Below are 288,358 nucleotides of genomic sequence, written 5' to 3'. Positions count from 1 at the left end.
TCTTTCCAAGGACAGGTGTGCAATCTTGTGAATGTCATAATTGAAAGCTGTTTTTTTTTTTAAGCTGAGCCAGATCGAATTCTTTTCTACAGCCGAGTGTTTCCTGAAAATACCCACATTGCACTGCTCTGCAGGAGCACTGTATTATTTGAAAAATCCCCCAACATAAATATAGGGTTATGTACGGTGTAAGTGGATAGGCAAAGTGCTCAAGAAAAAGAAGCACATCACAACAAGAACAAAAAACCATGGGTTTTTGTGGTTTTTATGTGAGAGTTTTACCTATGGGCAGGCCCAGGCGGAATCTGCGGATTTAAAAAAAAATTACCTTGAGGATTTTGAGGGAAAATCTGAGGGAAAAAATGAATGATTAGCAAAATGTTCACACTGCTCTTTTTTTATACAATGAAAGTAAATCAGGGGGTGTTAAGCTCTAAAAATGGCAAAAGGGTTATTCATTAAGTTGTTCCTCTGTCACAGCTTTCAAAGATCATTGTGTACACTACCATTAAAAAGTTCAGATCAAAAATACAGTAAATAGTAATATTGTGAAATACTACTACAATTTAATATAACTTCTGTTTTAATAAGTATTCAATGTAATTTTTTCCTGTGATGCAAAGTTGAAATATCAGCATCGTTACTCCAGTCTTCAGTCAAATGATCCTTCAGAAATCATTCTAATATGCTGATTTAATGCTCAAGAAATCTTTATTATTATCAATGCTGAAAACAGCTGTGCTGCTTAATATATTCATGGAAACTGATAAAACATTTTTTTCAGGATTCTTTGATGAATAAAAAGTTCAAAAGAACAGTGTTTATTTGGAATAAAAATATTTTGTATTATAAATATCTTTACTGTCGCTTTTAATCAGTTTAATGCATGCTTGCTGAATAAAAGCATTCATTTCATTAATAAAAAAAGAAAATCTTACAGACCCCAAACTTTTGAAGGGTAGTGTATATTCAAATATGGTGCATTTGATGTATCAATGATGCCAAACATCATTAGTTTTTCCATTGTTCATGTAACTCATCATGATGTACCAAATTTGAATATACGCATTCATTTAAGAGCTACAGTGAAAGTGAAGATTTCCAGAGAATCACTTTAAACAGAGCAGAGAGTCTACATTCTTATTGGCAACTGAAAGCATTATCAAATTATCCCAAATATTTAATAAACAAACCCTCAAGGGGAACTCTGGGAATAGTCAGCATTCCAATTCCATCAGTGGTGAGTTCTCTGGGTATACAGATTAAATGTGGGCCTGCCCACTGCATAAAACGAGGCATTGAAGTCTGACCTCAGAATGCCACGGAGTAAGTGGCATTACCTTTGACCTCTGTGCCCTCTGCCACATTGATCTCTTTGCTGATTGAATCATGGTAGGGAGCGAGAGTGCAGGGGTTTTTGTGGCTAAGTGGCGGGGATGGAAACAGACAGAAATGAATGGGGTTTTGTTCTGAAATAAGACCGGAAACTGTTGGCCTGACTGAGCCATTGTTAAAGCGCTGCAGTTGTTTTCCCTCATAATTCTTTAATGACATCATAACGTTCAAAACGATGTCATAATGACAAAAGCCATCCACTTTCGAATGCATTTGGAAAGCTTCTATTCATCCCAGGTGTCAATGGTTTTTCCTCATTCCTGCCGCTATGCCTCTCTTTTCCCTGCTGTTCCTTTTTCTGCCACTCTCCGTGTCTCTCTTGCTCAGTCCTTCTCTATTCTGAGTCAGGTATAAGGGACAGCAGAGAGGGACAAGTGTATGTGTGTTTTTGTGTGTGCGCTGACAGTTGATTGGATTAGAGAAGGATGCGTTTGTAATCGGGAGGTATTATCTCTGTCCGTCTTGTGCATTAGGGAGCATTAGCTCTCTTGGGATGGGGTGGAAGGGGGGAGGTACTGCTGCGGGGGTACTGTACACGGTACCTGCCCTCCTGCTATCTATCTCCCTCCATCCGCCCCCGGGGGACCTGCAGATAGCACCCATTACTGTCAGCCTCGCCTGCCTCTAATTGGTCCAGATAGGAGCCCGTTGCCGCTGAGGGAGGGGTTTTAGATTCGATTAAGAGTTTTGATATGTCGTTTCTAAATTTTTAATGACCAGTAACTGAAAAACAATGCAGCACATTAAATGCAAAGGGCAACACAAGACGACCAAGCCGAAACATAAGCCTAGAGAAATATTAGGCCAAGGACGACTGGACATTCAGTATGCTTATGGCCCCCTGGTGCAAATCAGAGTGTTTTAAGAGAAATTTTATGATAGTGCTGGGAGTTCGCTGAACTCGTAAACTCTTTCCCGAACCTAGTTAGCTGCCTTGCAGTTTGCTGCCTACATAGACAGCTTCCTAACTGAAGTGACTTGATTTTGTTGTGTGCAACTCCATAAGCCCTAAAAAAAAAAAAAAAAAAAAAAAAAAAAATTCCAACACAGCAGATTTGACTCACAATTGATTCCAGTTTGGTGTTAGCATGTTGCAAAGCTTACTATCTAAAACACATAGCACACACAAATATTAAGTAAAATACTTTTTTTTTCTTTCTTTTTTTTTTTCCCTGTCATTCATTTAATCTTTTTTTATTAACATTTTTACAACAAATGAAACCAAATGAACAACTGGCATTTACAACAATAGAAAAGAATGAGATTATAAAAACTGTAATAGTAATAAAAATATATATATACAGTGGGTACGAAAAGTATTCAGACCCCCTTAAATTTTTCACTCTTTGTTATATTGCAGCCATTTGCTAAAATCATTTAAGTTCATTTTTTTTCCTCATTAATGTACACACAGCACCCCGTATTGACAGAAAAACACAGAATTGTTGACATTTTTGCAGTTTGGCTGGATGGCCAGCTCTAGGAAGGGTTCTGATTGTCCCAAACGTCTTCCATTTAAGGATTATGGAGGCCACTGTGCTCTTAGGAACCTTAAGTGCAGCAGAAATTTTTTTGCAACCTTTGCCAGATCTGTGCCTTGCCACAATTCTGTCTCTGAGCTCTTCAGGCAGTTCCTTTGACCTCATGATTCTCATTTGCTCTGACATGCACTGTGAGCTGTAAGGTCTTATATAGACAGGTGTGTGGCTTTCCTAATCAAGTCCAATCAGTATAATCAAACACAGCTGGACTCAAATGAAGATGTAGAACCATCTCAAGGATGATCAGAAGAAATGGACAGCACCTGAGTTAAATATATGAGTGTCACAGCAAAGGGTCTGAATACTTAGGACCATGTGATATTTCAGTTTTTCTTTTTTAATAAATCTGCAAAAATGTCAACAATTCTGTGTTTTTCTGTCAATATGGGGTGCTGTGTGTACATTAATGAGGAAAAAAATGAACAAATGATTTTAGCAAATGGCTGCAATATAACAAAGAGTGAAAAATTTAAGGGGGTCTGAATACTTTCCGTACCCACTGTATATATAAACAAGAGCAAAATGTATATATAAGATAGAAGCATTATGATAAACCATACCTCAAAATATTACTTAAACAAACAACAATATTATGAAAATATGGATTCCAGACATGGTAAAAATACAAAATGGGAGGAAAAATTATATGTCGATATTTTGCATTCTCCCAAGAAACTTTGCTTTCGTTTGCGAGTGAATGCAAGGTTTCTTTGGGGAATGCAAAAGTTTTGCTAGGTAACTCGGGGGAATGCGAAAAATGGATAAATTATATAATAATTAATGAATTGATGAATGAATAAGTGGATGCACAAATAAATAAAAATAAATAGATGAATGAATGAATAAATGAATAATTGCATGAATAAAAAAATAACTGAATGCATTGAAAAAATGCAAAAATGGATGGATGAATGAATGAATGAATGAATGAATGAATGAATGAATGAATAAATGCACATTTCTCGCTTAGATTTTTTAAAATTTATTTACTGGGCTCATCGCATTGCATTCTGGGATTGCCTTATCTGTGAAGGATGCATGTGATGTTGCCTTTGTTACAGTCTTTGCATTGATAACATTAAAATGTTGTTGACTATTTATGGAGCTGACAAACACTTGGAGTTAAAGTTGTCTTGACTGGAATGGACCCTTTTCAGATTTCCTGGGTTCTCAGAAGCGGAAGTCGTCGAAGTTGGATAAACCTCTATAGCTATGAAGAGACGATAGCAAATATAATTTTTGTATTTGCATTTCCTCTAAAAGCAAAAGAAAAAAATCCATGATAGAGTTTCCACGACTTTCCAAAAGAGGGAAAGAATATAGAGAGATAGAGATTGATTACAGCAGTCAGAAAAGAGGAAGATGTCAAATTTTCCATCACTCCCTCAGCTGTTGTAATAGAAACCCTCACAGCAGCATTCTTTTCTTTTTTCTTCTTCTTTTTTTGTCATTTACTGGTAATATAACACAAGTATAGCATTATAAATGTTAATTATTTAAAAAAAAAAATGAAAATATTAAAAACTTTACTAGATTTTTGATGTTGATAACAGTGGAAACATGTCATCACAGTTTGTGAAAAGAGTCCATAAGTTGCATCAAAGGGATAGTTCACCCAGAAATGAAAATTTACTCATCATCATTTACTCACCCTTGTGTCATTCCAAACCCGAAAGACTTGCGTTCATCTTTGGAACACAAATGAAGATATTTTTAATAAAATCTGACCTACTCTCTACTCTCCATTGACAGTCTGCAACTACCACTTTGACACTTAAACTAAACTAATCAACGCTTAAGCACTAAAACGAATCCATATGAATTGAGCAGTTTTCTGGAGAGACATGGTCGCTTTATATGATGAACAAATTAAATTTAGGCTTTTATTCACATATAAACATTGATAAGCGAAAATATAGCTACAGAAGCTCAACCGAACCTCGAGAGAACAAATCTCTTGCAGAAACTCAGATGTGCTGCATAACACACGAGAACGAACCTCATTGGTTCTCGCACGTCAAGCAAACATGCTTGAGCTTCCATTTACCACAACTGATGTGAGTTGATGAATGTTTATATGTGAATATAAGCCTAAATTAAATCTGTATAAATCTGTATCATATAAAGTGATCATGTCTCTTCAGAAAATTTGGACTAAACTGTTCAATTCATATGGATTAGTTTTACGATCTCTTATGAACTTTTTGAAGTGTTAAAGTGATAGAAATTGCTCAGCAACGTTAGCCAACTAACATAACAAGTTCCATCATTACTAACATAGGTCAACGATTTGGTGTTTCCCGAAACCATAGTTCAAATGAACATTCGCAAACTACATCGCAAACTTGTGTGGTTGGAACGACAGCTTTCGAGCTGTGGTTAGAAGCATACCTAGTTTCTTGTTTTTATGACATGTGAACTTAATAAATTGTTATCTTGAACAAAACAAGCAAGCTGACATCAAGTACAATGTATATCTTTCATTTTGAATACAAATGTCATTTACATTTTAGTTTGTCAAGAGATTTGAAGCACCGTTTTTGAAGAGTGCGCATGTACTAACGTGCTCTGGTACATAAGAGCAAGCCTATGATTGAATCTGGAAATAAAGCAAAATAACTGAGAAAAATGAGAATTAGTCCTCAGATGCCATGTCCATAATTTATAGCAAAAATCATTAATTAAATCTCAAACGGATTCATTTAAAGAAGTTATTACTCCACCACCTGCGTGACATTATTCACCAATGTGGTTGAGCAACAGGTTTATGACAATATGGTTTCGGGAAACAGTCATGACTGGCTAGTTTACTTGTTCAACTATGCATTGTACTATGGTAGTGAAGCAGCAAGTTACGTCATTGTAAAACGGAACTGGCGCCGCGTTCGTTCCGTAAGTTGAATAGGGAAGGCGTAGGACATGCAGCGTAAGCTTGAAACTGTAATTTTGACCTTCAACCGTTTGGAGAGACCATTGAAGTCCACTATAAGGAGAATAATCCTGGAATTTTTTCATCAAAAACCTTAATTTCTTTTCGACCGAAGAAAGAAAGACATGAACATCTTGGATGACATGGGGGTGAGTAAATTATCAGGAAAATTTTATTTGAAAGTGTACTAATCCTTTAAACTACGCCAGAGCGCGTACACACCCACGCACCGGATGCCGTGCGCAAAGTAGTTAAACATGGTGTATCAGAGGTAAAAAATGATATAAATACTGTTCGGTTTCTCACACAAACCAATAGTTTAGTGTCTTAGGACATCAATGTGTGGATTTGTCTGTGCATGTTTTTTTTGACACTTATAGATTGTGTTCCCATTGACATGCATTATACAACTGACAGACTGCAATGGTTGGAGTTAAAAATCATAATTTGTGTTCTACTGAAGAAACAAAGTCACCTACATCTTGCCCTGGGGGTAAGCAGATAAACATCAAATTTTCATTTTTGCGTGAACTATCCATTTAATGACCGGATTTTCATTTTCAAGTTTCACATTAGAGCTGTCTGTTATTCTGCCTTTTAAGTTTGGACTTCTACTGTAACTCTGAGACTAATACTACTGTTTACTCTGAACTCAGAGCCAATCAGCAGTAACTCTGTACTGTAAAGAAGAGGCACAGAGAAACAAGGTAGCGACTAATAAGAGTGAGAGAGAGTCTTTTCAGAAGACATTTTCTTAAAAGCTTTATTTGTTCCAGCCTAAAAAATTAAATAATGTTCATTCAATGCTTGTGTGCCTTTCTTTAGTTCATATTCCCCAGTAGATTTGGCCTTCATTTATTCAACAAAGCTCTGGCGTTTTCTGTGGATCACAAAGCCAATACCCTAACAATGTGCAAAAGAGCTACAACACCTCTTAAATAATGTACGCCTTCAAGAGCATCAGAAGCTAATATTCTTCATCTCTTTCACAGCGAGATGTTCACTTGTCTTTCCGCCTTCATTTATGTTTGCTTTTCCCTGTGCATTTTGGTGAGTGTGCCAGTGTTTGTTTGTGTACATGTGTTTGAATGAGTCTTGTATGTGGTTGTCGGTGTGTGTAAATGATGAGTGTGTCAGCGTCTATGTATGGTGGCATGTCATAATACAGCTGATATTCAGGCTATTAACTTGTTGACACTTTGGGGTCAGTTTGACAGAGGCCTAATGCTCAGTGTGACAGAGTGGAACCTCTTCATTATCCCCAATGTAATGGTCTCATCGCTGAGGGCTTTCTTCTCCTCTCTCTCCGTCTCCGTCTCTCTCTCTCCCTCGCATTCCCCTCATTCCTAATTTGCAGCCTGGTTCAGTTCGGCAACATTCTCCTTATTTCCTTCACCTATATCCTTCCTTTCCGCTCTCGCTCATCCCTCATTCATGTCTGGTTCTCTTGCTCAGCATCCTGTCCTGGTCCTCTGGCCTTCATTATTCACCCTCCACCTTTCATTCTCTCCTTTGGCTCATCACTTCATCTTTTACTCTCTTTCTTCCTCTTTTCTCTCTCTCTCTCTCTCTCTCTCTCTGTTGTTCATACATTTACCACCACATTTTCTCCTTCTCTGCTCAACTATCCTTTATTCTATCTGCAATATCTAAGAGAATATCATAAAACCTGTTAAGAACAAGTCTGAGTCATATTGCACCCCAAAAACCAGAAGCGATTAAAACCATTTTGCTAACTTCTGCTAGACTTGGCCACTGAATTGCAACCACACAGCCTCCAAAACTCCAAAACCAAACCACCCAGCTAATTGACAATATAGGGTCATAGAAAATAGAGCTGCATGATTTATCAAAATAAAACCTTATACTGTTAACCGGTGGTTGTTAACAAAATAAAAAATAAAAAAAGGTTGCTTGATGCTTGAAAATGAAGGAATAAAAAAAACCTTAAAAAATTGAATAGTAATTTTACAGTTGTACTGAAAATTATAATTATTATTATTTTCCTTAAATACTTAATTTTTTTAAGTCCTGGGTATACTTCGTTTTTTTACGCATACGCTAGTGTACGCAAAAAAAAAGCACAGCCTTGGAAAGTATACTTTATTTGACTCGTAGTCTCGTACACATACACAGGTGTTTGACGCATGCACAGTTTTGAGCAATCTCTCGCCACGAGTTACAACACATATACACATCTTTGTATTCTTTCATGCTAGAGTTGTACAAATGAGGGTACTATCTAACCTCTTGGCACAATCTCTCGTCTATGTAGGCCTCCATTGTTGCTGTAGCTTGCATACGTTTCTGGTCTGTTCTGTTTATGCAGTTTTTCTTTGACTACCTTGTTAATCTACGCCCCAGGGCAGGTTGACACCTTGTGGATTAATTACTGCAAAAAAAAAAAAATAAATGCGCATGGGTTACAAATATCTGGCGGTGCACGTACAGTACGCGCATAATCTTCTGTTGACAAAATTCACATACACTGTACGCTGACCCTCGTGTATGCGTAAAAAGTGAATGATACTTTAGGCTTTATTTTATAGTGAAATATTACAATAGTAATATTTCTTATTTTGTTATATTTTAATTATTATTATTAAATAAAAATAAAACAAGATAGGAAATATTACTATTGTAATGTTTGACTGTAAAATAAAAAAAATATTTTGGAAAAATATAATACAAATAATAATAATAATAATAATATTTGTATTATATTTTTTCTAAATACTTGATTTTTTTATTATTTTACAGTGAAATATTACATTAGTAATATCTCCTATTTTGTTTTTGTTTTTATTTAATAATAATAATAATTATTATTATTATTTTATATTTTTCCTAAATATTTGATTTTTAATGTTACAGTAAAATATTACAGTAGTAATATTTCTTATTTGGTTTCATTTTTTGTTTATTACTATTATTATTATTATTATTAATAGCAATAACAATAGCAACAACAGAAATTATTATATTTATTATCATGTTTAGTCATATTGAGATATAAATATTTGGGCCAAAACATGTAGCCAAACCAGCACAGCAAAGCTTTTTTAATCGCAGCCAATCACAATGTTTGTCTGAAAAATCCTAATTAATTTTTTTCCTCAAATTGTGCAGCTCTACCAGACAATTAAAAGCCAGAGAGCTTTATTCTGGCTTAGAATAGAGCTTTATGATTGGCTTAGAAATGAGAGGCGGATCCCTGAAGGTTTGTTTTTGGTGGGAAAATGTCATCAAAATAATGTCAGAATACAAAAATCTTAATGGTCCTTAAAATAGGCTCCATTTCTGTTATGCAAGATACATATTTTTTCTTTAAAAAAATTATTTTGCTTTTGGGCTGAAATATAATCTGGACATGTTTTCGTGAGATCTTCCTGCTAATTTTCTCTGTGTGTGTCTGTGATTTTGGCCCGCCTCCGTTTCCACCTTCTTTTCCCTTTCAATTTGTATTTGTCTTCTCCACCTCCCTCCTCTCTCTAATTCTCTCCTCTCTCCCCTCCCTCTATTTTTTTCCACTTTATTACTTTCTTCGATTATCCACTCCTATCTTCCCCACTCAATACTTTCATTTCATGCTCCTCTCCTCTAATCTTTCACCCAATTTCTCCCTCGTTTGCTCTTGTCTTCCTGTTTTCTCTGTTTTAAGAGGGTGTCCCATGCTTGCCTCACTCTGTCTGCCTCCCTTTCACAGATTTCTCAGGTTTTCTCACCTCATTCTCATGTTTTCTCTCTCTGGGAGCAGCTCCAGTGAGCTGAAAAGTTCCTCAGCATTCACCTCAACAGACTTTTCAGGTGAATCTCACAAGAAATGTCTGGATCATATTTCATGCAGATATTGAAAGAATAAAATAAGAAACTAGATGAGTAGAGTTTAATGACTTTGATGTTGGCTTGATAAAGCCTGGTCTGTAAGTTTGAAATCATTTTTAAAAGCTTAAGTTTGCAGATTTTACAGATTAGTTAATAAAATGTTGTTAACATGTTCTAGCACATTGCCAAGTTGCTAGCATATTTTAACACATTGTTAACATGTTTTAACAATTTTCTAACATGATTTAGCATGATTTAACATATTGCAGGCATGTTTCTAGCACGAATCAGCACATTGCTAGCATGATTTAAGATGTTCCTAACATGATGTAGCACATTGCTAGCATGTTTCTAGCATGATTCAACACATTGCTAAAATGTTTAAGCATGTTGCTAACATATTTCTACCATGATTGAACACATTGCTAGCATGTTTTAGATGTTGCTAGCATGATTATCACATTGCTAGGATGTTTTAACATGATTTAACACATTATTAACACAATTTAACATGTTACTTGCATTTTTCTAGCATGATTTAACACATTGCTAACATGTTTTAGCATGTTGTTAGCATTGTTTCATATGGTGCTTGCATGATTTAGCACATTGGTAGGATGTTTCTAGCACGATTTAACACATTGCTAACATGTTTTTGTTAATATGATTTAACACATTGCTAGCATGTTTCTAGCATGATTTAGCATGTTACTAGCATGTTTCTAACATGATTTAACACATTGCTAACATGTTTTAGCATTTTACTAGCATGGTTTAATAAGGTGCTAACATTAACATATTCCTGGAGGCTCCCCAGCACTGGATGTCTCCTTTTTCTGACACACCCATTTCATGTCTTGGAGTCTCGACTAATGAGCTGATGATCTGAATCAGGTGTGTTTGATTAAGGAGACATGGAAAACATGCAGTGTTGGGGAGGCTCCAGGAATGTGTTTGGGAACCCCTGATTTAGCATATTGTTAGCTTGTTTCTACCATAATTTAACACATTGCTAACATGCTTACTAACATGATTTAGCACATTGCTAACATTATTTAGTACAGTGCTAGCATGTTTCTAGCATTATTTAACACACTAGGTGCATCCCAATTCACATACTTATGCACTATTCTATGATGTTTTTAAGTATAAATACTGCAAGTAGTGTGTTTACACTGAAAATTCCAAAAAGAAATAGTACACTTTAAATACCTGGATGATGCACTAAATTAACGGGAAAAAATGAAGTGTGGAATGTTAGACATTTGGGACGCAACTATTACCAGTATGCTTTTACATGTTGCTATAGCATGTTTCTACTATGATTTAGCACATTATTAATGTGTTAGCATGTTGCATAATTTAGGTCTTTGCTAACATTTCTAGCATGATTTAACACATTGCTAGCATGTTTTAGCATGTTTTCTAACCAGATTTAATATTTTTATTTACATTGCTAGTATATTTCTAGCATGATTTAGCACAGTGCTAACATGTTTTAGGATGTTGCTAGCTTGATTTAGCACGTTGTTAGCATATTTCCAGCATTTAAATTGCTAGCATGTTTTAACATGTTGCTGGCATGATTTAGCACTTTGCTAGCATATTTCCAGCATGATTTAGCACATTACTAACATGTTTTAGGATGTTTCTAGCATGATTTAGCATATTGTTGGCATGTTGCTAACGATTTAGCACATTGCTGATAGATAGATAGATAGATAGATAGATAGATAGATAGATAGATAGATAGATAGATAGATAGATAGATGTAGGTTAAATAGGCTACTCATCCTTACTGAATAAATGTATTTCTTTTTTTTTTTTCTTCTTCTTTTTTTGTTTAAATAAATGCAGCCTTAGTGAGCATAAGCAACTTCTTTCAAAAACAATAACAAATCTTAATTACTCCAAACTTTTGACCGGTAACGTACGTCACAATAGAGAACCAACGGTGTTCGCAATTTCTGTTTCATGCCGACTTTAACAGTTTTTGTAAGACCTTTTCAACCTCAACCATTTCTGCTGTACTGCAAACCACCGTTTCCCAGGGGAAAAACTGAGCCCAATCTTACTGAACTGACCGGGAAAGACTTTTAACGTGGGAAACCTTTTCACATGACACATGCGCACTTACGAAAAAAAATGATGGCATAAACAATTGAAAACATGCTGTCTTGGCACAGCTAATACACTCTCTCACGCATACACACACACACACAGACTTGATCTCTTTTCATCTGTGCTCTATCATTCTGTCATAGCATCCCTCCATCTGTGCAGGAGTGTATTTGCTGATGCTTGCAGACGTAATTTACTATGCCTCATTCCCACATGCCGGCTGACTCACAACTTACTCACCGCAAACTTACCTTCATAAATGCCACCCTGTGTGTGTGTGTGTGTGTGTGTGTGTGTGTGTGTGCAATGGGAATTACTTAAAAGGACATTTTTGTAAATATGTCTTATTGTGAGCCCACTGGATGCTCAGAAGTTGCTCTTTAATAACTCAGGAGACCAAAGTTGTTTCTCATTGAAATATCAACTTTGTTGATGTTTATCCTTAGGAAAATTATAGTACCGGTAAATGCAAAAACAAAATTCTTATTTTTGTCTTGTTTTCCCAGACAAATATCTAAATATTCTTGAATCAAGGTATATTTATAGATATTAAAGTACCCTTTTTATGCTTTATTTGGATTATACCTTTTATACAGTGTAATATAGCTGTTTGTGTATGTAAAAGGTCTGCAAAGTTTCAAAGATCAAAGTGCATGACAAATAAAGTTATTGTCTCCCAAAAGAAACAATCGATTATGAACAGCTTGAAACAAGTTGTCAGTAATTCCAGTCTTGCTTCCTGCTCAAACCTATAGGTTTGTAATAAATCTGCATAATGCCAGCCTATAATCTTCATTGGCTGAACAGAGTCTACTTTGACCCGCCCTCAAACACTGTAGTTGTAGCTGAGACTGGAAGAGTATGGTTTATGTTGTTGACATATCGAGAAGACTGTTTTCAGCTCGGCAAAAGCAAATCCACTTTACATACACTTCAAAAGAATGAGGACTCGTGCTGGAATTGATACGGTGAAACCGACACCATTGTTACTGTTCATATCTCTGTGTATACATATAGGGTAAATTTAGACATTATAATGTCTGTTTGGTTTTCGACATGTGCTGTAAGCGGTAGACCAATCACAACAGACACACAACAGTCCATATGACCAATCAGCAGAGTGTAATCTCTCAGAAAGGAGGGGTTTAGAGAGACCGGATCCTTTACCGAACCATTTCAGACAATGTGAAGTGATCCAGTGTACAGTATATTATGAGAAAATCATAGTGTTTTTTGACCCTGTAAACCTATTGTAGGAGATACATGTAGAAAATTAGAAACCTTTAAAATATCATAATAGGGTTACTTTAAGAATTTGTAGATATTTGTACTTCAAAACGGGAAAAAAATATTTAAATAAAATTATTTGTCTCTTTGATGAGAAATGTTTGAGATCATATTGAGATCTACCAATTCTGTGAACAGTTTGAGATGTTCTTGAGATCTCTTCTGAAACTCTAGAGGAGAACAATCAATTTTGTGGATACATGCATATATTGTGGTCTAGGAGAAACAATTGAGATATGAAAGAGATATAATTTGTGATTGGGTTTGTGCACTTAATCTTGTGCCTTTCTCTCACACACACATGCGCGCACGTACATGCAAACAACAGGTACAGCTGTACAGATGGCTTTATCCATCAACCCAATGTGATCACATGACTTTGTACGTCCTGCACAGCCAGAGTTTTGTCACCTCCCTGGACTCAGCAGAGCTAATACATCATGTGACGGTCTGTGTGGCCGTCCTGCATGCGTGAGTCGTAAATGTATAGATCAGGACGGGTGACAGTCTCACGGCCCTGCGGTAAAAACCTCAAGGCATGATGGATGTGGACTCCAGAGGAAACATCAGCCAGCAGCTATCAATCAAAAGCACAACAGGGAACAGTAGTTCTGCTTGACATGGGTTTTGTGCAACAAGACAATTAGAGGATCAGATACAGGAGATATCAGATCACAACTGCTGCCAAAAATTACTTTGTGGATCAGTACTTTTGTCTTGTTTTCTAGGTAAAATATTTACACTAGTTAAAGGTTTACATTATCATTTACATTTCAAAGTTGGTAAAAGAAGTCATAAGGCTGCATTTACTATTATTACAGTTTAAAATATATTAAAATGTAAAATATATTAAAAAATATATTAAAATATATTAAACTTGTTTTAATATATTATCATATTTATGCAATTTATTCCTGTGATGCAAAGCTGAATTTTCAGCATTGTTACTCTAGTCTTCAGTGTCACATGGTCCTTCAGAAACTATTCTAATATGCTGATTTGTTGCTCAAGAAACATTCATTATTATTATCAATGATGAAAATAGTTGTGCTGCTTAATATTTAGGTGGAAACCGTAATATGTGATTCTTTTATGAATAAAAAAAAGCTCAAAAGAACAACATTTATTTGAAATAGAAATCTTTTGTAACATTATAAATGTCTTTACTATCACTTTTAATAATTTTAATGTGTCCTTGCTGAATAAAAGTATCAATTACTTAATTACTTAAAATCTTACTGCTAATGCACATACCCCTGCTAATGCACATCCTGTAACTAATAAGAAGAAAAAAAAAACTATAAAGAAACAATTATTTAAATAAAAAAAAAATCAAATGTGAAGTGTCACACAGGGAAATCTGGGAATGTCAATTTATGGTTTTTAATTTTATGGTTTTTTGTTAATTATAAAATGACTTGCTCTTTTTCACTTCCAAAAAGTGTAATTTAACAGTATTTTACAGTAAAATTAAAATAAATATCCATTCTAGTTGTTTTTTTCTGAAAAAGTAATATATATATATAACAAACTTCTTTACAGAGGGAAGCATTTTATATATACAAATACACATTGAGTAACTTTTCTCCTAAAGTGCTTAATTTGGATTTTGATCTGAATTTGGATTTGGATTTTGACCCTTCCTGTATTTTTTTTTTTCTTTTCAAATTGGTTAGTATGTTGATTGTCCATGTCTTTTATTAGGTGTGAGTGTATATGTGATACCCTTATAAAATCCTTTGATATTTGGTTATCTTATTGCCTGGCAAAGACCTTGTTTGTACAAAACGTTGCAATATATTAAAGTTTTATGGGAGCAGATAAAGCAGTGTGCCTTTTTTTTCTCCATTGAACAAGAAGACATGAAATATGACTGAATTCAAAAATATGTGACTGAATTCAAAAATATGTGACAAAAAAATCGGACTGTTTTGCTTCTCAAGTAAATATGTCTTGTTTAAAGGGTGTTTAGATGTTTTACTGGAAAACCAGACAAAATACTGATTAAGATAATGATGTTTTACAGTGCAAACGGCAAATAAACAGAGCTGTGATTTGCTGCCTATGTGTGTTTATGCCCGCTGTACAGCGCCAGCCATATGTCAGCATTCTGTGGTCACATCTGTCGAAGGGGGCACTCACAGATTGGGAGTGTGTGAATGTGTGTGCATAAGAGAGAAAAAGAAAAAAAGAGAGAGATTTCTGAGCCCTATACGCCTGCCATATCTCATATTCATGTCTCTTTCTGTCACCTGTTCATTTGTATGGCTGTGACAGATCTCATTATGGCTTTGGCACCGCTTCAGCCCGTCTTGCCAATGCAGCATTCCGGGATGGAATTTTCAACGTGTGCGCTTGTTCTGCTTCGTGTGTGCACGCACACGCCCGGCCGCATCACCAATTACTGCCGTTGTCCGCTGTTACAAACATGACAGAAACAATAGCATTAATTATCTGTACACCGATAGCGCAGTTTGAGCATGTCGACGGCGACGCCGTCAGTTGCTGAGGGTGTTTTAATTGTCGATTAGCTAACGAGGGCCTAATTAACGGGAACATATATTAGTACCATCTGTCATGCAAATGTCAGGAATATTGTCATGCTGCAATATGTTTTTTTAGTAACAATGTGCATTTGAACTGCAGGCTGCTACACCTCAAGTTAGGTTTAATGTTAATGACAAGGTTAACGTGGTAACAGAACATTGATGTGTCTAGTGAGTTTATCGTTATTAACTAACACTTCAAACTAGATGAACATGGGTAGAAAGATTTTAGGGCTAGGGTCAGACTTAGGGAACAATGTTCTTGTTTAAATAATCTCCCTTCCAGATTTTAGGGATTAAGGATATATATAGGCCTATATAGGGGAATTACTGGTTTGATTGACTTACATCATGAGAACCCAAGGTGCTTGTATTGTGGTGTGTATTCAGGTTTCAGGCCATGCCCCCTACATCATGAGGACATGCCAATGTCCCTGTAATACAATATTGTTTTTAATTGTATTTATAAATTTTAGTTATTATTTATTTTCATTGATGAATTTATTAACATTAAGTTTTCATATATATATATAAACAAACAACAGTTTTTTCTGATTCTCGAATCTGATTGGCTGATAGCTGTGCGATATTTTAGTGATAACAGCACTCCTACCTTTTCACCGTTTGTATCACTCTGCTTGAAGCGACTGTCATGGCGGCCGAGCAAATCCACTGTAATTTTTGCAAATACTACACTTGTATCACAAACTGTACTTTTAAGAGTTTTTTTAGGTGAGAATGTAGTTGTTTAGACCTGAAATATGTGATATTTAATCATAGCACCTATCATAGCACCTATTTTACAATTTGTTTAGACGTTTTTGGAGATGCGAGCTCCAGGCCATCAGCGCCCATTCAGTGCTCGTGTACAGCTTCATCTCGGCCAGTGCTTCGTAGATTTGCCGCTGTGTCTTAGTGGTTAAACATGAGATATAATTCATTTTGGGTACATAAAATGGGCAATCCTTGGTCTTAATAATAATTACTTGCTTCAGAGCAAATCGAATTGCGCTATGTTAAATTTGATAATTTAATATTAAGGCTATATTTTAAAGATTAGTTCACTTTCGAATAAAAATTTACTGATAATTTACTCACCCCCATATCATCCAAGGTGTCCATGTCCTTCTTTCTTCAGTCGAAAAGAAATTAAGGTTTTTGATGAAAACATTCCAGGATTATTCTCCTTATAGTGGACTTCAATTGGCCCCAAACGGTTGAAGGTCAATCATTTCAGTGTAGCTTCAAAGGGCTTTAAACAATACCAGACGAGGAATAAGGGTCTTATAGCGAAACGATCTGTCTTTTTCTAAAAAAAAAAAAAAAAAAAAAAATTATATATGTTTTAACCATAGACGCTCGTCTTGAACTAGCTCTCTTCTTCTTCTCTATTAGAATTCGGGCAGTGTAGATGCTGCTAAGTGTATTACTGCCCTCCACAGGTCAAAGTTTGAACTAAATTGTCATATACAATATGCTAGTGCACAGGGACGGATTACGAACCGGACCAGCGGGGCCGCTGCCCAGGGGCCCTAGGGGTGCAGGGGGCCCGTGGGGCCCCTAGCCCAAAACAATTTGCAACGCTTATCAACAATGTATTTTCGTTTGTCTATTTTAGAGGGCCCACATTCTTTAATCCTCTGCCTACAAGGGCCCCTGACCCTATAGGGAGGGCGTTTGGCTGCCAAGGGCCCTTGAATTGTGGTGGTTGTGGTGGTGGTGCTGGTGGTGGTGGGGGGAGGTCGGTGCTTTCAGGGGGCCCCCGGCCCTGCTATAGGAACTTTAAAGGGAAATGGGTGCATGGGAGCCTACTTTTAGAAGGCCCTCTTAGGCCCTCCTATTATGGTCCTGGCTTCTGGCTACCAGGGGGCCATAGGGAGGATGGGGGCTTTTAGAGGGCCCTCTGATTATGAGGGCCCTACTAGGAGGCCCTAGGCTAGGGAGGAGGGTGTAGTGTACCTTTAGAGGGCCATCTGATTACAAGGGCCCCTACCATGGGGCCCCTGGCTTCTGGGGGGAGGGGAGGGGGGCGTGTTAACAGCCTTACAGAAGGCCCTCTGACTAGGGAGCGGTAGCATGGTGGGATGGAGGCGGTTAACCTGCCCGCTGAGTGGCCCCCAGACCAGTGTAGCAGTGTAAGAGTTTGACCAGTGTAATCACTCCCAGGGCTGTAGTGGAGGCTAAACGCAAGTAAACACGGTTTACCCACCTCTGAAATTTCAGAATTAGAGTTTACCCACTTCTCAATTGATCTAAATGCACATCATAGTATATTTTATGCACAAAATGTGATCACAGAATTCTTATTTTACCACTACACCCCTGATCACTCCGTTCTGTACGGGGATATGGTACACAGGTGGATTCTGGCATGGTTCAGCTGGACACGGTACACATGTAGTGTGATCATTAACCGTGCCCCAACATGGCTCTCACTGTACGTTCACACCAGGAGAGACCAAAGCGAACACGTCGCCAAGGTCGTTGAAGAAGCTTCGTTGTTGAATTTGCTTTATTCACTTTGTTCGCTCATTGGAATGTTTGATTTAGCCTGTTACCGTGGGGCGTTGGTAAATCTATATATTAGAATTGGTTTTCACCGAACCGCGTCATAACTCATTACATAAGGTTAACTGACTTTTAACTTCTCTTTTTCGCTCTGGCCCGCCCAATTCGCTTCGCTGCCAGTGAATTTGCTTTGTTCGGCCAATTCGCCGAGAAATAATGACTTTTGTCGCTCTGGTCTCTTCTGATGTGAATGTACGTGACATCAATAATGACACTACAAATAATAAATATTTGAATTAATTTGAGAAAGTTGGTGTTAATAACAGTTTTTTTCACATTGGACTCCTTGCAATGCGTAAATCATGGGGAGAGACCTATCTTTTCCCATGGTAATAACCAGGCTGCTGAATAGAAATGGGATGATCAGGGGCGGAGCCAGACATTGTAAACATTCGGGGCTTAGACCAAATCTATATTTGTCCAAAGACAATTTAATTTTCTATTAACAGCTTTACTGACATGAAAGGAGCTTTTGTTGACGTATTCTTGTTCAGAAAATGTACATTATTTGACACTGTAATTTGTAAAACTTTGTTGGATGTACCAGCTCTAGGGGGGTCCGGGGCATGCCCCCCCGGAAGAAAATGTTGAAAATTGTAAGGTTAAATGCATCAATCTGGTGCTCTCTGGAAACTCAAAATTAAGAGCTTCAACCCATGTACAGTGTGCAAATTGAACAAAGAAACAGCATTGACTTGTACCTGGACATTAAAAAGGGTTCAAACATCTTTTTTACAATACTTTTGTACGATTTCTTTTTAAAAGATAAATCCTTGAGCTTTTATTTTGATCACCAGATCACCAGCCGATCGCGTGCGCAGATGTGCGCACTTCTCTTTAAAACACGCAGCACAGACAGAGTGTATATATAATTAATCGCTGTCTTTTGCTGTTTTATATAGGCACAAAGCCATATCATGGTTTCGATTTTAGCTCGTTGTAAAACGTAGTATGTTTTAAATGTTCAGTTCATTATGAAACGGTGGCGGCAGTACAGGGTCATTAATGGGAAACACTGAATGAATGTATAGCTGATAAATGTGCTAAAGTTGTCATATCGGTTGTTATATAACAAAAACCCTTCCACTGGACCGAGAGAGAGTCTCGAGGCCTGCCGCTGCTCTGAGTGAGTGACAGGAGGCGTGGCTCTGTACAACTGCGGTGTCAACATCATTCTGCTTTTACAACACGGTACGCCGCACTAGTTTGGACCCACAAGTGGCATGATGACGTAACAACTAGCTATCCCAGACAATGCTGGCCTTTTTTTTTTTTAAGAGGGGGGGGGGTTGGCTCGCAAACGTTTTGCCCAGGGGCCCACACAACCCATAATCCGTCCCTGCTAGTGCAAGAATATAACAATTAGTTCAAACTTAGATAAACACACATTAAACAAAATATCTTTATATATATATATATATATATATATATATATATATATATATATATATATATATATATACACACACACATACATGTATATATACAGTACAGTCCTTCAGAAATCATTCTAATATGCTGATTTGCTGCTCAATAAACATTTATAATTATTTTCAATGTTGAAAACAGTTGTGTACTTTTTTTTTCAGGATTCCTTGATGAATAGAAAGTTCAAAAGAACAGCATTTATCTGAAATACAAAGCTTCTGTAGCATTATACACTACCGTTCAAAAGTTTGGGGTCAGTAAGAATTTTTATTTTTATTTTTTTGAAAAGAAATTAAAGAAATTAATACTTTTATTCAGCAAGGATGCATTAAATCAATCAAAAGTGGCAGTAAAGACATTTATAATGTTACAAAAGATTAGATTTCAGATAAACACTGTTCTTTTGAACTTTCTATTCATCAAATAATCCTGAAAAAAAATATTGTACACAAATATTTTGTACAATTGTACACATTAAATGTTTCTTGAGCAGCAGATCAGCATATTAGAATGATTTCTGAAGGATCATGTGACACTGAAGACTGGAGTAATGATGCTGAAAATTCAGCATTGCCATCACAGGAAGAAATTACATTGTGAAATATATTCAAATAGAAAACAGTTATTTTAAATTGTAATAATATTTCAAAATATTACTGTTTTTACTGTATTTTTAATTAAATAAATGTAGCCTTGGTGAGCAGACGAAACTTCTTTTAAAAACATTAAAAATGTGTGTGTGTGTGTGTATTTATATATACATAATTATACACAGAAAAAACACACATATATTACGTAAAAACAGACTCTTATTTTGGACACGATAATCACAATTATCGCTGAACAGCCCTTGTGGAAGCCTCATATTTAAAAAAAAAACACCATGTCATCAAAATTGGTATTGTGGCTTTATATACGTCAAACACATGCATGTGTCATTATGATATTAACATATTATTAAAATCAAGCTCACATGGAGTTGTGAGGTTTTTGACCAGCGAGTGACATATTTTGTCTGTCACTGGAATAGATGAAGTGGGATATTTAAAACAGTAGGCTATAGCATGGCATATAGTGTTAGCATATAGAATACTGGCTACAACTAGATGGGAAATATCAGACAAAGACTCTTCTCTGCTCTTCAAATACATAAAATCGTAACACTTTAGAATACTGATCCTTCATTAATGAATAACTACACAGGAACAAATGAGTAATGCATTGTTAACACTATAGTAACTACTATTAACTAACAAGAAACTCTGATTAATGAATTAGAAAGTAATAGATGTCAGTTGAAGGTGGTAGTTCCCTATTAGCTAATCAGTAACTACTATTTTTTTCATACCTCCCAGAGAACTACTACTATATACAGGTTCATAATTAATGTGAATAATGCATAATGTATAATTAATTCTAAAGTGAGTCATCATGTTTTTCACTTTAGTATACTGATCCAAATAATTAGTAATTCCTTCTGAAGGATTTGGTAATACTTCAGTCATTACTAGTGGGTTACCATGACCTTTACTTTAGAATTAATTATACATTATGCATCATTCATGTAAATTATGAACCTGTATATAGTAGTTCTTAGTAGTTCTCTGGGAGGCATAAAAAAAAAAAAACAGTAGTTACTGATTAGCTAATAGTGAACTAACACATTCAACTGAGCAATATTACTTACTAATTCATTAATCAAAGTTTCTTGTTAGTTAATAGTAGTTACTAGAGTGTTAATAATGCATTACTCATTTGTTCCTGTGTAGTTATTCATTAATGAAGGATCTGTATTCTAAAGTGTTACCCATAAAACATTAGCCTTTTTAGACAGTGTTTCTTGAGCTAAGAAAATTGTGTACATTGTTTTTCAAACATCAGATCTTTATTTTTTACCTTTGCATTGCAAAAAATCAGAGATCTCCAAACTAAATGCAATCTCAAAACTCCAATGGAGTTTTTTAAAATCCTTTTTGTTTCGTTAAATATTTGTAAAACCAACATACAGGCGTAAAGGCTGACTAATAGCATTGATTTTTTAAATAAAAATAAAACAAAAATAAGGAATTATAGAGAAATTAGGTTTCCGCCTGACAGCGACAATATATTCTTAACTCTGTAGCATTTATTTTATTTTATTTTATTTATTTATATATTTTATTTTTTTTGTATTAGTTAATTATCCACGGCATACTTGTGAACACTAGTGTGCCGCGGCACAGTGGTTGGGAAACACTGCTGTAGAGTACTGCTTTTGTATGTTGGACTGAATTGTACAATTGTGTTTATTTCCTATTGTCATTTATAATGGCTGTTGTTGTTAATTTAAATATTGTTGTTCAATAAATATTATTTTATATAAATAATATGTTGTATTTGGTATTGAGAAAGGGTCCATTAGTACTAGCATTAGCATTAGTACTAGTATTAGCATTAATACGCCATTAGATTTGCGGCAAACTTTATGAGTGAATGAGACTCATTCAATGAATCAGTTGCAAGAGACTTTTAAATTCAAAGGGACTTTTGCAAACAAAGAACGTTGTTTTAGCACTGTATGAATAAAATTCCATTAGCTGTAAAAAGGGCAAATACAAAGATCGCTTTCCTCAGTGGACATTCAAACAGATTTTTATAATGGACATAATATTATGGACAGCGACCTGAAGAATGAATATCAGACATAGGTAATGCTCACTCAGGCGATCTCTCTCTCTCTCTCTCTCTCTTGCTCTCGAATACTGTACAAAACACAATGAGTTTTACTGGAGGGACTCAACATTCCTTCATTACTAGTTCTAAAGTGACGTTTTAGAATTCATTAACAACGAACTGTTGTTAATGACAATATCACACTCGTAGCCATGCGATATGCCTGTATATTAGCACGCTGTGATTAACTATGTGATTAACAGCCATATTGCACGGCTACGAGTGTGATATTGCTCATATATATATATAGCATTACTGTGTTATGTATTCTTTACAAAACAGACTTTACACACTGTCACGGTTTGTTTTGGGTTTTGGTTGTGTTCATGTCTTTTATTTTGTAATAATTCTCACAGCCATGGTTCCTGTTTGTCATGTGATTCCCTTGTCCTCATGTGATCATGTCAAGTGCTTCCTGTCACAGACACGTCAGGTTCCAACCTCCACCAATCACAGCGCACGCCATCCCCAGAGTACTGATCACCGCCACCTGCACCTCATCACCTCACTCATCAACAGCACTATAAAGCACACACGCACACAGCACTCCATGTCCGGACTCGTTCGCATATACCCCATGTTATGCTTACCTCAAGGACTCCTCTTCGTATACTCACCTGTCTCCAGCGTGTCTCCTTCCCTCTGTGTGCCTCGTCTGCTGTGTGGGTGTGTTCCAGTCAGCTCCCCTGTTCTCCAGCGATCTCCAAGCTCCAGCGTATATCTACCTGCAAAAGAAAGGACAGTAACTATTCCTCATTCTACCTGATCAAACCTCTCTACAACCAGTTCATTCACCTGTGTGTGTTCACCTGCTCTACTGTGGTCAAATAAACAACCATTACCTGTTACATCTGTGTCTGTCTCCTGTATACCGTAACACTTCCCTAGTATGTTGTCAAGAGGCTTGTTTGAGATGAACTGCACTAGCCTGCACCGGCTGGCGAGATCTGCCGTTTGCAGGTGGGGGAGGAATACAGAGACGGCCGTCAGGTCGGACACATTGTGCTTTCCGTAGTGTGCTGAACCAACATCATTCATGGCAGACCACACGATTTTTGCGTTGATTGTAGCTGAAGAAGTGGATGTGATTGAAATTCCTATGTTTTGAATATCAGATATTCAATATCAAGATTGGTTAAATATAGGAACTTGTCATCACTGTAATGAATCGTTACATAGGCTGGGATCCATTTGCATGCTTTATTCAACAGTAGCATAGTCGTACAGGCAGGGTAGATCAGGAGCAAACAGGTATAATACAGGGCAGGCAGAATCGTAGTCAGATAACAGGCAATAGTCAGGGCTGGCAGCAAACATTCACAGATAAGGATACAAGGCACAGGTCAGAGACAGGCAGCGGAGGTTCGTTAGATGGTAAACAACAGAATCAGCAACGGGCAATCAGTCAGACAGAATAATAACGCTCAGAATTGTACACCACGGCAATACAAGACTTCGCGATTGACTGTGGGAAACGTGAGTCCTTATATAGTCCAATAAATGAGCTACACCTGGCAGGTGATTAGTCCGGGATGAAGGCTGATGGGAAATGTAGTGAATGAATGTCAGTACTCAGGTGAGGGTTCCCTCCGATGGCCAGAGGAAGGAGCTACAGAGTTCGTGATAGAGCCCCCCGACACCCCCCCACCACCCCCGCACCCCCCCCTCCCAACACCCCCCCCCCCCCCCCCCCCCGCGAGCGCCTCCTGGCGCGAGGAGGCAAGCGACGAGGTCTACCACGCGGTCGAGGGGCTGGTCTTTCAGGGTGGTTCCGGTGGAATTCCTCCACTAGGATGGGGTCCAGGATATCATCCGCACTGACCCATGAGCGTTCCTCAGGACCATAGCCCTCCCAGTCGACTAAGTATTGGAGAGTCCTTCCTCAGCGTCTTGAGTCCAAAAGCTCTCGGACTCGATAGGCCTCCTCACCTTCGATCATGATGGGCAGGGGACCCTGGTCACTGGACACCTCCTCCCCCTCCTCGCTGGGGGCATCGGCGGGCTTGAGCAGAGACATATGGAATGTAGGATATATAAGAAAATGGTTAGGCAGTGCTAAACGGAATGATACAGGTGTGATTTGACGAGTAATTTGGAAGGGACCCACATACCTCAGGTTAAGTTTCTTGCAAGGCATCCGGAGGCGTAAGTCCCTGGTGGACAGCCATACCCATTGGCCTGGACGGTAAGAGGGACCTGGATGGCGGTGGCGATCAGCCTGTTCCCTTGTTCTCCGTACAGCATGCTGCAGGTGAGCGTGTGCTCTGTTCCAGGTGGCCTCACTACGATTTATCCAGTCGTTTACAGCGGGTACGTTGGTGGGTTCCCCAGACCAAGGAAACAATGGAGGTTGAAACCCCAGGATACACTGGAAGGGCGTTAGTCCAGTGGCTGGTTTTCGGATGGAGTTCTGGGCATATTCAGCCCACAGAAGATAGCGGGACCAGTCATTCTGATGATGATTGCAATATAGAAGAAACCGGGTGAGTTCTTGGTTGAGGCGTTCGATTTGTCCGTTTGATTGTGGATGGTAGCCAGAGGTGAGACTAATGTTAATGTTGAGTGCTTGGCAGAATGCAGACCAGAGGCAGGAAGTGAATTGGGGACCGCGATCAGTGACTATGTCTTCGGGTAAGCCATAGATTCGAAACACCCAGTTGCAGAGGTGTTCCGTCAATCACAGTGAGTATTGTGGTGTAGTTGTCAGATGGTGGGAGATCAGTGATAAAGTCTATAGCAATATATATGTAAAGGCAGTGGCTGAAGTAGTCCAGCAGGTAACTGGTGTGATGGCTTGTTCATGTTGCAGGTTGTACAGCGATGGATGAACTGGATTGTGTCCTTGGTAAGGGTTGACCACCAGAAGCGGTTTTGGAGGAGCTGAACTGTGGCCGTTATCCCAGGGTGACCAGTGGCAGGTAGGCTATGGACCATCTCCAGCACCCGATTTCTGTGATTTTCAGGAACGAAGACTTTATTTGGTGGGCAGTCCAGGGGAATCTCTGCTTGAGCGTTGGCCTCCTCTAGCTCGGTCATTATGTCCCACTGTATAGGAGCGATGACAAGAGATTCAGGCAAGATAGTTTCAGGTTCTTGATGTAAGAGCTCACCTTCATGCTACCATGAGAGGGCGTCGGCTTTTACATTCTTTGACCCTGGCCTGTACGTGACCGTGAAGTGGAATCGTGAGAAGAACAGGGACCAGCGGGCTTGTCGGGGATTCAGTCTTTTCGCGGTTCTGAGATACTCAAGGTTCTTATGGTCCGTCAGTACAGTGAAGGAATGCGTCGCTCCCTCCAACCAATGCCGCCATTCTTCGAATGCGGCTTTCATGGCAAGCAATTCTCTGTCTCCAACGTCATAATTTCTCTCTGCAGCGTTGAGTTTTCTGGAATAGAAAGCACATGGATATTGTTTAGGAGGGTTACCTTGTCTTTGAGAGAGAACCGCACCAAGACCAGTGCTGGATGCGTTGACCTCCACAGTGAAGGGTCTGGACGGGTCAGGATGATGTAGAATGGGCGCCGTGGTGAAGCGTTTTTTGAGGTCTTGGAAAGCCTGGATGGCAGAGGGCCCCCATTTGAGATGAGAATTACCTTTTTGGACCATGCTTGTGAGCGGACTGGCAATTGTGTTGAAGTTTCGAATGAACCAGCGGTAGAAGTTTGAAAATCCCAGGAATCATTGCAACTCCTTGAGCGTCTTAGGTTGTGGCCAGTTCAGTATAGTTGAAATCTTCTTCTCATCCATGGCTACCCCGTCAGGACTGATGATGTAACCCAGGAAGGAGACCGAAGTCTGATGGAACTCACACTTTTCAGCTTTTGCATAAAGTTGGTACTGAATCAAAAGGTTTTAGAACTTCTCTGACCTGTTGCACATGTTCCTCCATGGAGTTCGAGTAGATCAGGATATTGTCTATGTAGACAATCACGAACTTGTTGAGCATATCTCGGAACACATCGTTGATGAAGGCTTGGAAGACAGACGGACTATTGACCAGGCCGAAGGGCATAACGAGGTATTCATAGTGGCCGTTGGCTGTGGAGAATGCTGTCTTCCATTCGTCTCCTTCCCTGATACGAATCAAGTTATAAGCACTACGGAGATCCAACTTGGTGAAGTACTTGGCCGTTCGAAGTTGTTCTAATGCTGCGGGAACCAGAGGAAGAGGATATCGAAACTTGACTGTAATCTCGTTCAAGCCTCTGTAATCTATGGGGTCGTAAACCACTATCCTTCTTGCCCACGAAGAAGAAGCCCGCCGAAGCTGGTGAGGTAGACGGCCTGATGAAACCCTTTGCTAATTCCTCCTCGATGTATTTCTTCATAGATTCGGATTCTGGTTGTGATAGTGGAAAGATGCGGCCCTTGGGTGGTGTGGTTCCTGGAAGGAGATCAATTGCACAGTCATATGGGCGGTGAGGAGGTAATTGTGATGCACGCACCTTGCTGAATGCCACAACCAAATCTTGGTACTCGTCAGGGATGTTTACGGCTGTAGAGGTTTCAATAGCAACTTCGGAAACCTTGGTGTGGATGACTCTGACAGGTAGACCAGAAGCATGAGACATACAGTTAGATTGGCATTGTTTGTTCCAATGAGTTATCTGACCTTCTCTCCAGCAGATTTGGGGGTTGTGCGTGCGTAGCCAGGGAAGCCCCAGGATGATGGAAGATGTGGATGTGGGTAGGATGTGAAACTGTATGGTTTCTGAATGGAACAATCCAATCTGCATTGTGAGCGGTCTCGTGATGGCTTTCACATTTCCAGTGCCCAACGGACGGCCGTCTATGGCTTCCACTGTGAGGGAAGAAGAGCACGTAATTATTGGAATGTGGTTCTGTTGAACGAAACTTTGAGACATAAAGTTCCCCGTGGCTCCAGAATCCAGCGTGAGTGGTGAACTGTTGATGGTTAACCCTCTGGAGTCTGAGGCTGATTTGGGGCCTGGAGAAGTTTTGACATGCCCTGACATTTGTGCTTTTTTCAGTTGTTCATAAACATATTAATGGAAAAAGTGTCATTACACTGTATTCAGCACAAACTAGGCTATAATAATATGTGAGGAACATGTATGTACATGTTTGTGTTTTTGAAGGAATAACATTTATGCGTGGTTATTGAAAAAACAAAAAACTTAAGTCACTGAAATAAGGCCAAAGAAAGTATAGTAAATCTGTGTTTACAATACTTTAGGGTATTGGAGGTTGTAGACTAGAGTTTTTGCTTCAAAATTATGTAAAAATTATGCTGCCTACTCCTTCATATAAAACAATATATTGATTTAGTTTTTGTAAGACACTTTTTGCCAAGAAACACAGTATGCGTGGAGGCGTGAATCACCACTGAATAATGGGCCATTCTCACCTGAGAAGACAAAAGAATTGCATAGTAATGAGCTGAAATGACTTGCATATTAATGAGGCAGTTCAGTCAGGTAGGCTGTGAAAAAAACCTTCTGTGATGTCTCAAGCTCATCATGATATATGAAACATACAGAAAAATATTATTACAATATAAAGTAATGGTTTTATATTATACTTTAAAATATAATGTATTTCTGTGATGCAAAGAGGCTGGATATAGGCTTTTAGTTTAAAAGCATGCACATTTGGAGAAATATTGGATTCTCATATGCTTATGTCAATTTTCTATACAGAGGAGTTATATTTATTTAATATTCATTGTCATTACTATGAGCGCTGGTGTTTTCAGTTCATACTTGAAGTCGGAGGGCGCTCTCTGTGCAATTTTAGTCCACAAATTCATCTAAAAGAAGAAGAGGCTATTCCATGAATGGAGTTTCCAATTCATACTGCAGCCGGAGGGTGCTAAAGAAACAAAAACTCATCTAAAATTCATCTATAGAAGAAAAGAAAACAGGAACTAACTGCATGTCTTCTAGAGCTCGCTAACCATGACTTTTACATCCAGATAAACACTTTTCAAGACAATAAATACACGATTGAGACGATGAATGCATGTATTGCCTCTGAATTTGCGTCTGAATAGCGCTGATGGAGGTATGGCCCTCCCGGATAATGAGCTGAATCACAGACTTCTGACATGGCTCTCTTTTCATACAGATTACATAAACACAGAAGGTTTGTTTTCGATTTGACTTACATGATTTAAAACCTGACATCTTAACGTTTTTTTTTAGACATAAGTGTAATTTTTCTGTGATTAGTATTCACTAAGTTACAGTTCATTTTCTGAGAACTATCAGATTGGACTTCGTTCAGAGGGAGAGGAGAAATCACGCATCATGTTAGTTTTCTTTATTTTACAAAAAGCACAACATTTTGTTTTTACTCTGAGTGTATACAAATAAAAGAAGATATTCTATAGTTTCAATTGATATATTACTTATGTCTCTATGACAAAAAATGACAGAGTATTTTAAGTCTGTTTTGCTGCAATGTGAAAAAAAACCTGCAAAACGCGCCGGCGCGTTTTCAGACCTCAGAGAGTTAACTTGCAAGGAAATAGGAACTGTGACACACATATCAGCTTGGTAAAGTGGATTATCATCACTCACCAAACGTGGGTTTTCAGGACGAGACCGGACTGGACAATTGTTTCTTACATGACCTGGGATTCCACAATACAGACACAGACTTTTGGCCAGCCTACGACTTCTCTCCACTTCAGATAGATGGTAAGTATTAATTTGCATAGCTTCAGCACATTCAGGTTCTGTAGAAGTCACTGAGCGAACACCTTGTTGGAGGGTAGACTTGCGAGAGCGAATGAGGTTATCTATTTGGATGGTGAGTTCAATAAACTGATCCAAGCTCCTGCCCTCGTACCGGCATGCGAGTTCTCCTTACACAGACTTCAGACAAGATGGCCACAACGCCTGTCTTCAGCTAAGATGACTGCCATGCCTGAGCCCTCAGCCAAGATGGCTGCCACGCCTGAACCCTCAGCCAAGATGACTGCCATGCCTGATCCCTCAGCCAAGATGGCTGCCACGCCTGAGCCCTCAACCGAGATGACTGCCACACCTGAGCCCTCAGCCAAGATGGCCGCTATGCCAGAGCCTCTAACCAATAAGGGTGTTATGCTAGAGTCTTCATGGACGTCATGTCAGGGTTTCCAGTCTTCATGATCGTTGCTTATGAAGCCTCTAAGGATGTTCCTAGGTGCACAAGACTGGTGTCAAGTCTGGAAGATGCACCACTTATGCCGGGGCATGCTGCTGGAATCCTGGCAGTTGGCCCAAGTCAAGGGGTCTCAGAGGTGGTCCCACTGACGACTGCACTCCACATCACTGCTATGGCCGTTAAGTTTGTTTGGGCTGCATACTGTTCATCAGCCCAAGAGTCTGCTTCAGCCCAAGAGTCTGCTCCCAAGCCTGCTTTAAGGTCTGTTTTATCTCACCAGTCTGCTCCAGAGCCTGTTTCAACCCCTGAGTTCCCTGTCTGCATTGATACAACCATGGAGGCCATTCCTTGGTTTTGGGTTTTGGTTGTGTTCATATCTTTTATTTTGTATTAATTCTCACAGCCATGGTTCCTGTTTGTCATTTGATTCCAGTGTCCTCATGTGATCATGTCATGTGCTTCCCTAGTTTCATGCAGTATGTTGTCATTGGTTTATTGTCTTGATTATGTTCACACGTGTGTGAACTAGCTTTGATGTTGTAACCTGCTGTTGTTACCTGCTCAAGTCAAGCCTGTTTTGGATTGTTTTGCTACTTTGTTCTAATTAACTGCACTTCAACTTGCTTTCAGTTGGACTCCTTACACAGACTTATATATAGTATTAGTGCATTAATTGAGTGAAAAGAAGTATTGCTCTTGTTTAGTGTATTTAAGTGTATAGTTAGGACCACTTATCCTTCAAGTACTAAAAGAATCATTAATAGAATCATTAAGGAACCGTAACCATTCAGTGGATTCAGAGTCAGAATCATTAAATTCCTCACGGTCCCATCCTTAATGGTAATGTTGGTTAAAAATAATTTGTGATTCGCTTTTTGGGAAATGTTGTGAAGTTCAGCGTCTGGTAATGCGTGTTAAGGTAATGGCTGTTAATGCAGTGTTCTGCATTGTGAAGAGTGCATTTGATAACGTCAGACGGATAATGTATGAAGTGTCAGGGAAGATGATTTGCTCTCTTCTCATCCTTCCATGCTGCATATGGCCCTTATTGATTAAGATTAAACCCTCATCCTTTCTGCTTATTAAAATATTGATCAGGGAGCAGAGAGCAGCCAACAGGGGAGTCCAAAATGGAACTGTGTGTGAGTGTGTTTGAGAGAGAAAGAGATTTTTGAGTGAGTATGTGCATATAATCTTGTTGTCATATCTTGTTTTTTGTTGTTGGACAATAAAATGATACAATGACACTTATTAAAATGATGTTATTGTACAGTGAAAGCTAAATGGATGGGAATGACAATGATACTGTAAACAACACTGTGTGTGTATGTCTTGAGCCTTGGGGAGCAGAATGTGTGAGAGGTCTGTGTAAATAAATGTGTCATTGTGAGTCTAAGCTGTGATTGTGTGTTTAATGTATGTGTACAAATTAGTACCATAGTATTACCATGGTTTTTCTGAGATTTAGAATAATTGTAATCCTATTGTTTTTTTTGATAATGCCATGTTTTTCTGAACATGTATCATTGTAATTTGTTGTTGTTTTGGACATAGTACCATAGTATTACCATGGTTTTTCAGATATGTTGCCATAGTAATACCAGGAGTTGTTTTTTAGAGATGTTCTATGTAGGGCTGGGCGATATATTGCATGCGATTCTCACGCGCATTTCGTCAGTAAAGCCGGTTCCCTGATTACCGCTAAATCGCCATAACCTGCTTTAAAATGGAGAGCCTTTTAATAGACAGAGCCGTAGTTCACGGACAAGCCACGCAAAATCGGGTTCATTATCGAAGTCGATTCATCTTTGATACTGAACGCTTGTAACAGTGGCATGATGACGGAGCTCGACAGAGGCCCGAGCATGCAAGGTCGGGATGTCCAAATTATAGAATCTGACAAAAGTGGACGGCAAGGACCAGCCGGCCGCCTCACAGATGTCTTTGAGAGAGATACCACTAGACCAGGCCCACGAAGAGGCCATCCCTCTTGTGGAATGCGCTCTTACTCTTATGGGGCAGTTAAGGCCCACAGAGGAATAACATAGAGCTATTGCGTCGACTATCCAACGCAAGAGACGTTGCTTTGAGACCGGAGACCCTTTGGTGCGGCCGCCAAAGCAGACAAAGAGTTGGTCATATTGCCGGAACAGCTTTGACCGCTCAATGTAGGTCCTCAATGCGAAAGAAGGAGGTAGCGCTGAGAGGGAAATAACCTGTGCTCTGAATGGAGTCGAGAGCACCTTAGGGACATAGACATGCCTGGGTTTCAGAACGATATTAGAGTCGTTGGGCCCGAATTCAAGGCATGCAGGGCTCACGGAGAGGGCCTGCAGGTTGCCAATGCGCTTTACCGATGCTAGTGCTAGTAGCAGAGTGGTTTTAAGCATCAGGGGCCGAAGGTCAGCTGACTGCAGCGGCTCGAAGGGAGAACCTTTGAGAGCTGCGAGGACCGTGGAGAGGTCCCACGTGGGAACAGTGAGAGGACAAGAGGGGTTCAACCGCCTAGAACCTCTCAAGAAACACACAATGAGGCTGTTTTGACCCATTGATTGGCCAGCAATGGGAGCGTGAAACACTGCAATGGCTGCTACGTACACCTTGAGCGTGGAGGGCGTGAGGCCCCAACCACTCTTGGAGGAAAGACAGTATCTGAGATACGTCACTCTCCACAGGGTCAATGTTGCATGCTGAGCAGCAGTCAACGAAGACCGACCACTTCTGGGCGTAGAGGCGTCTCGTAGACGGAGCTCTAGCCTGAGAAATGGTGTGCAACACGTCCCTGGGGAGGCTCAAAGGTTCCCATCGAGGGACCACAGGTGCAGAGCCCACAATTATGGCTGAGGATGCCAGATTGTCCTGTTTGCCTGAGAGAGGTGGTCCTGGGGCTTCCGTGGAAAGCCTGAACAGCTCCTAGGACCAGACTTGGCTCCTCCAGAGTGGGGCCACCAGGAGGACTCTGTGTTTGTCTTCCCTGATTCGTCTGATAACCAGGGGGATCAGTGCGATCGGGGGAAAAACGTAAAGGAGGAGGCTGGGCCAGCGCATCCAAGTCCTTTGAAAAATAAGTTGGGCAGTGAGAGTTGTCTTCTGAGGCCAAGAGGTCGACCTCTGCCTTCCCAAAGATCTCCCAAATCCTGTGAACCGTCTGGGGGTGGAGCATCCACTCGTCCGAGGGGATATTGCTCCGAGATAGCATGTCTGCTCCCAGGTTCATTCTGCCAGGTATATGCGTCACCTTGAGCAACCGCAGCCTGGGTGCTGCCCATTCCATGAGGCGCTTCTCCAGAGCGCACAAGGGCTGGACGAGAGGCCTCTTTGGTGATTTATGTAGGACACCACTGTCATGCTGTCCAGGAAGGGCTCGTTCCACTGCCAGCATCTTGAGGCAGTTGATGATGGCTTTCTTCGTGAGACCATGAGCCGAAGGCTGGTCTGCCCTCGCATACAGCGCCCCAGCGTCTGGTGATAGACTGCTCTTCAGGGGTCTTAACACTGACAAGATTGGAAGAGGAAATTCACTCTCTTTTTTGACAATGTAAAATATTTATTGTGTTCGCCATGAAAATGACGTTTTGCGTGGGCGCAATCATTGTGGACCCAAGACACATTACAGCCATTTTGTCCCCAACACCCAGAACTGAACGAGGTGGTGGGGGAACTGTGCAAGAGAGCTTTTGGGGTGGTCCGGCCACAGCGGGACTTTGTCCCATCCTCTTTCTTCCCTTTAGATCAGGAAGACTTTGGAGGCATCGGGTCCAGCACTATTTTTGGCCGGGGGCCCTGGCGTCTCAGGAGCGTGGCGCGTTTAGCAGGAGGGGCTTGCTGTCGCTTCTCCTTGGGGGGGCGCTGCCTGTGAGGTAAAAGGAGGCAGGCTTGCTCTGGTGCTGAGTCGGCGCAGTCCTGGGGTGACTTGCAGCAGTGGAAGAGCTGGAGCATTTCGGCAGGAAATGTCGCATTGCCTGGGACAATTTTTGCGTTGCAGTGAAACGCTCGGTGAAACCCTCTACGTCTGGCCCAAAGAGACCAGACGGAGAGACTGGGGCATCCAAGAAGGCCACTTTGTCGATCTCCTTGATCTCTGTGAGGTTGAGCCAGAGATGGTGCTCTAAAACAACCATGTTGGCCATGGATCTTCCAATGGCTAGGGCCATGGCTTTCATGGCGCAGGGCCAGGTCTGTGGTGCTGCGGAGGTTGCGAAAGGCAGGTGCGTCGATACCAGACTTGTCCAGTGAGCAGAGGAGTTTCGCCTGGAACACCTGGAGAATGGCCATGGTGTGTAGCGGCAATGCAGCTTGGCCCGCAGACGAATAAGCTCTACCAGCTATGGCGGAGGTTGTTCTGCAGGGCTTAGAACATAAGGCGCCATAACTTTGTCAGCTCATCATGTACTTCAGGGAAGAAGGGCGCGGAGTGCTGGCAGCGTCCCGGCAGATACCACTCGCCCAGCCTGCTGCACGTTGGCTCTTCAGCCCACTCGAGGTCGAGTTCCTCGACAGCTTTGGAGAGGACACGGAAAAGCTCGGCGTCCATCCCTGGCCTAACGTCAATGGGCTCCAGTGACGGCAGGTGGGTGGGGTCTTCAGAGTCGCCGGCCCATTCCTCCGTTTCAGATGACGCGAGAGACATGGAGTCATCAAGCGGCTCGTCCCCTGAACCGCCAAAAGAGACAAGGTCGCTCGCTTCAGCCGAGGGACGCTGCTCTGGGCGGGAAAACAGGACAGGGGACGGCTCTCTCATTGGAGAGGGAGAGGCACGCGGGTGCTGGGCTGGCGTGAGATCTCCCAAGTCCGGGCGCTGGACCCCTCTACCCTGCTGTCTCTTCCTAGCTGGCTCGCGGGAGGAAAAAGACGGGAGGGCACGAGGGGCGGGACCGCTTTCACTGAAGAAAGCGATCCGCGAGCGCAGAGAGGCAAGACTCATGCATTCGCAGTGCGGGCATGAAGTCTCGGTGAGCGCCGCCTCTGCGTGGGGCTTACCCAGGCAGCCGACGCACTCACCGTGGCCGTCATCATCCTGCAGAGGGGCTCTGCAGGTGCCACAACTGTGGCGCGGCATTTGTAGCAACGGCATGAAAACAGCGTTTGTGGGGCTCTTTTAGAGCGGTGAGAACCGCTGAATCGCCGGATGGCGGCAGGAGACTCGCTGAGAGGCGGCCTGAAGCAGGAAGCGGGCAGCTCGAGAGCGGCAGTCTGCTAGGGTGCCAGTGCTGCTGCAGTCGGCGGTCTCAGCTGGTCCTCTGTGGTGCCTCTTTGACGGCGGAGAGAGAGCTCGTTCCAAGGGGCGAAGGCGTTCAGCAGGATTCCAGCGAAGAGAAGTCGTCGCTGAAGGAGAAAGATCTGAAATCCTATGGCGAAATGCCCGCTTATATAGCCATAAGCCCCACCCGTTTTGGCGGGCTTTTTGGCATGCTGCATCACCATAGCCTTGCGCAGCTTTGCCAAGCCGTCATTGGTTCAAAAAGTTTTCATGATTGAACCAATGGCCATGCAGTTACACTGCGCTATTGAAAAAGACTTCAGCACGGAGGAAAAAAGGAGCTTTTCCCCATACGCAGTATGAGTGAAGTATCGAAAGGGAACAGTGATTTTGTAAGAAATATTGCATATTTTTTGGATATAGAACTCCTTTGTTACTCCATTTTGTTTACCATGACTAGTACACTTTCAAGCGTTTGGGCTTAGTAAGTTTTTTTCTGAAAGAAAGTAATATTCTTATTCAGCAAGGATGCATTAAATTGATCAAAAGTGACATTAAAGACATATAATGTTATAAACAATTTATATTTCAAATAAATGCGGTTCTTTTGAACTTCAAAAGGTCCTGAAAAAGATGTATGACAGTTTCCACTAAAATATAAATCAGCACACAACTGTTCAATCATTACAAATCTCGGAATCATTTTAGCATGTTATTGAACATGGCAGTGTTAATGTATTTGGTCTTGGTGACCTAGATCTGCTACGCTGATGCTGCTGCTGAGCAAGTATGGACTTGCTACTGCTAATAGATACACAGGCATGCTGCTGTGAGCATGTAAGGCATGCTGCTGCTGCATAAATAGACATACATAAATCCCTTAGCAGATCTAGGCGGTGGAAAGGTGGAGGGTTTCAGAGAAACTCTGGTAGCATGCTGCAGGACTAGCTTACAGCAAACAATGAACCAGACTATTTAAATGTTGAGCAAGCTCATTGACTGCAGGATCAGCAGAGGCCAATCAGCTTGTGCCATGCAGTAATGATCTGATTGCTTGTAGATTTCCTGTACAGGACCTATCAGCCTGTGCCCTATATGACTGGACTAGATATTTAAAAAAATCCTACCAAACCCATACATTTGAATGGTAGTATACTGTACCTTGGATAACCATATAAATACCATGGTGCATGAATGTGGAAATGGGTTCACTTATACCAAGGTACCACCAAAGTATTTATTTATAAAGCCTGTATGACAGTGTGTTTATGGTGTGTGTGTGTGTGTGAGCGCGCTCATTTTTGTGACATATCAGGACACAAATTTGTATAATGACTTGGGTATAACATAGGTATAAAAAGGAGAGGGTGGCTTATGAGGACATTGCCCCATGTCCCCATTTTTCAAAAGGCTTATAAATCATACAGAATGAGTTTTTTTTTTTTTTTTTTGAGAAAGTAAAAATGTGCACACATCTGTGATGGGTAGGTTTAGGGGTAGGGGTAGTGTAGGGAGATAGAAAATATGATTTGTACAGTATAAAACTCATTACACCTATGGAATGTCCCCACAATTCACAAAAACAAACCTGTGTGTGTGTGTGTGTGTGTGTGTGTGTGTGGTCAGTAGGACACAGAAGCAGCTATTGTGTTTTATGACCTGTGAGACCTCAGTTCTTCCTCTATAGTCCTCTAGAGCCCCTAGTGCTCCCTATTTACCCATGTGACCCCTCTTTATCACACTCTATCTCTCTGTCACACACACACCCATTCTCATGTTAACCTTTTATCTTACATACAGTCCTACACACTACACACACAAACTCCTTCACAGTGGGACGTTGGTCAAAATATGCTTTTGCAGAACAAAACACAAATGCACAAACTATTCTTTCTTTCTCCTCTCTATTCATCCTTATCGACCACACAGCATCTCTCTCTCTCTCTCTCACTCTCAGTCTTCATCTTTTATTCTGTCTCCAGACATACCCAGAATGCAACAGCTCTTCTCTGCTGGATGACAGCAGAATGCAGCCATTGAAGGGATTTCAGAGGGTAAAACAGTGAAAATGTCGTGTCCCACACACACACACAAGCTTTCCTTTGCACTTGTGTACCTCTGGTGATGTCGCCAGCGATGTTAACATTCGGTCGTGTTACTCCCATTGGGAGGTGGGTGTGGGGTAGAGGCGTTTTGTGTATGTATGAGATATCTCTGGGTGTTTGTGAGTGGAGCAGGGTTGTTGGTTTCAGAGATATGTATTGGTGCATGATTGGGACATTTATATTTCTTTGTGTGTGTTTGTATGTGTGTGAGATAGGGATGTTTTTTGTGTGTGTGAGGTAGAGTGAGTTAGTTTAGGGTGTTTGCTTGTGTGTGTTCTAGGTAGGGAGGTTTGTGAAGTGTTTTGTGTTGTGTAGTACTTTTCTACAAAGGCAGTAACTGCACATTTCATGTGCTACTCATAAATTGAGCTATGAATGAAAATGTGTCTTTTAGATCAGGGCTTTTCAAATTGGGAGCCATAAAAATAAGAATTATAATAATAAATAAAAACTTGAAAAATGTAAAATAAAAAAAAAAAAAGAATATTGAAATTGTTACAATCCGTGTTGCTGAAGCAGGGATGAGTCATAAACGGACTTCTACGCAAATAGGAAATTTATTCAACAAGGGAACAGAACAGCGAACACGTTTAACCAAACTACAAACAACATAACATGAACGGACAGGGAGTGCAAGGAGTGAGTTTCAATTCAATTCCCATTTGTATAGCGCTTTTCACGATACATCATTTCAAAGCAACTTTACAGAGAATGCATGTCAACATTACAATTTAAAGAATGCGGTTAGCAAATGTAATTTAGGCAATTAATTTACAATCACTGTTAGCAGTTTAACTGAACGTAGAAGCAATGAGCTCCTGGAAAAATGAGTTACATTAACAATAATTAGGATATAGAAATCGTGCAATGTGCATGTTGATCCAGATGATTGCGTCTTCTGAAGTCCTCCCAGGAGTTGGCGCCGTCTCTTCATAGGTGTTGGTCCAACATAAAGGGTGTGCTAATGATGACTGACAGGTGCAGGGAATCCAGGGAGAGCGGGAAAGCTGATGAGGGAAGTGAGTTCAGGTGAGGAACAGGGAGGATACTGGGAAACGGAGTCCAGGACAGGCGTGGTTGTTACATTACCTCCCCCTTCCCTGATAGGTGCGTCCTCGAGCCTAAAATGGAACAGGAGGTGTAGACGGGTACGGAGGTCTCCAGGGTGGGTCTAGGAGCTCGGGCCGTCATGGCGGGTCAGGAGCCTCGGGATGCCATGGCGGGGTCAGGGGCCGTGGGAGGCCACGGCGGGTCAGGGGTCTTGGGCAGCCACGGCGAGACAGGGGACTTGGGAAGCCACGGTGGTTCCTGAGCTCCACCCACATATGTCCCACCCACGGGTACATGGCCCCCCCCAAAAAAAATTTCGGGAGTTTTAGGGGGAGCAGGAAGGGCTCGTGGAATGGAGTGGGCTCGCGGGCTGCTGGAGCTACTGGCTCCGTCCAAAAGTCTATGAGCCAGTGATCATCGTCACGCTGGGGAGGTTGAGGACAGCTTTCGCCACACACTGGAGGCTCTTGCAGCTCGGCGACAAGCTTCACTGGAGGCTTGGGCAGCTCAGCGGAGACCATTTCCTGGCGGGCCTTTGTGGCTACAGCCATTTTCTTCGGCTGTTTCGGCTTAGGGACAGTGAGGACAAAAGGGGCAGACCCACTGGAGGGATACGTGGAGGAAACTGGCTGTGGTTGAACTGACCAGGCTGCATGCCTTTCTGAGGGGACCAGACGAGGAAAACACGTCCTCTTCGATTTCGAACTTGGAACCATTTAAAAAGAGAATCAGATTCATAGACTCGACTAGGGAAAGAAAACAGGCAGGTTCACTATAGCGAATTGTGTGGTCGCCCAGGCCCATCAGAAAGCATGCGTTAAGCGGAGCATCTGGCCAGTTCAACAAATAAGAAAGCTCAGAGAATTCCTCCATGTACCTCTCCAGTGGGCGACCGTCCTGCCGAAGATCCCGCAGTCGGTCTGTCGCTGACATAACCTTGCTTGGAGGCACAGGAGAGCTTTGGATCAAGAAAATCCCCATCCTGTAGAAGTCCTGCGGTTTGGTCCATTCTTCTGTTACGATCCGTGTTGCTGAAGCAGGGATGAGTCATAAACAGACTTCTACGCAAATAGGAACTTTATTCAACAAAGGAACAGAACAGCAAACACGTTTAACCAAACAACATAACAACAAGAACAGACAGGGAGTGCAAGGAGTGAGTCCAACAAAAAGGGTGTGCTAATGACAAAGGACAGGTGCAGGGAATCCAGGGAGAGGGGGAAAGCTGATGAGGGAAGTGAGTTCAGGTGAGAAACAGGGAGGATACTGGGAAACGGAGTCCGGGACAGGCGTGGTTGTGACAATAATATTAATAATTATTATTATCAATGATCATTATTAAAATGTACTGAATTAGATATTATTACGGTTTGATTCTTTCTAAAGATTATACAGTCCTGGGGCCATCCTAATATCAAAAAACTATTTAGTAAAGCAAATGAAGTTTATATATTTCAATTATATACATTACCGTTCAAAATTTGTTTTTGTTTTTTTTTTCTTTTTAAAGAAATGCATATTTATATTCAGAAAGGATGCATTAAATTGATCAAAATTGAAGTAAAAGGGCATTTACAATGTTACAAAAGATTTCTATTTCAAATAAATGCTGTTCTTTTGAACTTTCTATTCATCAAAGAATCATGAAATTAAAAAAAAATTATTATGGTGTCCACAAAAATTAATCACTGACAATAACACTGATGATAATAAGAAATGTGTCTTGAGCAGCAAATCAGCATTTTAGATTTATTTGTGAAGGATTATGTGACACTGAAGACCAGAGTAATGATGATAAATTCAGATTTGCATTACAGGAATAAATTACATTTTAAAATATATTAAAATATAAAGCGGTTCTGTAATATTAATGGAGTAATGTCTTGTGAGCATGAAAGACTGACCCCAAACATTTAAACGGTATAGTGTTTATATAAAAGAATTTAATTTTATTCTGTTTTCGTTTTGAGGTAGTGTTCAAAAGCTTTATATAAAAATAAAGAAATCTAAGTAAATGTGTGTTTGCCTGTGTATTTGTTTTATGATATCGGGAGATGTTTTGTTATTGTGATAGAGTGTGTAAGTGTGTGTGAGAGGTTGGAGGGTGTTTTTATTAGCATGTGTGTGTGTGTGCAGTAGGGAGGTGTTTTGTGCTCAGACAGGTGTGTAATAGGTGGATGAAAGCGTCATGTTACACACACCTTTACACATGAACACTGCTGACCTGAGAAAGAGAGGGAGAGAGATAGAGAGAGAGAGAGAGAGGATGTGTATCACACATTGAGGAGGGAGGAGCAGATGTGCTGATAGAGAGATGCTCTTAGTAGAATTGTTATTTCAGATTGATGTGTTGAATAAATAAAGTGCTTCATCCTTCCCTCTCTCGCTCGTTCCATCCAGCCGATGAGTGGTATCAATCTCTCCCCCAGCGTAATGAAATACCCTCTAGCATCATTTCACACACATACACATACATCTCTTTTGGTTCAAGTTCAATCTGATTATGGTCTGTCTAAATATTTTGCCCCACAGAGATATGATATGAAGATGTCTGTCCTCAGGAGCCAGAGAAAGAGAGAGCATAAAGAAGGGAGGAGTAATGATGCTCGGTGAGTAATAAAAAGAGACTCAACATTCCCCCTGAGGACCACACACACATACACACATACATTGACTTTTATTATCTAACACAAAAATTTATACAAAAACATTGGTACAACCCTCACAGCAATAACAGTTAAATCCTCACTTGCATTCGCATACTTTTTAGGTTATAGTTGTTTTGGAGATGATAAGGGAATGATAATGTTATTGAGCGACGTATAGATGGGGGCAAACGGCAGCAGCAAACCGGAAGTAAAAATCCCATTCATTTTCTTCACAGTGAAATTGATTTTTTTGATAACACATAAACCTTTCCAGAAAGACCTACCATGAGCTCCGAGGTTATTAATCAGTGGCATACATCTCTCTAGAAGCCACATCAGTGCAATCTGAACATCATTTTTCAAAAAAACAAAACAAAAAAAATATTAAATAAATAAATAAAAGACTACATCAAAACCTATAATCCTAAAGAGAGACCAGCCAATCAGAGATGTCATTGTTACTGTGGCAAATGAGCACAGCAATGGCCATTTGCTCCCATGCAGCTTTGTGAATGACAGTATATATTTATATATTGTAATATTTTCATTTTTAGCCGTTAGGTCTTTTATTGAGAGGTGTGTGCCTTAATTTACAAATGATGTCCATTCAACTGAATTTGCCACATATTAACTCCAATCGAAGTGTAAAAAAATCTTAAAGATGATCCAGCGAAATTGGAAAGCTCCTGAGCTACGTCAAGTGTCCTAGTTTTTCCTTTTTAATTTGCAAAGTTGTCAAAAATCTGTATTTTGCTGTCATTTTAGTGTGTGGAGTGTAGATTGATATGAAAAAAGGGTCATTTAAGATGACATAAGGTTGCAACATAATAATAGGTGGAAAAAAGAAAGGGGTGTCAATACTTTCACAAGGCAGTGTATGTGTATATATATATATATATATATATATATATATATATATATATATATGACTTATAGTCAATAGTTTTATAATGTATTATTGTTGATTTGTACAATTTTGTAGAGTTTATTCCCTTATAAAAGACATTAAGTCTTGTACCGTTCTTTTATTTTCTTACATTTTCCCAAAAACTTTTGTGTCTTAAATGAAAGTTTGTTATGTTGTGATTCATCTTAGAGCTAGTTGGTTTTGTTCAAGGCTTAGAAATATTTATTGAAGATTTTTAAAAATACTTATGGAAAAAATACTAGAAATGCTGAAAATGTGGCTGTCCCAATCACATCTGTTGTTTTTATATTATAAACTGATAATCAGTTCAGCTGAACAGTTCAGTTCAGCTGGCTTTGCATGGTATGCAGATTTTACATTGGACATAAAGACCAGGGTTGAGAACAACTGATAATTAGTCACATATATAATTAATTTAAAAATCATCTTATGCCATTTTTTATAATTAAATTAAATTTAAATGAATATGGTATATATTTAAAGGTCCTGTTCTTCGTGATCCCATGTTTCAAACTCAAGCTCAAAGTTCAATGCCAAGCGAGATATTTTATTTAACAGATGTCGCCTACATCGAACGGCCAGTTTGGACTACATCCCTCTACTTCCTTCTTTAATGACGTCACTAAAACAGTTTTTTGACTAACCTCCGCCCACAGGAATACACAAGAGTTGCGTTTATAGAGTGTGTTTGTCGCCATGTCGTCGAAACGCTGTTATTTTCATCCCGCAGTCCAATCACCGGGTCTGATTCCGGCTCAAATTGATAGGGTAAAATTAAAGACATGTTTACAATAACACTGTGCGCGTGCATCTCCACGTTTTGGTAAGAGGCGTGACTTTTCCGGGCACGGTGCGCTAAGCTGCTGTCGAATCACAACACAGGAACCGCTGGCACAATCAGAACTCGTTACGTATTTCTGAAGGAGGGACTTCACAGAACAAGGAAGTCATCAGCCCGTTTTTATGACAGTGGAAACAGCGGTATACAGATAAGTAAATTATGTGAAAAATACTGTGTTTTTTTACACGCGAAACATGAACACATGTTATATTGCACACTATAAACACAATCAAAGCTTCAAAAAACCACGAAAAATGGGACCTTTAATATATACAGTGCACAGCATAAATGAGTACACCCCCTCTGAAACTTTTGAAAGTCAGCAATTACTCAATTACTTAGAAGACATGTTAGGGTTCTTTAGAGATGTAATGTTCCAGCAAGTCTGCTTAATCAATTACCAAAGAAGCATGTCAAAATTATTCAGGAAAATAAGATTTTCTTATCAAGGTGATAAAATAGCAAAAATGTGTGTAGCAAAAATGAGTACACCCTCCTAAATGTTACTAAATAAAATGAAATAACATTTTTCTGGTGTACATTTAAGGCAATGTTTGATCAACAGGTAAGTATGTTGAACCAAAACATTTAAAGAGAAGTCATTTCTTGACAATTAAAAGTGTTATATAGCCCACTGAATCTTTCGCAGACTTAATGCTGACAACAATGGAACCACTTGGGAGAGAACTGTCAGGATACTTATTTCTTAGCACAAAAAGGACAGTGGTACAAGAGGATTGTTTTAATTGTGAAAATATAGCAAAAGTAACACAGAAATTTAAAAACAATGGACTTGTGACAAGGCCCCTAAAATAACCAGGCCTTCATTGTAAGCTTTCATTTAGTGATGAGGGATTTTTTTGCTAGACAAAGAGCAGGAGAAATACCAAGCGAGTGTCTCAGAGTCAGCAAAAGCTATGAAAAGAGTGACTGTTTATCTGATGCAGCCTGCAGAAATGACATGCATGGTTGTTGTTCTCACTGGAACTACCTACTGTAGCCAAGGCACAATAGTCAGTTAGCCATTTCCAAAGCCCATATTTACAAAATATAGATTCTGAGAATCAATACTCTGGTCTCATGAGACCAAATCAATAAATTTGGATCTAACAGCATCCAAAATGTTAAGGTGTTGCTAGAGGAGGAGTACAGTGAGAAGTGCCTGGTTCTCACAGTAAAGTTCAGTGGTAGTAAAGCTCTTATATAGGTATGTATGAGTGATGAAGGTGTGAGGGAGTTGTGCTTTATCAATGCTGTCATGAATTCCCACACCACTGTGTAATTTAATACACAAACTTGAAACAGAAGATGTTACCCTTTCCTCATTCCCTGCATTGTTGGGCATTTTTTCAACATGACAATGAGGATATGCATTCTCCCAGAAAAACCTTCTGTGGACATGTATTGCACTAAATCTTAACACTCTTGAGCGCCTTTGGGGGATTCTGTAGAGACGAGTTGAGCAACACTCCCCTTTAAAGATCAGGGCATTTAAGAAACACATCATCCAGGAGTTAAACAGGACAGATGTGACAATTTGTCATGAACTTGTACACTCTGTGCTAAGAAGGGTCAGAGCAGTATATTCAAAATTATGGAGGGCACACTAAGTACTAGAATATTATACATTTGTTGAATTAAATCTAGGGTGTACTCATTTCTGCAATCCTAAATTTAAACAAAATTGGCTAATTTACTTATTTTATAGCTATTAATGACATATTTCTCAGTTTTTATTATGTATATGTTTAATACGTTTTAGTTTTGCCATTTTTCCATGAATTGTATTAGTGATCATAAAGAAGTAGTAGTAGTAGTCTTTTGTAGTAGTAGTTAATCGTGAGCACGACTTAGTAAATCGAGGGAACGAATTAGTAAATAATTTTTTTCCTGCATGTCATGTGCGGTGCTCCGTAGATGTATCTAATAGCAAACGGAAGAGATTATCAGTTCCTTTTCAAGGGAACTCGTGCTGCATCGTGAATACGACACTTTGGGAATCCCTTCAGCATAAGCTCTCCTGAAGGCGTGTGCAACTAGTCCAATTCTGATTGGTGCAACGTCACGGACGTGTGCCGGCGGAACGCAGAAGCTATAAAGGGAGCCGGCAACACAGCTGTTTCAGCTTTCTGATCTTCAGCAAGCGTTCTCTGTGTGTGCATCCTATTTGGTGTTTGTTTGTCCCGAAGGCCACTTTATATCTATATATTTATTTACTTAGAAATGTCGAGCCAACAGCAACAGTTTAAGAAGTGTGTTCCTCCCTCTCCTTGCTATATTATGGACGGGGATACACACGACTTTTGTGTTAGTTGTTTGGGAGAGTAGCATGCCCGGTCAGCTCTCGAGGGAGCTGAGTGTGAGCACTGCGAGCATCTGCCTATGAGAACGCTCCGCTCCCGGCTGGCGGTTTTCTCTCAGAGTGGCCAACTTGGCGACTTCACTCATGGGGTTCACAGATGGATCTGGAGCAGGGGTTTGAGACAGCTTTGGCCCTTTCTCAGCCTTCAACCTCTTGGTCCAGTGTTCACCCTTGGGATTCGGAAGCCTGCTCTGCGGCTTCTTCTACCCTGAGCGAACACTCATGCTGAGTACATCTAATTCTGAGGATCTGGATGTTCTCAGCACTGAAGTGAGTGATTTGGGTTACTCACCAGCCCATTCACTGCAGTACGGCAGTACGAGGAGTGAGTGGAGGCTGTCTCTCATCCCGTGGTGAAACTTAATATCAATTGGCCGGTCGAGAGACGGGAAGTGCAAGGTAAAGTAGATGAGCACTTCCTGTGATCTACACTGCAGCCTCCACGTCGGTGTCTGCCATTCTTTCAGGAAAAAGCCATGTTCATCTAGGCTTTCGAGTCCCTCAGTTCATAATTATTAATCTATTTAGGGTCTCAAAGAGAATGGCTATGGGATGATGCCAAGGGTCGAAGAGACTCTGGCAGTGTATTTGTCACCTGACGCTGCATCATTCCTAAAGGCCCCAACATTGTCCAACAAGCCGTGCCTTCCTACTTCTTCGCTGGTGGGCAAGGCATATATGGTAGCAGGTCAGGCTGGCACTTGTTTACATACTATGGCCAATCTTCAAGTGTTTCAAGCCAACCTTCAACCTTCAGGATTTAGACAAGAGCAAAGGGGTCCGGCCCGATGACATTAAAGAACTACGTTGGGCCACACATCTTTCTCTCTGTGCCACTAAGGAGACAGCCCGTGCCATCGGCTACTTCATGGCAGCTTTAGTGGTGATGGAGAGGCACCTCTGGTAGAACCTCTCAGGCATCAAGGAGAAGGACAAAGAGTTCCTCCTTGATGCCCCGCTGTCGCCTCCTGGTCTCTTCGGCGATGCTGTTGCTTTATGTACCTAAAGTAACCACTAATTTGGCCTGGTCAATAGTCCTTCGGGGCTTTCTACCTCCTCATGTGTCAGCTGAATGTAAGAATCTACAGTTGCTCTGACCTGTCAGGGCCCTTGAAATATATGTGAGAAAAACCTCTCAGTGGAGAAAATCCGATCAACTGCTGGTATGCATCGGATCCCCTAAGAAGGGCTGCCTGGCTACCAAACCTACTATAAGCAGGTGGATTGTCGAGGTTATTTCTATGGCATACAAGGTGCATGGCCTGCCTTCACCTCTGCCCCTCAAAGCACATTCCACAAGAAGTTTGGCATCTTCTACAGCTCTGTTGTCAGGGCTTCCCTAAAAACATTTGTGATGCTGCAGGATGGTCCTCTCCACACACCTTTATCAGGTTCTATAGCCTGGACCACACACCAGGATCTCAGGTGCTCATGTCTTGAGCTGTGCCTTAATTGCTTCACACCAGGACAGACATTATTTCAGCATGGCAACGTGGGCATATCGTTCCCCAAAGTGTCATATTCACAATGCAGCGCAAGTTCCCTTGAAAGGAAATGTCTCAGGTTACGCATGCAACCATGGTTCTCTAAGAAGGGAACGAGATGCTGCGTCCCCTTGTAATACTTCCTGCTTGCCTGGGAGCTGCTTGCTTCAGATCAGTAGGCTGAAACAGCTGTGTTGCCGGCTACATTTATAGCTTCCGCGTCCTTCCGGCACACGTCTTCGGGATGACATTGTACCAATCAGAATTGGACTAGTTGCATACACCTTCAGGAGAGGTTACGCTGAAGGGATTCCCAATGTGTCGTATTCACGATGCAGCATCTCGTTCCCTTCCCAGGGAACCATGGTTACATGTGTAACCTGAGTCGTTCACATCCGCTCCGCGCTGTCGCTTAGCTACTCTTCACTTGAACTGAGGCAGTACAGCATTCTGTCACTCCACGTTAAAGGGCGCCAAACGGTATGTATTGTTTGTTTTTCGCAAAGAAAAAAAATGAACAGAATTTGAAAGCTGAGACTTCATACCAAAAGTAACAAAACACAAAGCTTGTTGGGATTTATTGTATGGTAGGCATGCTACAAAGTTTTGTACATTCATCAACTGAAAACAGCATAGACTAAAGTTAGGCCTGTCTGAGTGCTATAAATATTATAATTCCAAAGTTTGTATGCATGTAATTCTAAAAGTATTCAAGATATCTTAATATCTTTCTAGATTCTTATTCTTAATGAACTTTTCTTTTGTAATCTCAATTTTTAAGGTCCTTTTAAGGCCCTATATAGTCCCATAGATATTGAGACCCCAAATTGTTGAATTTTACCCATTTTCAATGGTCAAGAACCAAATGTAGGTAACTTTTTAAACAGCTGATAGTTATTGTGTTTAATGAAGAATGTAGAAGAACAAATAACAATGAAACTAGAAATGTATCTTGTTTCCCTCTAAAAGTTGAATACAACACACCTCTCTGAGTGCCAATGAAGTTTATGAAGTTTACATGTCTTTAATTCAGGAAGTGTTAAAGATGTCTTAATGTCATTTTAGATTAACCAGCTAACCATTGCAAACTTTGGAAAAGGAATATTTATGGCACTCAGACAGGTATGTTCTATGCAATTGAGTTGACAGAAAAACACAAGATACATTTCTAGTTTCAATGTTATTTGTTCTTCAGATATTCCTCTTTAAAAGGAAAAAAAGATCAGCTTTGTGCAAAGTGACCCACATTTGATTTTTGACTACTGAAAATAAGTACAATTTAACAATTTACTTACGGAGCTGCATTAAGATGTCCATATCTCTGGGACTGAACCATCGAGGGCCTTTCAAATGAAGATACCAAAGGGAAAGTTTGTTGAGAACTAGAATTTAAAAGGATATTAAGATATCTTTAATACTTCTTGAGTTACAGGCATGCAAATTTGTTTGATCCTATTTTTGAACTGTCACTGTTGGCATATAATGCAACAAAGATTGCTAAAGTCAAAAGATTTTACTAACCAATCTCTGTAAAAATAAAATAATGATGCTGCCATCTTTCTAAAGTAATCCCCCCCCCCCCCTGTAAATTGGCTCCAAATCTCTGTCATTTTGACCCCCCTCTACAAAATAGTGGATTACTCAGTAAATATACATCTGTGACATTTAATATTTTGGATTTCATCACTATTTATGTTTGTCTTTCAACAGAAAAAAAAAAAAAAAAAATCAAAAATTTTAGCCAGGGAATTTTCAGAAATTTGTTTGATTTGACACGGAATGACCCTATTGTTCTGAGGATGTTTTCAAAAATTTCATCCCCACAGGGAAAACAAAACCACACACATTCAGCTTTGCAGGATCCTGGCATCATTAATTTCTCTCATTAAGCCTCATTGTTTCTAATGAGAGTCTTGGTGTCAGCGTCCCTGCTGTGTTAAAATGGCCCTCTGCAGACACTTACCATATCACAACAAACCTCATGTTCATAATCGCATAAATGTCACCGGCATAAACAGAAACAGACTGAAGTTCATCTCCAGACAGGGAGAGAGCTCGTCAGACATGATCCGTCTCAGACATGGCAGGATTGATGCTGACATTGAGTGATTGTCCAGTATCTGCCACCTGCCTGGAGCTCTGAACCTAATTCACGTCTGCATGAGTCTTTTTTTCCCTTTGTGTCACCCTCTAATGAGACTGCTAATGATCAACACCTGCCTGACAGTCCGCCCTGGTCTGAGATCAGTTTCTTTCACTCTGATTCTAATCCCATCATTAATGAAAAGTCTTCACCGGTGGATCTCAGATCAGTACATGCTATTTTTTTCATTCGATAGCAGCATGAGCTCAGGTTTGCGTTTCAGCTGATTAAACTCTCTTTCAAATGTGTGAGAATGTGATTTAATGGAAATGGTTTGGAATAAAAGGTGGTGTTTTGTTGCAGACAGTTGTGCTGTGGTTTGGCATGGACTTCACAGCATTGACGGAGGCCCAGGGGAAGCGCTCTATTCACAGTGATACGAGATGGACGCTGTTGTGCTTGATGAGGGAACAGCAGGAGGACTGAACTCAGAAGCTGTGTGAGCATTTGCCAGGCCAAAGTTTAATGCTGGTGTGTTGCAGAATGAATATGAGTGTTGGGTGAGTATCAATGTGTTTTAGTTCTGTGACTGTATCCGAAAGCTGAAAAACACTGCCTTGTTTGCGATAAGAAGGAATGCTATAAGACATGTCTAATTTCATTGTTTGCTCAACATCCTATCTCCTAAGATTCCTGCATCTGGTCGGATTTTGATATTTGCCAATGATATCCCACAATCCTCTTTGTGTGGTTTGCCATTTGTTTGAAAGAATAAAAATGGCATCTGATGAAGCAGTTAAAAGGAGCAAATTTATTTATCATTTTTTAGTAACCTATGACTCCATTTATACTGAGAAATATGCACTGAGGTCACAAAATATTTACTTGGTTATGATTAAAGTTCACCTGAATTTGTTTAGAAATATGTCCAAAAGGAAATATATACTGCCTACTAATGTGTGTGTGTGTGTGTGTGTGTGTGTGTGTGTGTGTGTGTGTGTGTGTGTGTGTGTGTGTGTGTGTGTGTGTGTGTGTGTGTGTGTGTGGGTGGGTGTGTGGGTGGGTATGTGTTTGTGTTTTTGTGACATATCAGGACACAAATTTGTATAATGACATGGGTATGACATAGGTATTACAAGGAGAGGGTGACTTATGAGGACATTACCCCATGTCCCCATTTTTCAAAAGGCTTATAAATCATACACAATGAGTTTTTTTGAGAAAGTAAAAATGTGGGTTTAGGGGTAGGGGTAGTGTAGGGCGATAGAAAATACGGTTTGTACAGTATAAAAACCATTATGCCTATGGAATGTCCCCACAATTCACAAAAACAAACATGTGTGTGTGTGTGTGTGTGTGTATATATATATATATATATATATATATATATATATATATATACACACACTTGTGAATACATATAAAAATAATATTATTTTAATATATTTATAAAAATTCAAAAATATATTTAAAATTATTAAATAAGTTAATAAAAAATGAATAAATCTATTCATTGTAACCACTCCAATGTAATTTTATATTTATAAATATTTACATTTTATAAATGTATTTTAATGTAATATTTTTTATGCTTTTTGTTATTTAAATAAAAATATACATACATTTTAAACCCGCATACACACACTATACACTGTAACTGGAGGTTGGTTGAACATTGACAGTTTTTTGAAATTTATGCTATTGCATTCTTAAAGGGATGGTTCAGTCAAAAATTAAAATTCTGTCTTCATTTACTCACCCTCATGCTGTTCCAAACCTGTATGATTTTTTTCTTCTGTGAAGTACAAAATAAGATATAAAAAAAAAAAAATTGTGTCAAAATTATGTCCATACAATGAAAGTTGTGCTGAATAATAATTTAATGTCCCCAGTATTCTTTTACTCAGAAGAAAGTCATATAAGTTTGGAATGAGGTGAGAAAATGATTTACATTTTTGTGAATTTACATTTTTGTGTGAACGTTTCCCTTTAAGGCACATGCTAAATCCCACTTCAGGGAAATACCTACAGTTTAACACATTCAAACAGAACACACACCTGTAGAAATGTATGCACACACACATAGAAATTCAAAAATACAAACATGCAGCAATGATTTTGCACCGCTACATCTTCTTCTCTTCTGTCTTCTGCCGCAGTCTGAACTTCCCTCAGCCTCTGAGACAAAATGTCCTATAAAATAGAGCAATTTGTGTGTTAGACACGTTTAATGTTTATTTTATCATCCTCAGGGAAAAATTACATTTGAAGAGTAAAAAAAGAACAAAACCAAGTGATGTGCGCTAGAAATTTAATTAGGCTGAATCTGTGTTTGTGTGGCTTGTGCAGATGTGCGAGTATGTGTGTGAGAGACACTTGTATAATGGCTAGATCAGACACAGAGACAGGGATTCAATTACTGCGGCCTGTTCTCACTCACACCCCCTGGCGATACACCAGCTCTCATTTAAACACACACACACACACACACACACACACACACACACACACACACACACACACACACACACAAACATTACTCATTACACATTACTCACAGCTCTGTAATATTGCAGGAAACGTAATATATAGCTCGCTGTACGACAGCATAAGAAAATAAAACAAACAGGGAAAGCGCACAAATAATCTTAAGAGATCAATCGTCAAACCCCGGCGGAAGAGAGCGGATGATCGGTGTATTGGAAAGCAATCTGTGGGCTTTTTTGTAATTATGATTATTTATACAGGCCTTTAACTTTGGTATTGTGCCTGACATCAAATGAATATGACAATCGATCGCGTGGATTCCTCTGCAGGGTGCACATTTCTCATGGCCTACATTTCTCCTCATCCTCTTTCTTTGGCTCTTGCTCTTTCTTTAAAGAAAACACACACCCACAAGCTTACATACACACACACACACACACACACACACACACACACACACACACACACCAGTGTAGCTGAAGCTCCTTATAATTTCTGTACTACTAGATTCACCAAACGGAACTGTATAATAATAATTTGCATAGTATTTTTCCCTGTCAGAAGGTATTTGTATTAAATATATAATGTTAAATATACAGTTATGTGCAGCAGGATTTTAGACCAATGACATTTCACTGTGGGCAGGGCTACCCAGTGTGATGCTGTCCAAATACAAATTCAGCGATAGACAAAATGTCTTATGGCTTGTTTGCAACTGATTAGGATAAACTCTGATAAAGCTTTTTTTTTTCTTTTTTTTTTTTTAACCATCACTGTTTTCTTGTCTTGTTCTTTTCCCTGGTAATGTTTTCTCTTTCTGTCTGTGTCTTTCATTTAGATTTCACTGTGTTTCATATTTCATCCACAGGTCCCACTCGAAATCTCTGCTGCAGGGATAATCCAAAGCAACATGTATGCAAACCCTCCTGAAATCTTTGAAAAAATCTATATAGGAGTGCAGGTTCGGTCCAAGGACAACACACTAATACACACACACACCTTGAGCCATCAGCTGCTGTTTATCAATCCTCAGTGCTGCAGGTCTGCAAGCAGCTACACCTCCATCTCAAGCTGTCAGCTCTAACACACCAAACCATCTGATCGAGAGGGAAAAACAGGTGAAGAAGGAATGGGAGGAAGATAACATCGTCAGAGAGCATGCTAAAGGTCAGCATTGCTAGTGTTGGTTAACATTGTAGGTGTCTGGTTTTCTCAACATTATCCGCCATTTTTGCTAGAGTGTTATGGAAGTTCATTCCTTCAGTGCTTTGAAGTAACCCAGAGGAAAATTCAATTGCCCCAAAGTTGCTTTCTCATACTTAATAGAGATGCACTATATTTGCTTTTCTGTGAAAATTGTTCGTTTTGCCACAGCTCTTAAATCTAATTTTCATTGAGATATGTTGAAGATGTGTCATGGCAAGGTTGACATGAATGCTTAAAGGGATAGTTCACCCAAAAATGAAAATTTGATGTTTATCTGCTTACCCCCAGAGCATCCAAGATGTAGGTGTCTTTGTTTCTTCAGTAGAACACAAATGATGATTTTTAACTCCAACCGTTGCTGTCTGTCAGTCAAATAATGCTAGTGAATGGGAACTTCTACAATAACAGTAAATAAAACTTGCTTAGACAAGTCCAAATTAAACCCTGTGGCTCGTGACGACACATTGATGTCTTAAGACACGAAACGATCGGTTTGTGTGAGAAACCGAACAGTATTTATATCATTTTTTACCTCTAATACACCACTATGTCCAACTGCATTCATCACTCGATTCGTTTGGTCTGATCACGCTCTGACAACGGCAGTGATGTCTCGCTTTCATTGAAGTATATGCGCGAGACATCACTGCCGGTTTAATTTGGATTTGTCTGTCATGTTTTATTTACTCTTATAGTCCAAGTTCCCGCTGACTTGCATTATACCACTGACAGACGGCAGCGGTTGCAGTTAAAAATCATCATTTGTGTTCTACTGAAGAAACAAAGACACCTACATCTTGGATGCACTGGGGGTAAGCAGATAAACATCAAATTTTCATTTTTGGGTGAACTATCCCTTTAAACACTGTATTGTTTTTTTTGTCACATAAAGTTACATAAAGATTTTAATGTTTACATGTAATAATTGTATATAAATATATATTTCAATTCTTAAAGGGTTAGTTCAGACAAAATTGAAAATTCTGTAATTAATTACTCACCCTCATGTCATTTCAAACCCGTAAGACCTTCGTTCATCTTCGGAACACAAATTAAGATATTTTTGATGAAATCCGAGAGCTCTCTGACTCCTCCATAGACAGCAATTGAATTACCACTATCAAGGCCCAGAAAGGTACTAAAGACATTGTTAAAACAAACCATGTGACTATAGTGGTTCAACTTTAATTTTATGAAGCGACGAGAACAAAAAAAAAAAAAAAGCCAAAACAAAACAAAAAAAAACGACTTTATTCAACAATCTCTTCTCTTCTGTGTCAATGTCCTACGCTGTTGATGTAGTGAACACAGTGCAGCACTTCCATCATGTTCTACGTCAGAACGCCAACTCATTATTGGCCAGCTCCTGCATCAGCATCACATGCATGCGTTGTGCTGCTCACGTGTACAGTGTCAGCCAATACTGAACAGGAGTTCAGACATAAACACAAAAGTGCTGCACTTTTGATTTCATCAAAAATATCTTAATTTGTGTTCCGAGGCTGAACAAAGGTCTTATGGGTTTGGTACGACATGAGGGTGAGTAATTAATGACAGAATTTTCATTTTTGGGTGAACTAACCTTTTAAAGGGGACATATTATGCCCTTTTTCAAAGTCTTGATTTTGTTTTTGGGGCTTACTAGAATAGGTTTTCATGCTTGAATGTTCAAAAAACATTTTTTTTCTGATATTTTCCATTGTTGCAGCACCTCTTCCCAGTCTGTCAGTAATGCTCTGGGGTGCATTTCCCAAAAGCATCATTGTTTGACTATGGTCATAAGTCCCATTAACTCTATTGGTAAGGACGGAACTTGCAACCATAGTTCACTTTGGGAAATGAGCCCTTGTTTAGTTCCTGTCTTTATGAAGCCCCTCCTTTTGAAAAGTGCAGTGTGCTCTGATTGGTTGGCAGGACCAGTGTGTTGTGATTGGTCAACTGCTTTGAGTGTATTTTGGAAATGTCACGCCCCTTACCATAACTGTGAGTTTCAATACACTACTAATGCAACTCTACCAGGTCTCGACCCTTTATTTTGCATATGCCTTGGGTGGGAATTATTTAAATGAGGAATATTGTGATGTGTTCGTTTCTCAAAACTACAATCGAGCCATTTCAGGGAGTTCCGAAACAGTGCTTGCTAAGTATGCTACAAATACATTTACATATTTATGTGCTAAATAAAAAATATGTTAATGAATTTGAACTGTTTTAGTGTAAAATAAATGCATTTTAAATAGATTTAGTTTTTTTTTTTTTTTACTAGGGTACACACTAAAGAAAGTTGAAAGTGTGAAAAGCACAATAGGACCCTTTTAAATCTCTTTTCTGTTCAAAAATGTTGCATGAAGATGCGAAGTGAGCTTTTTGGCATTGATTTCAAACTGATAGATTCTTATGTCATATAAAATATTTGGTGATGAAATACTGCAATTTTTTGTGAATTACTGTCAGCTTGGTCTGAGATGTGTCTTCAGAATGAGAAGTTGTTTAATACAAAGTTCAGTCATGAAACTTTAACCGAGCGCTGATTGGTTCTTTCTACGCCGTGACATCAGCCAATCAGAAGTAATTCCATATCCACGCAACCATATATACCGTACCCTAGCCTGCGATCGACAAGCTGCGCAATGTGAAGCACTGTTATCCCTCCTCCTCCCCAGTGCCACCTGTAGAGATCTGCTACGGGGCTTCTACCATTCTTGCAGCAGCCTTTTCCTTGTTGTTTTATTTGCCTAAGCTGAACAATTTGTATTTTCTCAGCAGCCGCAGCAGCAGCAGCAGTAACTGCAGCAGCAATAGCAGCAGCAACAGCAGCAGCGTAGCAGATCTCGTATGCCAAAATCAAGCCATGTATACTTCATGCCCCATGCCAATAAATGCTGGTTGAATTTAATCCACTCCGAGAGTTGTCATGATTGAAATATTGGCGATGAAATGTTTGTAAAATGTAAATGTTATTTTAAGGTTAATAATTAAACATAATTGTCATCATGCAGTAAGAGTATGGAGCTATAAACTGAATATGGATAGTGTAGCTCAGATAAGTTGGTTTTAGGAGAATCTGATAAGAAATGTTTGTTTAAATCGTGATCTCTGATTTGATCACATACTTTTGTATCTTGGCAAATCTGAGAGCAATCTGATACATCTTCTGAAACTTGTGGAGTGACCCATGTGAGATTACTGGGGCTTTTTTTCTCAGGAGAAAGTTTCCATGTGCTCTCCTTTTAATCACTTTGCCAACTAAGAGAAACAATTGAGATGTTATGGCATTTTTGCCGTAAGGCAAAAGGAGGTAAGGAGGATTGAAAGAAATAAAGCAGGAGAGATTGAATGGATTTGGTTTATAGAAGAACAAAGAGGAAGAGCAGGAATAAGCAGCATTTCTGTTCAGATCAGAGCAGAATTTTGAAGTGTAGATGAGAGAGTGATGAAGTAGAATCACGACCTTGGGAGAGAGAAAGCTGCATAAATTATTCACCTCAGTAAAAACACACAGAGAGATACGCTGTATGTTTGCTGCTCTTAGTATCGACCTCTAACCCCTGTGGTGTGCGTCAGGACTTACTGGTAAACAGCCACGCACTTGGCCAGTGTGTGAAACTTGTGATGTGGCAGTGTGTCATGGGTACATGTGTGTGTGCTGTGGGAACACCTGTGAGGTTTGTCCTTGTGTGCATGAGAAAGGGTTTTGTCTAAAGTTCATGAGAACTGGAACAGGTGATGTCCAGGTCATATTTCACCATAAATCAAAATAAAAAAATATTCATAATTATATTTTCTGAGGTCTATTTTACCATTTTAGCAATGTTTTTATGACACACAGATAAGCTTGGACACTTTTGCTATTAAGATGAATGCCAAAAACTGTCATAATTCAACTTGTTGTTGCCCTAATAAGTATATAAAATTCAATATAAAATTATTTTTGATTTTAGAGTGAAATATGACCAGGACATCATCTTGACAGTTGTTCCGACAAGAAGAAAGGTTTGCTGAGATTCGTGTGTGATGTGCGTGTGCCCACAAATTTTAGATTATATAAAGTCTCATCTCCTCCATGATCAGGCTTATATGAGCAAAAGTGATGACAAGAGAGAGAGACAGAGAAAGAAACTGATGGAGAATTTCTGAACATGAAAGAGGGATAATGTGTTTTATTCAGAAGCCCATGATTGACACTCCATTTACCTCTTAAAGTACTTCAGAACAGTGTACGTCTCCGGCCTGATTGTTTCTCAGGAGAGGTATCTAAGGAGAGCCTTGTTCCTCCATTTCTCTCTCTGCTTCCATCTTTTCACTTAAAGTTTCATAGAGGCCTGGAGATTGACTCCTGTTGTGTCAGAGTGAAAAGCATGTTCTCTGCAAAGCTCATCTCTCCATCCAGGAATTATGTGAGTCATCCTCAGGTTCTCAAACATAGTCCTTACGATTGCATTCTATCTTTTAAAAGATTACATCGGAAATTTCAAACTGGAAAAATAATTGGCAAACAGCAGTTGCAGATTGCAACATGCTTTCCTCAGAACAGCCACAAATATTGCAGATTTTATTATATTATAGCAAAGAATATTATACATTTTCCACACCTGCTTTATAGGATCTGTAGTAACCAGAATCACTTAGAATGTTCACTTTTGTCCTTTCTGCAATTAGACTAATTGAAAAGTGATGGTGTCTTTCTAATTTTAACAATTTAATTTCATTAGTTCAGTTTAATTTAATTGATGAAACTTTTTTTTTCTTAATGAATTAATGAAGTTTTTTTTTTTTTCTTATTTGTGTTAATTATGCCATTTTTATTTAGTCACTTTGATTTTATAACATACCATTTTCTGCAGGATTTCCAAACGCATTTGACATATTTCACAATTTAGATTTGAACATTAAGGATTTTGTCCAACAAACTGCTTCTGCAAGTAAAAACAGGTCTGATGGATACTATATTTAATGGAAACTGACAGGCCGCTATGGTTATGATTAAAATACAGTGAATGTACAGATGAAAAGGCATGTCAGCAGAAATAAGGTAACTATGGGTAATATGCCTACATATGAAGTAAAAGCAGCACGATTCTGTGCGCATATATATTATCAACCCCCTCCAGCCTGTCCTGCCTCAGTAGAAACTGCGTTTTATTACTTTGTAAATAATAGAATTTATCTTTCAGTGATACTGACTTTGTCAGACTTTGTTCTTTCTAAAAACTTTCTAAATCTTTAATACTCTTACTTATATTATACAGTAGGCCTACAAATGAAAGGAAATCTGAAAATGCAAAATAGAGCATATTTTTAGTTCTGGCATTGGTCATTGAGCTGGTTTTGGGCTTTAAAATCAATTTTCTTTTATTGGCAATGTGTGAACAGCTTATAACGAAACTTAAAAATGAGACATTCCCCAACTTCCAGTTTACTATGAAAGTCTGTAGACTGATTTTCATGTGAAAGACTCAAAAGGATGTAATGTTTATGTGCGCTCCCGAGAGCTTCTCTTCTGTTCGGTGACACATGAAACAAATGCTTATACAATGTTCAGGATAATTCAGAAATAGCCATTCTATACTGTAATGTCAATGTGTCATGCAAAGAAAATTAATTCAAATTATAGAACTTATGCGCCAGAGAAACAAGTGCGCCGCCATCTTTATAATATTGTCTTAGAACTTCCGTTTTGCGGTAGCTCTGTATATTTCTGTGGCATCTCTGTCAAAGATTAACTAGCTGGTGGAGTGGATTTACTTGTTGTAGAGTTAATGAAAGCTATCGTGAGCATTGTAATGTTTAAAGCAAATGTGTTAACAAATGTCAGTAGACCGGCAAGATTTTAAAATGAGCAGTTCATTCATAAATACTTAAAGGATTAGTTCACTTTCAAATTAAAATTTCCTGATAATTTACTCACCCCCATGTCATCCAAGTTGTCCATGTCCTTCTCTGTTCAGTCGAAAAGAAATTAAGGTTTTTGATGAAAACATTCCAGGATTATTCTCCATATAGTGGACTTCAATGGCCACCAAACGATTGAAGGTCAAAATTAGTTTCATTGCAGCTTCAAAGCGTTCTACACGATCCCAGACGAAGAATAAGGGTCTTATCTAGAGTCTTATCTAAACCATCTCTCATTTTCTAAAAAAACCCATAAATGCTCATCTCAGCTCTCTTCTTCTTCTTCTCTATTCGAATTCCAGCAGTGTAGACACTGCTAAGTGTATTACTGCCCTCCACAGGTCAAACTTTGAAATAATTGTTATATGCTTGCACTAGCATATTGTATATGGCAATTTAGTTCAAACTTTGACCTGAGGAGGGCAGTAATAAACTTAGCAGTGTCTACAATTGTAATGGAGAAGAAGAAGAGAGCTAGTTCAAGATGAGCATTTATGGTTAAAATGTATAAAATGTATATTTTTTTTATTGGTATTGAGCTGTTACGTGTGTGTACCAAATTTCATACTTGTACATGAAACGTAGAGCACAGGGCGCTCAATTTAAATTTTGTAGGTGGCCCTATCGAGCCAGTTTGCCACACTTAATTCTGAAACCCATATCAGATGTAAATTTTCACCACTTTTGACGCATGTACAAAGTTTTATGAGTTTTATGAGGATGTTTAGGCCCTCAAAAATGCGATTCATTTCGGAGATAATAGACTGTTAATAATTGTATAACAATTACAATAGGGTCCTCACACCATCAGTGCTCTGGCCCTAATTACATGATGCTGAAAATTGCAGAGCTTGTGCAAACATATCTACATCGCTATGATCAGATGCTTTCTTAACTGCTGTTTCTCATCGCTGTCATTTTTGTTATTTTGTTATTGAGTGGAAAGTGTGCAGCACTGCAATTTCCAACCTCTTTTTACTTCTAAACGAAGAATGAAAAAAAGAACTTTGCTGTGAGTATATTGGGGTCTTGAACCACGTTACATCACTAATTTGACCTAGGCTCACTCGCGTCACTATGTATTGTGTGCGCAAATGTGAGCACATGCAATAAGTTGCTAGTTGAAATTCACTTAACGGCCACCAGTGGCTCTAATAACAAGGGTTTCTGAATTCTACATAGCCCCTCTAATTGGTCATTGGGGTGTTTTTTTGTTTGTTTGTTTGTTTGTTTTTTGCTGCATGAACCTGGCAACCTTGTGTTTATGTAACCTCTATATTTTTCATTTTTGTGAGAAGCCAAAGACAAATTTACACAGTAGTGGACAATTGCTGTGAAATATTATCTAATCTAATCTAAATATCTTAGACTTGCGGCTCGCATTCGACTGGCAGCTGCAGTAAAATGACTCAGCCGCGAAGCTCACATGTAATGATCCAAACAAATGCCTACAAGAAAAAAATGAAAGAAAAGGGAGAGAAAAAAAAGGCGACAAAGTCGTGACAGAAGTTTTTTGTGTGTGTGAGAACTTTTCATTGTACAGAGGAGGTTTTGAAGTTTCTCTTTCTGCTCTTTCCCCATGAGAACTGGCCTCCCTCTTTCTTCCTGTCAGCCCTCCAGATTGTTCTCTTTTCTCTGCAGCATTCTTTCCCTCCATCCTGCACAAACGAGTGTCGGGTTGCACTCAGCACCTGTTGGGGGTTGAAAGCATGTGGGATTAGACTGTTCACAGCTAACGAGTTCAAGGACTCCATTACTGCATCCACAGAACAAGCCAGACACAGCAGTAGTTGCAGGGCCAGGTGTAGATGCGTGATAGAGAGAAACCGCTGTCTGAAGTGAACATACAGAGCAGGGGATATCTGTTGAAGTTCACTAGGTGAAATTTGTGTATTTGGAATGCCTTGCTACGTCAGATTATTTCTGGTATGACATCATATACTTGCCTTAATAAATATAAATGACTAATACTGAATGTTATATAAAACTATACATACTTTTTTATTATTTCAGAGATGTTTCAGATACTCTGACTCAATTGCCTTGCTATAACAATTTAGCCCTTGTCAAAGTCGCTCAGATCTTTATTCCTGCCCACAAGAACTGATATAGAATATATATATATATATATATAATATATATATATATATAATGAAGTTGATAGTGTATGTGCATAAATCAATTTTTATGGAATTTTGCAGGCGGTAACCCCCTCTTTACTTGTTTGATCTTCTATTGAGTGTCTGACTAGACAAAATGCCCTTTCATACTGTACTCTATATGAATGCTCTGAGAAGTGCACTTCACAGGGCACTATTTTGTGAGAACATACTCAGAGAGAGAGTTGACCCTTGCTGACGGAAAAAATAAAGAGGAGAGGAAGTGGAAGCGATAGATCTGATGTCATCTTGAATTAATGACAAGGAAAGAGTGAGAAAAATGGATGGAAGCAGCACACAAACAGAGTGATGGATGGAGCAACGGCGAGATAAAAAGCTCAGATATGCACAAGGTTCTGCAGATGGAGGGTGGGAAGGGAAGAGAATGAAACTAAGAGGGGAAAAATTAAAAAGGGCGAGAAAATGGGGGGGGGAGTGGTTGGGGGGGCAAAACAGAATTTTAGCGCCTGAGGTGATGGGATGAGAGAGCATCAGAGAAAGGGAGAGAGATAGAGAGAGATGAGACGCTCTGAAGGAGGAGAGTGGCCAGACGAGCGTGACTGTGTGGAGCAGGTGTATTAAACATGCTGATGCCTTTAAAACAGACAACAGACTATAAATTACTGCAGCGCCTGTTATTAGTGCAGCACAAGTGCAGTGAAGTATAGAAAGACTTCAGTTACCACCCTACACCCATACTAATGCACCGAGAGAGAACAAGAGTAATTAAACTACAGAAAAGAAAGAAGTGGAGTGGAGAAGTGCTGTTCAGGTGATAGAGGGATGGAGATGGAGAGAGAGAGGGGTGATAAAGAAGTAATGAAGGGGACCGAATATGAGAGTGTGCAAACGGCAAGAGCTTAGTGCTCATTAAAAACACAGGCCCCATTAGAGAGCAAACTACCCGTTTGAAAACACACACACAAACCCTAAAAGACTGCAAGAAGCTGAGGAGAAAAGAGAAGATCAGACTGTAGGACATTGTCATACTGTTTAAAATCAATGTTTTTTAAATTCACAGGCCCCCTGAACAAATCATTGTCTCACATCTGCATTAGTTATCCACCCGTCGAAAGAACAATTGCAAATGAGATTTCTTTAATGTCATTTTGTTTTTCTACACAGCAATTGGAAAAGAAATAGTTCACCCCAAAATGATCATTCTGTCATTATTTGCAGAAACGAAGAATATACTGGCCATTGTTTTCATGTGATATTGCAGTATGATTTATCCGTGCACATCATTATTTTTTCAATTCATGTGCCCTTGCAATATTTAATAAAATAACTTCCCTTCCCTCTCACATCAACATCTCCTCTCTTCTCTGATGATGTGTTTACTGATGTGAGGGCGGGACAACCCTGTCACTCACATGAGATCCACCAATAGCAAACCACAACCATCCAATAAATTCCTGATAGACAAAATCAAGTCCTGCACTACAATTTTTTTTCTTGTTCCAGAAGCCATATCACTCATATATACGTCACAATAGGTAGGAAAAGAACATCACAACTTCTGTTTCACGTCGACATTAATGACAGTAAATGAGTATTGGTGTCAAAAAAGCATCATAAAAGCACTCTAAAAGTGGTCCATACAACTTGCACATTATATTCCAAGTGTTCTTAAGTTGTTGTTTTTTTGTTGTTGTTGTTGTTGTTTTTTTGTGATGAGATCATATTAAAGAATCTTGACCCTAGTTCTGCTTAGTGAGTTAATAAGAATTCATGAGTTTCCCCATTTGTGAATTAATTATTCTTTTGAGTCTGATTTTTTTTAAAGTGGACCTATTATGCCCCTTTTCACAAGATGTAATAAAAGTCCCTGGTGTGATTTCCCCAGAATGTGTCTGTGAAGTTTCAACTCAAAATACCAAACAGATAATTTACTATAGCTAGTCAAATTTGCCCCTATTTCGGTTTGAGCAAAAACACGTTGTTTTTGTGCGTGTCCATTTAAATGCAAATGAGCTGCTGCTCAAGACCCCCTTTCCAGAAGAGGGCGGAGCTTTAACAGCTCATGCCCAGCAACAACAAAACTGGAAAATGTCACGCAGCTGTCACAGATCCCTTGTCTCCAGTACTCCAATTCCCATGATCCTCCTGTTCTCCACACCTGCACTCACTTCCCTCGTCATCTCCCCTTCATCACTTATCACCATCACCTGGACTTCCTCGTTTGCACTCCCTATATATATGGACTCACTCCCTTCACTCCTTGTCTGTTCTTATATGTTATTTGATGTGTTGATGTTGTATCTCTTCGTTGTATCATTAAATACCCATTTGCTGTGGAAGTCCGTGAATGCTTCATCCTTACAACACCAACCGTAACCGCAGCAACAATGTCAGAGATTGTCAATAGCAGTGTTCAGCCTTACATGTTCAAACTGGAGTCGGACACTGACTCGGGAAGAAGTTACAATTTTTAGAACGCAACTGAACGTTTCTGAATGGTCAGTGGATAAATTTATGTAGTTGTTGTGGAGTTAAGTTGATTCAACTCATTGACTAGCATACACCATCACGTTATCACCATCACGTTATCACCATCACTTTTGTGCAAATACAGTGAACTTAATCTCGTTTGCGACGCAGTCTAGCGTGAAATGATGTGCGCAAATATATATAACACTTTACCGACTTACTTCAGCACATTTCCTTCATAAATGAAATTCAACTACGGTGTCCTCAGTGGCTCAGATGCCGGGAGTCTATGGAGACTCTTATGTTCAGTGATATCCAATAACAGAAAATTTGTAATGTTTTTTTTTTTTAGCGTAGACATTGTATATCTCCAGCTGCTACAGCAAGGAAACAGAAATGGCGGATTGCTGCAGCTCACTCAGGGCGGTATCTATGATAATAGGGTAGATTGTCACCAGTCATAGGTGGGGCTTGTCCCTACTTTTACGTAGGAGTAGGGGGAAATCTGGAACCAAGAGTTTGGAGAGACTGTTTATGATTTATGGGGATTATAAAAAAATGAGTGGGTGGATTTTTACTATTGTAGGCTGGATGTTTATCCACACTGTGGACACACATCTGTGTTCAAACACCTTTATAAAAGTGAATTTTGCATAGGTCTGAATCAATTGATTCAGTTTAGAAACACAAATCAAACTCATTTTATTCTTCATCCCAGTGATTTGATCTCAAATTAAATTGCAGTCTGTTCATCACATAAAACTATCAGTAGACTTGGAATTTAGTGCACAAGTCATAAGTTATGATACTTTCATGGTGATTTTACATCCTTTTTGAAGTTCTCCATTCATTGTATGGAAAGAAAATATCAATCCATTATTCAGAATTTCTAATTTTGTGTAAATGATGACAGAAATTTCATTTTGAGTGAATTATTCCTTTAATAACAAATGGAAAGTTCTGCATATGCATCTTCCCTCTGAGAGGAAACGTGCCCTCCAGAAGCTTGTGTTCTGCAAGTGAACGGCGCCTTGTGGTGCCATCCCAAAGAGGCACAAAATCACTTTCACGGACCTTTACCTTGACTTCTATTGTTCTCCTAATTTGTAAATCGCTTTGGATAATGAATTTGGATAATAAGCGTCGCTAAATGATTAAATGTAACATTTTGATTATACTTGCCTGTTCTGCTTTGTTCAGAGGTTTGGCCTCAAAAACTACTGGTTTATAGTACTGGTGACTATTCTTGCTGCAGATTTGCTGTTTGTTTGTTTGTTTGCTTGTTTGCTTGTTTGATTGATTTATTTGTCATTATTTAATTGACAGTATTATGCAAAAAGAAATTCCATTGCTTTGGCAGTGCCATTGCAGAACAGTCAAACCACTTCCGAATCCAGACTATTGATGTTGTGCTATCTCTTAATCAGATGTAGGAAGAGCAGCAGAAACAGACGGAGCCTCCAAGAGACACAGACCGACTGCTGAGCAACTGCTGTAATGAAATAAAGATGTTCTGGAATGATGCCTGGCGCTCTGGACACCAGCAGGGATCTTCACAGAATAAACCTCTTACAGGCTGGACTGGACTGAACCAGTCTCTCTAAAGCAAATCACTCCACTCGGCAGTCATCTCAGCTATGTTACTGTCATGCAAGTATGTTTGAATGGGGTAAGGCTGAAACCTGCAAAAGTGTTTGCCTAGCTTACATCACAACACTAATAAAATTGAACAAACATGATATCATGGTAACAAATTTTATTTTCCAGGTTGGACCAACTCATGTCATATATATATTTAAATACGCAAATGCTTAAGAGTCTATGATTGGATCATTATTGCTGTTATTATTATGTTTCTAGCATGTTATATGTTTTGCCTTTAAAAGATGTAATCAGAATAAACAGCTAATTTACCAGTACAAATTGTTTAATTTACTAATATTTATACTTTATACTTTACAGATACTGTAGTGGAAAATGAACATACTGCTGACCCTCCAGCGATTAAATCAGCATCAGTATGAACGTACCTTCACACTGTCTGCAGCCAATCCACACAGAGCTACTGAAACCTAGCAGCCCTGAATGAACCAGGTTATACAGAACTAAAATGACAAAAGACAAATGGATTCAGTCTGTGACTACAGGTCGATCGGTCTATGACACAGTATTTCTTTGTTCTCATTGTGTTCTGTGAAATGGCTCACTTTGACTCTTGTCAGGAGGAAAATTCTGGATCATTCTCATTGTGTGTGACTCAATTAAGGGTTTTAATACAGAAAGTACCATAAAAGAGCACATTATGACACGCTTCAGTAGACAGTATTGATAACACAACTCTCTCTTTCTCTCTCTTTCTGCAGTGCAGGGTTCTGTGTTTCCTGTGACAACCTATCAGTGTACTCAAATCTATGAGCCATGGAGATGCACGGCCGCCTCTAGCCCTGCTCTCAAAAAGCATGACTCAACAATCCCAAGCATCCTCCCACCCCATAATCCTCTGCCCAAGAGATGGCCACCACTCTAGACCAAAGCCGTGATGCTGAAGGTAAAGCCTTGCTCACGATAATAGATACATTTCGCAGGGCTTTGGGTAATGTGATACCTCACAAAGAATGTGATATGTTGACACTAATTTCGTGGGGCAGTGAAAAATGCAATGAAAAATTTCTACTATAAGCTATAAGATCTGAGACACTCACCTGAAGCAGGTAAATGGATGACTCCTGCATGAGTTTTATGAGAGTCTACTTGACTTTTTGACCCTCAAGAATTCTGATAGACGTGGAACTAATCAGAGTCAATTTCTTACATAAGCCTGTGCCAATTTGTCAGCAGTCATTTCTGTATCGGCCCCACTGTTCCAGTTTCAGCATTTTCTAAAAATATCCAAGTGTGAAGAGAATGAAGACGACGTCTTAGGGGAAAAAATGGAAAAAAATCACATATTCAAGAAAAATAATGAGATATGGCATTTTTGTGGGTTATTAAGTGGACTTGGGGGGAAATTGACTTTTTTTTCCAGAGAAACAGAAAAGTTTGTCTCGGACAAGACCAAGTGTCGATTTTAATAAAAAAAAAAAAAAAAAATGATTTATTTGCACATGAATGTGTGCTGTGATTGGTGAGAATACTGTGAGCAGCGATTGATCAGTTTATCGAGATTGTATGTAGCGATTGACCAGTTTACTGTGAATGTGTGTCAGGGTCATTCAGAATTGAACTGAGAATTCATTTTAAATTTCAGTTAATTTCTTCAAAATGAATTTAATTTGATTTGAGGTTGCACACAGGATTAACTGCAATGTGAATTTGACTGTAAAGAAGTACAATTAAAATGACTAGTTTCTAACTAGAAAAGCAAAATTTGCCAAGACTTTTTTTTATTTTTTTTTTTTATAAGTTTTGGAAAAAAGTTTAAAAAGCCTTGTATTTTGAAGGTTTATAGATAGTTTTAGTATGTGATTTTTTTTTTTTTTAATTAATTCTTTAGCTCAGCAAGAGTGCATTAAATCTATTCACAATATTACTTTTTTACTGTATGTTTTGATCAAATAAATGCAGTTTCAGTGAGCATAAAAAGTTAAAATTAATAAAAAAATTGGCCAATTCGAAATTCAACTCATAAACTTGAAAGAAACAAATTCTTAAATCCTGAATTTGGCCCAACTCTAATGTGAGCAGTAATTGGTCAGTTTCACAGTCAAGGTAAGCAGCAATTAGTCCATTTTAGTTCAGGCAAAGATACAGTAATTCATTATATTACAGGTTCACTGTATGCAGGCTAGCATTACAGGGGCCCTTGGCCCTCCAGGGCCCTGTATTGTGGCTCTAAAAGTGAATCAGCCTGCAGTCTGAAGTCAAAATTGATACACTAATGTCAAGTTTGCACTATTGTCTTCCGCAGCATTAGCCACATAAATGTTTAATACAAACCCAAACAATGTCTGTGCTTAAGCTATTAAATGAATCAGACCATCCCTCCATTAACAGATTAAAAGCTTTACATTGTCTCCTTGTGTTCTCCATCTCTACCTCCCTCCTCCATTTCTCCATTTCTAATTGACTGTATATAGAGTGGAGTAGAATAAAGCTTCCCCAGGGAACCTGGCTGGTTACAGCGGGAATCTCGGTACTGAATCATTCCAATGTTTACTGGAATAGTTCAGCCAAAGATGAAGACTCTGTCATCATTTACTCACCCTCATGTCATTCCAATTCCATATGATTTTCTTTATTCCTTGGAAAAATGTTAAATAATATATAATACTAGTTGTTTTTTTGAGTCACAATGAATAGATGCCTGACACTTTCAAGCTTCAAAAAGGCAAAAGCACCATAAAAAATGGTCCAAATGGCTTGTGCACTCTATTTCAAGTCTTCTAGAAACCATATGATAACTTTGTGTGAGGAACAAACTAAAATTAAAGTCATTATTCACTGATAATCTCACCTCCAGTGAGCTGTTAATGCTGTTAATAGCAATTAAGAGCAGGATTAGAGGCGGCCGTGTTTTTTTTTTTTTTTTTTTTTTTTTTCAAAACTGTAATCACTTTCAGTAAATAACGACTGCTACTCACACAAAGCTATCAGGTGCCTTCCGATTGACAGGATCCCTACACAGTGTATCCGCTGAAGTGGACTTCACTGACAATAATCGCTCATTTGGAACTCCCTACACCATCTTTAAAGAAAGGCAACGATGGGGTTGCACAGATTATGACATATTGTAATTTACTTTACTTTCAAATTTAAAATCACATGATAGGCCAATACATATACAAAACACACATTATGTATCTATCTAATAAATATAATCAAAACATATTAGTCTATTAGTTTTATTAGTTTATTTCATAGACTACTTGTATAGGCTATTTAATTTACTATTGCAGCTATTAATTGACTATTTACATATCTAAAGCTGTACTGTAACTGTCATTTAATAAAAAAATCAATTTTTATTTAGTTAACTATGTAAAAATATGTTCTTAATCAAAGGTCTTAATTATTGTAGTGGACTCATCTTGTGCGCTTTCTTTCCCACGCACAGCTGCATAGTAAACATTCCTGAGGTAAATAAAGTAAAATAAAAAAATTACAGCGCTTCAGCTGCTTCTCAACACTTTTACTTTGTATACAGAACTATTCATACAATACAATATGCAAATGTAACATTCATCGGCATAACCATTATAAATATTCTATTTTGTAAAATGACAACAAAATATTTATGAATACTCAGATGCATATGTAAACTCCTCCATCGCAGAGCCATGTAAAAACTCTTCCAAGGGCTCTGCTATATTGTTAGTTCAGACTGGTGACGCGACGCGCAATGACAGTTGGGTGAATTTTGCTCTCACTTCCTGTGAAGTGATTTATCGATGTTCCCTTATTCCCTATGCTGTTCGCAGTGCCCTTCGAACTGAACATGTTTGCTCCCTTCGGATTGGAATCTCACATTAGATCGCAGATTACCCAGTGAATTACACTTCGCAGTCCACTGAGGCACTAAAATTGCTAACTAAAATGGAACTAAAAGTGAAAAACCCAAATAGTAATATTTAAAAAAGCACATAACAAAATTACATGAAATTAAACTAAAATTACTAACTAAAAAACTAAAGTTATTTCTAAATATTAATAAAACATTTTTTTTAAAAAATTAAAAAATATTTAACATTTAAAATATATATAAATAAAACTGATGACTTCAGAACACCTGAAATATAGTGCATGCGCTGCTTTTAATACCTTTATCATTGACATTATATTGCAATTATTCGCCAGTATATTCTTCAAAAATGAAAAAAGTCAGAATGAGGGTGAGTAGTTAATGACAGTGTTTTCATTTGTGGATGAACTATCCCTTTACAGAGAGACAGAGAGAGAAAAAGCTGGTCTGACTGATTTAGTCGATTGCCTTATTAAATGATAAAACCATCAAGCTTGCCTTCTGGCCAGTGAAAGAGACGCCACACAATTATAGAGCGAAAGAGAGAGAAGCAGAGAAGGGGTGCTGGATTTCTCGAGCCGTCAGGCAGAGACAAATCCTCACAAACACAAAGCCCAAACATTCCCCTGTGTGTAAAAGTTGACGTCTCTTTTTAGAATTATGATCCGAAGTGCTCATCGCAAGGCAGTGGTTATGGCAAGAATCTGTTCATGTATGTTTTTGCAAGCAGAGATGTATTCTGGGAGGGGAAAGCCAGAGATTGCAGACTCTGTGATAAAACTCAGTGGGACACAGAGAAATCTGATTAATAAATAAATGCTTTCTCACTGGCTTCCATATGCCGGAGAGACTCCACCAGCACCTCGTCTGCCTTTATCAGAGGTGATGATGCTCTGATTAACCCAGATGCAATTAGAACAATGACACAGCCCAGGGGAGGTCACTGACTGCACTGCACAAACAAACCTAGTGCATTCACTTCACTTCAGAGAGCATGTGCTTGTGTATCAGAAATGATATATGCAAAACATGAAACATTAAATACACACCCAGATGAAAATTAAAATGGGCAGTGAAATACAAAAAAAGATATTATGAAGAACTGTTTTTGTCTTTACATTTAAAGTCAGTGGGTTTCTCCTTTTCAGTCAGTGGGTTTCTCCTTTTCTTTTCTTTTTTCAGTGGGTATCTCCTTTTGTGTTCAACAGAAGAAAGTCCGTCATATGGCTTTTGGAACAACTTTTTCATAACTTTGACATTTTATTATTATGTTTCTCCTAAAATTCTGTAGGAAGCATATTGTGGCGTTTTCTTGCAATACCTCAATATTAGAGTGGTTGCCAGGGTGTTGCTAGGTGGTTGCTACATGCCATAGTATGTCAAAAGTTATGGTCTCTAGATATGACTTATGATATGAGATATGAATATATCCTTTAACATAATATTGTAAAAGTGTTTGTCTGATTGCTTTTGCAAGCACCATTGTTGACATAAACTACTACACTACATACATACGTTACATACACAAAAGTTTGGAGTATGATTTTTATATATATATGCTTTCAAATAAACGCTGTTCTAATGAACTTTCTATTAAACAAAGAATTCTGAAAAAAGTCAGTTTCAACAAAAATATTAAGCAACACAGTTTTGGATAATAATAATAAATGTTTCTTGAGCACCAAAACATAATATTAGAAAAATTTCTAAAGGATCATGTGACACTGAAGACTCGAGTAATGATGTTGAAAATTCAGCTTTATAAATGCTTATAATAAATGCAGCCTTGGTGAGCAGAAGAGACTTCTTTCAAAAACATTAAAAAATCTTTCCAACCCCAAACTTTTGAATGATACAGTAAGAGTATAAAGCTATAGATTGAATATAAATAGCATAGCTCAGAACTTTTGGACTTGAAATAGTTTAATGAAAAACATTTGAGCTCAAATTGAATCTCTTTTGACTGCAGTTCACAAGGTCTGAGGTCTTTTCTCAAGAGAGGCTAAATAAAAATAGCTGAGAAGCAGGAGACTTAAGCAAAAGTCTCAGTTTGAGCACCATTTAATCTCATTGTTGCTCTTTCTCGCTGACACATGCTGCGTGTTTCTCAGTTACCACAGGCAGAGAAGATGACATCTAGACAAGCACAGTTGATTTGTTTTTTTTCTTTTATTTCAGATGGTACATTATCATGAATCACAGAAACAGTGAATTCTCATTTTTACACCTGATAGGAAACAGGGCACATGAACAGAGGATGAGCAGAGGGAAAGAACCAGCACAATAAAACAGGTCCGAAAAGTGACCCAGAGGGCAGTGGCTGAGGAAGAGTTCAAGTGTGTGGGGAAGTCCATTAAAGGCAAGTCCAACATGGCACAGAGAGAGACATGCTCGAACCACAGCACACTCCACATGTCCACTCAACCAGTCACCGAATGGCAAGCATTTCAAGTATAATGACTATTTAAAATGTAATCTTGTGTGCTATTTAAGTATTTTCCCACTTCAGTTCCTTAATGTTTATGAAATGTCACATGAAGCGTTTTGCATGACTAAGCATGTGCAGCAATGAGAGAGCTCTGATTGGCTACATTACCCAGGGCTATGATGGACACAGTCATCATTCAGCGCCAACACTGAGGCAAATAATTAGGCCAAGACTGAATCGGCACACGTTTCTGCACTGGATTGATTGGAGGTAAAATCTGAGTTAAACACGGTGAAATATTTACAGGTGCAGTCCAACCCTTCCATCACTTCCATTCAATCCAGAGAAAGTAGAAACGTTCTGTTTGTTGATTCATCTGCTCATATTTGGTGAACTCTGGTGAAAAGATGTTTCGCCCAATACATTGCAATAAATTAAAGCAACGTAATCAAGAGTGCCTTTATAAAATGCTCACAACTGCATTGTGATAAAAGTGACCAATATTCAATAAATAGTTCAATTTATAAATAATAATAATCAGAATTATTCTGCCAAATCATATAGTTCATTAGCCTGATTAAACTGTGACTGCACCTTTAAATAAATTAGCCTAAATTAATTATATTTCAATGTTATACTACTTTCCTATTCCAAATGAATATGCAGAGATGACTATAAGTAAGCAAATTATAGGTTGGCACAAAAAAATGATTTCTGTTTGAATTCTCTCAACCAATTGTGTAAGTTTGGGGCGGGAATTATCTTTTGGGGCGACCAATAGCAGAGTATTCGGGCAACTTGTTTGAAAGCAATAATTATTTTTGCAATTGACGCTCACAGTGTGGAAATTACACATTTGCATTTTAACACACAAAGGGAAGGTGTAGATCTTTATGAAAGACTGCCTTTGCAATTCTCCAGAAATCTGCAGGCCTGCAAATGCTTAAGTAGACTAGAGTGCTCAGTGTTGATAGTTTCATTAAAATGAACAGCAAAACAAGACAAAGACAATCCGTTAAGTCATTATTAAAAGTGAAAATACAGCGCTATGAAAAAAAAAAGTGCACTCCATAAAAGCAGATTAAATACAGACACTATTTTGGGCATCTTCATTAGAAAAACATTAGCAGTGGTGATTATTTTCATGCAATTGATGGTGCATTGTGGGGTGACAAACAGTGGCACACAGTCCAGTGGGCTCACAGTGCAGAGCCAGAGGAGAGAGAGAGAGAGAGAGAGAGAGAGAGAGAGAGAGAGAGAGAGAGAGAGAGAGCGAATCAACATCAGTACAACTGAAATGAGTTTCAGTACGGGTGCCTGCAGCCGCCAAATAAATCAGTGTCCGCATACTATAATAATAAAGCTATGAGCCTACAGGGTAAACTACTCTCTCTCTCTCTCTCTCTCTCTCTCTCTCTCATGCAATCTTCCCTCTCCTCTCTTTCTCTCCATCACGCTCGGAGCTCTCTCGCTGGGTTGCCTTTTTCTCTAACCCATACTCTTGCTCTCTCTCCTCCACTTTCTCCATCCCTTTATCCCTTATTGTGTGTTTATCTCTTTTCCTGTCCCTTGCTCCCTGCAATCTAGCACTCGGCGCATAGGATTCGCTGTGGCAGGTTTCTCTTGTGTACACAGACGCAGATGGGCGCAGAGGAAATGCTAGACTCATATTAAGCAAATCTGTGTACAGGCCAAGTCGTGGTTGTAATGCGGCACACGCAAGCAAACAGTGAGAATTGTTATGGTTAATTTAGTGTGGGCTCCATCTCTCTAGCTCTGTTCCAGAACTTGGCTTGTTTTGAACGCTGGTTTCAGACATAGGTATTCTCACCAGCAAAACCATGCTGGTTAACCAGCTTTATCAGTTAAGTTGAGCTTGTTAACCAGCTTGACATGCACCAAACCTGCACGTACCAGCATGGAAACTCAACTAACTATTGATTTCAATAGAGTTTGATATTAGCATGTTGCTAAGCTATCAACATGATATGCCGATACATATAAAAATATATAGTGCACTGCAAAAAAAAAAAAAAGTCTTTGTCTTTTTTCCAGCTAAAATATCTAAAAATCATTGAAACAAGATTATGCAACACAGCATAAAATATAATGACTTGTTTACTGAGAATATGAGATTTTTTTGCATACTGTAAATGAGTTAATGCACTTTACTCATGTACAATATACATTTGCCAAAGTTTTAATATCTTTTGCAGTGTTGCTCGAGTAAATGTATTTTCTTTTAAGGTTTTTAAATGTTTTACTGATAAACAAATCTAAAAATGACTAATTAAAAACTCATTAAGAAGTAATTTTTTTACAGCGTATGCACAATAATTGGGTAAAATAGTTTTTTTTTTTTTTGTCCTGTGTTCCAGTTAAGATATCTAATAATCCTTGAAACAAGATTACTTGATAAACAGCATTAGATATTAAGACATGTTTTCAGAGAATACAAGTGTATTTGTCTTGTTGCATTAGGTGTTATTTTGTTTGAAGCATAAATGATTTAGACTCTTCAATACTTATATTAAAAATACATTTGTTTTAATATCTTATATAGTGTTGCTCAAGTAAATGTATCTTGTTTTAATAATTTTTAAATGTTTTACTGATAAACAAGTAAAAACAAGACTAATTAAAAAACTCATTAAGATTTTTCAAATTAGATTAGAACTATTTTTATCAGTTCTTTTCAGTATTAAATTAAATATATTTATAACCAGTTTAGTTCATATTAAAATTTGGCCAAAACAAGGTACTGTATCTTACTACATTTCAACATTGTAGGAAGTAGGAAGCTCACTAGGTTTTAGAACAGTGCTAACACTTATCTTCTGTCCTGAAACTTTTTTGCAATGTGCATTTATTTAACGCATGGATTATTTGTTTATTTTTTTCTGAAATATTGTAATGTGAATCACTGACACCCATGCCTTTGCTCTCCTCCTCCGATGTCACTCATTCTCTGCCTCCCTCTGTTATGGCTGGGCGGACGACACTGGCCCCCGATAACAATTAAAAAATAACAACAGCCATCATAAAGGCTGCCCGCTATTTCGACAGGCGCATCAATCCAGAAGCGCTCTCGTTTCTTCTCTTAATTAACCCTGCTGATTGAGCGGGCGCGCTGCGTGGCTCACTGACCTTGCCACATAGGAGAAAACGTTGAGGAGCACGACGTCTGTTCAATCAGAGAGCACTCCTCTGTGTTCCTCCGCATAATAGATCAGTTCACAATCTGATTGTTAAGTCATGTTGGGGTAATCTAAGGTGCTTCATGAGAATGCCAGATGAGATATGAGCACTTTAGCTAAGCTTTAATTTCTTCCAGAGAGGAGGGGGAGGGAGGGGAACATGTTCAGTAGCCCTCGTGGTTTAAAAAAACATCTGGAAGGAAGTAGATAGACACTGCGTTCAAATAGGCGTACAGTACTTCCCTTCACACCATTTAAAAGTTTGGAGTCAGTAAGGATTTTTTTTTTTTTAATAAAGGAATGGTGTATTAAATTGATTGAAAGTGACAGTAAAGACATTTATAATGTTAGCAATTTTTCTTTTTTAAATAAATGCTGTTCTTTTGAACTTTCTATTCATTAAAGAATCCTGAAAACAGTATATCGCAATCTCTAAAATATTAAGCATCACTGTTTTTAACATTGATAAGGATCATGTGACACTGAAGACTAGAGTAAAGATGCTGAAAATTCAGATCTGAACATATATTCAAATAAAAAAACAGTTATTTTAAATTAATTAGTAATAATATTTCACAATATTACTGTTTGTACTGTATTTTGTATCAATTAAATGCAGCCTTGGTGAGCATAAGAGACTTTTTTCAAAAACATTAAAAAATCAACCGCAAACTTTTGAATGGGAGTGCATGTAAAAAAATACTTTTGAGTAATCTAATGATGGTCAATTATATGTATTATTATTATTATTTGTATTATTTTAATAGCTGTTTTTAATTGTTTCAGGACAAGAGTATAATCAAATGAAATGATAAAGAAATACATGATGTAAAATAAGTATTTACTTGCAATGTAAATTAAAAGAAATGCTACAGAGGTTCAGTGGGGGTTCTAGAGTTCCAAAAAGGGCCTTCATAAGGAGAAATGACTTAAATGATTGCACAATATTGTCATGTTTAATAGGTTATTTATAGTGATAAAGTATGTTCACAACCGGTTTAAATCATAAAATTGAAACAAAATTAAACATTAAAACAAAATTCATTCTTTCATTTAAACTAAATCCATAAAATGATCTCATGATTCTATATATGAAACTGACTTCTGTAGAACCTTTTCTTCTAAGAGTGTATTTTGATGATCTAGATGACAATATTGTGATAATGTTATGTTCGAATCTTGTGGTCTAAGTGGAATAGGATTCTGCGAGAGACCAAATCTTGTATTTTTACTACATACCTCTAGAACATACTCCATCAACGTTTGAAAAGTAAGTTCTTGATCGAATTTAGTACGAGTGCGGCCATGCTTTCTCTTTCTCGATTCCATGGACATGCACGAGAGAATGAAGAGAGAGCAAACGAAACGAGATTGAGAAAAAAGCCCTGGTGTCAGCAAAAGATTTATAAGAAACAGAAAAAGCATGTGATTCCAGACTGTATGTTTTTTTTCTTTGCTGGAGGGTTTGAGTCTCTCCCCGTCTCTGTCTGTTCTTTCCCTTGATCTCTTTTTTCTATTTCGTTCCATCACGAGTAATTCGTCCCCGTGAACACACAACAAGATAAACAGTTTGTGTTGTAAGCCATTATCTCTGTGAAAGTAAAACAACAGGCACAGGGAGAGGTACCAGGCGACAGGCGGTTTGAAAATGACTTCCTGTTTCTTCCCCTCAGGTTCTAAACCCAGACCGGACTCCGACACCTGCTGTGCAGCCATATATTTATTTATTTAATGTGTTTATTTCTTTATTTTCGGCTTTATTACTCATGTTTTTTCTGTTTGTGGACATGTTTTTTTATTTATGCCCCTGGTTAGAGTGCACAGTCTGTGCTGAGTCAAAAAATGAAAGCACATCGCAGATAGAGCAATAAATGAAAACCGCTTGCATCTGCGTGATCGGCTCCGCAGCAGAGCAGAGGCGTGTGTGTGTGATTAGGTGTGCGGCCTGACTCTCAAGACATGGAGGCGTGAGAAACGGAAGATTTGGGAATCGTGCTCGACGAGTTTTTTTCTCTCATGTCGGCGAGCAGTGATGTCAAGCGAATCACGTACTTACAAACACACATACATTTTGTCTCATTTCATACAACGAACATGATCAGCGACAATAAACACGGCAGGTTTTCCAAAACGCAGGAAATGCAGATTGACGGCAATGTTTTCCTGGTTTAACTCACTTTTCTGAAGCACACTGACACTGACAATATATACATGGTACGTCCAAATCATTCGGTTACCGTCGGCTACTGTCAGTCCGAGGAGTTGTGAATCTTCTGTGTGATTCAAATGATTCAGGCGGGGAATCCCATTCAGAAAGCGATTCCCTAATGAACAAGCAGCTATATCTATAGTAGACCCTCTTCCCAAGGAGGAGAAAAAGAATGAATGAAAGAAGGAAAGAGGGATAGAACAGTTGTCCGCTCATTTTGCCCTCCGATCTATCGTTCTTGTCATCCCTCGATGATAGGTCGTAGAGTCTGGATGTAAGCGAGTACTTCAGGAGGAAGTGTGTTGGCGTGTGTTGTGTAAGAGAGAATGCGTGTGTGTGTGAGCGAAGGTTTTTACCCCCAGCGGAGGGCAATCAGCAGCAGAACCGTGAGTAGGAAGTGAGGGACAGAGAGGGTTGCGGCTGTGGAGCTGTGGACTCTCCCGGCTTCAGAGCCTAGGTTAGTGACTGTCGCCTTGTCAGAGAATGGAGGGATGACGTTGAACCCTCCTCCGGTTTGGTCTTCTTCCTCTTCCTCCTCTTCTTCCTCCTCATCTTCTTCGCTTTCCACCACCTTTTGGAAAAGAGAGAAATGTCTCTTGAAAAAATTGATTATTTTTTTGTGCTTTTTTGTTTTGTTTTGTTTTTTCACCTTGTTAAAAGTGTGCTCCCGGTCAAAAATGACCGGCCTACAAAAATGTGTTTATAAATCTCTTATTATGCGATGTTATTGCCAAAATTTGGATTCAATCTTTTTATTAACTTGTTTTCTTTCAATTAGGACAGGTTTTGTATTTATTTTTGGAACTTTTGATCATAGGCCTTATTAATTTGAGCTTATGCACCATTTTTTGAGGTAAATAAGCATGAGTGGAGTTTTTTTTCACTCAAACACTGAGGTGCATAAGCTCAGATCAAACCTACAATCAAACAGTTCCAAAAAGAAATACACAGCTTGTGCGAATTGAAAAAATACAAGTTGACAAAAGATTGCATCCAGTATTTGGTGATAATATAGCATCATGTGAGATTTAAAAGTGATTCAAAAGGCTGGTTATTTTTGACGAGGAACACCAAGGATCTTCAACACAGCACAAGGGTTAACTTGTTGCAACACTGTTTCAAGCAATAGAGTGCAACAATTCCTGTCCACTTTTTTAGCGGCCTTGGTTCTGGAAGTATTTTTCTCATTCTTTTTTCCCATAGGGATTTTTAAAAGTCTTTGTCAAAGACATATAAGCCATGAACCAAATCAACCAGCTATGAGGTAAATCACAAACTTTGATTTGAAGCAAAAAAAAGTATTTGAAAATTGAACAAAAAGACAAAGATACATTCAGTTTCCCTATTCTTTCAAACTAATTATATACATATATATATATATATATATATTCCAGGTCATTCACAGTGTTTCATGGAAGTGGGTGGGTACTAAAGTGTTCTTTTGGAGCCATCTGTCTTTAGTACATCTGTTTATAAGTTATCTTTCAAAATCAATTTCCGTATGGAGTAAATGAACGGGATTCTTACTTCCAGAACCCAACTGTTGCACTGTATGGTGCGAGTTTGGCGGGGATATTTGCGGTCTGACCAATGACAGTTAGAAAAGTGTTTGGAAAAGTGTTTTTTAAATTACATTTCCTTAAATACAAAGTAAACAACTTGCCAAGTGATCACTGCAATAACAACAACATGGCAGGAACAAACAAAACTAACAAACAATGGAAAGAAAAAATAAATATAATATAAAAAAATCAAATAAATTCTAGCTCACTTGACAAAAATAATATGTATTTGTTTATATAATACCTTATTTCAATTTTTGTTTTAAAATGTTTATATATATATATATATATATATATATATATATATATATATATATATATATATATATATATATATATACATATTATGAGAAGTATCTGAGACAAAGTAACTTGGATGATGATATGTGAAATGAATCATGAGAAATAAATGAATCACCTGTGAAATACAGTTTTAGAAAAGTAGGAGCAATACGATGGTGAGCGTTTGTCAGTGAGAGGGACGGAGAGATCGTGAGGGAGAGGGATTAGGAAAGAATGATAAAAGAAAGAGAAAAAAAGAGTTAGCGAGAGAGAGAGACAGACAGATGGGTATGAATACATTAATATTAATGAAGTTTGACTGATGCACCGCTGCTTGCAAACACCTTTAGTTAATCCGTTCAGAGAGAGAGAGAGAGAGAGAGACAGGCCAAGAAAGTGAGAAGCACATCAAGAGAGACAGATCAGGAAAGACAGGGACATTTGGAGAGGAGAGATTTGCTGGAGAACACAAGTGAGAGAGTGAGTCTAGGAAAGAAATAAATGACAGCAGAAACTGAATTGAATCCTTTTTGTCTGCAGGCCCAGATTATCTCTAAGCTGAATGCTGTGGTCTGTGTGTTCTGAGAACAGAGGATGTGAACGCAGTCCAAAGCGAGGACATGCGAACACAAAGACACACAGATCAGAGCAGCGTTTCTTGATAAAGTCTGTATGCCTATGGATGCCAAGGGATTATTTGCTTCTCTTCTATGTGGGCAGCAAATATACAATCCATTTTACAATACATAGTCAAGTAACTGTTGCTATCACGGACGGTGTCATTCCCTGAAGCGCTAAAAGCTGATCGGCTATCAAGAAATTACTTTTGCTGAATATTATGCTACTGCTAATGCTAATAACATGGCCAGGGGGTCAGGATTTAGCCGATTCACTTTAGTACTACACCATTATGCTGTCAAAAAGCATGTTTTTTCTTTGACAACCATTAAAAAGTGGCCAACAAAATGATTTTTGCAAGAAATATAAATTACAAAAAAATCAGTATTGTAGAAGATGATTTATTTGGATGGTGTTACTCCCTGAGGCTCTAGTAACTTATTTGTTCATCAAGAAAAGACTTTGGCACAGATATTATGCAGATTCTAATAGCTTGTCAATGGGGTCAAGGATTGGCTAGTTAGCATTAACAGTTTGCCTCTGCTGGTACAGTAGATACTATAACTGCACCATTATGTTGTCAAAAGCATTTTTTGTTCATTCAGAAGTAGCTAAAAAAAATAAAATATAAAATTTTTTTTATTATTTAATTATTTTAGAAGATTTTGGCAGCACCTTTATTTATCTACACTTGAGATTTATATATTTAATTACAGGCCCTAAAACTAAGTTCTCACCTGCCAATGGCTGGTAAATCTACCAGCCATAAATAATTTTACCAGCAAAGAAAGAGATTAATCATTATTAAAGTTACAAAACTTATTCAGCCGAGAGCAGAGAGTGATTTATTTATTTATTTATTTATTTTTTAAAATTTTTTGTCTTTTGTTGTTTGATTAACATTAAAAACATAGACATCAGCCCTGAATATTAGGCTGCTGTCTCTTTAAGAGGTAATGCATAGATCCAGTATACTGTTTCACATGTGTTTTCTTTCTCAACTGTTTATGTTCACTTAAGACATAACTGACTATTGCTGCATCCCAATTCGCCTACTTATACTACACCCTAAAAGTATGTACTGTTTTTGTTAAGAAAAAGTACATACTTTTGAGTGTGAAGCAGAAGTGTGTGCAAGTTTTGGGACATACTACTTCGTCATAATTGCGTCTTTAACAGACGTTCTGTCGCTTAGTTACCTGCAACTTGTAACCATTTAAACTGCCCTGTCAATCATCTTGTCACAGTTAAAATCCTCCACATACAATTAAATTTAATTTCCTACCGTTTCGGAGAGAAATGTAGTCGCACGTTGATCTGCCAGTCATTTGTCTTTCATGTGGAGAACTCTCCTCATGTTTACATAATGATGCATTTAAAAGTTTATGACCAAACGCATCGTTATGAAAGTTCACAATGCTGTTGCAGGTGAAATATAATGTGGATAACATTTAATAAATATCCTTTCGTCAGGTTAGAAATTGATTATTTATCACTCAAACCCCTTTATCTTGACCACTCTGCTTAAAGGGTTTGTTCACCCAAAAATGAACTAACCGTTCCACACCCGTAAGACCTTCGTTAATCTTCAGAACATAAATTAAGATATTTTAGTTGAAATCCGATGGCTCCGTGATGCCTCCATAGGGAGCAATGACACTTCCTCTCTCAAGATCCATAAAGGTACAAAAAACATATTTAAATCGGTTCATGTGAGTACAGTGGTTCAATATTAATATTATAAAGCAACGAGAATATTTTTGGTGCGCCAAAAAAAAAACAAAATAACGACTTATTTAGTGATGGCCGATTTCAAAACACTGCTTCGGATCATAAATGAATCAGTGTATCAAATCTGCTGTTTGGAGCGCCAAAATCTCATGATTTCAGCCGTTGGCGGTTTGACACGCGATCTGAATCATGATTTGATACACTGATTCATTTATGCTCCGATGCTTCATGAAGCAGTGTTTTGAAATCGGCCATCACTAAATAAGTCTTTTTTTTTTTTTGCCGCACCAAAAATATTCTCATCGCTTTATAATATTAATATTGAACCACTGTGCTCACATGAACTGATTTAAATATGTTTTTAGTACCTTAATGGATCTTGAGAGAGGAAGCGTCATTGCTCCCTATGGAGGCCTCACTGAGCCATCGGATTTCAACTAAAATATCTGAATTTGTGTTCCGAAGATTAACGAAGGTCTTACGGGTGTAAAACGGCACGAGGGTAAGTAATAAATGACAGAATTTTCATTTTTGGGTGAACTAACCCTTTAACCGTCGGTCTCGCACATCTGACATGTTTGTAGTTTTTTTAACACTTTTTATTCATATTTGTTGTTCTAATCAAATCCTCGTCCACAGCGCAATGTGTTATGGGCAATATTAGCCATTAGAGTGTGCACGGATCTGCACTTCGGATTCTAACCGGAAAAGTAGACCATCTGGGTATCTTTGGAATACTCATTTCAACATACTCTGATTTGGGACACACTAATTCTACTTTTGAATACTATTTAGGATGGATAGTATGCAAATTGGGACACAGACTATGTTTATGAAGATACTTGCCAAGACGGGCATTTTGACAAATTTTTTTTGAACATGCCTGTTCAAGTCAAGAAGACATGAAAGAGAGCTCAATTCAATATTTGCACGCTGTCTGAGGCAGATTTCTGAGTGCAAATAACAAGTTGAGTTCCCTTACGCGTCTTCTTACGCTTAAATATTTAAATTGGCAAAGCTTAAACTTTTGTGACGATGCAGCACTGGTCCATTAAACTGTCCCGGGTGTCGTTAATGTTTGTTCATGTTCTCACAATATTGCATTTTTAGAATTCATAAAACAGTTACTGGCCATTGCATTCAAGATTTTTTTTTATTATTATTTTTTTGGGGGGGTTGGTTGGTTGGTTGGTTGGTTGGTTGGTTGGTTTATTGGGATGGTGTCACTGGCTATAAAGAAATTACTTTGCAAATACTATGCTAATGCTAATAACCTTTCACTGAGTGTATGGTCACTTTTAGATACAGCATAAAACCAAAGTAGCCACAAGACAAATTAAAGAGCTGATCCAGTGACGCTGCCTACTAAGTCTCATTGAGTCATTTGAAGTTTGGCGGTTGGCCATAATGAAAGAAAAATAAAGCTGACACCCTCATTCCAAAGCACAATATAATCTGACTAAAGGGAAGAGCAAATCGATATAGATTTAATTCCTTTCCATGATTGTGTTCTTGAGGGCCTGTGGGTTGTGTGATTGTTTCTGATTGAATTGATGGTGGCAGTTCAGGCAGTTTGATTCGACCCTACAGTGATCTCTTTAGGTACATGTGGCATTTGTTTACCATCTTTGTGCATGCCCGAAAACCATGACATCAAGTGAACATATCCGTGAAATCACCATTTTAAAGTAAGATAAAGACCAAATAGGACATCTTAACAAGGTCACATCTGTAGTGGTTAGAGGTCGGACCTTAGGTCAAAGCATTCTGACCTATTGATTAAGTGTAAGAAATAGGTTTCTTTCACAGGCGCTAAAGAGACAGAACAACAAAAACTTGCATTCATTACTCTTGTTCTAAAATCAATACAGTAAATTAATGAGGAACATTTTGGGAGCATCTATTACGCACATGGGAAGCCAAATTAAATGCAGAAGGTGGGAATTCTGAACAAGCATTTTTGTGCTTACTGTAGCGGCTGCAGGGGCGACAGCGTGTGACCGTGTGTTTCTGCAGTGACACGATCAGCCGCCCATAAACGTTTCACTTCAGTTCTCGGATCTATCAGTATGCTCAAAGCGGCAGGACTGCGGGTTTGTTCGGCTTGTGCAGCGAGTCGTTTTTGTAAATCTGATATATCAAAAGGGCTCAACCACAAGGCCGAACTCGTGGGTCATACGTCATATGAGGCTATGACCACAACAAGAGTTACAAATCAGGTTTATTGTGCTTACAAAGAACTCGTACACATGTGTTAATGTGTAATGTGTTATTTGCAATTCTTTTTAATTGTTTGTGAAATTTACTAGCAATTGTGAAAATTGTTTCTATGCCATTTCTTTCAGTGCATGTAAATTATTTTGAGTTGGCATTGGAGCTGGAGGAGACTGATAGTTTTATAGTGGTTCTGTGTTAGTTCACTACTCACTGCATTGGGTTCAGGCAGCAAGTTGATGTTCAGCTCATCACGCTGGACTTGAGGGGAGGGGCGAGGTGGAGGAAGGGGCGTGCCCTCTACTGGACGAGGGGTGGAGCTTCCCATGTTATCAATGGCATTACCTGTCAGGTAAAGAGATTGGGTGAGTTTAAGGCTGCTTTTTTTTTTTACAGTTTTACTTGCTAATCTGTATGCTAGCGTACTACAAAAAGTTGAATAAATATACATTTAGTACATATACATGTTCAAAATTTACAAAAATTGACTGAAAATAATAATGACATTATCTGGCATATATACTGTAAATTATTGTGGACAGCATAGTTAAATGGTTAGTTCACCCAAAAATGAAAATTCTGTCATTTATTACTTACTCTCATGCCATTCTACAGCCGTAAGACCTTCGTTAATCTTCAGAACACAAATTAAGATATTTTAGTTGAAATCCGATGGCTCCATGAGGCCTCCATAGGGAGCAATGACACTTCCAATGGCCGATTTCAAAACACTGCTTCAGGAAGCATCAGAAATAAATGATGCATTTATGAATAAATGATTCATAAATGAATCAGTGTATCGAATCTTCTGTTCGGAGCGGCAAAGTCATGTGATTTCAGCCGTTGGCAGTTTGACACGTGATCTGAATCATGATTCGATACACTGATTCATTTATGATCCGATGCTTCCTGAAACAGTGTTTTGAAATCGGCCATCACTAAATAAGTCGTTATTTAGTTTTTTTTGGCGTACCAAAAATGTTCTCGTCGCTTCATAATATTAATATTGAACCACTGTACTCACATGAACTGATTTAAATATGTTTTTAGTACCTTTATGGATCTTGAGAGAGGAAGTGTCATTGCTCCCTATGGAGGCCTCACTGAGTCATCGGATTTCAACTAAAATATCTTAATTTGAGTTCCGAAGATTAACGAAGGTCTTACGGGTGTAAAACGGCACGAGGGTAAGTAATAAATGACAGAATTTTCATTTTTGGATGAACTAACCCTTTAAGAAAATTTTGTCTTCTGATGAGATATGCTTGAGTTTGTATTAAAATCAGATTCTAGCAAAAATACAGTAAAAAAAGTAATACTGTGAAATATTATTTCAATTTAAAATAAGGACTTTCTATTTTAATATATTTTAAAATGTAATTTATTTTAGAAACCTAAAAAAACTTTACTGTTACTTTCTTTACTGTCACTTTCAATCAATTTAATGCATCCTTGCTGAAAAAAAAAAAAATGTTTATTTAAAAAAATATTTGTGACATTACTGGGGTTTTGTTTTGTTTTGTTTTTTCAGGTGAAAATGCTATTAATATGACAATTGAGATGGTAATGAGATCTAAATGTGATTTGTGCCAAGCTGTAACAAACTAAAGGCGGTTGGCTATTTAAAAAAGTTAAGTAGAATCCTGCTCCAACAAGGACCCGCCACAACTTCCTGTTTCAATAGGAAATATGTCATCACAGAAAAAAAAATGTGAATGTTACTCTTTTAAAAAAAAAAGGTTCCAAAAGGGGTTTCAACCTTTCAGTGAACTGGGTTCCCTAAAGAACCTTCTGTGGAATGCAAAGCATCCATGGATGTTAAAGGTTCTTCATGGAAACACAGAAGCCAAAAAAAAAACATTTATTTTTAAACCAGTGTAATTGCCATATTTACACCTTATTTTCTCTGACATTAAGATGATCTGTAAATGATATTCTGGGATACTCACGCAGGCAGGTGTTGCTAGTGAACATGCGCAGGATACGCAGGCAGTCCTGCCACTGGTTCCCGCTGCCTTCGCAATTACACCACTGCGACACCTCTGTACTGCTGTTACTCACATAGTTTGGTGTCATAATGGTACCTGCAGAGGGAGTGAGAGAAAAAGAAGGGATGAGAGCCAGCCAGAGGAAAAGATCCCATGCCAATTAGCCCAAAGCCCATCTGGGAGAATCTCCAAGCAGTGTAGTCTATCCACCCCCCCCCTCCGCTTTAATTATGTTGCCTCAGGTTGTCCTGCTAATTCAATGTAAGTGCCACACTGGGTTAAAGTAAACCCACAACATGAAGTTGAACCCAAAATCCTCTGACCAATTGTTCCCATTACCAATTCTCCTTTCAGTGAGCGAACTCACTCCAGGAGGACGCAGAAGTGCTCGTCATTAAAAATGTAATATTATTTAAGTACAGACTGAGCAGTGACGTATCGATTTGTGCGTTTTGTACTCTTCATTAAGCTTGCGTCCATTTTTTCAAGGTCGTCCAAGGTGGTTTCTCACCGATGAGCCCAGCATAGGCCTTGAGGCACACGGCTCCACTTTCCCGGAGACAGCCAGAGGGAGAGACAGAAGACGGCTGACAGTTCTGCTGGAAATCAGCCAATCTTGACCTGATGGACCAGACAAATTTGAATACAGACATAGGTTGATTAGAACAAAAATGTATGTCAAATTCTGAAATATATACATGCACAGAATGCATGATTAGATGCTTAAATCTGATTTTTATTGATTTATACCATGTGAATTTATTCTTTGTAGTGTGTACAGTAGGGCTATAACTTTTTAGCTATTTTTCAAATGAAAGATTTCCTCTATCATAAATCGATGAACGTTTGCTTAAAAACAATGAAAAAGAGCCTAATTCTTCCAAGTTTCAAAAAAGGTCACCCCAGATAAAAAATTGGAACAACCATATAACAAATGTTACTGCTTATAAGTCAAGTCAAGTCACCTTTATTTATATAGCATTTTATACAATAGAGATTGTTTCAAAGCAGCTTTACAGTGATAACAGGAAAATTATGCATTTCAACTGTTTGTAAAGATCATCAATTGCTAAATTAGTTCATTTAATCTATAAGCAGTTCTGCTTTATGAGCAAACATCTCAACTTGATACTTTTTGATATTTGTTTCAGTAGCAATATATAATGTCGCACAAGATAAGTGATACTACCTTACAGAAGAACAAGTCTATCTGGACCAATAAAAGATGATGAAGTCTGCCTTTAGAAGAATTTTCACTAGAAGAAAAGTGCTGAATGCCACACCAAAGTGGAAATTTCAAGTAGTCAAAATTATGGAAGAATTAATTTAATTTTCCACTTTCTTCTAAGTTATAAGCCTAGTGTACAGTTTTTGTCAGGGGTGTAGTAATGAGGGGGGGGGGGGTGTCTTGAATATTAATTATGTGATGTAATGTTCACCCTATAGTTGTAACTGGTTTACTGACAAACGAGTTATGTGGGTGATAGCTTAGGTTAATTGTTTACCAAATGCATGCTTGGTCATTCAACTGCTAATGCAACTCACAGTGGCTTCTGCTCAGACGTGAGCCATTGTTTTAATTTTAAATATACATTTAAAAAAATTAAATAAAATTTTATGCTACCTCCCTCTGAACCTTTATCTGTTGGTGTTGTCATGTATTATTTTATTATTATACTGTATATTATAATAGAATTTATTAATATTTTAAATTAGCTTAAATTTTTACATTTTCCTTTTTAATTTTATTTTAGGTTTTAATAATTTTGTCTATTATTGCTATTTAGCTTTATTTTATTTTCAGTCACGTTTTAGTAATTTTAGTACTTCAAATTAAACATTTTATTTCAGTTTCAGTCAAGTTTTTTAAGTTAAAGCATTTCATCTAATATTCATATTGTCGTGATCACCTTCAGTTCCTGTCAGTTCCCGGACTACATTTCCCATCATCCTCTCTGCCAGTCACATGCACACACTCCACACCAATCACCTGTCACCACATACAGCTTAGCACATCATCTGGACTATAAAGGACTCACACACACACCACCTCATCGCGAAGTCTTGTTTACTTTGTGTGCAATTCTGAGCGTTAATATCCTGTTTGCCTATCTGTTGTTGATCTTGCCTGTTACCCGTTTACGATACCTCTGCTGCCTACCTCTGACCTGTGCTTTGTATACCGACCTGTGAGTGATATCTGCCTGCCCTGATCATTGCCTGTATCCCGACCACGTCTCTGCCTGTCCTTTGCTGTACCTGTCTGCTCCCGTTTGACCCTGCCTGTACGACCACGCTCACCTTTAATAAAAGCTTTGCACTTGGATCCCAGCTCCGTTACACATATCTTATTTTATTTCTGATTTATTTCAATTGATGGAAGATTTTTGAATAGTAGTTTTAGTTAACAATAACAGCACTGCTTTAGAATAAATTGTGATTTAGTAATTTAATGAATGATTTGATTTTTTTAAATATCAAGGACTGCCTTTTTTGAGACAATGACCCACGCTAAAGAAAATGTCATGTTGAAGGTTAGTGTCTGCATTTTCCAAACATTTCTCATTTTTATCCTTGTTTAAATACACAGTAGACATGTCTAATCGTATAGTATGCGACCTGTTGTCCTTTCTTCCATCCAGCTCAGCATGTTCTGTGCTATTAATGATGCTTAGATAAGCATTACTGCCAGAGACATCTGTTTCTAGAAGAAGATAAAAAGGAAGTCTTGTACTTCAAGAAGAAAGGTGGAAATGATCATGCTGTGCTGTTATCAATGCTGAGGTTTTATCTAGTTTGAAAGAGGGGTAGAACATCTGATGACAGTGTGATATGTCAGAATCAGTTACACAAATTGGTTCTTTCACACAGTTTTTTTCAAAGAACTTATTTAAATTATTGATTCAGCAGATCTTTACATCATCATGTGGTCTCTGACATTCTGGCATGGCATTACATGCTCTAAAGCATTCAAAGAAAGCCATATGTAGCCGTTTATAACTTTTTATTTATTTTTTTTTAATACGGTAACCTTTTAGGTTTTTAATAACGTTGTTATCTTATGTGTCCCAGCACAGTTTGTTATAGCCATGATGTACTAAAAATGGAAAAGGTTTTTCTTTGCGTTTTTGACGTACAGAAGACAACATTGTCAGAATGATCTCCATTCACACAGATCTGCAAAAACAAGTAAAAACACTGTATTATGCTGCCAGGCCAGTAGTTGGCAATATCAACTGGCAATGTTTTTGTTGTTTACGCGATGATAGCGGTATGATTTTCAAAAACCCATTATCAAAAGTTTGCATTTTCAGGCTACCAAAACACTATTGTTGTGTAAATGAACGGCATATAACATGTTTTCCAAATTTAGTTGAAAACGGTGTCGTTCATTTACATGGAAATGGCGTTTTGGGGGCCTAAAACAGTCACCTTTTTGAATTGTGTTCCAAAGTGGAAGTTTTTGAAAACTATACTGTTGTTATCTCTATGTAGATTACAAAAACATGACTTTGTGATAATGGTGAAGTCATGTGCATGCAATTGACATGTTCAGTGTATTGGTGTGTAATGTTTCTTTACAAAGTGACGTTATATTACTGTTTTTAGACACTTTAGTGGATCTGTGTGAACAGGGATTGTTTTAACAACTTTATCGTCTGTACGCAATGAAAAAACTTCTCTATTTTTAGTACATTGTTGTCCCATAAATGAACCTTATAAATAAAAAAACACAAATTAATTTAAATATTTTGGCTGAAAAATATTTTTGCATGTTTCTGTAAAATTTTGTTTATTAAAATCAACTCTATGTGTGTTTTACAATACATATTTTTTACTATATACACTACTGTTCAAAAGTTTAGGCTCAATACGATTTTTTTAATGTTGAAAGAAGTCTCTTATGCTCACCAAGTCTACATTTATTTGATCAAAAATACTGTAAAATTAGTGAAATTGTGAAATATTACTACAATTTAAAATGGCTTTTATCACTTTGAATATATTTTTAATACATTTCTTATTATCAATGTTGAAAACAGTTAATATTTTGGTGAAAACATTTTCTTTCAGGATTCTTTGAAGAATAGAAGGTTCAAAAGAACAGCATTAATTTCAACTAGAAATGTTTTGACATGTTATAAATGTCTTTACTGTCACTTTTGATCAATTTAAAGCATCCTTAAATAAATAGGAATTAATTTCTTTACAAAAAATCATACTGACCTTTAAACATTTGAACAGAAGTGCAAGGTATTTTATCAGAAGAGGCAGTAAACATATTTCAGATATGTTTTATTTGTAACATTTCTGGTATTAAAGACTGCTGACAAAAGATGGGTTGGTTCAATGAGTTAGTGAGTTGTTGACTTGATCTAAATTAGTCATATTTGTGAATGAATAATTCAACCAATTCAGCTGATTCATTGAAAAGTTACAAATCTGATATTTTTACTATGTACAACTGCTAACAGACACGTATCTCACCTGCACAGGATGTCTTTAAGGCAGTAACTCTCCAGATGAAGGCAGTTGGGCTGTCCGTCTCGTTCCTCATAGGAACAGGAGGGCACAATGGTTTTTCTCCTTCTCTCCCCACATAGAGTATCCGAACAGGGGCAAAATAAGACACCGAAGCTGTACTCTTCGGGAACACGTTCCAGGAACCTCCGCAGAGCCCGGTGACATTTGTGCCGGTTACAGTGGTTCGTGCCAGGTATGATCTTAGTGCAAGCTAACGCATACTCAGAGCGCAGGGAACCGCACTTCTCGTACAACCCACAGTCCTGAGCTGCTTTCAGACACTGGTTCTGATCCGTCAGAGGAAGGGATGACACTGAGAAAGAGGAAAAGAGACTTTCAATTAAGTATCCAAATACTTTTTGGGGTCTGTATAAAGCAGCATGTTATGCCTTTTATATTTCACACATAAATTCAACAGCAAGACAACAAGGAAAACATTATTAAACACAAACATGCAAACATACAGTGATACACAATACATCCATCATCACAGTGCACTCAGCTGTGGAGGAAAACATTTTATTTGGTCGTATCACTGATGTGGATGCAGTACCTGAAACTATTGAGGCTAGTTTTGATGTCTCAGTATTTCTCACGAGTTCCAGTTCAATGTCTTCATATGGGGACGTCTCAATGTCATCATAACCTGCAATACACACAACCATAAGACATCAGATTGTTTGAGACTAATTAAGCACACCTTATAATTACACCTAATTAACAGCAATACATTTAATAAAATTGCAGAGATCATATAATATATCTTTGATTATGATTTACATAGTTCTCATGGATTTTAATAAGAGGTCAGTGTTTGTGATATATGCATTTGTTGAACTGACAGTTCACAGATTTAGGGGTCTGGATCAAGACAAGTTAAAATAGCGACGAGTCTATTTGTATCACACAACCCTGGGGACGCCGCATGCCAAGATAAGTATGAAACCACACATACACACACACACACAAGCTTGCCTTGTACTGTATATTTGCTCTTCTGGTGACTTTCTGTTCATATCTATTGTATTTAAAATAATATATAAGGATGAAAAGGATAAAAGTATTAAACTTTGGCACATATCTTGTCCCATTTGTGCTACATAAATCATCCACTTACATTGATTGTACTTCATTTTTTTATCCGTACTATATTATTTTTCTTTCCTTTTTATATATTTTAAACAATTTTTTATAAAAAAATTTAATTAAACTTTTATTGAATTTTCTAATTTTATTTTAATTTTTATTTATATTTCTTTCATTATTTTTTATTTCCTTTCTATTTATTTGAAGTTTTTATTCAGTTTAAATTAAATTTTTTATTTATTTTAAATTTGTATTTATTGAAATGTATTCATTTATTCTTAAATGGGTTTAACCTTAGTTGTATGTCTATGTAAAGCACTTGCATGAGTTACTGCTGTGTATGAAATGCACTACAGTAAATAAATAAATCTAAAATCTATCAGAGACTTAGGACAGCTGCCTAACAACACCCTAGTAACCACCCAGAACACCTTAGTAACCTCCTGAATACCCTAGCAACAACTTAAAATGCCTTAGCAATGGATTATGAAATGCTGGTATATTTATCAGCAAGCACCACAAATATTTTCTTCAAAAAGTCTTGTCATAATTACTTAACACTTAGCCTAACCCCAAAATACACATTTTGACATTTCATGAGCCTGTTATTTTTGTGTCGACATCCCCAGAAGGAGGTTTTTGTCATGTTGTGATATTCTTTTGGGGACATTTTCTGAAATTTTGGTTATCAAAATCTGCCCACACACACACACAGACACGCATACTCAGACTCTTCAAACAAATGCAAACAGGCAGAATCCCTTCTGTCATCTTGTTCGCGCTGACACACACGCTACATTTCAATCTACGGAGGCGCTACATCAAGTGTGCTACATTCACAATTACATGCCTTGCGTATTGTGGCGCAGACGTTTTTTGTTTGCAGAAGAGCACTTGACATTTCCAGTTGATGTGTTTTAAAAGCACTTATTTCTGAGACTGCTGATCATCCCGGGCCCTTCTGGCCCCTGCGGCCCCTGCGCTACACTCAAACGCATGACGAGTCCACTGCTGGAGAAGCCTGAGATTAGTCAGCATTTACAACAACTCTTGATGAGTCGCTGTGGGAACCCATCTTCCTGTTTCATGAGATTTAATATTAATAAGCCATATTGGGTGGGAATATGGACTCAGAATCAATTAATTTTGCAGCCATGCCTTGACGATCCCCCGGACGTCATTCACCAGCATGCCGTAATCTCTTTTGCTCATGAGCAAACACACAAGACGGAACCAGACACCCTCGACGGAACGAAGCAAATTCCGGTTCCTGCATGCATGCGTCTGTCCCGCCGAGCGTAATGAACAGATGAGGGAATGGCGAAATTAATCACGATACCACTGTCAGTGAGCCAGTCGTTTGTTTAGTGTCTGACTGGGTTTTATGCCTCCTTGCCATTTCATACACATTACTGAGCAGTCATTAAATGCTATTACTGCCTAAATCTAAATCCTCTGGTAGCTCACTCAACACTCTCATTAAAGCGTTTTGGCATGTCCTGAAAGAACATAACAAACGGCATCCACTGAGATCTATGAGTTCACTGTTTATGACCGGCAGAACAAAAGCATTCATTTTGAATTTGATTTAACTGAATTCTTTATCCATGACTTTTCTCTGGAGCTACCTACTTACTCCCTCTTATTCACTTTCTTATTCTTTTTTATTCACTTTCTTTAAACCTGCTCCTTTCATCATGACATTCACTGGTTTGGGAATTGCTGGACATGAGCAGTTCAGTCACAGAATATTCTTGGGAGTCTTGAAAAAAAACATGAAACTGCAATAGCAATGCATTTAACTTCTATAAAATGAAATATTTTTGGGTGAAACTGAATATTCAGTACATGCTTATATATTTACAAACTATCATTCAAGTGTGGGGTATGTAAGATTTTTAATGTTTTTGAAAGAGGTCTCTTATGCTCACAGCAAAAACATTAATGTTGTGAAATAATATTACAATTCAAAATTAAGGTTTTCTATTTGAATATATTTTAAAATGTAATTTATTCCTGTGATTGCAAAGCTGAATTTTCAGCATCATCACTACAGTCTTCAGTGTCACATGATCCTTCAGAAATCATTCTAATATGCTGATTTGCTGCTCAAGAAACATTTCTTATTATTATCAGTGTTTAAAACAGTTAAAAATGAAAATCAAGTTTTAATGTTGTTTATACTGTATATCTATGTGGTGTTTTTAATATGCTTTAAGAAAAACCATGTGCAAATTCATATCTCAACACCATTGCTGAGTGTCTGTGACGTCACAAACTACCTTGTAACCAATCACATCAACATGCTGGCAGGCTTTAGCATATCATTAACAGCGAACTATAGCAGGGGAAGCCAGGTTATCCTGGTATATTTTTCTGTTGATATGAAAAATTGTTTAGATTTAGCAATATGGCGGGTGTATGATGTATATTACGACGTTATGATTAAGTATACTGTATGTCTTTCTCTACGTTCTGAGTTGATTGTTAGAAGGCAGCTGTCTGACTCCGACATGGTGAATGGGAACATGGTTCGTGTAACATTAGCAACACATTATTAACTGTTTGATAACATAGTCAAGCAAAAGGCTAATCATATTTACTGTTATGTGTCCAATGTTGTAAAGAACGATACCATTGTGCAGCGGTTACCTCAGTAAGTTGACCGAGTGGATCTCTGAGCTGGCGTGTGTGAGTGGAGGCAGGGCTAAATTGCATATTCATTGATCCGCTTATATTAAATGAGGCAAGGATGTAGAGTTACATTCAAGCTATTTTAAGGCAGGAAGAAATTTTTTTCACAGGAAAAAAATGTTTAAATATGTCATTTGGTGATCAAAGATGAGTTTTAAGGGATAAAATTACTGACTACAGGGGGACTTTAATATTTTTGTGGAAACCCTGATGCAGTTTTTTTTCTTTGATTAATTAAAAAATAAAGCATTTATTTGAAATGGAAATCTTTTGTAACAATGTAAAATTATTTGCTTTTGATCAATTTAATGCAACCTTGCTAAATAAAACTAATTTCTTACTGACCCCAAATTTTTTGAAAGGTACTCTGTAATACTTCTAAAAAATATTAATTCAAAATAATTATTTATCATTCAAATGTATTTTTATAGCTGTTTCACAGGAGGAAATATTGGTCTAAAACAGTTTGATTTTCTTTCTGTGGAAAGAAAACATTTCTGAATTAAACAGAATTTTTAATGAGAAAAAATTAAGGGCAGATCCAGGTAGTTGACAACATTCACCACACTCTCTCTGAGAACCTTACCCTGTGGAAAACGGACGGTCCAGTAAACTCTCAGACACTGTTGTTCAATACGAGCCCCTCGCTGACACTTGCATTCTTGTAGGAGCTGATAGCGCATGAGGTTGTTCTGGGCATCAATGCAGGCCTGCCGCGCATCCAGACTCAGGGGAGCCACCGCTTCCTCGTCCACACAGTACTCCAGATGCCGGAACGGTCGCTTACACTCCGGGTCTAACACACATTCCTGTACAGCCTCTATGCAGTCCATAGTCCCAGGGAACACCGGTACCACAGAGGGAAGAGACCCTGGAGGATTGTGAGTAAAGTCATTTTTTTAAATCAATTAACAAAGTATTTATTAACAATATGCTTTACCAATGAGCTAATTGATTTTGCAGACAGCATTTGGCATCGCAGACAAACATTTGGCCACAGTTGTGTACAGGCCCAGATGGAATCACACATTTTTTGTTTTCATACAGGCTTTTTCACATTTTTTACATGAAATATCAGAAAATCCACAGTGGAATGCATTTAAACATCATAAAAAAGTCTTACAGAGAGCTGAGATGCAACATTCCAAACGGAATAGAGAATCAGTTTCTGAATTCGAATTGAATTTGAGGTAGCAAACAGGATGCAGAATCACAGTCTGAATTTGAATGAGAAAAAGTAGAATTAAAATGAATTGCAATTCAAAGAGATTCAACTGTAACGTTTAACTAGAAGTTTGCCAAGTTGAACTTTGAATATGTTGGCTGTTGGTTGATTGAACTGGAACTGGACTATTGGTTAATAAAAACAGTCATATTGGCCAAAATATATTTTAAATGAATACACAAAGGGGCAGGCAATATGTAGAACTTTGTGAATGAGTAGCATTCCAGTTCTTTGGAAATCTGATTCCTTGTGTGCCTGGATATGACACATTACGTTTCTGTTTTTCATCAAATCTGCAGTCTAGACACAGAAAACATTCTGACAGTGACCATGTAAAAATGGAGATCAAAGTCCCTTCCACCTAAGGGCAGAATTAATAATGTGTAAAATAATTTAAAAGAGACCTCTTCTTGGAAAGGGAATTTGCAGGCTCGCTATTGCCAGGAGGACAGATAACTTGAACAAGCAGAAAATCTTCATTCACCATCTCCATGCATCAAGAGTTTCAACCCGAGTCCTTGACAACACATACTTTGTGCTTTGTGTCCATTCTCAAGCTCAGTCCTGACAGACGTCAACTCTAGAGACCCTCGCCATCAGCTGGGCTCCCAGGGTGACCTGAGGGGGAACTTTGACAGGGCTGTGTAATTTCATGGCAACGTTTGCTGTTTTTCATTAAGTAGCAACAGAAAAAGGCTTGCACTCCTGTGGAAGCATTAGACATGTGTTTCTTTTTCTTGTATTTCTCCCCCCTGACCCCCATCCCCCTTTGTGTCTGTTTTCCTTTGCAGCGGCAGGGACTGTAATTGCACTAGGCCTCATTTTAAAGCGTGTGGTGATTGAGAACCCACGGCTGTGGCCGGCAGACTAAACGTTGGTCATGGCTTAGGACTGCGCTACCACAAAATGGCACCTCCGTCCACAGCTTGTGGAGCAATGATCCATGCATGAAAGACCATCTTCTGTGGCGGCCAAAGTTAAACGGACAAGTAAACACACTTTGATCTCGCACATATTTGGTAAACAGTTCAATATTGAGATGTTACATGCAAGTTTGAATATAAAGACAAGTGTTTGTTCTGCCACTGTTTTCATTTTTCTTCTTAAAGGTAAAGTGTGTCATTAACGCCTCTAGGGGTACAAAGCAGAATTGCAAAATTAATGACTGTTTTTGAACAGGTTTTCCAACTGCCCTTGAGTAGCCACGCCCTGAATTCACACCATTGGTTGAGTCAATGCTGCTGTGTTGGATGCTTGTTTGATAGCTCCACAGACCCAAAGTGTAGAGTTTTCAGTCAACCACTGAATGTCTTTACACTACATATTAAAATTGGAATTGAGAAAGTATTTTAACATCATGAAAATAACAATGTACAAATCCTCAGTGACTAATAGTAAAAGAAAGACGTGATTAAAACAAATTTAGTCTTTTTTTTGTTTGTTTAAGCTACAAGCAGACTTTAATTTTTGTGGTTAATTTTAGATGTAATAATATTAAATTTATGTTTGAATTCACATTTCAGCTCTTTGCCAAAGCAACATTCCTAATTTTCATTTAGTTTAACTTGATGTACTAAAATAACTAAAACTGAAATAAAAATAAAATAAAAAAAATATAAAATTAAGAAAATGACAAAACACCAAAAATATGCTAAAACTTTAAAATAAAATTGAGAAATTCAATAAAATCATTCAAAATATATATAAAAAATATATGATAGTATTCCAGTGCTACTAAAATAATACTGATTAATATTCATATTAATGTTATTTTTTACATTACATATAAATTTTTTTGTGTTCAAAATTTACAAAAATTATATAATGAGAATTTACAACATGAATCCATTTTCCAAACCGTGTTTTTGTCTTACCCTGAATCACTGTGGTACACTTATAATAAGAGTTTATATTCTGACTATTTCAGACCGGACTGGTAGAATATCACAGTAACTGCGTGACACGCCATAGACATACACGGACAAAAGTAGCTCCGGCTACAATGTTTTTCCGCAAGGCGCGTGCACTTCTGTTTATTAACCGCTAGAGGGCCAAAAATCACGGACTCCAGCTTTAAATAAAATTAATCATAATAGGGAATTTCTGTACCAATTAAAACAACTCATGTGAGTCCACTGTCAGCATAGCACCAGCTGATACTACAGATATACGGAGCTACAACGGAATAGAACAGAATGCAAAGTTTTCAAGTCGTGCTCATGGCATTAGATGCTGAACAACAATGAGACACAATGCAACAGCATATGCAAACAATTAAAAAATCTAAAATGCATCCTGGGTGAAAAGCCTGGGAAACACGATTGCAAAATGAATTGTTGTGGACTGTAGCCCATTGAGAGACTTATGATCAATTATATGGAAATATAACAAACAAAATATTGATTTTCAATTGACTATTCAATTTTTTACTTAATTGATTTAAAATTTCATTTTATAATTGTAAATTATATTGTATGAATTAACACTCCAAATTATAGCATTATAAATGTTTATGTACTATTATAAAATCAATATATAAAAATATCTATAATATACATTTTTTGTGTCTTTTCCTTTTCAGAGAACAATGAGCGTTTCAGAGAACGAACACTGCACAGAGGAGTCGAAAAGTGAGTGATGAGCAAGAATGAAACAGAAAGAAAGAAAGTAAACAGAATGACAGACAGCAGACGCCTCACACAATAGGAAACCATCTCAGTATGGAGGCTGATGGCAATCAAACACATGCTGGCCGGGTATTACGAGATATGTGTGTGTGCGTGCGCTAAAATCACATTTAACAAGTGACAGTGACGCACACATACACACACACACCTTGAGGCTTTAAGTCTCATGCACACGCTGAGAGGAAACGACAGACGCAGTTTCTGCAGTGAAGCTCAGCTGTACAGGGAAGTGAAAGAAATAAAGAGGTGAGTGAAATAGAGAAAGACAGTGTGAGCGCGTACTGTAAATCTAAGTATCCTTGTGTGACCGTATTTATGGTCGGCGACAGCAAACCGGCTCCAGCTGTCGATACGCACGAGTCTAACGTGATTAACTAATCAATGCTACAGTGGTCTGAACCTCTGTGGTAAATCGAGCACCACTATATCAAGATACATATCAAGAAAACGTCTGTTCTGTCAGTCCACACAAAACTGAAGAATCCATCAGCTAAATTACAGCATGTCACATCTCCAGGGCCCAAACCAACAATTTAGACAAATTACTCAACAAAAACGTACACAAACAAAACCTTTGTATCCATTTAAAACAGGGAATGAGTGCGTTTCAGCACTGATGTCTGAAGAATGACATGCGAAGGAATAAAAAAGAAGCCATTAACGCTATATTTAAGTATTTTTCTGACATTAAATACGCTCGTATTTGCTATATAGACTTTCAGCACACACTGTTATTTGCTGCATTGAGGGTTTTGTCAAATGTGGGTCAGAGCGCCGTATCTATTCACTATTGGTGACACGTCACATCAAAGCATGACGGTGGTATTAAAAGAACCGGGTCGGATGGGCTCGTCTGATTGACACTGAGGAGAAACGGAAGACAATCCGAGAGCCCCGGGAGGAAGGAGTTCACTGCAGGGACGTGATGCTGAGACGGTCCTCGATGCTAAATCACAGCGCTCAGCGCCTTTAATGAAAATTGGCTACAACATCATCATAAAAGCCGTGTGCGAGTGGAGCTCACGCACACACATGCTCGCACACGCTCTTTCTGATTCTGTCGCTTGGCTTGAATCTTCCAGTCGAGGCGAGGGAGTCCAACACCATCTGCCGTCACTGTGTTTGCCTTTCCAAATCCTGGTTATCAACAAAACACACAGGCGACCCTGAAAGGACCCTAAAAGTCCCCTCATATGTGAAGAAAACATGCCCAGAGGGAAGATTACCTTTTTGTTAACCGGTCCTGTGTGGTTTATTGAACCTCTGTTCTTAAGATTCCTCTTTGGTTTGCTAAAAATGGCCATGTAATTAGACTGTCCCTGGGTATGTCCTTGGCTGGGATGCATCTGAGTCCATTATGGCATATTTTTCTCCATGCAATTAGTATATGCGCTGACAAAGCCTGGTTCACTTGTGTTTATTAAGCATCCCAAAACATTTCTTAACTTGTGCAGCTTGTGCTTTTCACAAAAAACTCATTTGGGTAAAAGCAAAAATGAGACGAAAGCATTATGCCAGGCATGTTTTTCCCAGACCTGTCAGCAGCTGTCGCTGGCAAATGAGTGGAAGCTGCCAAAGTCCAGAGTTGCGCACGCGTACCTTTTCCCAAACACACCTGGGCACACGGCTGGCACGTGTTCACACATGCGCGCTCCTGGCGAAAGGCTGTCAATGGCCCCTTTTCACCTTTTCAATGCGATGACGGGTTTCCACATTGTAAATCTAGCAAAGCATTTTATATTTTCACTTTCAGAAAAGGTACTGCAATTACCTTGGCAGTAAATCACACAAAACTGAGTGTTTATAATACAACGGATGAAGGAGTGATGTCAAATTTGTCATTTTTCTCTCTTCACTCTTAAAAATAAAAGTTCCAAAAGGGGGTTTTCACAGCGATGCCCTAGAAGAAACATTTTTGGTTCCCAAAAGAACCTTTTAGAACTATTTTTTAAAACCATTTTAAATATCTAAAGAATCTTTTTGCACTAAAAAGTACTTTTTGGAAAGATTTCATTGACGTCAAAGGTGGAACCATAGATGCCAATAAAGAACCTTTCTTTTTTAGAATGTTCTTACCACCATTTCCTCTTTTGGAAAGTCATAGAAACACTATCGTGGATTTTTTTTTCTTTTGCTCTTGAAAAAATATATATTTGCTGCATTTTCCGTTCACCGCTTTAGAAGTTTACTCAACTATGACGCCTTCCGCTTCTAAGAACCACGGCTTCATCTGAGATTTCGTATGTTTGCACACATATTTCCACCTCAGGTTGCCTCTTAAAAACATATTCAAGCAGCCAAGTCTTTATGCAAATACACTGTGGAAATTAAATCTTTTTGCCACTTGATCTCCGTCAGGGGGTCCCTTTGCGTTTCATGCGGCTGATATACGACCCGACCCCCAGGGATATACACAGCATGAGCGAGCACATCAAATCTGCAATCATTAACACAGCTAATAAATAAACCTGTCGATCAGCGCGCACATTACAGCGTGTTCTCATGGCACCAGGGTGCGACAAACACCACTCATGATGATGAATGCCACTTGGGCTACAAAGCACTTGCATAAGACAATTGCAATATTGCACCGTGTCGTCCCAGGTGGAGAAAGAAAGTCAGATCCCTCAAATGTTGGTTGCTGTGCTACGGGAACTCCATGGAGCTGCCCTTTACCAGCCTAATCTGTCTCTGTTTGTATGTGTGTGTGTGTGTTCTTGCCATCACATAATTAGGATAATATTGACTGTGACAGATGTCCCATAACATACTGTTGTTGTTGACGGAATTATATTTTTAGACCTGGTCTGCACAGATTATCGAGCTCAGAAGAGCTGCTGTAATGTTTGAGATATTAAAACTATTAGGCTGTTGATTCAAAGGTGTGAAGAAAATAAACAGGGCTGCTAAAGTAAATACATATAATTGACTGAAATAATCTCACTGCTCTGTTTGGCTATTAAAAGCACTATATGTGAATGAAATGTAATTACCTAATGTTACATTAAAAAAGAGTTTCTTAAAGGTAATTTCATGTTTGTACACATATAACAGTAAATTATATTAATAGTTAAGCTTTTTTAAGCTCTCTATGTTGGTTTTAAAACAAAAAAGGTTCTTCTGTTGTTGCAAGCCACAGAGATAATCTAGGTATATTTTGAATATTCTTTCTTTAGAGTGTACATTCTTTGTTAAACATAATAAGCAAATACACAGATGTGTAGGGAGTGACAGACACATCTGTTCTGCTCAGTGTACAGCACTCTAGAAAATGAAGCCCTTTCTATTGTTCCAGCACAAGCACATGGCACAGCGGTCACCCTAAAATACACCTGTGCAATAAGTTCCCATGCTATTGTAATTTAATCACTGTTGTTCTGGCTTTTACAAATGTTCTTGCTGCAATCCTATGCACTATATGTTGCATGTACAACATAATTGAAGCACAATGTGAATCTCTGCCCAATACACATGCAATGATACAGCATATTGTGTACAACTCTTAGAATTTGTTGTCATGATATCTGTAATGCGTATTCTTCTAACATGATCTATTTTCTGTAATAAATATGGTGTGCTTTGTAATCTTGTTTATAATGTAGACTTTTAGAAGAATTGTGGTATGCTCTACTGTACAGTCTGTGTCTCGCTGTTAATGCACCCCAATTTCCCCACACAGAATCAGTAAAGTCACATCTATCTATCCGTCCATCTATCTATATCTTTTTTTCTTCGAAAATTTACAATACCAAGGTTTTACTATAGTCCCATTTAGTCTGCCAAAGAGCCATTCATAAAAAAAAAACCATCTCTATCTATCTATCTTTAATAAATTTATATTTATTTTTAATAAAGGTATATATTTTATCACAATAGTTACAAAGTGTATTTGCAGGCAGCTCTACGAAATAAAGACATTGTTCATTAACTCAGCACTTACTTATATAAGTATGTCAAGTAAATACTTTATGTAAATATACTGCATAAACACTGTCATATAAAGTTTGACCCTGATGTGTCAAAATAAGTCATGAAGGTTGTTTCTAAGAGTCTTACCCTTAATGATGAACAGATTTAGAAGTATTCCCAGAAGGATCATGTCGCCTGCTGCTGGAGACGCTCGGCTGGACGGTGATGCTGCTGGGGAATCTCGGGGAAGCGCGTCTGGAACCCCCGGATCGGTCCGACTCAGTCCGACACACTACATCCATACAAAAAGGACCACCGTCTGACTGATAGAAATCTCCAAAACGACGTGTCCGAAAATCAATTCCAACTACAAACTTGTGCGATATCAGAAGCTTTCTAATGCGTAAGAGGTGTCCGAAGAGCAGACCAATGATTTCATGTAACAAACGAGGCAAAAATTACAAACTGTCAAATGCACTAGCAGTAGATGTCCGTTATACTCACGATCGGAGTCTTTCTAAAATAATAATCCTCGACTTAAACGAGTACCACCATTACAGACGCGTAACCAAAGGCGCGCGTCAGATGAGCCAGTGTGCGCATTAGTGCGCATCAGTTTAATATATGTGAGCGCGACCCCAGATGCTTGATTCCTGGTGTCCCACAGCACAATGTGCTCAATCCAGTCCTCAAACTCAGCGGCGAATTTTACATGCATCTGCCTCGCTGTGATTGGCTCTGGCATTCTCAGGCGCATCCATGCAAAATCCCTGACCAGCCTTCTGGAGAGCTGAGTCGATGCTCCTATAGGCTACAGACATTCAGCCTGTGCTGCAAGTATCTAAGTTTGCAAGTGATTCTTTCAGTAATAGTGAAATGTTGCGGCGATTAAAAAGGTAAGGTAGACAGGTCAGTCAACCTGTGCATTCATAAAAATAAAGGTCTCAAAACGATCCTTTTAAGATCCGATTACTGAATGGTGATAAGTTTATCAAAGGATCAAGAACCATTTTATGGTTCCTTTTAGATTTAACTAATCAGCTTAACATTCGCGAAAATGATAAAGCTTCTCCTATGGCTGTAAATCCATTCTACTGTTCTACTGGGAACCTTTATTTACACCTTACACCTTTATTTAAGAGTGTAAGAGGATATTTTATAAAAAAAAAAAAAAATGTTTGATAACCTAATGTTTTTGGGTTCATTTAATTATATTAAACCATATGTGTGTCTTGAATAAACCCTGTTGATTTTTAAGGTCACTCACAAAACAATATTTTACAGTGCAGCAAAACAGAAATATGGGAACAGGGGAGACTTCATCTAGAGAGTTCACAGGGTGTTCCATTTCACTTTGTTTACAAAACTCTATATTGAAAAATCCCAAAAGGGCAATGACCGTGGATGCTATGAACACACAACACTGTTAGAACTTTAGATTTTGAAGTGTAGTTGGCATAACACAGAGATGCCAAAGCTGTACATTTGTTCCAATTTCAGGATTTGCGAATGAAAGTTTAATGAGAATTTGATTTGTCCAAGTGGTCTGAAGTCCAACAACAGGCTATAATCAGGAGGCTTATGTAGATACACATTCAGGCTGATTACCACAGTGCAACTCTGTCTCTCTCTCTGTGTGTGTGTGTGTGTGTGTGTGTGTGTGTGTGTACGTGTGACTTGCTGGGCAGACAATCATGGCCATTTAACTAATCAGAGTAAATGCCATACAGAGCCATTGCCCTGATGATGTCACAGCTCTGGAGTCGTCACTTTGAGTGCTTCCATCTGGTTGGACTTTTTAAGGGCCGGAGAGCCACACTTCACTTTTTCTTTTGTCCTTTCTCATTTTCAGGCAATCTGGCCACTCTTTCTGCCCTCTTTTCAAATGGAAGATGCCATTTTATAACCCTTTTTCAAAGATCAGATGTAACTAGATTTTTACACTTTGTGTAAATGTGAGTGGTGCTTGCCCGTGCAAAACTCACCACCACAATGTTACAGTGTTGGCAAAGTTATTTTAACATATTTAGCCTATACTAATGTATTTTAGCTACCTGAAGTTTTGAATGAACAATCCAAATTAGGGCTACAGCATCAAATTTTATTAGGAAAATGTATACTTACTACAAAAACACTCTAATTTATAACTAAGCTGAAAATATAATAGGCCTTCAGTGCAGGGAGTCGAATTGGTTGATTCTTTCATTTAAATGAACCATCCGTTCATTAGAATGATTCAGACTTTCCATCTCTACAAGGACCATTTAAGATGAACCGATTCATTAAAATAAAATCAAACTTTCTAATGCTACATATGAGAGAAACATTTAGGTCGAACAAATTCACTTGAATGAAAAAGACTATCCAACTCTACATTATAAAAGAGAGGACCATTTTAGAATGAACCAATTCACTAAAATGAATCAAACTTTCCAACGCAACATGAGAGAGAACCATTTAGGTTGGACAAACCAATTCATTAGAATGAATATACATATGAAAGAGGACCATTTATAACGAAACGATTCTTTGAGTGATTCAGCCTTTCCGATGCTACATTTGATAGAGTGGATCATTTAGGATGAATCGATTCACTTGAGAGAATCTGACCTTCCAACACTAAGAGGACCATTTTGTTGAGCGTGTTTGTTTATTTTTCTGATCAGACAACAGCAATTAAGCGCTTGGTTGCGCTAAATCGCAAAACATTCGATAAAGTTCACTACTGTAAAAGCTATACTATTATGACAGTAACTACTGTTAGGTCGCTACTTTCAGTTAGCTGCTTCCTAAAACTGGAATGTTTTGGGTGGTTACCAGGGCGTTGCTATGCAGTTCCAGTTGATCCATTTTTGTTTTAGGCCTACCTCCCACAGTTCCACACTGGTTTTCTTTCCTAGATCAACACAAAGATTTTCCATTCGTCTTTCCTCTCTTGTTCTCTGTTTCTCCTCTCCACTCATCCCTCGCTCAGCTCATCATTGCTTTACGATGGCTGTGACCTTTTCAGTGGCACTCCACTATCAGACTCTTATCTCACTGCCAGTGTAGCCGAGCGGTCATTTATGAGGTCACTTCACAGAAGTGGACATTAGCGATAATGTACTTCCAGTGACTCAGGTGTCACACTAAAGCGAAGGCCAGTGCGCGCGCGCACACACTTTTGCACGGCATATAATCATCCAGCTCTGTGTACATGACAGAGATGTGGACGTTGTAACAAATTAAAATGTCCGTAGGTGGAAGGAATATTTTGCTTGATGAGAGAAGAGAAAAAAGAGACAATATATTTCTTCAGAGTATTACAAACGCACGTACACACACACACACGACACACACACACACAATTTCTCGATCCCACTTGGTTTGTACGCTTGTTAGTTCCACTTGAAATGGCAAATGACAAACAATCAGAGGCAGTGAAGCAGTGGCTTACCAGCTCACAGAACCAGCCAAAACAAAACAAACAAGGCAATTACTGCAATTCACACTACACCAGTTCTCCATGTTAAACACACACACGCACACACAGATAAACACAAAGGCCTTTGCAATTATAAACATTATTCTCATCTCTCGCAATCTATTTTTGACATGCAAACTAACACTACACATATACATAAGCGCGCACGCGTAGCTCAAGCAGCAGGGATATACATGGTACATTAAAACGACTAAATCCACTGAATAAAATATTTTCTCATCTCCAAGGTTATGAAGAGAAGGTGGAGAAAATCTCTGAACTGATTTTTTATACATCACTGGCTTTGCAGGGCTTTGATAACCTGAGGCCAAAAGAAGAAGTTGGCAGATGTGTTTAGTTTATGGCCCGTTTGAATGTTTCCCTATCAGAGATAGAACAACTTCATGCCTCTGTGCTTCACAAACACACACAAAATATAAAGTCATGCTTCCTAAGTAGTTTTAGCACTATTACTTTAGTTCATGTAATTAATTCCTGTTATTAATTGCTAAACGACTAGGCCTACTCACATAATTTGTCAGCAGGAAGAATTCAGCAATGCTTGATGAAGTTAAACATGTTTGTTTGTTTATTTTGTATCTCTCCTACACACATTGTTTTAATAGACTTTTTATCACTGGCACTAAAATATATGCCTAAAAATCACAAGACAAACAGACAAGTTCAAAGTTTTATTTGTCATATATGAGTCATTCTGTGAACACAATGCAACATTTTATGAAGTGTGCTAAACACAAAAATATGCTATTAATTGCTTTGCTGGCTTAAATATATGAATTCAGAATTAATAATAAACATTTTATTGCCATATTGTAAATATACGTTGCCCAGCCAAAAACAAAAGAACGTTTTTTTTTGTTTTTTTTTGCTTTTTGGTTTTATTAATTACTCACCCTCATGTCTTTCCAAACCCATAAGACCTTTGTTCAACAAAAATTAAGATATTTTTTCTGAAATCTGAGAGGTTTTTTTTTTATCCCCCAAAGAAAGCAACATAATTACCACATTCAGGATCCAGAAAAGCAGTAAAGACATCATTAAAATAGTCAACATGACTACTGTGGTTTAACTTTAATGTTGAATCAGAATACTTCTTGTGTGCAAAAACAAAACAAAAATAACAACTTTATTCAACAATTTCTTCTCTTTCCTGTCATTCTTCTACAATGTTCACATTGTAAACACAGTGCAGAAATTTTATTTTTGGGTGAACTAACCCTTTAAATAGCTAATACTTAAGAGTCTATGACTGGATCATTAATGCAGTGATTATTATGTTTCTAGCATGTTATAATGTTTGGGAACAGTTCTTTTAACCATAAGTGATGGAGTGTGTAGCTTTTCATTTCTTAAACAACCATGTAGGAAGACACATCATGGCCATATTCCAGGATGAAAATGTCAAGATTCATCAAGCTGGTTGGGAGGGAGCATGAAGAATCATTTTCAAAAATGAACTGGCACGTCTGAGTCCAGACCTTAAATTCATTGAAAGTCTTTGGGATGTGCTGGAGTATACTTTATAGAGTGCTCGACTCTTGCATTGTCAATACAAGATCTTGACCAAATATTGATGCATCTCTTGATGGAAATAACATCACATTTATTCATTTGTTTGTATGTGTGTGTGTGTGTGTGTGTGTGCGTGTGTGATGATTTACACTACTGTATAGAATGCCTTTAATGGAGTGTCTATTTACACTAAGTGCATATAGAGTCCCTTGTTGGCAAATGCTATTTACACTAGCTCCGCAAACCAAAGTCTGGTTGGGCCACTCAAGTTTTTAAAAAGTGGCACAAAATTTAACATTTTCAGTGGGGTAGCAGTAGTGAGTAAGGCTCTTGGACCCAGCTTTTAACGCGTTCCACACGGGTTCCAATTCGCCTTTTGCCAAGTTCACATTTATTTTCAATAAAAATTAAAATAATGTTCTAAAAGTGGAAATAAACGAGTGTTTAATAAAATTAAAAGTGTTTATTGGGTAGGGTTAGGTCAATGTGTAGGGATGGTTTTTATTCTACCAATAAGGCAGCATCCATTTAATAATTTTAGCAAATATAATAATTTATACTATGATACTGTATTATTGCATCCTGTTAATGTACAAAAATATTGAGGTGCAAATAGTATCTGCCAAAATAAAGTACCTATAGATAACATATTTACTCTTATTGCAAATAACTAATACTTTTACATGGTGTAAATAGAATCTATTGCTATTTTCACCTAGTGTAAATAGCATATCACTAAGAAAATGTTGCTATTGTCACTCAGTGTAAATAGAATATATTGCTATTTTCACTTAGTGTACATAGCATCTATTTCTATTTGCACTTAGTGTAAATAGTTTCTATCACCAAGAAAATGCTGCTATTGTCACTTAGTGTAAATTGAATATATTGTTAATTTTACTTAAACAGAATATATTGCTATTTTCACTTAGTGTAAATAGCATCTATTGCTAAGAAAATGCTGCTATTGTCACTTAGTGTAAACAGAATATATTGCTATTTGCATTTAGTTTAAATAGCATCTATTGCTATTTGCACTTGGTGCAAATAGCCGCTGCAAATTTTTAATCTATTTAAAGGAAAAAACATAACCAACAAAATGAATACCAGAACATTTTCATGATCAAATACACCATATTAACAATGTCTTTTTTATTCCAGTGCCAAAGACAAATTTGAACGGATAATGAAAACAATAGAATTGAAAAACTATTTTTAAGTGAAACTGAATCTTTTGATGTCCGCAAATTTTAATTCTCCCCCAGTCAAATCACTTATTTACTTACTTAAAATTAACTGTCATTAAAAGTGACATAATGAATAGGAAGTGATATAACTGGAGTCTTTTTAACTTGAGTTTTCATGTTCAAAAGTTGTCAGGTTTTCCACTCATTTAGGATTCATAATTTGTTGTTTTTTAATGCCTGGCAGGTCAAGCATAACATATCCACCCCGTCACATCAAATAGACAGAAAAATATTTTGTTTATTTATTTTTTTGCTATCTATAAACAATTGTTAAATCTTAATGCTAATGAGAAAACCCCATAACCCCTACAATTTTAGCTTGAAATATTTCATCCTGTCACATGTTCAAAATAACCCATATTAATTTGTATTAATTCAGCTTGAGATGACATAATGCAATTTCTTAATGCTTAAAAACATTATTTGTCTTATAGTAAGTTTTAAAAAAAGAAATTTACTTTAAAAATCAGTTTTTCAATATAGAAAAGGCTGCTGTGTCATTGAATGACTCATGCAGTATGCATCTGGTAAAGTACAAGATATTTTTTGTTAGTGATCTAGAGGGCGAATAGGCAAAAACAGTGATTTATGAAGCAGATCAAATATATATGTTTGCAGAGGTGTGTAAATGTTTGTTAGTTATGCATTAAGTTGTTGATATGTGTGGTTGCGGGCCCCTGATGAAGGATCTGGATGTTTAGGGGAATGTAGCTCGCCCTGACCCCTGCTGGCCCTTCATCTGCGCTGGTGTATTATTTGACCACAGCAGTGTGGCTGAAGTCCTTTGTGGTTTTTCTTGCCATATAATCCTGCTGAAACGAGTCTGATCATTTAAAAAACTTAATAGCACACCTCTCCTCAACAAACATTCAGCATTTGAAATTTATTAAATGTTTACAGCATTTCAGCAGCATTTCCACCAAAATAAAGGCTTGAGGATTTGAACATTTGAGAGTGAAGAATTGAAGACATCAATATTAGTATTTTAACCTGTAGTGTAAAATAGAAGTATTATTATAAATATAATATCAAATATTCTTTTTTTTTTATTTATTTTCTAGTACAATTGCAGTAATATATTTGTCTTCATTTTTGTAATCAGAGTTTAAAAATTATAATAATAATATTCAATTTGATTGGGTTCCTAAAACACCGCTGTGGATGTAATGTGGACTGAAACACTATCACAAGCCCAACTACAAATAAGTCAAAATAAAACATGTATAACTATAAAACTAGATTAAATATTTTATCTATTTACTTGCATGTACATCAGAGAACCGTGAACACGTAAATGTGTTGTTAAATCATTTAAATATTAACTTAAAATCTCGGAGGGTACTTCAAGTAGCCTAATATTTTGCATCTAAGGGCTTTGGCTGACACAAAAAGTTTGGAAACCCCTGTATAAGTAAATGTAGAAACTGACATTAACTAAGAATAAAAATGCTTTAGAAGTATTTAACATTGTTAGTTCTTGCTAATTAATGGTATTAAATGGAACCTTATTGTAAAGTGTTACTAAGTCCACTATCAGGGCCTTGTTCTTGCTGACATTCACCTCTACTCTCTGTAGATAGGCTTTGTCTTCATTGTCAGCATCAGACCCATCACAACAGAGTGAGAGAGAGAGTGAGATGGCAGAGAAAAGGAGGAGGGTGGGGTGGAGGAAGAACAAACATGTCCCTTTGAGATAGACTCTAGTACTAATATTGACCAGCACGCTTCAGAAAACACAGACGCACGACTCCGCTACAGTAATGAAAGTCCCACAAAGGACCATCGACACGTTTTATCAGCAACCTGAATTAGCAGCGTCTGTTCACCTTGATTGCTAGTGTTCATATGTTTCACTTACACACACACACACACACACACACACACACACACACACACACCACTGCACATGCAATCATCCAGCAAATAAGAGCATGTGGCACAAAAAAAAAAAAAAAAATCACAAAACACATTTCATGTGCTCAGCAGGTACGAGTCCAACTACTAAAACACACACAAATGCACATGAAAAAAACAAACACACATCACAAAGCTAAAAGTGGTGAGGTCATAAATTAAAAATGTCATTTCAGACTCAATCAGAGGCTTTTTTTTTTTTTTGCAGTGGAAAGGTTCCATGGATGTTAAAAGTTCTTCACTGAACCATCAGTTAAGAAACTTTATTTTTAAGAGTGTAGCACAAACAGTGCTGAATGAGTTACACAGTAACCACAAACTGTTGAAACTCTTAACCTTAGGTATGAGCAATAATAATAATAGTGATGATTACCTTAGCAAACACCTTTAAGAACATATGCAGTAGTTTCTGATGAGAGAATCAGGTTTTAGTGTGGCTGGAGGGAGGAACTCACAGAAACTTCAGTCACGTTTTTACCCGGTTAAAACATCAGGGAGCCTCTAAGCTATGAGCAAGCTGTTCCTCTCCTCTAAAACAGTTACTGTTTACTATTTATTGTGGCGCTGATAGGCTTTTAAGAAATGATAGCTCTTCCTGCACTTAAGATGGAAGTTGCTTTATTACCTCCTGAATGAATGAATGAATGAATAGCTAGTCAAAAGAACAAGTTAACAATCAACATTAATATGTTGAGACATCTAAGTTTACATATATTTTTGTAACATTTTGCAAAATAGAGTGGACTGCATGGACCAATATATCATCAAGGCTAATTTATAAATAATGGACATTTTCTAAATAAATTATTAAATAATGGACATTTTCTAAATAAATTATTAAATAATGGACATTTTCTGCTATCAATTTTTTTTAATGAATTTTTGAGTTAGCATTGTTTAGAGTGCACTTTTTGCAATTTAATCTACGCTGCCATTTAAAAGAAGACACACCTACTTATTAATGTCCAATATTGATGAATATATATATTTTAATAATATAATTTCATTTTTTAGTACAATTACCTATTACCTACAATTATCTATCTATCTATCTATCTATCTATCTATCTATCTATCTATCTATCTATCTATCTATCTATCTATCTATCTATCTATCTATCTATCTATCTATCTATCTATCTATCTATCTAATCAAGCTAATTTCAAACATTTAGGGCATGAAAGTATATACACTGAACAAAATTATAAATGCAACACTTTTGTTTTTGCCCCCATTTTTCATGAGCTGAACTCAAAGATCTAAGACTTTTTCTATGTACATAAAAGGCCTATTTCTCTCATATACTGTTCACAAATCTGTCTAAATCTGTGTTAGTGAGCACTTCTCCTTTGCCGAGATAATCCATCCACTTCACAGGTGTGGCATATCAAGATGCTGATTAGACAGCATGATTATTGCACAGATGTGCCTTAGGCTGGCCACAATAAAAGGCCACTCTAAAATGTGCAGTTTTACTTTATTGGGGGGGTCCGAAAACCAGTCAGTATCTGTGACCACCATTTGCCTCATGCATGCAACACATCTCAGTCTCACTAACACAGATTTAGACAGATTTGTGAACAATATTTGAGAGAAATAGGCCTTTTGTGTACATAGAAAAAGTCTTAGATCTTTGAGTTCAGCTCATGAAAAATGGGGGCAAAAACAAAAGTGTTAAGATGATGGCACAAAAGTGCCATCACAGGAATAAATTACTTTGTGAAATATTTTCAAATAGAAAACAGTTATTTTAAATTGTAATAATATTTCACAATATTACTGTTTTTTACTGTATTTTTAATTAAATAAATGTAGCCTTGGTGAGCAGACGAAACTTCTTTTAAAAACATTAAAAATCTTAGTGGTTCCAAACTTTTGGACTGTACTGTATGTATGTATGTATGTATGTATCTATCTATCTATCTATCTATATTCAGCATACTTTTTAACATTTGCATTTGTAAAGAAATCAATATATTGGCACAATTAGATCTGTGTGTATATATGTGTGTATCATCATATCATACATGTGATATTGGTGTGATCAGTGTGATCAGATGAAGCACTCCTCCTAAATGCCAAAAGAAGATTAAAGTTCATTGCAATGCTCTGAAAGTTAGTGCGAGTGTTTACAGGGTGAGTGACAGGACTGAGGATATGAGTTTTGACATTGGACAGATTGCTTGTCCCTCGGTGAGCCCCGAGGAGGCAGAGGGGCAGGATCAGCCTCTTCATGAGGCGGGGCGGGTGGGGTATGAGAGTATGTGTGTGTGTGTGTGTGTATGTGTGTGCATTTCAGGACAGGCTCACAGATGTGCATGACGACCCCACGGCAACGGAACTGCTGTCGCTATGCAGCACACATTGCATAGCAACCGGATAACATCAGTCAGATAGGCCTGATTTCAATATTTAGATGTAAAAGGTTATAACTTAATTAGCCAAAGGCAAATGCAACGCTGTTTATAAACAAGAAACACAGTAATATCCAAATACAACTTAATTATGCTTGCCATAAAACTCCCAATGTATATAAATTCTTCTTTATCACCTTCAAACCTGACGCTGGATAAAACCATCAATCCACAGGTGACCTAACTAGCTGGTCACATTTTCCACAAGTCCAATTTGTGAAAATGATATGCACAGACTGTAAATCAAATGAAGTGTTTAATATTATTATCACGGTGACTGCAGTATATGTGACAATGTGAGGCGGCATTATGACCTTAGGAGGTGTTGATGTGTTTATTTCCATGCAAATAAACTTTAATTACACTATGGTAAAAAGACGTATCATGCATGTCACCACTAGGAAAATTGAAAGATGCAAAGTATGCAAGGTGCAGAAGGGAGTGAGAAAAGATATGCCAGTTGTCTGTTCTGTCTGTTTTTCTTTTCTGAGAATTAAAAGGCTGTGAGGCAATGGAAGGATTTTCTCCTGCTAAAAAGTCAGAGCTGCAGGCCACACTGAGAACTAAGCCAGGGTCTGCCTTTCATCTGGCACAGCATCACTTTACACTGACAAACTGTGTACCTGCACTCTCATGCATTCGCTAAGGTGGTGTTAATTCAAAAGCCGGTACATAAAATACTGTCTTTGATCATTTTCATGTCGTTTATGCTCCAGACCTACAGTTTATTGTAACTTGGCCAGAGCTGTATGACAAAATAAACTCTCATTCATTTGCCACCATTAAAAAAAAACTCAGATGGAGACATATGCATATTCAAAAACAAGGTGTCACGGTGACACGCATTTTCAAGATGAGTCTAAAGACAGGTTTTTTAGTACATAATAAAAAATGCATGCTTTAACAAGCATGGCCTTTGAAGTGGAGTTACAGAGATACCAAATATCTTGAGATTATTTATTCACACTTGACAGCTTAAAATGAAGTGTGAGAAAATGTGTGTTTGGAATGGAACTCTTGCATACTGTGCAGTGCACACTGTTGACTGTAATATTTTAGAAATATATGCAATGATACATGTTTGAAATGCTATGTTGTTGTCATGTGAACTCATCGCCTTGTATGTTTAATTCAGTAAGTGGCATCCAGTTATAATAAAGAAAAAAGTTATTTATTTTGCAAGTTATGCATAGTTATATTGGATTTTCTTCCAATTTTATTTCAATTTAATAATATAATATAATATAATATAATATAATATAATATAATATAGGGGAAGATGGAAGAATGTGCCCCCTTAAGAACAATGTGAATTTAATTTTAAACTGTAACATTTAGACATTTAGAGATAAGTTTACCATTTGCAGGATGATGATGTATCAATCTATCTGTTATTATATGAAATAAATAGAAATATTTGATAATTTAGTTGTTATAGCACAAAATGTCAAATATTAAAAGAGGGGTAAGGTAATCTTACTTCATTTTACCCTAAAATAATAAGAGAGAGAGAGAGAGAGAGAGAGAGAGAGAGAGAGAGAGAGAGAGAGAGAGAGAATACTCCTTGTAAACAAACACATGGATTGTCCAAGAACAACAAAACAACCACTGCTGTTTTTGTCCGTTTTATGGCGCAGAGGTCATGGCCTGTGACAAACTCAGCCCAGCAGGACACCTAATAACAAAACATTTTTTTTTTCATTGAATAAAAACAGGATGAGCTCCATATGTCCTTCTGTTTCGTACAATGAATAATAAAAATATAAATAAAACGGCGTGTTTGCACATATACGACTCTTTAAAGATGAAATCAAACATGTTTTTAAAAAGTAACATTGTGTCCAGGGGTGCTGGAATGACGTTCATTTAAATAATCACATGCGCGGCTGCCACCTGCTGGTGAAGAGTGGAACGTCTCTGATTATTGTTCCTCAATTAAACCCGTGTTAAAAAATTACATAACGGTTTAATCTTAAAACAAATGCAAACATGAGTAATTATACATTTGTCAAGCTGTAAATAAAACTTATTTTTGTAAGTCTCAGCATCACCTCTGTTTAAGGACTAAAATTTGAGCACGTTGCGCAGAATCCGCCCCCTTTCCTCAAATGTGTCCAATAGTGTCTCTAGAGGAGTCATGAGGTTTATTTTAATGACCTTTGCTTGACTTTTCCAGCAATGTACAGGTGTGCCATCATAGGTGGGCAGCGACATGGAGGGACAGCAGCTACAGCAGGTGAGGACGTTTATTTAGAGTTTATGTTTATGAACAACATACTTTTGCCAAAACTTTTCACAATAGAATTTGGCTCAAGACGATTTTATTCGTGTGCCATCTGCAGAGTTTGACGTTTGAGAGCAAGTCAGCTCATCGATATAACATGTAAAGAATCACCTCTTTAATTTGATTGCTGGCAGGTTTTGAACCCGCAGAGATTGAAGTCACTAAAAGAATGGATGCAGAAAAGCTCCATCACTTTAATACAGGTCAACGGGCAGAGGAAATATGGTGGTCCTCCTCCGGGTAAGTGCTCTTGAATTGAACTGAGATCAGCCCATTACAATTAAAACACAACCTGTGGCATTTCACTTTTATGTCTCTTTGCATGAGATTGAAGCATCATGCGGATGAAGACGAGCTTTAGCACACTGCATCACTTAAAGAAGCTGTTCGTTTTCCTTCATAACATTGAGCAGAATCTGGAAGTTTACCTCTCCTTTCAGAGGTTTTAAGCACAAATCTTCATTATTTGGTTTAAATTAGCTTGTCAAGTAGGAATGATACTTTGTAGCTATCTTATGAAAGTTTGAACCATGCCTCTTTTGTGCTTTGCCTCGACCTCATTGAAACATGGACACCTGGAGATCAATTAGGCTGCAAGTCCTCATTGCTGCTCAATTATTGCTGATTGGAAGGTTTTAGATTAGATTTAGATGGTTAATGAAAATGACTGGTTTGTAGATGTGTCGATTACTTTAGATGTATAGTATATAACATGTATAAATCAAAAACCAACAGTATTTTTTGTCATTAAGAGAGACCTGGGCTAGTTATAATTATTTATTTATTCCCCAGTTTATTTTGAAAGTGTATTTATATGTATATTAATTTATTTAACACACATTGATCTTTTGCAACAACATCGCCAAATAGTGTTGCATGATGTCACACTACATTATTCAATTTGTCATAAAAAATAAATAAATAATACAAATTTAAAATTCCTAGTACATCATATTTTTCAGCTTTGATTTTGGTCTCTGGTCAGTGTTTATTATGTGATGTTTTCATCAGTTTTTCAGTAGTTCTACTTTTAAAGGCTTAGATCATGTGGAATCACCTTTGCCTCGATCTTTATGTACAAGAGCTTAATATACTCTGAAATATATATCAGAATATATCATTTTTAATAAAGATCCCTAATCTTGACAGTTTGAAAATTATATTTCAGCATTTGTGATTATCATCATTTATTATAAGAAGTTTTTAATCACAGTTTGACCACTGGTCAACATGAATTCATGAAGCTTTGAAGTTACAGCTAACCAGGGTATTAAGGATTTTGTTTAAAAAACACTTTGTGGCAAATGAAGAACTACTATCTGTTTCTTCATAGATTTAATTATATAGTTGCACATAGCACTGGTGCTACAGAGGTTGAACGTTTTATAGCACAGGCCACACAATTGTAGCACAAGTAAAAAACATCTGTTACCAACTCTGAAACAAAGTAGTGCATGTCATCACTTAAACAGGCATGTGACTGACAAAGGATGTTAATGTTCCATACAATGCACATAAAATACAGACCATAACAAGAAATGTTTTCAGACAAACATTTTCTTAATTTGCCAAAAATGGCATACTGCAGGAACATAACACCTCTTGCTTAACATTAAGTCAGTTTTGTTTACATAGCCCAACATTACTAACCACAGTCCAAACAACATCCACCTGTTTTGGTTGGGCACTATACATCATTAGAAAAATCTAAAGGTTTATTATAAATGATTAAATGATAAACATCTGTGATGATGATTTCTTTTTTTTTTTTGTCAGGAAATCTTATTCATTCACTGAGAGAAAAAACTCCTGTACATTTCTCTCCACTGGAGAAATATATATATATATATATATATATATATATATATATATATATATATATATATATATATATATATATATATATATATATATAATATTATTATAGGTAAATACAACCTCAGATGAACAACACATGACATGTTACACTGTGTCATGGTATATTTAAAAACTAGACCAAAATGGACAAATTTAGTAATTTTAAGACCTGCCAAGAACCAGATGATTTCCTCCAGATTAACCTGATACGTTACGCACAATCATAATTCAATGGTGTACTTTCTTTTTCACATGACTGTGTGTGTGTCTGTGTGTCTGTGTGTCTGTGTGTGTGTGTGTATATATATATATATATATATATATATATATATATATATATATATATATATATGTGTTTGTGCTATTTACTTAATATAGTATTTATTTTTCATATTTTATTGTATATTTATTTATACTTTATAAATACTGTATTATATATATTGATTAATAATAATGGTTATTATGATTATTATTTATAATCAATTGTCATTATGACAATTTTAACAGGATTGATGCATAACCCTGGGCAACTTAAGTCTCCAGTCTCATTCTATTCTCATAATTAGTTTCAACATTAATCATAAAGTCCTTCTGAAATCTAACCCTATTCACTTTTGTTTTTGCAGCAAAGATAATATCGCTCATTTTGACCTTTTCGTTTATTTGACTTTTCCTCCAGGTTGGCAAGGTCCTCCTCCCGGCCCGGGCTGTGAGGTTTTTATTAGTCAGATCCCACGTGATGTCTACGAGGACCGTCTGATTCCTCTCTTCCAGAGCGTCGGCACTATTTATGAGTTCCGTCTCATGATGAACTTCAGCGGGCAGAACCGAGGCTTTGCCTATGCAAAGTACGCCGACCCCTTCACCGCATCCACTGCCATCATGACCCTCAATCAATACCCTCTGCAGGAGGGGGTTTGTCTGACGGTTCGCAGGAGCACGGAGAAGCGGCAGCTGCGTCTGGGGGATCTTCCGACTAATGTGAATCAGGCGGAGATGCTGGCGGCGGTCCAAATGCTGTCTGATGGTGTGGAGGATGTCCTGCTGAAGTTGGCCGGGCCCAAAGGGAGAGAGGTCGTGGCTCTAGTGAACTACTCCTCCCACTACGCGGCATCCATGGCCAAGAAAGTGCTTGTGCAAGGTATGCTGGGATATGGAAATATAAAGTATACCTATGTTTGTTTGTTTTTTGTTTTTTACATTTTCAACTTTCTCTCTATGGTGTGTAAAGTTGCTGTTTGAGCATGAAAAAGTGAGTTATTTTGTATATCAGTAAGCACTGTTTCTGAACTCCCTGAAACGCCTCGATTGTAGTCTTGAGTTTTCTTCCGGGAACAAACACGTCACAATATTCCTCATTTAAATAATTCCCACCCAAAGCACATGCAAAATAGGGGGCAAGGCCTAGTTGATTTAGTTAGTAGTGTGTTGAAACTCACTGTTATGGTAAGGGGCATGACATTATCCAAACAGCTGACCAATCAGAGCACATTGCACTTTTCAGGAGGGGTTTCATAGAGACACGAACTAAACAGGGGTGAGTTTCCCGAAAGCATCGTTGGTGAACCATGGTCGTAAGTCCCATTGAACTCTATTGGTAACGACGGAACTTGCGACCATAGTTCGCTTTGGGAAACGCACCCCAGAGCGTTACTGACAAACTGAGAAAAGAGGTGCTACGACAATGCAAAATATGTGAAAAATAAGGTGTTTTTGGAAGCATGAAATCTAGTACTCCCCAAAAACATAATCAAGACTTTGAAAAAGGACATAATCGGTCCCCTATTACGTCGGACAATGGACATATTATATCACCAGAGCTGGGCGATATGGCCAAAAAATTATCACAGTAACATTTTTCATATCAGTTGATGTCGATAATTATCATGATAAATGTCAAATCTTTATTTCATTCAAGTGTAAAGGTAGATTTTTGCTCTTGAGTGAAAGTTGTAGAAACCAGACCATTAATTGTGGTTTTAAACTACTCCTTATTGTCAAAACACGACAAGCTTTTGCCAAACAGGCAAACATTTAAAACATTTTTGAATTCTTACACTTTTTCAGTCTTTTTTCCTTAACAAAAAAAAAAAAAAAAAAAAAAAATCAAAATAGAAGAGTATTTCTTAGTTTCTGCGTGTTCTAACGTTAATGATATTGTTGCAAATCATGAAACAGGTTTGTGTTGCCTGACTTAGATGACCCGTTTCTCCAGCACAGTTTGCAGTGCAGTCTACAATATTAATAATATTACATGTTTTGTCTCTTAGAAATGCACATTTGACAGTAGCAGTAGCTTGAGTTGGGATGATTTATGTTCATTAACATTTACATGTTCTTTAAAAACGGTAACATCTATAAAAATTCTAACGACCTAAACAGGGTAACATTTACATATTCTAACTGTTTGAGTTAGGACTCCACTTTTTATTAAAATGAACCATTGGTCATCCGTAGTATCATACATTTTAGATCATGATAACCACAGGCTGTGGAGTCCTAACTCAAACAGTTAGAATATGTAAATGTTAGGTAAAACCACGCATATAACGTTAACACCTCACTACCGTGGTAAAATGTAACTATATGGTTTCTATGGTATTTGTATGAAAAACAGTAGCCTAAATACTCTTAGTATAAATACAAATTCACAAATGCTGTAGCTTATCAATAAAAAATATTGTAATTATATTCCATTATTCCTTTAATACATTTAATGTCTTCATTAATGATATAATATAATTCGACATCCCAAATTTCTGCTACAATACTATGGTGTAGTTAGTGTTACTACAGGAAAAACATGGTAAATGATGGTGATTTGTAGATCGAAAAGCCTTCTGGTTGTATCGTTGCGCACAGTGTTTCTCCTGTTTGTCAGTGCTGTTGCATCTGGTTTTAAACTAGTTTAAATCACAGAGACATTTGTGTTCTTCACCAGGGACGGACTGGGACTAAAAAACGGCCCCTGTTCTTCACTGAATATAAGCACTTCTCACTGGATCTCACAACACTATTTAGTGGTCTCGTGATTTAGACCGTTCAGCAAGTGAACGCGTTTGCTCTGTAAGATCGCGCTGCTGTTTCGGCCGAGCAGATAAATGGTCCGTGTGACCCGGTTCAAATTAGTTGCGCTGTTTCGTTCCGCTTTTGGCACATAAACATTGTATCAAACTTTTATCATTTTTTTTGAGGAAAATTATATCATGATGATAATTATCATTATCGTTTTAGCGCCCAGCCCTACCATTAAATGATAAAGGTTTATCTTCAACTTGTTAGCATTCCACTGTACCACCCATGGTACGAAAACCATTCAAAAGAGACCTAAGGAATGCTAAGGAGTTGTGTATTTCTTGTGTCCTTCCAGGTTTTAAGAAGCAGTATGGCATTTCCATTACTGTCAGATGGACATCCTTCTCCAAGTCCAAGTGTGTCGAGAAGACCGGACAAGATGACTGCTTTACCCCACCTGGTCTGAAACCCCTCACTAAACCCTCCCTCAACCCTCCACCCCTGCGCCCTCAGCTCTCTCATCATGATATCCCAGCATCCCCCCCTCTCCTGCCATTTTTCCGGGCTGTGGGGGGTCCGCCCGCCCCGCCGAGAGATGAAATGATGGCTCAAGCCCTCATGAACCGTGACACCGTGTCTCAGCTACAGATGATGTGCGAGGCGAACAGACTCGGTGCGCCGCAGTACGAATTTCATTACAATTACACTGGGCCTGATGGCTTCTTCTACTTCAGTTACAGAGTCCTGATCCCAGGCCTCCCTCTGCCTCTGTACGGGGCTGTCCAGATCCTTCCAGGCACCAGTGCTGGAGCCATGAAGGGGGAAGTTTATCGGGCCGCCGCTGAGCAGGTGATCCAAACCATGTGCAAGGTCTCAAATTTGCGAGCTTTCTAAAATTTGAGCTGCTTTTCCTAATGTAATGTGACGTTATCAGTTTTACGTTCAGTATTATGGTTTGAAGGCATGTACTGTTCTAGTTTCAGATCAATGGGTGGAAATTTATGATACGGAAATATTTCATTTACTGTTTAAAAAGAAAGTGGAACTAGGCAGTCAATTTATTTTAATTTTACAAGCTCTTGAATTCTGTGGTATGAAAGAAGTTTGAAGTATTATGTTCTTGTTGATATAATGTTTTATGATATTTTAACTATGTAATATTAATCATTTATGTTTAGGCAGCCTCATCACATTTGGTTGACTGCATGTTTTCACAACTTATTATTTTGAATGTTTTCACCGTTTTTTACTTCACAATTTGTTTTGCGTGTTTGTCACGATTGTTGACTGCATGGTGTGCTCTTGTGTTTCCTTGTTTGATGGGTTGTATTGACTATAAATGACTTTTGTACAGTAAATAAGTTGTTCAAGAAATAATACTTGTGCAGGCTATTGCTCACGTCCCTGATTATGACATGCATATATTGCCATTTCTCATACTTGTGGTAAGTGAAAACCCCTAACGTAAGAATTAAACCTTAAAACATAAAACAACTGAAATGAATAGCACCCCATGTGATTTGAGGTACCATTCTAAGGGTTGCACGATTTGGGGAATAAATCACATTTTTTTAATAGAACCCCAGGTTTGCTGTGCTTGCATGAAGGGCTACATAATTTGGCCAAAAATCTTATGATTATATATCAATATGACTATAAAATAACATACGTACAGCTGTAAAATACTCATATTTATGGCTCTCTTAATTAAGAGGATCAAAAAGTCAGAAAATGTTAAAGGTGTAGAATTTTGCATGTGGCATTAAAACGGATCATAAAGACGAGACAAAATATCTTAGTTACACATTTATTGACAGATCGGACATAATCCAAGCACATTTTAAAAGAGCAGGCAATGAGTTGAATATTTTCTCGTTAATGTACATGTTCAACTGACACAACTGTAACTGGCATGTGGTAAATAGGAGCGCCGCTGTCCTCCGTCTATATGGTGGCTGTTTAAGATTTTTTTTTTTTTTAAGATTACAAGGTCCGTTTCTTGATTTCATCCACCAGATCCGCTCTGGGCACATCCACCTGCAGGAAACCAGACAAAATATTAGTTATTTTTAACATTTTTCTTGACTCGTTACTCAAAGGTTATTAAGGTATACGAATGTAAAATTTATTTTCAAAAATGAAAACTGGATTAAACATGCATAATATTTAGTGTGGAATAATGCATACAATTATTTTATCAGTTAAATGTTGAATGGCATTTCAAATTGTTTTATACAAATTACATGTACATTAGAGGTTAAAACAAATCCCCGACAGTCTAGAGATGTCAAAGCTCACCTCTTCTCGGCTGGCCACGTTGCGCAATTTCACGACTCCATCTTTGAGTTCTTGCTCTCCTAAAATAGCCACAAGTGGAATCCCGGTTTCCTCACAGTGCTGCAGTTGGCTCAACAGCTTTGGGTTTTTCTTATATAAAACTTCAGCCTGCAGCACATAATACAGTGTCAGAGAAAATTCATTTATTTTTTCTTGATATGACATCCAAGCATATACAAACCTTGATTCCAGCGTTCCAAAGCTCTGTGGTCAGTCTGAGTCGCTCTTCTAGAAGGTTCTTCTGCGCTGAAGCCACCAGCACTTGAGTTTCAGTGGTGCGCACCTTCTTTGAAGATGTCTGGAGGAGATGGGAATATTACATATTTGTATTCAAATACCTTTTCATATTAAAACACAGTGGCAATATTATAAAAATATACTCAAATGATTAATTAAATATACAGAAAAAAATACACATTTAAATACTTAATTAAAATCAATAAATCAATAAATATAGTTACTATATTTGTTAAACTTGTTAATAAAAATACATCCATTCATAGTTTGCTCATGTTAGTTTACAGAATATTAATGTAAACAAATACAACTCTTAATTTTAATAATGTATTAGTAAATGTTGAAATTAACATTTAAAGGTTAATAAATGCTATAGAAGTGCAGTTCAGAAGAATTAGTTCATGTTAACTAATGAACCTTGTGTTACTGGTAAATGTGTTGCAAAATGACATTGTTACATTTAATTCTTAAATTAAATGTATTCTTAAAACACTACTGTAGAACGCATGCTTCCAAAAAAGACTTTAGTTAGAAAAAATATGGGAGTTTTTTTTTGTTTTTGTTTTTTTGATTTTATATGCCCTCAAACATGTCCCTCTTTCTCTAACCTCGGCCTTCTGCTCCATGATGGAAAAGATCCTCTCAATCCCAATGCTGACGCCTACGCAGGGCACTTTCCTGCCCTTGGGGTCAAACATGCCCACCAGACCGTCGTATCGCCCTCCGCCGGCCACGCTGCCAACGCTTATACCTGCCTCATCCGCTCCGTTCTGCTCTGCGGGCATAGACACTGGTGCTGGGACTGTCTGGGATAGCACCGCTTCATAAATCACACCTGTGTAATAGTCCAGTCCTCGCGCCAGACTCAGATCAAACACCACCTAGAAGAGATAGAGAGAGATTTAAAAATTAATGGGGGCAAACAAAAAGAACAAGACCACAGATGCAGACAATAATGCAGAAATAATGAACATGAAATTATAACTGAATTTACTGAACCGAAAAACCCTTGTAATAAACTTTATAGGGTGTGTATTTCTTATCTAATGGGTCATAAAATGTAAGAAAAATGCATGTGAAGCATAAAAAAAGAATAATAATCAGGTGTGATGTGATACAGCATCTCTTTCAAGTTAATCCAAGTTTTTTTGTTCTAACTCGTAATTATGTCAGTTTGGTTAAAATTTGTCACTAGACTCTTGAGTGGCTTGGATTTTTTTTGTTTTTTTTTGTTTTTGCCAATATTGGAAGATCATCTTAATTTATAGAATTTCTTGGCGAACATTAATGCAATTTAATGCATAATGCAAACATCAATAAGAAAATATAAATTTTAATTTTATTGACCGGATTTTTATTCAATAAGAAAAGATACAAAGTAGAAGCATTTTCAGTACTGGTCTTAATACCCTTGTGGTACAATCACTAATCTATAGAAATGACTGGATTTCTCATGACATCATTAAAAGTGAATCCACTGCTTGTGTATTCCTGACATCATTTTCCCTCACATTCTATTGAATAGGAAATCATCTGATTTTTAATGAGGAAACGTGTTTTTATATCTGAAGTCTCCCTGTACGTTCTAACAACAAAAAAAATGTCCTTAACATTAAATGGTTATTTGCTTATTAAAAGTTGCTTTCATCTTCATTACAGTAGCGAATATCAGATCAGCTAGCAGACAAGACACCTCAACATTTGTATTACAAATGCCACAATGATTCTTCTGAAATCCGAATACAAATTTATGCTTTGTAAGGCATGCGCATACAAATTAATTTGTCATGTACAGTTATTCACTGTGGTTATGTAATTATGTTGTGCTATATGATATTTTTATTCATACAGTAACTGTAAATGATTCAACAGTGTTTTCGTTGAACATGTATTTCAAAGCAGCAAAGACAATGACTTAAACACTGGTTAAATGAATAATTAGCTCAACAACATAACAAATAACACATAACTCATATCAAACTGTCATGCTAGTAAATAGTCAAAGAATTTGAAATAATATACATGCTTCATAATTTATTCAGAGGAATGACGCTGACTGCGTATAAATTTAAAGACAAGCAATTATAAATGTCACTCTGAGCAAGATGTTACATGGTAAACCTTGGATTTTGATACAATATAGTGCAATATAATAAGTGGCAGATATACAGTACTGTGCAAAAGTCTTAGGCACGTCAGTATTTTCACCCCCCAAAAAAGGTTTTAAGCCAGTTATTTATATCTTTTGCTGTAGTGTGTCAATAGGAAATATCCGTTTATATTTCCAAACATTCATTTTGCCATTAATTGTAATAATCCAGTGAGATTTTTGAATACACAAGCAGTCTGACAACAGCGGTGCTCCAGACAGTGATCTGATCTCACCATCATCGAATCCGTCTGTGATTACATGAAGAAAAAGATGAAACTGAGACAAACTAAATCCAGGAGAACTGTGGCCGTGTCTCTAAGATGCTTGAAGAAACCTGCCTGCAAAGATACAGTACTGGGAAGAGTTTTAGGCACTTGAGAAAAAGATTTACACAAATGCTGTAAAGTGAGGATGTTTTTAAAAAATACTGTTATAAATCAATTAAATTATATTAACTAAATCAAAACAATATTTTGTGTGACCACCCTTTGCATTTAAAACAGCTCTTGTCCAGGTACACTTGGGCATAATTTCAGGTAGCTTTGGAGGCAGTTTTCTTAAAATCTCTTGGAGACACGGCCACAGTTCTTCTGGATTTGGTTTGTCTCAGTTTCATATGTTTCTTCATGTAATCACAGACGGCTTTGATGATGGTGAGCTCTGATCTCCATGTGGAGCACCGGCTGTTATCAGTCTTATTGCATATTCAAAAATCTCAATGGATTATTACAATTAATGGCAAAATGAATGTTTGGAAATGTGAACGGATATTTCCTATTGACACACTACAGCAAAAGATATAAATAACTGGCTTAAAACCTTTTTTGGGGGTTCATGTTTAATTTTTCCTGCATACAGTAATTGCACAGATAAAGAAATCATTTTGTGCTAGATCAGTTACCTGTGTCGGCAGTTTGCCTAAGACACAATCGCTGCGTCCAAAATCGAACACATGCTGGCAGTTTAGAACGCAATGAGTAATCCAGTCATTTATATAGATCAGTGGGTACAGCAAACCTTTTCTTCAGTATTGAGGACAATAGGAAATAACTTTTCTTTTGAAGCATTCTTGACCTCTGACCTCACCTTGTCTGTGACCTGGAAGAGCTCCAGGTAGCTGAAGAGCTGCTTCATATCTGTGAGCCCAGCACAGGCCTGTTTGCTCTGGGACAGTTTGGGGTCCTGAAGCAGCCGCTCAGCCAGATCTTTCCCACCTAGAGGTCAAAGACGTCAGAGGAAATAGGAAAACACCCCAGGTAACATCTGGTCAGGTAAAAATTGACTATAGGTGATTGTGAAAAGTGGGTGTGATGAATGTTACTTACCCTGCATGCTGACATACTCCCAGATCCGATCAGCAACTTCCTCTGAAAGACCTTTCTCATTTACCATCTCCTTTTTTACATCCTCCCAGGCCATCTACAAACACAACAATGGGCAACCTTAAATTAGGGTTGTATTGATGAGAGTTAATTTTAACAGTAAATTTTTGGCCATATTTTAATTATCTGAATTGTTTTAGTCTAGTTTAAATCGACTATATAACTCAAACTCATTACATACTCCTGGAGAAAACATCCTCTTATAATTAACCTCTTAATATGAATGATAAGGTTTGGACATAAAATGCAGACAGATTTAGCTGCTCTGCCTCTGACATATAAAATATCTTTATCTTAAAATTAAATAAAATCTCAAAGAAAATGGTTTTATTTTTAATTAATGATATATGCATTCTTTATAACAAATTGCATGCAGCATTCATTCTTTCAAGCAGACATTTATTTGTATAAATTAAATAGAGATTAATTCTCAAAGCTATTAAAATTATTCAGTCAAGAGCAGTGAGTGATTTTCTCTTTTTCTTTAGTTGTTTAATTAACAATGACGGACAGCAGCAGAATCCAAAACACTGATACACATCCGATATTCTCCCAACTGATTACAATCACTTAAGACATAACCAACTGTGTTTACGTGAATACTTGCCAAAATGGACATTGACATTTTTGTGTGTGTTTGTCTGAAAGATGTGAAAGAGAGTTCAATCCAGTACTTGTGCGCTGACGTCTGAGAGGCGGCATTCTTTGTGCGCACAGAAAACTGGAATGAACTGAGCTCTTTCGCATCATCACACAGCGTAGATGAAAATGTAAATAGATTTTTGTCATAGTTTTTGTCATTCAAAACTGGTTATTAGTTAATATCTTGTTTTCGTCAGTGAAAAAGTGTTCATCAATGTAATTAACAATGAAATTATGTGTGAATAAAAATTCACTAAACATTATTTGTAGCATGCCTCCAATCCAATAACTGCAATAAGATTTGTGCTTGGCAACATTTGTTTTCCTTAAGAAAAAATTTACATCTACTGTACATAGATAGATAGATAGATAGATAGATAGATAGATAGATCTGTCAAAATTCTCTTGCAGTTTGATCTCTCACCTTATCCAATTTGTCCACTGTGGAGCAGATTGTACGGAACTTCTCATCAGGAACACCGCACACGGCAAACATTCCGTCTAGAATGCGTCGGTCATTCACCTGAAACACCACAACAGTGACTATTCATCTCAAACTGATAAATATACAACAAGAGGTCCTGCAAAGACTCTAATGACCACAACAACTTTCTCATGCTGACCAGCCACCAACCTTGATACGAAAATCTCCAAGATCTAATTCGCTCAGGATCTCGTATACAATTTTCAGACACTCAGCATCAGGGATCATGGCATCGTACTGACCTGCAATATCGAAATCCTGCAGCCACAGAGAACAAGAATTATTTAGAATTTTAAAAATGAATAATAATAACACTACAACTAATAATAATGACAATAATAATTATAATGATGATACTAGTAATTAATTTTATTAAGGGGTGTTTTGCCTTCAGATTCAACAAAATTTTTACCCATATATCTAACATACAGCCTTATGAAAAATTAAAAACAGAAATTAAAAATGTTGAAGTCCTCTTATTATGCATTTTCGGATATTGCCTTTCATGTAGTGTACAATTTGTTTGTTTGTGAATGTAAAAGTTTCAAAGATCAAAGTGCATAACAAATGAAGTTATTGTCTCCCAAAATCCCCTCTTTAAACAAACAGAAAGCACAGGTGTCCAGAAAGGTCCCAGAATCCAGAGCAAGGTACTCACACACTGGTAGAACTCCCTGTATCGGCCCCGGGTCATGGCTGGGTTGTCTCTACGGTACACTTTAGCGATGTGGTAGCGCTTGATGTTGGTGATTTTGTTCATTGCGAGATAGCGAGCAAACGGGACCTGAAGAGGACAAAGTCAAGGAGCCAACTATAGGCAGCACTGTTGAATCTTCAAAAAAATGGAATTAAGATGACTGTATACATGTATTTGCACTATATGCTACAGCTATTAATGCTTTTACAGCAATATAATAAATACACCAATCACCAATACATGTACAATTATTAATTGAAATGAAAAAAAAAAATTCAGATTTTTTTAGTGCAACCTAGACTATGCTACAACTTAATTGGGTGCTGATTTTTTTTTTTTTTTTGGTTTGCTCAATAGTTCACCCAAAAATGAACATTTTGTAATCATTTACTCACCCTAATGTTGCTCCAGACCTGTACAAGTTTCTTCTTTTGTTGAACACAAAAGAAGATATTTTGAAGAATCTTAGTAACCAGACAGCTGACGGTAGCCACCGACTTTCATAGTAGGGAAAAAAAAAAAATACTATGGCTACTGTCTGGTTACCAACATTCTTCAAAATATCTTCTTTTGTGTTCAACAGAAGAAAGAAACTCATACAGGTCTGGAACAACACGAGGGTGAGTAAATTATTTAAAAAAAAAGATCAGTTTTTGGTGAACCGTCTCTTTAATCAATTTATCTGTAACACTTTACAATAAGGTTTCATTTGTTAACTACATTAGTTAAAGAAACAATTAACAAAACTTCTGCAGCATTTATTAAACAATGTTAATCTCAGCATTTACTAATACATTTTTAGAACCTAAATTTGTATTTGTTAACATTAATGCACTGTGAAGTAACATGAACATTTGTATTAACTAACAGTAAGAAAGGTTAATAAATGCAGTAAAAACAATGTTCATTGTTTGTGTTAGCTAATGCATTAACTAATGTTAACAAATGAAACCTTATTGTATTAATTTCTCACACTGACATTTAAAAAAAAAGAAAAAAAAAAGGTTATTTAGGTTTAAAATAAAACAATCTGCAAAAAAAAAACATCTACAAAATAAAAATTCAATATAAGATCAATAAAAACATGTCTTATGGATACAGTGAGGTCATATCTCAGGGACAGAAGTTCTCCTCCCTGGTCCTTCAGATCGTAAATAAGTTTAGAGTCTTCTCCATACTTCCCTGTCAATGTTTCCTAAAGAAACGCAAATAAACGGTTATTACAATCAATTAATGCGATAATGTGATGCACAAACTATTGTGTAACTGTTCAAGAGACCTTCAGCTCAAAGACGGGGGTATCGATGGTTTCAGCACCATGGCGTTTAAAGCAGCTGATGATGATGTTGAAAACCTTTTCTCTTATAGCCATCTGCTTGGGGTTATAGTCCCTGGTCCCCTACAGAGAGGAAAGAAGAGATATTGCTCGGTACAAAACAGCTCACTTTAAACAAACCCGCATGTCTACAATGTCACAAAGTGTTATACCTTGGCTGTTTTGAGAACAAACACATGTTTTCCCTCATCTCCTCCCAGCTGAGCTTTCAGCTGCAACAGTTTGGCCACCTCTTCATCAATCTGAGAACAAACGGAACAGTTTTTTTTTTACCTTCAGCATAATGAACACACAAATATCATGGCTGAATCATGAAACTTGTCAAGAAAATATCCAGATCATATTTCACCCCAAAATCAAAAGAAGCCAATTTGAAGGATTTATTTTTGCATTGTGATATTATTTTCACAAACAAATTAAGCACAAAATTCTCATTTTCTCTATACATCACATTAGTATTTGCTGCATGTATTTAATTGAGGGGAAAAGAAAAATTATAAAATCAGTTTTTTTTTTTCAACCTTACATGTATAGCGTTCAAATGTTTGGGGGCTGTAAGATATATATATATATTTTTTCATGTTTTTCAAGTCTCTTATGCTCACCAAGGCTACATTTGTTAGATCAAAATAGTACATTTCTTCTTTAAAAAAAACAAACAAACAAAAAAAAACTTTAAATGATAGTCTATGTATACACATAATGAATATATATTAAGAATGTTGATATATTTATGATATAAAATATATATTTTTTGTTTTTTCTCAGCATTCAATAAGTTCTATAAGTTTTTGGACTGGAAACAGGATGCGAACAAATGACAGATGGCAATTAAAGCTAAAAGACAAGATCAAGAGTGACTGAAATAAAAATTTACCTGTGATAAAGTCATTCCAGAAGAGAAACGCAGAGATGGCAGGTGTGCAGCAGACCGACGGCCCATGAGTCCAGCACACAGGCGCATGGAGACCAGCCCCAGGGCATTCATTATGCAGTCCAAACATACACACACCAAAGTCACAATACCATACAGTCCAAAAGCATCCACAGGTGAACCGTCCGATCCCACAAACAGCAGGGATATTCCAGGTGTGCGGTGATAATGGTGGTGATATCCGTGGCAACAAGTAGGAAGAACAGGAGAAAAGTGGTGAGCAACCCTGTCACTAGGGGCCCGTAAGAGAGGCAACACAGCAACGAGGAAGCAAAACATGAGAGGAAGCCGTCAAAATCCACCAGCATCCCCAAACTGAGTTAGAATCATGTCATATCTCTTACTTGAGCACATAAACCACATTAGGCCTTTTCTATCACCCCTTGAAATGTAAATCCCTCACATATGACTCAACTTACCCTTTAACATACACACTTTACTACAAACATGGTTCATGGGTTTTTTTTTTGTCATATTTTATGGTACTACAGACATCCTGAAATATAATTATGAGTCCCCCTTTATGTCACTGGACGCCCAATACCTTGACATTTTCATTCTAAAACAAGCAATCACTAGAAATGAATGCATTTAAAAAATATCCATTCATCAATACAGATTTATTTATCCATCTATATACAGTACTGATGTCCACCACGGCTGACAGATTGCATCAGCTAGCTAACAGTTAGCATCATGCCGAAAGTCTAATGTAGAATAACATTCATTAAATCTTGAATAATGATATTGGAAGCAATCCAGTCTCCTAAAACAGCTCATAACCTGCCATGCAGATCAGACCTAAACATTTATGATCTCCTGTTTTCTCATATGAAAGATACAGCAAGCAGTTATTGGTCATTCCATGTGTTCCTTCATTAAGCTTAAAAGAACGATTCAGAGCTTATACTAACCTGTTCTTTGCTCGCTTTCTCTGATTTCAGTTTCCTGACGACCTCTCCTTGTGTTTTAATCGCCTCCTGTAGCTGTGCTTTATCGGCCATGGTGCTTCACAGAGCCGACGATGAACCAGCGACTGAACTGAACTGCAGCTACTACTGTGGGCGCACACTTTAAACGTCACTGTATTTCCTCAGATGAACACTAGATGGCGCTGTATATCATCAGCGGAAAACGTGGGGAACGATGAAACCCTAGACTAGACTAGAGGACATTTTTTCGTGTTACGCCCCAAAAGCAAAAGAAAACTATTTCATTTTTTTCTTTCACCATATGCTGGCTATTTCAGTAAATTATCAGTATTATTTGTTTTTATTTTAAATAAAAAAGAACGCAATGGCCGTTCAGTTAGTCTTCAGTTAGTTTCACACTTAATACATACATTTTCATAATTATTACTTTTATTATTTTATTCTATTTAAATATTATTCTCTATATCTAATCTTTTTATAAAGGGGACAAAAAATATTGTTGTTTATTATTTTGAATTATGTTTATGAATACTACTGCTGCTAAAATACTATTACTAATAATAACAACAATAATCATTATTATTGTTACATTATTAGTAGTAGTATTAGTAGTAGTAATATTTAAAACATGTTAATGGTAGAGTTCGAGCTAGTTACATATATATATATATATATATATATATATATATATATATATATATATATATATATATATATATGTGTGTGTGTGTGTGTGTGTGTGTGTGTGTGTGTCTATATATATTCATAACTTATCTATTTTTTTCTATATCTTTGTAATTTGTACACTATCTTTGTTATGTAATGTAATGGTGTCTGTCTACTGTTTTTTTAGATTTACAATGAGAAATCATTGTGTATCTATGAATTTGTAGATGTGGCAATAAAGTACTCTACATAACTGCATTCTAACTCTACTTGGAAAAAATGGTTAATAACCCCATTAAACAAACACACGTAAATTCTTCAACAACAAGGGTCATCTTGAAATTTCTGATCGATACACTTTTCTCACAACTGTTTTATAGAGCTCGTGAAGTGCAGGTGGCGGTAAAGAGACCAGTCTCCTAGAAAACGACGCGCAAAAGCCGCAGAAAGAAAAAAAAAAGCAGTCATGTGTTATGATGAAGGTGGGGTTTGAATTATAAGCAAGAGCTGTATATAAATGTTGGCCAGCCTGCTGAAAACCGAGCAAAACACTACTTGAACTTAAAGGTAAATACATTTCAGCTCATAGACTAATGTTAAACGTTGTAAGTGACAGCGCCGCTAGGCATATTGATGCTGTTGAACAGGCTGTTACTGAGTGTTAGCTTTAGCATTTACAGAATAGCATCAGCTGTCACGGATGACAACTGAAGAAATCAGCTGCTTTGCGGTTTATTCTTTGACCGTTTGCTGCAAAACTGTGAACTTCTCAAATATAAATAAAAAGATTTATGTATGCATGTGTCATTGAGCCACTGTCTTCATATTCCGAGTTTTCTGTTGTTAAAGTCACTATCTGCAGGATCCTTGAACATAAACCATAGTTCCATAAACTATGGTCTATCTCTTTGTGTTTGTGTTCAGTTGATTATCAGTATTGGCCAATGAAAAACTTAAATAAGAGAAATGATCTAGAATTTCTTTTTGTTATTTGTATCTGATTGTGGTTCTATTCTGTGTATGTTGACTTGATTTGTGTTGATTTTTTTTGCTGGCCAGGCGGTATCATGAGTCCAGCGCAATGGGATCTTCCTCCAGAGCTGTGCTGCAGGCCCATGGCCTTTGTGGCTCTGACAGGCCTGGATGTGGTTTATAATGCCATCCACAGGGCCATATGGGATGCTTTCTGTGCTAACCGGCGGGCAGACAGAGTACCCATCTCATTCAAAGTTCTACCAGGAGACCATGAGTATCCAAAGTGCAGAACCAAGGTGAGGCAAAAGAGCTATGAAACCTTCTAAAGATTTTGCATTTGTAATTACTTATTTATAAAGTACCTTTCAGGCTACACATTAACTCAAAAGTGCTGAACAATGCAACTAATATAAACAATTAATAATAAATACAGTGTGAAAACAGAAAAAAAACACAGCAAACCAATAAAATAATGTGTCAAAAGGCAAGCAAGCACAGGTATGACTTTAAGCAGTCTTTAAAAATATTTAAAGTTGGGTATGATCTAACCTAACTAGTCTTGTACCACCAACAGAAAAGGCGTGGTCACCCTTTGATTTGAGATGCACTCAGTGAATTGTTAAAAGGAGCTTATTTGAGGATCTTAGCATTAATCTTGAATTACAATGCTTAATAAACTCTACTAAATATTCTTGAGCCATCCCGTAGATTGCTATAAAAACATATATCAAAATGTTGTAATGAATCCTATATTGAACGGGTAGCCAGCCCATTGAGGATAACAATGGAATAATATGGTCAGTCGTCTTAGCATTCATAAGCATCCTTGCCGTGCCATTTTGTGCTAGCTGGAGATGTGCAACATGAGCAAGACAGGTCCCAAAATAGATGGCATGACAATAATCTAAACAGAAAAAGATAAAAGCATCAATGACTATTTCCACATCACTAGCTTAGAGAGTCTATTTTAATTTGCCTGTTGCCTTTAGATAAAATGATTTACGCTCCTTAGAAAACAAATTAATTTAACTTTTGCCATTTCTTGGCTTTTGTGTGACTACATTGGCTTTAGAATGCTAACATTCTCTGTTTTCATGTCAGAGAACATCGTATGAGTGGTACATCCCTAAAGGGATTCTGAAAACTGGATGGATGAACAAACATCTCAACTTGGTGCCTGCACTGGTCGTGCTGTTTTATGAGCTGGACTGGGATGATCCGCAATGGAAGGAAAAGCAGTCCGAATGTGCTACCAAAGTCGAAATTGTCAGGTACAGTTTTATGAAAGTGTCATGATGGTCAACTAGTCGTCCAACAATCAGCTACTCTGTTGTTCTAAAACTAGCGGGGACAGGAGGGAGAGTCGGTACTAACCAAGGCTGCGTTTATTTGATCAGAAATACAATTTATTCCTGAGATGCAAAGCTAAATTTTCAGCATCATTACTCCAGTCTTCATTGTCACATGATCCTTCAGAAATCATTCTAATATGCTGATATGCTGCTCATGAAACTTTTACTATTATTATAAAAATCAAAAACACTTGTGCTGCTTAATATTTTTGTGGAAACTGTGATGCATTTTTTAGGGTTCTTTGAATGCAAAGTTCAAAAGAATAGCATTTATTTGCAATGTAAATACTTTGTGACATTATAAATGTCTTTACTGTCAATTTTGATCAATTTGATGCATCATTAAATAAATAAAAAATTCTTTAAAAAAAAGTTGTGACAAAATCCAAAACACCTAGGATTTGCCCAAAATCTCATTTACCTAACAGGTGTTTTTATTGTTGTTTGTTGATGTCAGGTCTGAGATATATATTTTTTCTCACAGGACAAGTTTACAAGGAAGAAACACGAAGGTCGCTGTTGTTTTGATTCAGAAGAAGACTCCTCTCCCACCAGGTATCACAAAACTCAAATCCATGCTTCAGGGACTTCAATCTATGTCTTGGGTAGATGTTGATGGGTGAAGATGTGGTTGTGTCTTAGGTGAAGATCTGGTGGCATCTGAGAGGGCTTCTGCTCTATGTGGTGCCTGTGACCTGTCTGGGAAGTCCCTGTTTGTCCTGCCCCATACTGACCACCTGGTGGGATACATCATAAGGTTAGTCTCTCTAGATGTGGTGTGTGTGTTCATTCTACCTGAATGACCCAATTAGATCTATCTGCGTATGTGATAATGTCACAAATGACTTTGCTGGGTTGCAAGAAGAGGTCGACTTTATATATATTATATATATATATAGAAAACAGTTGCATATTGGGGTATCTAATAACTAATATGCTGAACCAATATTTATGAACTGGTTTATAAATGCTTTTTTGCACCTTGGCTAAATACTCATTAGAATACAACAATAAAAACACAAGATGTTTTATGAATATGTTAATAAAAATATTAATATAATTTATCATAAAATAATTTTAGACTACAAAAAAAAACATAAATATAAAGGTCAATTTTATTTAAATTTGTGTTATGTTTATAAAGGTGTTGTTGTTAAAAATTGAAAAATGGTATATACTGCCTCAATCGCAGCCCAGAATACATGAAAGAAAGTGACAGAAGCTATTGACAGACAATTTTGTGCGTTTTGTATTTATATGCCTGCAGGTTGGAGAATGCATTCTACGAACATGCACAGACCTACTATTATAATGAGATCAGGAGAGTGAAATCTCACAAGGAGTTTCTCAACAAAACTACACACCAGGTAACCTGGAATCCATTCTTGAAATAAAAACACCTGAATTTATACTAAATAACTTTTAACCTTTGTGCAAGTATGTGCAGTTTGTGACACTCAAATAGAGGCATTAAAACCAATGCAAAAACACTAAAATAATTCTGAAACAGTTATTTAGCCTCTCATGAAAGCATAGCTACATAAAGAATAGGGTGTGCAGATGCCTCACGCAAAATAAGTAATCAGCAATTATTATTTTATTATGTCTCTTGGTTTATTAGTCTGTTGAAATGTGAAAAAGCCCAACTTACACACAACCCTTGAATGCTTTGAATTCTAGTTGCTGTTTGTCAGGCACCAGTTCAAGATGGGCTTCTTTAGTGAACTAAAACAGGACACTCAGAACGCCCTCAAGTAAGTGCTGTTAACAGGAGTTTTTACATTTTATGTAAACATTTAACATTTTATTTGCCTGCATCAGGGGTTGGGAAGCTTCTTAATGTGAATTGCCATGTAAATTGTTTTCTTGTTAATCATCCCCAGCCCCTTAGTATTAAAAAGCTATTATATAATGATAATAAAATATAATACTAGTCTTGCTCTTATCACTCTCATGACAATGATTACCCCTTCCTAAGGTTGCCAACCCATAGCCCTTATTCAGGTTAGACGCCATATTGAATTTAAGGGATATGAAGAAAAAGCTGTGAGGGATAAACTTGTAAGGTCCTAGATCACATAATTTCACAACTTTAAAAACTGTTTTATGGATTTTTTTGTCTACTGAATGTTTTTTTCCTAAAGACATTTCTTCAGCTGGACAATCTATGTTAAACAACAGTACAATCCGTTGAATGCACTGTGTTTCTATCCCTCACAGCCTCGTTTTCATTCCTGTCAAAAATGAAATATATCACTTCACTGACTAAGTAAATATTTAGTATTTATTTATAAGGACCCTCACACATGTCATGTGTTCTGTCACACAGATATTACAGGACTGCTTATAGTCTCATTCATGAACTCAGAGCTCATGAAACCAACATGCTTGAGATCAAAACCATGGCTGGATTCATCAACTACAAGGTAAACTATATTTTTTAGATGTTCTGAAGAAAGTGTGAGTGGTGCTTGCATAAGGTTTTGAGACACAGCCAGTATGAAGTGTCATCTAAACAGCTGTAAACATCACACAGGAAACTGGCCAGAGTTCATTTCCTGTTTTCATTTTCTTCTAAATAGCACTGTCATGTTCAGTTGCACTTGGTTCAGAGGTCTCTTTATTTAGTGTCTAACGGTGGTCTTCTCTTGCAGATCTGCAGGCTGTGCTTTCAGCACAACACCCCCTTGGACGCCATCGCTCAGTTCCGCAAACACATCGACCTGTGCAAGAAGAAAATTGGTAGCGCTGAGCTGGCATTCGAACACACCGCCTGGATGTCTAAACAGTAAGATTCAACCCTGCCATATGCATGCATTCCTTTTTCATGTTCTTGGATGAAGATATTAACTCTGGTAAAGGGTTTTGGGTTTAAAACTAATCTAAAAAAAAAAATAAACATCTAAAAAAAAGTCACAGACTATATTACTATATGATTTGTAGGTTAAATGATTTTATTGTTCTCTTATTGATGCCATGTGTTTCTAGTTAGTTTATGTCCTGCCCATTGTGTAGACATAGATTATTGCGGATATGTATTATTTCTGATAGAATGGGATCCATTGAATATTTCTATTATTATTATTATTATTATTATTATTATTATTATTATTATTGTACACTTTACAGTAAGGTCTCATTTGTTGACATTAGTTAATGTATTAAGTAACATGAACTAACAATGACCAATACATTTGTTACAGCAATTTATTAATCTTTGTTAATGTTAGTTAATACAAATGTTAGCAAATATAACATTTGATTTTAAGAATGTATTAGTAAATGTTGAAATTAACATAAACGAAGATTAATAACTGCTGTAGAAGTATTGTTCTTTCTTAGTTCATGTTAACTAAAGTAGTTAACTGATGTTAACTAATGAAAAGGGTTGTAAGTGGTCAAACCAACCCCATAGACTTCCACTGGAAAAGAGGGAGAGGGATATCTCTGAACCAGAACATTGTAGAGGGAGTGGGATATTTTCAATAAACCAGACATATCTCAGCTCCAGAACATTGTAGAGACATGTGGGTGGGCTTTTCTGACTCAGGCTGTCAGCAGCCTTGAAGTATCAGCCTGGAAACTGCGTAACCACACCCTAGCAACCATTTAGACCGTCCTACAACTCTACAACATCATAGAGATGTTGAGGTTGGCTTTTATTATTAGGATGGACATCGAGTCTGTAATTGTCAATGTTGTAAATGTCTAGCCACACCTTGGCAAACATTTAGAGCAACCTAACAACTGTATATCAACATGAACAAGCCATATTTCAGCACCAGAATAATTTACAGACATACGGGTTGGCTCTCTTTCAACATCACAGCAAGCACCACTCACATTTTCTTCAGAAATGCCAAAATGCAGCAGACATTATGAATGCGTAACATTTATGTAATGAGGTAAGAATAAAACAGCGCACCAACTGCCTCATTGCGTAATGTTTTCAGAGTATGTTGCTCAACAAACTTAGTACTAGCTCGCCATATGTACAGTATATACAAAAAAGAAAAGCTAAGTTTAGAATATTAATTTTGTTTTGTACCTCTTGTTTTGGTTTTATTCATAAATGCACACTCTTGATTTCTCTCTGTAGGTTTCAGTCATTTGGTGATCTGTTCGATGAAGCCATTAAACTGGGCCTCACTGCCATCCAGACCCAGAACCCAGGGTTCTACTATCAACAGGCTGCTTATTATGCACAGGAACGTAAGCAGCAAGCGGGACAGCTCTGTGGCCATGAGGTACTGCTACCCACAATGCAATGCATCATTGATGTCATCTGAATTTATTTGAGTTTGTGATGCAAAATCTCCCACTGGTCCTGTTCTAGCCAGGCATAGGTTACCCTGCACCTGACCCATTAGAGACCCCCTCCGGAGCTCTAGACTTCTACGGACAGAGACCTTGGAGACAGGGACATCAGAGTGAGTAATGGCTTAGGAAGCACTATCACCCTTCCTGGGTCTTTGGGTGAATCTCACAAAACATGTCATGTTTCACCCAAAATCCCAAAAAGCTAATTATTATTATTATATATTATGTTAAATTATATTATTGTATATTGTTATATTTTATTATAGAATTTTTATTATTATTATCTTCATGAATATTAAGCATATTGATTCCTTGAGTCCTTGTTACCATAATGTGGATGAATAAAAATCTAATTCTTACTACTGTAATGTAATGTAAAACAAAACAAAAAAAAACCTCTGCCTGCCAAATTGGGTTTATACTTGCCCTATCAATAATTTAATATCCCCACCAACAACAATAAAACAAAAAATAAATCATTTCATTTTTAGTGCCATATTCTATATGTGCCCCTAAAATAATTGTATCATATTATATTATAAAACTTTTATTGATTAGATTTTTCCAAGACTATTAAAAGTCACTATTGCAATTTCCTTTTAAAATAGACTTTTCTTTATGCAAAGTATAATTTTTAAAAGTAGTGTTTTTTTGTAACCAGACATGTTTTTATTCACTCAAATAGTTCATTTGTGAGTCAGTTTACTTTAAACATAGTAATGACTTTAAAATATAGTAAAAAAAAATGTTATGGATTGTGATATTGACTGCCATGTAAATAGCCCTGATGCTAACATGGTGTTAAAAACAAACAAACAAAATATAGAAAAATGGCATGAGTTGTTGGTATCATGTATAATATAAAGCTTGAAAGTCTTATTTCTGACCCAGTGACCTTTAACCCTCAGGCATTGACCCTCCTGACTCTGAGAAGGAGAAACAAGGCATCCTCGCTCTTCAAGTCAAAGAAAGAGATGTGCTTCACTCGGTGGGACTTTAAATATTTGCAATACTTGTTATTTCTTGACATACATTAAGTTACATGTTTAGGTTCATTTGTGAATTTGATTTCAGACTCATGTTTTTTTAACATGAGAATATTCGGGTCAGAAAGTTCTGAATTCTCAAAGTGAGTCAGTCATGAGGAATAAGGAATTATAAGGAATGCTGAGGACCTTGTTTTTGGAATTTGAACAGTTATATTTTATGTTTTACATCTAAAAACTAGGGATGCACTGAAATTTTGGAAAAATATGATGCAGAAATATATGCTGCCCTTCCCCGCCTCTGAGTGTTCACGCTCACCAGAAAAGCAAAGTCTGCTCAAATAATGTGTCGACATGAAATTTCTCTGTAATAGACTTGTTCCTGTTGGTATAGCGGTGTTGGGCAACACTGGTAAAATGACACTACCCTATCATTCACTGATCTGCTTCCCGCTACACTCTACTCACATGCTCTGTTAATAATAGTTTTGTAGGACTATACTTTATTTTGATAATTTATCAAAAAATAAATCTGTTAAATCTGATTCTGTTGACATAGAACTGAAAGAAGAATAATATATTGATATTTAATATTATTTTAACATATTTTCTGTCCAATTTTGGTGTGTTACTTTAAATAAAAGTGTGGTTATTGTATTTTATTGGCTTGTATTTTTTTTAAATTCAGATTCAATAAAATTATTGAATTTAATTAAAAAGTCTAATATTAATAAAATTATAAAAAAACTCATTTAAAAAAAGAAATTAATAATTATTAGAAAAAATTCGGTTCATTTTCGGTTTTTGGACAAATGCATCCAGAATTTTCGGTTTCGGCCCAGAATTTTCATTTCGGTGCATCCCTAATAAAAACAACAATATTCCTCTCTTAATGGTTGTATGTGTGTGTTTCTGATGTCAGGAGCTGATCATTGCTCTCCTCAGTAACGCTGTCGCCCAGTTTAAGAAGTACAAGTGTCCACGAATGAAGAGCCATCTCAGTTAGTCCAGAAAAACACTTTCAAACGTTCATCAACCAGATTTTCAGTTCTTTATTTAATTGCATAGTAAAACAATAACATTCTTGCTCTTTTTTTCTGTCTCCCTATGCAGTGGTTCAGATGGGAGAGGAGTATTATCATGCAAAAGACTACACCAAAGCATTAAAGTGAGTTAAATTCAGAATACACTACGCTCAAGTATACACAGCTACAGCTCTGCTTTTGTCAATAGCATTTAGCTGTATTCCTAATATGAGTTTATAGCTGTTCCATACATATAACTGTTGTATTATGACTCCCCAGACTGTTGGATTATGTTATGTGTGACTACCGTACGGAGCGCTGGTGGTCTCTGCTGACATCTATCCTGTGCACGGCTCTGAAGTGCTCCTACCTCATGGGTCAAGTGAAAGACTATATCACATACTCCATGGAGCTTGTGGGCAGAGGTACTTGAATACCATGTATTGACTCTCAGCTTCACCACATTTAAAAGTAACTGTATTAACAAGTGTATATGTGTGTGCTTAGCCTCTGTCCTCCCTGAAGAGCAGAAGTCGAGGATTGAAAAGAATCTGATTAAAGTGCTCATGGTATGTATAGAAATATTGTTCACAGGGCACTATAGTTGAAAAATGTTTATCATCTCATTTATGTTTTTCGTACTTAATATTCTGAAAGTCCCACTCTAGATAGATATGGTGTGTTAGTAGAGGTTATAAAGTTGATATTTTCTTTTGCGATTGCCAGAATGAAGTTCCAGAGCCTGAACCAGACTGTGACCCGGTCTCCGTGAAGGCAGCCCAGACGCTGTGGAGTGACCGCATCTCTCTGGCCGGCAGTAATGAGATCACCATTGAGGTCCAGGACTATGTTCCCTTTGGTGAGCTTTTGAGCTGATTGGTCTAAATTTATTGAATACAAAACATAAAAAACTAACAGCAATTCTCTTATACTCACTAAGGCTGCATTTATTTGATCATAAATATTAACAGTAATATTATGAAACATTAGTATATTTAAAATAACTGTTTACTATTTTAATATATTTTAATTTATTCCTGCAAAGCTGCATTTTCAGCATCATTACTCCAGTCTTCAGTGTCACATGATCCTCAGAGATCATTCTAATATGCTGTTTTGCTGCTCAAGAAACATTCCTTATTTTTACCAATGTTCAATACTTAATATTTCTGTGAAAACTGATACTTGTCTTTACTTTTGATCAATTTAAAGCGATCTTGCTGAATAAAAGTATTAATTTAAAAAAACTTCTGTATGATATTGTATATGTTGTTGTTGTTTTTATTTGGCTAACTTTATGGAACAAAACGTAATGATGTTTATGTTCATGTCCTCCTCTCAGTTCAGTGCAAGGCCAAGTTCCTGTCCCCTAGTTTCCACATAGATGAGCCTGTCCAACTACACGTCTATGTGAGAGCCGACTGCCCACATCCTGTGCGATTCTCAAAGCTGTGTGTCAGCCTCAGCAACCAGGTACAGCACACCTAACATAGACGCACATCACTCCATGAATTTTGGCTTTTTTCTTAATGGCTGCATTTGAATTACAGGAGTATAATCAGTACTGTTTGCTGGAGGATGCCTCTAAAGGGAAGGATATTCTAGAACCTTCCAGCCAGGAGAACATGTGTCTTGTCCCCGGCAAAACCCGCAAATATTGCTTCAAATTTGTAGCCAAAACGGAAGATGTCGGAAAGAAGATTGAGGTAAAAATATTTCATTGGTTTAAATTCAACAGATCTAATGGTGCCACAATTAGTACATAGTAGGTTTTGTTTTATTTTTGTCTGTATTTGTCATTCAGATCACGAGTGTGGGATTCATGTTAGGCAGAGAGTCGGGGCGCTACGTCTATCTGAACTGGCGGGGTGGCTGGGGAGACGCGGCCTCTTCCCATGAGACTTTACAGGCGTCCCGCTCCTTTAAGAGGAGGACACGCCTCCCAGAACAGCATGTGGATTGGGACACAGTGTCTATACAGTCCAGCACTATGTAAGTTAAAAAAAAATATCAGCAAATGTAGTATGTCTCTGTCAGTCAGTACAGAATATATTTTTTGTTTAAACGTGTAGTTCATTTTCTTTCATTGTTAATACCGCTATGAATCAAAAGAAGTGACAGATCTTTTCTTACATATTGTGACATACGTCTGAGTGTAACAGATTATATTATTAAAAAATGTAAGGTGGAACTTGGTACTATTCATCTGTTTTTCATTGGGTAGAGGCAAATGTGATCTTGCAGTTGATTGCAAGACAATGGAAGATTTTAAAAGGACCAAATGATTTAAGAAGTTCATATGTCACCAGAGAGAAGTCTGTCTTTTTAACAAAAGATATGCTGACAAAGTTATTATATGCTTTGATTAAAGGGTTAGTCCCCCCCCCCCCCCCAAAAAAATGTCATCAGTTACTCACCCTCATGTCATTCTAAACCCGCAATACTTTCGTTCATCTTCAAAACACAAAAATTAAGATATTTAAAATGAAATCTGAGAGATCCATTGGCAGTCCACACAACTACCATTTTGATGCTTAAAAAAATTTATGAAGAGATTGTAAAACTAATCCAAATGAATTGAACGGTTTACTCCAAGTCTTCTGAAGAGACACAATACTTAATATGATGAACAGATCGAATTTGGGCTTTTATTCACATATAAACATTGATCAGCAAACATAAAACAGAAGCTCAACCGAACCTGCTTGACACGCGAGAGCAAACTTTGGTTCTTGCAGAAGCTCAAACGTGCTGTATAACACACGAGAATGAACCTCATTGGTTCTCGCACGTCAAGCAAACATGCTTGAGCTTTCGTTTACCACAACTGATATGTGCGTTGATGAATGTTTATATGTGAATAAAAGCCTAAATTAAATCTGTATAAAGTATTGTTTTGTTCAGAAAATTTGATTTGTATGGATTAGTTTTACGATCTCATTATGAACTTTTTGAAGCATAAAAGTGTCTTGCCTGCATGGACTGTCAATGGAGGGACAGAAATTCTCAGATTTCATTAAAATACCTTTATTTGTGTTTTGAAGATGAACGAAAGTCTTACAGTTTTGGAATGACATGAGGGTGAGTAAATGACAGAATTTTAATTTTTGGGCAAACTATCCCTTTTAAGAATTACAAAGAAGTAAAAAAAAAAAACCATGGATGGATGAGATCAATAACATGCATTTAGAAAAAAGAACTCTAAATGCATGCTATTGCAGAACTTTAAAGTCAAGTTACTTTCTTAAATCATGTTCTTAGAAGTGCCTCTTTTGGATACAATTTCAAATGTATAAATATAAAATGGTGATGTTTTTCTTCACATCATGCCTTGTAGGATCATCTCCAGAGTGCCCAAAGTCTCTGTACAGCTGACTCATGAGCCTCCAACACTGACCAATGAGATGTACTGTATGACTGTTACCATCCAATCAGAAGAGGACACTGTGGCCAAAGACATCAAACTTACTGCAGGCCTCAAACCAGGTACTCATGAAATCTTAAATAAAATAGAAGGAAAAACACCTTGTGTTTTACTAAATGTTTTTACTCAACAGTAACAACAGATGATGTATATTACATCTTCCAAAATGTGGCATAATAGGTCCCCTTTAAAAAATACAAGGGAAATAAGAAAAAAAAATAAATGCATACATGAATAAATCATTCATATTAGGATCAGTAACACACATTTAGAAAACAGATTTCATTTCATGCTGACTACTACAGTATATTTTGCAAATTGTACTGAAAAAGTAGGTGCCCAGTCCACACAGAACATATTTTTCCATTTAAAAATGCAAGAGGCAGGGCAGAGGAATGGAAAAATAACACGCGTTTTTAGAACGCTGTAATGCGCAAGCGAGATAAGAGCGCATTAGTCACAGATGTATATTTTAGAGTGTGTTTGTATAGAAAACAATGGAAGGCAGCACAGTAAAATGCAAAAACGTTCATTTGTTTATTGTATATTTCTATTGTTTCAATTAGGTCAGGATGCCAATCTCACACAGTCGACCCAAATCACACTAAATGGCTCTGAGGTGTGTGATGATTCTCATCCTGCCCTGCTTCCTGACATTCCCCTCGGAGATCTGCAACCTGGACAGAAGGTACAGAATCTTTGCACTGTTTTTTTTAAAGATTAAATTGATTGAAATCTTCACTCCAGTATAATGTTGTGTACATGTTTTCTTGTGTGTCAGATTGTGAAGCCCCTGTATATCCGCTGTGTGAGCACAGGATCCAGAATATTATTGTTTCACGTAGCCTATTCTGTGAGTGCCACAGTCGAGGGCAAGGACATCACCTGCAAGTGTCACAAAGTATGCAACACACAACCTAACACCCAACACACAATTCCTTGAATACTGAGAAATAGTTTTGTGAAGATTATGTCAGAGCCAAACATAAACTTCACCCCTAACCCAGTTTTCTTGTGGTATAATCTTTGCACCGGTATTCAGTTTCACTCACAGAGTTGGTTTGTTTGTTTTTCACCTGTAGGATGAAACTGTTACTGTAGAAACGGTTGTTCCCTTTGAGGTTGCTATGAAGTTTGTGTCTAGTAAGGTAAGAACTCCCCTACCTGTACACTTGAATGATATATTACGATTTCAGTAATGAAACTTATCATCATTTACTCACCCTCATGTTGTTCAAAACCCAAATGCCTTTCTTTCTTCCATGGAACACAAAAAGAACTTCCATACTGTGGAAGTGAATAGGGATAGCTGTCAAGCTCCAGAAATGACAAAAAGCATAAAAGTAGCCCACATGACTTGTGCGCTATATTCCTTTTCTTCAGAAGTCATGCGATAGCTATGTGTGAGGAACAGACCGTGGTGAACTTCCCCCTAAACTACAAAAAATGATTTTCTTACCTAGTATTTTTGTCTTGATTTACAGTACAAATATCTAAACGTTCTTATATCAAAGATGCATTTACTGGAGAAGCAAAATTACATAAGATGTAATGTGATTGTTTTCTGAAAAACTGATTGTTTATGCTTAAAAACAATGAGGTCTGAAAAATAAACTTAATTCAAAGAGAAAATACAATTATTTTTATGATCCCATTGGCAGATATTGGTTCTTGTTTTAAGCATAAACTTACTTAATTTAAATAATAAAAAAAAAAAAATCAGATATTTGAATGTTCAGATATTTGTACAAGAAATCAAGACAATAATACTGAGCAAGAATTTTTAATTTTTTTTTTTGCAGTGTGTGCTGTTGCTTTAATAATAATCCTTTATTCCATCATTTTTGGAGCTCACATGGGTTTGGAACGACATGAAGATGAATATAGTGCAACAGTCGTCTTAACATAAAACTCCATTCAATTTCTCCACAGGGAAATTGATTTTTAACAATAACATACACTTTTAATAACACTGCGAGCTACAAGGTTTGTATTCGATAGTATTTGCTTCTGCTGAAACTGTCAGCCTGCATGAATTTAATTTATAATGGTATTGTAGTTCTTTCTACCACTAAAGCTGTTAAGTAGTACACAATCTTGTACTTGTATTTTTGTAAGATTTTCAAATACTTTTTTTGCTTCAAATCAAAGTTTGTAATATGGATGGGGAGAAAAAATTGATTTACATATGACTCACTATTCTATCTTCTACAGATTTGCATTGATTCACAAATTTCAAAAATCGATTTTCTAAAGTGGCACACTTCTTTAACTTTGCAATACTACTTAAACGTATTGACACGTTAGAGTGTTCTTAATCACAATAAGCTGTGAAAAATTTGTCCTCCTTCGCAGCTTATTGTGATTAATAAAACGCTAACAGACGCCGCCTCTCAGATGCATGTCATCCCGAATTCAGTGTGGATTATTCACGTAAACACAGTCTGTTATGTCCTACACGAATGTAAACAGGAGAAAATCAGATGTGTGACAGTATATTAGATCTGTGCATTCATTTTTAAAGGGAAAGCAGCCTCATGAACTGTTGTTGTCTGTTTCATTGTTAATTAAAAAAAACTTACTGCTTTTGACTAAACATTTAATACAGTGTTTTTTTTTTTTTTTCAAGACCTTTTAAACCGCAGTCAAATAGGAAAAGTAACACAAAACAGTGAACTAGAATCAAATCTATGCATATATTGAATCGAAATTTGATTCAAAATAGAGAATCAATTTTTAATCGAATTGTGAGGTACCAAAAGATTCCCACCCATAGTTTGTAATGTTATGATTCATCTCGTAGCTGCTTGGCTTGGTTCATGGCTTATAACGCTTTAACAAAGACTTTTTGAAATCCTTATGGGAGAAATGCATGGAAAAATACTTAAGGAACCAATACCACTGAAAAAGTCGACTGGCACTGTTCCACTCTATAGATGACAGAATTTTTACAATTTTGTATAAAATGTCCCTTTAAATGTTCAGTTTTAAGCACATATTTTATAAGGTTGGTAAACACTTTTGTGTTTGTGTGTGTCAGTTTGAGCATTTGGAGCGTGTATACGTGGACATCCCGTTCTTGCTTATGATGGATATTTTGAGTGCGTCTCCGTGGCCAATCGAGCTGGTGAACAGTGAAGTACAGCTGGCCTCCAGTATGACTGCCATCGATCAGCCGCAGAGTCAAGTAGAAGGGGGTGGGGAACTTAATTTCTGATAGTTATATTTTAATAAATGCATTTATTATCTCGACTTTGGTTATTCATTCATGCAGACAATATTTCAGGACCTCCAGTATGCTGTTAATACTGTAAATGTTCTGTCATGTATCCAGTCACACTGCAGACCAGCGAGTGTGCCAGTGAGTGTTTCCTGCTCAAATGTCCTCCTGTTCAGAACGGTACCAGTACTGTCGCTTCTGGACAGTACATCATCTCCTGGAAGAGGTGATGGTGCTCTTTGCATTCTCAAATTTACCCAGAATGTTCCTGTATGTTACACTGAAAGTGATGTATTTACCCGTTTTTCATGCATTTCATGAAATGAAAATGAGAAACTTTGCCTTGGCAACTGGCTGAAATAAAATAAGTTTGTATATTTCAGTAAACGTTCATTTTATTTCAAGAAACAATTTTTTTATGATTTTAGATTTAGTATACTGTGATAACCCTGATCTGTAACTAATTAAAACAGATTTTAATTTCCTGCATAATATTTTTTTTTATCCAGAAAGTCAACATTTTCTGAGACATCAGTGGTGAGAACGATCATTATTCTGCCACATGTGATGGTAGAGAATATTCCTCTGTATGTCCATGCAGGTCAGTCAAACAAAACAAACAAAATAACTGAGTTTTATTTTTATTAAATTTAATTCAGTGATATAGACTGACTCATCTGAGTTCTTTTCACTGTATTTTCTTTCTTATAAATTCATTCTCTTCGTCCTCTTTTGCTTTCTCTTTTTGTAGAGCTGCCATCATTTGGTCGTGTGCGTGAGTCTTTACCTGTTCGGTACCACCTGGAGAATCGGACCGGGCTGGTTCAGGATGTAGAGATAAGCGTGGAGCCCAGCGATGCATTTATGTTTAGTGGACTCAAACAGGTCAGTGCAGAAGTTGGCTTAATGCGTCCTTCACATACATTTTATTTGGTGAATACTAAACTAAATGAATATATGATATTCATTAGCATTAATATATATTTTATAGCATCTGGGTGTTTCTATAGGACTGCAGGACTTATATTGTGATTTTTGTCATGTATTGCAATTTGATCTGTGATATGATTATGACATTTCATTTCATATGAAATTGTGTCATATTTCAACTTCTGAGACATCCAGACACGAAGAAAGACTCTACTGCTAATAGAAATATTTACTTCTAAGGGTGTTCACCCTCTTAAAACCATACATTGCTGCTCTTTACCTATAATTAAATCACAGCCTTTGATTTGATTGCAATTTGATAAGATACATTGCTATTTCAGTTTATTTTGAGTTATTTTGCTGCCCCATTTTTTTTTTATTTTAATGTTGCATTCAGTTTAATCAATTATTAGTTTTTTAACAGCTCACAAACCCCCTGCAGTTTCCTCTTGAACCCCTGTTTGGGAAAACCTGGTCCCAGGGGTGCCTTAAGATAACCAGAGGCCCCTGGGCTTCAACAAAAAGTATATAATGTGTGCTGTAAAGCACTTTGGTTCAACTCCTGTTACTGTATAAATCAAGGTTGAGTAGTACCTCGTTAAACTAAATTAAAATAAGAAATGTTGCCTTGGCATCTAGCTGAAATAAAATAAGTTAAAGTTTTTTTGTGTTATTTTATTTATTTATTTATTTTTAAAAGAGGACAATGCACATTAATTAACACAAGTAAACAAGTCTCCTATGTAAATGTGCCAGACTTAGCCATTCTGGCTAATTTTCATCTGCAGTCCCATTTCAGTTAATGTTTATTTTCAAGTAATGGAAATTATTTTGTTTTTCTTAGGGTTTTAGTTTCAGTTTTAATTTAACTATAATAACCCTGATCCAGAGTAAATTCACTCACACTTAGTCCAAGGGTGTCCGAAAGCTATACATAGAGTGAAGCTAATTCCTCATTAAAAGGTAACCCAGGAAGCAAATAAAAAATAAAAATGTGTTTGGTTATCAACAAATCAATGTTATACTTCCCACAGCACTTAAAAAATCTGCTGTTCCAACTGCCACCACACTTACTCAGAAGGTCTCATTCTCATTCTGTATTTGTGTGCAGGTGCGAATGAGGATTTTGCCGGGTGCAGAACAGGAGATGTTGTATAATTTCTATCCTCTGATGGCGGGATATCAAGTCCTCCCTCAGCTCAACATCAACCTGATGCGCTTTCCAAACATCTCCAGTCAACTGCTGCGCCGTTTTCTGCCTTCACGCATCTTCGTAAAGGTAAATATTCAGACATGCAACAAATTATATATGAATCTGGATATAAGATAATGTTGTGTACCATTCAATTAATTATAAATGATCATACATAAAACATGGGGTTTTTCCAGAAAATATAAATTAAATACAGATTTTTATTAAAGAGTTATCAGTCATATTTTATTTTCATTATATTTACTAAATTAACTTTCATTTTGTAGGATGCTATTATATATAATATTATTTTTCAAAATATTCAATAAATTAACTTTCATTTCGTAGAAAGCATGTATTATATTGTTCAAAATATATAAAAATGTATGCATTCGAAAAAAAAATCCTGTAAAACTATAGTTGCACTAATTAAATTCCTCTGTTGTGAGACTGTTGAATTTCATTGAATTGCATTGCAATTCCTCTTCCTGTCATTCCAATTCAAATTCCAGTTCAGCATCCTGTTAGTGTGACCAATTTGATTCAAATTCTAACTCATGAATTGAATGGGAGCCATTTCAAAAATTCTGCCCAACCTTAATGGATGAAATAAATTTGTGTGGAGTATTGAGAGAATGTTTCAGAAGTGTAATGGTCGCTGTCTCATGTCTGTTCTGATTTCTCAGCCTCAGGGCAGAAATGGAGACACTTCCATAGAAGCAGCATGAGGAAGAGAGGAGCACATCTCCCAACTCTGAGCGTTGTCATAGTTACCGTTGCGGGACGAAGGCAGAACATTCCTTGGCGAACACATGTTTACAGCTTAATGATTTGAAATTGTGAATGAAATATTAGAGATTTCAGTTGATTTATTTGTTGTGTGAGACGTCTAGGTTGTTGCTTGTTAAACAATGATGCCCTGCATAAGATTTGTTTTTAATCTAACAGATTTAATCTACAGTTATCCTAATGTCTAAAATGTTCATGAAAATGACCTTGTAACTAAAACTACATAACTGCTAAATAATGTTAGAAGTCATTAAACTGACATAGCACTAGCTGTTGTCAAAATTAACGTGTGGAAAGTGATTAAACGTTTTTGCTTTGTTGTCAAGATACTGTTTGTTGTTGTTGTGGCTTGTGTCCTTTAAGAGGTGCTGTGTGATTGGCCAGAATTTTAACTTCACAGGTCATAGCAAATAACCACAACATTTGGGCGAACTGTATTCTATACAAAGTTTTAATACATATATACTTTTCAGTTATTTAAATTACACCACCCTTTTCATTAATTTCACCATTAAAATTATCTTCTTGTGAATATTAAGAAGGTGTCATCTAAAAACAATGCTAATGTAATACAAATACCTAGTGTGAGCTGCGGGATTTAAAGTTGGGATGAAATGGAGTTGTGATTGGAGTTGTGACATATATTTAAATGAAACGCCTTCTTGGATAAGAATAAATGGTGACTATTCTGAGCATTTCTGTTTTGGAGGTGAGGGGAAACTTGATCCTCAGCAGGAATCCGGAGCACTTCTCAAGTTTCCGCAAGTTTAAGCTTAGGGCATTCACCATATGCAATGGATGTTTGTGAGCAGTTACTTCTTGCCATCCTTACAGGGGCATAAAATTTAGTAGGGATGTGTCCCTACCAATATCCAGTGACAGTGATTTGTCCCTAGCAATAATTTTGATCAGAAATTAGAATATATTTATATATAACCACTGTTGTCTGATTGTGTTTTGTGATTTTTATGTACTAATTTTATTTAAAGGTGCTCTAAGTGATATCACGCGTTTTTAGGCCAAAACATTTTTTGTCACATACAGCAAACATCTCCTCACTATCCGCTAGCTGCCTGTCCCCTGAACACACTGTAAAAAAACGCGGTCTCTGTAGTCGCCACAAGCTCCGAAAACGGCAATAAAAACAAACTGGTGCAGCCTGGACCACGAAACATAATAAACATGCTCCAGCCAATAACCGACAAGAACGATTTTAAATGCGCGTTCATGACTGTTTCAGGAAGCACGGAGGAGGAGGAGGAGGGAGGGTCTAGCTAGCCTCTGTTTTGTTTGACAACACTTCGAACGTCAACAGGAAGTTATTCCACCCAAAGCAGATTAGGTTAGAGCACCTTTAACCAGGAATCATCTCATTGAGATTAAAAATCTTACATGTCTTTTATGAAAAATGCAATTCCTGGTACACACATAGATCTCATTCTCTATTTTGGGTCCTGCCTCCCGCGTCCACATCACTAATCTGATTTGATTTGTTTTTTCTTTCTAACTTGTGAGAGGCTGTAGCTACATTTGTTTGTGCGAAGCAGCAAAGCTCTTCCGAGATCTAGATGCGGTAAATCAGTTCTGTGCACGAAAATATGAGGCAAATTGCATCACATATTGATTCAGGGACAGTGAAGTTTTTTCAGTATATGAACCTAAACATTAGTGTGTGTGGAATAATTTTCCATTATGTCTATGGAAAATTCCTATAAAACATGAAAACAGCACAGTAGACTAAAAACATGACTCTGATGGCACAAGTGAGACATGACTGTATTGTTGTGTGCTATGTTCATAGGACAAACTAGACAATATTGATGTGAAACAAATATACCAACAGTTCATTTCTGTTAATGACAGACAGACAGTTTGGCTTCTTCAAATAGCAAGGAACAAGACAGTACAGACACATTGACATTGACTATTGCACTGCACTATGATTGGAGTGAAGTCTTTTTATCTTAATTCCATCTATTCATTTCCTGAATCCTTAGCTTCCAGGGATGTCCCCACCAATTTCAAAATCAAAACTACATGCCCCTTGCATCCTTATCATATAGAATTTTAATTTTGAAGTGAACTATTATATGTCAATTTACTGTGTAAGGCTACCTCACATTTAGGTAAGAAAAAAAAAATCCCCACTAACAAACCTGCTGGGTTCCTAAAAAGAAAAAAAAAAAACGGGTATCAAAGTTTGATTTTGTTTCCTAGGTGATAATTCTCTTTGTTCTTATATCCTCTTTTATGGCTCACAGACTTGGAAACTAACCAGGCTTCATGAGGTGTTATGGTTACCTGGTTTTTCAGTCACCCAACACTCTTTTGGCTCCCATTATATATATCACCTTACACTGATGTGTGTGTGCGTTTGTTTGACAGGAGGAAATGACTGTCTGAAAAATGACAGCATAAGAAAGCCCTGATTTCTTAGAGTCTGTCTAAATCTGTTAAAACATTGTTATCAGATTCATGAAGCTTTATTGGCATGAAAATAGTTGAACATTGCCAAAGAATTAATATACACTGTCAAGGTGTCTTTTAGCAGGGTCTCGCATGTTTGAGATTTTGAGGATTTGATTTCTGTTTGGGTGAATGTCAAAAATAGTCAAGTTGTGAGGGTCATATTTTACTCTAAAAACAAGAGGGGAAAAAATAAATAGTATTTTAAAGAAATTAAGCCTATTTTAGGGATTTTAAAAGTTTACCTTTTTTGCCTTTTTTGTTTTTACGTTTAAGAGTTCTAATTTGCTCACTACTAAATATTCCACGGTCAACTGTTAGTGGTATCATAACAAAGTGGAAGCAATTGGGAACAACAGCCATAAAGTGGTAGGCCACGTAAAATCACAGAGCAGCACACAGTGCGCAGAAGTCACCAACTTTCTGCAGAGTCAATAGCTACAGGCCTCCAAAATTTGTGTGGCCTTCAGATTAGCTCAAGAACAGTGTGTAGAGAGCTTCATGGAATGGGTTTCCATGGCCGAGCAGCTGCATCCAAGCCTTACATCACCAAGTGCAATGCAAAGCGTCGGATGCAGTGGTGTAAAACACGCCGCCACTGGACTCTAGAGCAGTGGAGACGTGTTCTCTGGAGTGACGAATCACGCTTCTCTGTCTGGCAATCCGATGGACGAGTCTGGGTTTGGTGGTTTGTTACTGTATTTGTTAATCTTTGTTAACGTTAGTTAATAAAAATACAGCTTGTTCACAGTTTGTTCATGTTACTTCACAGTGCATCAACTAATGTTAACAAATACAACTCTTGATTTTAATAATGTATTAGTAAATGTTGAAATTAACATTAAGATTAATAACTGCTGTAGAAGTGCAGTTCATTATTAGTTCATGTTAACTAATGTTAACTAATGAACCTTAAGTGTTACCTTTTTTTTATTAATAAAACAATATGATTGGGCTTAGATTCCAGTATTAACTGCCTATACTCAGGGCCGTAGCTGGGGTATCTGGAGCCCTGGTGCAGGTTGTTGTTGTGGGGTGGGGGGTCGGTTGAAATCCTAAGGCTGGGGGCACCTAGAATCGTTACCACCTTTCGCCATCCTAACGACGGCCCTGCCTTTACTGAAACAAAGGGAAAATGTTGTTGAGTCAACAGGCAGGTTTAAAATCCTTCTGCAGGTTAGCAACATGCTCAACGTCTTCATTCTAAAGCATTAAATTACACTTCACCTGTGGCTATTATGAAACAGGAGAACCGAATAGCACCCCAGAGACATGTTTACATGTCTGAGCCTGAGTAAAACAGAAGAAAACCATCAAACTGACACCCCTACCTCTTGCTGTGATAGATATCATGTTGTAGTAAAATAAGGTGATTCTCTCCATTCTAGATGCTATAATTGTCAGGATGTCTGGAGTTTTTCCCCACCAATTTGTCGCAATAGAGTAATTTGTGATGGTGAGTGGGATGTAACCTCCATTAAACATATAATGATTCTGTAATACAATGAAGAAAAAAAAAGTGTTCAAGGGAAGTAAAAGTTTTTCTGTTTATGTATATATGAATTTCATCAATGTCACTAATATTGTGTAGGTTAAACTGTTGCTAACCCAAGGATAAATGTACTGTACGACAAATAGTAGTATGACATAGATGCAGTTACATTTGTCTTTTTCAAAGGATATTTATAGCTATAAGTATTGATTTGTTTATTGTCCTGTTATTGCACTCTTGTTATATATTTTATTGTTTTGTATTAATAATAATTGTGCATATGTTAAGAACAATAAGGTAGTAAAAGGATACACTAATGTTATAAGGTGGTAATTCCATAGTATACTGATAGGCCTACCATTAACATCACCATACAAGTGATCCACATTACTTGTGCTATGTGTTTTTCGCTTTCCTAAGAGTTTAGACTATTAGATTTTTTTCTAATTTATTCTAACCAGACACATCCAACCCCCACCCAAAAACTCAACCCCAAAGTGCTATCCTGGCAAAAGCTTTGGAATATGTGGAGTGGAACACTTTTACGGTGATCTTGTATGCATTTGATATCTTCAGACATTATTAATTTCCATTGGTTTGAAAACACATTCATTAAACTTATTTTGTGTTTCGCCGAACAAAGAAAGTCATGTTAAAAGTTAAACCGGGTTTGGAACGATTTAAGGGTGAGTAAATGGCAGAATATCAATTTTTGACTGGCATTTGAAGGGTTGCGCCTGCAGTATCTCTCCTCCCCCATTAGAGGGCGTCACTATCCGAGCTGCTGGAGCTTCAAGGTAATAACCTGCTTTACACACCGTAAACCACACAGGCATCGTCACGCACCGGCCTGCAGGGATCCACTGCATCTCGACGAGGAAAAAAAATAGCACGAGAAATCTCATTTTTGTTTTGGCGCAAAACTATTTTTCACCCATGGACGTTAAAATAATGTTTTTCTTCATCCCGCATCCCTGCTGGAAGAGGATGTCATTATTTTCTCGCCGATGTCTCTGATCAAGGTGAGGAATGGATAATATGCGGCGATTTCAGCGGAGAATAACATGATCACCTGCGCATTTTACCTTTAAAATGACACCCCGCATCCATCCAGGCCTTTGTTTGGAATAATAATGGTCTTATCCTTTAAACATCACCATAATGTTCTTTTATTACAGCAATTGCATCACCTTATACAGGCAGGTCAAATGAACTAACGCGCAAACGCGCTCTTTGTCTGGTTGCGGGCGCGCGCTCAATCAGTCAATCAATCCATCCATCCATCAATCAATCGCCTTATTTGCGCTTCCACGCGCGTGGAATGCGTCGAGTCTAAAGAAGCATCTTTCAGAGGATCAATGGAGCCTTTCCTGCAGATCGCGCCGCACTCGCTGGCCATCGTGCTGTCGCGCGTCGTGGCGGAGGACGCGCCCGGGGTGACGGAGAGCGAGGAGCCGCCGCACCATCACACCGGCTACGAGATATTCGCCGACTTCAAATCACTGAACATGAAATATTTCTGGAATAAGATGGTGGCCGATGCCATAGCCGAGACCTTTTTCCTGGGCTGGATAGATGAGCATGTGTTACTGATCCAGGGGAAGGAGGATCACCTGGAGGTGTTGAGGGAGGCTTGGATGAGGAGGTCCCTCAAACCACCGCAAGGCTTCGACATCAAATACCTCGGTAAGAATGATCAATATGGTGCATATATGATGTTTATACAACACTCAGGACTTGATTGGTGATCAGTCTTGCTCCTGGAGATTCTCCATTAACAAAGTACCATGGTATTTCTATGCGTTTCAACATGGTACCAGCCAGGGTAGTGCCACTGGTTTTTGGATATGTTCTATGATAATGTCATGGCATTGTTTTGGACGGTCATATATGATTATCATTCAGTACCATGGAGTGTATATATAAATGTACCTTTTGAATTATCATGTTGTGCTATGGTATTATGATTTTTTTTCGGTCATGCACCATGATAGTGTCATGGTTTTTGGATATGTGCTATGGTAATTTTATGGTGTTCTTTGAAGTACATTGGAGCACAATACAAATACCATGGTTTGTGAATATGGCAGTTGTTCAATACTATGATAAATGTCAGAGTACCATGGAATTATATGTACTTTTTGGACATGAATAGTACAGCAGTAGTGGTATTTTATTGAAAATGTATGATAATTTCATAGTATTCATTGCTGAACCTTGGAACTCCATATACATACCATGGTATATGAATAATGTAATAGTAAATAAATATTAATCTTGTGTTTCTGTTTTAAGTTGTATTTAGAGCTGAGATCTAAACTTTTCAAGTTGGTAGATCTTCAGGAATATGATTGAGCGCCTCTGAAATTTACATTTGTAATACTTTTGAGTCAGATACTGTCCTAAATTAGATGCTGTACTCCATTGTGCTTTTAAGAATTAATATTTTATTGTCCTTGAAAACATGATTTGCTTGTGCTTGCTTGTTCTGTGATGGGCACTTTACAAATCAATATTTTGAAGTCATTTTTGGCTCTGTCCGAAACCAAAGGCTGCTGCTTTTCAATGCATTCAGTCAATGACTTAATGTTTTTGTAAGAAAGTTTTCTTCTTTCAGAATGGCTTACAGGGCCTATAAAATCAAGTCTAAATTATAAAGCACACTTTGTAACTTTGTAACCAATCAAATATTAAATACTACAATTCTCTATAAAAATGATTATGCTGCCTCAAAAATGTAGAAGGTGTCTTAGTAAACCGGGTGTTACGAAAACATTCAGATGTGAATTGATGCCTTCCTGCCTTTGAATTCTCCCTGCAAATGCAATGTTTTTCAAGTTTCAGACACTGCTATTGTATTCAGCTGTGAGATATTGAGGCATTCTATCACCTGTAACCTGAAACCTTCTTGTGATCATTAAGGCAGAGGATGCGTGTGTTGATCTTCCTGTTAAAGGAACAGGCCTTCCCATCAGCGTCAGGGTTGTGCTATTGCATGTTGTGAGAATTATAGTCTTAAGAACTATCTTAGTAAAGATTTTGATTGGTTTTGTTAGTCTCTTTGAATATATTCTGAGTTTTGAAGTTGTGTATGAAGCTAACAGACTCTCATCCTCATCAAGACCCCTGAAGTTCGGCTCCATTATTCAGACTAATTAGTGCAGAAAACTGCTGTCCCATATTCAGCCCCATGGACACACACTAAGGACAGCAGCGCTCTTTATCTGTAGCCATTACTGCTACTGCAGCTCAGTAGATTATGGGACAGGTCTGTGTATTGTACCGTGTTCTTAGCAGAGTGTAGGGAAGAGGAAGGAGCCTTGGACCTTGACAAACGGCAGGTTTTTGAGAACTGTTGCTCTAGGCATCAGGGTTTTCTTTCTTCTCTCCAACTCTACTCGCATCTCTCTCTCTCTCTCTCTATCTCTGATCTCCCGCCCCTATTTTTGCAGGAGAAAGAGCTATGCTGTATCCGTCTCTTTGTGTTTGACATGTCTTGCGGAACAGCTGAGTTGTAGAGAAAAAACCCTCCATTGATGGAGAGAGAAATTCTTTGCATGTTTACTTTAATGTAATATCAAAATGAACTAGATGTAAAGTGTTTAAGACATGAAAAAGAGTTCAGAAAGTTATATGTAATGAGTTTTTCCAATGGTGTGTGAAAGTTCTGATCATCCAAGAAAAGAGCATAAAAGTGTTTAAAGGGTCCCTATTATATATTTTTTTTAATATTGCCTTTCATGCAGTGTGTATAATAACTGTTTGTGAATGAAGTTTTAAAGATCAAAGTGCACAACAAATTAAAGTTCTGCTGAAACGAGTCATCAGCATTTCCAATCTCACTTCCTGTTACATAGCTACGTAACAATGTAACAAATTTGCATAATGCCCGCCTATGGTCTTCATTGGCTGCCAGCAAACAACTTTGACCCTCAAACACTGTAGTTGTAGCTGAGGCCTAGAAGAGTTTGGTTCATGTTGTTGATGCGGAGAAGATGCTGTTTTCAGCACCGCAAATCCACTTTGGATGTTCTTCAAAAGAATGAGGACCTGTGCTGGAATTGATATGGAAAAACTGACGCTGTCATTCGTAATCGTATCACTCTGTATTAGGTGCTGAGAAAAACGCGTTGCCTGATTCAGTATCTTCTGTCGGATGAGATGTTGTCAGTCTGTATGTTATTCTGAATTTTTTCTTAAATTGTTAATAAATAAAAAATCTCTCACCTCAGAAAAACCAATTTTACAGTACTGTCGGACATTATACTGTGCTCGTAGCTCTTCACTTGAGTGCGCAAATGCAGAGACTCGCCCTGTATATCAAAGTTATGAGCATGCAGCGTCATAGTTACGTTGTCAATTAGTAAGTCGTGAAGCCAAAAAGTACCAAAAATTATTGTATTTACCATGGTAACAGTAGTTTTTATTTGTTTTAGAAAACCTGATGAGGAAGCCTGATTTTATTTTATTTTTTATAATTTTATAATTTATTTTTCTAGTAATGCCAAGCTCTAAAATATTTTAGAGTAGAAATTGTGAGTAAAAAAACTAAACTAAATAAATATCCTTAAAGGGGTGGTTCAATGCGATTTCACTTTTTTAACTTTAGTTAGTGTGTAATGTTGCTGCTTGAGCATAAACAGTATCTGCAAAGTTACAGCGCTCAAAGTTCAATGCAAACTGAGACATTGTCTTTTAAAGTTATGGCAGTTTATTGCCTACAAAAACGACCGGATTGGACTACAACAAGCTTCTTCCTGGGTTGGTGACATCATAAACCCTGCAAAACACGCCCCCGGGAACACGCAACAAAGTGGGTGAGGCCATGTGGCCCAGCATGTGGAAGAGGAAGAGTTGTGTACACCGGTCGCGAGTGGTGCGGTGCGTCAAAAGATAATAGAACCCATTGTAATCTTTGATATTTTCTACACTGGATGCGATGCTGAAGACAGCTTCCAGAATCTACACGAGTTAAATGCTGGATTTGCACAAAGAAAAGATGAAGCAGTTCCCACTTTAAAAGCAGAAGCTGCTGTTTATTGGCTTCAGACTGTAAGTACGTTTTATTGTTTGTACATGTGCTATTTTTGGTTGCATCAAGGACATATACAAAGAGCAACTCGTTTTTGCTTCGCTAGCCAGTTAGCTGTATTATAGTGCATACTTCTCCAACAAACACCAACAAACTTCTATGTTCATAGACAAACAGTTTGCGTAAATTAAACGCTACCTTTACAAAAATGCGACTACTCAGTCATGTATTCGGCTACAGTAAAGCTTTAATCAGGATAAAACTGTATATTAAAAGCTAACAAACAGCAGTGACAGAATATCTAAACACTTTGACACAAATACTAAATGAAATACCATTCTTAAACGTCCTTTAAAAGCCACGATTGCTGTTAATCCGGGTCTGATTCTGGCTCAATTGGATAGAGCAATACAATCAAATTGAGCATACAATATAACCGAAGCCCACATAACGAAACGATCGGTTTGTGCGATAAACCGAACAGTATTTATATAATTTTTTAACTCTAATACACCACTATGTCCAACCGCGTTCAGCACTCGTTAGTAAGGTCTGATCACGCTCTGACAGCGGCAGTATATGCGCGAGACATCACTGCCGCTGTCAGAGCACGATCAGACCTCACTAAGCGAATGCTGAACGCGGTTGGACATAGTGGTGTATTAGAGTTAAAAAATGATATAAATACTGTTCGGTTTATTGCACAAACCGATCGTTTCGTGTCTTAGGACATCAATGTGTCGTCACGATCCGCAGGGTTTAATTTGGACTTGTCTATGCAAGTTTTATTTACTCTTATAGTAGAAGTTCCCATCCACTAGCATTATTTGACTGACAGACGGCAACGGTTGGAGTTAAAAATCATCATTTGTGTTCTACTGAAGAAACAAAGTCACCTACATCTTGGATGTGCTGGAGGTAAGCAGATAAACATCAAATTTTCATTTTTGGGTGAACTATCCCTTTAAACTGCACCCCAAAAACACAATCAAGCCTAGAAAAAAACATTGAACCATCCCTTTAAAAGTCTATGTAATAGTGTGTTAAATTATCTTTCCTTATAGCAACTTTACTTAATTGATCAACATAAGCAATCTATTGGCACAAATGCGCAGTATTATTCATTGATTGTGAGCTGCTCTGAAACCGCAAGCCTGTAGATTGTGCAACAGCCCTGTGTTGCTACTTTGAAACATGCAGTACTCATATTTATTGAATTAAATAATTGACTTTTGAAATGTAATAATCACATCAGGCTGTATTGTGGGTCCTGTTTTTCCATCCGGAAATGTAAGATCTCTTAAAATATTTAATAGGTTTGTTATACAATTTAATACTCTTTTTATGACCCTCATTTTCATGAAAGTGAGGACCCATGGAGATTTTTTTTTTTTTTTTGGGCACATGCTCCAAAATACTTTTCACAGTTCGCACACAGTCGCAAATGTGAGTAAAACGCTTTCACTGTTGAGCAAAAATAGGACTGAATTTTTAAACGCTGTTGTAAATTTTAACCTGAAGGAAAATAAGCCAATGTGCATTCTAAAAATTGAAACAATATGAGTAAGGTGTCTCGAATTATTCATAGCTCATAAAATACCTCAATTTGACTCATTTCATTTTGAATCACTTTTCTTAATGACTTAGAGGCTGAAATGTGGGTTTATCATTTTAAAAAAACTTTTTTTGTCAAAACTTCGTTTGAACATGTAGATGATAACGTCACCCAACCAGCATTTTTTTTTTTCAATTAAAATCTGGCCATCATTGTTAATGTTATTTTAATGCAAAGAAAAAGGGCAAATTTTGTTTGTTTGTCGTTTTTTTTTTTTTTTTTATATAAAATTCATTCATTCAACCATTCATACAACCATTCAACTTGGTGAATTGATTTCAGTGTGTATCAGTACTTTTTGAACATTTTCAGCACATTTAACAGTACCGTGATAATATTAATAACTGTGATCATTTAGGTCACTATAATCGTGAATTTTTTATTCCATTTCATTTCAGCAACTCAGAACACAACACAGAAAAAATCTGTTCCTTTGCACTAAACTTTGAGGCTGAAGTGTTAAACAGGTGGCTGTTCACTTTCTTTGTATTCTCTCAAAGTGAATTCCAGTGTTAGAAGAAATAAGCTCAGATAATATTAGGGTTCAGTACAGTTATGCAGATTATGCACTTTTTAAAATGGTAGCTTTTAAATTACAAATCTTACTTTTTAGCAAATTATACCGTGACTCAGGCAAGCATGTCTTAACAACATTACACACAGTATTTGATTGAGTTTTGTGTGTGTGTGTGTGTGTGTGTGTGTGTGTGTGTGTTTGAGGAATGTGTGCAAGAATGAGACATTTCTGATTTGCCCGTGGCTGAATGAGGGTTGTGTGGTCTCACCTGTGTGCATTGTTTCCAGTCAGCTCTCTCAGGTGTGTGTATGTGTGTGTCTGTACAGGTTGAATCCGGGGAGGGGAGAGAAGGCCATGCCCTCAACTGACTATACTGCTCGTAAATCTAACACTGGTTTGAGATTTTCTTGTGCAACGATCCAAGACCTTTTTATTGCACTGAAATCCTGATCTTAGTAATTATAAGAGAAACTAAAAACCTACTCGGAACAGTATAAGTGCAGCATTGCTCTTTTAGGCGGTGCTGCTATTGCATTGCCTTTAACTCATGACCTGCACTTTAGAGTACATTTATACAGTTTCCTTTCTCAGCCTATATGTTTCAAAGTATAATTAGATTATTGCCCATGCATGCACGCACACACACACATGATGTAGCATTTTTGTAAATTTAACAACATTTTTTTGTTTAGACACTTAAGTTTTACCTTTGCATTGCATTTTCCATGTTGATGCTGCATGTGAGCAAAGCAATAAGATGAAAGTTTATAAAGCATGTACAGAGGATAGGATAGAACTCAAGTAGTCTGCTGTCAAAGAATTTAAGCCAATCACAAGTAATGAAGGAGCTGATGCAGTTATCTCATGCATTTATTTGCATGATATCCTGTTTTTAAATTAGTTTTATTTATTTATTTTGATTTTGGGGTGAAAAATGACCCAGACATGTTTTTGACATGTTTTGTGAGATTCACATTCAAGGCCCAGGGATGGTCCACATTTGAGGAAGGTAGATTAAATGAATTTTCATGTCGTTCCATTCTGTTTGGCTCATGTTGACATGGAAACTGCTGTTGATTGGCATCTTTTCAGATGTGGTTAGATGCGGGTTGCAGTAGCAATACTGGTATGACATCTGGTTGGTGATTTATGGATGACTAACACCAGTCGGACACATTCCAAAGTGCCTGGTTTGTCGGAGGTGGATATTACTGCGTTTTCACAGGCATAAGTCATACATTCGTGGAGAGGTGGATCTTGGTCAGAAAAAGATGGCATAATATTGAACATAATGATATTTAATAACAGGTTTTGACCGGCTTGATTTAGGTGAATTAACTGTGGATTATGCTGGTAATCTGTCCGCAACTGGATTAATACTAGTAAATCTATCTATATATATTATACCAGCTTTAATTATCCATATAGGAGAATTGCATAGTAACTTGACTTGCTAGAGAGGCAGTGTTGGTGGTGACTCAGTTTGATGTGACTCGTCACATGGACAAAAGGTGGTCACGAAGCTGAGAAATACCAGAGTATTGTTGGGATGTCTGTGGTAGTCCCAGCGGTGAGGTCATCTCATCCACTTAAGATGGATCAAAAGCAGGCTAACCCAGCGAAGCATTGAGATGAATTGTGCACAGCTCCCTCTGCTGGTGCAGTACTGATAAGATTCATCAAGTGCTTTGCACACTAATCTAAATCCGTTTTACTCATGGCAATCTAACATATCCTGTGATTGCATACATGGTAATGCCTGGAGATTTACCTAAAGAGGCTTCATGTATGGGTGAAATCATTCTTGCTTGTTGGCTGGATTGTGATTGTGAGCATATATTTGGATAATGTCAAGCATCTTCTGACCACACAGACAAGAGTTAGTGCTTGTAAAATTAAGTTTACAGGTAGTTTAATGCTAGTGAGTGGTTAGCATAAAATCAAAACTGTCTCAATCTTCATTACTACTTTTATTATTCTAAAGAAAAGTTATATTGCCATTAGTTAAAGCAGTAATTTAGTGTTAGTCAGTGTAGAACAAAAAATATTTATTCATGTTGACTTGCAATCCTGGCTCATTCCTGTGCAGAACATTTTCATGTCCCTATATACTGTCCTGTTAGAATAAAGTTTAAATTGATTTATTTTTTAATGATTATAAGCAAATAATTCCTCTACTTTGGTTTGAGCAGATGTTGCCCTTCAGTGTGTGTGTGTGTGTGTGTGTGTGTGTGTATATATATATATATATATATATATATATATATATATATATATATATATATATATATATACACACACACACACACACACACACACACACATACACACACACACACACACACACACACACACAATTTAACTTTGACAAAGGAATTTTGGCACATAGTGTTAGTAATGGGTTTTACATTTTATGGTATTATTTTTTTTTTCCCATGCTAAAACATTCTAAAATGAAATTGCAGAAATCTGCGTGATGATATCTGGCTGTTGAAATGGTCAGTTCAGGCTGACCTCCTGACATAATGTAAATACAATAAGCATATTTCTAGAAATACGTGTATTCATTGCAACACAAGAATATTAATCTTTTAAAGTGTTAATGTGTTAATGACCCCCATTGCTGTACTCCTGTGGTGTTGGTCTGCTTCTCTCCACTAGAGGGCAGAGTCAGATAGTGATTCATTATCAGTGGACCAATAACAACACCATCTCTGGTTGGATTCACAGGACTGTTGTTGCAAAGCTTGAATGCTGCACTTGATTGTGCATAATGTTTAAAATAAATACATATTTAGGGTATGATAATTAGTTTTACCATTTGAATCCAGTTTATGTTGGGCGATTCTTTTCATACTTTTCATAGTTTTCACATCTCCAGTGCCAAGAATAACACCATTACCAATAAGCTTTTGCTTTTCTACACTGCTGTCACAGTGCTCTTATTCAGTCCTTTAACAATCATGTGATCGTCCTGTTTTATACCAGTACTAAAGTATAAAAACATATTTAGATACCAAAAACATATTTAAATCAGTTCATGTGAGTACAGTGGTACAATATAATATTTATTTATTAATATATATATAATATAATATTTTTGGTGTGCCAAAAAAACAAAATAACGACTTATATAGTGATGGCCGATTTCAAAATACTGCTTCAGGAAGCTTCAGAGCATTATGAATCAGCGTGTCGAATCAGCGTCGTTATTTCTAAGTCATTAAGTTGTATAAGTCGTTATTTTGTTTTTTTGGCGCACCAAAGCTTTTCACATCGCTTTATAATATTAAGGTAGAACCACTGAACTCACATTAACTGTTTTAAATATGTTTTTTTTAGTACCTTTATGGATCTTGAGAGAGGAAATGTCATTGCTGTGAATGCAGGCCTCACTGAGTCATCGGATTTAATCAAAAATATCTTAATTTGTGTTCCGAAGATGATTTAAGGCCTTATGGGTGGAACGACATGAGGGTGAGTAATAAATCACACTATTTTCATTTTTGGGTGAACTAACCCTTTTTAAGAGCATCTAAGTGTACTCAACTGTGCTATTTTGAGACACCATGAAATCTGAACTAAAATGTGCTTTTAATATACTATTTCTGTATTTAAAAAATGTATTTAGTACAAACACATTGTTTACTACAAGTGGTAACTAAATACATTTTCTTAAGTTGAGTACACTTAGATGTTCTTAAGATTATCTTAAGAAGTACTAAAGAAGGATTTTTAGTATATTAAGCACAAAATGAGTGCGTGAAAATAAGCACTTTAAGTACATTATAGAAGTGTACTTTTTTCCACTTGGGTTGGCTGGTCTAGCCTGAAAAATAAGCTTTTTTTAACACTATTTGAGCATAAGAAACAACATTTTTGTGACAGTTCATGTCAGATTTTGTTGCTGATTTAAAATGTTATTTAATTGTGAATTTGGTAAGCAATTTGGTAAGCAGTTTTTGAGAATTCGGGATTCCCCATTCAAATAGATTGGACTTGATCTTGGATATCCAAAATAGCTGCCCAGAGGCATTGCAAATATGACTGCCGAGTGAAGACTTTCCTTAAAGGGTCTTTGTCTCTTCTCAAACAAAACTTCCACTCTTGTTTGACCCTCAGTGTAGCATTGTTTGTGCATGAGTAATTTCTTGTCATATTCATTGAGTCTATCTCTCGTTGATTAAAGGGTTAGTTCACCCACAAATGAAAATTGTCATTTATTACTCACCCTCATGTCGTTCTACACCTGTAAGACATTTGTTCATCTTCAGAACACAAATTAAGGTATTTTTGATAAAATCTGATGGCTCAGTGAGGCCTCCATTGCCAGCAAGATAATTAACACTTTCAGATGCCTAGAAAGGTACTAAAAACACATTTAAATCATTCAGTTCGAATCATTGTTTCGAATCATTAGTTCGGATCGCTTATCAAACTGACAAAGTCACGTGAACTACTGAAATTGCGAAACACTTATGACGTAACAATGCCTCGTTTACTGAAATCACATGACTTTGGTGCTCCAGATCACTGATTCAAAACAAAAGATTCGTAAAGCTTCGGAGCAGTGTTTTGAAATCGGCCATCACTAGATATTGTTGAAAATCGTTATTTATTTATTTATTTTTTGGTGCACAAAAATTATTTTCGTCGCTTTATAATATTAAGGATGAACCACTGTACTCACATGAACTGTTTTAAATGTTTTAGTACCATTCTGGGCATCTGAAAGTGTTAATTATCTTGCTAGCAATAGAGGCCTCAGTGAGAATCAGATTTTATCAAAAATATCTTAATTTGTGTTCCGAAGATGAATAAAGGGCTTACGGATGGAGAACAACATGAGGGTGAGTAATAAATGACATAATTTTCATTTTTTAGGTGACCTAACCCTTTAACAGTATAGAATAGACCTTACATAGCCAAGCCCCTTTTCAGCGCTGTGCTCATTGTGTTCTTTCTTCCTGTATGTATTTCCACAGCATGAAGGCAACATGTTAGGGATTTATGAATGAACCACTCATTTTGAAATCTTCTCGATGTACTGATGCTAATGACATCTGCTTCAAACATTACAATGCTTATGAAAACTTTTGTTAACTCTACAATAAATAAGTCCACTTCACCAGCTAATTACTCTTCAACAGTGATGCCATAGAAATATACAGAGCCACCGTAATAACGGAAGTTCAAACAAACAATTCTAAAGATGGCTGCGTGTCTGTTTCTCTGCACATATGGTCTATAGATAATCAGTAACAGTCCAGTGTGACCCAATTCCAGCAGACGTGACAACAGAGGAATCAGCTGCGTGATTGATTGTTGTCCTTTGATGTTAGACATTCAGTTCATTTGTATTGTATGAATAGCTGGGTTATTTGTTACTGATATTCAGGGAAATTATCTGGAGAACATGTGCAGGCAGCATCATGTCAAACAATATCACAAACACAAAAGAACAATATTTTTTGAATGAATTTGATTAGAAAATGGCACTTAAGACATTTCATAAAGACAGTCTGACAAGCCCGCTGACAATACCTTTCATTTCACATCCTTTCCAGTGTGTTTTTAGTGAAGTCTTTACAAATACCTTTAGTTCCAATCAAAGAATTAAAGAAAAGTTTAAAACAAACGCAAACTTCAAACATGCAGGCATACGGGGAACATGATAGTGTATTTATGAAGTCATCGTGATGTCAGACATGTATAATATACATTATAAAAGACTAATGCATTACATGTTGATGGTTTGTTCTTTACACTCCATCTGGTTTGATGTATGTGTGACAGTGAAGCTCTGGTTTGAATTTATTCTGCTTTTCAACACTTGAATAGCACAACTGGATTCAAGTGAATGTATCTAAGATCAGACCGATTTCCAGCCGTTTCAATATTTTTCCAATGCTTAATGCTATATGCTCTAAAAAGCATTTGTGGGAAGCTTCACATGTCTTTTACCAGAAAATATTCATTGTGTAATCTTATTTGCATTTTTGGCATACAGTAGTATCCTCTTTCTTGCCCACTTTTCCATGTCAGACGTGTTGTTAAAATTGTTTTCAGTGACGTGACATGTGGCTACAACAGGGTTGCTAGGTTTTGACAACAAAACCTGCCCAATTTCTACTCAAATCTAGCCCAAAACTAGCCCAGTCGTGTTTCAGGGGGGTCCCATGGTAAAAATCGCATTCTGGGGCGTAAAATCTGCGTTTTTGGCGGGGTTCCTATATTAAAATTTGCATTCCAGGGGCTAAATATCATGTTATTTTGGGTTGCTTCAGCCCCTGAACATGAAAAACAACCCGCGGCAACAGTGTAAAAGTAGCCCAATTCCACGGGAAAACCACGGCAACACTGGGCAACAACACAAGGACTGGGTGATATAGCCAAAGACTATCCACCTTATTCCTGACGAGCCTACTGTGTTTTGAATTATGGGTGGCACTTCCGGTTTGGGAAACTTCCATTCAAAATGACTGAAATGAATCTTTTCAAATCACAAGGTTGCCCTACAAATAAAGCTTATTATAGGTCAGTTTGACTAAATGAGCTGTCAATATTGCTTCATTCTTTTTTTTCAGATATCACGAGAATAACATAACACTTGGTATTTTAACATGACATGATTTTTCCCCTCAGGATTATTTTCTCTTTTTTCCTCTTTTGCATCTCGTTGTAATAATATGAAAAAGGACAAGTAATTATCCCAGTAATAATTCACTGGAATGCACAAAGAATCTTTTTCTCCTCAAATCCTCACATCTCTTTCCAGGTCTGTTTTCACAGGTAAATACAATTTATTATCTGTCAAAATGACGGAAATCACTTTGAAATAGTATCACGCAATGCTTAAGTAAATTAACATTTTTGATTAAGATATGTTACATAGCAGCCTACAGATATTTCTACAGTGATACCCATTTGTTATTGCTGTGGAAAGAATCATGCTTTTGGGGTTTATGGTCTGTTGAAAGTACCTTGTTGATGCTTTTACACTTTTAAATGTCCTTTTAACATTCGATGGTTGAAGGGTGAATAGAATAAATGTAATCTCAAGCGTTTTTAGAGAACATAATGCCCACACACCCATAATTCGTGCAAAGCGTCATGGGGCGTAGGAATAAGGTGGATAGAATAACACAAGACACTTCACTCGTATTGTTTTGAATGGTCCCACCTTCTAAATAAGAGCCAGTCGCTGATTGGTAAAGTCATCGCATCATTGCAGGGGCTGTTAGACACTCCGGTTCCTATAGAAACAGTCAGATGCACGCTTCCTAAAGACTAGAAAGAGTAACATATAGAACCAAAGACCCTTTAAAAACAGTTTATATATTTTACAGTCATATATTTATTGTCCAACATTCCCAATTTTAATTTAATTTTATATGTTGGTATTAATTCAGTGTTAATAATGCTAATACTTAAAATAAACTGTTACAAGGATTTGATGATCACTAGTGATAGTATTTTATTCTGTGTTGTCATCATTCAGGTTCGATTTTAGCTTTAATGTACTTTTTTTTTTTTTTTTAACAAAGCAGCTGATATTGCCATAGAAACAAGTGGACTGCCGAGTCGCTTTCACCCCAAAATGGCAGAAGCGTAGGGCTGCTGCTGGGCGCTGGTGTTGCAGTGGAACGTTCTATTGAGTTTCACTTCTTGTCAGTATAAGATCTTTGTTATAGAGATGCGCAGTTAGGACTGCCCATGTTTTATAATGTTTCCTGGGATGCACTTGTAATGTTAGTAAGCTTTTTCCATCCAAAATTGTCATAATTTATAAATAAAAGGCATTTTTCCTACCCTGATTTTAGCCCTCTGGTTTGAACGCTCTGTTTTAAGGGGCGTGTCTGCTGTGAGACTTCAGTGTAAATGCCCACTGCTGTGATTGGCTAACGTCTTTCCATTTGAAATAGCCAAGTATTACTCTCTCTTTTAGCGTGTTTTTACTGTTACTGCTCTCAATTAGATGTTTAATGTTTGAACTAAAATAATCAAGCATTCTTTCCACACTTTTTCCACTAAATTTACATAGGAAGAATATTGATTTGTTTTGATGTGTGTTCACCAGTATAATACCAAATAAAATTGTTTAAATAAATGTTGCTTTTTATTTATTTATTTATTAACTAAAATACACTGCCTTTCAAGAGTTTGGGGTCAGTAAGGTGTTTTTTTTTTCAAAGAAGTCTCTTATGCTCACCAAGGCTACATTTATTTGCTCAAAAATACAGTAGAACAGTAATATTGTGAAATTTCTTATATGCTGATTTGATTTTTGATTTTAAGAAACGTTTTATAATAAATGTTGAAAACATTTTTGCAGTTTTTGTGGAAACTTTTTTTTTTTTTTTTAGTTTTTTGAAGTTCAAAAGAACAGCATTTATTTGATATACTAATATTTTTTGTAACATTAGAATTGTTTATTAGAATTGTTACTTATCAATTTAATGTTATCTTGCAAAATAAAATTACTAATTTATTTAAAAAAAAAATCTTACTGAATCGCTTATTTTTGAATGGTAGTGTATATTTAATATTTATTATAAAATAATGCCAAGCAGAGACTTCTATACATGAACCATTCTTTAGTGTTAATGGAAATGATTTGAGTTTAGAATTGATTTACTAAAACAGACCATTTGAATGGATTCACATAAATTATTCAAATGTACCAAAAAGTTTTGTAAATCTAATCTAATGAGTCTTTAGGGAAAAATATAAAAAAATACTTTGATTCAAGATGATGCTGCCTAATTTTATTTTGCCAGCAAAATCATTGCTAATATTTTATGAATATTTTCTATATTGCCTAGTCCTTCAACACACATGCCCTTCATTGCAGCGTCGCTCCAGTGGGTTCCATTCAATTCTTATGTCATCTGGAAGACATCCTGTGAGCTCTATGGTAACTGTGGAACAGGGGACACTGGCCAAATGATTCCGGAACTCAATCCCAGGTCTTCTCTCACAGAAGAAAAACAAAGCTTTAAATTCTTGGCTCAAATTTCTTTGTTTTCTTTTGCCTTGTGACCTGGAGTTATGAATGGGCTGCTCAGACAGGCCAAATGACATTCACTCTCACACTGGCTTTCACTCACTTGTGTCCTCACTGCTCTGTCTCTTTCTTTTTTCTAGAAGTTAAGGGTAGTCTCCAAATGTGGAGGCTTAGATGATTTCCTGACTAGAAAAGAGGCTCAGCATAGTATTTAGTGTAAATAGAAGTAGATTTTTGTATTTTCTAAACAAAATGGAGAAGTCAGAAAAGTCAGTGTTCAAGATGTTCTAGGTGGTTGCTAGGGTGTTTGCTAAGGGGTTGCTTGCTGGTCTCTAGATATGGCTGCAATCTGCAAGGCTAAAATCATTAGTTGTCTATTTTTCCACTGAAGACAGATTCATTTTATAACATTTCCTGCTTTGAAATGGCATATTTCAAACATTTTAAACGCTACTTGTTTCTTTAGTTCATGTCTTGGCCATTCAAACGTTTGGATACAGCATTTAGCAGTTTCCCAGAAAATATCCGCCATGCCTCATAAAATTCATAGACTAACATAATTCAGCCAGTTAGATGGAGCTCAAACGTGTGTACTCAAATCACTTCTCCAGTGAGTGAGAACAAAATCATCAGGTTTTCATTATTCCAGCACTTTTGTGCCTTAGTAAAGAGCTGCCTGTCTTTTGATAATGATGATTATACAGTAATGACTATCACAACAATACACAGTCTGTAGCTGGGATTTGTACCCTCATTAAATAAAATAATGTATATGAAAAATGTTTTAGCTTGTTGGAACACACCCTAGTCACACCGTCATCTATGTGTCTGTGTGTGTGTTTGAGATGACTTGTTATTCTAGCTGATTAAAGCATTGATTACAGCTATTTTTAAATGTTCAGGTTGCCAGTTTGCTGTGGGGTGTTGGCAAAATCTATCTTAATAGTTTATCTCCTGGATAAGAAACAATGCAATAAATGAGTAGCTCACTCAAAATAATGCACATTTTGTCCATTTTTACCTTGTCTTTCTAACCCTAAATTATTTCCTTTCTTCTGGGAATCCAACAGAAGTCAGCATGTCAGAGCTGCTCTTTGCTATGAATGATCTATACTCCCAAACTCCAAAAAGGCTAAAAAGCATATCATAAAAGTAGTCCATGCAACTTGTGAGCTATATTACAGTTCTGATGTACCTATATTTTTGTGTATGACAATGTAATAAGAGTTTTTTTTTCTTTTCTTTTCTTTCCCATCAAAAGTAACAGTAAAGACATTTTGTTTCATATTAAGGTTGTTGGGGGAATTCTGAAGTATGATGTACGAGGGAAACCCCAGTACTGCAGCACAGCGCTGCTATATAAAAGCAATATATGTCTTCCTCAGATGTAGTGTTTGATCTGTACATCAGCATCAGGTGGGAATAACGTTATAATTTAGTTTGCGGTAGAGAAAGCTACTTACTTGTAGGCTATATACACAGGGAAAATAACCGTGAATTAAACGTAAACACAGCTTTTGTGTCTTTTACCAGCTTTTCCGCACATATACTGGCCATGATATTCATCATATATACTTACCATACTTGCCCCATTTCTGTAAATCCGTTTTTGTGAATGAAATTATCAATGAATGACTCTCTTAAAGGATTAGTCCACTTTTAAATACACTTTTCCTGATAATTTACTCACCCCCATGTCATCCAAGATGTTCATGTCTTTCTTTCGTCAGTCGAAAAGAAATTAAGGTTTTTGAGACAAAATATCGCCTTGAACGTACTTTCCGTTTCCGCGTTCTTCAAAACGCTTATGCTGAATGTTCTACACCTTCCCTATTCTACTTACGGAACGAACGTGGCGGCAGTTTCGTTTTTTTCCATAAGTAGAATATAGGGATGCACCGATCCGATATTCAGATCGGTATCGGCTCCGATACTGCCATTTTTGCCGGATCGGGTATCGGCCGGACGGGACCGATCCAAATCCGATACTGTGCGTGTACTATTCTGTGATTGTTAGGCTCCACAAAATGCACAAAAACATTAAAAAGCACCATAAAATTTCTGTGCACTATATTCCAAGTGTTCTAAAGCTATTCCATAGTTTAATTTGAGGTACAGATAAATATTTTAGTTGTTAAAGTTCACGTAAATGCCTCCCTCCGCTGCGGCTGTCAGTCATTCTCCATTCAGCATTCAGACTGCGTGTCACGTTCGGTTATGACAGTCAACACAATGAAACTCTCTCCAAGATATCTTAACTTTGTGCTTTGAACTTTTCACTGCGGAGCGCTGCGACTCCATGATGCTTCAAGCGCATCATTCTGCACATGGGATGCGCATATTATGATACTTTTGCGCAATGAAAGATTGTTCAATAGCATTTTTTTGTTCTGTCCTATCTATCACATGTTGCTGCATCATTTTAATTTTTATATTTTAATTATAAGCCATTTAATAGCTTCTGATTTCATCCACATTTTCATATGTATTCACAAACTTATAGGATAAACAAATAGGCCTAGGCAGGCTATGCATTTATTTATAGTATGAAAAGAAAGTATTATGAAAAAAAAGTTCGTCTGCGTCACTTTCAGTTTTCATCTTTCACTCATCTCAACACTTTTTTGAGGATCGTGAGTGAACGCGATCATCTCTTCTTCTTTACTACTTTACAGAAGGAAATAAAAATGAATGAAAATCAAAAAATATGTATCACGTCAGTTCAATCAGTGTTGTAAACAATGTCACGTTGGAAAAGCTATTCATTGCCCATAAACTTATAGTCAGCAGCAAGAAAAATAAAACAAACTATTTAAAACAAAACGGATTAGAAACTTTAATTATGTAAGCATAAGTATTATAATATAATAAAATGGACAAACTGGGTGTGTGTAATCAAAGGCATCGTTTTCATTTTGTTCTGGAGACTGAACTCGCGCTCTGCTGCCACACTGGAGCACGCTCGCCACCTACTGGACAGGGGTGGGAATTACAGTTGCAAGTTACATCAGCCTCAGTAATCTGTCAAAATGACGGACAGGCTGCAGATTTTTTCCGTCACTGCTAAAAAAAAAATTCCAACAATGACGGAAAATTCTCCGTTAACCCGACCTTTGAGATTATATATTATATACATGCCACACTACCGCAGGTGACACTCCACGACCGCGGTGGCGCGGTTGTCATGCCGACCGTCACAGCCCTAAGTGAGGCATACAGTTTATTAGGTAATTTAGCGCTTTTCTTATTACTTGAAGATCGGATCGGTATCGGCCGATACTGAATCCCAGGTATCGGGATCGGTATCGGAAGTGAAAAAGGCGGATCGGTGCATCCCTAGTAGAATAGGGAAGGCGTAGAACATTCAGCGTAAGCGTTTTGAAGAATACGGAAACGGAAAGTACGTTCAAGGCGATATTTTGTTTATAAAGCATAAACGGTTGTATTTTTTTCGAAAATGACCGATCGTTTTGCTAGATAAGACCCTTATTCCTCATCTGGTATCATTTAAAGCCCTTTGAAGCTGCAATGAGACTGTAATTTTGACCTTCAACCTGTTGGTTGTTTTTATCATAAACCTTAATTTCTTTTCGACTGACAAAAGAAAGACATGAACATCTTGGATGACATGGGGGGTGAGTAAATTATCAGGAAAAGTTTATTTAAAAGTGGACTAATCCTTTAAGCTGTTACCTTGGTCTTCGTCTACAGCCACTAGCGGCAACTACTGGTGAGGCCGACGAACAGCAGATGTTGATCATGCATCGGTGCTCTATTGCTTTTCCTGCAGTTCACAGATGTGCAGTGTTGAATTTTCTGTCGAATTTGAACCACTGAATTTTTATTTTACTTTATTTATCCTTTATTTTACCAGGAATAATACCATTGAGATATAAATCTATTCTACCAGGGAGTCCTGGCCAAAATGGCAGCACACAAAGTTTTACATAAAACTAATTCCAAAGACACACAAAATGAGAGATACAAGAAAAAAGTCCTGTCCAGCACCAGAGTTCTTAATAAAAAAATAAATATAAATATTAAGTAAAACTTTTTTTTTTTTTTTTTTAAAGGAAAATATTAAGTAAAAATTTGTGGAAGCGAATTTGTAAAGCAAAATAAAATGGACTGAAAATTGCCTGTTGAGTATTTTAGGTTGTATTTTTAAACAGACCGGATATTTTGGAAATAAAATCTGAAAGGTGAATAAGGATTGTTGAATTTTTAATAATGAAAATGTATGTGAAATGTTTTCAATTGAAATATTCACAGCTTATATTTACAACTATGGTGAATTTCAGCCCATAAAAATGTAAGCTCTAAAAATACAATGCATAAAAATGCAAGGCATTTTTTTTTAATTAGTGCAATTCAACAAGCTTTTTTATTTCAAATACTTTAGTCATTATTTTACTTCCATACATTGCTTCTTATCTTCATCCAGAGATGTTGTGAAGAACATGATGGCAGCATAAGCAACCCCAGTAATATCCAATATGTCCTTAGAAATATGTTTTGCATTTGACGTAAGTGGATTAAAACAGTAACTAGCCAGTAACACACCTATTGTATGTGAGTACATAATTTGTGCGATGAATGTCGGTAAAAATAACCACACTACTTAGCAAATAATCAGAATAATGAAAATTTAATGTAAATGGGAGTGAAGAGTTTTACTCGTGTCATGTAAACTTCTTACTGCGATTTAAGTCCTACTCTGATTATTGTAAAAAAAAAAAAAAAAAAATCTGATGTAAACATAGTGATTTATGTTACAAAAGACATTCTTTTGAACTTTCTATTTGTCAAATCCTAAAAAGAATGTATCATGGTTTCTTCCAAAATATTAAGCACAACATTGATAACAAGGAAGCACCAAATAAAATCCATGTATCATTTGTTCAGTCATTTTTTTATTTTAATATTGAAAGTAGAAAAATGAGAAAATGGCTTCTTTTTACACATAGCCTACATGTTAATAGTGTTTATAATGTTTGTTAATGTTGTATTTGTGTGGACAAATTCACTTATGGCTCTTAGAGAAATGGGCTAGGCTATTATAGGTGTTTATTTAATAAATATGAATGTATCTTCTCCCGTACACTGTCCATTAGTCTACTTCTTAGGCTTGTTTTGTTTAGCTGGCCAACTCTCAAAATCTGTGTGGGAAAGTTGCGGGACGAACTGGACAGCGTAGAGAGAATGCACAGTGGCTTTGCTTTGGAAGTTTAGTTGGCAAAGAATATAACACACACCATTTTGTTTGACATCAATTAATGCTCAATATTAATGAAATACACTCAGCAAATCAAAGTTATGAATGCTGCATATTTCCTGTGCACTTCAGTACTGGTCTGCGCTTGACTGTAGGTGCGTTTATTTGCTTAGAGTTTAACCCATCGCAACTTATTGGAACTGTGTGAACTAGGGTAACTGCTCACATTGATGTTGTTCTAAAGGCTTATTACCTTCTTTTTTCGGATCACACACACAAAGTCCTGCTCGCACTTGCCTATTTAATTGCAGAGAAAGGTGACTTTTTTTTTTTTTGGAAATGCAAGCTATAAAAATATGATGCATAAAAATGCAAGGCATATATATATATTTTTTTTATTAGTGCAATTCAACAAGCTTTTTTATTTCAAATACTTTAGTTATTATTTTACTTCCATGCATTGCTTCTTGTCTTCATCCAGAGATGTTGTCAAGAACATGACGGCAGCACAAGCAACCCCAGTAATATCCAGTACGTCCACAGAAATGTTTTGCATTTGATGTAAATGGATTAAAACAGTGGTCACTAGCCAGTAACACACCTACTGTATGTGAGTACATAATTTGTGCTATGCATTGGGGAATGAGATAAAAATAACCACACTACTTAGCACTATTACTTGCCTATTTAATTGCATAGAATGGTGACTTTCACTTTTTTTTTAAGCGGATGTAAATCTGTCATAAAATAATCCTATGCAACTCATGCCATATTTTCCAAGCATTCTGAAGGTATACTGTAGGGTTTGGTGAGAAACAAACTGAAATGGCAAGTTATTACATTTATAAAAATCATGCATTGCAGTACTGTGTGCGAGTACGCAGCAGTTTGCGGGGCATTCTTTGGAGATATCAATTATAATACATTCTAATAAAACATAAGGCCTACATTATAAAACTCAGACAATGTATTTTAATCCCTCTGTTGTTCTCTGGATGTCAGATAGTCAGAATGACATCTTGTGTGAACGTTATAGGCCGATTATATACCCAAACCCAAGTCAATGCATTATTCTTTCCTTTTTGTATTAGTGTAAAAATATTTAATTTACAACTAATTTTATTTAATTTATATTTAATTTCATCATTAGTCCGGTTGTTTGATGAGAAAAAGATGACATTTATTTGCAAAAACGCGTTAAGAATCCATACAACTGCAGCTGAAGAGGACTATTATTCTGCTGTGGGAACTGAGGAAGAACTGATGACAGCACGCTTTGGTCTTTGGCTGACTAATCAGCAGAAATGGGCGTTTAATTCCCGCCCACGTGTAGAAATCAAATATTCAAGCTGTTTATTAATTTTCTTTCCCTGAACGAAAAATCAAGCTGAATTCTTGTTTTTCTTTTTCTTTAAAAAAAAAAAAAAATGAAAAAGGAATCATTTTTCTCTTTAACTATTAAATCAAAAAAATTAATGATACACGGATTAAATCAGCATATTCTAATGATTTCTAAAGGATCATGTGACGCTGAAGACTGGAGTAATGATGCTGAAAAATCTTACTTGTCCTACAGAAATAATTAAGTGACTCCTAAACTCTGCATAACATCTCTTTCTGTGTTTCTTTGAAGACAGAAAATAATTGTTCAGAACGACACCGGGGTGTGTAAAAGATGACAAAATGTTTTTGTAATAGTTTTTGGGTGAACTATTCCTTTAATTCCTGAAATATTCTGTCAAGTCTAACACGTAATGAAGATATGTATGCCTCTGCTATTGCTTGGAAGTCCATTTTAGGTGAAATAAAACAATTTCTCACTTTTTAAGCGTTTGCACATGTCTAAGCTGTATTTTTATGAAACTGAGCTGTGTTGTTTTAAATCGGAGTCTAAAAAAGGCTTTATTTTCTTTCATTTTATTCTATTCTGCCATGATAGTGTGTTTCCAAACTACACACAGCTGAGCTGAAATTGCTCTCTTCCAGAATGTCTGCAGAGAGTTACAACAAAGCAGGGACTCTTAAATCAACCCTGGATGCAAGTCTGGCCCTGGACCCCAGGAATAAATTACTCAAATATTATATTGCTCAAATCATGATGAAGTTTCCTCTCTGGGCTGAGGGCCAATGCCCATGTGCTGCACTGCTGTGGAAACAGAGTTGAATGAAAGCAATGGAGATCACGACATATCGATGACCGTATCTCGGACGATTCTGAATCTCAATGAATTAGGGGTTAAACAGATCGTAGTTGATCCATGATCCGTACGGACCAGGCCCCACGGTTCGGTACGCATGTGATTCGCGGATTCATTGCAAGTTTAGCCTAACCAACGTAGAGTGAAAGTTTATAATTTGCAGGTGTTTTGTCTTTCCAGTTTACACATTCAATAGATTTTAAATCATTCCTGTGCTAGAAGAGGCAAAAGAGAATTTAATTTGTTGCTTGCGTTATTTGTGTTATTTGTGCGCGCAGCCACAGAGAGAGCATTTGCGCATTTCAGATAGCATGCAAACTCCGAACTGTTTCCTCTTTTGAGTCTCCTTGCACATGGATGGACAATTTTGTCAAAATGCCAGTCTCTGCAAGTGTTCTTGTGTTCTTCGTGTGAAGTGAATGTAAACAGTTCACTGAGAAAGAAATCAGATGTGCATTATTATATTGGATCTGTGCATTAAATCTTAAAATGACAGTGGCCTATGAATACATGCTGCTGTCTAGGGCTGGATGATATGGCCAAAATTTATATCACGATATAATTCTTAATTTCGGTCGATACGATATAATTCCGATATCGATATGAACTATATAATAGTCTCAGAAAAACTGCCAAGAACTGCCACAACGGATGTCTGTACCTACAAACGTCTGAAAAATGAATTTGCCAAATCTATGAAATCTCTTCCTATAAAACTATATAATATTTTAGAAATAAAAACAGTACAAATAAATTTATGTTCAGCTTTTATTTGTATTTAGCCTTCATACAAACATAAAAATAAACATAAGACTCACTCATTTTAGTAATATTAATATCTTTAACATTAAACTATAACGTAGGCTGATTTTATTATTCTTAAAGGGTCATGAAACCCCAAAACACTTTTTTTGAGATGTAAACAGATATGTATAGGCTGCACATCATTGAAAACACTAAAGGTACTCAATGTTATTCATAAGTGAAAAATAGTTATTTTTGCATTTTTCATAGCGATTTCTGTCTTCCTGTTTGAAAAGCTGAGTCGGAGCAACATCACAAAATCTGACGTAATCGTGTACTTTCGGCCCAAGTATGGGTATGGTCGAACATGCTGATGTAGACCGTTTCGAGCGAATCTCGACATATATATTCATGACAAAGCTCATTTAATCCAATCACTGCGCTGTAGTATGCATAAGATTATAATTGCAGTATTATGCATGAGGAAGCATCACTTCTCTCGGAAGTGGATTGTTTTGCTGTAATCTACCAGCCCAAATGGAAAACATGTTTGCGTGAGATCGCATTACAGCGGAGAATTCAAATGTCACAAAAGTGCTGTTCATTGTCCTCTGCCTGCTCTAGCTGCGTTCAAATACGCAAGCCATAGGCTGTTTACCTCAGCACAGCACGTGTGTTGTTTGTATTTTGCTCGCGATGCGGTCAGAACTGGAGTTTGAATACGAACACATGAAAAATACGATTGTTTTTATGATATACAGGCGGAGCGCGCATATGCTCGGTTTCAGCGCGGAGCTCCGCGATGAGTTTAATAACACTAGCCACGTGACACATAGCTCATACAGAATAAAGTATCCGTGTTTAAAGTTTTTATTTCACACATTCTCCTGCACCAAACATTAACTAGCACGGTGTAGTTATGCACACATATTTTCATCAAGTTGTGGAAGCTTGTTCCGTCGCATTTGCATCAGGTGTACTCATTTTGTAAAACTTGCCGCGTTCGCATTTGATCTAGCGTACAACTGTTGAGCACTGGCTGGTGGCTGCATGTCTCTGTGGTGTACGTCATCACGCAAATAGCCAATCGCGCTCTGCTCTTTCTAATGGCTGCGCCTCAAGTCAGTGATGCTGTAATGTATATATCGAAATACCGGAAATGTGTTTAAAAATCATATCACCGTTATCGAAAAAAATTATATCGCGATATATATTGATATTGAATTATTGTCCAGCCCTACTGCTGTCTATGCCATTAATGTTAATCAAACAACAAAACACAGCTTTAACAAAGATTAATCTATATTAAATTTATACAGTGAACACTATAGTGTTATTTTACATTTTAATTATTAAATTTCTGTACCTGAAATGAATACTACAGTTAGACTTTACTTTATTTGTAACTGTTATATTCTATTTATCTATGCTTGTAATCAGTGTATTTGTTTATATTTTTTAATGACCGTTCACATGCCTTTTAAGAATGTTTGAACTTTTTTAGTTAGGCAAGTAGTTTTAGCTGTCTTATTGAAATACTAAATGTGTTCTTTAAAGGTGCCCTAGAAATGAAAATTGAATTTACCTCAGCATAGTTAAATAATAAGAGTTCTGTGGATGGGAATGACAAACACCATTGTTTCCTCCTTCTTATGTAAATATGATTTGTGCAAAAGACCTCTGAAAAACAGGCAAATCTCAACATAACACCGACTGTGACGCAACAGTCGGGATCATTAATATGTACGCCCCCAACTTTTGCATATGCCAGCCCATGTTCAAGGCATTAGACAAGTCAGTATTAATGTCTGGAGCTGCACAGCCGAATCAACAGACATTATGCAGGTAAGCAAGCAAGAACAACAGCGAAAAATGGCAGATGGAGCAATAATAACTGACATGATCCATGATATCATGATATTTTTAGTGATATTTGTCTTTCTAAATGTTTCGTTAGCATGTTGCTAATGTACTGTTAAATGTGGTTAAAGTTACCATTTGTTTCTTACTGTATTCATGAAGCCAGAGTCATGTCGTTATTTTCATTATTAAACACTTGCAGTCTGTATAATTCATAAACACAACTTCATTCTTTATAAATCTCTCCAAAAGTGTGTAACGTTAGCTTTAGCCATGGAGCACTATCAAACTCATTCAGAATCAAATGTAAACATCCAAATAAATATTATACTTACATGATCCGATAGGCTGCATGACGAACACTTTGTAAAGATCCATTTTGAGGGTTATATTAGCTGTGTGAACTTTGTTTTTGCAATGTAATATAGAGCCGTGAGCTTGAATCGGCACATTTGTAATTATGCCCCAAAATAGGCAGTTAAAAAAACTGAATAAAAAAAAATCTAGGGGGTATTTTAAGCTGAAACTTCACAGACACATTCAGGGGACACCTTAGACTTATATTACATCTTGTGAAAAAGCATTCTATGGCACCTTTAAGTATTATGGAAAGCAACGTTACCCCCCCCCCCCCCCCACACACACACCAAAATATGTAGTATGATCCGAACCGTGAGTTTTGTGATCTGTTTAACCACTACAATGAATGATTCAAGAGAAAGGCAGTGCTCTTGTTTAAGATTTTTTTGGACACTGCTCAAATTGGCCTCGCCAAATGTATGGTGCACTCATTAAGACCTCTACGATAAAACTTTCGGCACTGCGCTCATTGCTAAACCATGATTAGCCTTGGCAAGGATCACTACGAGGCCCTCGGAAAGACACGGCATATATTAATGCCAGCCAAGTGCTTAACTTAACGCCATGGTGCCACGCAGAGGGTTTGGACCGAAGTGCTTTACCATCAGACCATGAAAGTAGGCCTCCGTACGTTTGAAGCCAGAATACATTGATTCTCCAGTGATGATTGAGCGAGCAACTCAACAAAGACGTTGCGGTCATCTCTCGGCTGTGAAATGGCAGGGGGGCAATAGAGATATCTGTTCCTGCTCGTTCCCAGTGCCTTTGAAGAGCAGAGGGGTTTCCCTTTAATTGCTTGGATTTCAATCTACTTCACATGATGTATTCTGTTTGAAACTGCTGTGCCGAGCTCCCTAATGAAGCGGCGAGGAGCGAGCGGGCCCTCGCTCGGTGGCAGGCTGCCTGACTGAAGCTGTCATTCGTGCACAGGCGACCTAGTTGCATAAATTCAGCGCCGCCTCTGAGCCAGAGTTCGAACCGAGTTCACCGCCACTTTCACAGCTATTGATCTCGCAGGCTGATCAGACGTCCCATTTATTCTTTTGTTATTCTGTATTTGTAATGATGCATCTAGTGTTCTCTGAAAAAATATTTATGCTTTTTCATCATTGAAAGAACTTAAAACATCACTCAGGTTTTTTTTTTTTTTGCTGTTATTTATTGTACTAACAGGCAAAATTGCAAAAAAAGAAGACGTCCAATGAAAGCTGTGGAACACATGCCATCAACAGATCTATATGTTTCTGGTTCTTGTTCTAGTTTAGTACATTTAGTACATTTTGCATTATGATATTTATTTTCATTACAATTAAGCACCAAAAATCAGAAAAACAATCAGAAAAAGTATGTATTTGTTTTTAACCTTAAAGGGATACTCCACCCAAATGTAAATTGTCATTTATTCACCTTTTTTTTCCTTCTGTGGAACATAAGAATTTTTTTTTTTCTTTTCAGAATTTTTTACATTTCTTTTTGGTCCATACAACGGATCTCAATCAGCTCCAGTGTTGCTCCCAACATTCTTCAAAACATCTTTTTATATTTCACAAAAAAAAAAAAAAAAATATATATATATATATATATATATATATATATATATATACAGTACAGTCCAAAAGTTTGGAACCACTAAGATTTTTAATGTTTTTAAAAGAAGTTTCGTCTGCTCACCAAGGCTACATTTATTTAATTAAAAATACAGTAAAAAAACAGTAATATTGTGAAATATTATTACAATTTAAAATAACTGTGTACTATTTAAATATATTTGACAAAGTAATTTATTCCTGTGATGCAAAGCTGAATTTTCAGCATTGTTACTCCAGTCTTCAGTGTCACATGATCCTTCAGAAATCATTCTAATACGCTGATCTGCTGCTCAATAAACATTTATGATTATTTTCAATGTTGAAAACAGTTGTGTACTTTTTTTTTTCAGGATTCCTTGATGAATAGAAAGTTCAAAAGAACAGCATTTATCTGAGATACAAAGCTTCTGTAGCATTATACACTACCGTTCAAAGTTTGCGGTCAGTAAGAATTTTTATTTTTATTTTTTTGAAAAGAAATTAAAGAAATTAATACTTTTATTCAGCAAGGATGCATTAAATCAATCAAAAGTGGCAGTAAAGACATTTATAATGTTACAAAAGATTAGATTTCAGATAAACACTGTTCTTTTGAACTTTCTATTCATCAAATAATCCTGAAAAAAAATATTGTACACAAATATTTTGTACAATTGTACACATTAAATGTTTCTTGAGCAGCAGATCAGCATATTAGAATGATTTCTGAAGGATCATGTGACACTGAAGACTGGAGTAATGATGCTGAAAATTCAGCTTTGCCATCACAGGAATAAATTACTTTGTGAAATATATTCAAATAGAAAACAGTTATTTTAAATTGTAATAATATTTCACAATATTACTGTTTTTTACTGTATTTTTAATTAAATAAATGTAGCCTTGGTGAGCAGACGAAACTTCTTTTAAAAACATTAAAAATCTTAGTGGTTCCAAACTTTTGGACTGTACTGTGTATATATATACATTCATACTGGTTTGTAACTACATGAGGGTGAGTAAATCATGATAGAACTTTTTAATTTTTGGTTGGCGTATCACTTTAAATGCTCTTAAGGAGGTCAGTTTACACTGCACCGACAGACGCCGACAAATGGCAACAGACATTTCGTTGGGTTTTGTAGGATCGGTGTGTTAGGCGTTGGTCGGCTCTCGTTTTCACCAATTGAACATGTTGAATCTGCGTTTTGTCGGGTCGTGGAATGACTGAGAAGTGACCTACTGTAATCTGGTGATTGTCCGTGTCTGTCGGTGCTTTAATACACAGGCTGCTTGTAAGCCTAAAATGAAAAAATGCAGCTGTAGACTAAGTGACGACAACAAACAGGCTTGAGTATTTGCATCTGTCAAAAAAAGTTTGGTTACTTGTGTCTACACCAGACATGAGTGAAACTAGATCACTCCCATTATAATCAACAGAGCTGCCCAGACTGGAAGCGGCTGTTCAATTGGCCTTATTTCTATTTTTGATGAAGTAGTCTGTCTGAAAGTTATTTACTTACATGTGTGAATTGATTGCTTTGTATTATAGTCCTTTTATATTTAAACCATTTTGAGTTTTAATACATAAATGTAATTTGAGTTTGAAAGTTTAGATATACTAACTTTAATAATGACAACAGTGATAAAACTGAGGGGGATTATTTTCTTTACTGTATTACAGTAACAAGAATACTATATCTTTATGCAAAAATATTTTTTTTATCCTTTGATTTTGGGCTTAACAAACCTGTCAGGCAACTTGAGTTCTCTCTGTTAAGGCCATGCTTTTGTAATAAGCCGGCCTGTTGAAAGATGTAGAACAGGATTACAGATAGAGTTTGTGTGTGGTTTCAGGGAGTGAGGGTGATAAAAGTTTCCCCAGAAGACAAGAACTCAGGGATGGCCAAACACATGTCAGAATGCCAAGATGTATGTGATTTGTTGAGGTCCTCTGAGTTTTTTGTGCCTGGAAAATGGAAATGGTGATGACCTAATGTGTGCAGCTTGACTTCATATATAGGGCATGTATCATATGAAAATTAGATTAAAGAGTGTGGGGTGTCTGTAGAATGTGTGTATGGGTGAAAGCAAAAAAAACAAGGGTCAGTGCAAGGGCCATGCAGAAACCATATGTTTGTTGATACGTAAGTCTTACAGGTATCGACACAAACAAAAAGATTTTTAGAGCAATTCATTTTATCTGTGAACTTAAGGGAAATTAAAATGTCTTTAAAGGGGACCTATATTATGGCCTTTTTCAAGGTCTTGATTTTGTTTTTGAGGTGTACTAGAATAAGTTTTCATGCTTGAATGTTAAACACATTATTTTTTAAACACATTTTATTTTTTACGTTGTTGCAGCACCTCTCTTCCCAGTCTGTCAGTAACAGTTTCCCATACAACGACATAACTCACTGCTTAACTACCATAGTACAATGCATCGTTGAAGAAATGAACTAGCTAGTAATGACTGTTTCCCGAAACTGTATTGTCACAAATTACCCCCCCCCCCATTTTTTGTGTATGCTTTGGGCAAGAATTATTTAAATGTGCCCTAGATTATGTTTTTAAAAGATGTAATATAAGTCTAAGGTGTCCCCTGAATGTGTCTGTGAAGTTTCAGCTCAAAATACCCCATAGATTTTTTTTAAATTAATTTTTTTAACTGCCTATTTTGGGGCATCATTATAAACGCGCCGATTTTATGCTGCGGCCCCTTTAAATCCCGTGCTCTCCGCCCACAGAGCTCGCGCTTGCCTTAAACAGTGCCTTAACAAAGTTTACACAGCTAATATAACCCTCAAAATGGATCTTTACAAAGTGTTCGTCATGCATGCGGCATGCATGTGGCGGATTATGTGAGTATTGTATAGACAAATCCGGCGAAACACGGAAGTAAAGCAGCGCCGCCATTACTGCGTGCCTTGCTGCTAAGGAAGTAGCAGAAGTAGCGTGTTGGTCCCGTAGGCTGTAGCAGATGTTAGCTATATAGTTTTTTTAGTATGTATGCTGTCCAGTGATGCCGGGCAGAGCGTGTTGTGTGGTTGGTTGTTTTAACAACAGCAGAAAACTACAGGCCTGGAATAAAACCGTTTGTGTAATCCACGAAGCGAGTTCCTGGTCGAGCGGAGGACCAAGATGTGCGTCAAAAGTGGATGAAACACATAACCGAGGTGGCTCATCGCATGCCAGATGATTAATAAAATAATCTTGAATACCTGTAAGAACATGTATTTTATTGCTACAACTGGTCGTGGCTAAGGCCATCCTTAAAAATATTTTGGTTTGCCGTAACAGCCAAAAAAATAAAAAATGGTCGGTAGGTCGTAAAAAATGTAAAAAAAAAAATTGTTTTATTGCATCACATTAAGTGTATTGTGATTGTCAAAACATTTTAGTAACTATGCTGAATTTTATTAGGTTTAGTGACATGTTACAATGTTTACATGGTAGGCTACAATTTCTGGTAAGCTACACTTTTTTATTATTTTTATTCAATTATTATTAATTGTAAAAGCGCTATATAAATAAATTTGACTTTGACTATTATTATTTAATTATTATTGTGATTTGATTTAATATTGACTCATTTGGATAAATATTAGGTAGGCTATAATTTTTCTCAAGAAAAAAACAACTCACCTAACTTAATGCTGTAAACATACAGAGAGCCCTATCAGCTGGCAGTATTATTTAAAAATAACAATTTAAATATAATGCATTTTTTATTATAATAACAACTTTATTTAATGCTATAAGTAAAAAATATAATAAAGATGTAATACAGTACACATATCAGCCAAAACAGGTTCTGTGTGAGGGGCTGCTAGCTGACAGCGTTCGGTCATTTCTGAGAGATTTACCTCAGACGAAGGTAAGTGTGAATACATAAATCCATTTTGAAAAACATGTTTACAAGAACATAACATTATACGTAACGTCGTTTGATGTTGTAATATTTTTTAATCTGTATTTCTAGCATGTCACATTTACAAGCACCAAAACGGTATTTATTGTTTGAATTTCGTAATAAAATTGACAGAATCTGAGAGCTGAGATTTTTTTCTATCATAAGTAACCTGCTCTGTCTAGTCTGTCGGTCTCTGTGTCCTCTTTACTTCGCGATTTTTCTGTGCGTGAGAAAATGGATGTGTGGCGTGAGAGCGTGTGAAAAGCGTCAATTGCGTGTGTCTCACATTTTATTGCATTTGTATTAGCTGTTTGAAGAGTAAAAAAAAATCTGTGGGTCTTAACGCAATTACAATCGGCAAGTCGGTCGGACTAAAAGGGGAAAAAATAATTAATTGGGTCGGTCCTAAATTGACAGGGTTGGTCGGGTTATGGCAAACAAGAATATTTTTAAGGATGGCCTAATAATTATTTAAAACATGAAGCTTGTGAACATATTAGCAACACAGCTAGTAATGACAGTGTTCGGTTTTATTGTTGTCATCAATTAATACACTTCTTAATTACATTACATTACATTTTTACATTATTACATTATGTTGTCAATAAATTACCTTTATCGGTAAGTTTTGGCCACTGCCTGACATCATCTACCCATGTTACCTTTCACCAGACATTTTCTTTAATGAGCATGGATGCGCTTTAATTGAAATGTCATTAGAGGGCACCGGCAAGTGTCACACCGTCACACTTCGCAGGCACGCAGTAATGGCGGCAGGCAAGATGGCGGCGCCCATAGAGTTCGCGGCAGATTTGTGTATACTGTTATATTGTTTACTTCTGATTTTGAATGAGTTTGATAGTGCTCTGTGGCTAACGGGTAATGCTACACTGTTGGAGAAATTTATAAAGAATGAAGTTGTGTTTATGCATTATACAGACTGCAAGTGTTTAAAAATGAAAATAGCGACGGCTCTCTTGTCTCCGTGAATACAGTAATAACCGATGGTAACTTTAACCACATTTAACAGTACATTAGCAACATGCTAACGAAACATTTAGAAAGACAGTTTACAAATATCACTAAAAATATCATGTTATCATGGATCATGTCAGTTCCCATTCAGTCGGTCACTTCGACGTACGTCGGATGACCGACGAATAGGAATCTCGCTAGAGAGGCCAATCTACTTCGAGTGTAACTAAACGAGCCAATGCACATTGGCATGCAATCATATGCATCAGCTGCTCGCCTCACAGCGCGGGTATATAATGAGCAGCAGGTGCATTGCATCTTCAGCTTTTCGCTGAGGAGCCGAACTACACATGGTAGTATCTACGAGCGAGTGTGAAAGGAACGAGCCAGCTCTCTCTACTGCTCTCTCGTCTGGTGCAGGTGGAACAGCACAGCAGCGGGGCCGATTCTCTCCTTTTGTTTATTTTCTTTTTTTGCCCACTGAGCAAAGAAAGCTGTGTGTCAGCTGTGAAAGCCGTTCTTACGGCTGGTACGGTGCGCTTTAAAGAGCGCTGAAAAGCTGTTTTCACGGCTGGTAAGAGCGGCATCTCCAAAGAGAGTGCACACGACAGGCTGCACATTTCCCTGTCTGTGCTGCAGCGGCTTTCCCCTGCGTGCTTCGGCACTTGAAAGAGCAGTTCCTGAAAGAGCTTACACGAGTAGTTCGCGTCTTTTTAAAGATGTCGTTCTACTTGTGTGTTTCTGGATGCGGTCGTTACCTGGCGCCTCGGGATGGTCACCAGCGCTGTATCACGTGCTTGGGCTTAAGGCACGCTGAGGCGGCGTTTGTGGACGAGTCATGCACCCATTGTGGGATGATGACCGTCGCGGAGTTGCGGTCGAGACTCCACTTCCTGCAAAGGGGTGGAGTCCCGGTCCCGGCGCCTCGTTCCAATCCTCCTCAGAGGGTTGCTTCGGGCGCTGGGACTGGTGACTTGAGGATCATGGTGAGCGCGCTTCCTTCGGGGAACCAACCCCCTAGGAACCCTCATCCCTCGTGCACTCCGCAGCCAGTAGAGCTGCCGGGGGAACGCGGTGGACCACCCCAGAGGTGTGTACCATCCGTATCCTTCGGAGCTCCCCATGACGACCAGATGTCGATCGCTGCATCGGAGGGTGAGCCTGATACTTTCGGGGATGACGATTCGGCGCAGCTGCCTCCTTCGGGAGTGACATCTGTGCCCGATTCAGACCCGGAAATGATGGCTATGCTTTCCCGGGCCGCCAACAGGGTCGGGCTCGTGTGGAATCCTCCACTGTGTCCCGAGCCCTCGCGGTTGGACGATTGGTTTCTCGGGGTGGCAAGGGCTGGTTCTCAGTCCCCCACCCCAGTGCCTTTCTTCCCGGAGGTGCATGAAGAACTCACTGGCACATGGACGGCACCTTTTACTGCCCGAAACCGTGTCGGTGGGTCCTCCTCCCTCACCACCCTTGATGGCGGAGCGGCGAAGGGTTATGCGCGCATACCCCCTGTGGAACGGGCCGTTGCTATGCAACTGTGCCCTAACTCCACCTGGCGGGGGGAGCCGTCTCTCCCTTCCCGGGCCTGTAAGCACTCGTCGGATCTTACCGGCAAGGCTTATCAGGCCTGTGGGGAAGCCGCTTCTGCCTTACACGCTATGGCGTTGTTGCAGGTCCATCAGGCCAAGGCACTGAAGGACCTACACGAGGGTGGTCATGATCCGCAAGTTCTACAAGAACTTCGTACCGCGACGGACCTCGCGCTTCGTGCGACGAAGGTTACGGCGCGGTCAGTGGGTCGTGCGATGTCCACCATGGTGGTCCAGGAACGCCATCTCTGGCTGTGTCTCGCGGACATGAGGGATACCGACAAGGTCAGGTTTCTTAATTCCCCCGTGTCCCAGACCGGCCTCTTCGGCGACGCGGTCGAGAACTTTGCCCAACAGTTCTCGGCTGTACAAAAGCAGTCTGAGGCCATTAGTCACATCCTGCCGAGGCGGTCAGCTGCTGCACCCCCACCGCCGGCGGCACCTCAGTCTGCCCGTCGCCGAGGGCGCCCCCCTGCGGCCGCCCCCGCTCCCACGCCGCAGCAGCAGCCTCCATCCAAGCGGCGTCGTGGAGCCGGTCGCGGGCGGGGTGCCCAGCCCGTCCCGCCACCCCCTAAAAAGAAGGGTGGCAATGCCAAGTCCAAGCGGCCCTAGGACGGGCGACCCGGAGATGGATGGGACTGCTCTTCAGGAGGTGGTGACCGCACCGCTCCTTCCCCCGGAGGAGGGCCGGGTGGAGAATCTTTTGTTTCCCCTTTTTGTTCCGCCGCTGGCCCAACGACCAGCGGTACCCAAATTTTCAATAAAAGAGCAGTTTCCTCTATCTCCGGGTCCGAAGAGGGCTCGGAGGGCAGTGGGAGGGCAAGAACCTCACCACTCTCATCCACCTCTTCTGTCGCCAGCGGACAGCAGCGAGCAGCAGGCAGACAAAACCTCGACTGCTCCCTCTGTCCACCTGTGGAAGCAGGTAAGTGTTGCACAGCACACTGTGACCCCGCTTCGGGCCGCCTCATACAGAGAGCCCCCCGGGCCGCGTCCCTGCGTTCCACCTCGCTGCCCCGCGGCGGGTACGCCGGTGGTCCCCTTGGTGCCGCTTGCTCGGTCTCTGGGAGCCTGGCTAGCGCTCCCCAGTCCGTCTCGCTGGCTCCTTCGGACCATCAGGCTCGGCTATGCGATTCAGTTCGCCCGGCGCCCCCCCAAGTTCAGGGGCATCCTCTTCACTACAGTGAAAGCTGCCGATGCCCCTGTCCTGCGTGCGGAGATCGCAGTCCTACTGGCGAAGGACGCGATCGAGCCGGTCCCTCCAGCCGATATGAGGTCAGGGTTCTACAGTCCCTACTTCATTGTACCCAAGAAAAGCGGCGGGTTACGACCGATCTTGGACCTGCGTCTTTTGAATCGGAGCCTCCACAAGCTACCGTTCAAAATGCTCACGCAGAAACGCATTTTCGAATGCATCCGTCCCCGAGATTGGTTTGCAGCGATCGACCTAAAGGACGCGTACTTTCATGTTTCGATTCTTCCGCGACACAGGCCATTCCTGAGGTTCGCGTTCGAAGGTCGAGCATACCAGTACAGGGTCCTACCCTTCGGGCTCGCCCTGTCTCCCCGCGTCTTCACGAAAGTCGTGGAGGGAGCCCTTGTTCCCATGAGAGAACAGGGTGTTCGCATCCTCAACTATCTAGACGACTGGCTTATCCTAGCACAGTCTCGGGATCAGTTGTGCGAACACAGGGACTTGGTGCTCAGTCACCTCAGCCAGTTGGGGCTTCAGGTCAACTGGGAAAAGAGCAAACTCGCCCCAGTGCAGAGGATCTCTTTTCTCGGTATGGAGTTGGATTCGGTCGAACAGATAGCACGCCTCACAGAGGAACGTGCTCGGTCGGTGTTGAACTGCCTGAATACTTTCAACGGCAGGACAGCGGTCCCACTGAAATTTTTTCAGAGGCTCCTGGGGCATATGGCGGCCGCAGCGGCTGTAACACCGCTCGGTCTGCTTCATATGAGACCGCTTCAGCACTGGCTTCACGGCCGAGTCCCGAGATGGGCGTGGCTACACGGCACGTTCCGGGTGCCAATCACTCAGGAGTGCCGCCAAGCCTTCAGCCCGTGGTCGGACCCTTTGTTTCTTCGGGCAGGAGTGCCCCTAGAACAAGTGTCCCGGCATGCTGTGGTATTCACAGATGCTTCGGCCACCGGCTGGGGTGCCACGTACAACGGGCATGCAGTGTCAGGGGTTTGGACGGGACCCCATCTGCATTGGCACATCAACTGCCTCGAGTTGCTGGCAGTACGTCTTGCTCTGGGCCGCCTCAAAGGCCTGCTACGGGGCAAGCATGTACTGGTCCGTACGGACAACACTGCGACCGTTGCGTACATCAACCATCAAGGTGGTCTACGCTCCCGTCGCATGTCGCAACTCGCCCGCCATCTCCTCCTCTGGAGTCAGAAGCATCTGAGGTCGCTTCGCGCCATTCATGTTCCCGGTGTGCTCAACCGTGTGGCCGACGAGCTGTCACGAGCTGCGCTGCCAGGAGAGTGGCGACTCCACCCCCAGGTGGTTCAGCTGATCTGGAAGGAGTTCGGAGAGGCTCAGGTAGACCTGTATGCCTCTCTAGAGACCTCCCACTGCCAGTTGTTTTACTCTCTGACCGAGGGAACACTCGGGACAGACGCACTGGCACACAGCTGGCCCCGGGGCCTGCGCAAATATGCGTTTCCCCCAGTGAGCCTACTTGCACAGACACTGTGCAAAGTCAGGGAGGACGAGGAGCAGGTCTTGCTAGTTGCGCCCTACTGGCCCAACCGGACCTGGTTCCCAGAACTCTCTCTCCTCGCGACAGCCCCTCCCTGGCCCATCCCTCTGAGGAAGGACCTTCTTTCTCAGAGACGGGGCACTCTCTGGCACCCGCGTCCAGACCTCTGGAAACTCCATGTCTGGCCCCTGGACGGGACGCGGAGGTTCTAGGTGACTTACCCCCTGAGGTACTTAACACCATCACTTCGGCACGTGCACCGTCTACAAGACGTGCTTACGCCTCGAAGTGGAACCTGTTCGTCGAGTGGTGCTCTTCTCGCCGAGAAGACCCCCGAAGATGCTCGATCGGAGTCGTGCTTTCCTTCTTGCAGCAAGGGTTGGAGCGTAGGCTGTCCCCCTCCACCCTCAAAGTCCAGACTGCTGCTATCTCCGCTTACCACGACCACATAGATGGCAAATCTGTTGGTCAGCACGACCTGGTCATCAGGTTCCTTAGGGGGGCGAGACGGTTAAATCCTCCTCGACCTCCCTCCATACCCTCTTGGGACCTCGCTCTGGTGCTAAGAGCACTCCAGATTGCTCCCTTTGAGCCTTTGCAATCAGCAGACTTAAAGATTCTGTCTATGAAGACTTTGCTGCTGGTTGCATTGGCCTCCATCAAGAGGGTAGGGGACCTGCAGTCATTTTCGGTCGACGAATCGTGCCTGGAGTTCGGGCCGGGCGACAGCCACGTGGTACTGAGACCCCGGCCTGGCTACGTGCCCAAGGTTCCCACCACTCCCTTCAGGGACCAGGTGGTGAGCCTGCAAGCGCTGCCCTCGGAGGAGGCAGACCCAGCCCTGGCTTTGCTCTGTCCAGTCCGCGCTTTGCGACGGTACATAGACAGAACTCGAAGCTTCAGGACCTCAGACCAGCTCTTTGTCTGTTACGGAGGCCAGCAGAAGGGAAAGGCTGTCTCCAAGCAGAGGATGGCCCACTGGATAGTGGATGCCATCGCCCTGGCTTATCAAGCTCAGGGCGTGCCCTGCCCGCTCAGGTTGCATGCTCACTCCACGAGAGGTGTAGCATCCTCCTGGGCGCTGGCTCGTGGCGCCTCGCTGACAGACATTTGTAGAGCTGCGGGCTGGGCGACACCTAACACGTTCGCTAGGTACTATAGCCTTCGTGTGGAGCCGGTCTCCTCCCGTGTTCTCGCCTCAGGTCAGAGGCACGGAGAGGCCCCGGCTTAGTGTCGGCTTGCTGCGCGACATGCGCTTCTTTTCTCCAGAGAGTCCCTACAAGGCAGACCCTGTCGAGTCCTCCGACATCCCTTCGGCAGCCGACGTGGCGGAGCGTCGGTCGCCAGGCCTTACTCCGTTGAATCCTTGAGAACCGGATTTAGGCTGGGTTCCATATGTGTGACCCTACGGGGATCCCATATGCGGCTTTCCACGGTTGCTCCTAATCGAAGCCCGTGTCTTTCCCTCTGGGAGAACCCACCAAGTTGGAGTCACCCCAGTTCTTCCATATGTTGTACAACCTACAAGGTTAGTCCATATGTACTTATCCATATAACTCCTTCGGGGAAGGATATGGCTTCCGCAGCGTTCCTTATCTGACGTAAGGTTACGCTCCCAGTGGTATCTATAGTCTCACTGAGTGGGTTTTGGGAACAACAGTGATCGACCCTCTCTGTGTGAGCCCGGTCCCACCGTCCTTAGGCAAGGGGGTTCAGGTGGCTCACAACAGAGCACTGGAAGAGGGCACCTCCTGTGGCGCTTTGGTAGGGATTCCTATTCGTCGGTCATCCGACGTACGTCGAAGTGACCGACTGAATGGGAACGTCTCGGTTACAAAGGTAACCCTCGTTCCCTGAAGGAGGGAACGGAGACGTACGTCCCGTCGCCACAGGCGCTGTCCTGCTGATGCTGCCACCTGCTGGGTTCGGCTCCTCAGCGAAAACCTGAAGATGCAACGCACCTGCTGCTCATTATATACCCGCGCTGCGAGGCGAGCAGCTGATGCATATGATTGCATGCCAATGTGCATTGGCTCGTTTAGTTACACTCGAAGTAGATTGGCCTCTCTAGCGAGATTCCTATTCGTCGGTCATCCGACGTACGTCTCCGTTCCCTCCTTCAGGGAACGAAGGTTACCTTTGTAACCGAGACGTTATTATTGCTCCATCTGCCATTTTTCGCTATTGTTCTTGCTTGCTTACCTAGTCTGATGATTTGGTTGTGCACATCCAGACGTTAATACTGGCTGCCCTTGTCTAATGCCTTTTATAATGTTGGAAACGTGGGCTGGCATATGCAAATATTGGGGGCGTACACCCCGACTGTTACGTAACAGTCGGTGTTATGTTGAGATTCGCCTGTTCTTCGGAGGTCTTTTAAAAAATGAGATTTATATAAGAAGGAGGAAACAATGGAGTTTGAGACTCACTGTATGCCATTTCCATGTACTGAACTCTTGTTATTTAACTATGCCAAGATAAATTCAATTTTTTATTCGAGGGCACCTTTAAATGAGGTATATTGTGACGTGTTCATTCCTGAAAGAAAGCTCAAGACTGCAGTCGAGATTAGACATCGACTAACGGTTGAAGAAATGAACTAGCTAGTCATGACTGTTTCCCGAAACCGTATTGTCACAAATTACCCCTCATTTTTTGTGTATGCTTTGGGCAATTGATAGACAATGCTAGATAGACCAGTCGATGTCTAATAGATTAGACATCGACTGATGGAAAGGTTTTGCCAATTATGGATTTTTGACAGTATGGATTTTTTAGCACCATTTTGCTGGAACAAATGGTTATCAGTTCCAAAATATCCATTCCAACAGAAATCCATACCGATAGTTTTTCCGGGTTGCGTTCATTGCTGGAGCAGCTGAGAAGGGTCTGCAGTCATTATACATTACGAGAGCGGCCTCTAGACGTGAAATAAAATGATCACTGACGCCTCATGGTGTTTGTTTTGACACACAAGCCTGCGCACTGCACAGAGCAGGACACTGCACAGAGTGGGACACTTCAGATGTGGATTTAAAACAGACAACGAAGCAGTATGTATACAGCACATGTTTTCATATCATTATAAAGTAATTATTTTGTTGACTATATGCTGCAATTAGTGAAGAACAGCAATATGTTTGCTGTCGAGGCTGAGAGGACGCTAACTTATAGTACCTCACGCAGTTAAACCAATGTGACAAAAACACATGCAAGTCCAACCTAAATGTCTAAAGTGTTCTAAAATAGTAGCAAATAAATTGTGAGTACACATACAATATACACGTCTAATTTCAATGCTAAGGCCTTTGTGTAGATATTTAAAGATGACCGTTTTTAAGCATGACTGTTTGGATTTATATGAAGTGGTAACAATTTATAATAAGAGTCCATTTGTAACATTAACTAATGTTAATAAAAGTATTGTTCATTGTTAATTTCATCATGTACAGGTGCTAATGCATTTTTTCATTTTAAAGTTTCTCTTATCTCTTAACATTAATGCACTATGAACTAACATGAATGATCAAGGTATAATTAATATATTAATATTTATTTTAATATTAATATTTATAAAAGTACCATACATTTTCATGGTTCAGTAATGTTTTTTTAAATAAAGTTCAGCACTATTTTATGTGTTATGTTTGTTTTCATTCAGTATGCATTTTAAAAATGATTGGTTGATTAATCAGTTATCGGCCAGTGGTTGACCTCTAGTCGAGATGTTTCAGGGAATTCAGAAACATTGCTTATTGATATAGAGAATAACTCCCTTTGGAGTAGCTTTATGCTTTGTAACTTTGCAGACATTTTTCATGCTCAAACAACAACATTACACACCAAAAAAAGTTGAAAATAAAGGATTAGTTTGGGTTAGTTCACCCAAAAATGAAAATAATGCCATTTATTACTCACCCTCATGTCGTTCCACACCTGTAAGGCCTTCAATCATCTTCGGAAAACACAAATTAAGATATTTTTGATTAATTCCGATGGCTTAGTGAGGCCTGCATTCACAGCAATGACATTTCCTCTCTCAAGATCCATAAAGGTAAAAAAAAAAAAACACATTTAAAAAAAGTTCATGCAAGTTCAGTAGTTCTACCTTAATATTAAACACTGCTTCAGAGCTTTACGAATCAAATCAGTGACTCGGATCTCCCATCAAACGGCTAAACTGCTGAAATTACATGACTTTGGCGCTCGGAGTCACTGATTTGATTCGCAAAGCTCCGAAGCAGTGTTTTGAAATCGGCTCATCACTATATTGTTGAAAAATCGTTATTTTGTTTTTTTGGTGCACAAAAAATATTCTCGTCGCTTTATGATATTAAGGTAGATGCTGTCAATGCTGTGAAAGCAGGCCTCACTGAGCCATCGGATTTAATCAACATATCTTAATTTGTGTTCTGAAGATGAATGAAGGCCTTACGGGTGTGGAACGACATGAGGGTGAGTAATAAATGACATTATTTTCATTTTGAGTGAACTAACCCTTTAAGTATAAAAGGGCCCCTTTAAATTGGTAAAACCATTTTAAACCCGTACCTCTAATGTACTTTGAGTGGCATGCCATTCGAAAACACTGCTAGTCCTATTTTCTTTAATCTTTACAGTGTGATCACATTATTTCACATCCACAACTTTTAAACACATCAGTCTACAATCCCTAGAGATCCACAGAACTGTCTAGAACAGTGCAAATGCTGAACTCAGGTACCTAATGAATGTTGAAGTCCCTCCTGTATGGTTTAGGTTTGGACTGAGGCCATTGAGTTGTGGTTTGGCAGAGGTCATTTTGCGCTGGCTATTTATTTCATGGAGGGCTATAATTGCTCATTTTTACTGAAATTAGGCTACAGCAGGAGGAGTCCAGAAGCCTGGCCTCATTGGCAGCAGCTTGGCATTGGCGCTTTCCTCTCAGGACACGCACATGGAGAGCTCTCCTCATTTCTATTCTAGTTTGCCTACACAATAGACATGCATTGCACATTGTCAAATTCTTAATGCTTTCATTCCCACTTTTGTTGGGTATTTTAATGTAAGTCAAAGTTTCTCTCACTAAAAACAGTTTAGGAACTTTTTATGATTTGAAACATGTAAATGTCGGCTCTGGGCAGTCATATGATCATTTGCGTATTGTGACAACACAACAATTGTGACTTCTGAATGACCTGTTGCTTATAGTTTAAATAAATATTCTGGATTAACTAGGGAGGCAACTTTGAGTTGTAAATATTACGTAGTACATCAAAATCTTTTATTTCCAAAGAGCAAGAACCTTTCTGTTTTCCATGATATGGCCCCTTTAAGGGCTTATAGTTTGAAATATGAGGAAAAGAACACATTCCGTTTAAATAACACTGCATTTTTCAGAAGTATGTCCTCAGACCAACTTTATAATCCAAAACATTCACCCTGTGTTAGTAGAATGGAGAGCAATGTGCTTTTCCCATCTTGTCTTCATAATACACACCACATCTAACATGGACTCTTGTAAACAGACATTACTGCTGGTTGTTTCTGGTCAGATTGTGTAGAAGGCCACTAATGGAGATGGTTTTAGATCAGTGTTTCTCAGTTATGCTCTAGATTACCATGCACATGTGTCAGCTGTTGTGGAGGTGAGCAGGACTTTATTTAACAGTTTTTTCTCTTTCATGGTATCTATCTATATATAGGCATAAATGTGCATATATAGTATCAGAATAACAATTTAAGTGAAAAAATACATATTTTACAGTTTAAAATCACATATGTATTTTTCTTTTTCATTCTGAATCATAATTTGTCTTTGTTTAGTGTTCTCAGGAGCAAATCATAAATGATGCTGAAGACAAACACGACCACGCTTGCTGTATACAGACACTCTCCAAAGCAGCAGACCTCTGGCGTTTTGGGTGGTATTGAGCGGGTTTGTTCCACACCAGTGGACATGTACCCATTACAGATCATGTGCACTTTACTAATGAGCTGATGAGCTGTTGAATCAGGTGCCATAGGAATACAAATGAGATTAGGACATTCAAAATATGCATTGCTTATGGGTCACTGGGAGCAGCATTGAGTAACACACTACCATGTCAAAGTGCCCAGATCAAGAAAGTACAATAGGTTATCACATGACTTTAACTGGGATTAAGGTTTCTATTTGCATTCTTGCTCAAAGCCAGTGCAACACAATTCTTAGAAGATTTTACATTTACCAAAACCCATTTTGCTACCACAGCAAAAACAATCGTACAGTACACTATCCCTAATGTAAACATATTTATTTTATTTTCAGGTAAATATTAATAGGAATATTAACAATAATGTAAAACTACATTGCATGTAGCTTTTAAGTATTTCTCAATGAAGTAAACTTGAGGGTTTTTTCTAAATTATTCAGGTCAACAAAAAAATGCAGTGAGTGTTTTTCTCTTTATTGTTAAGTAATGTTGTTGTTGTTATTATTATTATTATTATTATTACTACTACTCCTCCTTCTTAACTGTTGTATTGACTTTGAGCATTGTTGCTTTTGAAATCTAGTCCAAAGACATGATGTACATGTGACTGCATGTTCAGTTGAGGCTGATGTAAAATAAGGCAACTTGGTTTCAACACGCTAATTCTTATCGTCAGAGAAGAGCTTGTCCAATTGTTTCATTACAATGGTGAGCATAAGAGTGATTTGTGGTATTTTTGGAGGTGGAATGGCCTACATATGGGCAAACAGAGCTGTCTGTGTAGCTTGGAGCGCTTTCTGACACTCACTAATGAAGGCATGTTTGGGATTGTTTGGCATGGGAGTATCAGCAGTGTGTTTCTTACAGTATGGGGTGCTGAGAGGAGAAGGAGAATGTGATGATCCTGGAAGAAAAGAGGGTGAGAGAGAAGGAAAACAGTATGGTTTGAAAGTGGGGGGCAGGGTTGATAATTCAGAACACGTTTTTCTCATGCATGGTGGGGGGTTTTCTATGAGCTTCATGCACTAAAAAAACTAGCACAAGTATGGGATCACCCAATAACATTGTCTAGAAATTAAAAGACACTTTAGTGTCTGTGACTGTGACTTTTTGTTACAGCAAGCATTGTAGTGGAACCATGGTGAATGGTAATGGCACTGAATCAGATGGAAATTGCGTGAGACTAAATTATCACATTTATGTACCATAACAAAATTAGCCCATATAAAAAAACATGGTATTTGCATTATACATGTATTAAAAAAACATTGTGTTACTATGGTACCATGTTCAAATATCATTGTAAATGGTGTTTTTGTGGTTTTTGATAATCTTATACCATAGACTTGGCTGCAGTGACCAACTATTTAGATAATTGATAACTCTGTTGGTTATTGCTTTATTATCAGATTGGATAGTGCCTGGTGGTCTTTTTCAAACAATTTGAATAAAACATTTAATTGTTAAGTGTGTAAAATTGTTTAAAATATAAGCATTAAAATACAAAGTGATTCGAGGGAAAGAAAACATTCAAGTTTCAGTTGTTTAAACCCTAAAATTTGATGTTTAACAACAAATATAATATGAATGTTTTGATATTTAAACACTTGTTTGCTGTTTAGATGCTCTATTATGCCAAAATCAGAATCTTTTAGTGAAAGAACACAATGGTTATAACAGCTATAACGGTTATAACAGCTATAATTCAGAAGTTTGGGGTCGGCTAATTTTTTTTTTTTTTTTTTTTTCTTACCAATGCTGCATTTATTGTATTAAAATTACAGTAAAAAGTATGAAATATTACAAATTAAAATAACTTTTCTATTTGAATGTATTTTAAAATGTAATTGGTAATTGGTGGCAAAGCTGAATTTTCAGCAGATCTATCAGAAATCAACTGATTTGATGCATATTGCTTATCAATGTTGAAAACAGTTGTGCTGCTTAATATTTTTGTGGAAACAATGGTACATTTTTTGTCTTGTTCTTTGATAAACAGATATAGAATAGAAATCCTTTGTAACAATGTAAAAGTCGTTACTGTGATTTGTGATCAATTGAACGATCCTTGCTGAATAATTAATTTCATTAACAAAAAAATTTTACTGACCCCAAACATTTGAATGGTGATGTGTTTTGTTCTGTTTTTTATGTAAAAGGTTTTTCACTACTTTTACATACATTCATGCCTGTAGTCACATCAATAACTGTGGTTCTCAGTGCTCAATGCAAAGACCAACCTTTTGTTGTTGCTATTTTATCGATTTATCATTATTTTAATCAACTTGTTGATTTAAGACTTGCCATCCCATGTGTTATGCTACACCAGGCTGCACTACGCTTCACTAACACCCTCAGAGGGTCGCGCTGTCAGCTTTCTCTGGAAGGAACGACGTGCTCCTCAGGCCCTCGTCTGCATTCCTGTCATCACTGGCGGATGACATAACACAACAAGAAATATGAGCCACAACAGACCCAGGAAATGTGAACTCAGACCTAGAGAACTGGCACCGTGGCCTGGGCTGGAGATAACCAGACACGGAGAGCCATGGAGGAATGAAGTGTTAAGGGTTTGCAAGGCATGAAATGACAGCAGAGGGCTTTCCAGTGAAACTGTCGTGCCAAGATGTCCAGGCAGTGGAGTGTCGGAAAAACATTTGGTGTTGATGGGTTACAATTGGTCAGAGAATGTTAAATGCAAATGTGGACAATCTGAAAGACACATTTGTTTGTTTGGGTGATGCTTTTATTTGAAAGGACTTGTAATGCATTCTATGTATTCATTCCCTTGGAATCGAACCCATTACCTTGGTGTTGCTAGCTCCATGCTCTACATCCAACTAGATAAATCTTGTTACAGTAGGAGCGTTGTCTTCCTCGAAACTGTCCAGACCTCATGGAAAGTTGTAAAGTGCATTTGCCAAGACTCCTGCAGTCTGTATAGTGAGCCAAGGTTGAATTTGACCTACAGCAGGTTTCTGCTCTCCATGAATCTGTAGTGTTCCATTAAGAGTTCTGTAACCCAACACCCTCTGCCTGCAAAGCATCACAGCTCAAACAAACCATTTCCAAAGCTCAGAAGACACCGTTTGGTTCATCATAAATAGTTACAAATTATTTGTTCCATTCTTTGAATCATTACGAAAAGTTTCCATTCAGGAAATGCTGATGTCAATTTGTTTGCAGCAAGCCATGGGCACAGATTGTTGAAATTGATGAGAAATATGTTGGAAGTCTGCTTTTTTCATGGATGGGTGACCTTTGATCTGGGGCTTATTGGAAAAACATTAGTTTCTCACTGCTCATTTGGCCGGACAGAGAGGGAGTCCTCCCTCTGATTAATGATCTGCCCTGAGGAGGGTGAATGAGACAGAGAGCAAGAGCAGCCTTGTTAAATACAGTTTGTTGAAAACTAGGGCCAAATTATACTGAACAAAATGGCATCTCACGTGCATAGTGTCTCGAGTAGATCCTGTATAAATGGTGTTTTAGGGTGTTTCCTCAATAGACCCTTTTCACGTTTATGTGTTTCTCAGTAGCGGAAGTCGTCATAGTTGGGTAAACTTTTTATAGTGGTGAATGAGAGACTTCATTAAATATATCTATTTTTTGTGTTTTCATTTGCACAAATAGCAAAAGAAAAACTCCACAATGTTGTTTTCATAATTTTCAAAAAGAGGAAAAAAATAGAGAGCGATTTGACAACTGCAGTCAGAAGAGAGAAAGATGTCATTTTTACCGTCACTTCCATAGCCGCTGTGTTAGAAACACCCTCACAGCAGCGTTAACTAGTTTTTTTGTAATTTGATAGTAGATAGAAGTATAGTGCTATAAATGTAAATGCATTTTTTTAAAAATGAAAATATAAAAAACTTTGCAGGATTTACGATATTGATGACCGTTAGAACGCGTCATCACAGTCTGTGAAAAGGGTCTATTGTGGGTCTAATAAACACTTTTACTAGTTTAATTTGTGTACTAACAGTGTGCAAAATGTTACCTTTAGGAGTATAACAGTTTGTCACTGTGGCAGTAGTCTTAAAGGTATGTATACCTTTGTACCTTGTCAACCCTTAAAAGGTAGATACTAATATATATAGAAGGTGCACGGTGTCATTCACACAAACACTAAACACCATCATGGTATTTTACAGTGTACAGTTAGATCTATTACAATTATTCCCCGTATATAGTACTGAAACTTTAACCAATTAAGTTTTTTACCATAGCATTTTTACAGTCTTTACTGTTAAAATCACGATCACTTTTTATTTAAAACTTATTTAAAGCTGAAATCAATTTTCGCAAATTGAATATAGAAATGTTTAATATATATTTGATGATGATAATAATAGTAATAATAATAATAATAATAATAAATATATTTTAGATAAGCAGTTTTATGCATGTAATTATTCAAGTTTATATGGATGTTCATAGATTAAGATTAAAAATTGGCAAAATTAAATGAAGGCATGTTAAAAAAAAGTTTTAATGTGACCTTCATTGAACAAAAAAAAATATATATATATTTTTTAGTTTTAATAAAAATCCCCTGGACACAAAGTTCCGAAAGCTGAAGAAACACCTTTAATGTATGCTTTTTTTAACACCCTTTATTTCTAATTCTAATTTTTTTTTAATACAGTTCGGAACTAATATCCTTGTGTGTATGGATGTTTTCTCGTAAATATCCATTATTGTTCTTTTTGTGTGTGTCGCTGTGACTGTCGTATTCCCCTCTGCAACTCTGACTAAATAATGCAATGTGTTTTTGCTGTGCATTAAAGAGAGATCGAGATCCTGTAGCATTCTCTCTCCATTTGCTGCTATGGAGTGATTGGCTGTGTTCTCAAACAGCTGCGCAATTGCGCTCCTGTCAGGAGAGGTAGGGAGGGATGACAGCGTGACAGAGTGAGAGAGAAAGGGAGGGAGAGATCTCCATTCACCATTCCACACTGCTCCCCGAACCCCCTTTTTCCCGCTCTCGCTGCCGTGGAGGGATCTCTTTAATTGCATTCCAGAGGAATTTCTCTTGCAGCTGGTGCTTCGACTGACAGGAACGAGTGGGAATTGTGAATGACTCTGACTGGAGGAAGGAGGGATTTTTGGTATAAAAAGTGAGAGAAGAGAAAAGAAAATAAGTTCTTTTGGAAGCGGGGCTCTGCAAGCTTCAACTCTTTTGTCATTCGTCGCTTGCAGATAAGGGACGACTCGTCCTCATTTCTCACACGCTCTTTACTGCAACGGTTTGGCTGTCTGGGGAGCTTGCAAGGCAGTGTATGTAAATAAAGCACAGTGTTTCTGTAGGCTAGGCTGACTGCCAGAAAGTGAGAAAGAGACGGCGAGAGAAAGCTCTGAAGGTTTTGCGCTGAGAAGCTCACCCTGACTGGATCAACAAGTCTGAAGATAGACAGCTCCTCAAATCATCAGCGTGCGCAGGCAAAATCAGGAGCTGTATGCGCCAGCATCGGCGAGAGAGCATTTATGAGTGTGTGGTGAAGGAGAGGAAAGTCAGACAACACAGCCTGGAGAAAGACTAGAAGACGGACTATTCTTCAACGTGCTTTCACTCTGGACGCCTGTATTCGTATCCGTGTTTATCTTGGTCACAGGCTATGAATGCATCAGAAATCTCCCAAGTGGGATGTCTCTGTGTGACGTTATTTTTCTTAACAGAGCAGTCTTTTTCCAGGATTGGATTTGGATCGGAGAAGGGGGAGGACTTGGATCTTGTGTCTCCAGTATAAACCCTTTCCCCCCCCTTGTCATTTCTGCATGGTTGAAGGACCACTGCCCTGCACACGAAGACAACCGCCTGAGACTTTGTCTCCTCTGTGGTTTCTGGTCTTAAAAGTCTAATTTGTTTTTGGGGTTTTCTTTTGTCTCGATGGCTCTGCACTAGTGGAGTGAAGCTTGGCTGAATTGATCTTTTGTCTGAATCTAGGGTTCTTCTCACGGTGCAAAAACCCTACAGCCCCCCACTCCGACCCCTCTGAAATCCCCTCCTTCTATCTCTCCCACATGAGTCCCCTTGTACCCTGCCTCCCTCCACTCCCACACACCACCTCGTCTTCCATCCACATGCTGCTACTATCGCAGAGCATGTGAGAGTAGTCTGCATGTGTGCCTCTGTTTGCATGTGAAGCCAGAAACCGTAAGCCAGGATTAGGTGCGTGGAGGGTGATGCATCGCTGGATGCATCTGCAACCGACGGATTCAGGATTGGGAGGACCCGAAACCATTCCTGGGGGATTCCACAACCGCTTTATAACCCGGGCATCTGTGATTGTGTGTGTGTACATTTCCCTGACTGTCGGAAGAAGAAAGAGGTGGATAGAGTCTAGATAGATGTCCTGCCATGTCCGAAGTGTGACCGTGGTGGTGTGATATCGGAGCTGGTGACGGCACACTGCATTTATCCAGGCTCATCATGAAAAAAACGCGCAGCACCACTCTGCGCAGGGCCTGGCCCAGTTCCGAATTCTCAGACCGGGCCTCTGAGCGCACTCGGTCACGGAGTGAGAAAGACTACCGGCTCCACAAACATTACCCTAAACACTTCATCTCGCACTCCCCTAGAGGATTCATGATAACAGGTCAGTTGTCCTTTACGCTCCACTGGCAGAAGTGATTCATTAAATTGTGTATCTGATTTTACAGCCCTCCTGCATTTTGTTTTTGAATTTAATCCTAAATTTAAAGCTTGCTTTGAATGGGTGACTTTTACCAGATCAAGGGCCATGAGATGATTATGTCTGTTGCATTACAGATGCAGGTCAGCTATTTTTAGCATTTATTCCACACTGACTGAAAATGCTGTTTTGTGTGTGAGTGTTAGCTGAGTTTTGTTGCGTCTGGAGCTTGTGTAGAGTGGCCACTGCAGGTTTTGAGAATACTAGTTTTATTTGGAATATATTTGGGTGCAAATTTTTGCATTTGGAGTTTTTTGGGGGGGTTTTATACATACATCTATACATACTACATGCATTTATATACATTTTTTTATATAAATTTTATACAAATTTCTCAAGATGGATGACTAGCCCCCTTTTTTTCTCAGTTTTTTTAAGTTTTGCTTTAGCTTTATTTTTAGTGAAGATGGTTGTCAGAGGATGGATTTAGGGATGCTGCTTCTCAGAGAGGATTTTGGCAGGCAGGTTTTAGTGTGATGTTAGACTGTCAGCATGGTAAACTCTTTTAAAAGTTGCATCTGTCAATTCATCCTCATAAACCAGGCAGCGCCACTACAGTCACCAAAGCGCAACTTGTTTCTAAAAATCCACCACATTAAAGGGGACTTATTAAGTCCTTTTTGGGGTCTACTTTTCATGTTTTGGGGTCTAGTTTTGATGCTTGAATACTCAAAAAAACTATTTATTTTTGACATATTTTACATTGTTCCAGCACCTCTTTTCCCGGTCTGACTGTAACGCTGGACCAGTGTGTTGTGATTTGTCAACTGCTTCGAACATGTTTCAGAAATGTCACACCACTTACCTTAGCTGCGAGTTTGAACACACTACTAAAGCAACTCAACCAGACCTTGCCCCCTTTTTTTGAGGGATATTGTGATCTGTATGCTCCCGTAAGAAACTCAAGACTACAGTCATTCAGGGAATTCAGAAACAGATATGGAGAATAACTCCCTTTGGAGTGACTTTATGCTTTGTAACTTTGTAGGCCTTTTTCATTCTCAAACAGCAACATTATATCACTAAAGAAAATTTAAAAAAGTAAAAAAGCAAAAAAGAACCCCTTTAAACCTATATCGACTGTTATAATTTATTTATTTTTTAAATGTTGGTCTGTGTGCACAGAGCATCGTCTCACTACAGAAGTTACTTTTAAGGCGCCACATCAAGCTAAAACAGTAACAATTTTAAAAATGCATCTTAAGATTATTGCATTCTGTTACTTTCTCTTGCACTCTGTCCAACTGCTTCTGAACAAGAATGTGTCCCTTAAGAAATGCGTCTGATCGGGGTCTGGTGGACGTGACCCTAAATCAGTCTAATTATACAATCAGTGCTCCCACAGGGAATTTTAATGTTGTGATTTTTCCAGGCCTAGAAAAGTCAAGGAAATAATTAAATTGTTATAATTTTTGTTGAATATAAATTGTTCTAGTAATCTAAAATATGTCTGTGAGAAATTGCTCGCTATGATGTAAAACCAAAACCATTTTTAAAATCCTCATTCAGTAATCACAAATGTCTGGAAAAGTAATGCAAAATCATAATGTCAAAAATATGTGGGAAGCCTGTTAGTCAGTCTGTAAGACTGACTGGTTATTCAGACAACTCATCGACAAGTTTATGAAAATGCATAGTGTTGTACCAAACTGTTTCATCTAAATTTGCATGTTTATTACGTGTGATGTTCTGTAATCAGATATACTGGCTGTGCTGAGACCCATTAGCTATATGATATTTAAGCTACGTTGATTACACTTGCTTTTTTTGTGATACTTTACCCAGCTTGTTCAGACCCAGAGGGCAATATATAACAGGATAAACTGCATTTCATATTTTGATCGGCTAATTAAGGTTTCCTGTTGGATGTCATTATACCAAATCACTGCAGAGAGATCCCAGACCCAAGCTCAAGGCCTGAAACAACAGTGTGCTCCCATAAAAATAAATACTCTTACTACTGCTGTGCCAGAACCCCCTCGTTACAGCCTCCTCTGCACTAACAAGAGAATTAAGTGCCGATGACCAAGGATTAACCCATCCCAGTTTGATTAGTCTACGTCCAGCAGTCTCACCAACAAAGTCCAAGAATAGACATTGTGTGAGCCAACAATTGGAGGAAACCTGAGCCTGATGTGAAGGGCACCACCTGTTGGTTCCCTGAGGTGTTTTTGCCATCCAAACCTGGTGTCAGTGGTAGGTGAATTATGGTTCATATGTGAAGGTTCACAGCTCAGATTTACTCTGGCCTGCGTAAAACAGCCACGTTCCAATTGCTTCACTAGAAGTGAGAGTGACTTGAGGTAAAGCTGAATGATAATGAGTAAACTGCATTGGTTTGAGGACCCTTCCTGTTCCCTAGCAACATTGGGTGTCAAAGGTTAACTAATGTGGTGATTGTGGAGATTGGGTGTCATTTGGGGCATAAAGCACTAGCATGCAATTCAGTGTGTGAGGCTGCTTCACTGGCTAGTAGGAGGTTCTATTTTAAAGTTTGTTAAAATGGTTGGACAGCTCACTCTTCATGATTTATAGACCTTATGAATCCCGACTTGATTGTACTGTACAGTTTCTTAAAACCCAGTGAATCTTTAATGAAGGGACATAAAGTAGTCATTATTTACAGAGTTCTCGTGCCTAGCACTAGCGAGCCTATACGGACACACTGAAGCCCGCATCGGCATTGGCTAGTAAATTTTTTATTTTACTCTGTAGACTTTTTACATGGAATGCAAGAACAATAGTGTTTGTTTAACACTATTTAAACAAATCAAACTACAAGCAACAGCAAAAATAAATAACAGAACAAAGATGCAAATTAAATAAACAGTTTTTTTCAGGTTTTTCAGGTAGATCTAATAGTAGTTAGATACAGATTAGGTACAGAAATTGAATAAAGTAATCAAATGTAAAATAACACTGCATAGTTTTCACTTTATAAATTAAATATAATGCAATATAAAGTTACAAAAATTATTCAGTCAAGAGCATTGAGTGACTTTTTTTGCAGTGAGTCTGTTATTTGATTAACATTAAAAACAGATAGCAGCAGGAATATTAGGCTGCTGTCACTTTAAGAGCTAATGCACTGATCTAATATACTGATACTGTTACACATGCGTTTTATTTCACTCACTTAAGAAATATGCTGTGCTTACTAGAATTTTTTGATAGGCATTTTGACATAATTTTGTGTGAAATTGTCCGTTCAGACGCAAGACATGAAAGAGCTCAATTCAGTACTCACGTGCTATCAGCTTGCTTTGGATGTGCAGTTTGCTCACACACAACTTCTCACACAATGCACGTGAGTTATTTTTCGCTTGAATTTTAAAATTGGCAATGCTTAAAAATGCATGCAAATGATAAACTTTCATGACGACACAGCACTGGTCCGATCAGGACTGCATGTGGTCTCTCTTTCTCTCACAGTGAGTGCTCCTGTGTGCGACAGAGGGCTCTGCAGGGACAGTGGGCCAAGCGACAGTATGTAAAGCTCAGCAGGCAATGAAATTATATCTGCGCTAAACTTATTTTTTGCTCAATTACAGGTGACTAATCATACAATTTACTAGCCATTTGGCTACTTAAATACATTTTTTGAAAAATTGAAAAATGAAAAATTCTTTTACAGTATTTTTTTAATTGTGAATAAAACTACAGTTTTATATTTCAAGTTGTGTAAATGATCAAGTTGTTCATTGTTAGCTTATATTTAATCTGTACTGAATTGTTAAAGAATCGAAACTTATTGTAAAGTGTCACCAAAAATTTTAAAAAGATTACGTTGTTATTGATAATCTTGATAATCTGTCAAATCTTGTTAGCATGTCTTACTCAAGGTTCCTCACACAAATACCATACAATTTGGACTGTATTTTATTTCTTTTATTCATGCAGGAAAGAAACAGTCATATAAAAACTTTGATATCATGTCATCATCCTATTGTAGTTCTTCAAAGAATCGTTGGAAGCATTTGCTCCCAATTTCTGTTAAAATCCACAGAAAAACAAATGACTCTGAATTCCTCACATGGCTTATGTGTTTTTTAGTGCGGTGGCAGTGTGCTGCCGGTTGAGTGAGCTTGCGGATTGTACAAACCGCCTGACTTCTGGCCTGCTTTCTTATTGAGGAGTGTTAGTTGGGGGTGGAAAGGTAAAATCTATTAAGTGAAGGTCACACAATCATCCACATTGTTTAGAGAAAGTTGTAGGCTTTGTCTTTATGGTTGATGCTGAACTTAACCCTGTGCTTTCTTGTCTTTCATTATTCTTCTGCATTTCCAGCAGTTTTGGGCTCGTTACTTAAAAAAAGTAATTAGTTATAGTTACTAGTTACTTCTCACAAATAGTAACTGAGTTAGTAACTGAGTTACATCATTATAAAAGTAACTAATTACCTGGGAAAGTAACTATTGCGTTACTTTAAAAAAAAAAAATCAAATATGTCAAATAACTTGAATGCTCCCAATATTAAATATAAGTTCTAAAAATAAATTATTCTTGATCTGACTTGTGACTCATGATCCGCTCATGCTCACGACATGAAATTTCTCTGTACTGTACTATGTGTTGTAGCCATTAAAGAAAATATAGTTTCATATTTGTTTAAATAGGCCTATGTTATATTTTAAAATTCATCTATTTGATTTTGAAAAGTGAACAGCATGAGTAAGATAGAATACATCATAAGATGCACAATATATAGGGAGACATGGAGTGGGTCAGACATGATTTTGACCACTAATTTTGTTTTGCTGAAAACCTTTCTTTGAAGTGAATTTCATTTCGTAAAAATTGTATCTTAATTTCATCAACCAATTGCCTGGATTTAATAAATAAGAAGCAAATATAGCAGACAATATAATGGAGGTGCCGGCGCGATTGCTTGCACGTGAACTGGAGTGCGTCTTATAGGCTAAGTGACCCGAAACTCAGCTTATGGGCTGCTTGCCTCGTAGACATGAGAAATATATCTACAGAAAGCTCGAAATGTCTGCTTTTAAATAAAATAATTAGAAAAGAAAGAAGCTACTTTCTGATTATGTAATCTGAATGAAATGTGCATTCTCTCTCGAGGCGCGTCCACTGCGGAGATGAGAGTCAGCAATGTCAACTTCATCTTTGCAGCTGACACTGATTCAGAAAACATTACTTTATTAATAAACAATTAAAATGTCTCCTTGCTGTTTTTGTCAAATCCATAATCATTACTTTTGCTGGTTCTTTATGGCAAGCTTTATATGTGTGCTTGAGCGCTATATCTAGCCTGTATTACGTAAACGCTCATTAGTATTTAAGAAATTAAATTAATATAAATGTGATTAGTCAACTAATGGCTTAAATGAACAACTACTAGTTGACTAGAAAAAATGTATTTAACATATTTTCGATCCAGCATGTCACAAAGGGTATTCTGGTTTGATGCGCTCCACTCGCATGCTCTGACACACACACACACACAGAGCATCACACATTATTTTAAGTTTAAAATTATATTTGTGTATGACTAACCTGTACTATTTCTTAACAACAGAATGCCTTGCAGGTCTGTCATCTCTAGTCACACACCAATCATCATCAGTAAGCATGTGTCCCTCCCCAACACACACACAGGCTGAGAGAGAGCCTACTCAGATGAAAACCACTTCAGTGAGCTCAATTATAGTAACACAGCATTTTTTTGTGTGTCAGAAATGGTAACGCCGTTGTAACTGGGGGAAAGTAATTTGTTTGATTACTCGTTACTGAGAAAAGTAACGCCGTTTATTTACAGTGCCATTATTCCCATCACTGATTTCCAGTAACGCATACCTAGTGTGGAGTGCTAATCCGTGCAGGTCATTGGGGAAGCCGTGGTATGCAATATCCACATGCAAATTATGTCGGCGGACAAGACTGATAACTTACAGCTGTACTCTGACAGTTTTGTGGGATTTTAAATTTTCTATCTGATTGTTTTGACTCCTGTTTAGTCCAATCATAGTTTTCGGTCTCTAAAATCTTTGTTCCCTAGTTTAGGTTTTTTTCTCAGACAAGAAGAGTTTTAAAACTATTATAGGGAATTCTGTCATGGGTGAGTTGGGAGAGAGATTTACTGTTATCTTACCTGGCTATCGCTCAGCACAAAATTACACTGACTGACTATAGGGGGTTTTCTGGAGGAGTTCCCAGAGTCATTAGGAAAGTAATGTTAGGGAAGTCTGCATTGGTTTTAAATGTGTAATTAATTTGAGGCAATAAGTAAAAAAATTTGGTTGCAGTCTCCTGGAGAAAAATTGTGCTACAGTAAGAGGAAAGATTTGTGCATTGCTAATTTAGGAAAACCCATCATATCTTTTAGCCTAAAATGGAAACTTCAAACCACTACATATCTTTAGGCTTCTGGATCCTCTTCAGACACATGCATACACACATTCTCTCACTCACAAGAAAAATGTCAGAGCTCCGTGTCAGTTCAGGGATTTTAGAGGGATTCACTCAAATGTTGGTGAAATCCCAGATTTTGCTTCTGTAGATACTTAAAATTGGACATGTTTTGTGGGATAGACATTTTCCACCTGCAGTTCCTTCATGCTCTTTACTTGTGCCCCATAATATTCCAAGATTTTGAACCTTGTATTCCAGTTAAATTTAAAATAAGACACAGATTTCGGGGCACATATGGTGCTAGATAGTTTGCCATTACAATATTAGGAGATTGATTTGTAGGCCGTTTATTTTAAATAGCTAACTGCCCAGATCAGGGAGTTTTTCATCTTGAAAGGCATCTTAATGCTGCAATCAGACTTTACTTTGACTCTTTGTATACAGTCATTATTTCTAATCTGACCCCACTGGTATCATGCTTGGCGTAGTGTCACATAACAGCTCTAAAATAAATAACAGCTGGTCCTGCAGTTCAGAGCATACCAAGTAATAGTTGGTTGATTTTTCTAGATGGGACAAGGTTAGATGTCAGTAGACCATGTGACTGCATTTTACCTATTAACCATATCAACCTCTCCAGCTCACTCTTTTTTTTCTTCCTCAAGAACTACTTTTACTGGTCTAGCATCTTATCAGGTTAAGCTTCACTGCATATCATAATTGTGATGTAATCGGTGTAATAGTGTTTTGGCAAAATCAGAATATTGTTTTCTTGTGAAAGTTTAAGCATTGATACATGTAAAAAATCTATTTCATTTAATTTTCAGAATCATTTGCAATTTAGAGGTCATGAAAAATTGAAAATGGTAATGAAAAATGTAATTGTTTTTGCCACAACTTGTGGACTCCAATAAGGATTGAGAACGCCTTTGTGCGTATAACAAGCTGTCTTGATGCACGAGAGAGAAACCTTTACATATTTTCTCTCTTAAGCACAGTTTAAAGTCTCCTTGTCATATGCGTCCAATTATCTTCTCACAAAAAACATCAAGCATCACTATGTCACAGTTATAATGAATTAATGTGTATTTGTTGGGAAAATGCTTCACTGAGTCATTCCCAGTCATACATGAGATTGGCTTTTGATTTACCACAAGCTGTTTTGATTGTTGGAGACTATTTGAGCTTGATTGCCTTTTTTTTTTTTTTTTTTTTTGAATGCTTTGTGTTTGTTTTCTGGTGCTCTATGCATTTCCCTCCAGACCCTTAGAGAGAAGCTTTGGATGCCATGAAAAGGAATGCTTCTCTAGCCATTTGATTGGATGGGAACTCTGAAGTATTGGCAAGCCACTCAGAATTGCCATGTACCCACCACACAAGTGCACAAAAACACACTCGATCACACACAGTTGCACACCATGTTTTCATTGTCCATGATTTATTTGAATTCTGAAGATGTCGCAAAGTTCTCAACAGCCTCTCTTTGCCGTCTTTCTATCCCAAAACCAATGCGAGCGCCTTCATATGTCTTGTGATAGCACTTCAGATTAAGCATATGAAGTTCAATGTGTTAAATCGGATTTTCAAACTGCATATCTGAGTATTTGTCTTTCAGGCTGTATTATATCATATGATATATTAAAGGATTAGTTCACTTTCAAATGAAAATTACCTCAAGCTTTACTCACCCTCAAGCCATTCTAGGTGTATATGACTTTCTTCTTTCTGATGAACACAATCAGGGAAATATTAATAAATATCCTGACGCATCCGAACTTTATAATGGCAGTGAGCGGGATCAACGAGTATGAGCTGAAGAAAATGCTTCCATCCACATCCATCCTTCATAAACACGGCTCCGGGGGGTTAATAAAGGATATTTATTAATATTTCTCTGTTTGTGATCATCAGAAAGAAGAAAGTCATATACACCTAGGATGGCTTGAGGGTGAGTAAAGCTTGGGCTAATTGTCATTTAAAAGGGAACTAATCCTATAAAGCAAATATATATAAATATCAGCACGATTGCAAGTGTGATATTCATATTATACAACAGAACAAAACAAACAATTAAGTGACTAACATTTTAGATACAATATTGCATATTAAACTATTTCGCTGATGAAACAAAGTACAAACAAAGCCATGGAAGAACAGTTTTGTGTCTCTGAGCAATGCACAGTGGTGTTTTGAACAAATCAGTTGAGTTAATGACTCAATGATTCACTCATTAACAGTGACTTGCCACCACTTACTGGTGGTTTTAGTTTAGTATTTAAAGTATTTTTTCAATTTTAAAATCATTTTATATGTCATCAATGGTTTATTTTTAAAAACTCAAAACATTATGCAATTTGTATTTGCAGGTTAAATACATTTGCCACCTCTGAGCTGTATTAATCAGTTTGTAAATATATCTAAATGCCACTTCAGATGCAGCTTCTGTGTTTCCTCTGAATTGCAAAGACGGATTTTGTTAATACTGTTTTTATTTGATTGTAACAGCCTTATTATTCTAATTGAATTTATTGATTTAAATGTAATAATTTGACATAATAAATGATGCATAAGCTACATTTAATCAGGTAAGAAAAAAATTCCCCCTATAAAAGTAAAAATACAGATAAAAGGTAAAAATCAATTTTAAATTTATTTGAAATTTTAATTTCTGTCACTGCTGCGAACTAACCACCACACAAAATATGAAGAATAACAAAAACTTTAGGTGTCAGCTGTCAACGGCAGTCCTAAACCTGCCAAGATACCACCACAAAAACACACTCAGCAAACTATCAACGTTATCGACAAAATTCCAGAAAATATCGAGATATTTTTTTGTCAATATCGCACAACTCTTACACTTAGTATATGGTAAAACAGACTAATTGACCCTTCGCAAAGACCCCTCCACCGCGGAGTGGAGAGGGAAGAGGGGTGACTGACAACACAGCAGCGGCTTCTTATTCAAACAGTTTTATTTCGCTCTCATTAAAAGCATCAAAGCTTCCCACAAATGCTCCAAATTACCATTACATGCACACAACCCAATATACACACTGGTTTTGTAAGCTTACCAGATTACACAAATACACGCATATCTTGTGACAGCTAAAATGTAATGCACAAATAAATACACAGCATTTGTTCGTTTTTGTGTCAGACTCAGGATCTATTGAAGAGAATTTATTTTTGATCCATTTTGATCTCATTTTTGATCCATTAATGCATCTCTCACTCACTGTATGCAATCTCGCTGTTTGAAGCTCCTGTCGTAGGAAATCAATGCGTGCTGTCGTGAATAATTAAGCGTGGCGTCTTCTCATAGGATAAAGATGAGACACCATGAATAATTACGAGACACCAATGGGTCATCGATTTACTATAGTATAAGAAAGTATAAGATAGTATAAGAAAAGCCACTGTGAGTTCTCCACCTAACTTAAAATCTCAGTTTTTTCTTTACTCTCATTTTTGTTCTTCCAGTTATTGCGGAAGTGACTGAAGCTGTAAATCTTGAAGTTTTCAAAGATGACTTCAGCCTACTAATGTACTTTAATTTATTTGTTCACTTTGTTTTGCCTTTTTTATGTCTCGGCCATTCTTTTAATCTTTTCATTCATCAAGCCTACTTTTGAAATTCAGTTCAGGCCGTAAATTGCAGATTGTGCAACAAGAATACAGGGATAGAAAGCCGTTTTAACACAGACAAGGTTGTCATCACCTCCTTTTAAGAAGGGCTGTGCAGTGTCATCCAGCGTTTCCAATGAAAGGGCATTAAATTTCAAACAAATCCAAAACTCTTTGTGGTTTTCTCAACTTAATGCACTGTAAAGGACAGCATACATTTTGGAGTATGTCACATTTATTGCTGTTCAGTCTTCTTGCCATGAGACTAAAAGAATGTTTCAGTTCTATACATGTCCCGGTGAGGCGATGTCTTGAGTTAAATCAGTTTTGACAGTTAATCGAGTGTGGGTCAGGATAGTTGACTGGTTTATCTTTTTTTTGTTTGTTTGTTTGTTTTCTTTAATACTAAATTGGAGGTGGGGTATGAATTCAGAGATGCAGCTTCTCTGAGACGGTTTTAGTATGCTGTGTTTTAGCTTGCTAAACTGTAAATGTTAAACAGCAAAATCCTTTCTGAAAAGTTGCATCTGCCAATCCGTCCTTTTTAAATTATCAGCACTAAAGAAATTTTGAAGCTAAATGCACATTCTTGCTTTCAGGCTGCACAATTTTTTCACTGCTCTGTGTACACATGAGACGGACATCTTTACGGACTATTTGTTTGGACAATCCACTGTCTAGTTCATTATGAAAACGTTGTTTTGCATTTCCCTGATATTTACTGGATGCCCTACCACAGTATTTCAGATCTTGAATCACATTTGGTCCTGATAAACATTTAAGTTTTGTTGTTTATGTGTTGTGTAATTAGGTCATAATTCATATGACAGATTAATTTTAAATGAAGATTTATTTACTGAAGCCTGTCTTACTTTTACACTGAGATTCTTTTATTCCAGATGTTTTTAGTGATGTTTTTGCGTCGTCAGCAGACAGTGAGTGGTTTGATCTGAGCTCTCAGATCATTAGGATTTGTTGCTACAGTAGGCAGACGAAATCTGCATTTTGGGAGAATCTTTTAGCAGTTACTCTGTTAAAGGCATTCATACTGACAGACATTAAATTGTTGCAGGCCATCAAGTTGATCTACCGATTGCTAAGAATAATATACTACTATTAAAAAGTTTAGGATCTGTAAGATCTGTAAGCTTCTTATGCTCACAAAGGTTGCATTTATTTTATGGATGGATATAGAAAGACATCTAAATAAACTAGTTGAGCTCACTAATTGACTTGTCAATTTTTGGACACACAGTTGATTAGTTGACTGTTGTGACCCATGACTAATGTGCCATGACATTGATTGGTGCCTTAGGTCATGAGCGATGCCTGAGTAATCATTATTGGCAATTCTGTCACTATTGTCTTTATCAGATATTAACTGTTAACCGCGTATTTTTGTGATTTTTTTTTTTTTTTTCCTGGCCACTGATGTGATGCGATTGTTAATAGATTTCAGTGTCTAGAATCATTTGCCTGTTCCTCGTCAGTGAAAAGATCCCAGTAATTTTTTTGACTGCATTGGCATACGCGCATACGCACCCTCGCACACGTACATACACCTATATGCACATCATCTCTTTCTGACATGTCGGCTCCCACACATACACTGCGGCATAAAGGATGCTGCACTGCATGCCGGGATACGGAATGAACCCGTTAACCCGCCGCAGCCCCAAGGCTGCCTGATGCAAGAATGCCCCCTGTGGAGAAACACACACATACTCGCACATTTACACCAACACACACTCACTTTTTAATGTCTGTTTTTGAATATCTAAATGAATCTTTCATAAGCACCCAGGCAGGGGAGACAAATTTGTCCTCAGCACATATATTTAGTTCATGAGGTTTATTTTATTTATTTCTTTTAAATCAATAGATATAAAAAGAAACTTTATGGGAAAAAAATCTTTTTAACGAAAGATGAGCAATAATGTATTTGCTCACCCTGAAATTAACAATGAACATTGTCTGAAAACGAGTTATGAATGAATCCATCAGACTGGTTTTGTAAACTAGATCAACTAATTCATTGAAAAGATCCCATTCAAAGGCCAATTTGTTCACGTATCAAACATCGCTGTTTCTTGTCAAGGTTTTCAGTGAATAATGACTTATTTAGGTCTGTTCTTCATGTTCTTCAAACTATCATACAAGACTTTACATAAATGGTACATGAACCAGTTGATAATACTTTTTTTTTGTATTTGTATTTTTTATTTTTTTTTTATTTTGGAGCTTGAGAGCCCCATCCCAGCATATTCTTCAGAGGAAAAAAAAAGTCATCAATAGAGTAATACTTTAGTTTATAAAAGAAATTTATACAGTTTGAAATATGACAGGGTGAGTAAATAATTTCCATATTTCGGTGAACTATTCCTGAAAAAGGTTCTTTCATGTTGTCGTTATCAGAATTGTTGTATGAATATTTAAATCATATTTAAATCTGGAGGAAATTACACTGTGTATAACTGCTGGTGTTCTGACCTGGTTTATGTGGCGTGTATGTTGCGTGTACACGATTTGCCCTGTGCATTTCAGTATATATTTTTATCCCTCCAACACACCGGAGAACATTTGTTAAATGATGGATGGAATCCTGCAGCAGCTGTGTGTGTGTGTGTGTGTGTGTGTGTGTGTGTGTGTGTGTGTGTGTGTGTGTGTGTGTGTGTGTGTGTGTGTGTGTGTGTGTGTGCGCATCATTTATGACTGCAGAGCATGCAGCTTAACACCCTGCATATAGTATCAAGCATGCAACTTGTTTGAATGTCTAAATATCTCACGTGTTTGCATTAAATGAAATGTGCAATACTGTATGTGCAAATTTACTTGCTTTCATTCTTGTAGTTTTCAAAATCAAAGACCTACAAACCAAAGACCCAAATCGTCATCAGATATACGGAGCACTAGCACAGAGATTAGTGCGTTTTATAATCCAGAACTCCGTGTAGAGCAACAGGAGTCAAATCCTCAGTTCTGTCTGGCGTGAATGTGCTGAATCTGATTATCTGCGCTACGCATTACACTTCAGGGTCAAATTATACTAGTATGTCTTGAGTATAATTCACAATGTTTACTTTATTGAGTTAACCTTTTGACAGAATCAGTTTAGAATCAAGAGACTTTTGCATAAGCTGCAAGCACTACCGGGGATATGACTTTTCCATATTTATAAGGATTTCCATATTTTCCGCCCTGAAGTTTTCATAACCCATGTAAAGAAAAAACTGGTTGGGTACTGTATGATGATTGAAGTTGTGAAATGGCCTTAATTGCTAAATAAATTGCAAAATGATTTTCTAATTCATTCATGCTCAAGCAGCGCTTCAATAACCTTGTTCAAATCCACTCAAACCATCGTTTGTCCTCCAATCCTCCCTTCCACCAGTGACGGCTTCTTTAAATAAACACATTTTCCCATTCTAATTGGCGCATACCATTTTTTGAAAAATGATCTCTTGTTAAAACCAGTCAATAAATACAATAAATAGGACGGACATATAAAACCAACACATACATTTGCATGAACGTTTCCTTAAATAGCTCAAATGAGCGCTCTGCTACAGTTCACAGTTTCTTTAAGGCCATGCCCACTCAGCTAAAACAGGAAATGTAAAACGGAAACCCCATGTAAATATTATAAAATGCAGTAACACTTTCTATGTATATTAATGCATTATAATGCATGCATAATGCCTTACAAACAACCTTATGATATGTTGTATCATCTGATAAATAGTCATAACAGTTACAATACATTATAATACTTAATTATTTGTGGTTGGAAGTATTAAAGGAGTCATAAACTGCATTGTTTTATTGTTTTATAATGTTTCCTGGGATGCACTTACAATGTTAGTATGCTTTTTACATCAAAAATTGTCATAATTTATAAATAAAAGGCATTTTTCCTACCCTGATTATAGCCCTCTGGTTTGAACGCTCTGGTTTAAGGAGCGTGTCTGCTGTGAGACTTCAGTGTAAACGTCAACTGCTGTGATTGGCTAACGTATTTTTGAACGTTAGCCAATCCATTTGAAATAGCTAAGTATTACTCTCTCTTTTAGCTCGTTTTTTACTATTACAGCTCTCAAGGTTACCTAATCGTGAAAAGTGTTGCATTACATTTAGATCTATGGCATTATATTTAGATTGTGGCATGAAAGGTTGCAATGATGAACACTGTAGTAGTCGATCACAGACATGTTGAGCGCATGAAAGCAGTGATCTCAATTTCTGTACACTAACAAATGCTTTCATCGTAACAAACAGTGCAAACGCGATGTAACTAAGAGATTTGTTGAATAAAACGGGAGTCACTGATAAATGTGTCATTGATAAACTTGCGCTGTTTGACAACTTCAGCGTGCGCTGCTCCAACGATTGCAAAGGGAGCTTTCTTCAATCGCTTTATAATTTAATCACTGTTAAATATCATCCTACTAAGAGAAACAACACAAGTTGATGTTTAGTCACGGGTTTGATTTACTGACACACAGACAAAGAACATTGTACATGAATTATTACATATCAGATCAGGCATTTTAATTAACACAGTTACTTACATGTTGCATTACTGTCGAGTCCAGGCACTGCACAATATTTTGTAATCCTCAACGGCATGTTTTTTGCTTGGTAGTTCGATCTGGTAGGCCTATGTTACTTAGGCTACCTATTGTATTGCATATCATGCACGAATCGGTGGGCATGGCTAAACAGTAGGGCTCTGTATTGCCAAGAATCTTGCGATACGATACGTATCACGATACAGGGGTTGCGGTACGATATATTGCGATATATTGCGTTACTGTAAGAAAGCCGATATATTGCGATATTTCTTGTTTTTTTTTTGTTTTTTTTTAGAAAAAGGACATAATTGTAGAAAAAAGTCATAAAGAACACACCACCATATGCTTAAAATCTTACAAACAACTTGATTTTATTTAATTAATACAGTATCATTTACATTTATATCACAATCACTATTTTGTGCAATCGAAGGGAAAATAGTAAAGTGACTGCAGGATTCTTTAGGTGTATGTGTTTTAAAGGTTCACAGTATAGCAGTTTTTAATTTTCTAAACTATTTAACAACTAGTGCATTGTCCATTTCATGACTGAATGTCATGAAATGACTGACTGAATGTCTGTTTGTTTTATATTTAATACTGTAAAGCTGCTTGCAAGTGCTATTAAACGTGCCTTCACTGAAGTGCTGAACAGAGCTGTTGCAAACATCGCTATGATCAGATGTTTTCTTTCTGCTGTCACCGCTGTCATTTTTTTGTGCAGTACATATTACATATTCTATCGAACGCCTCTCTCAGGAGCGCGGATGGCATCGGCAGATTCAATGAGTTTCCCGAGTTTTGGATTATATAACGTGGTCTGTTTTGCAAACAACTGACTCTTGTCGATCTCCTTAGTGGGTTCTTTATAGTTGAAGCCAAAATGAGTCCACACTTCAGCTCTGTATGCCGCTGGAGCGGAATAATTCTACCGTCTTGTGAGCTGGGTTTGCTAATGCTAACATTAGCGACACACCTCGCTCTTCTCCGGCTACGCGTCAGTTTACGTTCTGAGATAACGCTGACGTCTAGTGGTTGGGTTTTATAACAGTCTGTGGTTTCAACCGAGCACAAACCCACGAATATTGGATGTAAATAAATAAATAAATATCGATACAGTGTTTTTGAGAAAAACATAATATTGCGATATTCATGTGTAGCGATATTTTCTTACACCCCTACTAAACAGGCAGTGATGAAGTAGGCGTTGATCTTCTTCTGCAGAGGCGGTGCTTGCTGCCCTTTGACGTCATAGATCCCCACTTTGAAAAACCTGTCGTTTGCTGGGTCTGGTGTCAATAAAAGCTTTTATTGGACTAACAAGGAAGTTTTCAGTTCTGAAACTTTCAGGATATTCTTATAGTATGATGACCTCTTATATGTCAAAAGCTCAAGGAAAATTTGATTTCTCACCCCTTTAAGAGTACAATGCATTATAACACCAGATGTCGCCTGCATTTATAATGCATCATAAGGATATTCTTATATACATTATAATGCCTTATAATGCGTTGTATCATCTCATGAATAATCGTAACATTCCACTAGTTAAAATTAAATTGTATCAACCTATATTGGTTTTCTCTTTTGTTTAGGGCCTTTCTTCATATCAAAGTGTCTTTTTGGTAAGCAATGATCCGATCTGTTTTAATGGTGTGAGGACAATGTAAATGCTTCTCACACAATCGTATACACACCTTTCCTTAGTGTTTGCACATCAAGGATGGAGTCTCAGGTGTCATGTCCTCAGGGTCTTGCAACGGAACAGTATGGTAATATCACTCTGTCAAGCACATGAGAGAATATGATTGATGGACAAAAGTCTGCATAATGTAGTATGAGTCATCAATATTTTGGAGTGTTTTCCAAAATATTTTATTTTTTACATTTTTAAATGTGGATATCTACACTGGCCTCAAAGCTAACAGACATGGACTGAAATCCAATTTTAATGGGGTCTCTCTAATATCAAGCCTGTGTGTTTGTTTGGTCAAGTTTGTTTGTTTAATGTTGCCATAGCACTCGCTCTGTGAATGGGTTTAATTTGAATGACAAAGCAGCTAACGGAAGCTCTCGCTGCACTGTGGGGTATTGGCAATACAGCTGTAATCATTCACATCAAAACCTTTACTTGCCAATAGGCCGCCATGATTTCTGTATTATATTTAAAACTTAGGGCCAATTTCGACATTTTCAGCTCCAGTTGCATCACAGATGTAATGCTGAAGTGATCTGTAGAGGGTATGTGGAGGGCAGTCATATTTTGAGCTGGAATTAGTTTTCTTTGATGTCTCCCCTTGAGCTGAGCCATGAAACCAAGTCTTTTTTGTGGAAGACGTGCCAAACAGTCTGAGCTTCTGTTTTCTAAGAGGTTTCACATCTCATTCATTTAGGTTGTGGCGGGATTGAAGTCAGGCAGATCCACGGGGCATAAACATGCTGCCACACGAATTGCTGAAAAATGCCGCCTGACAGCTTTTTGAATGTTTTGATCCATTCTGGAGACAAGACGCAAGATTGAAGTAGCCAAAAATTGGAATTCTTTCAGATCTGTGGCACTTTAGAAGGAATTGCTTTCAACTTCACTACCTTGCATGCCTAGACTTTCCGTTACCACCATCTAGTGTTCCAACCAACAGCAACTAGAGAAAAAGACATTAATTACCACTATAACCAGCAGATGGCGGCAGAGTAGCATTTATTTGCGCATACATAAGCCATTTCCTGTAATAGTTTTTTACTCAGATTCGTATTTGAATAAATATTAAACATTAAAAAACTAGGTTTAAAACAACTAGGTTTAAAAATACATTTTGTCAATGTGAAGTATGAACTACTCACAAAATCTCATGAAAAACAATAACTTTTCTTGTGAATGAATTACACAGAAAGCGAGCACAGTGCTTTCCCTTTTGTAATCACAGCAGCTGTCAGTCAGTGTAGCATAAGCTCAATGATTTTGGCACACTTGTGAAAACTCAGATTTTATTCAAATATTTTATTTAAATATTTAATTTGATGCTTTTTTTTTAACACTAAAGTGTGAAAACTGGTGGTTAAATTGAATTTAACCGAGGAGGTGCGTCTTTATTTTATTTTTTATGTGTTATGTTTGAATAACTAAATTAATACTATGACTGACTATTTAAGTGACTATATTTTGATTGTAAACTAAATATTACACTATTGATGCTCAACACACCAGCAAGTGACATTTCACCTGAAGTTTTCCAGCTGGCTTGTATTATTGCGGAAGTTCTAAAGAATGCTCTGTGCATAGAGTCCATTGAATCGAATGAAAATGAAATAAAAATCGTGTGCACAATTTTTGGTCTCATCCAATTTTGTACATTCAGAATATTCAATTTATTCAAATTTAAATATTCAAATTCAAATACTTAATACATGATGATTTGATAATTTGACAGATACCAGATCTTCTAATCCTGATAATTGATCTCTGGTTATATATCTATATATATATTATGATATCTGGATTAAAGGAACACTCCACTTTTTTTGAAAATAGGCTCATTTTTCAACTCCGCTAGAGTTAAACAGTTGAGTTTTACAGTTTTCGAATCCATTCAGCCGATCTCCGGGTTTGGCAGTACCACTTTTAGCATAGCTTAGCATAGTTCATTGAATCTGATTAGACCGTTAGCATCTCGCTCAAAAATGACCAAAGAGTTTTGATATTTTTCCTATTTAAAACTTGGCTCTTCTGTAGTTGCTGCCTTACCATGGGTGCAGCAGGCGCAATGATATTACGCAGCGCCTGTGACTCCCTGCTTGCACGGGGAGCATGCCTTGCAACCATGGAGACATTTGTGAGAAATGCTGCGTAATATCATTGCGCCTGCTGCACCCATGGTAAGGCAGCAAAGTTCCTTGATTATTACGCCGGAATGAGAGTATAGTTCCTAGCCATATTGGCCTAGAAAATCGCAACTTTTCATTTTCCGCCGGTCTTAGTACACGATGTAACTACAGAAGAGTCAAGTTTTACATAGGAAAAATATCAAAACTCTTTGGTCATTTTTTGAGCGAGATGCTAACGGTCTAATCAGATTCAATGAACTATGCTAAGCTATGCTAAAAGTGGTACTGCCAGACCCGGAGATTGGCTGAATGGATTCGAAAACGGTAAAACTCAACTGTTTAACTTTAGGGGAGTTGGAAATTTTCAAAAAAAGTGGAGTGTTCCTTTAAGTTGTCTGATATTACTGCGTGTTCTTGTTCATTGGAAAGCGCAGATATACTGATACTAGCGATTGCCTGGCATCAAGACTGCAAAGTAATGACTTCTCATAATTAAAAAGGAAAAATAAGAGGCAAAATGACATAAGTTCTAATAGATAAATAAAATGTGTAAATGTTTGTTACACTATTCCCAGTTACTTCCATTTCTCACAATTTCTAGTATTTGTCTAGGCTTTACACTTTTTTCTGTGTCAAGAATAGACTATTGTAATTAGCAATTCATTTAATTTAATACACGTGAAGCAGATAAAGATTATTAAGGGTCAATAAAATAGTTGGCACATCAGACTGTATTCTTTATATTACATTATTTTTGTAAAGTTATCAGCATCAAGCCACCGGTATAATAGCCGTCACCGTTCAAATGAATGAACTGTTCATACAACTTGTGTGTAATGTGTAAGGCTCCAAATTATGAGAATTACTCCGTTAATATAGACTACACAACATTATATTTATTATGTATTCAATAACCTATTTACATTTATATTTTTAATTATTAATTTCCCTGGTTGAATAGGGTGCTCTTGTAAGAAAGTAGCAATGGCTGGGACAGATGTTCACCTTTAAAACTGAGAAATCCACATACAAAGAACAGCCCCAGAAATCATGCTAATATGCTGATTTGGTGCTCAAGAAATATTTTTTATTATTATCAATGTTAAAAGCAGTTGTAGTGCCTTTTTTATTATTAAAAGATTTTTTTATTAAAAGATCTATTTAAAATGTTTTTTTATAAAATTTATGGTCACTTTTAATACATCCTTGCTGAAAACAATAGTGATGCACTTAGAAGGAATCATTAAAAATGCTTTAATTTTTTTTTTCACAGCTAAATTGCAAATCAGTCTATTTGTAAAAATGCCATTTATTTTCCGTTTTCAAGTAAATGGGGCTTTACTATATTATATCATCCAGTATTGATTCACAGTGTGATTAATGGTTCCTTTTATAAGGTGATCTGTCAGTCAGTCCTGGGAAACTGAATTAATTTCAGGGGCCGACTGCATGAGACAGCAGATCTTCTGTGTTTCTGAATAAAGCCTGAGCCTTTTGTGATTGCCCATGTGTCCTTAAAGATATTACCCCTCCCCCTCTCCCACGACAACCCCTCCCCCTCTCTCCTTCCAGTTCCTCCTCTTACACCCCCTCACCATATTAACAGCTACCATGAGCATTCACACTCATTGTTTGCCTTGAGATGGAAGTGACGTTGGATTTGGGTCATTTGTGATGCATGATGTCATTCGACTCTTGTGCAGCTCTGTGATTATAAATGGCAAAAAAAAAGCAGAAACCTCCTTCCCCACAATGCAGTTGTGCATTTCTTTCACATTGGAACGTGTTTTGAGCCTGATTCCTTAAATTATTAATTAGCAGAATGAGGCATAGTGGAGAAAAATCTGTGGAGCCTGAAACCGAGCAGCGGAAAGAGAGAAAATATGGCTTGTGGAAGAACAGGCACTAGGTACAACAGGGATGCGTTGCCATAACAACCTTTTCTGTAAGGGCCGCCCACTAGACTGTCAGTGGGCATTCCTGGGAGTAAGCAAGTGTTGTAAGGAGGGCCCCCCCCCCCGAAAAACAAAAAAAACAAAAAAAAAAAACAGTGCAAGCTCAGCCACCAATCTGATTGGTCACACCTCCTCTCTCTTTGTGTGGACCAGAGCATGCTGGGTAAGACCCTGGAGTGAATGCTCATTTGTCTGTGGAAGGCTCTCGGAAGGATCCCAAAGTCTGCTTGGATTTTAGGAGCTGGAGCCGCACGGAATAAACCAAGGTAGAGCTTGATCTTCTTCTCTCTTTCATCACAGCCACGGCTGAGTTTCTATTGCACGTTCATCTGCACGCCGTAATTAGGCTTGTGTGCTATCGCGTTGTCAGAATGAATCACAAAAGAGGGGGTGGGGTTGATCGGGAGGTGTTTGGACAAAGAGCCCAAGCTGTGGGGGGATTGTTTACTACGGCAGCGTCAGGCATGAGCGCGTCTTCTGCGTACCTCCTCCTCCATTATCTGATAGCGAACGCCTCCGGAGCAAAACACATTCATGTTTGCTAATTCAAGAATGGTTGTCTCTCTATCATCCTCTTTTCCTCCGCTTTTCTCTCCATGTCACGTCATGCTTTATTCTTTGCACGCTCGTGTTTTATTAACCCTGCCAGTGACGTGCTGATCTCACCAGGGCAGTGATGCAGCTGTTGCAGGCTGGATCAGATAAAGAAGGACTGTGTTTTCATCCCTTCGCACTTGTGTCGAAGCCATCAGGCGAGCCCCCTTTTCTGGGCCTACTGTTTCAAGGGGGGTGGGGGTGAACAAATGGAGCAGGACGATCTGAAAATGCCTGCCATTCTCTTCCTCCCTGCCTGTTGGGGGTTAAAGCTGACAGCAACATCACATGTTTTCCATTTTGCTTCTGATAATGCAGCTCTTTGTTGCATGTGAGATCACTTCCTGGTTTCCCAGATATCTGTGAAAGTTTCTATGGTTCAGTTGACATGCTTTTCCACCAGCATCTGGAAGTTTAAAGCAATGTTTCTGTTTTGAGGTTTTTTTTTTTAAGGCATCCCTTGTGATTAAAGTACTGTGGTACATTGATGATATCATATGGCGGTACCATAGTAATTTGATATATACCATGGTACTGAATGATTACCATATTTATGCTGTTGACATCCAAATACTTTTTGTAAGTGTTCAGAATTGTGTCCCTCTCTACAGTTTATACAAAATAAAACCAAATTTTGGTGCAAGAAGCTTTCAGATTATTTTTTGATTTTGTTCATTTTCTTTTTCTTTTTTAATGGCTCATTACAGACTTACCACAACTTTACTGTTTTAAGTGATTTGAAATGAGTTACCTTGATATTTTTTTTTAAATAATGTGCTGTATAAGGGATAATGTGTTCATTTATTCTAGTAAGGTCCAATTCACAAGCAAATGACTCTTATGAACTGGTTCTTTTAATGCTCTCAAACTCCGCATTTACTCCCTTTAATCGTTTGAATTGTTACTGATTGATTGTTTATATGATAGTGTATGTGTGGAAAATTTAATATTTGTGTAGGAATTTGTCTTGTACAACAACAATACACATTAGCAGTAATTATACAAATGCATCTGACTGCATTGACCAGTCAGAAATAAGTATTCCAAAGAGCCTTGGTATAAGAACTTTGTTAGTAGTTTTCTTTTTTTCACCTTTATGAAAATCCAGATCTTCTATTCAGTATTTTATTTAAATAACCACAGGACTTTCTGTCCAAACACACCATGACAGTTTGTTGCAGATGTTTGAGTTTCAGTACTCATTGTAATGCAGAGAGCTGGTCGCATCCTGCTGTTGAATGCTATCACCACCATCAGAACACGCATGGACCATCAGAGAGATCAAAGCTCACTCAGGAAGCAGAGAGCAGCTCCCCCCCTTTGTCTCTTTCACTACGGCTATTGTGTAATGTAACCAATTTTTCTGGAATAAGACCCAGCTTGATCTGAAAACAGCGTTTATGCCAAAATACACTTGTGTAGTGAGGAAAAACGTAATGATTGTTTGGAGATTTGAATAATTCTTGCCTTTTTTTTACTTTCTTGCTAGGAATTGTATTTTTAGAGGTGACTCAATAGTTTTTGTTTTGTTTTTTTTTCCCCAAAAGTTGTGCATTGCTTACTTCCGTCTTACTTGCCTTTCAGAAAATAACTTATGGTTTACCAACCGAACATTGCATCATCTAAATATTCATGAACAACCCTGATAAGTTTTAGAACGTGTCCCCTTCACTTTTCAGATCATTTCCTCACCTGTGGATGCAAAGTTGTCTAGTTCAGGAGCTCTGTGTGAGACATACTGTAGTGACGAACTGAGAAATTGCTCTGACCGCTGGTGAAGTGATGTTTGGACTGCAGTGTGTTTACTATACAATGTCTGTGGTCATGAATGACTGGGCCACAGGACCGCAGTCTCAGTTGGGCGGTTGGAGCTCTTTCCTGGAAGGAGAAGAAAAACAGTGATGTCAGTGTCTGTGAGGAGAGGTGGTCTGGCGTAATATGTCTCGCAGGGGAGATAGAGAATCCTACACCGGAGAGGTTGAGGAAACAGCATTATGTGACTGAAATATAGCCATGATCAGGATGTTTAGGCCTAGTAAAAGTGCTTAGTTAAACACTGTTTAGTTAAAAAAGTTATTTCGGTTAATAAATATAATTAATATTAGCCATGATTCTGTTTCATTTGCATAGTCAAAATTTGGTCCGCTTTACAGCTTCTGGCTAAAAGCTGCACACTCAGACTAGAGGAGATTTGTTTTTTAACCAGCATGTTTGTTTTGGGTTTTTTCTGCTCTTTAGGGGTGGATTTATTTAAATGATTGATAGTACAATCAACCCTTGTGGAAAAAGCAGTCATGTTTTAGCCTATATGTTAATTAATGCAGTAGCTATATAACGTTAAAAAACAGAATTTTGATGTGCTTGAAGAGTGTTCAAAGGTTAAAGGGCTATTTTATGCATTCTGACTTATTTACACTGTTAAAGAGTTGCATTCTCATGCTAAACATGGCCAAAGTTTCAAAACACTAATTGGACGTATGACTGAGTATTTCGGTGCCAAATACACTCCTTCGAGATTCGGATACGTTTCGGAAAGTTTTTTTCAAGTATGGCCCTATATCGTGTAATAAAGGGTGGAATGGTCACTGTATGGGTACTTCTCCCTGATAAGCGTGCGCCCATCAACGTGCTTTGTTCGGGTTACGGAAGCCAAGAGATTTTTCAACAATGTCACCAAAGAAGTGTGTTTTTGGTTGTGAGGGAAGATAACCTTTTTCAGCTTCCCAAAGAAGCCAGTGTTAAAGGAACAGTGGATGCAGTTTGTTTTTCCGGGGCAGCATCGGAGTGGTGCATATGTTTGTTTATTCCCGGAATTTCGGTGATGAATATTTGTAAACCAGTTTAATGCTGGATTTGCAGATTGTGGGCAGTGAGTAAAACTGCATCAAATGTCTGTTTTGTTGGCATTCGGCACACGAGTGCATATAATGTAAACAATACAAACATTTTTGTTCCCTTTTTATTTATAATGATGTCGCAGCTTGCAGACGATCACTACGCAAAAGCTGCGCATACTCGTGACTCTATAGCTCTGCCCACAGCTCGCCTCCAGGAGCTCTGCTTTTTTCGGAAAGAGTCTGTGTATCTATCTTTTATAAATATGACATAACTAAAGGCTTTTCGGAGATATGAAGGATGCAATACTACTATATAGGTACTCAAGATTAACATGAGCTTGGCGGAAACTGTGTGTGTTATGTACCCTTTAATTTATAGATTAATTAAAGCTAATGTTTATTTCTAATAAATTCAATGAACATAAAAGTTAATGTATTGTGATTTAACTGTTTTTAACCTAGATTTTAAATGCTATAAATTGCTGTTAGCTGTAAATTTGTAATACCTGATGCTTCTAATGTTAAAGGTGCTAAAGAGGATGTTTTGCTTTATACATTTTTGCAATATTACTTGAAACTGTCTTTACTAACCGATAAAAGACTATTTATTAGGTGCACTGAAAGGAATAATATTAATGTACATCATCTGTGCACGAGGTAGGGCCTTAAAAACATCAGCCAATCGCGTAAACGATTGGCCCTCTGGCTTGTCAATCACTGCCGTGATTGTGAGAGACGAGCGCGGCTGCGCGCTCCAGTAACTTTCCACACTCTACAGGCGCCGCATGCAATGTTTTCAACGTTAATTCAGGAGTAACAACTGCAGATTATGAGTTACATGCGGTGAGTCCGACATAATGAATCCACTAACACGACACAGCGAATGCCGGTGGTAAACACTCGTGTTCCAATACTCGTGCACGAGTTTTGGGAGGCATTCCCTCGAAATTCTTACACATGCGCTCATTTCAAAAACTCAGTAAGAGTCTTTGGTTTCTCAGTCGACGAAAAGATCCTCTTTAGCACCTTTAAACTTAATCTACAGTATTACCAATTAAGGTCATTTCACAAAGGTGTCAACAAAATGTCCAAGAAATAAGGGGACGTGAATATGGAGGACCAAATTACTCAAAATGAAATAATTAAATAAATCATGAATTCAATAAAACAACAATTAAATGTACCAGTTTATTCTGAAATAATTTAATAATTATTAAAGTAATTTAATTTATTATTAATTAAATAAATCAATAAATAAATGTATTTATTTTGTAAAATTCCATGAAAACACAACATTTATTGTTTAATATATTTCACAATATAATCATTCACTATCATTGTTTAAATTATTTTTTCATAATTGAATGTGCTTTTTCAAAAATATAATTATATGCTGAATTTACGAATGACGCCTATTTGACGAATCATGTATTTCCAAAGCACGATTTTCCCAAAGATTCTTTTCATAATAATAGAGGACATTTCACAAATGCCAATCAACAGGCAGTGGGCGGTGCTTGGCGCTAATTGGCTAATCCTTTTGGATGAATTGAACTGAACATTCGATATGCATCGGCACTGTGCAGGCCGATTGGCGTATGACATCAACGTACCGTGAGAGCGATTCAAAAGTATAACAAGTCACATGCTCTCCAAACGCATACTGCGATAGGCCTGCACAGCGCCGATGCATCTCGAACAAGCCTTGGGAATGAATATGGCTGTAGGACTTGATCAAGTTAAAAACAAACTGCTTTCATTTTCAGATGAAGTAGAAGGGAATGTTTGTTTGGTGATGCTCTGTTATTTGGATTAGACGACATAAGGGATCTGCTAGTGGCAATAAGTGCATCAGAGGATCTAGAAATTGATGACTAGCCTACATATGGAACACTTTACCAGCACTGAATGCAAAGTTCTTGTAGATGAGTAGTTATGTGACAGGCGTAAATTGCAGGTAGGAATGTGATGTCCCCACCACATTTTGCCAGGGTCGATATTGTCCCTAACACGCATGAGAGATTGTCCCTTTTTTTTTTTTTTTTTTTAACTCACTGTACGTATATATACGAAATGAACCATATCCAGTTGACATTAATTTGTGTTAAAAAGAGGCCATCTGGCGCAGGGATGTGTTGATTTTGATATCACGCTGAGTGTTGGTTGCCGCTGTTATCAGTGGCGGAACGTTCTTTTTTGGTTTGTGCACAGTCTTCACACAGATGAGTGCGTGCGTCAATCTGTCGCAAATGCCGCTGCGGAGGGTCTATTCTTTCCTGTGTAATCACAAAACTAAATGCATGGAACATGGCGTTCCGTGACTAATGTCACCGACCACACGAAGCAATGCCCACTGCCTGTTGATTTGGCATTTGTGAAATGTCCTCTATTATTATGAAAAGAATCTTTGGGAAAATCGTGTTTTGGAAATACATGATTTGTCAAATAAAAAATGCAGCATATTTTTATGAAAAACAGCTTTTTGAAAAAGCACATTTAATTATGAAAAAATATATATTTAAACACAGTAATAGTGTGTGAAAGAGGATATTCTGAAATATATTAAACAATAAATGTTGTGTTTTCATGGAATTTTACAAAATAAATAGATGCATTTATTTATTGATTGATTTATTTAATAATTAATAATTAAATCAATTAATTAATTATTTCAGAATAAACTGTTATATTAAATTGATGTTTTATTGAATTCATTATTTATTTAATTATTTCATTTTGAGTAATTTGGTCCTCCAATCGTGCAAAGACTTTTTTTTTTTGAGGGTCTGGGAAATAATCAATGACCCTTCGCAAAGACCCACCCCCCTTAGTTACTGTTGCTTTGTCTGACAAGCCATGCACACTCACGCCACACATCATGTTCTCGCAGAGTGAAAAATACATCACTGAGTAAAGAGGACACTGACAACGTGCCGACAGACAAGACAGAGCAGGTTACTTTTGGTACGAAACAAAGGCTCGGCTTTCAAATTTTCTCATTTTATAAGAAATTCAAACAATACATATCATTGTGTGGCTCTTTAATGTGTTATGACAGATCATTGCTTCCTACTAGTAATAAATGTGTATTAACATTAGAAGGTATGTTGTTTCATCCACAGAAAGACATCTAAACACCATTTTTTTAAGGTCAATTCTGATTTGTTTGTCGGACTAAATGGCAGATTCAGCGTTGTCATTGGTCGGGTCGGCTTTCAATCAAACTCCCAGCAAAGGGTGAATTATAGTATAGTATATTTTTGATGCCATTAACCTGGCAAATCCAACAAATTCAATTGATCAGTTCTTCCTTATAACATGGCTTTTTTCCCTGGTGGATTAAGCTGGTTTCTGTCAGCTATTGGCATTTTTGTGTGCAGTATATATCAGATGGTCTGTGAATGACCAGTCCCTGGTTAGTTTATTCACTAGTCAATTTTTAGACTCTTGTTTTGTACTTAACTCTGCTATTTCTCAGGTGACAACATACTAAAGTGCTCACTATAATGGTTGAGTGTACTGTTAATCTCGTGTTACTTCTAAACCTGGGTTTTTGAGCAGGTTTGACAACCTCCTGGACATTGTTCAAATAATGGCATTAGGCCAGACTGTAAATGAGACACCTATGCATATCTGTAGTTCATGTGATTCTCCTCTAGAATAAACACCATCTCCATCTTCATCTACAATTAGGTTCCTGCATCTACAGCCCCTGATAACCTGTATCTGGCTGTGGCATCAAACAGATCTTAGGTCAGCGTTTCATCTTTATCAGTCTTGCAATCCCGAGCATGTCTGGTTATTGCTTTCCACCTTCACATAGACACTAGCTCACTTTGTGCACTTCTCACATGTGTTTTGTCTTAATCAGCTTACCCTTGTTCTTCACCAGCCAGGAAGGTGCATTAGTGTGTTTCTGTCCTCGCTTTGCATGCCTGATAAGCCCGATTTGGATCTTAAAAGCCAGGGATCCATGCTGAGCTACTTACCCAGGTGCCAAGGCCTGCTGACTGGGAGTGCTGCTTCCTCTGAGTGTCTCTTCCAGGGCCTTTACTGGAGAGAGTAGCACCAGATGTTCTGTGCTATTTTTGGGAGAGGTCTTAGAGTAGCAGAGAATGTGGGTCGGTCCAGAGAGCTGGACCGTGTTAGGGCGGTAGTTAAGGATGATATAGTTGTGTCTAAGGCAGAGATTTGATTTCAGCAGGCTAAAGGTGTGATACGTCATTTCTACTGTAGCGCTTTTCAGAAGCAGTGACTGTAGATCAAAACGTTTTTGGAAAGTGATTTTTTTTTGGACTGCCAGCAATTGGTTGCCAACGTGCAGTTTTGGGAGTATGTTGTAGAGGTCAGCTGATAAGGGTATTTCAAAGGCTAATGCTGATGCGTTAATTCAGAGTCATGATTGGCTGGAGAGTACGAGTCTACGTCATCAGTTTCTGAGCTTTTCTCCACATTATTCATGAGAATGAACCCTTTTAATCCTATCACTGTGCCGTATTGTGCATGGGGACTTCAAATGTCACAAAAGACCGCTTTAGCACTGTTTGTTCACCTGCCTGTTTAGATTTGCATTCGGACACATGTCATAACTGTGTTTCCTCAGTACAGTAACACAAAAGTGTTGTTTGCATTTTCTCCATGATGCGGTCAGAGCTGGATTTTGACTACCAGCACATGGAAAATATGGCTGTAACAAAATTAATATGTAACAACACACGCATGAGAGAAATTTCTGCACAGGACACCGCAAAGAGTTTAGTAAAGTGGATATCAGTTCATACCTGGACCGTGTTTCAAGTGATTTTTAATATACTAGTGCTAAAAACATGAACAAGCACCATGTATGCGCACATATTTCTTCATGTCTTCTTCAAATATAATAAATATTGTTGATATTTCAAAGAACAATTTATCAAAACATATTTGATTTATTCGTAATAGTTGTTAGTAGTCTCTCGAGATACGATTTTTTTGAGTTTGTTGTCATAGGGTTATATTTTTAAAATTCATCAAGGTGCCCCCAACTCTGTTGTTTGTTTTTCTTTCTCCAATCATATTTTAATATTCATTTGTCTGTAATGAGTCTGGTTTTATAGGTTGTTGTCTCCAATCTTCCCACCTTCTACACTCCTACTTTTCCACAGCTTTACACGCCCATTTCTTTTTCAAATCTGAGGTGTGAACTATCAGTGCTAATGAGGGTTTCATGACACTTAAAAAAACACTGTGGTATCTGTGTATCCATAGTAATATTTTTTTTGGTATATTTGAATCTGAACATCGTACAGACATGGGGGTTGGTTTATGTCAGTGGTTCTCAAACTTTTTTCCCAGTGGTCTGCACAATGGTCCAAGTGCAAGTCTCACTGTCCGCATCTAATTTACATATGACGTCACCAATGCAAACCAATCAGATTTAATGTTATGGTATTAGCAGATAATACTATTATTATACCAAGATGTTGCACACAATAAATAACAAATAAAAACTAACTTACTGACATTAGCTTTATAATAATAATCAGTAATGCTCAATGAACACACAAACACAATCACTTTAAGTTGCTATTTAATTCTGTATGACTTTATGACTCTCTTCAACATCATCGCAATAGTCACCAAACAATCACATGTTACTCAGCTCTTTTTACAAACAACACTGAGCGCACTGTAGGCTAATTACAATGACGATATCAAGCATTCTGTCATGTCGCAATCCCTCGCGCAGCGTCGGATCCGCGAGCGCGCGCAGAGTTGGGCTCATCCAGCCACGGGTGCGCTGATGCGGTTATTTTACTGATTTAAAATACATCAAACAAACACATCGAATTCACAGTTCAGTCTTTTGAAATTGTAGGTTTTGCTTGTCAAGTACTTTACTACACAGCAAACAGGAAGGCTGCCCATCTCGCTCATTAGGCCTAACAGCAAACTCATTCTTCCATTCTTCTTACCTTTACTGCTGATGCTGCGACTCTTGTTGTTTGCAGGTGTTCCTTCATTTTATCTTCCACATTTAGTTTTTCTCCTTTAATAACAAATTTGACCATTTTGAGGCTTAAATTTACAAAATGAATGGCTACTGTTTGAATTCTTCCTAAGCGCGCACTTGTGTTTCGTTAACTGAGTGATTGCGTCATTAGCCTACATTGCCTGATGTCTGAAAATAATAAATGCTCACCAAAATTATTTTATATGACAAATAAAGCATTATAGCTCATTTATATTTTTTTTAATTCACTTTAATTAAAATTTTAAAACAAAAATAAATTGTTTGCTTTTTATTATTATTATTATTATTATTATGATGGTCGGCATATCGCGGGCCGCATTTACATTTGTGCCAGGCCGCAGGTTGAGAACCACTGCTCCACACCCATTCAAACCAAACGCTTACTGCGCGTGAAGTGTCGCGTCGCAGCTCACTGGATGTCATGGCAACTGAATCACGGAGGAAAACTTTAAATATCTCGCCTTCGCTTTCATTTCGGACCATCTCCAAAAAGACATAAAGCACTAAACAAATGATTTTGACATGCGTTTATCAAAGTAGGAAATCCAGATTTTTAATCCCTTACACACAATTACTGCTGTTGAAATACGAAATGGAGGCGGGTCCGGATTGAATTCCCTCCGGGTCCGGATCCGGACCGGAGTCCGGACTTTGAGAAGTGCTGGTTTATGTTGTCAAGCAGCCGTTGGAGTATCATCATTGGTAGCTGCTAAGCCACTCCCTAGCAACCAAACAGAGTACCCTAGCAACCGTTTTGCAAAATCTATATCTCTGCATCAGAACATCGTAGAGACATGGGGGTTGGTTTATATTGTCAAGCAGCCTTTGGAGTATCATCACTGGTAGCTGCCAAGCCGCTCCCTATCAACCAAACAGAGTACCCTAGCAACCGTTTTGCAAAATCTATATCTCTGCATCAGAACATCGTAGCGACATGGCGGTTGGCTCTTTTGACTCATGCTAGCAATCTGGACTTCCAACATGCTATACATGCTAGCAGTGAATAGCTACATGCTAATAGTAAGTGCTAAAGTGAGCTAAGAACATGCTAATAACTCTATGAAAACTCCATAGTAACCATCTGTGACAACTACCAACCACCTAGAAACATCATAGCAACCACCCAGGTTACCATAGCAACCACCTAACAACCACCCAGAACACCCTAGCAACTGCCTAGCAACACCTTAGCAACCACCCAGGTTACCATAGCAACTGCCTGCAAACACCCCGAGTACCCTAGCAACCGCATAGCGACACCTTAGCAACCACCCGAGTACCCTAGCAACCGAATAGCGACACCCTAGAAACCACCCAGAGTACCCTAGCAACCACATAACGACACCTTAGCAACCACCCCGAGTACCTTAGCAACCGCATAGCAACACCTTAGCAACCACCCAGAGTACCCTAGCAACCACATAGCAACACCTTAGCAACCACCCGAGTACCCTAGCAACCGCATAGCGACACCCTAGCAACCACCCCGAGTACCCTAGCAACCGCATAATAACACCTTAGCAACCACCCAGAGTACCCTAGCAACCACATAGCAACACCTTAGCAACCACCCAGATTACCCTAGCAACCGCATAGCATCACCCTAGCAACCACTCAGATTACCCTAGCAACCGCATAGCAACACCTTAGCAACCACCCCGGGTACCCTAGCAACCGCATAGCAACACCTTAGCAACCACCCCGGGTACCCTAGCAACCGCATAGCAACAGCTTAGCAACCACTCTGAGTACCCTAGCAACCACATAGCAACACCCTAGCAACCACCCAGAATACCTTAGCAACCGCATAGCGACACCCTAGCAACCACCCAGGATACCTTAGCAACCGCATAGCAACACCTTAGCAACCGCATAGCGACACCCTAGCAACCACCCCGAGTTCCCTAGCAACACCCTAGCAACCACTCAGATTACCCTAGCAACCGCATAGCAACACCTTAGCAACCACCCCGGGTACCCTAGCAACCACATAGCAACACCTTAGCAACCACCCTGAGTACCCTAGCAACCACATAGCAACAGCTTAGCAACCACTCCCAGTACCCTAGTAACCGCATAGCAACACCCTAGCAACCACCCAGAATACCTTAGCAACCGCATAGCAACACCCTAGCAACCACCCCGACTACCCTAGCAACCACATAGCAACATCTCAGCAACCACCCCAAGTACCCTAGCAACCACATAACACCCTAGCAACCGCCTTGAGTACCCTGACTCTATCTATCTATCTATCTATCTATCTATCTATCTATCTATCTATCTATCTATCTATCTATCAAAACTACTAAACTAAAACTTAAACTTTTAAACTGAAAACTCTCAAACTTCACACTTTTAAAACTACTTCAAACTTTCTGGACCGGCTTTTTCAAGCCAACTTAAAGTTTGTCCTCAAACTTTTTTATCTAGTTTTAGAATGTTATCGTCTGATGCAGGTAATCTTGAAATGGTTAAATATTGGGACAGTTAATCATTTTGTTATTAGTGTTTTTTTATTAAATGACCTTATGCATCATAACTTTGATCAGTTCCTTTACAAAGTCACGATGCCTGTTCTGCCCTCCTAAAAAGCCACCAGTGTAACTTTTTAATTTTTGACCTCTGCCACACTCAGTTAAACTTTGACCTTTGATCTCTGTCCTTTGCAGGTGATGTGTCTCCCATCAGCATGTCTCCCATCAGCCAATCCCAGTTTATCCCACTGGGAGAAATCCTGTGCCTGGCCATTTCTGCCATGAACTCCGCCCGTAAGACTGTCACGCAAGAGACTCTCATCGAACACCTAGCAACATGCTTCCCAGGTAATGTCCTTCAATGATAACACAGAACATAAGTGCAGGAAATGTGCTTAATTATATCGAAAATATCGTCACAATGCAAAACATCTTAATGATCCTAAAATAGGCTTCATTTTCTAAATGCAAAATATTAATTCTTTTTGATTTTAAATTTATGGTGATTTGTGAACTGGATATGTTTTTGTGAGATTTACTTAAATGTCGCAAGCCAGATTCAACCTTCAGAGAAATGAATGTTGAGCTTAATATTTTTCACCTTTACATGAGACCAGACGTGCTCTGTTATTTTCATGCTTCTTAAAAGATGCTGGAAGCATCTGTAAATCTTAGGTGTTGAATCTGTTTTATAGCGGTTCAGTGAATTTATTTTCTTCAGTTTTTGCCAGTAACACCAGTCGTAACCATTTACACAGCCATTTGCACATGATTATAGCCATATCCTGGAACATCTGGATAAAGTCTCATATTTATAGTCCTGTAAACCATGATGTTGTAACAGTAGTGATACGGAAAGTTTAACATCCATTGTTATATGCACTTATTGCAGAAACAGCACAGGATAATGTTGTTTTGCTGAAATTTGTGGTTGGATTATGGGGAAAATGTGTTGTAATATTTTCTCAGTGGATGTGATACAGACATAGTGAATCAGCATTCTTAAGGCTTTAAAGTGTAATGCGACTAAACACAAGTATTAAATATATTTTATTTTTTGAAATGCTGGTTTTAGATGTATATTTGAATATACTGTATCAGTGTACAAAACTATACAAATATATATATAGGTAATTACAGTCATGCCGATATAGAGAGATATCGCATGGCTACTCGTGTGATATTGTGTTTATACAATACCTCTTTTGGGTGAAACTTCCTTCCGTCACGGATTCAAATCTCAAGTTGACAGTTTAACATTTTAGCCCAAGCCTCCTTAACTAACTCAAAAATGTCACTTTAGAACTAGTAACTAAGGAATGGGCTACTTCAGTGAAGTTATTAGAGAGCAACAATGAGGCAGGATGTGCATATGAATGAAAAAGAGAGAGATCGTTAGACAGACTGAATGTGCATGGTTTTAGTTTCAGTTTTAAGGGACCGGAATGACAAATATTTTTACATTAGTATTGCCAAAGCATTGCGAGCATTTAAAACAGGACTTAAGTGTAAAGTCATCAGCATAAAGAACATCAAATATATTATTTATATATTTTTTTGTTTGTTTTTCAACTCAAGGTCAGATTTATTTTATATTTTACCAATAAAATATATACATAAATAACATCAGATATCTATTGTTTATGTATATTTGGTTTGTTTCAACATTCATTCAACATTTAAATTGGGTTAAAATCGATTTTGCAACTACTGATCTACTGCGAGTGGTTCTTGGAACTATTGATCACATTTATTTGTACATTGCCATTTATTGTACATTCCGTGAAATAGCTATTTGGAGATAAAGTCTTTTGTTGCTTTTCTGGTATGATTTTCTTTTGATCTGCTAGTACTGCATTTCAACATTTTCTACTCATGGTCTCCAGTATGATTTTAGTGAGCTTTCTGAACTACAAAAAAACAAACAAACAAAAAACAACTAAATAAAAACATGCATTTTGCATCATTTTCTTTGTACAGTATGGGTTAAACAAATCAGAAGCATGCCCACTGGTGGCCATGATCTCTCTCGATTGCAATCCTGCATCTGACAATTTTTTAATTGTAGTGGCCTTGATACTGTGGTTCATGTAGGATGATCACATCCCGGCTTCTTTGCACAACCTCACGAGCATGCCGGACAGCTGATTTATACCCAAAGGAACAGCAGTGTACCAGATGTTGTCGTTAACAGCAAGCGTCCTCCTGGGCTGCAGGTAGAGAGTTTTTGCGTCAGGTGGGATTTTGCTGAAATATTTCTCAAGTGAGGAAACTGGACACAGAGAGTTGCCAAGCTCTTCAAACATAGCGCCCCTCCGATTTTGCCTGTCGACCTCCAGTGGGTTTTTGTGGTTTCTACATTAAAATGTCATTGTGAAATATTTTGTACCATTTTCGTCTCGCTTCAGTTCAAACGAGTCCCTCTTCTTGCAAAGTGTAAATGAATGTCATAGCACATCTTATTTAATAAACCTTTTTTGGGTTGCCAGGGTCTGGTGCAGCAGGTCGCATCAGTATTTGCTAGTCTTCAGATGATATCGGTGGGTAGTGTGATATTCTGTCCATACAGGATGGTCTGATCTGTTTAACATTTTTTTTTAAACGTTGTTGGCGGATGTGAACTCAGAGTCTTGCATTAAATTCCACGCACCGCTAAGAAGAAAATATAAACGTTCTTTTTTTTTTTTTTTTATCCTTCTAAAATGGTTTAAAATGATGATTTTTAATTAATTCACATGAATTGTAACTGAACCTTACCTATTCTAATGCCATGTTTGCTACCAATGTTTAAATCAAAGGCACTATTCAAGACGTTTAAATCACAGGCCCTATATATTTGAAGATTGTGAAGTCAGTCTTTAGGACTTACCCATAAAAATCATTGCAGTATTCAAGATTATTGGTTTATTTGATGTGACTAAAAAAATTTTGTGATTTATTCAATATATTGCCTAGCCCTAAATGTATTAGCATAGCCTTAATTGTTTTGTTACATGTCAGTCATGTTTTTGTTTTTTTGTTTGTTGTTTGTTTTTTGTGGTCAAATATGGTCAGTTTCAGCATCTCAGTAGTATGATTATATCGTGAGCGTGAGACTGAGCTAAAGAGATGCAGCAGATGCTGAGTCATAATGAGCTCTGTGTCCCCTATGTTGTGAGGCAGCGAGGTTACTATAGAATCAGTAGTGAACAAAGAAGTTGCTATAGAATCATGATCTCATCCTTCCAGCTCACACCCTAAACACAAAGTTTTGAACCAGCTATACTTTTTGCACACCTGGACCTCTCCTCTAGACTATATTACCAGTATTGAGAAGGCAAGTCAGAGTCTGTGGTGTTTGTGGTCACCAGGTAAATAGGGCACCTTAGTAGGTTTGGTTTGATTCAGCTTGTAAAGTTACCTTGAACTACTTTAAGTCACTTTAGATAAAAGTATCTGACAAATAAATACATGTAAATGTATCTGAGTGTGTATAAAAGTCTTAATGGGGACAGAGCACATTTTCATATGACTCATGTAGCAGTTCTTCTCACTGCATATATTGCAGGAAAGAAAATTCCCCCAATGAAGTTTCTGTTTTGGCTCAGGTGCAAATCCACTAATGTGTTTATTTTGGAGAAAGCTGCTGTTAAGAGGATGTTGCATTGATCTGTTGTGAAAAATAGTCTTTTTGTGAGGCACACAGCATCACATTATCACTGCTTGGTTTCTCTCTTTTTTTTTTTTTTTTTTTTTTAGAGGTCAAAGTCTGTTTGGAGAAAAAACACTTCTAATGTAAAAGTAAAACTTTGAAATGGAAACTTCTGCAACACAGACTCAGTGTATTCTTCTGACAGTTTTTTGTGTAATCTAAAGAGGGGGGAAAAATAGATGGTTGAAGTTTAGTTGAGTTACATTTTTTTTTTATCCTTTTTTTGCAGCAGGGCTTCGTTGTTCTTAAAGGCATAGTTCACCCAAAAATCACCCTCAAGTTGTTCCAAACCTGTATAAATTTCTTTGTTCTGTACACAAAGGAAGATATTTGGAAGAATGTTTATAACCAAGCAGATCTCGCCCTCCATTGACTACCATAGTATTTTTTTCCCTACTATGGAGTGTCTAGTTCATTTTCAATGGGAGACATGCAGAAAACAACAAAATGCAGGCGGTTTTATTGGCAGCGTGAAGGCAGTGCGCAAGTGGTGCATGTGCACTTAAAATCCTACTACAAGCACACCTCTTTGCAATAAGTGCAGCCAAAGATAAAAAATATTTTCTTTTTGTGAGCGGCAGTGGCAGCCGCATCAGCTTTAATCAATTATTGAACAGATTATTAACATCCAATCGTAAAAAATTTCAATGAGCTCATATTGGAGTGTTGAAAACATAATGGAGAAGATTGTTTTAAATGTAGTAGAATTCCCAGAGTTGTATGACCCATCACAAAATCTAGAGTGCATGAGTTGGTTTTCCAGTTAAAAGTACAAATATTTGCAAAATGTCAGTTAACTGTGTGTGACATGCTAGTCATATTCCCATGAAATGATAAAAAACAAATAACACAAACACTAAATTTCTGTTATATATATTTAGTCAGTTTTTAGTAAATACTGTATGGGATTAAAGGTGCTAAAGAGGATGTTTTGTTTTATACATTTTTGCAATATTACTTGAAACTGTCTTTACTAACTGATAAAAGACTATTTATTAGGTGCACTGAAAGTAATAATATTAATATACATCATCTGTGCACGAGGTAGGGCCTTAAAAACATCAGCCAATCGTTTACGTGATCATCGTGTAAACGATTGGCCCTCTGGCTTGTCAATCACTGCCGTGACGTTCCTTGTGAGAGACGTTCACGGCTGCGCTCTCCAGTAACTTTCCACATTCCACAGGCGCCGCATGCAATGTTTTTGTCAGGAGACAGGAATAACAACTGCAGATTATGAGTTACCTGCAGTGAGTCCGACATAATGAATCCAAAAAATACGACACAGCGAATGCCGATGGTAAACACTCGTGTTCCAATACTCGTGCACGAGTTTTGGGAGGCGTTCCTTTGAAATGAGCTGTGAAGGAGGGGGGCTGTTCTTACGCATGCGGTCATTTCAAAAACTCAGTAACAGTCTTTTGATTGTCAGTCGACGAAAAAATCCTCTCTATCACCTTTAAGGGGATATTAGTGGATACAGTTAAGACCCAAGGACCAGATATGATGATATGATAAAGTAAAAAAAAAATTAATTGAAGAAAATTTTACTGAGGAATACTTTGCAGTTTCATCAGCAAAAGTCAGCTTCAACACTCAAAAGGAGTTCGTAGGCTGCTGTGAATCCATTCACAAAACCACAGCAATTATACTTTACACAGGTCACTAAACTATGTCATTGCTTCAGGTGAAAAGGATTCTGATTGGCTAAGAAATAGATTTAGAAATTGTTCACACATGGATTGATAGACATAAGCATGTCTCCATAGATTATACAGATGACAACAAAACCCTGGTTTAGCCACTGAGTGACCTCCAAGGTCACAGGACTGCTCTTCTAGGCACCAGTTTGTCGGGAAAAACAAGTCATTCCAGCATCCAGGGTGCCATTTGGTATTTGGTTTGTTCATTTCACCAATACTGATCTGTAACAGAGAACCAGAACACATTCACAGGTACATAGCAACTTCAAGGTTGAAGTTGGTTGAGCTCTTGCTCTAATCAGGAACTTTCCCAGAACAAACAGGTAAGTTGTACTTTTCTCTCAGTAAGAGGTACAGACAATATTCATCATTATTTTCTAGTGATTGAAGATGAAAAGTGAAGTAAATGAAGCTTGAAGAAGTCATTAAAATAATTGAATATATGGAAGGATAAATATTCATTTTTGATTAATACCTTGATTATTACAATTCACACAAAAGCATATATATTGAAGTGACAGTGGATTCCAGAATCGGACCCTTCAATAAAAATGTGACATTGTTAATTTTAACTATATGGCAATGTCTGCCTGAGAGAGTGACGCGAGCTCTGCCTTGACTGCACAACATGCTTCCACTACAAGAAAAAAACAGCTGCCGCATGCTGTGTGAATTGGCCTTTAGTAGAGTATTGTGATAATATTGTGATAATATTGCGATTAAACTTTACCTCATGTAAACACAATACTTTGATTAAAGTAATGTGATTAAGTTCATAATAATCGTATTAAACTAGGTGGTGTACGCTGATTTTAATCACATCCTTAATCACATTATTCCCGCTCTTACCAAAGTGCGCATGTGCTCGGACGTACACGGATGCCATGTGTTGTTCACACAACTTCACGAATGAACTCTGTGAAATTATTCTGAAGTTTTCTCTTCACCAAATCACTAAACTCTATCAACACAACATGCTGTGCAGTCTCCACATCTTCATCCAGACGGTGCGAAAAACGTGACTGTAGCGTAGGCAAACCCGGCATTGCGATGTTCATCACAATGCCAAATATATCCAGTACATCCATAAAAATGTATTTTGAATTTGATGTAAGTAGATTAAAACATTGGCCGGTAACATGCATACTGCCCATCTGAGTGTGGTATAACCATACTTATTAATATCAGAGTAATGAAAATTGCATGTATTGAGTGAAGAGTTCTGCTCATGTCATATAAACATCTTACTGCGATTAAGACCTTACTCTGATTATGAGAAATAATTGCATTATTGGTGCACATGTAAATATAGTCATTGAATGGTAGTAGTGATTTGATTATTTTTATAAAACCCTCTGAACTTATTCCCAGAACTTAGTTAGGAAGAATGGACATTTGTCCTGGTTGTTGCATCTTGAGATGTCTTTTTCTTTATGTTGCAGTTTAATACATCTAAAATGTCTGCTGTGTTTAATAGTCATTTGAATGCAATGCATCTATCAAGATCTTGAGAAGAACTTAACTCAACAGCTCTGTCTTTAGAACCAAAGTGAATTTCTGCAATAGGTGAGAGGCTGTTGTTCTCGATTGGATTAGACAGTCGTGTATTTGTTTGTGTGTGTGTGTGTAAGGTTGAATTAGGATTGCACCTCATTGACAGGGAAACTAAGCAGCAACTATGATGTAAGTACAGGCAACCCTTCTCCACCTCAGCGTCCACATATACAAGTGCACTGGACTACGAATGTACTGCAAATGACGAAGCAGAACTGATATAGCGCTCAACTCTAACTCCATATTTTATCACATTTGGGGGCTTCTTTACTGTTTGAAAGAGTTCAGGAGTGGAAAAAATACTCATGGACTGTTTCCCTTATAAAACTATGACATCACAAATGCGCTCACCTAAGCCATCATCACAAATATCTCTATTTGGACCACCAAAGTTTATGAGATAGACATACTGAAAACTCTCACCCTGAAGTGTGGATGTTTGAATGGGATGTTGCTTGCTGCGTTTTAGCTGCAGGGTTGGGTTGGGGGGAGATGTTGCGTCACACTAGGCTGGTTTTAAGGACTCAATGATGTAATGGGGAGTAATGCCAGCAGAGGAGCAAAGCTCTGAAAGCAGTCAGCCATGCACGGAAGGCAGACACTGCTGCACCGTGTCTATATGCTGCATTAAACACACCCATACATAGTATCGCACAGAACAGAATGGTAATGGATTTTTAATAAAAGGCTGTTTATTTTAGCTTTATTGAGCATATATGCAGATATAAGCTCTCTGGCATGTTGTGATCTGTATATTGGTCAGTGTAGAGGGGATGAAATGAGAGGCAATCTTCGAGTAAAGGACTGCAAACATTATTATACATAAAAGAATTGTAAGTGCTTGAAACAAAAAAAATACAGCATGTTTTTAAATCCCATTATATTGTCATCATGTGGGATCACAACTTGTTTGTTACAATCAGATTAAGATTGTGGTTTCAGTGTCATATGGATATTGTTAGTGTCAAGGTAATTGTTTTGCCGTATTGGACTGATCGTCTTCTGTCTCTTTTTCTGTCTGGTAGGCGTCCCCACTCCAAGTATGGAGATTTTGCGGCACACGCTCAACATGCTGGTCCGAGAGCGGAAGATCTACCCCACTCCAGAGGGTTATTTTATTGTCACCCAGCAGACATACTTCATCACACCTTCCCTCATTAGGACTAACAGCAAGTGGTACCACCTAGACGAAAGGATACCAGAACGCATGCAGCAGCAGCAGCAGCAGCAGCAGCCGTGTACCTCTCCTCATTCGGGTACAATGACACCCTCCACATCCGGATGTGTCCGGGAAAGAACTCATCACAAGAACCACAGTGATTCCTACAACAACAGCTACCGGGAGGACATGCCTAGCACACATACCTCAACCTTACAGAGAAGGTCTAAGGAGCATAAAGAGGTTTCTCCTGTGTCTCCGCCCCCTCAGCAGCCATCAGAGAAGAGTAAGAGTGCGCTTAGTTTTCCATTTAAAACAGAGACAAACAGTAAACACAAAGATGGAAGCAGCAGCAGTGGGGAGAAGCAGTCTAAGAAGTTTGGACTGAAGCTCTTCAGGTTGAGCTTTAAGAAGGACAAGACAAAACATCTAGCCACGTTTTCCGCCCAGTTCCCACCTGAGGAGTGGCCACTGCGGGACGAGGAGACACCAACCACCGTTCCCAGAGAGGTGGAGATGGAGATCATCCGTCGGATTAACCCAGATCTCACGGTGGAGAACCTTGCTCGCCACACAGCAGTAATGAAACGATTGGAGGAAGAGAAGGCACAGAGGAACAAAGCGAACTCCTCGGCTCAGCAAAGTGCACGCAGCAAGAGGAGCCGCAGCCATCGAAAGACCCAGCAGGGCAAGGCCTCACGTTCACATAGCAAAACACGAGCATCCAGGGGGGATCCATCTGAAGGATCCAACCTGGACATATCCTATGACCGGGATTACAGATTCTACAGCTCCTCATTGGTACGTTCTCCACGCGAAACCATGATGTCCATGGAGCGGAATAGGGGGAAGTATATGGTTCACAGCAACCCCAATATTGTGGAGTCTCACTTTACAACCGCTCCAGAGTGGGATGTTTCTGGGGAACTGGCAAAGCGGCGGACAGAAATGCCATTCCCAGAACCCTCTAGGGCACAGTCACATTCCAAAGTCCACCGAAGTCATAGTCATACACAAGAGAGAAAGTCACGAAATGAGAGGTCAGACAAGGCCAAAGAAAGGTCACGCTCCATGGACAACTCCAAGGGACCTCTTGGTGGTCCATTTTTAGGTGGCCCAGAGGAATTTGAGTGCAGTCCCGATGACAGGAATCGGTACTACACTGACGATGGTACTTTGAGGGCATCTGCGCAGGCAACCCACTATTCCCGCATTATGCTCTCTGCTGCTAGATTACACTCTGACGTTTGTGTGCCTGATGTTGGGAGAGGATCCTCAGAGGATGCTGTGCTTTACCGGACGCTGGAGAAGAGTAAAAGCAGGGATAGTCTTCCTGCTTACAATGACCTGAAGTCTTGCTCTCCCAAAACACCTGTGGATGACTATTTCCAGTGTACTGCGGCAAATGAAGTCTCTCTCTCTGCCCCATCATCTCTTGTAAAACCCAGCCATGACTTTACGGATAGTGTCTGGAAGGGGATCTCCTCTGACCGACTGACCCCTCATCTACCACCACCTCACCCTATAGAATATAAAGAGGAGACAGCCAAGGGACAAAGTAGTATTCCTATAGCGACAACGAGCCAAACTCCTGAGCATCTCCCCAATGGACGATTGTTACACCAACACAATCCCGACTCAGGTGACTTGGACAAAATGCCAGAGGTTTACAGCCAAGAGACTTTGTTTAAACCTCCAGACTACGTGGAGAGCAGCTTCTCAAGGCCAGGTACGATAGGTAAGTCCCCTCACACCAAGTCAGCAGAGGTCCTGGAGACTCAGGAGCATTTCGATAAACCTCTACCACTGACCGTGCCACCATCCTCGGCTCAGGAGCAGGCTTCATGTGCAGAAACCACCTTTGACTATTACAATGTGTCGGATGACGATTCGGAGGAGACAAGTCATAAGAACCGAGTGGAGGAGAAAGTTCTAGAAGAGGGAGGGACAATGCAATGGCTGCTGGAACGTGAGAAGGAGCGGGATTTGCAGCGGAAGTTTGAGAAGAACCTTACCTTTCTAAGTCCCAAGGAAGGTGAGGGCAACAACAGCCAAAAATCAGTCCATTCTACCCGACTGGACAGTATGGACTCCAGCAGTGTGACTGTGGACAGTGGATTTAATTCCCCACGGTAAGGCACTCAGGGCCAATTTAAGGGTTTGTTTCATTTGTTGTGTTGGCAAAAGGGTGTGTCTGAAATGAGAGTTATGCTATTCTATGAATAGACATATCCTTGTTTTTAACTCAGTGTTAACTCACAGGAACATTTAGGGGTTGTTTGCTTTTATAGACATTACAGAATTCCGTAGAGTCTTAGTTTAATCCCATTTGTTCAAGCCTTACATTTTCTTATTTTAAGCAGTAGTAACCACCTCTGTGAATGACATTAAGGCCAGAAACATACTCTATGCAAGTACAAAAATACCAGTGCTTGGCCAATGCATTGTAAGTGCTGTGGCGGCAACAAACTTCAGTAACCTAATAGAGTTAATTTAAAATGTCATGTGCCATTTAACCTCTGGGTTATATTTCAGGTAACTAGCTATAAATATGTCAACAGTTTAACTAACTGTTACTTGCTTAGCACGATACTGTTAAAATTGTTGTTCTGCCACAACAGTAGTTGACCTGAAATATAACTTCCCACTATAGTGGCCCTTGCAGAAGTGATGAGAATGACTTTTACACGTTGCATTACAAATTGCTTTATGACACATTTTGCAATGGTTCATACTTGCGTAGAGTATTTTGGGGGTTTAATGCTACTCCACTATGTATCAGGTTTTCACTAAAATGGGAGAGGCCCTAACATGTGAGAGGTACTTAATATACCTTAATGTAGGTCAACCACTACCAGTTTTATAACTGCAATCTTTAAAAGGGTTTACACCGTTTGTTTTTGTTTGTTTGTTTTTTAAACAGATTTTTTTGTTTAAATGTGTTGTTTTGGGTGCTCCTTTTGTCATTTTTGTCTAAATGAACATTATGTTTGTATTTTAAGGCTGCATTGTTGCAATGTGTGTTCTCAACCAAAATCCATTGGGTTAATTAACACTGTTCTCAAAATTATCACAATATAAAATGGATAAGCACATCTCTGTCACTTTATCTATTGATGTGTTTGAGGCCTTACTTAAATAATAAATTGCCTTGAGCACATGATGCAACTTGTGCAACTTTATGTCCTGACGTTATCCTTGTCCTCCCTTTCAACCTGCACCCAAACCCTTTGATCTCATCTTCCAAATGTCTGAAACTTCTCATACTACAAACTTCCAGTAGATGTTTTCATGCTCAGATATTGCAGTGCAATAATATTGACTCAGAAAACACTTTGCAAAGTTGGATGCAAAGTCCGTTTTGCAGGCAAAAATCCAACAATAAAAAAAAGACTCATCATCCAGATTGATATAAAGAAGTTTGTGATATCCACTTGAGGGAATATACCATGTTTTAAAAATCAGACATCTTGAACTGCTGAAATTGATGAAGTTGACTGTGTTTAAAAAAAAAAAAAGTGATTGGGTGAAGATAAACAAGCACTGTACTGTTACTCAGGTCACCCTGTGAGGCAGAGCGTGGTAAGAACACTCCACTGTAGTGACGGTGACCCCGCTTAGTGCCAAAAGACTGATGAGACATTTCAAACATTTGAGGAACAAAATGTTACCCCCATGTTTAATTTTGTTTTTAACTGTGATATTTTTTTATTTGTTTTTTCCCAAATTAAAGTATGTTGTTTTTCATACAGTGGTTCAGTTGTAGTTTTTACCTTCTGTGTGTATATATATTTGTTTTTGTGCAGTTCTTTCCTGTGTTTTCATTCTCCCTTCTTGCATTTTGGTGGCAAGCCATGTTCAAAACATCATAGAAAAGGGAAATGGTATGTTTTAAACAGTGGTATGTCAAAAAATACTCAACTATTGTCCTAAACATTATAAAAAACAATGTGAATATTATTATATTAGTCCTTTAATAGGTACACCCATAAAAATGGATTTATTTATGTAGGAGTTTGCAGGGTTTTATTTATTTATTTATTTTACAGTGATGTATAAAATGTATATATTTTTTTAGTTATCCATTAGTTATCCATTTAAAAAAACAATTTTTTAGTTATTATACTACTAATAACAAACAAAATAGACATAAAACACAACAATGAAAACAATCAAATCTGAGTTTTTACAGTGATATATTCGAATGGGTTGAAATTTGATCATGACACTGATGTTTAATATATGTGCTGGTTATTTAAAGCTGAATGAACTAGCTAGAGGTGAAGCTGAGCTGTATGTCATCTGAATGGATTCCACTTGCATTTGATTGCCCAAATCTGAAAGGGGGAATCTAAATTTAATCAGTCACATTTAAAATAAAGCAATTAATGTGACATTTTCAGATGATTTTTGTTTATACAACCTCTCGCATATAGTCCTGCATCTTACATTGGGCATGTTTGGGCTCTTTGAGAGAAACATTTATTGGCATGGTGCTTTTAGAGTCAACATAGAAATCCATGAACCTTTTATAAATATTCTGTTTGTATTTCTCATTTTACTTCCTTTTTTTCTTAGCTTCCATACTGTCCTTTCTCTTTTCTATTTACTTTTAATTTAGTATCAATTAAATGATTGAACTGAATGAAGTTGGAATTTAAAATGAAGGTATTCAAAGAAATTCAACACGGTCACTCAGAACAAACTTCATTAATCCAATACAACATTTGTATAATCATTTCTGTTTTGTCTCAAACATATATACTTTATTATTTATTTATTTATCAATCACTACTGTTTAAAGTTTTGGGGGTATTTTAAAAATAATAACCCTTTTATTCAGCAAGGGTGCATTAATTTGAGCAAAACTGACAGTGAAGATGTTTATAATGTTACTATTTGAAATAAATGTTCTTTCCATTCTAACTTCACAAAGAATCCTGAAAAATCACATGGTTTCCAGAATTTAATGCAAAAAAATTCAACAGTCTCTCAGCAGGAATTTAATTACTCCAATACAGTGTTTGCGACAAAACAGAAATTATTACATGATTCATTTTGACATCTATTCCATGTTATAAGGAGTACTTTTTTTCCCTTATTGACATATTGGACATATTTTTCTAAACTAAGCTCAAGAAAAAATCATCACAGTTCTCTAAAAGATTTTAATTTTGCTTTACAGCACCACAAACATTGTTTTCTGATGACTTGCTATTATAGATACTGACAGGAACATTTATATATGCCACCATTTTGAATTTCATTCCATTTTAATTCTGCTTCTTGTAGTCAAATTCAAAATCTACATCCTGTTTGCAACTTTAAATTCAGGAGTTTATTTGGGATTAAAATGACATTCTCAGTTCAGTTCTGGGCTGCGTTTCCCAAAAGCATTGTAAGACTAAGTTGATTGTAGAAAAATTGCCACCAATGGTCTCTACGATCAACTTAGGCTTACAATGCTTTTGGGAAATGCAGCCCTGAATAGTGCACAACCTTGATCAACACTAATAACAAGATTGCGATTGTTAATCTTTGATTAACTCCCATCTGTGTTCCTCTTTCAGCATGTTACTAATCAATTTTCCATTTCTGCTTTCTTCATAACACTTTCATTCTTTTTCCCTTTCTGTCCTTCTGTACTGCTTCAGCACACGGGAAAGTCTTGCTTCGAACACCTCGAGTAATGTGGAAAATAGCAGGCGTCAGAATATGGCTTTGAGTCCAGGACACATTGGCACCAAAAGACCCCCGCCTCCCTACCAGCCCCCCAGCTTCCGTACCATCCGTGAGCCGCCCGCCAACCGCACGGAGAAACAGGCCTCCATCACCAGTGTGTAGTGATGGGGACTGTTAAACTGAACTTCACCAGGACTGTTACAATCTTACAGGCTGGACCTTCTGAGCTCGTGTGACGCCTGTTCCAGCTGTAATTTCAAATAGAGACATGTTTCAGAAAAAGCAGTTCACTGGAGGTATCTTTTACTTTTCTTTTTTTTTTTTTTTTTTTTGATATTTGATATTTGTAACAAATACTGCTGCAGACAAACACGTCACTTCATTAGGACTAAATTTACGATGATCTGCGGTCACATTTGGGATAAAATCCTTGATCAAACTCATTTGTAGGTGTCCTTTATAGCTTAATGTATCCACTACGGGTCTTAACTGTCTTCTGATCCAAACTTGGCTGCGTTGCCTCTGCCTATTCATTCATCGCTGTGTCTAGCGTTTTCATTCTGTACGCTCAGGTCCCTCTGAACTCTGCTGACTTACTGTCTCATATTTGCTGGCCGTAACTTGAAGGCCACGATAATCTCCTTGGAATTCTGAACAAGCTCATCTGTTTCCACTGGAATCCTTTTACTGCATCCTTGTGTATCGTCCACTGTCCTGAGATTTTTCTGGGATGTTTGTAGTTTATTGAAACTTAACAAAACATACCACCATCAAGGCATTATTTGTTTAGAAGAAAATACCAATTTAAATATTACTGGTGCTTTCTCAATGAATGGACCGTTATTCTTTAAAAAAAAAAAAAAAAAAAAAGTTGGAATCCATTTTTTTTTCTCTCAATTTTCTCTTTTAACCAGGTGCTCAACTACTAGACGACACAGAATACACACATTGCTACCTCCACTATTTGTACAGTCGTAGAGGGAGACAAGAGTGACATCCACCCCCCACCCCAGGTCCGCTGTATTAGACAAACCACTATCAGCTTGCAAACTGTGAATGTACTGCTAGTGCTTTTCAATCACATCTCGATCATAAAGCGTTAGTAACCTACTGTTCTCATACTATTAGAGCCGAATCTCATTGTAACAGAGAGGAGACTTGTGTAGAGTTTGGAATCATATAGGACCCATATAGAGTGGATAATTTAGAACTTCATATCTCTGATATGTCCATTGTTGTTATTATGTTTTATAATAACATATACTATTATTATTTGTTATTATGATTACTATTATTATTATTCCAATTACTTTTTTCAGTTCTTTTAGTTCACAAATTCATGGAATAGAACAATATTTCACTGATTCTTGAGATGTGGGGCAAAACATGTCAATTTTATCTGGTGAATAGTTTTGAAAAATTATTTAAAGAATATATAATGTAATACCACTAATGTAAAAAAGATTTGTTTATTCAGCAAGGATTAAATTGATAAAAAGTGACAATAGAAATGTATAATAGTACAAAACATTTCTGTTTCAAATAAGCAGTACAACTTTTTAAACGATATTAAAGGTACACTATGTAACTTTTTTTTGTTCAAAATTAACAACAGTTAAATTAGTCAATACATCATCAAACCTTCTTCCAAAACGTGTTTTCATGAGAAATTGTGTACATGTCACTCGCCCGCACGTGTCTCATCATATCTGTAAGTAGAGAAAAGTTTCTCTGCTACTTTGAAGCAAGTATGGTGTGGAAGTGGCAAAGGCTATAGTTGTCACAACAAGCAAGAAAGTTTGACATGGAGCAGCTAAATCTCCCAAACAGACAAATATGACAGCTCGTAATAAAACGAGAATCGACATTGGCTTGGCTTTTCGGAGATGGTGACAACTGAGGGATTTGAAATGTGGTAAAAGTGATGCGGAGATGCCGTTATTATTAATAGTGCTGATTTGCCAACCACTATTAATATATTAATGTATAGCATTTTTATATATATTACACAAATTCCCCATATAAATGTGTGTGTGTGTATATATATATATATACAATCATTGGATTGATTTTAATAACTTCAATGTACTTGAAGTCTGCACCAAGCAACTAGGAATATACAAATATCGGATTGGGACTCGGAATAGGCAGCTGCTCGATATTCAATGATTTGGATCGGATTGGGGTCACGAAAAATTTGATCAGATCATAGTTTTTATTAATCAAAAGGCAAGTAAGTTATTTTTCTGAACAGATAAATTGCCATGAACTTCATTCATTTTTATTTCATTATAAAGAATTATCTATTGTGAAGGGTCATATTCATCCGCTCACTCAGAGCCGAAGCGCAAACAAAACATGTTTTGCACAAACAAAAAATTTACATGGTGTACCTTTAAGAAATGTTTTTTTTTTGAGCACCAAATCAGCATATTAGAATGACTTCTGAAGGATAATGTGACACTGAATTGTAATATTACACAATATTACACTTTTTATTATATATAAAATTAATGTAGGTAATAATACTTATTCCCTGACCATAATTCGCCATCTTACAGATTGTAATAAAATTGTTTGGGATAGTTTTAGATCATTTCCTATAGAGTCCTAGTAGCAACAGCAAAAAAAAAATAAAGTGGCTACTGCAATTAAAACTTGTGTGGTTGTTTTGTCAACAAAATATGGTTATGATAGTGTCATTTTCTTCCTTCTTAAAGTTAAATGCTAGATTTGTCTATTTTTAATTCATATTTGCCATTAATCATTTCAAATATGTATCATAAATACTGACAAATCTAGCAAATCATGTTGCATCATGACAGTACACATTTTATAACTGACAGTATTGACCTGTGAATGAGTTATATATAAATGATTTATAAAACAGCAACCAAGCCAAAGTAAATGCCTCTGAACATATGCAAGTTAATACAAAATAATTATTTGAGGTATAAAATTTTGTTCTGTGTCCTGTTTTGTCCCAGTATTCAAGAATCAGTGACTTACGTTTTTAAATAACTTATTTAATAAGTCTGAAAGAATAGATTTTTTTCTTTTGTGAAATGATGTTCACTGCTCCATTTAGTGAACGTCTGTCATATTTCGTCAGAGTACGAGTCCCCTCATGAGTTCTAGAGGACTGTAAAATGTCACGCTCTCGAATAAAAGGATAAACTGCAGCCAGGACTACCTTGTTATACCATTTTTGCACTAATGCCTGTTCTCTGGTGACTGTAAAAAGAAAAAGGAAAAAATCATCCGAATGGATGTTCTGTTTATAATGAACATATTTCATACGAAATACTGATAGTCCATGAAATGTCTTCCCTAAACATGATGGATTTCTTATGGTTCTCAATAACATTGTTCCTTATTGTGACATTATGTCATTCTGTAAGAGATGGCTATCTGTCAAGCTAAGTATAAAAACCTACAAGGGGGATTTTTTTTGGTAAAGTCTATAAATTAAAAAAAAAATCCCCATTTGTGTAGTTGTGCTGTTAAATGTTTTAGTGTACTAAATCCCTCCCTTGGGGATTGTGTAACTTTTTAAGACAATAAAATAACATGACATGTTTATAACTGTGTAATCTCTGTTGAGGTCAATGCCATGTTAAGTCTTTGGTGTCATGAAAATTGCAAAGCTTGAATGGTCGCATTAAGGTAAACTACCACAAATAACCACTAGAGAGCGCTCAACAAAATCTTCAAAGCATTGACCTTGGACAAAACGTATTCCACCTAAGAAATGTAAAAAAAATAATTCCTGCAAGGTTCAGGGTAGTACATGGTCAAATGAACATTTCTGACTTTGGACAGCAATGCAAATCTTGATCTTTTTGGCACAACTTAAACTTTATCTTTCCCTCAAGATCTGCTTTTTATTTTTTAATTTTATATATATATATATATATATATATATATATATATATATATATATGTATGTGTGTGTGTGTGTGTGTGTGTGTGTGTGTGTATAATATTTGGCACAAAATAGATTCAATGACTACATCTTTCAAATTACATTAATTGTTTTCTCACTTTGACACAACAAATGCCAAAACTCGGTGTACCTACAGGCCAATTTGCACATGCTTACATACTGTTTTCAAAATGTTTAAAATCAAGTTCAAAACAATAACAATACAAAACTGAAAATGCTACATTTCTACAGTAATATGGAAATGAAATATATTCTGAATCTAAAAAAATCAAACACTATCAATTAGATGAAACAATTACACATTAGTCTTTCAATTTCAATATCCATTCAAATGGGAAAACTTCGGGAATAATTTTGTTACATAAACATGGTTCATGTAACAAACTGCAGTGAATTATACACAATGGAGAGTGTTATTCTTCTTTTAAGAAATATGAAAACACTGTATAATGCTACCTGATGTTAGTGTTTTTTAGGTCTGTTTTATGACTGACAAAGTGTTTGCTGGGTGAAAAACTTTGCTAGTGTTCTGGAAGAATGAGTTGATTTGAGACATGAATGAAGTGTTTTGGTAGATTTAGTGCATTTTGAATGTGAAATAATTAACTGCTGTGCTAAGATGAAAGTTGGTTAGGAGAACCGTGTGAAGAGTTTTGAAAAAGTGACCTAAGTATTGAGAAATGGGTCCTAGTGATTGTAAAAAAACTGTAATATTTTGTAAGAAACACAAGTCCAGTGTGTCAAAACAAATCAGAAACCTCTGAGGTTAACCATAGTGCTCTTGCTTCATTTCCTGTTGCGATTGCTTTCATCTCGGGTGTTTTGTGCAGTTTGAAATGCCTGAAATGTAAGACTAATTTAAGCCTTTTCTAGATGAATATTGCTCGATTAGTGAACTTACAAAAACATGGCTGTTATGACAGAATAAAGCACCACAGACACATTTTGGAGTTTATTCAGCAATACAAGTTTGATAATGCATTTGAGATACAGCTGGTTTGAACAGTACAGTGCAGCAACTGAGAGATTCATCTTTTCTACCACAAATCAAACCTCAAATCTTCCATTGTGCGTTTGGAAGAAGCATTAGCAACTTTTTCCCATGCATCCAAATAAGCTCAAAAATAAGGAAGATGTGTGGGTAAAAAGAGCCACGCTTACATTAACGGAATGATCACAATATACTGTGGAAATTCATAGTGTCAAAATGTAGTTTCGAAGACTAGTAGCTCAAAAATATTCTGTAAAATGCACTCAGAAATCTAAAATGCACTGTTAAAAATTGTTAATTGCTAATCTATTCAGCAGAGTTAAAAGTAAACCACACAAAGCTCAATTCAGTGTTTTGGAATTAAATTAAGTTATATAATTAAATACAGAATAACAAAACTAAAGTAAAACACAAAATATTTAACTAAACTGCCTATCTAAAATCACAACACATGTAATGTTTGTATCAGTATCATGGTAAACAATGTGCTGTTATCTTGTCCTCCTTTGCTATTTGGTTATTTGCTGTGTCATCACTGCACATGTGGATCTGAGGTAATGTATGTTAAATTCAGCTATTCTGAATGGAATGGCTGTCTAGCATGCTTGTGACAGCAAAAGGAAGGACTGATAACTAAAGTACACGACCGCAAGAGAAATACTTCACATATTTGAGCTACTGAGAATTATTATGTGCTTATATGGATAAAATATGTTCAGAAGAATGTGTTTTGCACTATTGTGTTCACAGGTCACATGATGACGAACTTCTGTACAGAACCATCACATGTTCATGAGTGAAATGTTTCTGTATCCATGCTTTTTGTGTGTGTGTGTGTGTGTGTGTGTGTGTGTGCGTCTAATTCACAATTGCAGATGAGCACATCTTGTTGATTCCACACAGTCTGGATCCTCTGTACAGGTAATAGTAACCCTATAAAATAAATATAGAAAAAACTTTGTGATAATAGACATTACATAGTCTACAGACATACTTATAAGTTAGGAGCAGGACCAAATGTTTTTAAGAATTGATGTGTGATGATTTTGGCGAAAAGTCTACATGTATAAGTAATGTTATACTTTGATTGCAAATAACACAATTTATAGATCCTTTTCCATTAATAATTTTCTAACAATCAAAACATGTTTAAGTGTGCCATATTAAGCTATTTTAAAAGTTCCAAAGTTTGTTCTGGAGGTCTCTTACAATAGGTTTAATTCTCTCACAATATACACTGCAACATTAAAGGGTTAGTTCACCCAAAAATGAAAATTCTGTCATTAATTACTCAACCTCACATCGCTCCACTCCTGTAAAACCTTCATTCATCTTCGGAAAACAAATTAAGATATTTTCATAAAATCCATTGGCCTGCATTGCCAGCAAGACAACTAAAACTTTCTAATGCCACTGTTTCAACTGTTTTAAATACATCTTTAGTAGCTTTCTGGGCATTGAAAGGGTTAACTGTCTTGCTGGCGATGCAGGCCTCACTGAGCCATCAGATTTCATCAAAAATATCTTAATTTGTGTTCCGAAGATGAATGAAAGTCTTACGGGTGTGGAATGACATGAGGGTGAGTAATTAATGACAGAATTTTGGGTGAACTAACCCTTTAACTTCTTTTCTTACATTGTCTGAAACAGTTCGATAAAGGATTTGGTCTCTCTTAACCCCTCCTTTTTGAAAGTCTGGTCTGATTGGTCAGATGGCCGAGTCTGTTTTGAGAGGTCGACCGCTTACAGCACGTGTCGGAAAAGAAACACCCATTACTATATCTGAATTTCAACTCTGGATCTGCATCTTCTCGACATGTCAACAACATGAACCTAACTCCAGTCTCAGCTACATCTACAGTGTTTGAGGGTCAAAGTAGATGTTGTTCACGGGCAGCCAGTGAAGACCATAGGCTGGCACTATGCACATTTGTAACAAACCAACGTAGGTTTGAGCAGGAAGCAAGACTGGAATTACTGACGACTCATTTCAGGCAGTTCAGAATAGTAACTTTCTTTCGTTTGGGAGACAATAACTTTATTATTTCATGCACTTTGATCTTTGAAATTTTGTAGACCTTTTAGATTCACAAACAGCTATATTACAAACTACATAAAAGGTGATATCTGAAAAAGCATAATAGGGGCACTTTAAAACATCAGTGTTTGTTTTCCCCAGCATCAGTCAAGAATGAATGTCTACAGAGGCCATGCAGTATTAATTTTTTCATATAATAATGATCTCTGCTATTTTCTTAATATATGGTGTGTGTGACCGAGATACAAGCAGAACTTATTTTATTTGTAGCACATGATATTGCACATTCAGGTGATTTGTTTTTCATACCTGCTCTCCATAGTCCTCTCCCCAGCTGTTTTTGATGGCCCAGAATGGAACGCCATTACCTGCACACAAAAGCAGAAAAAACTATACTCGGTACTATACTTCAGAACTATACTTTGAGCACTATGCAACTCTGTTGCTTGATTCTACATTGCTGTAAATGTCTATTTTGAAACGGTCATTTGCAAAGCCTTGCCATTAAATGCCTGAAGTTTAGATCCGTATCAGTACAAGCTATTTAAATCAATATAACTCACGTTGTCCAAATCCCACGAGCAGCACAGCATGATCAATCATCCAGGGGTTGCAGAAGATTTTTAGAGGATGAGACACTCCCTTTCTGTAGAACTAAAGACAAGATCAACAAAATGTTTAAAAAGGGCAACTTCAGCAAGTAACCAGGTAAAACAGCATTTTGTTTTTGAAGTACCAGACATATGTATGCTTGAATCTACTTTAGCACCAGAAATGTGTGCTGCTGTTTTTTAAACTGTTTTCTTATCTAATTATATCTCTCATTATTACACGCTGTACGTTCAACTGTTGTATAGTATGCTGAAGTGTACTACAAACTTTGAGTGCTCAGAACATTATAGGGCAATATACTTACATAACACATTTATGCACACTAACAGTATATTTTTCCAATGAAGCAGCTCCATGGTGCATTTATGTTACCTGCATGGCAAAAGCATTGAGGGCAGCAGACACTGGACCATTCTCAGCCAACCAAGCAGCAATCTCTACAAGACGTGATAAGAATCAAGACATTTTAGATTAAAAGACAGACTGGAAACACACACTACCATTTAAATGTTTGAGGTCAGTACAATTGCTTTTTTTTAAAAAAAAGAAAAAAAAAAAAAAAAAAAAAATTAATACTTTTATTCAACAAAGATGCATTCAACTGACTTGACGGCAAAGAAATTTATAATGTTGCAAAAGATTTATATTTCAAATAAATGCTGCTCTTTTTAACTTTTTATTCATCAAAGAATCATGAAAAAATCTGTTTCCACACAAATAAGCAGAACAATTGTTTTCAACAATAAGAAATGTTTCTCGAGCAGCAAATCAGCATATCAGAATGATTTCTGAAGGATCATGTGACACTGAAGACTGGAGTAATGATGCTTTACCATCACAGGAATCAATAATATTTTAAAATATATTCAAATAGAAAACAATTTTACTGTGCAATTTTACTGTAATTTATCAAATAAATGCAGCCTAGGTGAGCAGCATTAAAAAAAAAAAAAAAATCTAACCGACCCCAAATTTTTACACAAATTAGAAACGTGCCTTAGAAAAAAAATACATTACTGGTGTGCATCTTGAGACAAAACAATAGCACTGACATATTTTAAGATATGTCAGTTCAAGTTGCCTCCAGTTAAAATAGCTTAAACATGCATTTCAGTCTGGTACTAGACTGGAGGCTTGTCTGTGAACCCAGGGGCTAATGTGTTATACAGTGGGTACGGAAAGTATTCAGGCTCCCTTAAATTGTTCACTCTTTGTTATATTGCAGCCATTTGCTAAAATCATTTAAGTTCATTTTTTTTTCTCATTAATGTACACACAGCACTCCATATTGACAGAAAAACACAGAATTGTTGGCATTTTTGCAGATTTATTAAAAAAGAAAAACTGAAATATCACATGGTCCTAAGTATTCAGACCCTTTACTGTGACACTCATATATTTAACTCAGGTGCTGTCCATTTCTTCTGATCATCCTTAAGATGGTTCTACACCTTAATTTGAGTCCAGCTGTGTTTGATTATACTGATTGGACTTGATTAGGAAAGCCACACACCTGTCTATATAAGACCTTACAGCTCACAGTGCAGGTCAGAGCAAATGAGAATCATGAGGTCAAAGGAACTGCCTGAAGAGCTCAGAGACAGAATTGTGGCAAGGCACAGATCTGGCCAAGGTTACAAAAAAAATTCTGCTGCACTTAAGGTTTCTAAGAGCACAGTGGCCTCCATAATCCTTAAATGGAAGACGTTTGGGACGACCAGAACCCTTCCTAGAGCTGGCCGTCCGGCCAAACTGAGCTATCGGGGGAGAAGAGCCTTGGTGAGAGAGGTAAAGAACAACCCAAAGATCACTGTGGCTGAGCTCCAGAGATGCAGTCGGGAGATGGGAGAAAGTTGTAGAAAGTCAACCATCACTGCAGCCCTCCACCAGTCGGGGCTTTATGGCAGAGTGGCCTGACAGAAGCCTCTCCTCAGTGCAAGACACATGAAAGCCCGCATGGAGTTTGCCAAGATGGTGAGAAATACGATTCTCTGGTCTGATGAGACCAATATAGAACTTTTTGGCCTTAATTCTAAGCGGTATGTGTGGAGAAAACCAGGCACTGCTCATCACCTGTCCAATACAGTCCCAACAGTGAAGCATGGTGGTGGCAGCATCATGCTGTGGGGGTGTTTTTCAGCTGTAGGGACAGGACGACTGGTTGCAATCGAGGAAAAGATGAATGCGGCCAAGTACAGGGATATCCTGGATGAAAACCTTCTCCAGAGTGCTCAGGACCTCAGACTGGGCCGAAGGTTTACCTTCCAACAAGACAATGACCCTAAGCACACAGCTAAAATAACGAAGGAGTGGCTTCACAACAACTCCGTGACTGCTCTTGAATAGCCCAGCCAGAGCCCTGACTTAAACCCAATTGAGCATCTCTGGAGAGACCTAAAAATGGCTGTCCACCAACGTTTACCATCCAATCTGACAGAACTGGAGAGCATCTGCAAGGAGGAATGGCAGAGGATCCCCAAATCCAGGTGTGAAAAACTTGTTGCATCTTCCCTAAAAAGACTCATGGCTGTATTAGATCATAAGGGTGCTTCTACTAAATACTGAGCAAAGGGTCTGAATACTTAGGACCATGTGATATTTCAGTTTTTCTTTTTTAATAAATCTGCAAAAATGTCAACAATTCTGTGTTTTTCTGTCGATATGGGGTGCTGTGTGTACATTAATGAGGAAAAAAAAAGAACTTTAATGATTTTAGCAAATGGCTGCAAAATAACAAAGAGTGAAAAATTTAAGGGGGTCTGAATACTTTCCGTACCCACTGTAACTATGAATGGTACCATTTATTCACATTTAAGTAAGATTAGCTTATAGCTCATATTTCTTTCCAAATATTCTAATTAAAAATTGATATTTTTAATTTCCTGCTTTAATTTCCTCTCATGCAGGTATTTCCATCAGTGTTTTTTTAATGTCTTTAATTCACTTGTGTTTACTGACACATCTCTAGTTCTACCCTCATATTTTCATCTCTTTCACTCACCGTTTTCATCGTTGGGCAGCTCTACAGAGTTGTTAATGTAGGCAGCCACCTTCCCTGTAGAGAAATTACAGCTCTGCTTGTGTCCTGTATAGCTGTAGTCTGTTTCTGTCTCAAGACCTCCTTTAGGGGTAAAAGAAAAAGCACAGTTATATAGGATATGTTTACTCTTACAGATTCCCTATAAGTTATTTGCTTTCTAGGGAATGACCGCCAGGTTTTCTCACCAAGCTTCTCAATGGCTTCATAAGCGTTAGATGGCAGCCCACCTCCACATGCTTGGTCCAGCCTATCGCAGTCCACTAATTCTGTGATGAGCAAACAAATGAATTTGTTAAATTCACATTGAGAATAACACTTTATACAATAATTCCTGTTTTATTTCATGTTATTTATGGTGTTTGCTAAGGCAAGGCATTCATCTGGTGGCATTTGTGATATGGACAATAATGGCACTAAATCATGCAGCTTGTTAAGGAGAGGTTTGCTATTCCTTTTCCACATCACCCTAGCATAGTGGTGGCAAGTCTTCTCAAACAAGAAACATTTCTTCGTTTTTGAGGAAAAAACTGCACTGCCTTTCAGAAGTTTAGTTTCGGTGAGATTTGTTTTTTTTGTTTTTGAAAGAAGTCTCTTCTCTTCACCAAGGCTGCATTTATTTGATTAAAAATACAGTAAAAACAAATTGTGAAATATTACTACAATTCAAAATAACTGTTTTGTATTTGAATATATTTTAAAATGTAATTTATTCCTGTTATGTAAAGCTGGATTTTCAGGATCATTACTCCAGTCTTCAGTGTCATGATCCCTCTATATATTATATTAGAAATCAGTTATGCTGCTTAATTTTTTGTGGAAACCGTGAATTTTTCCCCCCACAATTCTTTGAAGAGAAAGCTCAAAAGAACAGCAATTTTTTGAAACAGAAATCTTTGGTCAAAATATAATTGTCTTGTGTCATTTTTGATCAATTTAATGCATCTTTGCTGAATAAAAAAAAATTAATTTCTTTCAAAACAAACATCTTACTGCCCCCTTTTTTTAAACGGTAGTGTAGTTTATATTTACCCTGCTCAGACAGGGAAAGCAGCTGTCCAGTTTTCTTGAACCACTGTCCCTCGATGTTTCCAGTCACAGAAAATGCCCAGCAAGAGCCACACATGCCCTGCAACAGACAGTCCATTAAACTTTTTAAACAATTATAATAAACAACTTTATTTAAGTTTATTCTGCAGACATATAAAGCATTTGTATTTCACTGATTCACTCATTATTCATCATCTTAATCTTAATTCAATGACCCCTCATCCCATTGTAAACACTTTGAGTGTACAGTAGCAACTAAAAGCATATATATATATATATATATATATATATATATATATATATATATATATATATATATATATATATATATATATATATATATATATGCTTCATTCAATTACACCCACTGATTAATGCTAATCTAGCTGTCATACCTGATTCTTTACAGGGCTGACCGCCCCGTGGTCCCTCCAGTCCCAGCTGTCAGGAGCGGCCTTACTGGCCGGGGTTGCTGGCTTCATCTCCTTCTTCAAAGTCCACTGACTCAGCATTGGGTTCAGGTACATCATTCTGAACTCATCCTCTACACACATCAATATGATTAGTACATATTAGAGAGCCTTGCACGTGTGTGTTTTTGGGATAACAGGAATGCAAAAAGTAAAAAAATTATGATTCTGGTCTTGTCACTGTAAAACTGGACACTCTTTTTTCCCATATTTTCCTGAGCAATAAATGAGAATCTAAAAATCCATAAACATACCTGTGAGGTCACTGAATTTGGTGACCCCATACTCAGCTGACCCCTGTTCCAGGGATTGTAGCGTTTGTGCCGTTTTCATATTCTCCTGGAAAATGCGCAAACGCTTCTCTGCCTCTGTGGAGTTTAATGGATCAATGGTTAATAAAGGACTTTTAATTGTGTATGTGCAATACAAACAGCCATTAAATGACATACTACTATAAAAAACTATTACGGTATCCATGTGATGGGTATTACACATTAATACATGATACATTAATAACAACTACAAACTATCACTTGTTTATTAGTATTACTATTTATGAGTATCTGAGCAATTTCACTGTAAAATGTACAGGTGTGGCAAATTCATTGTAATCTAAAGTACACTACCGTTCAAAGTTTTAGGGTCAGTAAGATTTGTTAATGTTTTTGGAAGTCTCTTAGTCTCACCAAGACTGCATTAATATGATCATTAATGTCATTAATATGATCACAAACAATATTGTGAAATATTATTACAACTTAATATAACTGTTTTCTATTGTAATATATTTTAAAATGTATTTATTCAGAATCATTACTCCAGTCTTCAGTGACTGTGACACTTTTTTCCAGGATTCTTTGAATAAAAAGTTAAAAAGAACAGCATTTATTTGAAATAGAAATGTTTGTAATGTTATAAATGTCTTTACTGTCTTTAAATTGATCAATTTAATGCATCCTTTCTGAATAAAAAAACAACAATTTCTTTCAAAACAAAAATCCTACTGATCCCAAATTTTTGAATGGTAATGTATATTTGTGTCTTACCTTCTTGGGAGCTGTATGTTCGGTTATATGTGATCATAAAGTTTTTAAACAGGGTCAGAAGCTCCACAGTTTCCTGAAAACAGCAATAAAAAAGTGAGGCATCTTGAAAAGCTCACAAATATTTAATTAACTTTTGCAAATATTTTATGATATATTTTAAGTGTACTTTGCATTACCTTCATGGGTTTGCCATGGGTTAGGGGTACAGATGCAACCTTTTTGAGCTCCTTTGAAACTAAGACATAAAAAATATCAAGGTAACTACAAATGCATGTTGGGTAGAAAACAATTAAAATTGGATGCATGATAAAAATAACTTTAAATCCTGTCTTAAAACATAATGAGTATGCATGTCCCTGTTTTACACCACTGCAGTATATCATGTGATGAAGACAATTTGGACTACATGAGGCAGACAGATCTGCCATCTGTCCCAGGCTACTGACCCGCAGGCTCGCATTTCTGTTTAAGTAGGGTGGATTTATTTTCCCAGGGAATGTCCCAAACCTCAAACAAACAAACCTCCGTCTGTGGAGAGACAGAGAATTTGTGTGATTTAGGAGAGGATGTGCATAGTAAATTTCTAAGAACAGCATGTGTTTGCAGCAAATTGGCAGGTTCAAAATGTCGGGTTATCATACTGAATTTGTGCTACTGCTTATTTTGAACATGAAATCAAAATTGCATGCAATCCAACAACAAACAAAAAAAAATCCCACCCTAAATGTACTGTATTTTACATTGTATATTGACTATTAAGCAATGTACGTTTTGATGTTGTTGTTTTTTTAACCAACAGCAGAGTTTGCCATTACAGACACTGAGTAGTGACGTTTTATATGGATTAAGGATTAGTCTTTGCTCACCTTCTGTTTGTGGGGCTCTTGGAAAAAATCACAGTTGTCCACAGTGCTCAGCTCTAGGGATTTCTTACACTGAGTGCTTCCAATCTCTACCATAATACTGTACCGAATACCTTTCACCAGCTGTGGAAGACACAGAACAGAAACCAAAGACACAAATCACTCTTTTTGAATAAGGGAATAACTATGGCTCTGTCAAATTACACTTAAATAAAGAAATCTTGGTAATACTTTACAATAATTTCTCATTTGTTACCATCAGTTAATTAATTAACTAACATAAACTAACAATGTGCAATATAATTTAACAGCAACTTTTGTTATTGTTTTAGTAAATGTTCGTGTTACTTTAGTGTATTAACTAATGTTAACAGATAACATTTCTGATGATAAAAATATAGTAGTAAATGCTGAGATTAACATTAACTACGATAAATAAATGCAAAAAAAAATTCATTCTTGTTCTTGTTAACTAATGCATTTAAGCGTGCCCATATATGTATTTAGTTACATATATTTACTAGATAACGATTACCTTCTAATACTTTATGTACCAAAATACATTTTGTTACACACAACAATTATATCACAAACCGCACGAATTTGTGGTATTTATAGAACAGTGGGCTTTAAACGACCTTTAAATACACCGTCCTAAAAACTTTGGTAAATGTTAATAATTGCGCAGCATTTCTTTTATCTACTGTAATAAACTACTGCGCAAAAGGCGCGCAGTGTTGTGCTGCTTAATCCGCTCACTGTTATGTATTTGAGGCCTCTGCGCACGCACTGAGCTTGTTTACGTCTAATCACATGAATGCGGTAAAAATAACTCCTTATAATAAACTCCATGTCCAGTATCGGAATAGCGAAAATAAATAACTCATAATACATAAAACATTAACCATAATAAATATCAACAATAATAGACATAATTATATTCTGTATACAGTTATTGTATGCAGAATTGTAGGCTATAATGGCTTTGCATAACGTTGTAGATATTAGATATTAATTCTACCTGTTTACTGGCCGAAAGGATTTTGCTAACACGGCGTATGTGCATCGTGTTGGATCCCATATTATATCGTTCCTCGGCAAATTTCACTGCTTTCATGACCCCCGGGTCTGATTCCGACAGACGGACCGGCGATCCCGGAGCTCCGATAACTGGGCGATCTGGGCCATCTTCTATACCCAGAACCAAAGCGACCAGGACGTAGCAAGCGATGACAGGGTAACCGCGGTTAAAGTACATGTTGTCGAGCTCTTGGAACTGAAAGCAGCGACGATCTATCAGGTCTTTGTTTTTAGATCGTAAGCCTGCAGTGTTTTGTTGCTCCACACGGCAGTTCAGTACGAGCCTCCCCGCACAAAGATGGAAGACTGAAGATGCCCCTCTGTGTGGGGGCGGGACATGTTTCTTCAAAAGCTTAATAATAATAATAATAATAATAATAATAATAATAATAATAATAATAATAATTGCTTGCTTGTAATTATTATAAGACAGTTATTGGTTACCAAAGGAAACATTTCTTTTCAATATGTAGGTAGGTAACGGAAGTATTTCCAACATTTTTTTAAATTTATACTTAAATCATTTTATCTTTTTCTTTTTTTTTAATCGAAAATTCATATCTCATCAAAAATATAATTCGGTGCAGTCACCACCGCTAGACGGCGTACGACCTCAGGAAATATAAAATAATAATGTCTTTACTGCCCCCTGTTGGTCAATGGGTGAATGGTCTCATTATTGGCTGCTTCTCTATTTTTCTCTGGTCCGTGTGTTAGCGACACGAGAAGTTCAGCAACAAAAGCTTTTTTCGAAAGGAGTTTAAATATACAGTTTTAGTAGTATAGGTAAATTATCCAAGTTAAATGCTTTTAGTTGTTTATAGGTAAAGAATTATACGTAACAAATGTAACTGCAGTTGCCCATATAGCTGTGTTTGTGTAGCTGTGTTTGTGAATGATACTATCTCAACAAGTGCGTCACAAATGGACTGTCAACCTCGTGGGAGAGGAAGAAGGGGACGAGGGAACCGAAATGAAGAGGTGGGAGGAGAAATGCTCATTCATTTATGTTTAATACACGCGGTCCTCTTAAAATACAGTATTATTATTACACATTTACAATGGTAGTCATCATTTTACCATAATTACTTAATATGGGGTTTCATTTAAAACTTAAGTTTTATGCCATTTTTGTTTAATTTAAATATTGATCTAAAATCTAGATTTGGGGTTCAAATGTATATGAATGTACACTGTCCAGCCAAAAAAAAGTCGCTGTTTGGATTTAAATAGGCAAATGACTGGATCATTAGTGCAGTGATTGTTATGTTTCTAGCATGTAATATGTTAGGGAACAGTTCTTTTAACCCTAATTGATGTAGTGTGTAGCTTTCCATTTCTTAAACAACCATGTAGGAAGACGTATCATGGCCATATTCCAGGATGACAATGTCAAGATTAATAAGGCATGTGTGAATCATTTTCACACATGATTTGTCACCTTAAGTCCATACCTTAAATTCATTTAAAGTCTTTGGGGTGTACTGGAGTAGACTTTACAGTGCTTGACTCTTGCATTGTCAATACAAGATATTGACCAAAATGTTCTATATAGTTAAAGCATAGAAGATCACACCTAAGTGTGAAAGTAATGACAGTATTTTGTGTCAGCTGCCCAGTTACTGTGGTCAAGTTTTGAAAGGGTCTGTGCATTGTAATGAATTGTTATATATTTCTGTTTTTTGCGTATTTCAGAACAGAGATGTGCGCCTTTCTAAATCTCTGACTTATGTATTACGCCACGGTGCCAATAAGATGGGTCTTCAGATGAACTCGGGTGAGAAGTGATAATTGTATAATTCATAACACCCTGTCAGCTTACAAAATAGTTATTTGGGTCTTGTGTGGAATGGAGTTCTTGTGGAAGATGATTCCTGTTATTATTGGACAAGACAGAAAATGATTCATTCACTTATAATTCCTTTAGCACATGTTTTAGATTTAGTTCTTTTATTTTCCCTGTTGTCTGTCTGTAATTCTTATGTGACTTTGTCTGCAGATGGCTTTGTATATGTGGAGGAACTTCTCGCGCATCAGCAGTTCCGCTCATTTTCATTGGAGGATGTGGAGCGAGTTGTGGCCACCAATGACAAACAGCGATTCAAGCTTTGCCACCACACTGAAGATGGTCGTCTTCTGATACGAGCCAATCAGGGTCACTCAGTGCAAGTCAGTGTGGTTCAGATGTCATGCAAAGTCTACAGTCTTAATTTAAGATATATATAGGTTTAAAGTAGACAAGTAGACATCAGAATATGGGTACACTGGTCGTAAAGGGATGGACATGGTCGGCAATGATAAATTACATTTAAGCAATGCGTAATTGGTACTAAGGGCCCAAAGTGTGCCAAGAAAGCAGATCGTCTTGACCACGTCTACATGCCTACATGCATTGAGTTGCTGCCATGTGATTGGCTGAATAGCTATTTGCGTTAACGAGCAGTTGAACAGGTGTACCTATATGTGTATGTATATATAATTTATAATATACTAATCTAGTTTATACACAAAAGCATCTGCTAAATAAATAAATGTAATGTAAATCTGACAGATTCTTTAAATTTAAAAAACAAAACAAAAAAAAAAACAATGCAAATTCTATGATTTAGGTATTTATTTAACTCCTAGAATGTGTCTCTTCAAGGTTACAGATCTGGAGTTGAAAGAGGTAGCACTTGATGATCCTGACTATCCAAGAGAAGCTGTTCATGGTTCATACATGAAATACTGGCCCTCTATACGCAGTCAGGGCCTCAGCAGAATGAACAGAACTCACATACACCTGGCACCTGGCCTACCTGGAGAGGGCAAAGTCATCAGTGGTGAGTGACATGCAGATTAGATTCTTTTCTAGAGATGTATTTGTTTATGCATGCATTCATGCACAACAGATTTGGATAGCAAAAAGCAGTCAAGACCAAGATATATGTGTAGAGAAGCAGATTTTTAAAAATGCAATTCACTTTATACATAATTCAGGTTATTTACAGTTCAATGGCTTTTTTCCTGTTTATAGGTATGAGACAGAGTTGCGATTTGGCTGTGTATATTGATGTTGCGAAAGCTATGTCAGGTAATAAGAAATCATTTTTAAAACCAGTATAAAGTTTAATACATTTAAGAATTATAATGTAGAAGGCTTGATCACTTTTCCTTCTGGTTGGTGTTCAGATGGGATTAAGTTCTTCTGGTCAGAGAACGGTGTGCTGTTGACCCCTGGAGATGCTGCTGGGTTGTTAGCACCATGCTATTTCTCTCGAGTACAAAGCCTAAAACCCTCACGTGAGTCACTTTCACTGCCAGTCCATTAAGTCACTTTAAGGGTTAGTTCACCCAAATGAAAATTCATCATTTACTCACCCTCATGTCATTCCAAACCCATAAGACCTTCGTTCATCTTCGGAACGCAAACGAAGATCTTTTTACTGAAATCTGAGAGATGAAAATCTTTCTGTCCCTCCTTTGACAGCCTATGCAACTACGACATTCAAGCCCCAGAAAGGTAGTAAAGACATCATTAAAGTAATCCATGTGACTCCAGTGGTTTATAACCTCAATTTTATGGAGTGATGCAAGAGCTTTGTTTATGTAAAATAATAAATACATTTGTAAATAAAATAAAAAATATTAAAGCTTGAAAGGGTTAGTTGCATAGGCTGTAAATGGAGGGACAGAAATCTATCAGATTTTATTAAAAAGATCTTCATTTGTCTTTCAAAGATGAACAAAAGTCGGGTTGACATGGAATGTCAAGAGTGTGAATAATTAATGACAGAATTTTCATTTTTGTGTGAACTAACCCTTTAACTCATTCATTTTCATTCATTCAGATTTATTTTGTGTCCATGTACTGTAATTAAGTAAAAATTTAAATTATTTTTTTAGCTTATATACATAATTAAATATATTTATTAGCTTAAATATATGCATTTGATATTAAGAGATCATTAAGGATTTTTTTTTTCTTTCAGCTTGTGAAATTGAACTACATTAGCTGTTGGAGAGGATCTGAAGATGGAGAGGATCTGGAGATGTTCATTCGACTTTTGTTCATTCGATTTTTGTTCATTCAGTTAAACCTTTGAAAGCATTAAAGTGGAATGTGTCCTTCTAAAAAGAAATACCAAAATAAAAACAACAAAATATGTCATTTGCACAATCAGGCTATATTATTTATTAACAGTTGATTATACCACAGAATCAAAAGAACAATAGAAATGAAAGCTGCAAGCAGTGATGAAAGGGTCCTTGCACCTGTCTCACCACCACCCGGTGGCTTTAGGAAAACAGCATGGTGGGCAATACACATTTAAAGCTGCTGTCTGCGATTTGAACTGCACGCGTCTTGCGGAGGAACATACTAGCCGGAACTACTTTTCTCTGTGTATGTCTATGGCGAGTCACGCAGTTACTGTGATACTCTGCGGCGAGTCCTACCAGTCCGGTCTGAATTAGTCAGAATATAAACACTTATTATAAGTGTACCATAATGATTCAGGATAAGACAAAAACACAGTTTGGAAAATGGATTCATGTTGTATATTCTCATTATATACTTTTTGTAAATTTTTAACACAAAAAAAAGTTGCGGACTGCAGCTTTAAGTATATAAATATAGGTGGACTACGTCAGTCATTTGTATTTTCCACACTTCCTGCTACCAGCTGGTGGCGCTATGACTGTAACTGAAACTGGCACGCCCTTAAGCATAAAGTCAAGATCTTCCCAATCACAAAGTCCAGAGTCCTTTAGATTTGACTGACCAAATATGACACTGATCTGATTAAAGCTCTAGGAGGAGTTTGTTAAAGTACAACATCTGGAAATGGCAAAAACTGCAATTAAATCACAAAGTGCAAGTTATCAGCCTTTTATTTTGCATGAATAAATGCCATTACCAAAATATCCGAATCTATAGGTCTGTTATAAAATATAAATATCACTGCATGAACTACATATTGGCACATAGTCTGAACTATTTGTACAGGCTACTCATTTCGAAGGCTGCATCCTCCAGAGGTTGCATTTGAAGGCTGTATACTTCATTGAGGCCGGCTCATTTAAGAAAAACATCCGTTGAAAAAAAGAAAAAACAGCATTTTGCACCTCACAAGGAATAACCATCAATTTTATTATGGTTACTTTTCTTAAATAAGACATCATTAATGATGTATGCAGCCTTCAAATGTGAGCACCGGAGGACGCAGCCTCTGAAATGAGACGCAGATTCGAACAGTAACAAAGGCGTCAGTTTTACCATTTCAATTCCAGCGTGAGTCCTTGTCTTTTGGAAGTGCATGCAAAGTGGATTTGCTTTCACACCGTAAAGATGTCATGTCAACAACACAAACCAAACTCCTCCAGTCTCAGCTTTTTAAAGTCTCAGTCTTTCAGTCTCAGTGTTTGAAGGCGGGTCAAAATAGATGTTGTTCGTGAGCAACCGGCTGCCATTACGCAGATTTTTACATTGTTATGTAGGTTTGTAACAGAAAGTGAGACTGGAATTGCTGAAGACTCATTTCGGCAGTTCAGAATCAATTCATTCTTTAAGGCAAAAATTACTTTTTTATCCTGCACTTTGATCTTTAAAACAATGTGACAAAAACACACACAAGTTTGACAATGTGACAAAAACACGACCCAAATGTTTAATGTCATGATTGTTACCGTTAGTAGCCTACCATTAGTATTTGCATTAGTTTATATCCAGCTGGTCGCTTTTATCGATTCGTTATGCAGCAAAGTTGCATAATTAAAACTAGTGTCATGACTCATGAGAAAGCAAACTATCGTTATGCAGCAGACATATAGCCTATAAACAAATCAGAAATGCATTCGATTTCAGTTCTCTTTTAAAGGTCACGTTTTTCGTGGTTTTTTGAAGCTTTGATTGTGTTTATAGTGTGCAATATAACATGTGTTCATGTTTCGCGTGTAAAAAAACACAGTATTTTTCACATAATTTACTTATCTGTATACAGCTGTTTCCACTGTCATAAAAACGGGCTGATGACTTCCTTGTTCTATGAAGTCCCTCCTTCAGAAATACGTAACGAGTTCTGATTGTGCCAGCGGTTCCTGTGTTGTGATTCGACAGCAGCTTAGCGCTCCTTGCCCGGAAAGGTCACGCCTGTTACTATAACGTGTAAACATGTCTTTAATTTTACCCTATCAATTTGAGCCGGAATCAGACCCGGTGATTGGACTGCGGGATGAAAATAACAGCGTTTCGACGACATGGCGACAAACACACTCTACAAACGCAACTCTTGTGTATTCCTGTGGGCGGAGGTTAGTCAAAAAACTGTTTTAGTGACGTCATTAAAGAAGGAAGTAGAGGGATGTAGTCCAAACTGGCCGTTCGATGTAGGCGACTTCTGTTAAATAAAATATCTCGCTTGGCATTGAACTTTGAGCTTTAAAATTTTACAGATTTTATTTATACTCTAACAACAACATTACACACTAACTAAAGTTTGAAACATGGGATCACGAAGAATGGGACCTTTAACTCACTGTAATACAATACAAATCTTATTTAAATAATAATCAGTGTTCTAAAATGGAAGCAAATAATGTATACATACATACAATATGTGTCTAATGTCAATGCTATGGCCTTTGTGTACATATTTAAAGATGGTCATCTTTAAGCATGACTTATAAGCATGATTTATATGAAATGGTAAGACTTTATAATAAGATTCCATCTGTAAGGTTAATAAAAGTATTGTTCATTGTTAATTTCAACATTTCAACATTTTACCTCACTGAACGTTTTCAGAAACTGTATTTTTGCATGATTTGTATTTTTATTGGACTACTGACGACTGCAGGGTTCAGTGAGTGAAGGGTCGCACATCAGTCGATAAGCGTAGCGCCGCACCACGTCTTTAAAATTTGAACACATTGTCTTCTTTGGGGCTGTTCACACAGAACACGCTTTTCTGCGCTACTTTTTCTTTGTTTTTCTATGTAAACATGCGCCAGAAGGACGTGTTTCATACTAATTTCATACTTGTATGTGAAACGTAGCGCGAAGGGCGCTTAATTGAAATTTTGTAGATGGCGCTATAGATCATTTTGCCACACCTAATTCTGAAACCCATATCAGACGTAAATTTTCACCACTTCTGGTGAAAATGTGCAAGGTTTCATGAGTTTTCGGGCATGCGATTCATTTCAGAGAAAAAGATGAATTGACCAAGCAATTACAATAGGGTCCTCACACCATCAGTGCTCTGGCCCTAATAAGACTGGATTCTAACAGACTGAACACCCACACTCTAAAAAATGCTGGGTTAAAAAAACCCAAGCTAGGTAAAATATGGACAAACCCAGCAGGTTGGGTTAAAGGGCACCTATTATGCCCTCTTTCACAAGATGTAATATAAGTCTCTGGTCTGGTCAAGTTTCAGCTTAAAATACCCCACAAATTTGCCCCTATTTGGGGGTGAGCAAAAACATGCCTTTTACTATATTACTATATTGCTGGCTAAAAAAATAAATCCAAAATTGGTTGAAAAATATGGCTGGGTAAAAACAACCCAATCCCTGGTTTTGTCCATATTTAACCCAGCAGTTTGACTTTGGGAAGGATTCATTGGAAGACATGTAAGGACTGCTGGCCATTTTATTTGTGCCTCACGTAAAACTGATGTACAGTTGGACAATGGTCAGCGAATATGCTTTGTTAGATTGTTATGATGTTTATGCAGGAAATTACCAAGGGAATAGTGGCAGCGCAGTATTAGAATTAATGCATTAAAATGCAGTATTTATTATTCTTTTTTTCAGTTAGACAGCCTGTGTCATGTTATCCACAAACAAGAACAAAATTCTAGCTTTAAAATTTCTGTATTATGTATTGTATCTTTAATATATTATGGAGTCAACTGCATATCTGACAGGTTGTGTGATGTTTTGTATACAAATTGTCAAGTGACCTCTTAAGCCCGTTTTATTTGAGGGGCAGTTTCCGCCCACTACATATTTGTCAAAAAATAGAATATCTAAATAAACTGACCTCAAGATAGAGATGTGTCATGTTACTGCAGGGGGATTTCTGCAAGCATATTTATGTACAGTGTGCTAGATAGAGACAAATAACAGGCAAAGGTGTTTTTTTGTTTTTATTTGGTGCTTTTGTGTTGGCTTATTAAAATTACTACAGTTTTCTGTGAACTAGAGTCATGCTGGATTTTAGTTGACTTTTCAGACATAATTACTAGAAATTGCTGCTAAACAAAACTATTTCTATTCTAATCAAGTTCTGTAAAAGCATACAGCGTTTCAGTCAAAGATATTAAATGTCAGAGATGCAAGTCTCTAGCTTTAATTCATGGTCATTGAGAATTCTGTTTTGACTGTCCATCAGCTGATCAAAGGCCTATTCTTGGTATTGTCAAGCGGCTGTGCTTTTGGATTTCTGTCAGTAGTGTGTGAACGCTAAATCCCCGCACTACAGAAATGCTCAGCATTCTTTCCAATGTGATGGACTAGTTTGCAACCACATGATAAAAATATACTTTGATGCTCTGAACAAGGGATAATAAAATATGGAAAAGAGAAGATAGCTTATTTCACAATTTCACGTGGTCACTAGGTTAAATCACTGATGTTTAATGCATGATTTTATTATAAATAATTTTTAATTGACGATTTTAAGCTCAAAGCAATTATTTATGCTGTTTTTCTCTTTTATAAGGCTCTTTAGAGGAAAGCATCTGCTAAACAAATAAATGTAAATAGGAAGAGTTTTAAAGAGCTGGATGTTCTAATCTAATACTAGAGAAATTGGTGTATACTTTGTAAAGCTGCCATTTTGTGTCCTCTGTGTGTCTCTAGGCAGCCTCTCAAAGCAAAGTATCCCTAATAGAAGAGGTCTAAAATTAGTGAGCCCCTATGACTGTCTTGGCCTAGTGTGTCAGATTCCATTCGCAGACTCCGTCTATTCTATCACAGCACCTGCTCCTAGCTGTAACACCCTATTAAGCTTGGCAGAGACATGCACCTATGTCTAAGCATGATTAAAAAAGTTTTAGGTCAGGTTCATCGTGTCCTTTTTCTGTACATGCTTGTCTCTTTTTTTTTAAAAAGTGGTGTCAATTAATGTTTGAAATAGCCAGGCTCCGTGAGCTCAGACAGGGCTAACAGTACAGGAGTCGTAGCATTTTTTTGGGCTTAGCTTGAGGGGCTGGACATATCTGTGCACTGAGTGGCCATGAAGGGTGAGCTTGGCACTCGGAAACCTGGACTCCCCAGTTGGAGCCTCATTCACAGCTCATGGTACAGTGCATAACTGTCCCCTGTGAATATTCTCTGGTGGGGCTGTTTCATTCAAACTGGCCATATGGACAGATAGCAGCAGAAAAAGGCAAGTATCATGTATGATGACTTTTACGTGAACTTTGATTTCTGCATGTATGTTACTGTATGTATTTTTGAATCAATTTGCATGAAGTATGTCTGTGAGTAGTTGTAAGAGTAATCCTCTTCTAATCTGATTAATTATCCTTTTCACTATTATTAAGCACACTTGTGTATACGCAAAGTAAATATAATTTCTGACAGACAGTTGCTCTTAGAAGATAAAGTTGGTGCATTTTGTCTTGAGAATTATATTCTCTAACAAGTTGACTGATGTTTTTTTTTTTTATGTTTCAGGTCTGAAAACAACTGCCAAATGTCCAGTTTAGGCATTTATAAATGGCTCAAATGTGACAACTCAATGTCTGTGGTATCTGAAGTAAAGAAATGGAACGCTGGGTTCTAGAGGGAGACAGCTACTCGTTCCTTCGCAGTGCTCCACAAACGTTCAACTTGCAGAGTCGTGAAGGGCCAAATCGTGTGGAGATTTTTGACATCACTTCAATCCCTAACCATCGTAATGCCATATCTGAAACAACCTGCCTGTGTGACATTTTTGGGGATGACTGCGAGTCTCCATCACTTTCCAGTAGCCCGGCCTCTGCGACATTTGTCAGAAGGGAAGTGGATCAGAATTTTCCAGCAGATGATGCCAATGACTCTTCTGGATCTTATCACACTGCCAATGGATCTGACTTAAGCGACAACACTGAAGTCACTTACAACACACCTTCTCCTAAAAATATTCTGGATTGTTCTACATCAGAGATGAGGGAATCACATCCACATCCAGGTGAATCAAACATCTTATCTGATTCTAAAAATGGACTTAACCCACTTGATTACACACCACCTGCAACCAAAGTGAATGTTAATAACCTTTCACATACTGGGGACACTTGGGAAGAACCCAAAGTGTCAGTGAGCACTGCCTCAGTGAATGAAACAAAAATTACAGATGCTTCTGAACCACAGGATATGGATTCATCATTAGCTACAAACCAGATTAACCCAGGAAAGGATCGTTCTAATCTTATGTCTTGCTCTTCAGAGGAGAAAGAACCTGCCACTTTTGAGCAAAAAGAAATTATTACAACACCTCAACATGCAAGTGCAAGCCCATTTTTAGATAAAAAAGACTGCATACCTGTATTTGAGTCTGACTGTGAATCCTTGGCAGACTCTCCACTTGAACAAAATAATGTGGTGTCTTCTGAGAACAAAGAAACTATGAACCATCATAGTCCACAAGAGGAAAACGTTCTCCTTGAACAAAGGATGATTAACAGTGGCTCTGCGTCAGGGCTGTCAAATGCTTCTCCAACAGACCACAGTCCTATTCAGGAAATGTCTACTTCACCTGCAAACTGCAATATTAATATACTACCCATACCCAGTGTCATGCCAGAGCCCAGATTAAGCTCCATCTCCCCTGTAAGCAGGGAAATTAGCTCCACACCTGCATCCACTGGTAGATCTTCACCTGATCTGCTGAATTTGTGCTCAACTCAGGTTGGGAACACATCAGAGTTTCCAGACTTGGAGGACACTTATGGTGCATCTTTTTCAGTATCTACACTTCCTCCCAGTGATAATGTGGAAATAGATTCCCCATCTGTGTCTGCCATTTCCACTGAAACAAGTGGACCGGTGTGGTCATCCATAGACGGCAGAGAAAGTCTGGAATCACCTGAGATCAATGAAACCTGCTCTTCTCCTGATCCCCCAGCACCTGCTCACTCACAAGAACCAGTAATGATTCACTCACCTGTGGGTTACACCATCAGCCCATCACCTACAATTGAGAGAATAATTTCTTCATCTGAACCTGAAACCTTACCATCCTCCCCTGTAATCACAAGGATTGATTACAGAGATATCGGCTCCTCTCCTGATCACTCAGAACCAATAATCATTCACTCACCTCTGGGTTATGCCATCAGTCCATCACCTACAAATGAGAGAGGGGTTTATTCATCTGAACCTGAAGCCTCAACATCTTCCCCCTGCTGTCACAGTGATATCTACTCCTCTTCTGATCACTCCGTTCCAGCTCACTCACCAGAACCTGCAATAATTAACTCACCAATGGTATTTACCATCAGCCAGTCACCTACAACTGAGAGAATGGTTTATTCAACAGAACCTGATGATCTACCATCCTCCCCTGCCATCACAGGAACTGATTACAGAGCAACACCAACATGCAGTAGAGATTCCACGCCTGCGTTAAGGAGTATTACCTCCACTCCAAACAGCAGAGAAAACTACCTTACACCAGAGCCCACTTCCCCAGCCCCATCACTAGAATTGAGATCAGTCACGTGCTCACCTGAAATCAAAACAATATTTTATAGTGTTCTGCCACAAAATACAAAATCCCCTGTAACGGGAGGCATCACAAAAAACATTTCACCAAATAAAGATTTAACACAATCACCTGTGGTAGAGACAGCTGTCTGTGGCAAATCTTCAAGGCCCTCATCAACTGCATCAGACCATACCAGTGACAAAGCTCTATCCCCTGATCTCCAAACCGAGCCTTCCATCCCTCTTGAAAAGGCAGAAAATCAGCCTTTACCCATAATCTGTGAGGGAATGAGTCCTCTATCTCCTAACCCATTAGATAGTGATCATTTTGATGACCTTGCTGACACAGATACCTTCAAAAGCAGTGTATCTGTCCCAGATGAATGTACAAGAGGTGGACCACAAATTCTTGGCCAAATGCAGATCTTGCAAGATTCACCATCTAAACCTTCAGGTTCTGGATTGTCCACATTAAAAATGGAGCAAAATCAGGAAATTGTCACTGACAACACAACAGATTTAACTGTCTGTGGAACACCAGCCTCTCTGAGTCCATGGGCCTCATCTGTCCCAATGCCAGTGACAAATGTAGAAAAGAAAGAATGCCATATTAAGGTTTATGACAGCAACAAGGGAACAGAAATGTTGGAAAATGATTGCCCAAGCAGTGACAAGAGGCATAGCCAAGTGCCTGTAGCATTAAGAGAAAGTCCAGAGGTTATCAGTAGGGAAAGTGGTGGTAAATTTGACAGGCAGCCATGCAGGGAAAAGGAGGAGAGAGGAAAGAGGGAGGGAGAGGGGGAGGAGACTGTGAGAGATAGTAGTTACAGAAAGGAACAGGTTGAGCTGTCATTCAGTGCCAGGAATAGAAAAGGGCCTGCAGGCCACAGCCCAGCGCTCTCAAGTCGAGACCCAAAGTCGGGAATTCCAGCTCGCTGTTATTTTGAGTCGCACCCAACAACTCTGCAGCAACAGAGTCAGCTCAGAGCTCAGGGCTCACAACAAGAGAACAAGGGTGGTGCCAGGAGGCTCCAGTCAATTGCCCACGGTAAATACAGCAGTGCAGGCATTCTTCCTCTTGAGTGTACTGGCGAGACCTCCAGCATGGGAAGTGAGTTCGATGAAGCAGACAATGAAGTAAAATGGTTTACAGATCTGGCCTTCAGCAGCCTGTCTAGCCCTCAGGTGGATTATTTGGATGTGTACAATTCAAGCCACAGATCATCAACAAATGTTTCTCAGCCATCGACCGTAGACAGCCCTGGTGCGGTTGCATGGATGACCTATGCAGACTTACGTGGTTCAGCGTTACATGAAAACGATAGCTCATCTTTTCTACCCCGTGACAGCCTGGACCCAAACAAACACTTTGAAATGGGGAGTTTTGAGTGTGTGGATGTTGCATTAGAGAGCAAAGAAGAGTCCAGGAGAGGAAAGAGGACAGTACCTAAAAGGCAGATACAGCTGTTAAGGCGGAACACAGATGAATCAAAACATAAAGTGAACACTGAAAATGTTTTGAATTCACCCTCCACACATAGACACTCACAAGACAACCTTGTTCGTCAACATAGCACACCAGTTTTTGTGCAAGAGGAGGCTTCCAAGGAGGTACCAGATTCTCCACAAAATTTAAGGAAAAGGACATTGCAGAAGTCTGTGTCTTTAGATGATGGCTCCCCTAAGACACAAATGGCATCTTGCATCATCAAGAGTGTGTTGTCAAAGAAAATGCAAGATGTGCAGAAAGAGACAACAAAAAGTGCAAACCCAAGTCCATCTGGAGATGAAAACAAATGTCCTGATATTAGCCCCAGCTCTTTTGATGGTGTACCAAGTAACATAGAGAAGCATAGTTTAACCTCTAGCCAGCAATCTGAATGTACTTTTTTATCTGAAGGTTTTGCTGTTGGAGAGGAGAACATTTCACATCGTCAGCTGAAGAAGTGTGCCCCAAAAGTTCCTCCAAAACCATTCTTAAGACCTGTGTTCTTTAACACTGGGGAAACTCACAAGGGAAATATTACAAGGGAAGAAATAAAGCCTATACTGGCCATTCCATCATTTGATGACAAAATACTTCACAGCAAGAGTGATGGGAAGGAGGAAGGAGGGGGCAACCTTGGAGAGAAGTACAATAGTGACTCAGCAAATGCCAGTGTCAGGAACACAAGTCCTACTGTTGCCACTCCAGCAATAAACATGCAGAGCAAAATGACAAGCAGAGACACAAAGTGCCAGATGACACTGGAAAACCAGGAAAAACTGGCTGGAAAGAGTGTATACATGTCAAAATCCCCAGAAATAACTTTGAAACCTTCCCCTGTCAAAGGGAAAAAGACATCTTCTCTGAAAGTGTCTCTATCCCCTGACATAGAACATTCCAGAGATATGTCTGAATTTCAGTCAATGGAGAATTCTGCAGAAGATATGAGCACAAAATCTAGTCAAAAAGTCATAGAGACAGAAGATGACGACAACAAAAAATCTGTTATGCATAAAGTTAGGGATGTAAGGAAGTTAGTAAAAAACACATACAACCTGTCTTTCAAAGCGTCAAATTCAACTTCTACTGAAGAAGATGCAGTCATTCAAGAGAAAAGAGAGCAGCCACCACAAACGCCTCCAGCCTTACACATTGAATGTAAAGCCATCAGTTGGAAGGACAAACAAACATCAGGTAGCAAAACAATCCACTGCCATGCTGAAAAACAGCCTGTTGACATATCAAAAATATCACAACCTTTACTGGGTGCAGAGACAAGAAGAGATGCTGACATCACTGAAATAACATCCAAAGCCTCTTTGCCAAGGACTGAGTCACTACAAAAACTGCCAGATTCTCACTCTTCAGTCATAAATGGATTACCTGAATCAGATAGTGTCACTAAGAGGTCTTATATTCACTGTGATCAGAGTACTAAGATGCCACCTAGACCCCCCAGTAAGGAGCGGGAAATTTCTGCATTAGTGGTTCTGCCGGATGGCACATCCAAATCAAAGACCTTTGATCTTACAAACCCTGATTCCACTCAAATGAAAGCTACAAGCAACAGTCACTCTGTATCCATGCTACTGAAAGAGAAAGGCATGCAGGCTGATATTGGAGTGTGTGATGTTCTTACCGAAGTTGGAAGTGCTACAGCTAAACATGTCAACAGGCTTGAGGTCCCTGTACAGGCCTGTTTATCAGAAGGACTTTACAGTGAAGCACAAGAAAGGGCAGAAAATACAGCATTGCCTTGCAGTCCAACAGCTCTTGTCAACAATTCTTCAAGGACATCCCGACAAAGTGAGAGTCCTAAGGGAACACTGACAGAAGAATCAACAAAAGAAAATAAAATAGCTGCTACCACAACTATGACACAAAGTCCATCTTATCTAGCAACATCTGGCAAGCCAGAGGTGAGGTCTTTTTCAAATAGTACAAAAAATAATGCCACACCAGTGAATGCATCAAAAGAGATTGAGTTACCCATACAAGTGAGGTCAATATCCACTGATAGACTAAAGCCATTTGTACCACAAAAACCCAGCTATAAACAGTCATTTGCAGAAATTAGGTCAGTGTCAAGTGACCCACCAAAAGCAGATGCTCAAGCATCATCTGTTATTAAGCATCAAACCAGATTAAGTAGTGAATCAAAGAAAAATGAAACACCAACCATTATACACAAGGATCAATCAAACGAGGCCTCATCAAGAGATACAAAAAGACTGGCTGTATCGGCTGTATCAAGCTACAAGCCACCACCCATCCCAGTCACAACAATTCCAAGTACTGTGCAGAAATCCAACATAATGACATTGGCCAGTCTGGATCAACAGCAATCTTCTGCTTTCTTTAAAACCACCAACGCTTGCCAGCAGCAGACCCCATCATTCAGTCAAGACAATTCAATGTTAGATAGTTCCTTTGCTTCTAACTCATCAGGAGCACAAGCCCTCGACCACACACAATCTGTGACAAGAGCGTCATCTAATAATCGTTTTCACACAGATGACTATCTTTTCTATACTTCAGATGATCCCCCCAGCTATGATGAGCGAGAGAGTTTCAGCCCACTACGGCTGTCAGACTTGCCCCCACAAAGGTCATGCAGGTATCATCCAACCACTAAGCAATCTCCATGCGCCTGCACACTAAGTTCCCACTCACATCAAGGACATCACCACCACAGTCCACAGGAACGGGTACCAGCAGCCTCTCGGTCTCCAGGCCAAGTCCTTACCTGTCCGGGACCTCCTCCACAAGCTCAAGTTCGTCCTCAACAGTGCAGACCAGATGCTCTACCAGTCTCCAATATCTCCAATACCTCTGCTTTGATTCAGCCTCTACACAACCCTCGTGCTGTTTCAAACTCACAGTCCTACGGTGATGACCAACCACCAACTTCTGGGCTGCATGCAGACAGACGCCCAGCTAATCATCCTTCACCTCAAGCAGCAGCTCCTGCTTCCGCTCCCTATCATGAGTACTCTCATTTAACTGACATGTCTACTCTAGATCCCAGGCCTCAGTTGTTTAATCCCCAAGATTTGTCACCATCTTTTGGTCATGATTACACAAATGAGGGCCCAGGTGGAGGCGGTGTATTATATCCAGAGAATGCAAGTGGGCTCAGCTGTGGCCAAGTTCCTCGTCGTGTTCTTCTTGATCCCGAGACTGGTAAATACTTCTACATTGAGGTACCAATGCAGCCACTTAGAAAAATGCTGTTTGATCCTGAATTGGGCCAGTATGTGGAAGTTCTCATACCGCAGCAGGCAATGTCCCACTCAGGCCTGTATCCACCAACTGCACCACCCTACTCCTCTTTGCACAGTTCTGGGTTATATGCACCACAGTACCTACCTTATGCAGTGCCATCTTACCCTATCCCAGGCAGTGGCCAACAAGTTCGCCATTCGGAGCCTCCTCCTGTCCCTACCACACTTCACCAGACTTCCTTAAGGTACGGAAGCCCTGCAAGTCAGATGCCAAAAAATGAACCCAAAGGCCACTCATCACTGGATCAAAGCTACCTAGAGAGCATGTATTACATCCCCACTGGGATGAATGCAAGCCCAAATTCAACCCCTTCAGACTGCTACCACAAGGCACCTTCAAGCATGCCTCCTTCAGGGGGAAGAAGAGCCTGAAACAACAGTAGATACATGTGATCTGTTTACATTTGGAATCTGTTCTAGTCAGCAGCATTTTTAGTTTATGCTGGATTTAAAAAGTCAACATTTCTATTCAACAGTTGTAAGACAGTATTAATGTTGTTTCTGTAAAATACAATGTGTTAACTGCTCAAAAAACCCAAAACGGCTTTGCTGTTGTTTTACTGTTTGCTGTTTTCCTAACATTTATGGTTGACATTCTCATCAGGGTTGTCATTCTCTGATATTATTTCACTGTATCATTTGTACAGTACCCAAGTTCTTCACCTTTCTTGCAAAGGCCAAGCTTATGCAGTGGTAGGCCTGTCATGATTTAATCAATGTCTTCCTTTATTTCTGAAAGGATTTATATTGTTGCAGCTATAATAATGTGTTTGGTGTTTTCACTTCTAAGTTAAATAATGTTAAAGGTCCCGTTCTTCATGATCCCATGTTTCAAACTTTAGTTAGTGTGTAATGTTGTTGTTAGAGTATAAATAAAATCTGTAAAATTTTAAAGCTCAAAGTTCAATGCCAAGCGAGATATTTTATTTAACAGAAGTCGCCTACATCGAACGGCCAGTTTGGACTACATCCCTCTACTTCCTTCTTTAATGACGTCACTAAAACAGTTTTTTGACTAACCTCCGCCCACAGGAATACACAAGAGTTGCGTTTGTAGAGTGTGTTTGTCGCCATGTCGTCGAAACGCTGTTATTTTCATCCCGCAGTCCAATCACCGGGTCTGATTCCGGCTCAAATTGATAGGGTAAAATTAAAGACATGTTTACAATAACACTGAGCGCGTGCATCTCCACGTTATGGTAAGAGGCATGACTTTTCCGGGCAAGATGCGCTAAACTGCTGTCGAATCACAACACAGGAACCGCTGGCACAATCAGAACTCGTTACGTATTTCTGAAGGAGGGACTTCATAGAACAAGGAAGTCATCAGCCCGTTTTTATGACAGTGGAAACAGCGGTATACAGATAAGTAAATTATGTGAAAAATACTGTGTTTTTTTACACGCGAAACATGAACACATGTTATATTGCACACTATGAACACAATCAAAGCTTCAAAAAAACACGAAAAACGGGACCTTTAAACACAATATGACAACACTTGTAATTTCTTTGTGCAAAGCCTTTGATGTGCACTGAGAAATGCAAGTAAATGCTGTACATTTGGGTGGAAGAAAAGAATGTGGATGTACAAGATCCACCAGTTCATTGGTATTAAAATCACATATTTTCTACCATCAGAGGATTGACATTTACTATTTTTTACACCCCATTAAAGATAACTGTCTGCAAAATCCATGTTTCATGTTTTTTTTTTTTTCTCTCATTAAATTGTTAACTACCACATATGACCTATTTGAGTAACAGTAAAGTTAAAAGCCGTTTACTTTAACTTATAAATTACTGCAACATTATTCAGCCCAGAAGTAAAAAGAGTTTCCAAGTTTGGGAGAACCACAGCCACAACACAATAGATGATGACCCACTTTGAGTTCAGGGCCACTGTGCTGTCGTTTTGATCTCAGGATGACATCTAGTGGACAAAATCTAACATCCTTGTCCATCATTCTAATGCTTTCTTTCAAGAATGTGAATCGTGTGTTATTTTATGTGCTTTTTTGGAAGAGAAAGGAAGAAACAAATATTGGTTATATGCTATAACCATTCCAAGAATCAGTCATAATTCAACTAAATGCATACATATTTTTTTCCCATTACCTCTGGGATCATTTTGTCAGCTGAATAAAACAACCACATGTTTTGACTGGGCTGATTTCTTTTATTTGGGTGTTCAACATGGTTGATATGACATAATGGACCACCATGGTCTTAGCTGTGACGTTTTATGAAAATGTTTCCACTTATTTGAGCAAACAGTTCAGTCTTCTCCATACACTCAAACTCTAGCCGCACCCATAAATGACTGCATTTGATTTCCTGACTTCTCTGATCATGCTGTAAGAAGGGCTGATGGAACTGTCTGAGAATGGGCGGACAGCTTTGTAGGGGAGAGGGCCTTAACCCTTTTGTTGGGTGTTTGAAAACAAAGACATTCAAATCTGTCTCTGATTTCATTCAGGATCCTCTGAGCAGGCAGCCAAGGGGAGTAGAGTGGAAATAAAAATGAAGAGTGTCTTGGGGCAAGTACTAACCTTTACCATAAACATGTCCTTATGTGCTGAATGGTGAATAAACTGAAGAACTTATAGACACAACAACTTAAATCTACAAACCATTTTACTTTATGTAAGGGCTAATGTCAGCTAGCTGGCCAATCATTATCTTCCTGTGTGTGTGTGTGTGTGTGTGGGAGAGAGAGAGAGAGAGAGAGAGAGAGAGAGATGACTGGCTGACCGTATATAAAGGTTGGGCAAAATTCAGAATTTGCTCTATTTCAAAACATGATTTGAAATTTGGCCAAATTCCACAGGAATTAAAGAAAAAAGTGGAATTTATTGAATTACAATTTCAACATGGAATGTTAAATGACATGCTCTTTCACCCTTGTCTATAAATTTAAACTATTTCAAAACCCGGCACATTAAAAACAAAATCGTAAAACGTGTGCACAAATTATTATATTGTGTGCGCTATTTGTTTATTTATTTTTTTATCCTGCATGTTATGAGTGAGAAGTATATGTAATTTAAATACAAAATATTGTATGGTGACATTGTGTCTGTAAAGCCTATAAAACCTTCACGAATTTTTCAACTTTCACTTAAAACTTTGTCATGCAATAAATCAATCTTGTCAAACCTTCCTTTTAAAACTACAATTCCAGTTATATGAATTTCTTTGAATTCCATTTTAAATCTACTTCCTTAATTTAAAATATATACTAGGTAAATGGACATTAAATATTAACTTATTTTGATAAATCAATTTAGCAAATGAATTTGATGGTCATTATAAATTTTTTTACTGTAGAATGCTGTGGTTGACCAGTCAGAAACAAGTTTTCATGTGTGTGTGTTTAAATTAATTGCTCATATAAATGAAGGCCTAATGCTGCCTTTAAGTGCTATGGGAAATTTGATAGTTCCCACTTCTGAAGTCGTGATTACAACCTCATCGCATTCAAGTTTCGAAATGGGACAGCATTCATGTGCAATTTTTTACCAAAGAAACTCATATTTACGATAATTCCGAGAGCACGTGAAGGTAGCAATAATCCCAGGTAAGATCAAGGATTAACCCTCATCACAACTGACCCCTTCATCAGGTTAGGTTGCTACAGGCGAGGGTGTCCCTTAGATTTTTGTAAAGTTGCTTAGTTGCTTTGGATACTTTTCAGACAAAATAACCATAAAGTAGCAGCGCCTTAGTGGAGTTTAGTTGCCCTTGTGAGGTGAGTAAATGTTATTACTAAGCTACATAACAGCTCATTACTCATATACTCATAAAAACAGAACAGAAATGTTAACTTTGTCGTACCGTGTTTAGCTTTGAGGGACAGACCATATATGGGTGCATTCCGGGGATGACATCAGCAAGGCGTTCAGGCATGAATGAACCTTACAAGACTCGCTGTTCCTGCAGGATAATGGATCAGGTACACAGGTTAGATTAGGAAACGTATTTCCGCAGCCCTTCCGGACGAGTCATGTCACATAGCAACAAGTGAACCAAACAAGGCTTCCGTCTGCAGGCCAAACCCCAACAGAGGCTGTTTGCTAAGGTACCAGCAGGTGGAGCAGTCACACCCACAAACATAACCACAACTGAGAGAATTTCCCAGCCTTCACCTGGTTATATTTCACTGAAGAAATATTTCATTGCATCAGGCTTTTTCTTTCTTTCGTCTAATTCCTGTTTGCAGACATTGACCTAATTATTAATCTCAGTTAAATACACACAAGTGTCACACTTAAAAATGTCAGAATTTTATCGCTTTTCAATGCTAGATTGTCTTCATTCTGAGCCACTTTTTAAATATATATATTTTTAATAACAGTTTTAACAAACTGGTCTTGATGTCTTTTTTTTGTTGTTGTTTGTGGATGTATGAAGTCCACAAAGGTGTAGGCCTAGTTCATAACGTGTTCCAAAAATTTTGATAACCAGAAAGTGTTCAAGACTTTTTGAACAATATATGTTTCTCATTTTATAACCTAACAAGCTTATTTAAAAAAAATAAAATATTTTAATAGAAAAGTGTTTGCGATATATTTCTTTAAAATAAATGCTACTTGTTTTTAATTTTTGTTATGCAAATACATTTATACATTTTTATTTGTGGCTCAAGAGTCCAAATACTTTAGGGGAAACTGTTTTTCTTTTTCATTTTTTCCTTCTTTTTTTTTCAAAATACCATTTGTTAAATAAAATATGAATGAAATAAAATACTAAAAGTGTAATAACTTAAAGCTCTGACTGATTTACTCTAAACACACTTACTTTCCCTTTCCTGGAGAGCATACTGAACATGCTTTGAATGTTACTTGATGATGTAAGGGCTCAAGCACTACTTTCGGTATGTCTTTTACCCAGGACACTGGACTCTCAATGAGGCCTGAAACCTGAAAGGGTGGAAGGAATTTGCCCCCAGAGAGCCTCAGTGTGTGTTGAAAGAATAAAACTACAGAACTATCAACAATGACAGGACAAAGGTGAAGGGAAATTAAGCTACTGTTTGTGTGTGTCATGGTAACACGATAGAGAGAGGCACATATTTTCCTTAATTCCCTTGTAAAACTCACATGATATGAAATGGAAATGTCTTATAGATCAGGAGCCTTAATTATGTTTGAAAAGTGAAACCTTGTTTCCATCTTGTTTCATATGGGGGGATTCCCCTTCCTGGCATGGCTGACTGTTCAAATCCACTCTGGAACAACATTATTGGATTTGGTTATGTATTAAATGAAAACACAAGGTCATACTGACATTAAACGATTCAGAAAGATTGTCCGAACAGGAGACTGTACACAGACAAGTGTGTCACTTTCATGGTGACCTATTAGCGAAAATATGTCTCTCTTTTACTTATGGATCAGTGTATCCAAAATGCTGACTTCATCTATGATATCACCCTCAAGAACACTGATGTGTCACATCCCCAGCTGTATATTTTACAAATACAAATGAGGAAGTCTGGATTTTTAACATGTTTTTTGGTATAGCGTCTGATCACAACCATATGTCAGTGAGCATATGCAGTTCTTCATAATCACTGTAGCTGTAATTTCATTGCCTTATGGTGACATGTTTCACCACCAGTTATTCTTAGAGCCACCCACGGTTGGTTTCTACTACAAAACCCTTATCAGTAGGGGAGCCGATAATCTCGGAAAGCATGACCGACACATTTCTCTTTGGTATCTCTTCCTACCTCCTGCAATAATAAACTGCTTTTTGTTGATGCCCACTCCCTCACTTTGATGTCAGAATAGCATTTGATCAACACGGCCCCAAGGAATGTTGGGAAGGTTTTAAGAGTTTGTGGTTTTGCCATAAAACAACTCAAAGGCGTATAAGAAAAATAGGTGATGACATACTGCATCTGACTGATTGTCAAAGTCTAATTTTGAGGATGTATTTGAGTGAGACAGATTGATAAGGAAAGTGGTCAGTAAATCAACATTCAACTTTTAATAGTAAATGAATAAGGAGTGATGATACAACACTGAGAATTCCTGTGACATGACAGCATTTACAGTGAGATCAACACACTTTGAACACATCATTAGTTATTGTCAGGGAAATTTGCTTTTTGTTTTGTCTTCCTGTTTCTATCCTGTTTCTCTTTCACATTTTCCCTCTTTCTTTCTCTTTCTCTCCTTATCATGTACACACACACATGTTGACCTTACAAATCACTTCGTTATCACCTTAAAACACTTTCTAATTTCCGCAGATGTTGTACTGCTTACTCAGTTAGCCAGTATGACACCATTAGTGATGAAAGTGCAGTGTTAAACAATTGCTTAATTAATTAAATCATTACCAGAGAATTATCAAACCACCTGGATTAATCACGTCATACAAGTTGATGTATCCTGATTTGAATCTGTGCTGAAATTAAAAGATTATACACTGCCCAGCCAAAAAAGTCACTGTTTGGATTTAAATAGGAAAATGCTTAAGAGTCTATGATTGGATCATTATTGCACCTCTTGATGGAAATAAATGTTGTGATGTTATTTCCATCAAGAGGTGCATCAATTTTTGGTCAACATCTTGTATTGACAATGCAAGAGGCAAGCACTCTGTAAAGTCTACTTCAGCACAATATTAACTATGACTTTTCCCTCAATAAACTCCTAATTTACTGCTTATTAATAGTTAGTAAGGTAGTTGTTAAGTTTAGGTATTGGGTAGGATTAAGAATGTAGAATAAGGTCATGCAGAATAAGGCATTAATATGTGCTTAATAACTACTAATAAATATCCAATATTCTATTAATATGTATGCTAATAAGCAAGACTTATTTAAACTGTCAGATTTATATTTTTCTTTCATAGCTCAGAAGTCTCACATTAAAATGTTTGTAAATTAAAAAAAAATCATGTTAATTAAATTTGTGAAAAACCTGTAAACAGTTTAACATTGCATTATACTTATACTATACATTATACTATACTAATTTTACTGTAAAATAATGTCAAATGTATGCTTTGAATTACCATATAATTAATTACCATGTAATGAATTACCATGTAATTAAAACTATGAATTACCATGTAATTTACTGTGAAAAACAGTAAAAGACCATTCACAGAAGTCCCTTCCTGACACTTCACATATGAATATATTCTATTTAAATAGTTTTGTTTATTCTTATTTTTGTTTTCAGTAATGAAATATCTTCACCTAATGAAATACATTGTTATAATATGTAAATAAAATATACAGGCACCAAAAATCCAACCTGTATACCAGAAACATTGTCACCATATTTTTTTGACATGTTTAGTTTAACATATATATTTTTTTTTTACAGTGTTATGTTTCATTTATGAATCAATTTTGTTCTTTGTATAAGAATAAAACATTAGAAAAATTAAAACCAGGTCATAATTTACTTTCCCCCTTATGTCAATGCAAAAAAAACATTGGATGCACTGACTTTTATTGTATGGACAATTTTTCTTTCTTATGGGTTCATTGTTCACCCAAAACACCTTTCCATGACTTCTGCATCAGTTTCCTGTGGTCACTGTTGTGTACAACCTGCCACCCCCTTACGAAACCCCTTCCTTCTTCCTTCTGAGAATTCTCAAGAGTGGGCAAACCAACGGCATGAGTCAGTGCTTCAATCAGCCCAATGCGGGTAAAACAGTCTGGGAGCAACAACCTTCCAACATCATATTTAGTTCTCACTCACTGTCCTCTTACGCAAAACAGGCGACCACATCATTTTTGTTTCCAGCGGGTTTGAATCCAGGCTTTTGCAGTTGGCTGCTCACAGGGTCTGCGAGTGTTTATGTGGCGTGTATATTGAGTACATGACAGCTGGCTAATGCTATTCCAGCCATGATAATAAGGAGGGAGCGGGCTATATTTATCAAGTGGGGGAGTGTCCATCACTACAGCAGAGCTTAGCGCAGGTTGTGACCACAGAGTGTACCAACATGGGCCTCATTGCAAGTCTTAGCTTTTGTGTTTTTCCCACCAGACATTATTCTAGTAATTAGAGTCTGAGGTTTATAAGTCTGATTATTTTAAGTCTTTGATTGTTAGTGGGTATTAGGAGGAATGTTTACAGTAAAATCTCATGTGCTTGTGTGGGTTTATATAAATGTGTTTGTGTGCTAATGAGTGGTGGCAGATTTATGCTAGGCAGGATGTGAGTGTTATTTAAAGCTAATTGGCTGGTGGCGTTTTGAAAATAACAAAATTTGCTTTTCACTCTGTATACCAAGTTATTTAAAAACTAATGTAGATGATCAATCTGCAGTCAGACAATAAAATCTGTGTGATTTCTGTGGCATTATCAGCACCAAATGCATTTGCAAAATATATATAAATAAATAAATAAATACATAAATAAATGTATGCATGTATTCATAAAATAGGATCTAAGGTATTCTGACTGTTGTTTTGCATGTTGCTATATAGGTTTCTGGCTCAAAAGAACTTTATGTCTTTATGATATACTGGTTTGGCTCTGGTTCTTTCTTCAGTTTTTTTTTTTAAACATTTATCTGGGGGGGGGGGGGGGGGGGCATATCACTTGTGTTAAAGAGAAACTTGTGTTAAAGCCATTTGAGATATAAAATAGATTGGCCTGGTTTCACAAACAGGGCTTATTAATGCTGAAAATCAAATTTTTGAGCATGTACATAACCAGCCAGTGTTCAAAACTATCTCCTTAGCTTAGCCCGATTCACAACAGTAAGCTTGTAATAATGTTTTATAATTCGGGTGGTACTGGTGGGTTTTCGTGGGAAATTCGAGCATGTCGCCATTTGTCTTTGCATCATGTGATGTCATTTCGAACAAAATCAGGCCAAAACGAAGTTCATTATGGGAGTTCGAAACGGCTTGCCAGAGCGAACTCTCAGGAAAAG

At 37.8% G+C, this 288,358-nt stretch overlaps 8 protein-coding genes and 1 long non-coding RNA gene across 16 annotated transcripts; 6 read left to right on the top strand and 3 right to left on the bottom strand.

Moving 5' to 3' along the window:
* Positions 1-40,309: 40,309 nt before the first annotated feature.
* LOC125259312 lies at positions 40,310-63,979 on the top strand. Its single transcript, XR_007182770.1, has 4 exons — positions 40,310-40,429; positions 48,530-48,726; positions 51,522-51,820; positions 63,768-63,979. It is a non-coding gene; the product is annotated as an uncharacterized LOC125259312 (long non-coding RNA).
* Positions 63,980-74,013: 10,034 nt separating this feature from the next.
* On the bottom strand, positions 74,014-100,878 carry gfra3 (GDNF family receptor alpha 3). Its single transcript, XM_048176791.1, has 8 exons — positions 100,300-100,878; positions 92,918-93,202; positions 89,105-89,197; positions 88,516-88,864; positions 84,539-84,648; positions 83,989-84,123; positions 82,254-82,384; positions 74,014-76,203 (listed from the first exon to the last, which is right to left on the bottom strand). Exons 1-8 carry the CDS (start codon positions 100,340-100,342, stop codon positions 75,985-75,987), a joined length of 1,365 nt encoding a protein of 454 aa, XP_048032748.1. The 5' UTR covers positions 100,343-100,878; the 3' UTR covers positions 74,014-75,984.
* Positions 100,879-112,804: 11,926 nt separating this feature from the next.
* Positions 112,805-119,257, top strand: dnd1 (DND microRNA-mediated repression inhibitor 1). Of its 2 annotated transcripts, XM_048176494.1 has the most exons (5): positions 112,805-112,960; positions 113,143-113,248; positions 115,545-116,006; positions 118,236-118,533; positions 118,615-119,257. In XM_048176494.1, exons 1-5 carry the CDS (start codon positions 112,937-112,939, stop codon positions 118,772-118,774), a joined length of 1,050 nt encoding a protein of 349 aa, XP_048032451.1. In that variant the 5' UTR covers positions 112,805-112,936; the 3' UTR covers positions 118,775-119,257. The 2 variants fall into 2 exon arrangements, with proteins under 2 accessions (XP_048032451.1, XP_048032450.1); XM_048176493.1 differs by having other exon boundaries at positions 118,236-119,257.
* A 416-nt stretch (positions 119,258-119,673) lies between these two features.
* Positions 119,674-129,160, bottom strand: hars (histidyl-tRNA synthetase). 2 transcript variants are annotated; one of them, XM_048176491.1, is made up of 14 exons: positions 128,996-129,150; positions 128,025-128,313; positions 127,300-127,389; positions 127,091-127,210; positions 126,911-127,006; positions 125,773-125,898; positions 125,265-125,372; positions 125,055-125,153; positions 123,932-124,025; positions 123,693-123,820; positions 121,063-121,335; positions 120,399-120,515; positions 120,179-120,325; positions 119,674-119,917 (listed from the first exon to the last, which is right to left on the bottom strand). In XM_048176491.1, the coding sequence occupies exons 2-14, from the start codon at positions 128,133-128,135 to the stop codon at positions 119,864-119,866; spliced, it is 1,563 nt and encodes a 520-aa protein (XP_048032448.1). In that variant the 5' UTR covers positions 128,136-128,313; positions 128,996-129,150; the 3' UTR covers positions 119,674-119,863. The 2 variants fall into 2 exon arrangements, with proteins under 2 accessions (XP_048032448.1, XP_048032449.1); XM_048176492.1 differs by lacking the exon at positions 128,025-128,313 and having other exon boundaries at positions 128,996-129,160.
* Positions 129,161-130,090: 930 nt separating this feature from the next.
* Positions 130,091-148,219, top strand: trappc11 (trafficking protein particle complex subunit 11). The gene is made up of 30 exons (XM_048176362.1): positions 130,091-130,246; positions 130,739-130,950; positions 131,756-131,925; positions 132,491-132,561; positions 132,649-132,763; positions 133,274-133,373; positions 133,687-133,760; positions 134,336-134,432; positions 134,661-134,794; positions 136,106-136,253; positions 136,343-136,436; positions 137,235-137,314; positions 138,235-138,313; positions 138,426-138,480; positions 138,617-138,762; positions 138,845-138,906; positions 139,064-139,196; positions 139,680-139,810; positions 139,888-140,043; positions 140,142-140,329; positions 141,675-141,823; positions 142,328-142,449; positions 142,543-142,662; positions 142,844-142,909; positions 144,802-144,958; positions 145,096-145,207; positions 145,491-145,582; positions 145,733-145,866; positions 147,023-147,190; positions 147,790-148,219. Exons 2-30 carry the CDS (start codon positions 130,747-130,749, stop codon positions 147,829-147,831), a joined length of 3,399 nt encoding a protein of 1,132 aa, XP_048032319.1. The 5' UTR covers positions 130,091-130,246; positions 130,739-130,746; the 3' UTR covers positions 147,832-148,219.
* A 4,426-nt stretch (positions 148,220-152,645) lies between these two features.
* On the top strand, positions 152,646-251,453 carry stox2b (storkhead box 2b). Of its 4 annotated transcripts, XM_048176049.1 has the most exons (5): positions 152,646-152,872; positions 153,029-153,536; positions 234,267-234,419; positions 242,045-244,310; positions 247,833-251,453. In XM_048176049.1, exons 2-5 carry the CDS (start codon positions 153,209-153,211, stop codon positions 248,020-248,022), a joined length of 2,937 nt encoding a protein of 978 aa, XP_048032006.1. In that variant the 5' UTR covers positions 152,646-152,872; positions 153,029-153,208; the 3' UTR covers positions 248,023-251,453. The 4 variants fall into 4 exon arrangements, with proteins under 4 accessions (XP_048032006.1, XP_048032005.1, XP_048032007.1 ...); XM_048176048.1 differs by having other exon boundaries at positions 152,646-153,536; XM_048176050.1 differs by lacking the exons at positions 152,646-152,872; positions 153,029-153,536 and adding an exon at positions 199,974-201,710.
* A 1,292-nt stretch (positions 251,454-252,745) lies between these two features.
* ctsf (cathepsin F) lies at positions 252,746-283,427 on the bottom strand. Of its 2 annotated transcripts, none has more exons than XM_048175686.1 (14): positions 283,280-283,427; positions 261,917-262,036; positions 261,497-261,578; positions 261,227-261,285; positions 261,051-261,123; positions 260,259-260,372; positions 259,930-260,078; positions 259,517-259,613; positions 258,673-258,753; positions 258,449-258,568; positions 255,820-255,884; positions 255,399-255,489; positions 255,145-255,203; positions 252,746-253,730 (listed from the first exon to the last, which is right to left on the bottom strand). In XM_048175686.1, the coding sequence occupies exons 1-14, from the start codon at positions 283,349-283,351 to the stop codon at positions 253,656-253,658; spliced, it is 1,257 nt and encodes a 418-aa protein (XP_048031643.1). In that variant the 5' UTR covers positions 283,352-283,427; the 3' UTR covers positions 252,746-253,655. The 2 variants fall into 2 exon arrangements, with proteins under 2 accessions (XP_048031643.1, XP_048031642.1); XM_048175685.1 differs by lacking the exon at positions 283,280-283,427 and adding an exon at positions 262,935-263,315.
* On the top strand, positions 263,532-267,152 carry trpt1 (tRNA phosphotransferase 1). Of its 2 annotated transcripts, XM_048175688.1 has the most exons (8): positions 263,532-263,779; positions 263,877-263,974; positions 264,689-264,770; positions 264,993-265,162; positions 265,638-265,815; positions 266,010-266,066; positions 266,165-266,275; positions 266,965-267,152. In XM_048175688.1, exons 2-8 carry the CDS (start codon positions 263,918-263,920, stop codon positions 266,985-266,987), a joined length of 678 nt encoding a protein of 225 aa, XP_048031645.1. In that variant the 5' UTR covers positions 263,532-263,779; positions 263,877-263,917; the 3' UTR covers positions 266,988-267,152. The 2 variants fall into 2 exon arrangements, with proteins under 2 accessions (XP_048031645.1, XP_048031644.1); XM_048175687.1 differs by having other exon boundaries at positions 263,534-263,974.
* si:ch73-43g23.1 lies at positions 271,824-279,983 on the top strand. Its single transcript, XM_048175684.1, has 2 exons — positions 271,824-272,369; positions 272,660-279,983. Exon 2 carries the CDS (start codon positions 272,750-272,752, stop codon positions 279,812-279,814), a length of 7,065 nt encoding a protein of 2,354 aa, XP_048031641.1. The 5' UTR covers positions 271,824-272,369; positions 272,660-272,749; the 3' UTR covers positions 279,815-279,983.
* Positions 283,428-288,358: the final 4,931 nt, after the last annotated feature.

This window comes from Megalobrama amblycephala, linkage group LG23 (genome assembly GCF_018812025.1).
Source record: "Megalobrama amblycephala isolate DHTTF-2021 linkage group LG23, ASM1881202v1, whole genome shotgun sequence".
In the NCBI taxonomy this organism is placed as follows: Eukaryota; Metazoa; Chordata; class Actinopteri; order Cypriniformes; family Xenocyprididae; genus Megalobrama; species Megalobrama amblycephala.
Note: the sequence above shows the minus strand (reverse complement) of the source record. Positions and strands in the feature narration are given on the sequence as shown.

Excerpts from the sequence above, each read along its gene's own strand:
- gfra3 (XM_048176791.1), bottom strand. The coding sequence starts at position 100,342 with ATGATCCTTCTGGGAATACTTCTAAATCTGTTCATCATTAAGG. Across the intron at positions 89,198-92,917 it reads GACCGTCCGTTTTCCACAGG|GTTATGATGACATTGAGACG; the intron begins GTAAGGTTCTCA and ends TGTGTATTGCAG. Across the intron at positions 82,385-83,988 it reads CACTAGCAACACCTGCCTGC|GTAATGCCATTGATAACATG; the intron begins GTGAGTATCCCA and ends TTTACCTGACAG.
- dnd1 (XM_048176493.1), top strand. The coding sequence starts at position 112,937 with ATGGAGGGACAGCAGCTACAGCAG. Across the intron at positions 112,961-113,142 it reads AGGGACAGCAGCTACAGCAG|GTTTTGAACCCGCAGAGATT; the intron begins GTGAGGACGTTT and ends GATTGCTGGCAG. Across the intron at positions 113,249-115,544 it reads ATATGGTGGTCCTCCTCCGG|GTTGGCAAGGTCCTCCTCCC; the intron begins GTAAGTGCTCTT and ends CTTTTCCTCCAG.
- hars (XM_048176491.1), bottom strand. The coding sequence starts at position 128,135 with ATGAATGCCCTGGGGCTGGTCTCCATGCGCCTGTGTGCTGGACTCATG. Across the intron at positions 124,026-125,054 it reads CAGTGGACAAATTGGATAAG|ATGGCCTGGGAGGATGTAAA; the intron begins GTGAGAGATCAA and ends TTGTGTTTGTAG. Across the intron at positions 120,326-120,398 it reads TTTGGAACGCTGGAATCAAG|GCTGAAGTTTTATATAAGAA; the intron begins GTTTGTATATGC and ends TATGTGCTGCAG.
- trappc11 (XM_048176362.1), top strand. The coding sequence starts at position 130,747 with ATGAGTCCAGCGCAATGGGATCTTCCTCCAGAGCTGTGCTGCAGGCCC. Across the intron at positions 138,763-138,844 it reads CATGGAGCTTGTGGGCAGAG|CCTCTGTCCTCCCTGAAGAG; the intron begins GTACTTGAATAC and ends GTGTGTGCTTAG. Across the intron at positions 139,197-139,679 it reads CCAGGACTATGTTCCCTTTG|TTCAGTGCAAGGCCAAGTTC; the intron begins GTGAGCTTTTGA and ends TCCTCCTCTCAG.
- stox2b (XM_048176049.1), top strand. The coding sequence starts at position 153,209 with ATGGAGCCTTTCCTGCAGATCGCGCCGCACTCGCTGGCCATCGTGCTG. Across the intron at positions 153,537-234,266 it reads CTTCGACATCAAATACCTCG|GTGATGTGTCTCCCATCAGC; the intron begins GTAAGAATGATC and ends TGTCCTTTGCAG. Across the intron at positions 234,420-242,044 it reads CCTAGCAACATGCTTCCCAG|GCGTCCCCACTCCAAGTATG; the intron begins GTAATGTCCTTC and ends TCTGTCTGGTAG.
- ctsf (XM_048175685.1), bottom strand. The coding sequence starts at position 263,171 with ATGTACTTTAACCGCGGTTACCCTGTCATCGCTTGCTACGTCCTGGTC. Across the intron at positions 255,885-258,448 it reads GCTGCCCAACGATGAAAACG|AGATTGCTGCTTGGTTGGCT; the intron begins GTGAGTGAAAGA and ends CACGTCTTGTAG. Across the intron at positions 255,490-255,819 it reads TCAATGCTTTTGCCATGCAG|TTCTACAGAAAGGGAGTGTC; the intron begins GTAACATAAATG and ends TCTTGTCTTTAG.
- trpt1 (XM_048175688.1), top strand. The coding sequence starts at position 263,918 with ATGGACTGTCAACCTCGTGGGAGAGGAAGAAGGGGACGAGGGAACCGA. Across the intron at positions 264,771-264,992 it reads GGGTCTTCAGATGAACTCGG|ATGGCTTTGTATATGTGGAG; the intron begins GTGAGAAGTGAT and ends CTTTGTCTGCAG. Across the intron at positions 265,163-265,637 it reads ATCAGGGTCACTCAGTGCAA|GTTACAGATCTGGAGTTGAA; the intron begins GTCAGTGTGGTT and ends TGTCTCTTCAAG.
- si:ch73-43g23.1 (XM_048175684.1), top strand. The coding sequence starts at position 272,750 with ATGGAACGCTGGGTTCTAGAGGGAGACAGCTACTCGTTCCTTCGCAGT.